The sequence below is a fragment of the Muntiacus reevesi genome, chromosome X (genome assembly GCF_963930625.1).
Source record: "Muntiacus reevesi chromosome X, mMunRee1.1, whole genome shotgun sequence".
NCBI lineage: Eukaryota > Metazoa > Chordata > Mammalia > Artiodactyla > Cervidae > Muntiacus > Muntiacus reevesi.
The window spans coordinates 5,954,006-6,242,363 of NC_089271.1; the positions used below are offsets into that span (position 1 = coordinate 5,954,006).

Sequence of the window (288,358 nt, forward strand, 5' to 3'; positions counted from 1 at the left end):
CTGTACGCATACACACACACACACAGACACTCTTTTCCAGATTCTCTCCCATCATAATCTATCACAGAATATTGAATGGAGTTCCCTGTAATCTACAGTAGGTCTTTATTGTTTACCTGTCCTGTATATAATTATTTGCCAACCCCAAACGGTCAGTCCGTCCTTTCCCCACCCTCTCGGTAACCACGTATCTATGAAGAAGTCACTTTGTATGAATGACAGAGCGTATTAGGCTGGAAAACTTTGAATTACGTTCCCCTGAGGTTCTCAGAAAGTCAGCCTAGAAGCTGCACAGTAATGATGGCAGAGTTGAGGCTTGTAAAATCCATTTAGAAGATTCTGATTTTTCTTTCAGTCATGTTACAAAGATAGGAACCTCATTCTCTTTTATCGTTTATATTTGTAAACCACAAATATATGCATGACCTTGCTATACATGATTAAATTTCACTTTAATTGGGAAATTGTTCATATTTTAACTCAGTAGGTTAAATGGTATTAATACTAATGTTGTCTTTCTAAGGGAGAGCTTTTCAAATTCAGTTGGAATCTTCTTAACTTTTATTTCTGCAGTGTTGGAAAAGACTCCTCTAGCAGGGTGGATTTTCCTAGAGCTAAGAAAATGAAAAACCAATGTACGTGAAACTTGAATGCATTTTGGGATTTGTTTGGATCGGCATCCCATTCCTTTTTATCAGTGACTGCTTGGGACACGGTCTCCCAAAGGGAGTGCAGTCAATAAGCTGTGACTCTTCAGGCGTCAGCTGCAAGCTAGAGCACCTCAATGTCATCCGCTTCCCGCGGGCCTGACCAGGTCTCCTCTCCAAGCCCAGAACCAAGAGGGCGGACCCTGGAGCTCCCACTCTGTGGGTCAGGGGTGTAACTCTAGGACCAGGAGAGCCGGAACAATGGAAAGCAGTGACTCAGTCTTCCTCTCGAGTTTGAGCAAACTCAGGAAGATACTGAAGGATGGGGAAGCCTGGCGTGCTGTGGTCCACGGGGTTGCAAAGAGTCAGACATGACTGAGAGACTCGACAACAGCAATCTGATTCTTTAGCATCGTTCTCCATAAATCTCCGGAAGTCCTGGGATGCGTTTACCCTTTGCTTCACCTTCCCCGGCTTTAGTAAGAGTGCATTATGTTGTTCTTGCTGTCGCCGCTCTTTGTCAGTAGCTCAGTTGTGTCCAACTCTTTGCGACCCCATGGATTGCAGCACTCCAGGCCTCCCTGCCCATCACCAACTCCCAGAGCTTGCTCAAACTCATGTCCATTGAATGGGTGATGCCATCGAACCATCTCATCCTCTGTCGCCCCCTTCTCCTCCCGCCTTCAATCTGTTCCAGCATTAGGGTCTTTTCTAATGAGTCGGCTGTTCCCATCAGGTGGCCAAAGTATTGGAACTTGAACCTCAGCAACAATCCTTCCAATGAATAATCAGTATTGGTTTCTTTTAGGATTGACCGGCTTGATCTTACGGTTTAAGGACTCTCAAGAGTCTTCTCCAACACCACAGTTCAAAAGCATCATTTCTTTGGTGCTCAGCCTTCTTTATGGTCCAACTCTCACATCTGTACATGACCACTGGAAAAACCATAGCTTTTATTATAAGCTCCTTTGTTAGCAAAGTGATGTCTCTGCTTTTTAATATGCTGTCTAAGTTGGTCATAGCTTTTCTTCCAAGGAGTGTCTTTTAGTTTCATGGCTGCTGTCACCATCTGCAGTGATTTTGAAGCCTCCAAAAATAAACTCTGTCACTGTTTCCATTTTTTCCCCATCTGTTTGCCATGAAATGATGGGACCAGATGCCATGATCTTAGTGTTTTGAATGTTGAGTGTTAAGCCAGCTTTTTCACTCTCCTCTTTCACCTTTAAGAAGCTCTTTAGTTCTTCTTCGCTTTCTGCCATAAGGGTGGTGTCATCTGCATATCTGAGGTTATTGATATTTCTCCCAGCAATCTTGATTCCAGATTGTGATCCACCCAGTCCAGCATTTCTCACAATGTATTCTGCATATAAGTTAGCTAAGCGGGGTGACAACATATAGCCTTAATGTACTCCTTTCCCGATTTTGAAGCAGTCTGTTGTTCCATGTCCAGTTCTAACTGTTGCTTCCTGACCCACATGTAGGTTTCTCTGGAGATAGGCCAGGTGGTCTGGTATTCCCCTCTCTTTACGAATTTTCCAGTTTGTTGTGATCCACACAATCAAAGGCTCTAGCATAGTCAATGAAGCAGAAGTAGATGTGTTTCTGGAATTCCCTTGCTTTTTCCATGATCCAGTGAATGTTGGCAATTTGATCTCTGGTTCCTCTGCCTCTTAGAAACCCAGCTTATATATCTGAAATTTCTCACTTCACATTCTGCTGAAGGATTTTGAGCATTACTTTGCTAGTGTGTGAAATGAGCACAATTTGACGTTAATTTGGTCTTCCCTGGTGGCTGGTAAAGAATCTGCCTGCAATACGGGAGACCTGAGTTTGATCCCTGGGTTGGGAAGATCCCATGGAGAAGGGAATTGCTACCCACTCTAGTATTCTGGCCTGGAGAATTCCTTGGATGGTATAGTCCATGGGGTTACAAATAGTCGGACACGACTGAGCGACTTGTAAGGTAAGGTACAGTAATTTGAACATCCTTCTTCATTGCCCTTCTTTGGGATTGGAATGAAAACTGACCTTTTCCAGACCTGTGGCCACTGCTGAATTTTGCAAATTTGCTGGCTGATTGGGTTCAGCACTTTCACAGCATCATCTTTCAGGATTTAAAACAGCTCTGCTGGAATTCCATCACCTCCACTAGCTTTGTTCATAGTGATGCTTCCTAAGGCCCACTTGACTTCATATTCCAGGATGTATGGCTCTAGGTGAGTGATCATCTATCATGATTATCCAGTCATTAAGACCTTTTTTGTATAGTTCTGTGTATTCTTGCCAGCTCTTCTTAATATCTTCTGCTTCTGTTATGTCCATACCATTTATGTTCTTTATTGATTGAGCCATCTTTGCATGAAATCTTCCCTTGGTATCTCTAATTTTCCTGAAAAGCTCTCTAGTCTTTCCCATTCTATTGTTTTCCTCTATGTCTTTGCACTGATCACTGAGGACGGCTTTCTTATCTCTCCTTGCTATTCTTTGGAACTCTGCATTCAAATGGGTGTATCTTTCCTTTTCTCCTTTGCCTTTAGCTTCTCTTCTTTCCTCAGCAAGTTGTAAGGCTTCCTCAGACAACCACTTTGCCTTCTTGCATTTCTTTTTCTTGGGGATGGTCTTCATCACTGCCTCCTGTAGAGTGTTACAAAGGTGTGTCCATAGTTGATCAGGCTCTCTGTCTACCAGGTCTAATCCCTTGAAGCTGTTCATCATCACCACTGTATGATCGCAAGGGATTTGATTTAGGTCATAGTCGAATGGTCTAGTGGTGTTCCCTACTTTCTTCAATTTAAGTCTGAACTTAGCAATGAGCTCATGATCTGAGTCACAGCGCCAGGTCTTGTTTTTGCTGACTGTGAATAATGTCTCTGTCTTTGACCTCCAAGAATATAATCAATCTGATTTCAGTATGGACCATCTGGTGACATCCATGTGGAGGGTCATCCCTTGCTCACTGGAAAAGGGTTTTTGCTATGAACAATGCATTCTCTTGGCAAAACTCTGTTGGCCTTTGCCCTGCTTCATTTTGTACTGCAGGGCCAAACTTGCCGCCTATCTCTTGACTTCCTACTTTTGCATTGCAGTCCCCTATGACGAAAAGGACATCTTTTCTTGGTGTCAGTTCTAGAAGGTCTTGTACGTCTTCGTACACATGGCCGGTTTTAGCTTTTTCGGCATCGGTGGTTGGGGCATAGACTTGGACTATTGTGATGTTGAATGGTTTGCCTTGGAAATGAACAGAGATCACCTATCATTTTTGAAGTTGCACCCAGTACTTCATTTTGGACCCGTTTGTTGACTATGATGGCTACTCCATTTCTTCTAAGGGATTCTTGCCCAGAGTAGTAGATATAATGGTCATCTGCGTTAAATCCACCCATTCCAGTCCATTTAAGTTCGCTGATTCCTAAAATGTGGACGTTCACTCTTGCCATCTCCTGCTTGACGACTTTCAATTTATCTTGATTCATGGACCTAACATTCCAGCTTCCTGTGTGATATTGTTCTTGACGGCATTGGACTTGACTTTCACCACCAGACGCATCCACAGCTGAGCATCATTTCTGCTTTGGCCCAGCCAATTCATCTTTTCTGGAATCGCTAGTAATTGCTGTCTGCTCTTCCCCAGTTGTGTATTTGGACAGCTTCCAACCTGGGGGGCTCATCATCTGGGAGTATCTTTTTGCCTTTTCATACTGTTCACGAGGTTCTCAAGGCGAGCATCCTGGCATGGATTGCTATTTCCTCCTCCAAGGGACCACATTTTGTCAGAACTCTTCACTATGACCCGTCCCTCTTGGGTGGCCCTGTGCAGAATGGTTACAGCTTCATTGAGTTACACAAGCCCCTTCCCCATGACAAGGCTGTGATCCATGAGACGCATATTTTTTTTAAAAAAATTCAGACAACAACTTGGAGTTAAACTAGATTACATTAGAGAAAAATTGAAGCATTCTCTGGCTTTATTGAGAAAGAAATTTTGAATAACACAATGGTAACTATAATAATTGCTTATACCCATATATACCTGATGTGTGTGTGCTGAGAAATTTTGGGTGGCATAGAATATAACATTATCTGGACTGTCTAAACAACAAGTGTTTACTTTGCCTAACTACACATCGAATAAGGAATTGTTCTGTTTAATAAGCAAAATGCTTTCAGTATTTAAACATCATATCCATACAACCCCCAAAAGTAAGGCTGATTAATAATTTCCACTGTTTTTTCATGGAATGAAGCAAATCTGATAAATAACTTGTACACTTTGACATACAAGTGAACTCCTGGCTTCCACGATTATCGTGACCAAGAACTTCTGGAAAGCCTTATGTACATTGGAAAGCTGGAGAAGCCTGAAAGAGTCTTTGATGATTTACAATAGAAAGGCTCTTGTTGCTCTTTTAAATACCCCTTGAGAAACGCCAGATAGCAGAGGGCAGGTTTCATCTCAATTTGCATCCACATCGTCTCTAAGCATTTAATCTCTGGTAGCATTTCGTGAAATTATAGGACATACGATCTGCGTGAAGATATCATGCAGAGGATGTCGGGGAAATTTATCTCTCCTCTGGTAAACTGCCTCTGTCATATTACCGCGTGAGCCCCAAACCATTAATTAAGAGCTTGACAAGGGTTACATTCCAGGATTCATCCAATTTATACCGGTTTGGGTGCCATAGAGATAGGAAACGCTGATGAACGTTTTCTGACTTCAGCTGTATCTAGTTTGACATGATTGCTGAAATGTAATTCAGCAACATGTATTATATTTACTTGGTTTTTTTTTTTTTGGTTTGTTAGTTGGGTTTTTTCTTAATCAGGCCAGTATGCATAGATGTAGGCTATAGTACCACATATCATGGAGTATGCCAAAATGTTAATGCTGGTTTGTTTATTTTTCTCAAAGTCTCAAGTATTGGATTGTCCCAGCTTCCAAGTCTGTTATTGTTGTTCAAGAAGGAGGTACTGAAATGAGTCAACACCAGTGTCTGCATGTTCAGCTGCTCAGTTGTACCCGGTTGTTTGCGACCCCATTGACTGTAGCCCGCCAGGCTCCTCTATCCATGGTATTCTCCAGGCAAGAATGCTGGAGTCTCTTGCCATTTCCTCCTCCAGGGGATCTTCAAGACCCAGGGATCGAACCTGTGTGTACTACATCTTTGCATTGCAGGCAAATTCCTTCCCATTGAGCCATTGGGTGGCTCATGGAAGGAATGATGCTGATCCTTCAATCCTTTGGCCACCCAGTGAAAAGACCCCGATGCTGGGAAAGACTGAAGGCAGGAGGAGAAGGGGGCGACAGAGGATGAGATGGTTGGACGGCATCACCGACTCCATGGACACGAGTTTGAACAAACTCCTGGGGATGGTGAAGGAGCCATTGGCTGGCTCAGTGGTTGAAATAATCCCCCACTGGAAGCTGGGGTTAACTGACCCTGTCATCTGATGCTTTGAGAAGCCTTATCAGAGGGAGAGTGGCCCCCTATTCAGATACTGACCTAACATTCTGGGGAACGTCTTTCTGCTCACAGGATGCCCACTGTGATGTCATGTGACTTCTTTCAAGATAACACGTTGTAATCTGAATGAGAATGGAGATTTTTAACTTCTGTAGTATACGTATTACTCACCATAAAGTGTTACCAGATCATTCCATGTCTTTCTATTCTGGTCAAATTAAGTCTGTAAAGACATGTCCTTATTAGTATTGTTCAGTCGCTCAGTCGTGTCCGACTCTTTGCAACCCCATGGACTGCAGCATGCTGGGGTTCCCTGTCCTTCACCAACTCCCGGAGTTCACCCAAACTCACATCCATTGAGTTGGTGATGCCATCCAACCATCTCATCCTCTGTCACCCCCTTCTCCTCCTGCCCTCAGTCTTTCCCAGCATCAGGGTTTTTTCATCAGGTGGCCAGAGGATTGAAGCATCAGCATAATGCTTTCCAACGAATATTCTCCTTTAGGATAGACTGGTTGGATCTCCTTGCAGTCCAAGGGACTCTCAAGAGTCTTCTCCAACACCACAGTTCAAAAACAGCAATTCTTTATCGTTCAACCTTCTTTTTGATCCAACACTCACATCTATACCTGACTGCTGGAAAAACCGTAGCTTTGACTAGATGGACCTTTGTCGGCAAAGTAATGTCTCTGCTTTTCAATACGCTATCTATGTTGGTCATAACTTTCCTTCCAAGGAGTAAGCATCTTTTAATTTCATGGCTGCAGTCACGATCTGCAGTGATGTTGAAGCCCAGAAAAGTAGTCAGCCACTGTTTCCCCATCTATTTGCCATGAAGTGATGGGACCAGATGCCATGATCTCAGTTTTCTGAATGTTGAGCTTTAAGTCAACTTTTTCATTCTCCTCTTTCACTTTCATCAAGCGGCTCTTTAGTTCTTGTTCACTTTCTGCCATAAGGGTGGTGTCATCTGCATATCTGAGGTTATTGATATTTCTCCTGGCAATCTTGATTCCAGCTTGTGCTTCCTCCAGCCAGTTTTTCTCATGATGTACTCTGCATATAAGTTAAATAAGCAGGGTGACAATATACAGCCTTGACACACTCCTTTTCCTATTTGGAACCAGTCTGCTGTTCCGTGTCCAGTTCTAACTGTTGCTTCCTGACTTGTATACAGGTTTCTAAAGAGGCAGGTCAGGTGGTCTGGTATTCCCATCTCTTTCAGAATATTCCACACTTTATTGTGATCCACACAGTGAAAGGCTTTGGCATAGTCAATAAAGCAGAAGTAGATGTTTTTCTGGAATTCTCTTGCTTTTTCAATGATCCAGTGGATGTTGGCAATTTGATCTCTGTAACTGTACCTACATCTGTAATTATATTTACTGTAATTATATTTACTGTAATTATATTCACTGTCTCTATATCGAAGTCTGTAACTATATATATCTGTAACTGTACCTATATCTATATCTGTAAGTATATCTGTACATTTATATATTTAAACACAGATATGTCTGCATATATGAATCCACATACCGATTATGACTTGGTTTAAAAAAAAATCCTAAGAAAACAGAAAATGTCCAGGTTTTACAAAACACTTTCATACACAAACTGCATAACAGCAGTACAGATTGACCCCCCCAATCATTTATAAGTTGACTCATGTGTCCATTGATGAAAAAAAGAGGATTGTGTACAGTGAGACCCAGATCAAAGGGAAAATTGTCACAGAACTAACTGTCACTTGTCCACCACGTAATGAAAAGGTGAATTCCATATGGCAAAGCCTGTGACAGACCTATTTATATCCACCTAAACTTTCTTTATTACCATGGAAAAGACAGAATGTAAATGAACTACATCTTCAGTATACGAAACTAGAAGACATAATTGGAAAAGCCTAGGAAGACATCTGGTTTCTGGTTCCACAAGAAAGGAGAAAAATCAACAGCTCTTCTCAAATCCATGACAGAGAGGAAGACACCACTGTCCCCAGCATTGATGAATTGCCGGAGGCTCACGTGGACAAGTCTGAGAGTTGAAAATTCCAGGGGTGTGGGGGGTGTGGGGGGTGCAATTTTCTGTGCACTTACTGCAAGGTACTCAATTAGGTTTTTACGGTAAATACTGGAGAAGGAGGCCCTCATGATTCCAGCATGAGGAAGGGGAATGCAGATAGCAGCAATCAGTAGTGAGTAGGTCACATCTGTTGGCTGCTTCGTCCAGCAGCAGAGGACATGTGCTTCTCAGGTTCACATGCAATCACTCCCCAGGACAGACCCTATTCCGAGCCATAAATAGAAGCTTACAGGGATGGAAATCGTATAATATCTGCTCTCAGGACACAGCAGAATTAAACTAGACATCGGTAACAGAAAGATAGCTGGAAAACCCCAAGTGCATGGAAAAGTCCACACCGCTAAATCACACAGAGGTAAAAGAAATCTCAAGAGAAAGTTTAAAGTATTTTGAAATACTGGCTAAAAGTGAAAACACTCCTTATCAAAATTAGTCAAATGCAATGCAGGCAGTGCTTAAAGGAGAAATTAGAGCTCTGAATGTATACATTAGGAAGGAGGAAAGATCTAAACTCAGTAATCTGACTTTTTAGCTGAAGAAAAGAAATAGTGAGAATCATCAGAAATCAATGAAACCGAAAATAAGAAAGCAATTATTAAAATTAAAAAGATAATAAGGGAATTCTGTGAATTATCCTACATCCACACGTGTGATGACCTAGATGAAATGAACCAACTCCTTGAAAGATACAGTCTTCTAAAATTCACATAAGAAGAAAGAGATGGTGGGAATAGGCCTAGCTGTCCTAAACAGAATCAATAATTGATAACAATAACCTTCCAGAGCAGAAGGCACCAGGCCCAAGTGCGTTCACTGGTGAACTTTACCAAACATGCAAGGAAGGAATTATACCGGTTCTGTCAGAGGATAGAAGCAGAAGGAATACTTCCTTATTCATTCTGTGAGGACCAGAGACATCAGAAGAAAACCAGAGATAAATCTCTCTCCTGTGAACATAGATGCAAAATCGTTAAGACAATGTTAGCAAGCCAAGTATAAAAAAGTATAAGAAGAATTATACTCCATGACCAAGTGGGAATTTTCCTGCAGTGAATCCAATGCTGGTTCAGTATTCAAAAATTAACGTAGTCCATGACATCAACAGTCTGGGAAAAAAAACCCAAAACGCATGGTTTTATCAGTGGATGCACAGAAAACATTTAACAAAATCCAACACATATTCTTGATAAAAGCTCTCAGTAAACTAGCAGTAGAGAGAAACTTCCTCAACTTGATAAAAAATATTCATAATAAAGCAAAATAAATGATTAAAGAAAAGACTGAAAATTGCTAAAATAGCGTAAATAATAGCAATAATAAATGTCATAAATGTATCCAGTTGCTATTCCTTTGAGGTTAAATTTTTTTTTTCAGAAAGTTAGACTGGAAAATTAGATGAAGCAAAAATGAATGAGATTATAAATAAAAATAGCAATGTAATCTCATATTAAAGAGATGGAGAGAATTATAGGAACATATTTTGTACACTGCTATTGCAATCCACTTGAGAATTCTGAAGAGAATGGTTCATTTCTTGAAAAAATATCCCAAAGAGGCAGAAAACTGAATCCATAGGTAATCAAGGGAGGTGTTGAAATAGCAACTTAAAAGAGACGCATGTTTTAAAAAATAACATTCATCAGACCCAGATGGTATTTCAGCCGGAGTCTATTTGAGCTTTAAGGTACAAATCATTTCTATGTAATGAAAACTTTTCTAGGCTGTAGAAAAAATCTGGGAAGCAGTCCAGTTTCATGGTATGGGTGTAATTTTAATGCTGAAACTTGCTAAAGTACAAAATCATTGGACAAATTCTAGAATATATATGATTATTGTGTATGATTTGATGCTAAACTTATGCATTATTAGTCAATAGAGCCTAAGATATTTAAGAAGATGCCTGATATTTCTAGTCCAGCATACAATGATGATTGAGGATCTTCCTTTCTAACAAATTAAAAGAGAAACCATGCGTTCATATCCGTGGTAGCTCATGACCCAAGGTGTTTTGATATATTCAGTAGCTGATCCTAAGTAAAGTCTGAGATAGGACTAGAGGAAAATAGCCTAATCACAAAGAAGACTACGTGTCACCACTTATCATAAGAAAGAAGGAATAAACTAGTTCTATTAAAAATAGGAAAACAAAAACAAGGATATGTGCCATCCAGGGATATGTGATCAAAGGAAATCAGTCCTGAATATTCATTGGAAGGACTGATGCTGAAGCTGAGACTCCAATCCTTTGGCCACCTGATGGGAAGAACTGACTCCTTGGAAAAGCCCCCGCTGCTGTGAAAGATTGAAGGCGGGAGGAGAAGGAGGCGACAGAGAATGAGATGGTTGGATGGCATCACCGATGGGATGGACATGAGTTTGAGCAAACTCCGGGATCTAGTGATGGACAGGGAAGTCTTAATCAGGGAACTAAGGTCTCACGGGCTTTACGGCCAAAACATGAAAAAAGAGAAGCAATATTGTAACAGATTCAATAAAGACTTTTAGAAAATGGTCCACCTAAAAAAAGAATTAAAAAAAAAAAAAAGACTGTTTGAATATTTGAAGTTCCGATCGGGTATTTTAATAACTTTAGCTTGAACTAATATGAAAGGAATAGTAAAATCTATTTTTTTTAATGTTTTTTAAACATTTAAAAATTTAAACATTTAAAAATGTTTTTAAACCGCTATGTTTAAAAATAACCAAGCAGTCCTTCCTTCTGCCAGAGGTATCCCCTGGACGTGATGTCACTCTGAAAAGTCCAGTTGGGTCCACTTGTCATTTCTGTGGCAGCAGAGAACGTCCCAGTACTCGATGGTTTTAGGTGAGGAAGACTAGATTGTTAATGATGAAAATTGTCATGGTTCTACGGCAGACACTTAAACTGCCACACGCAGCGCTTGCTGAAAATTGATTCTTTAATGCAGTGTTTTAAAGGTGCATCGATGAAGCCCTAAAGACTGCAGATACGACAGAAAGACTTGAGAACGAATAGCAGGTCTCTGACAGACTTCAAGTGACACCTACTGAAATATGAATCAAAGCTCCGCGGATGTTCAGCTGTCTTAGTAACAGAGATTGTTGCCGAGTGAGAGAGCTGACCAATGCTATCTTCAGCCTCCCCGTCACTGTTTCTCAAACAGCTCACTGAAATCTGGTAGGAATTTTATTTGGTAACTCGGTATATTTGTTTCCTCTGAACCTTACCTCAAAGATTCCCTAGGCATGCTGTGGTTTTCATCATTATGCTTTGAAGAAGTAAATAATAAGCATAGCTTCAAAAGAAGTGGAATACCAATGTAAATTCTGACTCCTCGGTAATGCACAGTGTTAAAGGTGGCTTTGTTCTGTTTGAAAACCAAGATGTGCAAATGATTTCTGATATCTGTATTTTTCCCACATAGAATGACATTTATAATTCCGTTTCTTAAAAAAAAAAAATAAGCTACAAATGACCACCACTGCAATATACAGTTAAACTCAACACAGACATGTAACAGGTCTTCATTTGCTAGATGACGGTTCCATGTTGCTCTCTGGGATCAAAACCACATAATCTGTGTAACAGACATGTTCTTAGGGTCTTAAGAATGCTGGGGGCATAGCGGACTGTCTTCGCTGACATCTAGCATGGGTCCACGTCAACTGTCTAAACAGCATCAGGAAACTCTATGAGGCTGTGTTGCCTCAGAGCTCATGAGGACTGACTAGTCTTATGTTCTAAGTAGGAAAAAGAAATGTGTTTACGACCTGGCAGAGGGGATAGTTAAAACACCTGCTAAAATTAGGATGTGAAAGACGCCCCCCAGGGAAGACATCTCACTCTGCCACGTGTGGCCAGAGTTCTCCTTTGATCATTAATTAATCAATTCTTTTTAACAGCTGCACTGGGTCTTTGTTGCTGCCGGTGGCATTTCTCTAGTCGCCAAGATGGGGGGCTACTCTTCGTTGGGGTGATGTGGGCTTTTCACCCTAAGGGCGTGTGGCTTTCAGTTGTTTGGGGGCTCAGGCTCAGAAGTTGCGGTTCCAGAGCTCTAGATCATGACTTCTCTAGTTGTGGTAGGCAGGCTTAAGTTGCTCCAACGCACATTGGGATCGAACCCATGTCCCCTGCGCCGCAAGGCAAGAATCGCCGGGCCACTAGGGACGTCCGTTTGATTGTTCCCATTGCGTTGACCTGATGGTTGTGAATTACCGGTCCCCCGAAGATTTTGCAGCAAGATGAAAGGTAACATCCTCATCACCGGAGGATGATGTATCCACAAAGCCCTGGGGTGGTCATCAGGACTTCTAGTTACTGCTAGAAGGACTTCTAGTTACAGTTGAATCGAGGCGCATTGCTAAAACGGAAGAACCGCTGCGACAGCAGACTTCTTTCCAAGGCAAGGGCTTCCAGTGCACTTCAGACAGCAGCCTCATGGGTTCATCTCCCAGCAGGCTGGGATGTTTCCACGCCCCGGCAGCCACTGTCTCGTCTGACGCCGCCAACTCCCTGCAAAGCGCTGTAGATGTTGTCCCTGTGCAGAAGTTAGGAGCTGAGAGGTGAGATGGATGTGGGTTGTGTCAGCTTGCATTGGCAGGGATGCTGCTGTGAGAAATCCAACTGAACTTTGCAGGAGCCTAGAGTCAGTCGTCAGCGTTCTCCTTTCGTAAAAGCTGGAGGAAGAGCGTTGTTGTTTGGGAGATTTATTTTTGGCTATAAGTTGACTTGGCACATAATTCCAAGCTTTGCGTTTTGTTGGATGGTTCACAAGCATCTCTGTCGTTGCTTCAAAAATATCTATAGTTAGGCCGTAAAGCACTTTCAGGGGAAAAGTAGCTAGAATTTATTCCCACTTAAGACAAGTGACAACCATGTCTGAAGACATTTCGAAACTGTCCTTGGGTTTCCAGTGCTAAATGGAAAACATAGAGTCCTTCATTCAAAACAGGTATTGACTTTTTTTTTTTTTTTTTTTTTTTTTTTTTGCTCAACAGTGGGTGCAAAAACTTACTGGGATAAACAGATAACACTTGAATAAACATGCCCCCGATGGAGAAGGGCACATTTTCCCCAAGAACCAACATTTCCCCTCCCTCCGTTTTTATCTGGCATCGGTCAAAACCTTCCCCTGCCAAATGTAATTGTGTTTAAAAAAAAAATGCAGTCTTTCTCTGCTTCTTTATGAACAACGGGGAGAAGGAAGTCAGCCTCTGTGGTTCAGAGTCGGGTCCCTTCAGCTTTCCCCGTGGTGTGTCTCTCTTGATCTTTGGCTGGACCTCACAAACACGTTTCACGCCCCTCCAAGGTGGCGTGACTTTTGTTCAGGGCTTCCTGCGGCGTTCTGGAGTTCTGGTGAGAATTGGAGTCCTTCAGCTGTTGCTTAGTACACTTGGTACCAGTTCCACACTGGCCAGGTCAGTGTTGGCTCCCATCCTTCATTCTATTTTTTTTTTCTTAATGTATTTTTTACGTTTTGGCTGCACTCCACAGATTATGGGATCGTAGTCCCACAACCAGGGATCAAAGCCATGCCCCCTGCATTGGAAGGTCAAGTCTCAACCACTGGACTGCCAGGGAAGTCCCCCTCTAATTCTTCATTCTCTATTTCTTGTTCTTCAGTCACTCAATCCTGTCTGTTTGCAACCCCATGGACTGCAGCACGCCAGGCCTCCCTGTCCATCGCCAACTCCCGGAGCTTGCTCAGACTCAACGTCCATCGAGTCGGTGACTCCATCCAACCATCTCATCCTCTGTCGTCCCCTTCTTCTCCTGCCCTCAATCTTTCCCAGCATCAGGGTCTTTATCAATGAGTCAGCTCTTCACATCAGGTGGCCAAAGTATTGGAGTTTCAGCTCCAATATCAGTCCTTGCAATGAACACCCAGGACTGATCTCCCTTAGGCTGATCAGGAAGATACATAAATTTGCCCATGAGCACCAGACAAGGGCAAATGTGGGTGGCCACCATCTTGAGAGCTGGAATGCCCCGTTTCAGATTCTGGAAGAATTCAGGTGACACTTTTTAATGTTTTGGGAGTCATTGATTCATTCATTCCATTCAGTCATTCATTACGCAGATGTAACTAGCTTTCTTTTTAAATTAAGGGCTGTGCTGCGTCTTGGCTGCTGTGTGTGGGCTTTCTCCAGTTGCAGTGGGCGGGGGATACTCTCCTCTGGGCTGCAGGGCATGGACTTCTCATTGCGGTGGGTTCTCTTGTTGCAGAGCAGGGGCCCTAGAGGCATGCAGTTCAGTACTTGCAGCGCGTGAGCTCTGTGGTTGTGACATGGTGGCTTAGTTGCTCTGCAGCATGTGGGGTCTCCCTGGACCAGGGGTCAGATCCATGTCCCTGGCTTTGGCAGGCAGATTCCTGACCACTGCACCCACCTGGGAATTCCCCACAAATGTTTCTTAAAATGCTAAATTTCCTTGGAGGAAGGGCTAGAGGATTGGGTCAGTAGAACGTGGGCAGCCCTGGACAGCGTTGGCGTCCTCAGGCCAGAGTCGGTGTAGTGTGTGGAAACGGTGATGCCACCCTCGGGCATTTCCTTTCTCCATATTCCAAGAAGTGCTCTTCCTCCTCTTAAGGCCAGAACTGATGTACGAAATGAATTGAAAGATGCTAAAGAGCTTTCTGAAAAGCTCCCCCTGGGGTAATTCCACCAGCAGTCCCAGTCTGGCTGAACTCCAGCGGTGCTCTCTAACATAGGGTGAAGTTCATAAGATCATTAACTTGGATGCAGAAAGTACTAGAACTTCCTTTTATTAGCTTATTTCTTTCTACTTGAGTAGTTAAGAGGGTGGCTAAGATGTACTGATTGTTTTTCTTTTTTGGATTCCACGTGTGAGCACCATCGTGTGATATTTGTCTTTGATGTACTTCACTCAGTATCATAATCTCTGAGTCCATCCACGTTGCTGTGAGTGGCAATTATGTCATTCTTTTTGAGGGTTGAGTAGTATTCCGCTGTGTATATGTGTGTGTGTGTGTGTGTGTGTGTGTGTGTGTGTGTGTGTGTGAGAGACATCTTGTTTATCCACTCATCTGTCAACGGACAAAGGTTTCTTCCATGTTCTGACTATTGTAAATGCTGCTTCAGGGTCCTGTGGGGTGCATGTACCTTTTAAAGTTACGGTTTTCTCCAGACACATGCCCAGGAGTGAGACTGCAGAATCAAGATACAAATGAGCTTATTAACAAAATAGAGTGAGGCTCACACAGACATAGAAAACAAACTTATGGTATAACCAGAGGGAAAAGGTTGGGGGTGGGGAGGCGGATTAAATAGGAGGTGGGGAATAACATATACACATTTCCCTGGTGGCTCAGACCGTACAGAGTCTGCCTGCAATGCAGGAGACCTGGGTTCGCTCCCTGGGTTGGGAAGATCCCCTGGAGGAGGGCATGGCAACCCACTCCAGTATTCCCGCCTGCAGAATCCCATGGACAGAGGAGCCTGGTGGGCTACAGTCCATGGGGTCGCAGAGAGTCGGACACGACTGAGCGGTCTGTAGCCCGCCAGGCTCCCTCTGTCCATGGGTATTCTCCAGGCAGGAATACTGGAGTGGATTGCCATTTAAGTAAAATAAACAACAAGGACCTACCACATAGCACAATGAACTATGCTCAGTAATTTTTAACAACCTGCAAGGGAAAAGTATCTGAAACAGAACATAAAGACAACTGCGTAACTCTACACCAGAGACTAACGCAGCATTCTATGCACACACACGTATAAAAGGTGTATTGATACATAACAGTCAGCCTCATATGGATTCCTCACTTAGTGCCAGGGAGACGGGATGTGTCCTGTCGCAGGAAAGCAAGACGTCCTGAGGGCTAGGTGGGACTCTGTGCCAGCCGCTGTGAAGTCTGTGCAGATTTCAGCTGACCTCATGTCACAGAGGGGCTGCAGTTGCCCAGCTCACACTGCCTAGTCCATGGGCAGGACGGAGATCCTGCCCCATGTGTGACTCCCACTCCACCCCCCATCCACCCCACCTCCTCCCCTCCCCAGCCCATAGGGTTTTCTTTTGCTTTTTACAGGTGCTGGCTTGTCAGCAACTGGGTGAACACCCATGTTTTGCTCCAGAGAACAGTCCAGCACTCGTGAGCACACAAGGACGAAGGTCCCCGGTGGCTCTGCGGGGACCGGCCTGTGCCTTCCCCACCGTGGGAACAGAACCGGGCCCGGGCTTGGGTCTGGAACAGTTCTAGGAATCCCTGGGAGAGGCTGAGGTACTGGCTGATAGATGGGGCTGTGGCGGGCTTGGGGGGACCGTGTGTGATCACCTCCTGACACAGGTATGGTGCGTGTCACTGGTCGGCTGGTCCTGGGGCATCTAGCTAACTCTGAGCATCCATGCCTCCCGGCGAGGAGGAGGCTGCCTTGATGTTGGAGGCGTGGCTTCATTTTCAGACTCCCTCATTCCCCTGCCACCTGATCTCAGCCACTGACTTGCTTTCTCACCTGTACTTGTGAGCTGTAAGATGCTCCTTGCTCCCCCGGGCTCCCCCACCGCCCCCAGGGATGGTGGCAGAAGTGAATGAGTTCACGCAAACAGCATCTTTAGCCAAACACAGTACCGTTAGTGCCGTCTTAGCTCTGGGACTGATTCCATGAGTTGCGTCTCTAAAATGCAAGGGCTTCCCAGGTGGCGCTAGTGGTCAAGAACCTATATGCCAGTGCAGGAGACTTAATGAGATCCCTGGGATCGGGACGATCTCCCGGAGGAGGGAGTGGTAACCCACTCCAGTATTCTTGCCTGGACAATCCCCATGGACAAGAGGAGCCTGGCGGGCTGCAGTCCCTGGGCTTGCAAAAGAGTCAGACATGACTGAAGTGACTTAGCACGCAAGCTCAAATACAAAGCGGGGGGAGGAGGGGGATCTTTGGATCACGCCAGGGCAATTCCAGGCGGGTCGAATCAACACAGGAATGAAGCATGGTTTCCATTATTCGTAATTAACCTAATTGCCTGTGATGGGATGTTGTTTGAGATGGGGAGGCCGATACCGGGCTTGAAAAGGTCAGCCAGCGTCGACTCAGGGTGGCACACGAGCTGATGCTGTAGGCAGGCCCCCTGCTCCATCCTAATTGACTCCTGAGATTGCGTTTAAATCACTTCAAGCTGCCGGTCTGAAAGCTCTTTCCCAGCAGCTGGGGAAAAGATGCAGTTTCTACTCACTCACACCCTGCTGCCATTTAGCTGTTGTGTCGGACTCTTGCGACCCCGTGAGCTGCATGCAGCCCACCAGGCTCCTCTGTCCATGGGGATTCTCCAGGCCAGAATACTGGAGTGGGTTGCCATGCCCTCCCTCCAGGGAATCTTCCCAACCCAGGGATGGAACCCAGGCCTCATTGCAGGTGGGTTCTTTACCACTGAGCCACTTGGGAAGCCCAGGACCCCCTAGAACATCCCAAACTGTATCTGACTTCCCTGTGTTTTACCACTGTTTCCCACAGAAAATTCGCAACGATGCCCCAAACACAGAACAGGAGACGTCTATGTGTAGCAATGCCCACATCCATCTATGCAGCTATACCGCTGCGCCCACCCTGAGGTGGGCACCTCTGTCTTTGTGCATAATTTACTCTGGCACAAGAGTGGGGCAAGAAATCACCTCTGGTGCAGTCCTCGCGTAGTGTCTTTTCCTGAGCCTTTTAACTTCTTCAGCTCCACGAGCAGGATGCTTGTTAACAGGTAACAACGTCTGCAGGACTGGTTCTCACTGTGGGTTCATCTTAGAATTATCCGGGGACCCTTAATTTACTTATTCATTTATTTACATTTGGCCTTGCTGTGTGGAACTTGGGGATCTTACTCCCTGACCAGGGATCAAACCTGTGGACCCCGCAGTGGAAGCCTGGAGTCTTAACCACTGGACCCCCAGGCAAGACCCCCGGGGACCCTTGAACATGGCTCTGATGTCCACGGTTCACTCTAGACCTGAAGGTGTCATAGGACCCTAGTGAGGTCTCCCCCGGGATCTAACCGGCAGTGAGTTTTGAAAGCATCTGGGCTGAACTGAGGTTGATATCAAGTGGAGGCAGTTGTTCAAAACTCATCTCTCAGCATTATGTTAACTGGAAACAACAGTGTGTTTACTACTTTGGGCAAGGTCTGGCTTTCTAAACAGGAACGAATCTCACTGTTTTCCTTTTTTTAAAAAAAACCCTCCCTAAAACCCACATCTCGACCATAAATATGCACCTACATTCCTCTCAGTCCATGAAATGAGTTTTCAGATCTGTGGATTTTATTGACACATAGGTTTAGTTTCATTGGACAAGACAGAGCTTTATAGGCAGAACTGGTGGTGGGCATGCAGCTTTAGGAAAACAAGTCATAGCCTGAAATTCAAGACACTGTCAAATGCATAATGGGCTGATCGTTTGGATAGCGTTAAAGTTAACTTCGCCCTGAAACAAATGGCATCCAGCTTGACGGAAACTGCAAAAATACACAACACTTCCTTAGAGTGAGTTTAACTGATTGTGGTTTAGATGTTCTTTTGCTTAGAAAACAGGGCTGTTCAGTCACCAAGTCATGGCCAACTCTTTTAAGACCCCATGACGTGCAGGACGCCAGGCCTCCCTGTCCATCAGAGCTTGCTTAAACCCATGTCCATCGAGTCAGTGATGCCATCCAACCATCTCATCCTTTGTCGACCCCTTCTCCTCCTGCCTTCAGTCTTTCCCAGCATCAGGATCTTTTGCAGTGACTCAGTCCTTCGCATCAGGTGGCCAAAGTATCAAAGCTTCAGCCTCAGCATCAGTCCTTCCAGCGAATATTCAGGGTCGATTTCCTCTAGGATGGACTGGTTGGATCTTCTTGCAGTCCAAGGGACTCTCCAGAGTCTTCTCCAACACCACAGTTCAAAAGCATCAATTCTTCAGCACTCAGCCTTCTTTATGGTCCAACTCTCACACCCGTACCCGGCTACCGGAAAAAAACCATAGTTTTGACTATACGGACCTTTGTCGGCAAAGTGATATCTGTGCTTTTTAATGCGCTGTCTAGGTCGGTCATAGTTTTTCCTCCAAGGAGCAACCCCATGCACAGTATGAAAAGGCAAAAAAATAAAACAAAAACAAAACAATGGCATGTATATACACATAGTAAAATCACGTAGAACTAAATACAGACACACGTACGTGCATGTAAATCCAGGGACATCTGAATCATCTGACTAAGTTCTCTGGGTGGAGTCGATGGCAGGTTTCGTCCTGTCGTTTGAATGACGTTACCACTGGGGGGAAAACCCGGATGAGGTGCTCGGGCAGTGACCTGTCTTGACTCTTTGTTCTTACTGTTGAACTGGAGTTGATTTGCAATATTGTGTTAGTCTCAGGTGGACTTCAAAGTAATTTCAGAATATATATATTCTGATTAATTAGCATTACAGGTGATTCCAAGAAACTATCATTCCCTGTTGTTGCTGCTCGGTCAGTCGTGTCCGACTCTTTGCGACCTCACGGACCGCAGCATGTCGGGCCTCCCTGTCCTTCACTGTCTCCCGGAGTTCACCCAAGTGTGCTATACAGTAATTCCTTGCCGCTTATCTTCTTAAATCTGCCGACGGGCACTTGGCTTGTTTCCGTGTCTTGACTGTTGTGAACAGCGCTGCTGTGAACATTGAGGTCCATGTATCTTTTTCAATTAGAGGCTTCATTTCTTTCCAGAGACATGCCCAGCAGTGTGATTGCTGGATCCTATGGTAGCTCTATTTTTAGTTTTTTAAGGAACTTTCCAAACTGTTCTCCATAATGGCTAGACCAACTTACATTCCCACCAGCAGTGTAGGAGGGTTCCCTTTTGTCCACACCCTCTCCGGTATTTGTTATGTGTAGACTTTTTAATCATGACCATTCTGACCAGTGTGAGGTGGTACCTCATCGTAGGTTTTATTTGAAATTTTCTAATAAATAGTGATGTTGAGCATCTTTTTATGTGCCTGTGGTATGGTCATCTGGATGGTCAACAGACATTTTGGAGAAACGTCTATTTAGGTGTTCTACCCATTTTTTAATTGGGTATTTTTGTTTCTTGTTGAATCATCTGAGCTGTTTGTGTATTTTGGCGATTATTCCCTGTCAGCCTCATTGTTTACAAATATTTCCTTCCGTTGTGTAGGTTGTCTTTTCATTTTGTTTGTGGTTTCCTTAGCTGTGCAAAATTTGGTTTGATTAGGTCCCATTTGTGTATCTTTTGCTTTTATTTCTTTTACCTTGGAAGACTGACCTGAGAACATACTACGATGACTTATGTATGAGAGTGTTTTGCCTGTGGTCTTTTCTAGGAGTTGAAGGGTATCATGTCTTATATTTAGGTCTTTAAAGCGTTTTGAGTTTATCTTTGTGTATGATGTGAGGATGGCTTCCCAGGTGGTGCTAGAGGTAAAGAAATCACCTGCAATGTAGGAGCCTCAGGTTCGATCCCTGAGTCGGGAAGATCCACCGGAGGAGGAAATGGCAACCCACTCCAGTGTTCTTGCCTGGAGAAATCCCATGGACAGAGCAGCTGGTGGGCTACAGTCCAAGGAGTCACAAAGAGTTGGACACGACTGAAGTGACTTAGCACACAGCCCATGATGTGAGTGAGTGTTCTAACTTCTTTGATTTACATGCATCTGTCTGGCTTTCCCAGCACCACTGGCTCAAGAAGACTGTCTTTCCTCCAGCATATAGCCTATGCAGAGGCTTATTTAGGTGATCGCCAAGGCCTTTCTCGTGTGTTTGCTTTCCCTACTGTTGATTGCTCTCTTTCCTATGGATTCTTGCTTCCGTTTTTTACGTAGAGAAGAACTTTCAATTTTTTTTTTTAATTTTAGGATAGGTTGAGTATTGCTGTCTTCTTTGAGGTTTGTTTTTCTTTTTTGCTCCACTGAGAAATTCTTTTTTTTTTTTTTTTTAATATTATTTTATTAGTTGGAGGCCAATCACTTTACAACATTTCAGTGGGTTTTGTCATACATTGACATGAATCAGCCATATAGTTACACGTATTCCCCATCCCGATCCCCCCTCCCACCTCCCTCCCCACCCGACTCCTCAGGGTCCTCCCAGTGCACCAGGCCCGAGCACCTGACTCATGTATCCCACCTGGGCTGGTGGTCCGTTTCACCATAGATAATATACATGCTGTTCTTTCAAAACATCCCACCCTCACGTTCTCCCCCAGAGTTCAAAAGTCTGTTCTGTACTTCTGCGTCTCTTCTTCTGCCCTGCATATAGGGCCATCATTACCATCTTTCTAAATTCCATATATATGTGTTAGTATGCTGTAATGTTCTTTATCTTTCTGGCTTACTTCACTCTGTATAATGGGCTCCAGTTTCATCCATCTCATTAGAACTGATTCAAATGAATTCTTTTTAACGGCTGAGTAATATTCCATGGTGTATATGTACCACAGCTTCCTTATCCATTCATCTGCTGATGGGCATCTAGGTTGCTTCCATGTCCTGGCTATTATAAACAGTGCTGCGATGAACATTGGGGTGCACGTGTCTCTTTCAGATCTGGATTCCTCCACTGAGAAATTCTTTTCTGTTTCTCCCATACTGGATGATAATCTTGCTGGGTAAAGCATCCTCAATTGCAGATGTTTTCCCTTTCTCAGGACTGTGAATAGATCTTGCCGCCCACCCCTATGCCCACCTTGAGGCCTGTGGAGTTTCTGAGAGACATCAGCTGAATGTCTTGGGCCTGAGCTCTGAGCCCACAGTCACCTCTGATCTTGGCAGGAGTGGCTGGAAAAACGGAGGGTGGAGGCCAGACAGAGGGGCAGTGGGCCTTCCCCTGCCGGCAGGTGGAGCTCAGGCCCAGTGTGGACGATGGGTCCAGGGAATGGTGGCGTCATGGACCGGAGGACCCGATGGGGTTGAAGTGGGGCTCCTCGGGGGTGAAGCCTCAATGTTGAGGGTGAGTCAGGCAGCTGGTGCGGGGGCTCAGCGGCAGGGCCGCCGTCAGGAGGGACACTGCCCGGGACTGGATTCGGGGCACCAGGAGTGGGACTGAGACCCAGCACACCCTCCTGGTTAAGATCATGGCCAGGGGCATTATTTCTTCAGTGGCATTTCTTCTTGCTTTTCCTTTGAAACTCAGATAATTCGTTCTGCAAATAAATTGCATTTGTACCCAAACCGGGTTATGATATGGAACCTGTGTTTTTATTTGGAAACCACGTGGTGTTGCTTATTTTTTTCTCTAGGCTTGCATTGCATAATCTGGACCGTTTTAAAGAGTGTCATTCAGTGGCATTTAGTTCTTCTTCAAAACGCACAACCATCCCCTCTATAAAGTTTCAAAACCTTGTCATCACCTCCAGACGTGAACGCTGTCCCCATGAAGCACTTCCCACCCGGTCCCTCTCCAGTCCCTGACACCTAACCCAGGTGTTTTCTGCTTCCATGCACTTTGCTTTTCTAGAAAGCTCACAAAAGCACAGTCAGGCAACAGCAGACCTTGTGTGTTCAAGATTCTTAGATGTGGCTCATACAAACTTTTAAAAAAAATAGTCCATCACCACTGTTTGAGAATTTAACTGGGCCACTGACCAGCACAGCGTCTCTAGATGCAGCTGCTTCTGATTATAAAGAAACGCAACACAACCGTTTGGTTTTTGTCAGGAAAATCCCATCATTTTTTTCAAGGAGAGATTAGAAAACAACAGAAAGAAACGTAACTGGCTCCAGAGGTCACTCAGGAAGCCCAGGCTCACACCTCAGAGGTCCCGTCTCCCTGTGGGTGCCCCACATTCATCCCTTGGGTAGCCGCCAGCTTCTTTACCTTGGGGGTCTCAGTCCACACTGATCCTGCCTAAGAACAACGAAAGTCAGGACCCCACGGCCTCTCCCTCACCCAGCGCTCTGCTTTCTTTTCCTCCTCGGGCTCCTCACACTCTTCAGTTCTTTCTTCCTCATCGCTAGTCACCTTCTCCTAGAAGGAACAGCCCTTGAAGACCTGGGACCTGCCGTCATAGTCAATATCCCGTCCATAAAGCAGCACCAGGCAGCGGCAGAAACTTAAGGACGTTCCTGCCGGGTGAACGCATAGAGATTATAAAGGAGGTTATTTGATGGAGACAGAACTCATCTTGGCTTCCCGATGGAGTAGCATCCTCCTACATCACAGGTGGAGATGCCCATGGGGTCGGGGGTGGTGGTGGGGGACAGTTGTTTAAGCCTGTGGACCAATGGATGGAAAAATGCCACCCAAACCATTGAGAGTCATGCTTGGAGATAGAGTGAAAACCATGACGCGGTGATCTCTGTCAATAGTCCAGAACGCTCTGTTCAGGACGACGAGCTGCCTCGTTGCATTTTTCTTTGTTTTGTTCAGTTGCTCAGTCGTGTCCGACTCTTTGTGACCCCATGGACTTCAGCACGCCAGGCCTCCCTGTCCATCACCAGCTCCCGGAGTTTACCCAAACTCATGTCCGTTGAGTTGGTGATGCCGTCCAACCATCCCATCTTCTGTCGCCCCCTTCTCCTCCCGACTTCAATCTTTCACCAGACCTTGAGTTCCATTCATACTGATAGCAGAATGGGGCTCTTTCAATCTCCCCAGCTTCATAGGAAACTGCTCATTTTTCTTTCTAAATGAACATAAAATGTATGTGTGTGTTTTCGGGAAAGTAATGAGTCTAATCAACCGGGCAGGTTTAAAGATCCTTTATTACGGAATCAGTCAGTATGTACAAACTCTAACATGAAAATAATGAGTGACAGAGATCAGACTATTTACAATGCTTTCGTGTGTTTTTTTACAACATTTCTTTACAAGATTATTTCTCTCTAACATGACACACAAAATCATTTTTTATTACATACATAAATAAATATTGACTTTTAAATGACCTGTCTAAGGGACATGGTTTCTATAGGCTGTTTGGATGAGAGGGCAGCCATTCTGTTATCTGCGCACTATGGTTACGTCAAGGAAAAGCCCTAATAGCTCTGCAGAGACCTGTATGAGTCACTCTGTGAGCGGTGGCACTTGCCAGCTGACCAGGAGAGGTGAGAAGCTGAGTTTGGCCATGCAAAACCACAGACACGAGTCGCCGGCTTTGTGCATTTGTATCGTTAAGTGAACGTGCATGCATCGGGTATTTAGCCTCTGTGTTCTGGTGACCATGAGCAAGTGTGCATGAGTTTAGATTGAGATATTCGCAGCCACAGGACCGAACCTGACAAACCCCATGACATGTGGAGTAAGAAAGGGCGTTAAGTAAGACTCCCATCATCGTGAATGATGCTGTCCCGTCTGTAGGACAAAATGAACATTTGTGCTCGCATGATACCCAAATTCAGCCTTTTAATCAGATTCATCAGTGGAGATAAAAGATACCGCTAAGGGCTTTTTTTGTCCAGTGTAACCACTTCCCAGGTGTGTCTACTCCAATTGACCCAGTTCCTCCTTGCAGAGGGCAGTTATTCAGTGAACATTCTTACGATGCAGTGATTCTTGTCGGGGGTGACACTGTACCCCAAGAGGGTGTGGGCCGTGACCACAGAGTGTGTGGTCATCACACCCAGGGTGGGGTGCTCCTCGCCTCTGGGGGGTGGAGACCAGGGGTGCCTCTCCACGCTCCACAGGGCCGAGGGCAGGTCCTGCCCGCCGACAGAGAACCTTGCAGCCCCACATCTCAGCAGTGCTGAGCTGGAGGAGGGGTTCTTCTGCTCTCGAGATGGATTCTGGGTTCTTCCGGGTCTTTCTAGGACAGAGATCTGTCTGTAAACTTTGGATTTTGGAAAATGTAGCGTCATAAACGTTACTGTCTCTTGAAGAAAATTTTATTGGAGTGTAATTGCTTTATAATGTTGTGTTAGTTTCTGCTCAGCTCTAAGTGTACATTTATCCCCTTGTTTCTTGATTTCCTTCCCATTTATGTATATTTAAAAAAAATCTGACTGATGTGAAGGACACACATTGGTTTATAAAGATTGCTCCCAGAGCCCACGTAGAACAAGAGGATAGCCCAGATAAATAAACCCATCGCTGAGAAGTGAATATTCTCAGTAAAAAGATGCACATAGCCTTGATGTATATTGGGTTAGACACCTGATTTGATGACTTTATATGTTTGATGAGCTTGACTTTTTTAAAGAGTAAATACTGTCACTGAATATACTTTGTCACATATGAGAGAAATGCATCTAATTTCAATAAAACAGAGAATCAGCTACTAAATTGGTTTTAAAATTAAACAACATAAACTTTTAGACCTTTATTACGGCAAATGTTTAAAAATTCAAAAAACTGTAATTATATTTTTGCTCTTTTTAATATTATTTAAATTTATAAAGGAAACTCAGCTTTCTTTTATTGCCTAATTAACAGTTTTCTCTTCCAATAATACTAATAAAATTTATCAAACATTATAGCAGAATGAAATTCTCATAAGACCTGCTTCAAGTATTTTAAGGAAGACAGAAGCTTCAGAACCTTGATCCGAACTAAAAATGTATTTGCTCAACGTCTATAACCCAGGTAAAAGAAATGTCATTAAATTTTACAAAATTAAGTGTGTTTAATAATTTAATAATATTTGCATCTATGTATATACTCCGGCTTTTTAAACTATACAACAGTACAAAGATGGGCTGGCACAAATACTTACGGATATATTTAGGACAAATGAAGGCAGACGATAAACACACAGCCAATAATAATTTGAAGCCTTCCCTTCTGAGATTCTGAGGGTTTGAAAATTCAGATGCTGGGCTCGGCGTCTTCGGAAGACTCGTGGTTTCAGCGACGATCTCTGGGTTTGCGCATGAGTCCTCCGTGAAGGTGGGCCCTCCTGTCTCCGTGCAGAAGGGGAACCTGCTGACTCTGCAGGGACACTCTTGCAGAGTCCACCCCAGACCACGTCAGGAGCTGCAGAGAAACAGCCCGAAGTGCCACGAACCGGCTGCACCCTTGAGATCCCTCTGTAGCCCCTCGCGCAGGGCTGCAAAGCACCGCCCGCCTGATCAAGCTTCCAAGCTCGTTGAAGACGCAGGAAGTAGTTTTTTCGATCTGTTCCGACGGAGATCCATGCCTACCAGCCCCGGGGTTCTCCGGGGAGAGAGGAGGCGTGCGTGTGATAACAGGGGTCGTCTCTCTGCCTGGTGTCCGCACTGAAAAGCCTGGACCTCCCCGGGCCAGTTGAGACCCTCACGTTCACGCCCCTCATCGCTAACTCAACCCCAGGCAACCAGGGCGCTCACCGCAGGCTTTTGGGAAGGAAGACAACCGCAGGCTTCCAGGCCCACAAGAGCATTGACTGAAAACATCCTCGTTTTCCCTGTGTAGATAATGAGATGAGGACGCCTTTCCGTGAAAATGTTTAGTTTGGAGAAATCGCTGTTTTCTCATAGAATCGATACCGATGCGGAAATCATATTATTCCACTGATCTTTAGAGTTGCATCCGCCACTGGTGACTTGGGAAAGCAATTTCTGCAGCGACTCCTACTCAAGCTACCCACGTGTATATGTGTGCGTCTGTGCATGTGTGTGTGTGTATTTACATGTATGTATATATTGTATGTTGCTGCCGCTGCTAAGTCACTTCAGTCGTGTCCGACTCTGTGCAACCCCACAGACGGCAGCCCACCAGGCTCCTCTGTCCTTGGGATTCTCCAGGCAATACTGGAGTGGATTGCCATTTCCTTCTCCATATATACTGTATACCTACCCGGAAGTATACAGACACATACATACATGTGTATACACATGGGTGTTCCCTCAAGCAAAAAATATATTAAAACATCTCTGGTTTAAGGGTGCCCCAGTATTCCCCTCAGCACTATATACTAACACCTTGTCTTCACTTGAGTTCATGCCATGAGGCATTAGTATGGAGCCTCATAATTCTTCAATTAAATTTTTCATAATTTTTCATAAAGCTTTCAAATAATATGTAATAGATTTGAAGGAGTAAAGAAAGGTTTCCTGTTTAGTTGCTGAGTTGTGTCTGACTCTTTGCGAACCCACGGACTATAGCCCACCAGGCTCCTCTGCCCATGGGATTTTCTCCAGGCAAGAATACTGGAGTGGGTTGCCATTTCCTCCTCCAGGGGCATCTTTGCAACCCAGGGATCGAACCCGAATCTCCTGCATTGGCAGGCAGATTCTTTATCACTGAGCCACCTGGAAAGCAAAGTCCCCCTCTACCTTTTCTACATTATGGAGACTATTCTACCAAACAAAGAGCTTGCTTTGATTAAGAAAAGGGGGAAAATCTCAGTAAAGATTTGAAAATACTCAATAGTTGGGATTCTTTCATTTCAAGCAAGAGGTTTTGTAGCGTGTTAGACACATGTAAGTGTCAAAACAAAGTGTACCAGCAACTGTTTTCCCCATTAAGGAAAAAAGGAACATATAAATAAAAGTATCAGGGAAACTTCTTGTAGGATGAAGTATTAAAAAGCAGCCCCAGAAAGCAGTTTTAATTTCTCCAGGGCAGACTCTAGGTAGCAGTGTTGAGTCCTCCTAGCTGGGAATGTCTTAACAGAAATTGTCACTTAGAGGCCAAACTCATCTATGTCTTTGTATAAAATGGAGCTGAAGTGCTTGAAGCTGGAGCATTTTAGGTTTAATTTAGGCTTAAATTAATTGGCAATATTTCGGGTTTACAGATTTTTCAGTTGGTTAAAACAGGTGATTAAAAACAGAACATTCGTCTTCAGAAATCTTTGAATAAATATTAGGGCGTAAAAATCTGGATACTCTTCTGTGGATCTGGCAAAGCAAATCAATAATTTAATTTCCAAGTGTTCGGTGAGTAACGGCTTATGTGCAGGCCTATTACATGTGTAAATTGTGTAAACTGCTTCTTTGGAGAATCTGTTGATGCAAATTCGGGGACATCTCAGACCTGCATTGGGAGGAGCTCCACCACACAGGCAGGCAAGAATTAGAGGCGGAACAGGGCTGGGCTGCGCGTCGTCTGTTTTCACGGGAACCGGTCCCTCCGCCTTCGCAAAGCCCACTGCACTTCCCTGGTTTTCGGGGCGCGTTTTCCGGGGCAGACAGAGCGTTGAGCGCCCCGCGGTTCTTAGGCAGGGGCGGGCGGTCCTCCGGGAAGGGCCTGGTGCCTCCCAGCGGGCACGGCCAGTCCTTGGGGGGTTGTGCCAGCTTCCACACTCGCTCAGGGTTCAGACGGGCTCTCGGAGCATCTCAGTACCTTTCTTCAGGAGGCTTGTAGTGGTGGGGATGGCGGTGTTTCAGATGGGGGCCTAGAGACAGAACGGACGTGTCAGTCCGGCCGCCGTCCCCGGCTGGACCGACCGGAGGAACAGCTGCGTGTCTGGACCCTGCCCGCGGTCCCTGCCACCCAGGTCCTCCCGGCCCTGACTCTGAACCTGCAGACACATCTCCACCCTGCCTCTCTTTTCTCTCTGCCTTCCCCGGCTCTCTGGTTCCCTCCGAGAAACCATAAGATCACAAGAGAAAGAAGACAAGCCTCTTTCTTTATAGTTATATAAGCCGGCCAGAACCCTTTGTATTTCCTCGGAAAAGTTTAGAAATTAACACATACTTTCATGACACACACACTTTCCGGTGGAGAGACACTGTAAGTGGTGGCTGGATGTGGTCCCAAACGGGACGGGCCGTCACACGGGGCGCTCCCACTGGGGTGGTTTTTATTTGTCTTTAAACCCCTCAGTGCAAAAAGCTACTGGGGCAAATTTGATCCATCGTTTAAAGAAATAAAACCAGGATCATTAATTCTTATCAACACATAAAGCTTTCACGTGGCTCTTTAAAGTTTAAGCTGAGAAAGCAATGTACATAATCTAAAACCCAACAGGAGGCCCTCTTTGTTTTAAATACACAATTGTTACCCTTTAGTTTTGCTAAGGACTAATTTTTGTAAATACACAATTGTTACCACTTAGTTTTGCTAATAACTAATTGTTGTAAATACACAATTGTTGCCGTTTAGTCTTGTTAATAACTAATCTTTGTAAATACACAATTGTTTCCACTTAGTTTTGCTAATAACCAATTATTGTAAATACACAATTGTTGCCGTTTAGTCTTGTTAATAACTAATCGTTGTAAATACACAATGGTTACCACTTAGTTTTGCTAATAACCAATTGTTGTAAATACACAATTGTTGCCGTTTAGTTTTGCTAATAACTAAAATTAGCTTCCCTGTGTTTTTACTAATAGAGCAGAGACTTAAGTGTGAAACAGTGGAGGGGGTGGATGCCTGCTATTTCTAGCACACCATCTACAAGAAGAAGAACTTAAAGTGAAGGAAGAATTGAAGCAAAAAGGAAGAATCTGAATTTTTAAATGATCTGTTTGAAAACAGGAAAAGAAATGAAAGCATTGCTCCTAAGAGACAACTGTTGAAATGACTGTTAAAAAAAAAAATTTGGTATTTAGCCACAATAATTTGGGAAGACTATCCTCCACGTAGATTCTTCTCTTTGCCCGACACCTTGAGCCGCAGCGTTCCTAGTTTCTACAGCACTTCCCCTGGTCTTGTCCAAGCCTAACTCTCCTCACCTTCCTGACCTCCAGTACACACCCCCACGTTGAGTTACTACGCACATGCCGATGACCTTCAAAGCTTTCAGCGCGGGACCCTGCGGTCCCGAAAGCCTTCAGGAAGTCTCCGTCTCACTGTCCCACAGGTGACTCAGATGCAGTCCTCTCTATGTTAATCTCACCATCCTCCGCCTCACACCCCGACCTACGGCCTCAAGCACCTTGGACCACGATTCCAGCAAGCCACATCCTCTTGCACTAAACGACTCTTGGCTTCCTTCTGCACTTATTCCACTGTGCACTTATTCCACTGTGTGTACTTTTTGTTCCCCAACACATACGTTTTTAAGTTTTATTAGCGTATAGTTGATTTACAATGTTGCGTTTAATTTCTGCTGTAGACCAAAGTGATTCAATTTTACATATACAGTATGTATATATATATATATAGAGAGAGTACAGTATTATATATACTGTTTTTATATGTACACACACACTATATATATTCTTTTCCATCATGGTTCCTTGGCGGCTCAGATGGTAAAGCGTCTGCCTGCAATGCGAGAGACCTGGGCTCGATCCCTGGGTCGGGAAGATCCCCTGGAGAAGGAAATGGCAACCCCACTCCGGTGCTCTTGCCTAGAAAATCCCATGGATGGAGGAGCCGAGAGAGCTACGGTCCATGGGGTCCCAAAGAGTCTGACACGACTAAGTGACTTCCTTTCTTTCTTATCACAGAATATAGGATACAGTTCCCTTGCTCACACACGATGTATATTCTTTTCCATCGTGGTTTATCACAGAATATAGGATACAGTTCCCTTGCTCACACACGATGTATATTCTTTTCCATCGTGGTTTATCACAGAATATAGGATGCAGCTCCCTTGCTCCACGGTAGGACCTCGGTGTTTATCCATCCTATGTGTACTGGTTTCTATCTGCTGATCCCAAACTCCCACAGGTCTGTTCTGTCTGTCTGTGAGTCCGTTTCTGATTCACAGTTAAGTTCCTTTGTGCCGTACTTTAGATTCCATGTGCGTGACATCTATGAAACAAGAACAGACTAACAGACATAGAGAACACACTTGTGGCTGCGGAGGGTGGAAGGGAGGGTGGGGCTGGGGGCGGACTATGACTTTAGGGTTAACAGACCCAGCACATATTCAATCATTTCCAAAGCTAACAGTTCCAGCCCCTGAAGAGCTCACTAGATTTTCTTTCCCGTTTTTTTAACATCAGTAAACACACTTGGATGAAGACTCCTTTATGGCAAATAACTGCAACCACTCCCCAACACGTCTCCTTAGCGCTGCCCGGGAGGCTGTTTGTTTCGAAACAATAGGTGACGATTATTTTTAATCTGCTTGATTTAGCAGGAAGTCAAGTGGATTGATTTGGGTTATATTGGGAAGAAAATTTATGTAATATAGGTTGTGAAAGTGAAAGTTGGGTCAGTGGTGTCTGACTCTTTGCAACCTTAAGGACTATACAGTCCATGGAATTCTCCAGGCCAGAATACTGGAGTGGGTAGCCTTTCCCTTCTCCAGGGTGTCTTCCCAACCCAGGAATTGAACCCAGGTCTCCCACACTGCGGATGAATCTTTACCAGCTGAGCCACAAGGGAAGCCCAAGGATACTAGAGTGGGTAGCCTATCCCTTCTCCAGGGGGTCTTCCTGACCCAGGAATCAAAGCGGGGTCTCCTGCATTGCAGGCGGATTCTTTACCAGCTGAGCCACCAGGGAAGCCGATAGATTATATATAGTAGAAATATATGTAATAAGCTCTATAGCAAAGTAGTATTTCCTATATAGTTATATTTGAATATCTTAATTCTTTAAAAACTTTCAGAATGATATGAGATGATAGATTTCTTCCCCCTTGTGTGGGTGCATGCTAAGTCACTTCAGTGGTGTCCGATTCTGTGCGACCCCATGGACTATAACCCGTCCAGGCTCCTCTGTCCATGGGACTCTCCCGGCAAGAAAACTGGACTGGGTTGCCATGCCCTCCTCCGGGGGATTTTCCCGACCCAGGGGTCAAGCCTTATGTCTCTATCGTCTGCCTGCACTGGAAGCCCTACCTCTTGTGTATTTACGGTTAGAAGATTAGGAAAAAGCATGCCTTCTGCAGGGCAAAAAGGTAACCGAAGGGGAGGAGGAGGCTGCAGGGGAGGGAAGAAGGGAGCGGGTCAGGTCGGCTGGGAGGAAGCACGTACAAGGGGGAGGGAGGGCTTCAGGTTCAGAGAACTCCCCGTGGGTAGAGGCCTGCAATGCTGGATCCGTGGATTTTTGTTTTTTCACCAAGACTTTCTGTGTGTCTGCAAGGCGGGCGGTACCCCCCGACCCCGGCCGGGACTCACGGTGCACGTCGGGCGTCCGGAAGGTCCTGATGGTGGCGGGCCCCTCCCCGCCCGCGGTCAACACCTGCACCTCCAGGCGGTAGAGGGTGGCGGGCCGCAGGCCCGGGACCGAGAGCTCGGGGTGATCCTGGGGAAGGGGCGGGAAGGGGATGGGGAACACGGGCCGTCAGGCGCCGCCTCTGACCGCGACCCGCGTGGGGACTCTCCTCCAGAGACCACGCCCCCTCGTGACCTCACCGTGTTACACGCGGTTCGCTTGCTTGGACTCCACCGTGTTCGGGGGTCCCGTGGTCTGCCCACGTTCGCTGGAGACCACCCCCCACCCCCCGGGTGCTCTGGGCAGCAAGGAGACCCCGGCTCTTGGCAGCCAAGAGCTCAGATGAGCCAGGCCAGTTCTTGGCGCTCACCCCCACCCTCTCCCGGGGACTGTATTTTCCATGAACCTAAGACTTTCCCAGGCTTTGAAAGTTTTCATCTGCACATCTTGTGATGTGAATTCTTGATAATCCACATCTCGGGGAAACGCGCCAACTTGCGCTCCTTAAAAGACAGTTATCTGTCACTGCCGGCAGCCAAAAAAATGTTTCTTTTTATGCCAACGCTTTTTTTTTGGTGGGGGGTGGTGGTCTCAGAACTCAATAGAACCTAAGCACATACACAGAATAATTACTGTCCAATTCCATGGAATTTTTTTTTTCCTTCCGGGATTTAAGTTATTTTTTTCTCTTTTTGGAGCAGGAGTTGCATATTCTAAGGGTGTTTTGAGAGTTGGTAAAAGCCCACACATGCTTTTTTTTTTTCCCCCCAAGCCAAGGAATTAAGTTGGCCTGGAAGGCGCTCCAGCTCATTACGTGCTCTGGCCAGATTTGAAGGGGAAAATGAAGAGAGAGAACAAGGTTCTTTTAGCTCTTTCCCCCCCAAATTTAACACTTCAAACGGGGCACGTCCGCTTGGCCCAAAAGGACAGGGATTCAAAAGAACAGAAAATGGTGAAGCCTTTGCGTTCCGTGTGGACAGGAGGGGTCTCCTTAAGAGCCGGCCCTGGTCATCACGTTTAGCTAGATGACAGTTTCTCCTAAGTTTGTGGGAATGATAGTTAGTCTACAGGAACCCTGGCGCTGTGTTCCGACCCTCACAAAAGAGTTCACTGGGGTCCCACAGGAACCCTGGCGCTGTGTTCTGACTGTTGCGAAAGAATTGATGCAGGAGAAGAAAGCCTACACCTGAGTCTAAGCAAGTCGGCCCCGCAGTGGGGGTTCGGGGTGCCCGAGTGCCTCCCCCAGGGATGCTCCGGCCGCGTGGTAGGGGGACCCGCCCCGAGATGGGGCAGGCGGACGGGTGCTCACCGCGGGCAGGATCTGGGACTGTGAGATGATGCTGTTCGGGAGGCTGTTTGGCCGGCTCTCGGTGGTGACCTCGGCCCAGGTCACCTGGAAGCCGGTGGCCGGCCGCGGCAGGCCCGCCTTGCTCACCGTCCAGGAGAAGTGCCCCGTGATGTTGGCGCCGTGCACCGCGAAGGAGGCGGACAGGTTCTCGGGCTTGGCCTGCACTTTGGGGCGCACGTGACTGCGACCTGTGGGTGCAGGAGGGGGAACCGCGGGGTGGGGGGTTGGGGGGGTGGAGAGAGGACAGCTTTGCACCCTGGGGAGGAGGCAGTGCTCGGACTGCAGTTCTCTGGGCCCCAGGGTCAGCGATGCAGCCTCCCTTGGTGGGGGGGAGGGTCCCACGGCCACCTGGGCAGATGGCATCTGAGCTAGACCCTCATCTCAGGAACTCTGAGCCTAGTGGCTGCTCGTGCTTCAGGGCCATTTTTGACTCCAGCTTGCACATGGGGGTGGACAATGCAGAAAAGAGTGCTGTGATCTCAGAGGACCCGGCCACGAGAGGGCAGGAGTGGGTGCTGGGGGAGGGGGCGGGTGGGGAAGGCTGGGGTCGCCATGAGAGCCGGCGGCAGTGACCAGGATTAGCTCCCAGGCGGGGCCTCTGAGGATCAGTGTCCCTCGATGTGGGCTGGGGCTGCAGAAGGTGGAAACAGGGAATGGAAAGGGTGTGAAGGGTGATGCCCCTGGGGCCAGGCTGGGCACGAGTCAAGTGAATTACACGAGGTGCCCCGCAGCACCCGCGGAGAGATGCCGGCCCCACTTCTAAGGGTTTGGGCTTCCAAGCTTGGGCTTCCCTGGTGGCTCAGCTGGTAAAGAATCTGCCTGCAATGCAGGAGACCCTGATTCAGTTCCTGGGGAGGGAAGATCCCCTGGAGAAGGTAAAGGCTAGCCACTCCAATATTCTTGGACTTCCCTGGTGGCCCAGCTGGTAAAGAATCCGCCTGCAACGAGGGAGATGTGGGTTCCGTCCCTGGGTCAGGAAGATCCCCTGGAGAAGGGAAAGGCTACCCACTCCAGTATCCCAGCCTGGAGAATTCCACGCCATGGGGAATTCCAAGTCCGTGGGGTCGCAAAGAGTCAGACAAGAATGAGCGACTTTCAAGTTCTAAGGGCTGATCCTTCAGCAAAGCCTATGTCGCTAAGTGCAGTTGGACTTCTGAACTGATACGAGGGTTCATACACAGGTTACCTTCAGACAGGGCTGTCCTAGGGCCGTCTAGAAAGGGGTGATCCTTGTGGGTCTCAGGGCCTTGTGAATCGCGCTTTGGAGCTGTGCCCACCGCCGCGCCCCCGGGGATTCCAGGTGACACGTACCCTCCTCCACGCCGGGGCAGCTGAAGTGCTTGTGGGTCTTCCCCTTGAGCGCGGAGCATGGCGGGGTCGTGAAGGACGCGCTCTCCGCCTTCCAGCGGCCCAGGGGCCGTGCGGCTTGCACAATCACCTTGTATTTGCAGGAGAACGACAGGTCTGGAAGAATCAGGTAGTTTTCCTAGAGCGAGATGGAGACAGAACAGGCCAGCTGTAAACATCTCACGAGGGAACGGACTTGGCAGGAGATGCAATGATATCCCAGGTGGTTGTCTGCTTGTAATGCGGCAGGGTGGTGTGTGTGTATGTGATACGGCCTTTACACAAAACACATAGAGTCCCCGCTGAGATGAATCACAACCATGACCCACTCCCTGGGCGAGGGGGGTCACCCAGGCTCTAGAACAACCCGGGGGAAGCGTTCGGTCCACGGCAGCCCCGTTCGGACCATCACGTGGGGAGCTGGCTGGACAGGGAGGGTGAAAAGCTATGACTATCAACCTGATTTGTTATTAAAAAAAAAAAAGTTATCTCGGGCTTCCTCCCAGACGCAGGCTCACTTTAGACCTGAGCCTTTCCTGAAGGCAGAGAAGACATTCTGGGGCCATGCCTCTCCTCCCCTTTCTGGAGGCATCTCTCTGGTTGGTTCCAGCCAGACTGTGATGATTAAACAGAATTACGAGGCCCGACTCAACAGGGGAGGGCTGGGGGCTGGGAGTGTGGCCTTGCAGGAGGAGGAAGCTGACGGTGATGGTGGTAACAAGCTACTGGGCTGTTTCTCTCTGTGTGTGAGCATGTGCGTGCCCACATCCACGTGGGATGTCGTTGTTGCGGCCTCCTGCACACATACAGAACCTTACCGGAACAGGAAAGCTGACCGTGACGGTTGTAACAAGCTAGTGTGAGGCTTCTTACCCTTGGTGTGTTAGTGTGTGTGTGTCCATTCTAGGCGAGCAGCTGTGTTAGGGTGTGTGTATCAACTGTAGGTGAGCAGTTGTGTTAGGGTGTCTGTGTCCATTCTAGGCCAGCAGTTGTCTTAGAGTGTGTGTGTCAATTCTAGGCCAGCAGTTGTGTTAGGGGGTGTGTGTCAATTCTAGGTGAGCAGTTGTGTTAGGGTGTATGTGTCAATTCTAGGCCAGCAGTTGTGTTAGTGTGTGTGTGTCAATTCTAGGCCAGCAGTTGTGTTAGGGGGTGTGTGTCCATTCTAGGTGAGCTGTGTCAGGGTGTGTGTGGGTCAATTCTAGGCGAGCAGTTGTCACGGCCTCCTGCCCCTGTTCAAGAGCTGCCGCTGGGATGGTGTCTGGGACCCTTAAGGTCAGAACGGCACGTGCCGGGGCCCAGGGCGGGCGGGTCGTCCACTCCCTGCAGGAGCTGGCGCAAGATAGGGACGTAGCTAAAGGCAATGTTGAGGGATAGGGGGGCAGAGAAACGCCCTGGGAAAATGAGGCCTTCAGGTCACGGGGGTATCCGACTCAGAATGGATAAGAGAATTCAGGGCTTCTGTGTGATTAAGATGAAGCACTCCCAGGCTCTCCACGTTTGCCCTGGGAGTGCCTTGTGAGCGGTGTCTGGAAAGTCCGCTTCTCAGGGTCTCCCCCCACCCATGCTGACAACATGCAGGGATAAGGGGAGAGTGAACACGTGACCCCGTGTCTCCTCCCCACCTGTCCCGAAGGTAACGGGTCGGTGAATGAGTCACCCCACGGCACGTTCAGCCTGCACCTCTGCCCGCCCAGCTGTACCCACAGGCCGGGTGTGTCTAAGAGCCACCGAGCACACCCCCCACCCACCCGCCCCCGCCGTTTCAAGCCTCCTCCTCCTCACCCGGGTCACGGCCGAAGACGCCTCCAGCCTGGCGGATTCGTTGTGGGCACAGACTTCCGGAAACCACTCCACGTGATACTGTCCGACACCGGAATCTGTAAGGTGGACGCAGTTAAGCCAAGGAAAAAAAAAAAAAAGAACAGCCCGCAAGCAAGAGGGCTCGTGGTCAGATGTTCCCGAAGCCGGAGACAACAGGCAGGAGGCATAGGACCCTGCAGGCAATGCAGACAGGTACCCGCCAGGCCGAGGAGGGAGGGCTCCCCACATTCTGCCTACACTGTTTCCTTAGTAAAAAATCAGCTCAGGACTTCCCCGATGGTCCAGTGGTTGGGACTCTACCTTCCAATGCTGGGGGTGTCGGTTCCAGCTCTGTTTGGACAGCTAAGATCCCACACGCCTCGTGGCCAAAGAACCAAAACATAAAACGGAAGCGATACCGCTTCACACATTCCATGAAGGCTTTAAAAACGGTCGGTATCAAAGAAATCTTCAAGAATGGAGTCAGGGGGAAAGAATGAAGTCGGGGGGGGGGGGGGGAAACGTAACAGAGCATAAAAGGAAATTGAGATACGAGAACCAGATAGAAAAAGAAATCATGAGAAAAGTGACAGTGTGATGCGTCCGCAGAGGTCTTGAGCCTAACCGAGCCGTGGCGCCCATGGTAAGGAAACCCGATGAGAAGCGGGGACGCTCAGCGTCTGTCCTCTTGTTTCCTAGGTGATGAGAGAGACTCCGCATCAGTCTCTGAATCCTGCATGTTTCTGAGGCAGCTGGTGGAAGAAATCCTGAAGCCGGGCAGGAATAAATGCCTGGCCCTTCCTCACCCTGAGGGCCTGGCCGCCCCGGTGTGCTCCGTGTGTGCTCCCCGTGAGCACCGTGTGGGCTTCGTGTGCGCTCCATGTGACCTCTGTGAGTGCTCCGTGTGGACTCCGTGAGTGCTCTGTGTGGACTCCGTCTGTGCTCCATATGGGCTCCATGTGTGCTCCGAGTGACTCCGTGTGCGCTCCATGTGACCTCTGTGAGTGCTCCGTGTGGACTCCGTGAGTGCTCTGTGTGGACTCCGTCTGTGCTCCATATGGGCTCCGTGTGTGCTCCGAGTGACTCCGTGTGCTCATATGAACTCCGTGTGTGCTCCGCGTGTTCTCCGTGTGGACGGGGTCTCCTCCTTGGCAGACGAGGGTGAGAACAGTCTGCAGTGAGCGTGTGCCAGCCCCGCCGGCTCTGTGACTCCTGCAGAGATCAGACCTGCTCCCCCAGCACCCAGAGAACAGGGCCCCTGATGTAATGACTCCACCTCCAGCCCAAGCGGCGCGTTTTCTGTCCGCGTCTTTTCTTTGGGCGATCGACCGAGTGGAAAAAAATGACAAAAGTGCTGCGGAGCCAGGCCCGAGTGTGGGAACACAGGCTGGGCCGGGTTTATCCATCACCCAGTGAGTCCCCGGGCGGCCGTGAAAGGCATCGCCCCCCACCCACACCCCCAACCCCGGGGTGATCAGCCTCGCATCCCGGCCGCACTCAAACCAAGCGTTTGATGGGAGGTTTTCAGAGCGCAGACCTGTTTGATGGAGTGCTCGGTCCGCTGGGAACTTGCTCTAGGGCACTTTGGGAAACGAGAAAAGGAGGACTTTTCCACCAGAAAGTAAACCGATACCAGGCAGGCATCAATGCTGTTTAGCTAAAAACAGCAAGCCCTGAATGGAGGTTAAGTTCTTACGCAGCAGACATCAAGAGCTGTGGTTCACTGGAGAAGAACTGTACATTATACGCCAAGGTATGAAACCAACAAATGAGTGAATTCATACTCTTTCTTTCAACAGGTGGTGCTGCTCGACGCATCGTGCCGAAATGACCTCCATGGACCCGAAATACGGAGGCGTCTGGGTAAGTAACAGAGTGCCTGGGTGACATCCAAGTGAGGTTGGATGGAGGTGGGATACAGGTGAATACAGAACGATCACGACAGAAGCACGGTGTACCGACAAGTTGGTTACGGCGATGACTACGGCGTGGGCACGGCTCACAGAAGAGGCGGGCAGCGGCTTGGGCAGGGCGGGTGACGGTGGGCAGGGCGCCACCCGATGCCCCTGTGTGCCCCGACGGCAAACTCACTTGTGTATGTGGTGAACCCCCGCATCCCTCGAGCCCAGAAAGCAAATCGAAGCGTTTGCTGCTGCCGCTGAAGGGATCAGACTCTTCCTTTCGGCTCACAGGAGCAGGTACCGAGCCACACATCTGATGGCCATTCCCCCCCTTAGCTCTGCAAGCCTCTGGCCTGAGTGCACGCCCTGGGTCTCTGGACACAGACCCCCACCTTGGTGAGGACCTCTGTGCAAACCAAAGGCTTTCCAATCACTTCCCGTGGCTGGCTCAGTGGACTCCACACCCTAGATTCCTGCCCCACTGCGTTCCCTCTGCCTTTACCTAACGATGCCTTTGGTTTCCTGTATCTGTGAGTTTCTGACCTCCTGCGGCCTGGCGAGACGGCCCTCCCCAGGATGGCCTTATGTCCAGAGAGCAGACGGCTCACCTGCAGGCATCCATGTTCTGTGCAGACCGGCCGACCCAGAGCCCACACCCCAGCATGTCCTCAGAGGGGGGACCCTCACCGTCGGGGCCCCAGGCCCACCCTCATCCCCACCCCAGGGCCAGGGGGCTGGGGCAGCCAGTGCCCCGAGCCTGGGCTTCCTTGGTGACTCAGCTGGGAAACAATCCGCCTGCATGCAGGAGACCCGGGTTTGAACCCTGGGTTGGGAAGATCCCCTGGAGGAGGGCATGGCAACCCACTCCAGTATCCTGGCCTGGAGAATCCCATGGGCTGTATGGTCCACGGGGTCGCAGAGAGTCGGACACGACCTTCACTGTTTCTTTCTTCCCCTTTCTCAGAGCAGCCTCACGGGCTCTCGGTGCGACCCCGGCCTCTGACAGGCAGCCTCAAGCCTGAATCAGCGGCTCTCCTCTCGCTGTTTCTGGAGGCGGCTCCGCGTTACTGCCTCCCTCACACTGAGCCACATCTGCAGGGAGACGGGCCGGCCCCCCATCTGCACTGCCAGATGGGGCGTCGCCTTCCTACTGGGGAGCCTTGGGGGGCAGCGCTGCGCCCCGGGCCTCTATTACACAGAACAGATCTCAGTGAGACAGACACAGCGTCCACGGCGGGAAAGCAGACCACGCCCAGGGTGTGTTCCTGGTTCGAGAGGGCAGCATCGGGTGGGAACGTAGATTCAGGGCCCCTCCAGCCCACCACCACACCCTGCATGAGCCTCTTCACCGAGGACAAGCACCCCAGGACTGGCGCATAAACCTCAGTGACTCCACGAATCTGCAAGGACACAGTCCCGTGGGCACGGACGATCCACGGCCTGTCTTTCCTTTTCAAGTCAGTAACGTAAGGTAGCGGAGAAGGAAATGGCAGCCCACTCCAGTGTTCTTGCCTGGAGAATCCCAGGGACGGGGGAGCCTGGTGGGCTGCCGTCTATGGGGTTGCACAGAGTCGGACACGACTGAAGCGACTTAGCAGCAGCAGCAGCGTAAGACAGAGCCTTAAAGAGACAAATTCCACAGTATGTTCACGTGTTACTTTTAAGCCCTGCATGCATGCTCAGTCATTCACTCGTGTCCAACTCTTTGCAACACCATGGATTGCAGCCCACCAGGCTCCTCTGTCCATGGGATTCTCCAGGCAAGGATACTGGAGTGGGTTGCCATGCCCTCCTCCAGGGGATCTTCCCACCCAGGGATGGAACCCGCATCTCTTACGTCTCCTGCATTGGCAGGCGGGTTCTTTACCACTGGCACCATGGGGAAGCCCTCCTTTGAACCCGTCCTCACCTTTTGCTGCAAAGATACTGACTCAGCTGATTCCAGAGCCATCACTCGGTGTGACTAGTGACCACGTGCCGGATCATGACTCCAGCACCTCACACGCCTTCTCAGGGTGGTTCTGACCTCACTCACCCCTTCCCTCCTTTGGAAACCACCCCGGCTCCTGTCCGTCTCTGTCTCAGAGGTCCCCAGGGTTCTCCAGTTCCTCTGGGCACTCACTGTCGGGGTCCCCGGCCGCCTCACGGTGCTTTGTGTGGGCCATTGAGATGGGTCTTAATTCCTCTTCCCTCCAGAGCACTGGTCCCCGACCTTTGTTGTAGTAGAAGGGACCGGTTTCGTGGAAGACCATTTTTCCACGGATGGGGTAGGGGGTGGGGATGAATGGTTTTTGAGATGATTCAAGTGCATTCCTGGAGAAGGAAATGGCAACCCACTCCAGTCCTCTCGCCTGGAAAAACCCCATGGACGGAGGAGCCTGGTGGGCTACAGTCTGTGGGGTCGCTGAGAGTCAGACAAGACTGAGCGACTTCACTTTCAGAAGTGGCTTTCTCTTTATTGTGTGCTTTCTCTTATTATTTATTCCATCAGCTCCACCTCTGAGCATCAAGCATTAGATCTGAGGTTGGGGACTGCTGCTCTAGGGGATCTTAAGTTCTACCCTTACTTAAGAAAGTATTCTTAAAACTCCATGTTACTCTGGTCTGAGTACTACAAGTGAACAGTGTTTTACATACGATGGTTGCTTAGAGATACTTAATTGCAGTGTTTTCTCTTACTTATAAATAATATTGCTACCTGTTTCCATATTACTAGTGAAACGGTTAGACCTGTTTTCTAATTACTGGTAAATTGATCAAGAAACCCAGAAGAAAGCAAAGAAAAAAGTGCTTCTGACTGATCCTGATTTTGAATAAACAGAAATGAAAGAGGCAGAAAGGAATTTCAAGCAAACATGACGTCTGTAGCCATGACTTTCAGTCAACGTTGTACGCAAAGCCTCAGCCAGCGTTAAGACAGGGCAAAGAAGCAGAAATATGCAACGCCTGGAAAGGAAAATGTAACTTTCTTATGCTTTACTGACAACATGATGATTTTCATAGAAAATGCTGGAAATCAACTATGCTTCAATAAACAAATTCTTTCTTCTGGGAGGGAAAAAAAGAGGGAAAGAAAAATAAGGGAATGTTGATGCCTTACATTGGATCCTTATGACAGAAATGAAATCTGAATGAAAGTCAGCTGAGAAGCAAAGATGGAACAACGCCCCTCCTGGGATGTAAGGAGGGCACCTGAGTGTGTGAGGAGAGCGCTCAACACAGGACACGGAGCACAGTGAACCCGAAGGAAACGAAATGATGAACTGGTCATCTCTTAAAGGAAGAACTATTAAGAAACTGAAAAAAAAAAAAGTATAGAAAGACTTAGATAAAACCAGGAAGGACCTAGATTAAAACCAGCATAGCCATTTCCCTTCTCCAGGGGATCGTCCCAACCCAGGGATCAAACCCGGGTCTCCCACATGGCAGACACATCGTTTACCATCTGATCCACTAGTGAAGCCCCGAGTGAAAGTGAAAGTCGCTCAGTCGTGTCCCGCTCTTTGCGACCCCATGGACTACACAGTCCATGCAATTCTCCAGGCCGGAATCCTGGAGTGGGCAGCGTTTCCCTTCTCCAGAGGATCTTCCTGACCCAGGAATCGAACCGGGGTCTCCTGCATTGCAGGCAGATTCTTTACCAGCTGAGCTATCAGGGAAGCCCAGTGTAGCGCCAAGGTAAGAACTCTTAAGAAAGCGAAAGAAATAAAAGTAGAAAGAAACTGAGATGAAACCAGCAGATGACTCATATACTCCATACATAAAGGACTCTTGCAGGACAGACTGGCTAAACCCCCTGGAGCGTGCTTCAGAAAAGAGGAGCCCCCTCGCCAATAAACTCACGATGAGGTATTCAACCCCTGGATGACCTGAAATGTGCAAATACAGAGCAGCGAGCCATCACGACACGCATACCAGAAGCGCTGAGGTGAGAAAAGGATGGATTCTCCGCTTGGGGAGGCTGTGTGGAGAACGTCTAAGCCTCCTGGTGGGTGGGCGCATGGTCCAAGCCCTGTGCAAAACTCTTCTAGGGGTCGACATCCTCTGAACAAAGTGTCTCACCTCTGTGTGGGGGGAATATGTACGCACGTGTGTGACTCAGAAGGTGTGTTCACAGGATGTTCACATCGGCGCTGCTCTTTTCCATCTTTGAGATTCTTTGATGCGGATCCTTTGAAAAGTATTGAATTGGCTACAACATCCCTTCTGCTTAATGTTTCGTTTTGCTTTTGGCCCCAAGGCACGTGTGATCCTGGCTTCCCGACCAGAGATGGAACCTGCAACCCCTGCGTTTGGAAGGTGAAGTCTTGACCACTGGACCGCCAGGGAAGTCCTTCTTACCAGCCCATCGCTGGGGCAAACCAAATCTCCAGCCACTGCTGGCAAGAAACGTCACAGCCGGAGGTGTCCAGGGACAAACGGCACAGCGGCATGCGTGGCTGAATCACTGCTTCCTGCAGGAGACTGGGAGAGGGTCCCCCGTGTACTGTTCACTGCGAGAAGCCAGGTACAGAGAGCTAAGATCCCGTCTGTATAGAGTCAAGTACACGTACAACACATGTGCACGTTCAGAAGTCAGGATATGGTGGTTTACTCCTGTGTGCCTAGGATGTTTGCATCTCCTGTGTGTTTGCCTTTTCGTTAGATGAGATGCTTACATGTTCAATGATAAAATGTGTTCTTTTATTGATACTAATGCCATATGGATGTACAATGCGAATCTTAAATTGGTAAGGACAGTCATCCTCTGGTACCACTGGGGGTTGGGGATCGGACCCCCGCCTTGGATACCAAATGGATGCAGGCTGGAGTCCCACGGTGAGCACTTTGTACCTCTGGGTTCTGCATCCTTGGGTTCAACCAGCTGCTAACCGCAGACAAGAGTATGGGACCCACAGGCGGGTGAATATGCAGATACAGAACCTGCTGATGTGGAGAGCTGACTGTACATGAGATTAAATAAATTCTACAATTTAATGTTAGTTTAATATTAATAGTAAAATTAATCAATTAATATTAAGTTAAATGTTGCAATATGCATACATTGTAATAGTAATATTGAATAAATTTAAATTAACATACGATAGCAATAAAACACTAAACCTTACTGGTAATGTTATTTTGGCTACAGAGTGAATTTGAGCAGCTTGGAAGAAAATTCCAGAACAAGAGCTCCAGCACCAAGATCCCAAATGGCACATGAGCTGATAACACTGAGCAAAATAGCACCTCAGAAAAGTAAGAATTTTGAAAACTAATTCATGAAACAATTTTGCCTAAAATAGATTTTTGTGCCTTAAAATGCATAGAAGTGATAAGATGTATGTCAATTATCTCTAAAAGCGGCTTTTCAGTAACGCAAAACAAATACTCCTAGGAAACAAAACAAAGGCATGAAAGGAATTTATCTCAGGGATAAAAAGAAAACAGAATCTATTCTAAGGATGAATGTTCACTGCAGTATTAATGATAAGACAGAAATTCTGAAGGCAGCTAAATGTTTGAGTACAGTGCGATTATGATGACACGTAATATCAAGGTAGCCATTTAAAAATGTTATTAAAAACACTAACAGTATATAAAATGCAAATATAGTATTTGCAAATGTGTTCATTTTACACACACACACACATAAAAATGGCTTCCCTGCTGGCTCAGTCTGCAATCCAAGAGACCTGGGTTCGACCCCTGGGTTGGGAAGATCCCCTGGAGGAGGGAATGGCAACCCACTCCAGTATTCCTGCCTGGAGAACCCCATGGACAGTCCACGGGGTCGCAAAGAGTCGGACCCCACTGAGAAACTAATGCGTACGCATACATATATAACTGGATGAGAAACGAGAGGTATAATAAACTCGTGTAAGCAAATCCGCTAAAACTCTACTTCCGTGAAAAACTATGAAGAGAATTGGCCTTTTTCCTGTTTTTCAAATTATTTGCGTTATGCACCTTTTTAATAAATAATTACTTTAGAACAGAGCTTTACAGTGCAAAATAGTGAGTGTTTTGAGTGTCTGAGACACAAGACCAGCTTTCTAGGAAAGAGGTGAAGACAGTCAATAATCCCTAAAATAATGCAATGTCGGTAGCAGATTTCAGAACGTGATACACACTCCTGGGAACCAGGGGCAACCCATTCAAGCTCCAGAACAGCAAGGCATTAGATAAAAAAGAAAGTGTGCACGCGTTTTGTTCAGCTGTTTCCTTAATAGCAATAGTGTGGCTTGATGGTGACGTTTGCACAAGCATCCGGACAGCCCAGAACTCCTCAATGCAAAGAACCAACATAAAACTCTTAGACAAAAGCACAGGCAGAACACGCTCTGAAATAAATCACAGCAAGATCCTTTTGGATCCACCTCTTAAGAGTAATGAAAATAAAATCAGAAAATAAACAAACGGAACCTAATTAAACTTGAGAGCTTCTGCACAGCAATCGAAATAATAAAACAAAAAGACAACCTAGAAATGAGAGGAAATATTTGCATATGACTGATGAAGGCTTAATGTACAAAATACACAAGACAGCTCATACGCCTCAATATCAACAAACAACCCAATCAAACATCAGACCTAAAAAGACATTTCTCCAAAGACATGTAGATGGCTAAGAGGAACATGAAAAGATGGTCAGCGTTGCTAATTACTAGAGAAACACAAATCAAAACTACAATGGGTTACCATCTCACACCAGTCAAAACGACTCTCATCAACAAATCTACAAACCATAAATGCTGGAGAGAATGTGGAGAAAAGGGAACTCTCTTGCACTGTTGGTGGGAATGCAAATCGGTACAGCCTCTACAGAGAACAGTCTGGAGGTTCCTAAGAAAACTAGAAACAGAGCTCCCATGTGACCCAGCAATCCCACTCCTGGACATATACCTGGAGAAAACCATCATTTGAAAACAAACATGCACCCCACTGCAATACTATTTACAATAGTCAAGACATGGTAGCGACCTCAGGGTGTGTCGACAGAGGAATACATATGGTACATGTACACACAGAATACTACTCAGCTTCATAAAGAATGAAGTAAAGGCCATTTGCAGTAACATGGGCAGGGAGGTAGAGATGATCACAGTAAGGGGAATCAGGGAAAGAAACAGGATATCACTTCTCTGTGGAATCTAAAAAAAAAATGATACCGATGAACTTATTAACAAAACAGAAATAGATTCACAGACTTTGAAAGCAAATTGACAGTTACCAAAGGGGCCTGGGTGAGGGTGGGGGGGAATAGACTGGGAGACTGGCTGGACAGGTACACGCTACTGTCTTTAAAATAATGAACAGGGTCCTACTGTATATAGCACAGGGAGATCTGCTCAGTGTAATAACGCAACTGGAAAAAGAATCGATCTGTATATATGTGTAACTGAATCTCTCTGGTGTACGCCTGAAACTCACACAACACTGTACATTAACTGTACTCCAGTATTAAAATAAAACTCAAGGACAACAACGAATAAGCAAGCATCTGCTCACCTTCGGTCTTCTTCCAGTAGACCTTGACTTGTAGCTGGCTGTCTTGGAAGAATGGAGCCCCGACTTCCAGGAGGCGAGCAGGCCGGCGTCTCTGAAGGGGAGGCTGCGTGTGCGTCACACTCTTTCTACTTTTCCCGAGCTGTTCTTCTACAAGAGTGCACAACATTCTGATTTACTGGTTAAAAAGCCACATGGAACCTGAGGCTAATCCCAGTGCATCTGATTTCCCTCTGTGATCCTTTCGTATTTAGTGCCTGTTTTTTAAAGTAAAACGTAATTCATCCACAGATTCCTTCCTGCCCAGGTTGACCACACTTCCCTCTTTCATCACAGGCAGCAATGCAGACCTAAAAGTATGCCGTGTAGATTACACAGAATCCCCAAATTTAACTTGGTAAGAAACACACATTCACCAACCTTGATAGATGCTCTGATTTCAGTAATAAGTGGAAATGGTATTTCTCACAATACATGAATTTTTTTTTTTTTTGGCACTTGTGAAGGAAGTCAATGAAATAATATTAAAATACCATTTCATGAAAACAATATACTCAGTGGGTTTTCACTGAAGGACCAGCATGTTAGATTCCTCCATCTTGAGAGAGACAGAAGAGAGTTCACATGGCTTAGTAGGAAAGATACCAAAAATTCCTGGCCTCCGATCTTGCCTTTTGCAGCTCACTGACTTTTAGAAGTTGCACTTGTAGAAATAATATCCTTTTTTGCTTTCAGAATTCCAAGTACTCCTATGAGATATAACATCTCAACCTGTATTGATGATAAACCAATAAGCAATGTGAAAAACTTCACTTAAAACTTAGCATTTAGAAAACTAAGATCATGGCATCTGGTCCCATCACTTGATGGCAAATAGGTGGGGAAACAATAGAAACAGTGACAGACTTCATTTTGGGGGGCTCCAAAATCACTGCAGATGGGGACTGCAGCCATGAAATTAAAAGTCACTTGCTCCTTGGAAGAAAAGCTATGACCAACCTAGACAGTATATTGAAAAGCAGAGACATTACTTTGCCAACAAAAGTTCGTCTAGTCAAAGCTATGGTTTTTCTAGTAGTCATGTATGCATGTGAGAACTGGACTATAAAGAAAGCTGAGCACTGAAGAATTGATGCTTTTGAACTGTGGAGTTGCAGAAGACTCTGGAGAGTCCTTTGGACTGCAAGGAGATCCAACCAGTCCATCCCAAAGGAAATCAGTCCTGAACATTCATTCGAAGGACTGATGCTGAAGCTGAAACTCCAATACTTTGGTCACCTGATGTGAAGAACTGACTCATTGGAAAAGACCCCGATGCTGGGAAAGATGGAAGGTGGGAGGAGAAGGGGACAACAGAAGATGAGATGGTTGGATGGCATCACCGACTGAATGGACATGAGTTTGAGTAATCTCCGGGAATTGGTGATGGACAGAGAAGCCTGGTGTGTTGCAGTCCACGGGGTCGCAAAGAGTCAGACACGACTGAGCGACTGAATTGACTGATCTTCAAAGGTAGTAATGCCTAAGCGTGAAATCTGATTTAGATATATGAAAAAAGAGAAGAAAAAAGGATATAAGTCAGGAACAGCCAGATGGCAGAGAGCCTTGGGGTAAGGGTGGGGAGAAGTGGGTGGGGCTTCCTGCTCCAGGGAGTCCCCCTTCCCAGCACGGGTTCACCAAGCCCAGAGCCATCTGAATTCTGGCTTTACAGAGGCTTCATTACACAGACATGACAGATTATTCGCCACCGATGACTGAACTCCACCTCCAGCCGCTCTCCCTTCCGCAGAGGTGGTGGTAGGAAGTAGAAACAGAAAGTTCCAATCTCCCAGTCACTAGTATGTGCCTTTCTTGCTCACCCTGTCCTTGGGTGCTGTCCAAAAAAAATCACCTCATTCACGTAAGAAAACACACCTTCACGGCTCTCATTGCTTAGGGAATTCCAAGAGTTTCTGGAGCCGTGTGCCTGGAACGTGCCAACGCCAGGGTCATCTTTAAGTCACAACATCACAAGCTCTGAGGAGCCCTACATCCCAGTCTGTAGACCCCAGCACAGCAAGCCTGGGGCCCAGGGTGGGGGCAGGATCACAGGGAACCCGCAAGACAGGCACCCAAACGCGCCCCTTTCCGGACGCCACTGTGGGCTTACAGAATCCCGCTGCTTACACCTAAGGCATTCTTAAAAAGAATTGAAGGTGTAATGGAATATTGCTCAGCCATAAAGAGGAATTAAACTCTGCCTTCTGCACAAACATGGAGGGGCCTAGAGACTGTCATACAGTGTGAAGGAAGTCAGAAAGACAAATACATTAACGCACGTACACAGAATATAGAAAAATAGTGTAGATGAACCTATTTGCAAAGCAGAAAGAGAGACACAGACGTAGAGAACACACTCAAGGATACCAAGGGGGTTAAGAGTAGGGTGGGATGAACTGGGAGATAGGAATTTACATACATACACTAAACTACTGAGAACCTGACTCATTGGAAAAGACCCCGATGCTGGGAAAGATGAAAGGCGGGAAGAGAAGGGGACGAAAGAGGATGAGATGGTTGGATGGCATCACTGACTCGATGGACATGAGTTTGAGCAAGCTCCGGGAGCTGGTGATGGATAGGGTGGCCCGGCATGCTCCAGTCCATGGGGTCCCAAAGAATTGGACACGACTGAGCGACTAAACTGAACTGAAGGAGAACCTGCTCTATAACACGAAGAACTCTACTCAATGCTCTGTAATGGTCTATATGAGAAGGCATCTAAAAAGAGGGGATATGCATGGATACATATAACTGCCTGTTCTGTATAGCAGAAACAAACGCCAACGCTGTAAAATCAACTGTACTCCAATAAAAACCTTTTGTAGAAGGTTTAAGATTTTTCACAAATCTTAAATTTTTCACAAGCTCACTTATGCCTCTAATTCCTTTAATAACCTGTCGTGTTAAGAATTCACTGGCAGATAACCAAGACAGTCTAGACGATTGTTTAACCTCTCTGTGAATACTGTCCTCCTTCGGCCTGTGATATCCCATGGAAATGCTTAGTTTTCACTATGGACGTAAAAAAGCGTATACATCTCAGGATTGAGCGTCTACTGCTTTACTGAATGAGTCCAGTGTGAGCATGCGTGGACACGCCCCACAGCACACGTCCCAGAGGACACGCCCCCACACTGGGGACACGCCCACACCAGGGACATGCCCACACTGGAGACACGCCCCCAACACAGAGGACACACCCCCACAGAGGACACGCCCACACTAGGGATACGCCCCCACACAGAGGACACGCCCACACAGAGAGCACATGTCCCAGAGGACACGCCCCCACACCAGGGACACGCCCACACCCAGAGGACACACAGTCTAACCTCAGCCCTGGGGGAACGTCCCTCCCTCTGGGCGTGTCCTCCACTTCCAGCCGGAAACAAAAATGGAATATAAAAGTCATTTTTCCACATCCTGAAAATGTACGAGGCCTGATTTATACTCTTTAATAGTCCTGAAAGTTAAAGAGAACTGAGTGACTAGGCCGTTTCTCCGGATGTCAAAGTTAAGATGAATTTTACTGAGACTGGGAGCCTTTTCTCTCTGCTCCATTTTTATTTTGCAGAGCTGGAATATTCTTCCAGCTCCATGAGGCAACTACATCAAGCACTTGGAATCTGTCACCCCTGGAAATGTTCCTCCTGCCTCCCAAGAGAGCAAGTTACATTTCCATTAAAGACAGTATTATGTCTTTCTTTCCTTCAAGGGACCCTTTTATAAAACTGTGTGAACACGCAGGCTTTGCTTTCATAGAAACATTTATCATTAAAACACCTAGTAGCCTGCAGGCCTGGAAAAACAGCATTCAAAAAGTAATTTATATGCTGACATTTACAGCACTGTTTCCTATAAAATATAATTTCCCTTGCTTAAACTGGAAAGCTGTAATGAGTTTTTACTTCTGGTTGGTTCATGATGAAAACACATTGTGTTCCTGTCACAGGCGCACGTTAGTGTTTATGGGATTATACATCAACATTGGGTTACAAAGCATGTCCTGACACATACTCAGCTGTGTCCTGCCTAATCCTGCGTAAAGACAGTGTCTGCTGGAGGCCACCCTGAAACCCAAGTAACATGTATTATGACAGGCACTTTGCAGTATCACTTGTTTTTTTATTTTTATTGTTCTGATCCTTCTGACAGGAATCAGCTAATCCTAGAATAAAGTGGCCTTTGGTAGGTTAAGTATCAGATCTCTGTCTTGGTTAGGTAAAATAGTACACGCGTGCTCAGTCGTGTCCAACTCTTTGCGACCCCGTGGTCTGCAGCCAAAAGTTATGACCAACCCTAGGCAGCATATTAAAAAGCAGAGACATTACTTTGCCAACAAAGGTCCGTCTAGTCAAAGCTATGGTTTTTCCAGTGGTCATGTGTGGATGTGAGAGTTGGACTATAAAGAAAGCTGAGCACCAAAGAATTGATGCTTTTGAACTGTGGTGTTGGAGAAGACTCTTGAGAGTCCCTTGGATTGCAAGGAGATCCAACCAGTCCATCCTAAAGGATATCAATCCAGAGTGTTCATTGGAAGAACTGCTGTTGAAGCTGAAACTTCAATACTTTGACCACCTGATGTGAAGAGCTGGCTCATTTGAAAAGACCCTGACGCTGGGAAAGATTGAGGGCAGGAGGAGAAGGGGACAACGGAGGATGAGATGGTTGGATGCCATCACCGACTCAATAGACATGGGTTTGGATGGACTCTGGGAGCTGGTGATGGACAGGGAGGCCTGGGCGTGCTGTGGTCCATGGGGTCGCAAAGAGTCAGACACGACTGAGCGACTGAACTGAAGTGGACTGTAGCCCACCAGGATCCTCTGTCCATGGTATTCTTGGTTGTGGGCAGAAACGCATATTAAATTACGGGACTCATACGGCCCCTTCATGGATCACAGCCGTACCAGCCTCTAAGGGGGAAGGAACGCTGTTTATTGGGAAAACCAGAAAGACACCAAAAGGCCAGCTTACTTTGCAGAAGACAGAAATGCCCACCACTGGTAGAAGAAAAACTACAGCCTCAGGAGAATCAGACGTTTACAGGATTTTGGTTTGAGGAGAAATCGGGGAGTGATAAGTTGGGGAAACAGGAAAGCATGAGATCTGGGCAGAAGTGAAGACAGGAATACGTGACAGTCTTGAGAGGAGAAGAAATCTGTGATGCTGGATACTGTATTCTAGATACTCTTCTGACAGTCATCTATAATAGAGAGATGGAAGAAAGGCTGGAAACCAATAAGAATTAGGAGATGAATATTAAGGAAAGTGGCAATGGCCCGGATACGGGCAAGAACTGTACAGGGCCCCATGTCGCAGGTGACATTAGCAGACCAGGGGACTTTGATTGCTAATGAACTGGATTTCTGGAGAGAGGTAAACTGAGGCATGAAAAACGCCCTCTGCTGACCTCAGGCTCGAACAGAAGGGCTGAGACAGGTGCTCTGGGTGGATGGGTGGGGTCAGGAGGGCCATGCAGACAAACAGGGGTAAGAAGACGGGAAAAGCGTGGTTTGGAGGACGTTCCAGTTCAAGAACCTGTCAGCCATCCCAGCAGCCATGCCAGGTGGGCAGCCCAACATATAGCTCTGGTTTCGGAGCTGGGCGGGGTGGGGGGTTGGCGTCAGGTGGGGGGGCCCAGGGTGGCCTCGGCACACGGACGGCAGGACACCCGCAGGACTGACCGCAGTCTCCAAGGGCGGGGAGTGCTTCCCCCTGCTTCGTTCCCCGCCCCCCCCATCCCCACGCTGGTTCTCTGCACACACAGCGCTCTGTTCCAGCGCTGCATGCGTGCGGTGTGATGACCGGTGCTCCATGGAGCACCCGCACTGCAGGGCCCGGGAGGAGGCTGGCAGGCTCAGTGCCTACCGCCACGTCAGTCTGTCTGCCTCCACGATTCCCCTGCAGCTCTCTGCGCCATGGGCTAGTCTCTCTGTTATCCTAGCCACGCGCTTACAGACTCCACACTGGGCTCTCGGAAGGCCGACATCAAGTGTGTCTAATGCGGTAACATGTGCATGAGTTCGTGTGAATACATGAAGACACAGTATTACATAGAATACATAGAAATACATAGTACATACAGACTGCATAATGTACACATACAAATACTCTATATAGTATATATACTCATTTAAATATACACTTTTTGCTATGTATATGACATATTTGTTTATACTCTAGTGCAATCTGTGATAGTATAATATAGTAACTGTTCCCACAGTTAGACACAGTTTGATGAATTAATTAAAGTGTGCAAGCCGCTCAGTCGTGTCCAACTCTTTTCGACCCCATGGGCTACACAGTGCATGGAATTCTCCAGGCCAGAACACTGGAGTGAGTAGCCTTCCCCTCCTCCAGGGGATCTTCCCAATCCAGGGTTTGAACCCAGGTCTCCTGCATTGCAGGTGGGTTCTTTACCAGCGGGGCCACCAGGGAAGCCCAAGAATACTGGAGTGGATAGCCTTTCCCTTCTCGAGGGGAATCTTCCCAACCCAGGGATCGAACCCAGGTCTCCCGCGTTGTAGGCAGATTCTTTACCAGCTGGGCCACCAGGGAAGCCCAGGAATACTGGATGAATGAATGCAGGACTGCATACAAAGAAATTAGTCAATGGTGGGTACAGCCACTATGGTACAGTATGGAAGTTCCTAAAAAAAACTGAAAGTAGAACTATCATATGATCCAGCTACCCCATTCCTGGGCATGTATCCAGATAAAAGTATAATCCAAAGAGGTACATGCACCTCTACATTCATTGCAGCACCATTCACAACAGCCAACACATGTGAAACAGCCCGAAGGCCCATCAACACGGGAATGGATAAAGAAGATGTAGTACATATAGACAGTGGAATATTACTCAGCCAGGAAAAAGAATGAACCAATGCTGTCTGCGGTGACATGGATGGACCTAGTGGTGATCATACTAAGTGAATTAAGTCTGACAGAGAAAGACGAATACCGTATGATATCCCTTGCTTGTGGAATCTAAAATATGACAGTAATGAACTTACCTATGAAACAGAAACAGACTCACAGCCATTGAGAACAGACTGGTGATTACCAAACGGGCAGGTGATGGGGAGGGATGGAGTGGGAGGTTGGGGTTAGCAGATGTGAGCTTTGATATGGAGAATGGATAAGCAACAAGGTCCTACTGGTATCGCAGGAAACTATATTCCATATCCTGTGATTAACCATCATGGCAAAGAATATACTTTCTAAAATGTACATATGTATATAACTGAAATGACTTTGCCGTACAGCAGAAAATTGCCACAACGTTGTAAATCAACTACACTTCAATTAAAAAAAACTTCTTTAAAAAAATCAATGAAGTTATTAGATGTTCAGAAATGTTTCCATGAGAATTTTTACATAAAAGTTGTAGTGTACCCAGACTTACACTCAGAAATAGTGGACTTTTCGAATCCATTTAATCTCCCAAAGGACCATTTCTGAAATAGGTGGGAAGCTCTTGTCTCGAGAACTCTTTTGGAAAACACCGTTTCAAGTGGACCTGCTCCTTTGGACCCCATTATCTTCCAGGTGGTACAAGAGAATTAGGGCTACCCAAGTGGCTCGGTCAGTAGTTAAAGCATCCGCCTGCCAATGCGGGAGACACAGGTTCCATCCCTGGGTCGGGAAGATCCCCTAGAGAAGGAAATTGCAACCCACTCCAGCATCCTTGCCTGGAGAATCCCATGGACAGAGGGGCCCATGGGAGTCACAGAGTTGGACATGACTGAGCATGCACGCAAGCTCAAGGAAGATGGTTATGGACAATTCCTGCATCTAACTTAGAGGAGCCAGCCTCAGTTCAGTTCAGTTCAGTCATTCAGTCGTGTCCGACTCTTTGCGACCCCATGAACCGAAGCATGCCAGGGTTCCCTGTTCATCACCAACTCCTGGAGTTTACCCAAACTCATGTCCACTGAGTCGGTGACGCCATCCAACCATCTCATCCTCTGTCGTCCCCTTCTCCTCCCGCCCTCAATCTTTCCCAGCATCAGGGTCTTTTCAAATGAGTCAGCTCTTCGCATTAGGTGGCCAAAGTATTGGAACTTCAGATTCAACCTACTCTTTACTAAATTCTAGACACTTTGTCACACCATCCTGGTTGGACCCAGGCCCGGAGCCGTGACAAAAGGCAGACCCTGTGAGCCTGGGGCAGCAACACTCGCAGAGATGCCTGTGGCCTCTCCCGGGCTGGCCTTCCATCAGCCCGGCGCCAGGAGCCTCCCCATGGCCCTGCCCGCCACTCCCCAGCTGCCGGCAAAAGCCAGAGACACCACACCACCCAACATCTGGCTCCGAGACGAGGGTCTCAGACGCTCTTCCTCTCTCTGTACTAAGTTCATGGTCATAGACGAGCTTGGTAACACTGGCGCCTAGGTCGTGGGTGTGGGGTAGCCTTCTGCAGGAATTGTGACCGCAGTTTGAAACCCACACACAAAAAAAGGGGTTAAAAGCCTCAAACGCATGTTGCATTTGAGGAGGGAATGAACAGTTTCTGAGAGTTTAGCTACAAGGATCCTCCTCGAAGACCAGTACACATGTGTGTGAAGACCCGATTGTGTGAACACAAGCATTTGCTGGAATGAGACACCTTCGTAAGTTTCCACTGTGACACCACAGCTATCTATGAAACAGATAAAAGTCATACAGAAAGCTCCGGGCCAGGGCTTCCCTGGCGGCTCAGTGGTCAGAGAATCCGCCTGCCAAAGCAAGAGACACGGGTTTGCTCCCCAGTCTGGGAAGATCCCACACGTCGTGATTCCATGCTAAGCCCATGTATCACAACTAGTGAGCCTGTGTGCCCTAGAACCCATGGTCTGCAACGAGAAGCCAGCACAAAGAGAAGCCCCTGCACCTTAACTAGACAATACTCCCTGCTTGCCACTACTAGAAAAAAGCCCTCACACCTACAAAGACCCCGCACAGACACATTAAAAAAAAAAACAATAAAAAATAAGGATACATTTGCATACAGAGCCTGATTCATGTCAATATTGGCATCTGCTAGGATGAGACACCTTTCCTTCCGAAGTTTCCATTAGAATAAGGACCCCGAATCATGTCAATATGAGCATCTGCTAGGATGAGGCACCTTTCCTTCCGAAGTTTCCATTAGAATAAGGACCCCGAATCATGTCAATATGAGCATCTGCTATGATGAGGCACCTTTCCTTCCGAAGTTTCCATTAGAATAAGGACCCCGAATCATGTCAATATGAGCATCTGCTATGATGAGGCACCTTTCCTTCCGAAGTTTCCATTAGAATAAGGACCCCGAATCATGTCAATATGAGCATCTGCTAGGATGAGACACGTTTCCTTCTGAAGTTTCCATTAGAACAAGGACCCCGAATCAAGTCAATATGAGCATCTGCTATGATGAGACACCTTTTCTTCCGAAGTTTCCATTAGAATAAGGACCCCGAATCATGTCAATATCAGCATCTGCTACAATAAGACACCCTTCTCTTTGAAGTTTCCATTAGAACAAGGACCCCGAATCATGTCAATATCAGCATCTGCTAGGATGAGACACCTTTCCTTCTGAAGTTTCCATTAGAATAAGGACCCCGAATCATGTCAACATTAGCATCTGCTAGAATGAGACACCTTTTCTTCTGAAGTTTCCATTACGACACCTGAGCACTGCACGCGAAATAGACAGAGATGGCGAGGAAGACGCCAAGGTCACACGTGCAGACGTGCTGGTTCCCGGGACACAGCCGCACGCGTGCCGGTGGGAAGACCCGCCCGGTGAAGGCGGGAAGTGAGGGACGGAGCCGTGCACACTCACTGTTGTGGGCGGCGTGTGCAGACGTGAACCGCAGGGACACCTTGGCGCTCTTGAGGCGCGTCTGGCCCCAGTACGCGATGGCTTGCAGCTCCACGGTGTAGTCGCAGCCCAGCTGCAGCGGCTCCAGGGTCACCGAGTTCTGAGACTGCAGGCAGAGGGGAGACGAGACTGCGTCAGAAGCCGCCCGCACCCTGGGCCTCCCGCCAGAGGCCCCGGCTCCTCGGGGAGCCCGCCTGACCTCCGCCCGGACTCACATCACAGAGCCTTCTACATCTTTAGCGGAGCCAGTCGTCACGCAAAAGCATTTTTTTCTTTCTTTTGGACAACTGTGTCACTAATCCCATTATCGGACGCTCTGCAGTCACGTGAGGATGAATAACTCACTCCTAGAGAGTTCTAGGACTGTATGTGTGTGTGAATCATGGGTCACTGGCAGGATGTGTGTGTGTGTGTGTGTGTGTGTGTGTGTGTGTGTGTGTGTGTGTGTGCACGTGTGTGTCCCTCACTCCTTCCTGGACAGCAGCTGACAGACACAACGGGAGCCCTTTATAACAGACTAGCAGAGGCTCTCGTCAGCGCACGCGTGGAAAGACCCAGCGAACTGACATTCCCCGATATGGGAACTGTATCTCCCCGATATGGATCCTCTGTCTTCGATGAGAAAATTTCCACCGAAAGTCGTTAAGAAAAATCAACCTGCCAGAAAGCTTTTTAAAGCACGTTTTCATGGCTTGCGGGTATGATAATAAGGTCCCTTACAAGAACTGGGAATTAAAGAGAAATAAGCTAGTGGTCTTAGAATGCAAACATTTGCGGAAAGGCGGTACACGGGCCGTTCTGTGGTGGTACACTGGCTAGGATTCGACGGTCTCAGGGTTGGGGCCAGGGTTTGAGTCCCTGTGGAGGAACACACACGGAAGATGCAACAGGACAAACACAGCAAACAGCACAAAATACACACAGACGCACATCTTGCAAATGGCACTCACACACACACACGCACAAACATCCTGCAAAAGGCACACACACACACACACAGATATCCTGCAAGTGATATGGAAAACACACACACACCTTCCAGGATCACAGGACACACACACACACACGCATCTTGCAAATGGCAGAGCATACACACACACACACACACACACACACACAGCAAACAGCACAAAATACACACAGACGCACATCTTGCAAATGGCACTCACACACACACGCACAAACATCCTGCAAAAGGCACACACACACACACACAGATATCCTGCAAGTGATATGGAAAACACACACACACCTTCCAGGATCACAGGACACACACACACACACGCATCTTGCAAATGGCAGAGCATACACACACACACACACACACACACACACACACACACACACAGCAAACAGCACAAAATACACACAGACGCACATCTTGCAAATGGCACTCACACACACACGCACAAACATCCTGCAAAAGGCACAGGATTCACACACACACACACACACACACACATCCTGCAAGTGATACAGGAAACACACACACACCTTCCAGGATCACAGGACACACACACACACACACACACACACACATCCTGCAAATGGTTGAGAATACACAGGCATACCCTGCAATGGTGAGGAAACACATATACTCTGCAAACGGCATAGGATACACACACACACACACACACATCCCACAGATGCACAAAATATACACACACATCCTGCAGATGCACAAAATACACACACACACACACACATCCCACAGATGCACAAAATACACACACACCCCCACACACAATCTCCTTTTAGTCTAGGGGCCACCTGATACCCCATGTACTATATATACACTGCTGCTGCTGCTAAGTCGCGTAAGTCGTGTCTGACTCTTAGCAACCCCGTGGACCGCAGCCTACCAGGCTCCTCCCTCCATGGGATTCTCCAGGCAAGAGTACTGGAGTGGGTTGCCATTGCCTTCTCCATATATACACTATACATGGACTATACGTACACTATACATGCATATATTTTATCATGTCACATTCTGATTGCCCTTTCTGTGATTTCCCACCTTTATCTCTTTCAGCACTTTCTATGAGATGAGCACCCATTATCAGTTATCATTTGTTGCAGAGTGCCATGAAATAAAACCTGGAACTGTCAGAAAGTTTCTGACAAATAAACCCAAACAGCATCGCAGCTGGATATCAGTGAGGTGGATGGGGAGAGACATGTCTGACGATCCTCCCTGGCACAGATACTAGAATGTTCATTTTTTAAAAAACTTGCCATCTTTTTAAAGCACTTTTCAACATTAATTTATGGAATTCAACCTTATAAATTAGAGGGGAAGTTGTTCATTTATGTTTTATAACAACAAGATAAAGGAGTGTGTAGTAAAAGGACATGTTTTTATACAATTAAGCATGTCACACAATGCAAAATGTTCAGTGTTATGGAGATCTCATTGCATGAAATGTTTTGATTTCTTGGTATGTGGACAGTGAGCCATCCCACGTCCTTTTAATCAGTGAGAAACATATATTGTCAAATGTACATCTTGGAAACTGTCTGCAGTTCCAGCAATGACATTACAGATGGGAGCACCTTGCAATATGCAACACAAAAGGTACTAACTTTAACTCTCCAATTCAGAAGGATCGCTTAAAAAAAACAAAAAGCAAACCTCAATGTCAAGGACATTTTGAATTGTACCATTTTCAGTGACTAGACAGGTAAGATGGACATCATTCCAGTCCCTTTGATTTCTAGAGTTTGTGCCGGCCCTTTGGATATGAGTAAGTTAACAGACGACATTCACGCGTTCTCAACCTAAAGTGTCCGAGGCTGATTGGCCGGTATGGTCCTCTGATTGCTAATCCTCCTCGGTCAGAGGGAAGCGATGGAAATTCGTCCCTCATCCACCGCTTTCTGAGCTCACCGGAGGCTGTTCTTAAACCGGGAGCCTTGAGTTCAACCCCTCCACGAGACGCCGGGCCCCCTCCCCGGAATGAGCACTCACCCCATCCGTGGTCTTCCTCCTCTTCTTCTTGGTCGGCACAAGGGACTTGCCGCTGACCGTCCAGCTCCAGAACACTTTGTAGTGGTGCACCGGGATGTCTGGTTCCTCGGGGACATCCCACGCGACGGTCACGGCCACGCTTCCGTCACTGTGGACGGTGGAGTTGGCCAGCCGGAGGTTGGCTGGGGCCGGGGGTGCGGACGGATCTGAAATCGCAGGAGACAGGGTTCAGTGTCGAGGACGACCACGAAAGCACCCCTGACTGCATGGCCAGGAGTCTGACCAAACTCCGGGAGACGGCGAAGGACAGGGGAGCCTGGCGTGCTGCCCGTCCACGGGGTCACAGAGAGTCGGACACGACTGAGTGACTGAACAACCGCCACGGAAGCACCGTTTCTGCAGATGTAACGACCACAGGGTCAACGCGGGAATGCTGCCCTCCATATGTAGGATAGCTGAAAACGAGCACTCTCGGTTCAGTTCAGCCGCTCAGGCGTGTCCGACTCTCTGTGACCCCGTGGACCACAGCACGCCAGGCCTCCCTGTCCATCACCAGCTCCCGGAGTCCACCCAAACCCATGTCCATGGAGTCGGTGATGCCATCCAGCCATCTCATCCTCTGTCGCCCCCTTCTCCCCCTGACTTCAATCCTTCCCAGCATTAAGAACCACTTTTTAAGTCTCAAATTGAAATACACTCCACAGAACAGTAGTGAAAGTCGCTCAGTTGTGTCCGACTCTTCGCAACCCCATATTCTCCAGGCCAGAGTGGGTAGCCTTTCCCTTCTCCAGGGGAATCTTCCAAACACAGGGATTGGACCGGGGTCTCCTGCGTTGCAGGTGGATTTTTTTTTTTTAACCAAATGAGCTATCAGGGAAGCCCACTGAATGATGAGACATATGCCTTTAGACCATGTTTGTAATCCAGGTAGTTTCACACCACTACAACCCTGCCAAATTTTCACTGTACTGAAATTGACAAAATTCTACAAAACACAGTCAGATTCTTTTCAGGTTGGGCGACATTAAACACATCAGCAATGGTGAAATACCTTTGAAAATTCTGAAAAGAAAAAGACAGCAATCCAGGGCCAGCTCACACAAATAAGTTTTCATCCAACTGGACCTGGAGCTTAACATCCTTTAGTCCAAAGTTAAGAGCCACATGAACACATCAGCAAAAACAAACCTTTTTTTTTTTTTAATCCACGTTACAAATGGGATGACAGATGGCTAACATGTTTGTCATTTCACCGTTTCTCATTTGTTGCATAAACCCGGACCTTCTCCGCTGTCAAGGGAGACCAGGTCCTAGAACAACTCCCCCGCCACCCCGACAAATCTCCTTCTGAGATATGTGTACGAGGATGGCTAAGTGTGTGTGAAGTTGGGGGTCCTTCCCTCATTTTTTGCCACGTGCGTGTACATGCTCAGTCGCTTCAGTCCTGTCCGACTCTTTGTGACCCTACAGACTGTAGCAGGCCAGGCTCCTCTGTCCATGAGATTCTCCAGGCAAGGATACTGGAGTGGGTAGCCTTTTCCTTCTCCAGGGGATCTTCCAGGTCCAGGGATCAAACCCGAGTCGCTTATGTCTCCTGCATTGACAGGTGGGTTCTTTACCACTAGCGCCACCTGGGAAGCCCAGAAACTGAGCAAATATAGATGCCGCTCACCACAAAGGACTTATAGATGGTTTCGCTTCAAGACGCCTGCCCAATAGTTCTAACACCATCTGTAGCAGAGGTGCAAAGAAGCTAACTCGATATAAATGAACAAGACAGGGGGGAAATGCTCATGTTTTTATTCTCAGGATGCTCTGCATTTTTGGAATGATGGAGACATGAATTATTAGTTTCTTAAATCTACTGCTTTCCTGTAAGATAGCTAAGTTCTGGAGGTTTGGTGGATTATTATTATTATTTTTTTAAGTTTTATAATTGCTTTTCTAGGCTAATCACTAATCCAAAGCATATTACATGGTATTTTTGACCAAGTGGTTCTCAATCAATCAACATTAGGAACCCTCCGGGAGGGCCCAAGACATATACTGAGATAATGCTGTTTCAGTGAGTCCTGGGAGGGCCCAGAAATATATTCATGTGAAATATAGTTTTATATAAAATAACTGTTGCTGTTGTTTAGTCATTGAGCCATATCTGACTCTCTGCAACACCATGGACTGTAGCCCGCAAGGCTCCTCTGTCCATGGGATTCTCGAGGCAAGAATGCTGGAGTGGGTTGCCGTGTCCTTCTCCAGGGGAATCTTCCTGACCCAGGGATCGAACATACGTCTCCTGCCCGGGCAGACGGATTCTTTACCACTGAGCCACTTGGGAAACTGCCAACACCAGTCTCAGTCCTGCCAGTCCCTACTCCCCACCACAGACACCCCATCTCAGGAAATGCACATTCCTCCTTCCCACGGCTCCCGCCCCAAACCTCGAGGCTGTATCCTTCCTGAGCTCTCACTGAACAGCTCCCGTGGGCACATCGATACTGTAGAGTCTGTCTGGACTCCCACTGTCTCTACCAGCATAACACCCCGGGCCCAAGACAACTTCCTCTCTCCCTGATTATTTTAAAGGCCTGTCTGAGCCTTTCTCGGTATAGCAGCTGGTGAATCATTTTTTATTTATTTATTTGGCTTCCCTGGTAGCTCAGCTGGTAAAGAATCCTGCAATGCAGGAGACCCTGGTTCGATTCCTGGGTCGGGAAGATCCGCTGGAGAAGGGATAGGCTGCCCGCTCCAGTATTCTTGGGCTTCCCTGGTGGTTCAGACACTAAAGAATCCGCCTGCAATGCGGGAGACCTGGGTTCGATCCCCGGGTCGGGAAGATCCCGTGGAGAAGGGAATGGCTACCCACTCCAGTATTCTTTTATTTCTGTTTATGTCTCATTTATTTTGTTTTTAAATGTATTTGTATTTCTTTGGCCATGCTGGGTCTTCGTTCTGGCATGCGGTATCTTTAGTTGGGACATGGGAACTCAGCTGTGGCAGGTGGGACCCAGTTCCCCGAGTGGGGATTGAACACGGGCCCCGTGCATTGGGAACACAGACTCTTTGCTACTGGATCACCAGGGAAGTCCCAGCTGGTGATTCTTCATGACACAATTCAAGAGCTCTCATTGCCCAAAACCCCCGCCAAAGAGATGGCAGCCTCCCCAAAGCCCTGTGCGTTCCTGCCACACATAACGTCCTGATTCTGCTTTCCTGTCCCTGCTCCTCCTGCTGCTCCGGCCGCGCTGGTTCCCAGGTTACTTACTGGAGATGAAACCAGGAGCTACTGAGGCTCTTCCAATGGTTGTTGAGCCTCAACGCCTCCCCGCAGGGAGCCCTGACCTGACTGTTCACCTACTGCGGGTCGACCAGATGTCTCACTATCCAAGTCCATTATATCTGTTCCCTGCTTCTCATTAGCAGAACATCGCCACAGTTTCCTCCTGCCTTCTTGTTCTCTGAGGCCCTTAGAACCAAATCTGTGGCATGATTCAATCCTGAACCTACACCAGGTCACTGCAGACTCTTCTCAGAGGAAGCTGGTCTTCAAGCTCATCACCGCTTCGAAGCAAAAGAAAAATTAAAATGTGTAAAGATAATCACAGCCATTCACATTTTCAACGATGCACCTGGATGCCTATGTGCTGAAAATACACAGTTAATGCTTCCAGAAATTCGAAGTTCACAGCAAAAGCGCAGAATCATCTACATTTCTAAAGAGAGTTCCCAGTTTAGGAAAGTCAACTGGTGGTATTTCATCATTTCCTTAATCTACTTCATTCATTCTGTCATTACTCACTGCCCTAGAAAAATAGCTCATGCCTTACATGTGATTGCAATAGTCCAGGATAGCATCACCTAGTTTGTGAAACTTGAAACAACATAATGGATGAAATGGCATTAGGAAATTATGCCTTTAAGTAAAGAAATGAAGAGTATTTGGCTCAAAGCTTCTTTCCTGCTAGCTCAAACAAGTAAGAATCTGCCTACAATGCAGGAGACCCAGGTCCAGTCCCTGGGGAAGGAATATCTGCCTGGAGAAGGGAATGGCAACCCACCGCAGTGTTCTTGCCTGGAGAATCCCATGGACAGAGGAGCCTGGCGGGCTACAGTCCATAGGGATCACAAAGAGTCAGACACGACTGAGTGACTAACTCGTTCACTTTCACATTCTCTTAAACATAAGGCCCAATTCAGTGTTCAGAATACCAAGGTGGCATATTCCCATAACGAAGATAAGACACTCCAATCTCTTCCTTCCCCACCCCGCCCCCAAATAATCACTTTAAAATTACAGAGCCAAGAGGGAATAGCAGAGATGATCTGTTTATCAGCCCCAATCAGTCTCTGTAAACCAGCTCTTCATTTATCTGTTTAGTCACGGAAGACTTTAGATGAGAGTTTGTCTGACCCTTCTAAGCTGAAGGATTTCAATCAGTCCCAACAAATTTCCACATTGCAGCCATCCATGTCCTTGTGAAGTGGTTCCCTACATTGTGAAATGAAGTATATTCACGTTGTTGAGATGTACAAGATGTTTTCTTTCAATTTACATAATGTTTGGATTATACGAAAACTTTGAACTGCATTTGGAAGTTTGTGGAAAACAATTATGTGCATATAGCTGATGCCACATTATGATAAAGACTTAAAAGGATTCTATAAGCTACTTCTCTGGTCTTTTTTTTTTTTTTCTAAACTGGTAAGGATCATTCAACCTTTAGACCCGTAGGGTTGAATTGGTGAAGTGACCTGCCTGAGGTCATTCACGTAGCTGGTGGCAGTCAGAAGTGAGAAAGACGGGGAGGGGAGACAGAGGGGCTAAGACTCTCATGCCCCTGCATGTCTGCATTTATTACTGTGTAATAACCTTATGGTTCCCAGGGGGAAGGATGGGAGAAGGGACAGTCAGGGAGTCTGGGATGGACGTGGACACACTGCTGTATTTCACATGGAGAACCACCAAGGACCTGTTGGACAGCCCAGGGAAGTCTGCTCAATACTCTGTAATAACCTGATGGTTCCCAGGGGGAAAGATGGGGGAAGGGATAGTCAGGGAGTCTGGGATGGACATGGACACACGGCTGTATTTACCATGGAGAACCAGCAAGGACCCACTGGACAGCACAGGGAACTCTGCTCAATACTCTGTAGTAACCTTATAGTCACCAGGGGGAAGGACGAGGGAAGGATAGTCAGGGAGTCTGGGATGGATATGGACACACGGCTGTATTTAACATGGAGAACCAGCAAGGACCTGCTGGACAGCACGGGGAACTCTGCTCAATGTCATGTTGTAGCCTGGATGGGAGGGGAGTTTGGGGCAGAATGGATACATGTACATGTATGGTTGAGTCTCTTTATTGTCCACCTGAAACCATCACAATATTGTTAATAAGCTATACCCCAATACAAACTAAAAAGTGCTTTTTTAGAAAAAGCAGCCATAGACTCATTAAAAAAGGCCCTGATGCTGGGAAAGATTGAAGGCAGGAGGAGAAGAGAGTGACAGAGAATGAGATGGTTGGATGGCATCATGACTCAACGGACATGAGTTTGAGCACAGTCCAAGAAATAGCGAAGGACAGGGAAGCCTGGCGTGCTGCAGTCCATGGGGTCGCAAACAGTTGGACATGACTGAATGACTGAATCACCACCACAAAGATTGACAATATGGCAACAAATGAGCGTGGCTCTGTGCTAATGAAAAGCTATTTGCAGAAACAGGTAGCAGGCCAAACGTGGACCACGGGCCACACAGTGCCAACCCTGAGTCAGTCTTTCTAAAGCAATGACACCATGAAGTCTCTTGGAGCTGGTCATAAAAGTGTTAGTCGTTCAGTTGTGTCCAACTCTTTGCAACCCCATGGACTGCAGCCCTCCAGGCTCCTCTGTCCATGGGTTTCTCCAGGCAAGGACACTGGAGTGGGCTGCCATTTCCTTCTCCGGGGGATCTTCCCAACCCAGGGATCAAAGCCAGGTCTTGTAAGCGGTGCTTATTTCTAATGAGCACATGACTGTAGTTTGTTTTTGAAATGTTGGCATCGTGTTCCCATTTCACAGATGAGGAAACTGAGGATCAGAGTTTCATTCACTTGTTTGGGAATGTAGTGTGAGAGGGCCAGAGTCATATCACAAGATGAGAGCTTCCTTGAGGCTTAAATGAGAGCATTTCCCCCCATCCCACTTCTCTTTCTGCCTCATCCACTCCCTCTTTATAAGCTTCCCAGTCATCTACAGAAATATGTCTCATGAGGCAGGAAGCAAACACACCCTCAGAGACAAATGGAAGAGGAAGGCCATGTTAGCTCCTTTTACAATTTGCGTGATTTCCAGGGCAAGATGCATTCAGTATTTAGCAGGCCTATCCAAATTCAGCCTTGAAAACAGTTCCTTTTATTAACAACTCTATGTAGTGCTTTTGGCAAAGGAAGATGGAACACTTGGATTTCAGAAGAAAGATTTACGGTTTCCTCTCTGAGCCTTTCGTAGTTAATTCCACGAGCAAAAACTAACAGGCACAATGTTGGAATAACCTAGTGCCTACGATGCGGAAAATGCCAAATGAAATCACTTGTCACCGCTGGAGAAATGCAGGTCTATCATCGCACTGATATGAAATCCCATGAGAAAGGAGCCCTTGCTCTGTCCTGCCCAGGGAGAAAGGCCATCACCTACTGTGAGCCAGGCACCTCAAGGTGTCCCAGCAATGCCTGTGTTTACATAAAGAAACCCACCTCCACATTTGCACAGAAAACCAGTGTGCAAATGGCAACAAGGAGAGAGACCTTTAGATGATCATACTTCTGAAGACAAGCTTCATATAATATCACTTACATGTGGAACCTAAAGAATGATGCTTTCAAATTGTGGTGCTGGAGAAGACTCTTGAGAGTCCCTTGGACTGCAAGGAGATCCAACCAGTCCATCCTAAAGGAAATCAACCCTGATTATTCATTGGAAGGACTGATGCGGAAGCTGAAGCTTCAATACTTTGGCCCTTTGATGTGAGGAGCCGACTCATTAGAAAAGACCCCGATGCTGGGAAAGATTGAAGGCAGGAGGAGAAGGGGACAACAGAGGATGCGATGGTTGGATGGCATCACCGACGTCATGGACATGAGTTTGAGCAAACACTAGGAGATGGTGATGGACAGGGAGGCCTGGCGTGCTGCAGTCCATGGAGTTGCAAAGAGTTGGACATGAGCTAGTGACTGAGCAACAACCACAACCCTTAGCCGCATACTGGAAGAATCAGCGTCAGCTGCTTAGTGGGTCTGTGAGGGTCCCGTCATTCTGTGATGCGTCTTCAGTGACGACTCTAGAATCTACCACGAATTCCAAGCGTGTGTTTTTTGCTTCAGACGTGCACTCTGCAATGCTGAATGCTGGGCACGTTTGTAAAACCAAGAAATAGAACGATTTAATGGTGAGTGCAGGGACTGCCCAAACGGCACACCTTCATTCAACGAAAGCCCATTTCAACTGACGGACAGAGGGCTAATCCGAGACCCGAGCGGTGCTCAGATACGCAGGAAGGGCTGGGGCGACATGACCCTGCTGTCTCCCCCAGGAGGTTGGCAGCCTCGGTCATGGCACCTCTGCTCAGGTCTCACCCAGCCCCGAATGGGATCTGTCCTGTGCATGCAGAGACTGCACACCACTGTGCCTCGTGCGTGCACGAGCCTCTGAGATCGCCAGACCACAAGCAGGCAACGGGGCCAGTGGGAACACGGTGTGACCGCAGCACGCCTGGACCACGTGTGAACTGGGAAAGTCAAGGCCAAGACTTCCCGAGCCCCGTGCGGATCCTCGCCTCTGAACCCACCGCTGACTATTTATTCGCACGGCCTCTCTCGATCATCGGACCACAGGGAGACAGTCCTCATTCGAGAAAGGTCTTACGTCTCTGTTAGTTCTCTTTCCGGCTTGCTCAGTGTTTCCACCTTGGAGCGGGGTGTGCGGGATATACCATTCTTAAAGGGGCTTTTTAAAAGGAAGAGTTAAAAAGAAAAACCTACAACACAGGGGACTTCCCTGGTGGTCCAATGGCTAAGCTCTGCACGCTCAGGGGACCCAGGTTCAATCCCTGGTCAGGGAACTGGACCCCACGTGCAATGAAGACTGAAGGGTCCGCCTGCCACGACTCAGACCTAGTGCAGTCAATTTAAAAAAAAAAAAAAAATCTACAATAAATACTGGAAGGGCATCCAAGTATTTAAATTATTTTGGCTGCAAATCTTCCACTTGAGACCTGTAATTATCTCGATAAAGGTGTGGCAGTATTATTCTAGTGAGATATAGACAGACTAGCTGAAACATAAGAGCATGTATGGGCTCAGTCGCGTCTGACTCTTTTGCTACCTCATGGACTGCAGCCCACCAGGCTCCTCTGTCCATGGGATTCTCCAGGCAAGAATACTGCAGTGGGTTGCCATTTCCTCCCCCAGGGGATCTTTCTGACCCAGGGATCGAACCTGCGTCTTCTGCATTGGCTGGCAGGTCCTTTACCGCTGAGCCACCTAGACATTCAAAATGGAAAGTAATTGCAATTTATAGCAGCCAGTGCAAACCTTCCCATCTTGAAAGACTTATGTTACACGCCTCACATTATTCATTAACATCACAATGCCTGCCTAAAATGAGCTTGAATGACTTCCTGTCGAGGAGGATAACTGCTGATTAGCAAGTGAATAACCTCACTAACCTCCTTCCATGAAAATGGACCTGGCTGATTAGCCAGGCCAGCTGTATCATTAATTCAGAACGCCCAACACAACTGGAGAAATAAAGCAGAGCTATCCTTAATATCCAGTCCAATCATGTCCTTGCACTATCCCAGAGTAAACCAACCACAAATGGAAAACAGTGAGTATTCATCACACTTACAGAGGTTTTAGAGCATCAGCGAAATGAGAAGGGAAGAAAGTGATAGCCACGATAAACTGCCTCTGGGGGAGAACGTGAGGGTGGGATGTTTTGAAAGAACAGCATGTATATTGTCTATGGTGAAACAGACCACCAGCCCAGGTGGGATGCATGAGTCAAGTGCTCGGGCCTGGTGCACTGGGAGGACCCTGAGGAGTCGGGTGGAGAGGGAGGTGGGAGGGGGGATCGGGATGGGGAATACGTGTAACTATATGGCTGATTCATGTCAATGTATGACAAAACCCACTGAAATGTTGTGAAGTGATTGGCCTCCAACTAATAAAATAATATTAAAAAAAAAAAAAAAAAATAAAGTGCCTCAGGACGCATTTAAACTCTGCCTGGTGTGAAACAGGAGGTGAATGCACGCTCAGCGGAGCCACTGTTTTCAAGAGACATGCACCGTCTGATGTGGCAGACACGAAAGCTGAGAAAACATCATGGTGATGACACTTTCCGGAGCCTCGCAGAAGTCAAGACCCAGGGATCCTCGCAGCCATGGATTCCTGCGGCTCCTTCAGGGGCATCTGGTCCCATTCACTCAGCACAGCAAAGCCACGTGCTGGCCAGACGCACCCGCACCAGCCTGGAGACTCCACGGATTTCCCCTCCATCGCGAGGTGGGTGGGTGGGCAGCCAGCACAACTGACCTTTGGAGGAGCGGAAGTGCTTGCTGGGGGCGGTGAAGCCTCGGGTCCCATGCACGTTGACGGCCGCCACGCGGAACTGGTACCATCTGCTGGGCCGGATGTCCGTCAGCTGCACCCGCTCGTCCGTGGTCTGAGAGGGGAGAGGCACACAGAAGCCTGTTACCCCGATGTGCCCGCTGCGTCTGCTTTGTAAACACACGCTCAGCTCATCTGCGGACTCGACAGTCCTACTCTCCCCCTGCCCTGCTGGGTGAGGATGGGCGACCCTGCTGAGTTCCAGGGAGGGCTGTCGGGATCAAGGAATTTCCAGGGGAGGTTCCAGCGGCTCCATGCCACTCACAGGTATTTATTCCCAAGGACTCTGATGGCTCTGTGGAAGTCAAAGTCTCATGATGAATGCACGGGCTGGTTTTTACCTCTGGTGACTATATACCGCATTGGAGGGTTTTCATTAACGAAGTATACATATGAATGAATAATGGGCTTCCCCTGTGGGTCAGAAGGTCAAGAATCTGTCCGCAATGCGGGAGACCCAGGTTCTATCTCTGGGTCAGGAAGATTCCCTGGAGAAGGGAAATGGCAACCCACTCCAGTAATCTTGCCTGGAGAATCCCATGGACAGAGGAACCTGGTGGGCTACAGTCTGTGGGGTTGCAGAGAGCTGGCCACGACTGAGTGACTGTCGCTTCACTTCATGAATGAATAAATATATGAAGCGATCATTACATTACTGAGAACATGCAGTCATCTGTAGATGACAGAAGGAAAATGCCTCATACTTCCACACCAAAGATAACTCTGGAAGTAGGTATGTGAACCCACACACTTAAATTCTGGAAGTACATGGCAGCTCAAGGCTTTTTCTTTCTTTTCTTTTCTTTTTTTTAGCTTGAGTAAATCATGTAAGATGCACATAGATTCATGTTCCTGAAGGGTGAGGTGTGTTACTATGTGGAGGTAGTGTAATCACTAAGTCTTGTCTGACTCTTTGCAACCACACAGACTGTAGCCCACCAGGCTCCTCTGTCCATGGGATTCTCCAGGCAAGATCACTGGAGTGGGTTGCCATGTCCTTCTCCAAGGGATCTTCCCGACGCAGGGATCGAACCTGAGTCTGCTGCATTGGCAGGTGGGTCCTTTACTGTTGAGTCATCAGGAGTGGTTGTATGAATATATATTTATATATAGAAAACTGCACATAGGGCCACATCGATAGGGCTTGCTCTCCCTCTGCGTAAGTCCCAAGATCTCAGACAGGGCGACAGGCCCACTTCCAACCATGTCCTCGGGAAGACCTGAGCACTTGGCCATGACGCTGAGAGTCACTTCCTAGGCAGGTGGATAAGAAGCCCACGGGTCCCCGAGGAGAGAGGGGTCTGGGGTTCTCGAGGAGGAGATAGGGATCTGGAATTCTCAAGGAGGAGGACAGGGCAAACATCTATTTTTCCCCTCTACATTGCTTAGTCTTAGCCACATAAAACTTTCTTTTTCCCTTTAAGCCTGGAACTGATGATTACACAGCAAACAACTCAGTTTAAACTCTATACTAAGGACTATATATACTAAAGATTATATTCCAGTGGTCATGTATGGATGTGAGCGTTGGACCATAAAGAAAGCTGAGCACCAAAGAATTGATGCTTTTGAACTGTGGTGTTGGAGAAGACTCTTGAGAGTCCCTTGGACTGCAAGGAGATCCAACCAGTCCATCCTCAAGGAAATCAGTCCTGAATATTCATTGGAAGGACTGATGCTGAAGCTGAAACTCCAGTACTGTGGCCACCTGATGCAAAGAGCTGACTCACTTGAAAAGACCCTGATGCTGGGAAAGATTGAAGGCAGGAGGAGAAGGGGATGACAGAGGATGAGATGGTTGGATGGCATCACCGACTCCATGGACATGAGTCTGGGTAAACACGGGGAGTTGGTGATGGGCAGGGAGGCCTGGTGTGCTGCAGTCCATGGGGTCGAAAGAGTCGGACATGACTGAACAACTGAACTGAACTGAACTGAGAATGTATATTATGGGAATGGGTCTGGTAGGATCTTTCTGTTGTTAAGGTCTAATCCTCTTATCCTAAAATGTAAATTGTGGGAGTGGGTAAGGTAAAATTTTTACAACCTTGAGACGTTCTTTTGATTTACTGTCATAACTCACTTAAAGAGCATATGACTCCCTTGCTAACACTAGTGAGGCGGGCACTCTCTGTCCTACTTCTGATGTCTGTGTCAGAAGCTTCCCCTATCCCTCTGGTCACTTTAATAAAGCTCTGCTACACAAAAGCTCTTGAGCGGTGAAGCCTGGTCCCTGGTTCCGAAGCTAAGTCTTCTTCTTCAGAGATCGTGAATCCAACATCGTTCACCATAAGCTATCAACTCCAAGGGATAAATGTCTGAGTTCTGTGGGTCATCTAGGCCTAGTGCCAACTGAGCTCAACGTGACGCTCCGTGCATGAAACTGGGCAACAGAACGGAATTGAAACCCTCTTAAACCTCAGCTTGTGATAAGTTACTGAAAAGGACTGCCACATGTACTTCAACATCAAAAGAAGCCAAGCATTTCCGTGATTAAAATAAATAAACAGGGTCGTCATTACCATCTTTCTAAATTCCACATATATACGTTAATATACTGTGTGGGTGTTTTTCTTTCTGACTAATTTCACTCTGTATAATGGGCTCCAGTTTCATCCACCTCATTAGAACTGACTCAAACACATTCTTTTTTATAAGCTGAGTAATACTCCATGGTGTATATGTACCACAGCTTTGTTATCCATTCGTTTGACGATGGACATCTGGGTTGCTTCCATATCCTAGCTACTGCAAACAGTGCTGCGATGAACACTGGGGTACACGTGTCTCCTTCAATTCTGGTTTCCTCGGTGTGTATGCCCAGAAGGCCAGGGTGGGATGGTTTGAAAGAACAGAACTGAGACATGTATATTACTGTATGTGAAACAGATGATCAGTGCAAGTTCAGTGCATGAGGCAGGGCACTCAAAGCCGGTGCTCTGGGATGACCCAGAGGGATGGGGTGGGGAGGAGGGTGGGTGGGGGGTTCAGGATGGGGGACACATGTACACGCGTGGCTGATTCATGTCAGTGTGTGGCAAAAATCACCACAACAGTCTACAGTAGTTAGCCTCCAATTAAAATAAATTAATTTAAAATAAAAAATAATTTTTTTTAAAAAAAGGAAGAGCGTGACTTCTAAGCATACCTTTCTACCTTATCTGGCTGAATTTGAGACATTTCCATTGACTTCTTTGTCTAGTTTCAGCCTCCAGTTTAAGGAACTAAAGTCAGCATGCTCAGCAGACACAGAAAGGAAGCATTTCGTGTGGCATTAACCACAGAAAACAGCAATAATAATACAAATGATAGAGTAAGATCTTTCCTCTCTCCAAGAAAGAGCATATGAAAGAGAAAGTCTTATCATCAGTTACTTTCATAAATCTTCAAATCGGTAATTTGTAAATTCTACAAGTGATAACTTAGCACCATTTAGGGGAGAATGCCATGTAAACCAAACATAATTTTAGGCTGTATTCTGAACATCTTTATGTTTTGTTAAAGCAGAAGGTTTTTTAACAAGATAGATATGGAATAAAATTACCAAATATTTCTGACCAGTTCTTTTTTTCCTCCTAACTGAAGATGTTTCTTTTAGATGTGGTACATATACACAGTGGAATATTACTCAGCCATAAAAAAAGGAATGAATCTGAGTCAGGTGTAATGAGGTGGGTGCGCCGAGAGCCTGTGCTACACAGTCGAATATGGCAGAAAGAGAAAAAAATAAATGTCGAATATCAGTGTATATATATGGAACCTCAAAAATGGGCAGTGATGGACCTATTTGCAGGGAAGAAAGAGACCTATAGAATGGATGTGTGGACACAGAATGGGAAGGAGTGAGTGGGACAAACTCGGCAAGTAGCGCTGACTATACACACGAATCGCACTGACCATATGCACTACTTTATATGCGGAATAGAAAGTTAGCAGGAACCTGCCGTGTAACACAGGGAGCTTAGCCCGGTTCTCTGCGATGACCTAGAGGGGTGGAAGAGGCAGGTGGAAGGGTCAAGAAGGAAGGGATATCGTACACATGTGATTTATTCACTTTGTCGTATGGCAGAAGCTAACACAACATTGCATATCCTCCAATTTTTAAAAAAAATAATCGTTTTAACATCACATTTCTCACTGCTTTTGAGGTCTTTACTCTTGTGTTTATCCTCTCTGAGACACGACTGATGAAAAAGGGATTACATTTTTCTTTCAAACACCTGAGTATCGAACTGTAGTTTACATGTACTGAAAAAAAAAATCAAGGGAATCTCGTCCTTGGAGACAGACGGTCTTACACACATCAGCAGAGAAGATTTCCCTATAGACCTACATGTGGAGAAGGCATGTCTACTTGTTGAAAAGCATGAAGTGGTTTCATACTGATCATTGCTTCTTTCCTCAGGAGGGGTATTGTTCGGTGGCCCATTGGTTGGGGAGCTGACCAAGAGGAACGAGAAGGAATCACTCAGGGAAGATTCAAGACTGCCCGCTGCTTCCCACCAAGGAGTTTGGTGATAGGACTCTACTTCAGCCACTCAAGTCCTGTGCAGAATGAAAGCTTAAATGTGGGAGTGAGAGAGTCAATTCCTAGGCAGGTTGATAAGAAGTCCGGGGGTCCCCAAGGAAGAGAGGGGTCTAGAATTCTCAAGGAGGAGGAAAGGACAAACTTTTTTTCCTCTGCATTCCTTAGGATTATGTAACAATAATGTATTTGGCTTGAGGACAGTTTCCGGAAAAAAAAAAACCTTCTGGCTAATCCTGTTATCTTAAAATGTAAATGATGGGAGTGGGTCTAGTAAGGTCTTGACAACCTGCAGGCATTCTTTTGATTCACTGTAATAAGTAATTAAAAAGTACATAACTCCATTGCTAACACTAGCAAGGGGGCACTCTTTCTGCCCCTCTTCTGATGTCTATGTCAGACACTTTCTCTATCTCTTTTATACTTTAATAAAACTTTATTACACAAAAGCTCTGAGCGATCAAGCCTCGTCTCTGGCCCCAGATTTGAATTCTTCTCGTCCGGAGGCCAGGAATCCCAGTGTCTTTTCATGGTTCAGCAACAACCTTTCAGGAGCAACACGGGAGAAGATGTCGAGATGATCTCATGGCGGGTTAACGAGTCCTACGGGTGCTTGCATTTCCCTCAGTCTAGTGGGTTCTGCATGTGTCTCAAGGCTTAAAAGCGTGCAGTTCTTGGAGGAAATAAATGTGAACACTCATTGGATAATGGCTTCCCTGATGGTCCAGTGCTTTAAGAACCAGCCTTGCAATGCATGGGACACCAGTTGGATCCCTGTTCTGGGAAGATCCCACAGTCCTCAGAGCAGGGAAGTCCATGGGCCATAACTTCTGAGCCTGAGTTCTAGAGCCCACATTCTAGAAGCCACAGCAATGAGAAGCCCTCACACCACAATGAAGAGGAACCCCCGTTTGCTGCAATGAGAGGAAGCCCGAATGTACTAACAGGGACTCAGCACAGCCACGAATAAGTAAATGGATCCTCTGAAACGGAGAATTATGTCCCTCCACCATGTATTGGGACTTCTCTGGCGGCTCAGACAGTAAAGCGTCTGCATACAATGCGGGAGACCCGGGCGCAATCCCTGGGTCGGGAAGATCTTCTGCAGAAGGAAATGGCAACCCACTGCAGTGCTCTTGCCTGGAAAACCCCACGGACAGAGGAGCCTGGTAGAATACAGTCCATAGGGGTCGCAAAGAGTCGGACACAACTGAGTGACTTCACTCACTCACTCATCATGCATTGTGAGCACATGGAGCCAACTTTCTTTCACTCCTATCTTTCACTCCACTGGATGGGGGGTGGAGGCGAGGTGTATGCACACCAGTTTAAGTGACTTGCATGCTCAGGCTATTTTGAGCAAGCCACAGGACGTTAACCTCCTCTGTGTAGGTGTGCGGGAGATGTCACCTCAAGGGTGACATCAGGAGACCCAGGTTCAATCCCTGGGTTGGGAAGATCCCCTGTAGGAGGAAAGGACAACCCACTCCGGAATTCTTGCCTGGAGAACTGCACAGACAGAGGAGCCTGGCGGGCTGCAGTCCACGGGGTCGCACAGAGTCGGACAAACAGATCTGCCCACGGAACACTCACCTGTGCCACGGTCTGCCACGGCGTGGCGTCGTCCTCACTGGGATGAATCCCATAATTCCACCTTCTCTGCACCACGTAGATCACGGGCTCAATGGACACGTTGAACTTCGAGGACCACTTGACCTCCAGCTGCCCAGAGTGCAGTTCCGTGAACCTCAACTCCTTCCTGGGCTTCAGAGGGACACCTGAAATAGAACCACGCCAGTCACCACCACCTGCATGCGACGCGGACCGCGGTGAACGCTGAGGAAGGAGAGCTAAAGTGGGGACGAAACTCATCTCACAACAAAGGCTCGTCTGTTTCCTTTCGTAACAGCAGCGTCTCCCTATCAGGGGTTCAATCTGAAATCACATGATGCCAAGTTGAGTTTTGCATTCCCGCTGTTTCCGAGGGTCTAAATTGATTCTTGATCCTCAACAAGGTTTTGTCTCCCCAGTAACCTCAAGTGTGAGTCACTTAGCTGTGTCTGACTCTTTGTGACCCCCAAGAATGGTAGCCTGCCAGGCTTCTCCGTCCATGGGATTCTCCAGGCAAGAATACTGGAGTGGGTTGTCATTCCCTTCTCCAGGGGATCTTCTTGAACCAGGGATCGAACCCAGGTTTCCTGCACTGCAGGCAGATTCTTCACCATCTGAGCCACCAGGGAAGAAGCACATAGCCTCGAGAGCAGTTCTTTTATGTGCATTCTTTAAATTAAAAAAAAAAGTGCAAGAACATTATAGATGGCAGTGTTAGAAAACATTCTTGCTAGGGTTAAAACTTGATAAATGGGCAGATGAAACCTTTTGTAAGGGGAAGAGAAATACCTAACATTTTCTATGCGCCAGGAGTCCTTCTGTTTAATCCAATTTGGTTTGTAATGAAAAGCTGATAGAATTCCCATTTTCTAACGCATAAGTGAACAGGTGGAATTAGGTCTTGACTTGTTACATAAACGAGTTTCCCTGATGGCTCAAGCAGTAAAGAAGCTGCCTGCAATGCAGGAGACACGGGAGACCCTGGTTTGATCTCTAGGTCGGGCGCATCCCCTGGAGGAGGGCATGGCAAACCACTCCAGCATTCTTGCCTGGAGAATCCCATGGACAGAGGGGCCTGGTGGGCTACAGTCCATGGGATCAGTCCATGGGATCGCAGAGAGTCGGACACGGCTGAGCGCGCATGTACACAGCTGGCTGCACAAGGGAGCCTAACATGGAATCCAGCAGAGATGAGAGTCATTAGGAGTCTCGAGTCTTTCTTTTCACATAACACGCTCTGCCTCTGCTGCTATATCTCAGGGTGCTCATGACACGATTCCCGAGTTTCCCCTCCTCTCTGTCTGAGTGAGTTTTCCTTTTAAGAAAAACATTACAAAGTCCAATCCTCTCACATATGTGCTCACAGCATACAGGAATGATTTCTGAAGCACGGGCCTCGTGGATTTCCCCAAGTGATGGCCAGAGCTCTCCCCTGCTGACTTGCTGTTTAAAATTGGGAAAAAAAAAAAAAAGATGAATTTATAATGTTTGGGTTTTGGCCTGCGTGAGTGCCTGGCTTCAAAAAAAAGTCCCTCACAGGTGGCTCGTTGGAACATACTTCATCATTTTGATTTCTCTTTCCCCCCGAAGGAACGAGCAAGTTGCCTGGTAACCCAAAGATGTAAGAACCATGGTTCAAAATAGCAGCCATGATGGAAACGGGGACTTAGAACAAATTCATAATACCAAAGGGATAGATGAAACCGACCAAATTTAGGTAGAGTGCACGGCAGTGTGATGTTCACTGCCATTGCGAAACAAAAACACCAGCTGCTCATAAAGCCGTTCTGCACAGAGAATGAGCATTTGCCTAGAGCGCTGACAACTCCTTTGAAACAGTTAGATCGGAAGGCTGCATTTCAGTTTCCATTTCCTAAGTTTCAGCGGCGGTAAAGCTACAAAACAGAGGAGATCTGATGCAGCTTAGCGGCATGGCTGAAATTTCAACCCATCTCATTTTGATCTGAATTCACACTGAGGTCTTATGGTGGGCAATTCTAAAGTCATTCACCATTGATCTGGATGGAGCTGGGTGATTTAAACACAGCACGTGTGTATCTGCTCAAAAGCTCACTGATGAATTTTTTTTAATTAATTGATTTTAATTGGGGGCTAATTACTTTACAGTATTGTGGTGGTTTCTGCCACACATCGGCATGAAATCAGCCACGGGTGTACATGAAAAAAAAACTATTTACTTATGTGTTTATTCATTTCTGGCGGTGTTGGGTCTTAGCTGCAGCTTGCAGGAGTCCCCGAGTGTGGGCTGCCAATCCACTCCAGCGTTCTTGCCTGGAGTAGCCCATGGACGGAGGACACTGGTGGGCTGCAGTCCATGGGGTTGCAGAGAGGTGGACACGACTGAATGACTAAATAGAAACAACACACGACCTGCCTTTGACACCCGGCTTCCCCAGACCACACTGCCAGGCGCCCCCTACTGCCATGGTCCCATCACGGCGTCTCCTTCACTCTGAAATCTCTTGCCTCCAGTTTTCTGACATAGACTCTGGAATATGTCCTGGCTCAGCCCAGATGCCACCCCCTTCTCAGCCACCTTCCCGCAACCTCCAGCTAGAAGTACAAGGCTCCATTCCTCGGCTGAACCTGTGACCGTCGACATATGCATTCAAGTGCCTCTGACCACAGCCAGCTCGCCAAATGTCTTCACTTCCCCATGAAGCTAAAGCCCCCGGGAGAGGGGTGTGTGTGTCAAGAACTGAGTTCTCCTCCACCCTCCCCAGCCCCCCCAATCAATGTCCCCATAGGGATCATTCTGCAGAAGCAAACGGTGTGGAACTGTTCAGCGAAGAAATGGCCTGGCCCACTGCATTATCCTTCTCTCAGGAATACACCTGGAAAAGTGGGAGTAGCCCACTTCTTTATTCTTTTCTCAGGAAGAAGTAGGAGGAAGACATGGCAACAGGGGTAAAAATCTCCGCTGGAGAGTCTCAGAGAGGAACGAGAAGGCTCATCGCAGGCATTCGCTGCCACCTCCTCTGGGATCGTAGCTATTCAAGGAGCTCACATCTCCCTCCGCCATCAAGGTCCTGGGACTCAAACATTCCTTTGCTTCCTCTTTAAACAGAGCAAGCCGAAGCAGCAAGAAAATCTACAAACAATAAATGCTGGAGAGGGTGTGTAGAAAAAGGGAACCCTATTGCACTGTTGGTGAAAATGGAGTTTACTCAAACTCATGTCCATCGAGTTGGTGATGCCATCCACCCTTCTCTTCCTCTGTTGTCCCCTTCTCCTGCCCTCAATCTTTCCCAGCATCAGGGTCGTTTCCAGTGACTCAGTTCTTCGCATCAGGTGGCCAAAGGATTGGAGCTTCAGCTTCAACATCAAGTCCTTCCATACGAACCAGTAATCCCACTACCGGGCATACACCCTCAGAAAACTACAACTGAAAAAAACACAGGTACCCCAATTGTTCACAACAATAATAGCTAAACCATGGAAGCAACCGTGATATCCATCGACAGATGGATAGATCAAGAGGTTGTGTTACATATACACAGCCAGCCATAAAATATTACTCAGCAATAAAAAATGAATGACTCTAGTTCTAGTGAGATGGATGAAACTAGAGCCTGTTATACAAGTAAATCAGAAAGAGAATAATAAATATTGTATATGAACACATGTATATGGAATCTAGGAAAATGGTGAAAGTTTAAGTGTTGAAGTTGCTCAGTCATGTCCGACTCTCTGCGACCCCACAGACTGCAGCACGCCAGGCCTCCCTGTCCATCACCAACTTCTGGGGCTTACTCAAACTCATGTCCATCGAGTCGGTGATGCCATCCACCCATCTCATCCTCTGTCATCCCCTTCTCCTGCCTTCAATCTTGCCCAGCATCAGGGTCTTTCCCAAAGAGTCAGTTCTTCGCATCAGGAGGCCAAAGTGTTGGAACTTCAGCTTCAGCATGAGTCCTTCCAATGAATATTCAGGACTGATTGCCTTTAGGATCGACTGTGCTTTATACCTATACATATAAAGCATATATATATATATATGCTGTATTGTATATATATATGTTATATATACATGTGTGTATTGGAACACACACATACACTTATGGCTGATTCATGTTGTATGACAGAACCCAACACAACACTGCAAAGTAATGATTCCCCCAATTAAAACTAGATTTTTTTTTAAAGGGACAGAAGATGGCTAGTTACTTCCCTATCCTCACAGAGCACTGTCCCTGAGACTGCAAGCCCACCCTTCTCCTTGGCTCTCCACGGAGAATCCTCTGGCATAAACGCAGCTCCAGTAACTGGTCCAGCGCTGAAGTACCCTGAACTCACCGAGGGCACCCCCACCCCCACACCCCCAGACCCTGAGGCCTCGGTCATGAATGTCATCTGACGGCCACGGGCCTCCACACCTCACGACTGAGCATCAGGGCGCTGTCACCTCAAATTCCTTCCTTTAAGCATCTCCTTAATTCTGATGGGCGACGATCTCGCCCCGTGTGTGTGAAGAAACTGCCCATCTGGTCTGCATTAAGGTCGGCTGGCTGCCCTGATTGGGAGGAACTGCAACCTCTGGGTTGTTAATTGTGTGCAGATGGGGCCCGGCCCCCACCGTCGCCCCTCCTTCCAGGGGTCCCGTTCTTGCAAGCTCCCCCAGCCTCCTGACGGCATCCCCGGAGCGGAGGGCGGAGATCTGGCCTTGGTGTGGTTTTCATTATGTAAATGACTACCATCTTTCTTTATTGGTCTCAAACAACCTCATCATCTGAAATGTAAAGGGCTCCGTTAAAAATGTCAAAACGCCACGGTACAGCATCCCGCAGTATATGGGGGTGTTTTTGTAAAGCGTAGCAAGTCTTTTGCTGAAATCAAAGGGCACGGAAACCCCAACACTTCAAAAAAATGTTCAAAACCGATTGATAGAAAAATCGACGAAGGCTGGCAATCGGCAGTTGCGAATCACCAGAGGTGACTGTTCAGAAAAGGACTTGTCACAAGTCCAGGTGTAAAAACGCACCAAGGTAGAGTGTTTCAGCGAGTCATTCATTAGTCATTGCTCAGCGTCTCTCATAAAGACAGCTATACTCAGGGCATCTGTGTTTCTATCACGTGAGGGCATGTGGTCACCGTATTCAAAGTGCGAGGGGTTCATTTGTGAAAAGCGGTCCACCTCGAAAACCCTGAGGTTGACAGATTTCCAGTACTGACAGGTTCACGGAAATATTAAAGCAGTGGCGTCATCAGCACTTTTCGAAAAGAAACAAACGGATACCGTGATTGATTCCAGGTTAGCACCAGCTAAAGATGAGCCCTGGGTCACGGCCGCCTGTAAACCCGAAGGGCATGGCTACCCGGCATTTTTCTCTCTGGAAAACAAGTTCAGTGTTTCTCTTTCCCTGCCCAAACTAACTGCTGCAGCTAGGCGCTAGGGAAGGGAAAAGTGAAAGTAAAGTTCGCTCAGTCGTGTCTGACTCTTTGCGACCCTGTGGTCTATATGGTCCATGGGATTCTCCAGGCCAGAATACTGCAGTGGGTAGCCTATCCCTTCTCCAGGGCATCTTCCCAACCCAGGGATGGAACCCAGGTCTCCCACACTGCAGGCGAATTCTTGACCAGCTGAGCCACCAGGGAAGCCCAAGAATACTGCAGTGAGTAGCCTGTCCCTTCTCCGAGGGGAATCTTTCCAGCCCAGGAATCGAACCAGGGTCTTCTGTGCTGCAGGTGGATTCTTTACCAACTGAGCTATCAGGGAAGCCGTGGGCATCAAGAGAGGCAGTAAAATAAGGAAGCAACACTTCTAGACAGAAGACAGTTCGAGGGAGCTGTAAAGTAAACCAGAACTCAACTAGGGGAGAATCAAAGGAGAACCAACCCCCCAACAAACCAGAGCTTGCATGTCACCCGCAGAAGGTCAGCTTGTGAACATCCCACAGCCTCACAAAGGCACATGTTTCAGAGACAGCACTCAAGAGCCTGGTTCACCCAGAGTAACACTGTCCCATCTTTTGAGGCTTGTAATAGCCTTCACTGGAAGGGTGGAGGAAAACCTCACTGCTGTTTTCATGTCAAACCCCAATACCAGCCTGCAGAGGTAACCTGAGGCATCAGCCAAGGATAGTTCTCACAGCACAACCCCACGTTACACGCTCCAGTGTCACTCCGTGGACCATCTTTTCAAAACATACCATGTTTATAAAAAGTCAACTTTCCGGCATATACAGCCTCTGAAGTTATGAAGTCAGCCCGCATCTCCTACACACAGGGACCACACAGAAAGGATATAGGTGTTTCCATGAATTTTTATAATTTTTCCTTACCCCATAAGAGAGAAAGAGGAAAGAAATTAGGGCAGTGGTTGGCCCGTATCAGTTAATGGCAAAAGTTAGGAAAGTTGAGTGGTCCACTTCAACACCAGCGTGCGTGTGTGACCACCTCGATGAGTTCACTGCTGGGCCGGGCAGCGGCTGTGACCTTGGGTTCTGAATGTCAATGCCGAATAAGGGTCATCATCATCAATGTCACGCAATCTTCAAAACGCCTAACCTATGGTCAACATTCACCCAGCAAACAGGGATCCGTACTTGCAGACTGAGCTGACCCTTCAGAACTCAAACTGGGGAAGATATTAAGAAAATGCTTTGTGGGCTTTGACTGGTGGCTCAGTGGTGAAGAGTCGGCTTGGCAGTCTAGGAGGCATGGATTTGATCCCTGATCCAGGAAGATCCCACATGCCAGGGAGCAACTGAGGCCATGCACCACAGCAAGAGAAACCACCGCAATTAAGAGAGTAGCCCTCACTGCAGCAACTGGAGAAAGCCTGGCAAAGCGACAAAGACCCAGGTCAGTCAAAAAATAAAGTTATAAACAAAGAAAATTGCTCTTTTGGATTTCCCATGAGATTGACACTTCAGTAAGTTAACAATGAACAAACGAAAACTGAGGAACTTACAGGTCTGTCCAGGAAAGTCTGGTTCTTCAAGGGGTGTGTGTGTCCAGGAAAGTCTGGTTCTTCAAGGGGTGTGTGTGTGTGTGTGTGTGTGTGTGTGTGTGTGTGTGTGTGTGTGTGTGTGTGTGTGTGTGTGTTAGTTGCTGAGCTGTGTCCGACTCTTTGTGACCCCATGGACTGGAGCCCACCAGGCTCCTCTGTCCATGGGACTGTCCCAGCAAAAATACTGGAGTGGGTAGCCATTCCTACAATTCCAGAAATTAGCTAAAAATTACCTTCAGAGGAAAAAAGCTCCATGTTCTTTATTAGCCTAAAATGACTGCTTAATTAGTGACGGTATTAGATTTAACCTAACTGATCTGGATATATCTTTTAACTGATAGGGGTGCCCAAAGACAGCTTGAGGTTGAGGGCCCTCTTAAAGTAGCTGGAAAGAGTCACAATAAAGATGAGAGAACTGGGCAGGTGGGATTAGGCCCTGGAGGCGTGTCTGATGCCAACCCCCAGATCGCCCCAGAGACGCCCGCAACCTCAGCCTCAGCACGGCTGAACTGACAGTGGGACTGGTCCAGCTCAACCTGTGATGGAGCATGTTCTACTTGAGGAAAAAGTCTGCACTTCAGGACCACTGCTCTGTATCCCACATTTATGTGCTAATATACAATACTTGGGTTTCCCTGATAGCTCAGCTGGTAAAGAATCCGCCTGCAATGCAGGAGACCCTGGTTCAATTCCTGGGTTGGGAAGATCCCCTGGAGAACGGATAGGCTACCCACTCCAGTATTTTTGGGTTTCCCTGGTGGCTCAGCTGGTAAAGAATATGCCCGCAATGCGTGAGACCTGGGTTCGATCCCTGGGTTGGGAAGATGCCCTGGAGAAGGGAATGGCTACCCACCGCAGTATTCTGGCCTGGAGAATTCCATGGACTGTATAGTCCAGGGGGTCGCAAAGAGTCAGACACGACTGAGTGACTTTCACATTCATACAATACTTGTCTTTTTCTGACTTACTTCACTTTGTATAACAAGAGTTATACATCACTACACATCACTACAAATGACCCAAGTTTGCTCCTCTTTATGCCTGAGCAATATTTCATTGTATATACGTGCCACGGGCTTCCCAGGTGGCCCACTGGTAAAGAATCTGCCCACCAATGCAGAAGACATGGATTCTATCCCTGGGTTGGCAAGATCCTCTGGAGAAGGGGATGGCAACGCACTCCAGTATTCTTGCCTGGAGCATCCCATGGACGGAGGAGCCTGGCAGGCAGCCAGTCTATGAGGTTGTAAAAGATCTGGACACGATTTAGTGACTAAAACAACAGCAACATATATGCGCCAGATCCTCCTTATCCCTTCATCTACTGATGGACATTCAGGTCGCTTCTGTGTTCTGATTATTGTAAACAGTACTGCAATGCGTACTGGGGTGCATGCGTCATTTCAAATTATGGTTTTCTCAAGGTATACGTCCAGTAGTGGGACTGCTGGATCATATCAACACACGCATGTATGCAGAATCTAGACAAAAATGGTACTGAGGAACGTATTTGCAGGGCAGGGAGTGAGACTCGGACATAGAAAAAGAACTTGTGGACATTGTGTGGGAAGGGGAGCGTGGCGTGACCAGAGAGTACCACTGACATATACACACGGCATATACACACGACATATACACTGACACGTACACACGGCATGTAGACTGACACGTACACACGGCATATAGACTGACACGTACACACGGCATGTAGATTGACACGCACACACGGCGTATACACTGACACGCACACACGGCGTATACACTGACACGCACACACGGCGTATACACTGACACACACACACGGCGTGTAGACCGACACTCACACACGGCGTGTACACCGACACGTACACACGGCGTGTACACCGACACGTACACACGGCATACAGACTGACACGCACACACGGCATGTAGACTGACACGCACACACGGCATATATACTGACACGCACACACGGCGTATACACTGACACGCACACACGGCGTGTAGACCGACACGCACACACGGCGTATACACTGACACGCACACACGGCGTGTAGACCGACACGCACACACAGCGTGTACACCGACACGTACACACGGCGTGTACACTGACACGTACACACGGCATACAGACTGACACGTACACACGGCATACAGACTGACACGCACACACGGCATGTAGACTGACACGCACACACGGCATGTATACTGACACGTACACACGGCATATATACTGACATATACACACGACCGTGTGTAACACAGATAGCTAATAGGAAGTTGTGGTATAGCACAGGGAACTCAGCTTGGTGCTCTGTGATGACCTGGAGGTGTGGGAGGTTTAAGAAGGAGGAGATATGTGTGCAAACTATATGCCTCAGAGAACAAGGGAAAGTACCTCTATGTTTATCTAGATTTTTCTTTTTCCCAAAAATAATCCTCTATTATCCTTATGCTCGTTATGCTAAAGTCATTGTCAAGTCAACAGAGCCTGTTTATCGTCTTGGTGGCTAGTCCTCTGTGAATGCCCTCTCTCCACAAACATCCAAGTCCAGAGTTGCTGGTAGCAGAGAGGAGACTTCAGCCCCGGAAAAAATGCATCGTGTGAAGGTTAAAGTGCAAGCGTCCTGGGACTTCCCTGGCGGTTCCAGTGGTGGAGAATACGCCTTGCGGTGCAGAGGGTTGCAGGTTCAATCCCAGGCCAGGGAACTAAGATCCCCCATCGAGTGGATGAACTAATAAGCTCGTGTGTTCTACCAAGTACTGAGCCCAGGAGCCTTAAGGAGAGAGGCCCGGGTCCCACAAACTATACAGAGCCCCCCAAGCTCTGGAGACCACACACCACAGCTAGGGAGAACCCACACACTGCAATAAAGAGCCCATGAACTGCAACTAAAGATCTCCCATGTTGTAACTAAGACGGGACACACCCATAAGTAAATAAATATTAAAAAAAAATAAATCGCTGGTATCTTTTAATCATTAATCATTTATGCTGGCCCCCTCTGCACTATTCCCCTTATTCTCCGTGAAGCAGGCAGGCATACTTGAAATTCAGTGACTCCTCACTGCTTTCAGACGAAAAGCATAATTTATTGCGCCTCTTTAAACCGCCTTACTTTTAAAACAAAAAGGTTTTGCAAATGGGTTTTCAACAATTGTTCTAATAGCATCCTATTTTTATGGTAAACGCAAATAGTTAAATAGCAAATGATCTATAATAACAGAAAAGGTTTCCTAAGAGTAGACTGTTAAAAACTTAAGTGGTGTGAGATTTTGGTAAAAGTCATTCTATGTAGTTTATAATAAAAAGCGTGGAAATAGTAAAGCTTAGATCCATTAAAGAAATGTCAGTCTGTTAAGAAAAGGAAAACAGCAATTATTTTGAATTTGAGACAATCTTTGTGCCAGATTTTCAAGGATCTTAGGGTGGGAAAAAAAAAAAGGAAAATGGGATGGATTACACAGACTTCAGATAAGAATGTTTCCAACAGGAAGCTGGAGGAATGTGGTGCAGATATGTGGCTTCTGGGTCACCTGAGTTGTTCTAAGTGTAACAATGGACTTCTGAAAATGTAAGTAATAACTTGGGAAAATGCTCAGCAAGCACTGATTTCAAAATCAGCAGTGCAACAGTGTCTACTCGATGTATGAGAGTGAAAGTGAGGAAGCAAGAGAGATTTCTCTTTCTGCTTGTAATGCATAACGCCAAGTGATTGTTTTTCTCTTCAAATCACACTCCAAAAAGTAACCAAATCCTATGTTTCTCGTAGTTTACTTTGATGGCATCCAAAGCTTGTACATAACACAATAGCATCGGTTTGTCATGAAAGAAGTTGGTGACATTTGCTCAGAGAGTCAAATAATACTTAGCACACAGGAGTCAAGTGCCCTAGAAACTGCCTATGAAGGTAAAAGTCAGCTGAACTGTTTCAGGAGCCTCATCCGGGTCTTTTGGAAGAAGGCAATTTTAGCATCTAGGATCTCACGTGAAAGTGCAAGTTGGTCAGTTGTGTCCAACTCTTTGCGATGGACTATGCAGTCCTTGGGATTCTCTAGGCTAGAATACCAGAGTGGCTTGCCTTTCTCTTCTCCAGGGGATCTTCCTGACCCAGGGATCGAACCCGGGTCTCCTGCATTGCAGGCGGATTCTTGACCAGCTGAGACACCAGGGAAGCCCTGGATTTCAAGATATTATTCAAAATACTGAAAGTCCCTGCAAACGCCCTTGTTTTTTTTTTTTCCTAACTTTAAACTTTGTATTTTGTATTGGGGTACAGTGCAATTAACACTGCTGTCATAGTTTCAGGGGGACAGCAGAGGGACTCAGCCATACATGTGCATGCATCCCTTCTCCCCCAAACCCGCCTCCCATCCAGGCTGCCACATGAAATTGAGCAGAGTTCTCTGTGCTGTCCAGCAGGTCCTTGCTGGTTCTCCATGTTAAATACAGCTGTGTGTCCATGTCCATCCCAGACTCCCTGACTATCCCTTCCCCATCCTTCCCCCTGGTGATCATCAGGTTATTACAGAGTATTGAGCAGAGTTCCCTGTGCTGTCCAGCGGGTCCTTGCTGGTTCTCCATGGTAAATACAGCCGTGTGTCCATGTCCATCCCAGACTCCCTGACTGTCCCTTCCCCCATCCTTCCCCCCTGGGAACCATCAGGTTATTACAGAGTATTGAGCAGAGTTCCCTGGTCTGTCCAGCAGGTCCTTGCTGGTTCTCCCTGGTAAATACAGCCGTGTGTCCATGTCCATCCCAGACTCCCTGACTATCCCTTCCCCCATCCTTCCCCCTGGTGACCATCAGGTTATTACAGAGTATTGAGCAGAGTTCCCTGTGCTGGCCAGCAGGTCCTTGCTGGTTCTCCATGTTAAACACAGCAGAGTGTCCATGTCCATCCCAGACTCCCTGACTATCCCTTCCCCAGCCTTCTTCCCTAGCAACCATAAGTTCGTTCTCTAAGTCTGTGAGTCTGTTTCTGTTGAGTAAGTTCAGCTGTATCATGTTTAGATTCCACACATAAGGAAAGTCATAGGACATTTCTCCTTCTATTTCTGACTTACTTCCGTCAGTATGACACTCTCTAGCAAGCACACCTCTGTTCTTGGGTTACGCAAACAGACAACTCACAATACTCATGCATGCATTACGGCTTTTTCAAAGGCGCCACCCCTAGCCTATTTTCCAAGGATTTAAACATTTCCTCCTAGGAAGCCAGTACAGCCTCAATGGTTTACTCACGTTGGAGAAAAATACACCATAAAGTCACTGAATTAATGATGGCCTTCCTACATGTTCAATTTCAGCAGGATTCATATAACACAGCTATTATTTTTTAAAGGCTTTTTTTTTGATGTGGACCATTTTGAAAGTAATCGCTGAATTTGTTACACCATTGCTTCTGTTTTCTGTTTTGACTTGTTTTGCCAGGAGTGAAATTTAGCTCCTAGACCAGGGATCGAACCTTCACCCCCTCCATTGGCAGGCGAAGTCTTGACCAGTGGACTGCCAGGGAAGTCCTGATAATAAGTTTAAATGGAGTATAATTGATTTTTATTATATTATATATATTATATTTATATATTTTATAATATATATTTATTTATATGTTTTATTATATATTTCACTGTTTTTATTATATTTATAAATATATAAATGTTATGTTTTATATTTTATAATGTTTATTATATTTTAATATATTATGATTTTATTAAATTATGTATTAAACTTATATATTATATATTTTTAATATATTTATTTATATAAAATATGTCTTTATATTTATTTTTATTATATATTTCATTACTTTATCATATTTATAAATTTATTATATTGAATGTTTATTATATTTTATTATTATATTTATTATAACAAATATTTGTTATATTTATTATATTTAATATGTTTATTATATTTTAATATACATTTATTGTATTAAATATATATTTTTATATTTATTATAACAAATATTTGTTATATTTATTATATTTAATAATATGTTTATATCTTAATATACATTTGTTGAATTAAATATATTTTTATATTTACTGTAACAAATATTTGTTATATTTATTATATTTAATATGTTTATTATATTTCAATATACATTTATTGTATTAAATATATTTATTATATTTTTATATTTATTATAACAAATAAAGATTTGTTGTATTTATTATATTTAATATGTTTATTATATTTTAAAATACATTTATTGTATTAAATATATTAAATTTTATATTATATTTATTATAACAAATAAATATTTGTTATATTTAGTATATTTAACAATATAATGTGTATTATTATATTTTAATATATATTTACTGTATTAAAATATATTTATTATAAACATTGTATTTATAATGCTTATTATATTTTAATATATGCATTATATTAAAATATATTTAATATATATGTATTATATTAAAGAATATTCTATTATAGTTATACCTTTTATTATATGTATTATGTTTTATTATGATTATAATCAATATTTTTATATTGCGTCACAAGGTCGTCCACCGGAAGCTAATCGTGCAAATGGACCGCACTGCAGTGGAAACACGGATAAGCGTCCCCGTGAACCACTCACCGTCCCAGTGTCAGCCCGCGTGTTTTCCGATGTCTGCGTGATGCAGGTACTTTCTCCCACAATTCCGCGCTTCCCGGCGCTCGTCGCGTCTCTGACCAACGCCGCAGCCCGGGCGCGCGCAGGCGCCGCTGCGAGGCTGGAGGCCCCGCCCCGCACTCCGCCCCGCGCCCCGCCCCGCCCCTCCCTGAGCCCCGCCCCGCCCCTCCCTGAGCCCCGCCCCCTCCCCACCCTGCGCCCCGCCCCACGCCCTGCCCCGCCCTCCCCGGGCCCCGCCCCGCCCCGCGCCCCGCCCTCCCCGCGCCCCGCACTCCGCCCCGCCCCTCCCTGAGCCCCGCCCCCTCCCCACCCCACGCCCCGCCCCACGCCCTGCCCCGCCCTCCCCGGGCCCCGCCCCGTCCCGCGCCCCGCCCCTCACCTTTGTACAGAGTCCTGGGCGGCTGGCACGTGTGCCCGCAGCCATTGGGGCAGCACTTCTTCACCCCGGAGCACTCGGCGTCCGCGTCGCAGCTCTCCACGCAGGCGGCGGCGAACCCGCTGGCCTTCTCCGGGGACGGGCAGTCCCCCTGCTTCACCGACACGATGTACTGGAGGAACTCACAGCTGGTCACGCACTCGTAATTCTTCTTGGGGAACAGAGACTGCGAGGGAACGGGAGAAAGCCTTCAGTGAGACCCACGGGGTCTGATGTCCACGACACCGGAGGTGCAGGTCAAAATTCTGGAGCAACTTCAGTGTCCTTCAACAGAGGGGTAGATAAACGGATGTGGTACATACATAGGATGGAATATTACACTGCCGTTAGAAAGAATGAAGTCATCTCATCTGCACCAACACGGAGGGACCTGCAGATTGTCACATTGGGTGAAGAGAGTCAGGCAGAGAAGCAGAAGCATTGTATGACACCCCTTAGGTGAAGGAGCTAAAGAGAAATGATACAAACGGACTTATGTACAAAACAGAAATAGATGCAGAGACTTAGACATGAACTTAAGGTCGCCAGGGGGAAGGATGGGGGAAGGGATAGTCAGGGAGTCTGGGATGGACATGGACACACTGCTGTGTTTAACATGGAGAACCAGCAAGGACCTGCTGGCCAGCACGGGGAACTCTGCTCAATACTCTGTAATAACCTGATGGTCACCAGGGGGAAGGATGGGGGAAGGGACAGTCAGGGAGTCTGGGATGGACATGGACCCACGGCTGTGTTTAACATGGAGAACCAGCAAGGACCTGCTGGACAGCACAGGGAACTCTGCTCAATACTCTGTAATAACCTGATGGTTCCCAGCGGGGAAGGATGGGGAAGGGATAGTCAGGGAGTCTGGGACGGACATGGACACACTGCTGTGTTTATCATGGAGAACCAGCAAGGACCTGCTGGGCAGCACGGGGAACTCTGCTCAATACTCTGTAATAACCTGATGGTTACCAGTGGGGAAGAAATTGTATCTTTTGCATAAACTCCTGTTGTCATATACATAGTACATTTTAGAATTTAAAAAGTTATCTCAAGTCCTTTCTGGAAAGAGTGGAGTGTAAATTTCATCATCAACACGGTCAAAATGGAAAAAGAGGAGGGATGTGTGTGTATTTGTGTCTGCATGTGGCTGGGGAAGGAAAAAAAAAATCTTGCTCCATCAGATGTTTCTCTTGAATTGTTTACAAAGTAAATGTACTTGCTTTCTTTCTCTCTCAGTCACATCTGACTCTTTGCAACCCCATGGACTGCAGTCCACCAGGCTCCTCTGTCAGTGGAATTCTCCAGGCAAGAATACTGGAATGGGTTGCCATTCCCTTCTCCAGGGTATCTTCCCAACCCAGGGATCGAACCCAGTTCTGCTGCACTGCAGACAGATTCTTTACTGTATCAGCCACCAGGGAAATCTCAAAGATGTGCTAATTTCCTAAAAAAGTATGACCCATGAACTGCAATTTTATATTACACACAACAGCTACACATCAATGACACACACATCCACAGATTATTGTTAATACATTGATTTCTGATACTGTAAATTGAAAGTACAAATTTAATGTACAAATCATCAGTACTCTGACAAATACCAGGGGAAAATTTCACACTCTTTAATACAAAAAGTGGAAAACTGGAAGTACTAGCTAGAAAAAAACATACAGTTCCAAGGTTTGAATTCGAATTTTAGACGTCAATAAAATTGGTTGTTAATAATTACATATAAAGAGTCAGACACGACTTAGTGACTGAACACCGACAACAATCATGTATAAAATTTGAAAATAATATGAACTGACTGGATTAGAGTTGTGTCTCAACTTAAGAACTATCCAGGTAAGATAGATAAAAGGCCACACTTTCAATATTGAAGTAACACGAATCTACAGCTAATTTAAAAAAAAAACAACTTTATAAAACATTTAAAGCATTATCATTCTTAAGACTGTTCTCTCTCATTCAATTTCACAGTTCACTGTTCTTACTTGCGAGATCTGTTTTACTTCATTGGATTTTGAAAAAGTTCTAAATTCCAGTCCAAATGTAAGGAATCAAGGAAGCATGCAAAAGGATTGGAAACAATTGCGGAGTGTCGGCCAACTTTTCCTCGTTCAACAAAATGTATACGTTGCATGCACTGAAAGCAGGCACTAAAGTTACCCAAATCTGTTGCTGGCCCCTGCAACACAGGCTGGGCTTTGCAAGTAGAAATGGTTTTATTCAAGCTGGCAAGTGTTTACTGCTGGCTAAGTTAGCAATCACAGGGACTTAAGTGTGCATCATGGTGTAATCAAATCAACTCAGTGCAAACTTCTTCACATATGAAAACGAGGTGTAACTTGGAACCAGAGAACAAAGAAAGAGCTCTCTGTCCACATGACTCTAAGCACCCATGTGCCAACCACCATGCCCTGGAACTGGAAGAGAAAAATAGAGATGCTGTCTCTTCCTGTTGCTAGTTTCCTCGCCAAGCTAACAGGTCAAAGCTAAAACCAAACAGTGGCGGAGACAGATCTGGAACATTTGCTCCCACTGAGGGCGAAAGCAGAATGATCGTAAACTGAAAGTGTTAGTTGCTCAGTCCCAACCGACTCTTTGCGACCTCATGGACTGTAGCCCGCCAGGCTCCTCTGTCCATGGGATTCTCCAGGCAAGAATCCTGGAGCAGGCTGTCATGTCCTTCCCCATGGACTGTAAGCCCATCAGGCTCCTCTGTCCCTGGGGATTCTCCAGGCAAGAATCCTGGAGTGGGTTGCCATTCCCGTCTCCAAGGGGATCTTCCCGACCCAGGGATCGAACCTGTATCTCTCACATCTTCTGCATCGCCAGGCGGGTTCTTTACCATCTGAGCCACTACGGAAACCCTGATATAGGGGGACGGCAGGGCTATTTGCTGATTAAGTGAGTTAAGTCGCCATAGTTACGATGTGAACTATTGTTCCATCAATTGCTTCCATGTGTAGTCACCATGAGAAACCCTTAACAACATTACTTTTTAAAAAAAAAAAAAATATGAAAGCAATGTTTTTAGTGTGTAATCTAAATTCAACTTTATGGTCTTCTCAATCATTTTATTTAATTCTCTTTGATTCGTCTGTGTGTGTTAGTCACTCAGTCGTGTCTGACTCTTTAAAACCCCATGGACTGTAGCCGGCGAAGGCTCCTCTGTCCATGGGATTTCTCCAGGCAGGAATACAGGAGTGGGTTGCCATTCCCTTCTCGAAATGATCATAATTTGTACAATAATTTGGATCTTCCAGTTGATGTAAGGGTTGTTCCGTACAATTACATACATCTCCTTTTCGTGAGGGTTTCAAAAACGCGATTTTGCGGGAGGGTGATTATTTTGAGGTCCACGGAAAGAAGTTGTGAAAGTTCCTGTCTGTGCTGGAGCTTTCTAGACTGGTCCCTGAGCTTGTCACGTTGCAGACGAGATGCTGAGGATCACGTGAGATTGTGCATACAGACAACCAGGTAATGCCACGCAGAGTAGGTCACACCAGCTACTCAACAGGACTGGACCCGTGGACGTCTCTTTTCTTTCTCCACCGCTACACATTTCCTGTTTAACATTTCCAGATTCTTCTGTTATTCTGACCAAAATGCTATACAGGTCAGAGCAAGAGTTGGCTCTGCTTCTCCAATGATATGACCACCCACCAGTCTCTAACATGCCCCCCTGTGAGGCCCGGGCCTGAGACCTCTAAGGAGGGAACTGGGCCCCCTTGGAACTTATAAGGAACCATCTGCACTCTGAACTTACATGAAGACTGTCTCACAAATCCGTGGATTTAGTAATCTTTCAGAGGCATTCTTCCTAACAGTTCCACTGTTTACAGGCACGGAAGGCAAATTTTGACATTCTCTGTCAGTTATCTTGGATAATCCTCTGGGATTAGGTTGAAAAATGTTATTGGTCTGAATGCAAATGAGAGAACATTTGGCATCTATACAAGAGGTCTCTCCCCACGTCTTTCATTATCACTTAGAATCGGCAAGTTCAGTGGCATAAGGACAAAAACGCTTACAGGTGAGAAAAAATTAAGGCAGAGTAAGAAAACACGTCCGTGTTAGTCACTCAGTAGTATCCAATTCTTTGCAAACCTGCGGATGGTAGTCACTCAGTCATGTCCAACTCTTTGCGACCCAGTAGACCATAGCCAGGCTCCTCTGTCCATGGAATCCTCCAGGCAAGAATACTGCAGTGGGTTGCCATTCCCTTCTCCCGGGGATCTTCCCCACCCAGGGAGCGAACCCAGGTCTCCTGCACGGCAGGCGGATTCTTTACCATCTGACCCACTAGGGGAGCCCAATACATTCAAGGAAGGGCTCGGAAAAGCAGTGCACTCAGGGAAAAATGCCGTTGGATGCACTGGATGAAGGGGGAAATCCTTCATGTTTTAATTAATACTCTACAGAATATGAATTAATTCTTATAAATCTCTCCTACCTCCCCATCTCTTAGCTCAAAACTAAACTTGCGTTTTCATTACCCCACCTGCGCAACATGCTAAGATCAACTTTCTGGTGGCCGATGGTTAAACAAAAATGAAATACTAATCACAGCAGCTGATCGTTCTTGGATGCTTTTTAAAAAGACACCGTTATCTTCATTTTGGTGTATAATGAAGGTGGTGGTAGTGGCGGTTTAGTCACTAGGTCGTGTCTGACTCTTTGCGACCCTATGGGCTGTAGCCCGCCAGGCTTCTCTGCCCATGGGATCACTCCAGGCAAGAATACCAGGCCATTACCGTACATTAAATTAATTAGTGTGGAAATCATGGGACGATGAACACAAACACATCGAATTCAGCAAAATAAACAAATGCATAAGAAATGACCTAAATAGGAGGCCTCAGTTTCTCCCTGACTCCCTTGCAGCTGCAACGGTAAAGACTATCTGTGATGCAGGAGACTGGGGTTCGATCCCTGGGTCTGGAAGTTCCTCTGGAGAAGGAAACGGCAACCCACTCCAGTATGCTTGCCTGGAGAATCCCGTGGACAGAGGAGCCTGGCAAGCTATGGTCCATGGGGTCGCCAAAGAGTTGGATACCATTGAACACAGGCACACAGACATAAATGATGTATATGTAAATCAAAACAGCAGTTATAGTCCAGGAATACTGACAAGAATGAGCAACACTGAGATACAGCTTGCACTGCTGAACTTCAACAATAAAGAGATAATTTCTCAGGCATGCAGGTAGAAAAGGCAAGCTGATTACGATGGGGAAAATAAGCTTTCTCCTGGGTTAACTTCTCTCTATCAAATTTAATGTGTGAAGCCAGTAGAAAAATATATAATACTAAATATATATGTGTAATATATATCACTATATAATATTAAAGAATATATAATAGTATATAATAATATATATATTACTGTATAATACTATATAATAGTATATAATACTAAAGAATATAAAATAATACTATATATACTGTATAATACTAAATATATATATAATACTAAAGAATATAAAAAAATAAAATCAGCTCAACTGTTATTTAAATATACATATGACAGAAATATTCTCAAAGACATAAAGACTCGGAGAATATAGTACTCACGAGCCTTTCTTGCAAAACTATGCAATGGTAAAATTCAGCTGTTTCACAAGTTAACAGAAATAGAGTAGACTGGCTAGCACAGCACCCCCCAAAATAAAGCTTATACATACATATGTATATGTAGGGCTTCCCAGGAGGTGTTAGTGGCAAATGTAAGAGACACGGGTTCAATCCTTGGGCCGGGAAGATCCCCTGGAGGAGGGCATGGCAACCCACTCCAGCATTCTTGCCTGGAGAATCCCATGGACAGAGGAGCCTGGTGGGCTACAGTCCGTGGGGTCTCAAAGAATCGGACATGACTGAAGTGACTTAGTATGCACATATATATTATGTGAGCAAAAGAGTTTGTGCAGATCAATTTGGACTTCAGGCATAGCAGAAGGCAGAATCTGTCATGAATAATCCCAAAGAAAATGGTGTCTTTTAAAAGATACTGAGGCGGGATCAAATTTAGAAAGCCAGAAATAACAGAAATTAGCATAAAAGAATTACTAATCATTTTCTCACCCACATATATGGACAACTAAAATGGAAACATTGAAGGCAGGAGGAAAAGGGGACAACAGAGGATGAGATGGTTGGACGGCATCACCGACTCGACGGCCACGAGTTTGAGCAAGCTCTGGGAGTTGGTGATGGACAGGGAGGCCTGGTGTGCTGTGGTCCACGAGGCCGCAAAGAGTCGGACACAATTGAGCAGTTGAACTGAACTGAAAATGGAAAAAATTATGAATAGCAATTTTTTAAAAAAGAGAACATGATATAATAAAACTAAAAATAAAAGAATATGTGTTTAAAACTATGGTGGCTTAGAAGGAATGGGGCAGGAAAACTTGAACTTAATTTTAGGACCCCCATACTCAGGGCTGTGATGGACTGCAGTAGAAAGATCCAGAGCAAAACAGGCACAAGGGAATGGCCCGTGGTGAGAAGTCCAGAAGAAACCAGGTGAAGGGTCTCCCATTAGAGCCACACAATCCGTCCAGTCATGAGTTCCAGCAGCACGTGTGGAATGCCGTCATCTAGAGAAGTTCTGGGGGCGGACCTGAGGCCCAGAGTTCGTCTGGGAGGCTGGTCACTGAGGTTCCTTCTGCCCAGCATGGACCAGAGTCCAGACTCCCAGAAGGGAACAGGGGCCAACAGTTTAGGAAGGGCGAGCCCCTCTTATCAGTTAGGGGTGGGGGGTGGGAAGCCCCCCTCCAATTCTTAAGTTTCCAGAAGCCTGCCAAGGGTCAACCTTTTAAGCAGGAATTTCTAAAGACAGTTTTGCTGTGGTTAACTCCTCTGTGCAGTTAATCACGGCTATTTCCAGATGGGAGTTGTTGTTGTTTAGTCTCCCAGTCGGGATTAAATGTGATGACCGTCAACTTGCTTCCCAGGCAAACTGTAGACCGTGGCCGTGAATGCTATCAAGTTAGGAGAAAAATCAGAAACACGTATTTTCAGAACGCCACCTTCCTACTATTGCTCTGATAAAAGTGTACGACTCTCACACTTTACCGGAGCCGTTCAGATAACAGACCCCAGGTTGCACGGGGCTGTGTTTCCTGAGAGCATACACACATGAGGTGACCCCAGAAAGGACTGAAAACGCACGCCAGGAGGCGGGTTCGAGTCCACGGGGCCGGGCCAGATGTTGAAAGGTGCTTCTGAGTTGAGCAGAAAAGAGATCAGAGTTTGAGAAGGCTGGGACTTCCCTGGTGGCACAATGGATAAGAGTCACCTCCTGCCGATGGCGGGGACACGGGTTCGATTCCTGGTCTGGGAAGAAGCCCTCATGCTGCAGAGCAACTAAGCCCAAGCGCCAGAACTAACTGAGCCCACGCTCCAGAGCGCCTGAGCTGCAGCCCTCAAGCCTGCGTGTTGCAGTTGCTGAGGAAACGTGTGCCTCGAGCCCGTGCTCCGCAACAAGAGGAGCCACTGCAGCCAGAAACGTGTGCAGCCCCTACCTGCTACACAAAGAGCAAAGCCCGTGCAAATCGACCAAGCCTCAGCCTGGCCGAAACGCGAGTTTGAGGAGGCTGAAATGCGTAGGTCCTTGTGAGCAAAAAAAAAAAAAAAAAAATCAAGAACGATGGAAAGAAACCCAGAGAGGTATGAGGGACCCCACGGGGTTGGGCTGAATACTGCTTTTTGAAGGTGCACGTGGTGAAAGTTCACAAGAACGGCAGAAAGCGCCAGAAGAAAAAGCACCAGGGCAAAGCAGGCCTAGACTTCCAAGGAGCCTAGCACCTCCCATTCCAGCCGTCAGAGCAGAGAGGATACATAACACACAGGGCATCAGGCAGAGTCCTAAGAGAAGCATCACCTTAGTGTTCAGCGGCTCATTCATGTCTGACTGTCTGCAACCTCATGGCCTGTAGCCCGCCAGGCTCCTCGGCCCATGGGATTCTCCAGGCATGCACCCTGGAGTTCAGTGCCATTTCCTTCTCTAATCACCTTAGTAATGGGGATACATGAGCCCCTGGACTAAAGGCTGCTCTGACTCTGCCCTAAGAAAGTTTAAAAGCAAGTCTCTGCAGAAGAAACGGATGTCTAGTAACTATCTACACGCCAGAAGAGTCCAGTGCTTTTTACAGAAATACAGCAGAATTGAGAACTTGAAAAAGTCACATCTAGTCAAAAATCAGCTGCCATGCAAAGAAGCAGGAATCTATGACATGCAACCACAAGGGACACGGAGAATCTAAAGGTGATGTAGTTAGCAGAAAAAGACATGTGAGAGGATATTTATAAATATGGTCTGCATACCTTAGGAATATACAGGAAGACATGAACACAGAGAAAAGAGAAACAGAAGATGCAAGAAAGGCCTGCATGATACTTGCAGAAGCAAAGACGAAAACACAAAAAAAACATACCAGATAGGATTTTAAAAGTGTCAGACGCTGTCAAAGAAAAGATCACTTGATAGGAAGTTGAAGTCACAACAATGAAAATTATCAAACTGAAGCAGAGCATGGGGGTGGGTGGGGAAATGAACACCACCACTACCACCAACAAAAAAAAACAAGATCAGAAAGTCCCTAATGAGAAGACCATATAAAGTCTATCATATAGAGTCAGGTCCCCAGAAGACAGGACATGGAGGATGTTAAAGAAAAAACTTGATTAGAATTATAAGCCTACAATTAGAAGAGTCTTACCCCAAACAGAAGACATATAAAGGCTACCCCATCAAGGTACCATAACCATATTACAATCAGACACTGGAAAAAAAAAAAAAAGAACTGAAAAGTAGACAGCGAGAGGGCTTCCTTGGTGGTCCAGCGGTTAAGAATCTGTCTTGCAATGCCGGGGATGCAGGTTTGATCCCTGTTTGGGAACTGAGATCTCATGTGCCTTGAGACAACTAAGGCTGTGTACAGCTAGACAGCTCGCATGCTCAGAAATGAAGACCCAGCACAGACAAAAGAAAGAAAAAAAAAAGAGAGAGAGACAAAGAAAGAAACAAGTATAACAGGAAGAACAAATACATCACTTCAAGAAGTTTTTAAAAAAGAGCAACTCTGCATTTTAAATGATAAAAAGAGGGAGGGATCCCCCTGCCACCTTAAAACACCTCTATGAGTCACTGCATACTTTCTTTCTATGGAATACCAGAGAGGATAATGACAAGACTTCACCAAGCCAAGCCCTTACACGGAATCCCGGGCTCAGTGAGCGGCACCCACACGCACCCTTGTTGGTCCTTGACCAGCATCACCGGGACACACGGACCCTCATGCTCACGGCCCAAGCCTGCTGGGTCAGAATCTGCACTTTAGCCAAAAAAAAACTCCGGGTGACGTGTGTGCAGCAGGACCAAGTCTGGTCCCTGGAAGCTGTATGGAGAAGCCGTCTCTCTCCCATCTCTGCAACTGAAACGTGATTCAAAAACCTCGTCTCTGACTCTAGAAATCTGGGCTTTTTCCCCAGCGCATCTCCCACTGCATGCTCCTGTTCATGTCCCCGTGGTGTATAGTCAGGCCTTTCCAAGGTGAGAACATGCAAGAGTCATTTCCCCAAAATGAACGCCCCGACCACAGCCCCTTCTTTTTCATCTTTCCCACCCTGACCGTCTTAGGAAGGAAGGTAAAACTTAGGAGCAGACCTGTGAGCATTTGCGCTGTTTCCTCCATGACTGAGCTTTGCTGGCGGGTCAGATGGTAAAGAATCTGTTTGCAATCTGGGAGACAGAGGGTTCAATCCTTGGGTTGGGAAGATCCCCTGGAGGAGAGAATGGCAACCCACTCCAGTATTTCTGCCTGGAGAATCCCATGGAGGGAGGAGCCTGGCGGGCTACAGTCCATGGGATCGCAAAGAGTCGGACCCCACTGAACACTGGACACTTTCACTTTTCGACTGTTCAGTGGGACGTTATCGTGGAATCTTCAAGGCGATGACCTTGCACCTCGCCTTCATCATAAAAACACCTACTATTTACCCAATCTCTGTTATGTTCTGCCACTGTTTAAGTGTTGTAATGTATCTTTTACTTAAATTAGCTTTAGCAATTTCCAAGACATTCCCCTAACTTGTTGTGTGGCTACCTGCCTAATCCCTCTTTTCAGACAGGATAAGTCTTTAAATCATTCCAAATAGCCTCCAGTCTCAGTATCTTAAACAAATTTTCAAACCTCATCAGTTCTCCTCCACAGAGTCTCCTATAATTCTATACTCCCCAGCGCCACATAAAAATTCACTGAAAATTGAGCCTCACTGCTCGGTCGGGGGGTGGGGGGGAAGGCTACATTCCATGGAGAACATGTTCCACCCAGAGAATAACTTGCCCAATGACAATAAAACGTCATTCAATATTCTTGATATCGTCATTTTCCAGGACAGTCAAACTTGTTCTAATGAGGGTAGTTTCTTTCATAAAACGATGGCAAGTGAACTCTCATAGTGATTATAAAATTCTTCACCATTCCACAAACCGTTTCAGTTCCATGACTTCCACTCCAAGTTGAAAACTTGAACCAAATCTGCACCCTACCCAAGGACCACGACCCAGAATCTATCACCAACACATTTCTTTACTATAAAAATATAAAAGGTAAACGCCCAGCATTTGTAAAAAGAAAACCTTATTCGTTGTAGTCACAGGAGCTAACACTTTCGGGAAATCTGCAGGTCCTGCTAGCCACCACTCTTCTCAGCAAACCACTCCATTACACCGACAGAGGAACACTTCCACGCATCCCCCTTCACAGCGTCCCATGCCCGGAAGCTGGGTCCACATGCCCACAGTTCGGTTCAGTTCAGTAGCTCAGTCGTGTCCGACTCTCTGCAACCCCATGGACTGCAGCACGCCACGCCTCCCTGTCCATCACCAACTCCCAGAGTTTACCCAAACTCCTGTCCGTGAAATGTTCTCACAGCTCCCCTCCACTCCAAGAAGCTGCCTCCACTCCTCTGGAGCACATCCACCAAGCTTTCTCTGCAGCCACCTTCTCATTCTGCCCTTATGAAGGTTGCCCATGACCCTGATCAATTTTCAGACCTCACCAGTCTTGCAGACACAGTCCATTACTGCTTCCTTCTTGGGATTCCCTGGGAGCTCGGACAGAAAAACAATCTGCAATGCAGGAGACCCCGTTTTATCGCTGGGTCGCAAAGATCCCCTGAAGAAGGGAAAGGCTACCCGCTCCAGTATTCTTGCCTAGAGAATTCCATGCACAGACCATGGGGTTGCAAAGAGTCGGACATGCTGCTGTCACTGCTAAGTCACGTCAGTCGTGTCTGACTCTGTGTGACCCTGTAGATGGCAGCCCACCAGGCTCCTCTGTCCCTGGGATTCTGGACATGACTGAATGACTAATACTTTTCTTGAAAAGCTGTTGCCGTGTGTCCTTTAGACCTCCACCCTGGGCTTTCTCCTCTGGGAGCACAGAGTCTCAGCCACTGGACCACTAGGGATGCTCAACTTTCTCCCATCTTGACAGATTCCCTTAGTCCACTGTGGTGTTAGAGAAGTCTCTTGAGAGGCAACTGGACTGCAAGGAGATCCAACCAACTGATTTCTAAAGGAAATCAGTCCTGAATATTCATTGGAAGGACTGATGCTGAAGCTGAAGCTCCAATACTTTGGTCACGTGATGTAAAGAACCAACTCGTGGGAAAAGACCCTGATGCTGGGAAAGATTGAGGGCGGGAGGAGAAGGGGACGACAGAGGATGAGATGGTTGGATGGCATCACCCACATGATGGATGTGAGTTTGAGTAAACTCCGGGAGTTGGTGATGGACAGGGAGGCCTGGCGTGCTGCAGTCCATGGGGTCGCAAAGAGTTGGACAGGACTGAGCAACTGAACTGAACTTCCTCCACTTGCTTGGTCTTCCTAGGCTCCCATCCTTATACTACTGCGATTCAGGGCATAACTCAGTAAGCTCCTGTCTTTCTACCACTTCATCCAGCTTCATGACTTGAAATGCCACCTATCAGCCATGATGTCTGCATTTCCAGCCTGATCTCTCCCTTCAACTGCAGACTCATGGATCGGAGGTGTGCCCATAATGCATCTCAAGTGGAAGTATGGTTTGCGTCTCAGCACCAAGCCTCTGATCATCCGTTTCTCCTGCCCCCCCACAAAAATCTGTGCCTGCCATGTACTCCACATCTTGGTATCAGCTCAGGGTCATCTCAATTCCCTTCCCTGCACTGTTGAAGACAAACACTCCAGGCTCATCATCAATTCTTCACTCCCCATCCCCATTTTTCCTATGCAACCTGTCATCCGATTGGGTCAGCTCTCCATTTCAGAATATGTGATGAGCACTCTGCCCACCTTCTGGACCACCACCCTGGTCTAGGCCACCTACATCATCCACCTGCTGCAGCGCTCACGCTATACAAGAAAACAGAACCTCTGCTTCTGACCAGCAGGCTTCCACCTCAAGAGCCATCCAATTTGCCCCCCAAATACAAACAACACCCCTAACGGGAGTGCCTAGGAGCCATACTATAACTTTTATTAAGAAAACATTCCCAAATAGCAAACCATTTCAATACAAATAGAGTCCATCTTTTCATACTGGACACTAACTTAATGGACTCAGAATGGTTCACTAATTGACTTTTCAAGAACAGAAGTGACTGGATCATGTCTCCCAAAGTCAGCTTTGTTTTAGTACAGCTCTGGTGTATCCCCAACCCCAAGAAAGAGAAGATATGACTGTGTTCCAGGTTCAGTTCAGTTCAGTCACTCAGTCGTGTCCGACTCTTTGCGACCCCGTGGACTGCAGCACGCCAGGTCTCCCCATTACCAACTCCCGCAGTTTACTCAAACTCATGTCCATCGAGTCGGTGATGCCATCCACCCATCTCATCCTCTGTCGTCCCCTTCTCCTCCTGCCCTCAATCTTTCCCAGCATCAGGGTCTTTTGAAATGAGTCAGCTCTTTGCATCAGGTGGCCAAAGTATTGGCGTTTCAGCTTCAACATCAGTCCTTCCAATGAACATTCAGGATTGATTTCGTTTAGTATGGACTGGTTGGATCTCCTTGCAGTCCAAGGGACTCTCAAGAGTCCTCTCCTCCAACACCACAGTTCAGAAGCATCAGAACCAAAATCCATCTGCACATGTCCCTTCACAGGGATGTTCTAATCAGGTCGGCTATTGTTCTGACACTCTGAAGCCAAAGACTGCTAACGTGTAGCAAATTCTATGGGCTGATCCGCTGTCTCATGCACACACCTGGGCCACATTATATAATTTTATCTGTTTAGCCCTCATCAGTTTCTTTCAGTACCTTTAACTCTTATAGAAACGCACCCAGACAGGGGAGGGCTCTGCCTGAATCCCTCGAGCGATGCATTTACTTAACACCCCAGATCTGAAGACAACAAAACTGGGTTACGAAGGAGCAGAAGGAAGACAAGTTTTGATGGCAAGAAGTGGGGTGTGATGAACACCACAGTTTTGGCGGTCTCTTTCCAGTCATGCTGGAATATCCCAAGGCCAAGGAGACCCTGAAATTACTGGGGAACCTTGCTCTTCCTTTAATTCCTTGGAGAACATTGATTTTGCACAATCAAAGCTTTCTTCTCATTTGAGAGCAAGTCTGTGAACACACTAGTGGAGGGGACAATGACTTCACCCAACAGATAGGCTCATTCTGTCCTTTCTGCTGAGGGACGCAGAACTCCTGTCTTCCACTCTGGGCGTTGTGACATGGAGCAGGTTAGACGGAGGTGCCTGGGACAGAGGATGGTGGAAAGAGACATAACTAGAAATCACATGCCCTCGATTTTAGGTCTCATCTCTCTGCCTCTCAACAATGTCATCTCATTTTCTCCTCGTGTGTCAGCTTCATGGCCCGCAACGTTCACCTAGCAAAATTCAGACATAACTTCTCCTGAGAATTGCCATGAAAATCAAATGGAGTAAGGTGGAAAAAAAATATTTTGAGAATCAGAAGGCACAAAGAAATAAATCAACGTTGCTGTCTGTGGCAGAGAGCCAGCCTCCTGGCTACTTTCACCCTGACCAGGACCGGATCAGCAGGCAGATGGAATGTCAAGTTCAATACCAGGCAGGGACGGCTTCCGTCAATGACTGACCCCTGATACAGGTGAGCTCTCAGTTTTCCAAGACCCCAAGTACACAGCTCAGATGGCCTGTGTTGCCTGTCAGCTGACATCCTGCTAGAGTGGACATGTTAGGAAGTCAGAAACATCACAGTTAAAGGTGGGAGGTGTGACATCACCAAGAGGGCCATGTGTAAACTACGATGCATCATGCGCCATCAAAAGTAAGGCAGGTTGGATGCATGAGACAAGTGCTCGGGGCTGGTGCACTGGGAACACCCAGAGGGATGGGATGGGGAGGGAGGTGGGAGGGGGGATCGGGATGGGGAATACATGTAAATCCATGGCTGATTCATGTCACTGTATGGCAAAAACCACTGCAATACTGTAAAGTAATTAGCCTCCAACTAATAAAAATAAATGAAAATTTTAAAAAAGTAAGGCAACAGCAGCTGTAACAGAGATGATTATCTACTGCTAGCAAGGAAAAAAGGTGCTTTCTTGTATAATTTAAGATTCCATCGATTATAAGAAAGAACATTTAAACGTATGAAGACATGCATTTTATGACTAGTAAGATGAACTGTCATAGTTTATCATGGTTCTTCAGTTCAGTTCAGTTCAGTTCAGTCGCTCAGTCGTGTCCGACTCTTTGCGACCCCATGAATCGCAGCACGCCAGGCCTCCCTGTCCATCACCAACTCCCAGAGTTTACTCAAACTCATGCCCATCGAGTCGGTGATGCCATCCAGCCATCTCATCTAGGATTTTATGAAAGTAAGAGGAAGGGAATAATAGTTAATAACTCAGGCAACAAAGCACCGTCTATCCATGTACCTATTGTGGGAAAAAAAAAAACCATATTTCATAAACATGAGAAATCATACGTTATGACACCACAGAAAGAGTCCTGAAAGATTCTTGTCCTAATACATTTAACTTTTTTCGGTTAAAAAATAAGATTGTTGGCTTTGCCTGGAGCCTGAAATGGCTACAGCAAAAGCAGAACTGTATCCATAATCAAAAGAGTTAATACATGAGAAGGTGATGAATCGGTTCCAGGTATGTTATTATCTATCTATGCCCCTGGGGGCTTCCCTCGTGGTCCAGTGGTTTAGAGTTCACCTGCCAAGGCAGGGGTCATGGGTTCCATTCCCTGGGCCGGGAAGACCCCACATGCCACAGAGCAACTAAGCTTGTGCACGACCGCTAGTAAACCTGTACTTCAGAGCCTGCGTGCTGCAACGACTCAAGTCCGCACGTCTAGAGCCCACGCTCCGCAACATGAGAAGACACTGCAATGAAAATCCTGCACCGCACCACAAACAAACAGTATTTTCTCCTCGCTGCAGCTGGTGAACCCTGGCGCCCAGCACTGAAGACCTAGCGAAGCCAAGAAAAAAACAAACAAACAAGATGCCCCGGGAAATCTTTCCCATGCAGGATAATTCTAAGACCAAAATGACCAAGAACGATGCTTTATGTTTAGACTTGGGTGCTGGTGATACAGATGAAGACGGGATGGCAGTCTGACTGGGTAGGGGGGGTGCATGGGTATCATGATGCCTTGTGGTTCTTCTTCCCTGCTGGCTCAGAAGATGGTAAAAGCATCTGCCTATGATGCAGGAGACCTGGGTTCGATCCCTGAGTCGGGAAGATCCCCTGGAGAAGGAAATGGCAACCCCATTCCAGTTCCCTTGCCTGGAGAATCCCATAGACGGAGGAGGACCCTGGCAGGTTACAGTCCACGGGGCTGCAAAGAGTCGGACATGACTGAGTGACTTTGCTCAGAAAGTGGAACATACTTTCTGGGAAGGGCCAGATTTTCGTCAAAGTTTCAGCTTTATGGGCCACACGACACGTTGCAACTACCCAACTCTGCTGTTATAAGACAAGAGCTGTTGTAGATAATACATTAAAAAAAAAAAAAAAAAAAACCGTTCTGACGACGTTCCAATAAAACCTGATTTACAAAAGCAAGGGACAGACTGGTTTTGCTCTTTGGGGTGTGGTTTGCAAGCTCACAGCTTTGAAGATAAAGGTTGGACCATTTTACAAGTGAATACACTGGACCAAATATCTCTAATTGTCTAGTTGTTTCTGTCGTAGAAGACTAAAATCTGGAGTCGTCCCGGGTTCAGACTCTTACAAAGGGAAAGCTTAGGTTCTTGATGATATGGAACCTGGATACCTTCTTAACACAAAATGTAATAACTAGGAGGATGGACAGGTCTTCTCAATGAATGCCTAGCCTTGAAAACACTGAAATAGGAATGGGTTCTTCCAGGATTCAATCTCAGTAAACAAAATAGTCAAGACATTTACAGCACAATAAAACAGGAGCAAAAAAAAAAAAAAAAAATCCAGAAATAAGAACAATCAAAGCAACTAAAGTTGAATATTAAGGCTTGAGCTTTTGGACCACTGGGCTGGGAGCTCTCTATAAAGTTGCTTACATTACGTAGCCTCTCTTTTCCCCACCTTTCAAGCTTCAATGAACCTTTCTGCCACAGCATATCACAATTTGTACACACATCCCATTTAAAAAAAATATTTATTTTTGGCTGTGCTGGGTCTTTGCTGCCTCACAGGCTTGCTTAGCTGTGCCTAGCGGGGTCCAACGCTAGTTGTGATGTGCAGGCTTCCAATCTCATTTTATTAAACCAGACGTGGTTCAGAAGTCCCACACGGTTATTTCAGACAGAACGAGATTCACAGAAGCCCACTATCACGTCTGAAATGTCACGGAGGAAGGTTTCAAATGACCTGCAGTTGTATTTCCCGTTTCAGGGATCTGACCTAAACCTACTTACCCAGACTCAGGGGTGTTAATGGATAATGCGTTTCTCAAGTGAATAATAGCACATCTTGTTCCTCTAGACTTGCCAGCCCCACGTTTTAGTTCCTATAGATGTGCAGTTTGTGTACGAAATAGAATACAAAATAAAACAGGAGCGCGCTTTACAGAACGTAGGGCACGCAGAGGTGGCCTCACACCCCTAGTCTCTGCACGAACTCATTACTTTGCTTTGCTGAGTTCCACTTCTGATCACTGTGGTCTCAAGAGACCTGAATCCCCTGTTTTTATCTGCTTCTGTATTAGACACGGGCTTCCCTGGTGGCTCAGTACGTAAAGAATTCGCCTGCGATGCAGGAGACCCAGGTTCGATCCCTGCGTCAGGAAGATGCCCTGGAGGAGGACCTGGCAACCCACTCCGGTATTCGTGGACTGCAGCCTGCCAGGCCCATGGGATCACAAGAGTTGGACATGGCTTAGTGACCAAACCACTGATTAGACTCTCGAATACACAGGGCGCAGGGTGAGCCTCACTGGGTCATAACCTGCCTGATGTCATCACCTCCCCATGTGTGTGTGTGTGTGTGTGTGTGTGTGTACACTTCTAATCAACAGAACACGGCCGAGGTGAAGCACCGTCACTGCTGAGATTATGTTGCATGACACAAAATTCTGTCTCAGCAGGCTGGAGATCAGGATTCTGCTAAAAGCCATTTTGTGATTTGCCGCTGAAGGGGGCCACACAGGGAGGTATCTCAGGCACCTTCCAGGAGCTCGGAGTGGACCCCAGCCACGCGTCATCAAGGCGACAGGCCCACAGTCCCACCCCCGCAAGGAAACGGATCCTGCCAACAACTGCAATGAGTTGACGGCAGACTTTTCCCACAGCCAAGCCCCTGGCTGAGAAGGCAACCCAGCCAATGCCTTGACTTCAAGTATGACAGATGCTGGGCAGACAGTGCAATGAAGCTCTACCCAAGCTCCTGATCCAAAGAAACAGTGGGATGACAGACGGGTGCGCATGAACAGGATGTTAGATTTCTAATTAAAAAAAAAAAAAAAGAACGCAACAGGCAACAAAAGTGTATAGCACAGGGAACTATAGTCAATACCTTGTAGTAACCTATGATGGAAAATAATATGAAAAATATAATGTATGTGCATATGCATAACTGAATCAGTTGGGAACCTGAAACACTTTAAGTCAACTATACTTCAATGAAATACATGTATTAAACAACAACAAAAAAAGCAAACAAAACAAGATTCGGGTGTTGCATTCAGCCAGCCACTAAGTTTGAGGGTAATCTGTCAGGCGACAAGGGGCATGTAATATAAACATACATTAAACTGAGGGCTTCCCAGATGGCTGAGGTGGTAAAGAATCCGCCTGCCAACGCAGGAGACCTGGGTTGGATCCCTGGGTCGGGAAGATGCCCTGGAGAAGGGAAAGGCTACCCACTCCAGTATTCTGGCCTGGAGAATTCCATGGACGGTGTAGTCCATGGGGTCGCAAAGATTCAGACACGACTGAGCGACTTTCACTTTCACTTTCTGGGTGTCTGCAGCGGGTGAGCCCAACGGCTCGAAAATTTCCAGCCTCCGCTCCTGCACGCTTCACGCACAGCTCTGATGACCTTCATGTCCATCAGAAGGTCAGATGGCCTTGGGAACGTGGATGTATCTCAGGGACCATAAAACTGCAGGGGCTGTGACGATGCCAGGTCCATAGGCATGTCTTCAGGACACAGTCTGCGTGCCCTCTGAGCTGAAACTCAGGCAACAGGACCACACTCGCATGGTAGGGGGCAGGGCTTGGGGGGAGGACCAGCCCCCCTGTGTTCGTCTGGAACAGCTCGGAAGTTCCGATCGGCCCTGGTTCCATCTGGAGCAGAGCTGAAGCAAGGTTTCCCTCTGAGACCACTCGGGCACGTCTCTGCTTCCCTGCCCACCCCATCCACGGTGCTGCTCTGCCTCCCATGGTGGACGGGCCCAACCCACATCCTCGAGGTCCTCGTGGACTTTCTCACTCCCCTTACACTGAGTGGCCCCCGTGTGGTCAGCCCTTCTGCTTCACAGCAGGGCCCCTGGTCTGCCCTGGAGAATTGCTCTTGTTCAGTTGCTGAGTCGCGTCTGACTCTTTGTGACCCCATGGACCGCAGCACGCCAGGCCTCCCTGTCATTCAGCATCTCCCGGAGTTGTCTCAAAGTCATGTTCGTCGAGTCGGAGATGCCATCCAACCATCTCACCCTCTGTCGTCCCCTTCTCCTCCCACCTTCGATCTTTCCCAGCATCGGGGTGTTTTCCCGTGAGTCAGCTCTTTGCATCAGGTGGCCAGAGTACTAGAGCTTCAGCCTCAGTCCTTCCAATGAATCTTCAGGGCTGATTTCCTTTGGGATGGACTGGCTGGATCTCCTTGCAGTCCAAGGGACTCTCAAGTCTTCTCCCTGCCCTGGAGGAAACGGTGCCGCAAAGCAGCACCCTCTTTCTTTGGCACAAGCGGTGAGTTTAGACAGCAGTTGCCCGGGACAAGAGTGCTCTGTTATCTAACTGAGAGCGTGGGGAAAGGAAGGTTCCTTCTGCACGGGAAAATCTGGGCCAGTCTCAGCCCGGGGGTGTGGGCAGCCCAGAGGAAGATCAAATGGTCTGAGAACCCCGCCACCCAGAAACCGTGAGTGAAGGGAACTGAAGGGCAAGTTGCTCAGCCGTGTCTGACTCTTTGCGACCCCATGGACTGTCCATGGAGTTCTTTAGGCCACAATACTGGAGAGGGTAGCCTTTCCCTTCTGCAGGGGATCTTCCCAACCCAGGGATCGAACCCAGGTCTCCCGCATTGCAGGCAGATTCTTTACCAGCTGAGCCATCAGTGAAGTCCATAAAACTCGAGGCTTCTTCCAAAAGGCACGAGAATTTCAACCTCATGCTGAAAGCCGCTCAGAGAAGGGTCATCATGTGAGGTGGAGAGGCTGCCAACGGCTTGTAATTTTTTTTTAATTCATAGTAAAAAAAAAATAATAATTTTCCTGCCTAATTAATAACAGAAGCAGTGAGTGGCTAGGCTTTAAGTGCACGCAAAGTCACTTCAGTCGTGTCTGACTCTCCGTGACCCCATGGGTTGTAGCCTGCCAGGCTCCTCTGTCCATGGGATTCTCTCCAGGTTAAGAACACTGGAGTGGGCTGCCATTCCCTTCTCCAGGGGATCTTCCCGACCGAAGGATGGAACCCACGTATCTTAGGTCTCTTGCGTTGGCAGGCGGGGTTCTTGACCAGTGCCGCCACCTGGGTTTTTAGCAGTCTGAACAACTTTGTTGGCTGTGAATTGACATGCACACAGACAAGCAGACACACCGCAGAAGTAGAGTGAGCCTCCCAGCCCCAGAAGGACGCGATGCACTCTCTGAATGCCCAGGACCTCCCCGGCCCACAGCTCGGCCTGTGGCCGCATGCACGCCCCCTACCTCGCAGAAGTTCTGGCACTGCTGCTTCCGCAGGTCCCAGGACAGCTTGCAGGGCTCCAGGCACTGGGAGAGAGAAGGGTGAAGACTGATCAGTGGACACAGGTGACGAACAAGGCCCCGGAGGAAAGGCACCCCACCCGTGCACGCCCCGGACTCGTCAGCGCCAGCGTTTCCAAGCGACTCTGGGAGATCCAGCGGAAGCTCACCCCATCTTAAATGCGCACCCTGGGAAGCTGATGAGACTCCCCTGGTGGGTCAGATGGTAAAGAATCTGCCTGCAATGCGGGAGACTGAGTTTGATCCCTGGGTCGGGAAGACCCCTTGGAGAAGGAAATTGCAACCCACTCCAGTATTCTTGTCTGGAGAATCCCAGGGACGGAGGAGCCTGGTGGGCTACAGTCCATGGGGTTGCAAAGAGTTGGACACGGCTGAGCGACTTCCCTTCACTAGGAACCTGAGCGTCGTATAGAGCTGGGAAGAAAGAGGGTTGTGTCCACACGGTCGGCAGGTAAGACAAATAGTGACAGCCACTGGCAGGCACAGCAGCGTGGATATTTACTTTTAGTGAATTAAATTGATTTTCCAAAGGGGGTTGGTAACAGATGAACTTTTTTGCCTCGTGAACTTTACCAGTAGCTGGCTTTCAAGTGGACAACCCCGAGCTATTTTCTGAAGGCGCTTCTGTAAATGACTGAAGCATTGCATTAAGTCTGTGCCTGCGTACATCTGGGCTTCCCTCGTGGCTCAGCTGGTAAAGAATCCGCCTGCAATGCGGGAGACCCGGGCTCGATATGTGTGTGTGGGTGTGGGTGTGCATGCTTAATCGCTCAGCCGTGTCTGACTCTTTGCAACGCCATGGACTGCAGCCCGCCAGGCTCCTCTGTCCATGGGATTCTCCAGGCAAGGATGCTGGGGTGGGTAGCTGTTCCCTTTTCCAGGGGATCTTCCAGACCCAGGGATTGAACCCAGGTCACTCACATTGCAGGTGGATTCTTTACCATCTGGGCCAGCAGGGAAACCCATGAACACTGGAATGGGTAGCCTATCCCTTCTCCCGGGGATCTTCCTGACCCAGGAATCGAACTGGGGTTTCCTGCATTGTATGTGGATTCTTTACCAGCTGAGCTACCAGGGAAGCCCGTACATATGTGTGTGTGTGTGTGTGTGTGTGTAAATATCACACACACTATTCTTAATTTATGTCTTTATCTCAGTGAACCCAGCAGCACTGAGGACTACCCAGGTTAATTACTCTATTAAAATATATTGAGTCAATCTGAATATGAGATTCTGCCATAAGAGTTTCAGAATCAAGTGTGGATATATATATATATATAATATACATAATTTACTATTCCCATAATTTACTGGGAAAGATTGAAGGCAGGAGGAGAAAGGGCCAACCGAGGATGAAACGGTTGGATGGCATCATCGACTCGATGGACATGAGTTTGAGTAAACTCTGAGATTTGGTGAAGGGCAGGGAGGCCTGGCGTGCTGCAGTCCATGGGATCACAAAGAGTTGGACATGACGGAGCCACTGAACAACAATAATAGCACCAAAGTGTCCAATAAATGATGGAAGAAGAACATCCCATGAGAGGCCAGAGAAGTGGTGTGTTGTTCCATATGCGATAAATGGAGAAGGTTTCACAGAATGAAGGGCACGTGAGTCAGCTTAGAAGGATGAGGACGATCTGATCCCTGGGAAACAGGTTTGGGGCCTGAACAGGACTGTAAATACATGGAATATGAAAGCTAAAAAAGAGGAGATGCCATAAAACACACGGCTAGGAAGATGGCCCTTGGAATTCAACAAGGGCCACTGACATTCTTATTGGGTGGGCCAAAAATTTTGCTCAGGGTTTTCTGTGATATGTTATGGAAAAATCTACAGGAACTTTTTGGCCAACCCAGTAGAACAGACTTCCTTGCCCCAGTTTGTACTTAAAATGACTCGAGCATTAGAATGGGAGGTGGATGAGGGAGGTGAGACACATAGGAAATGACACCAGAGCAAAAGTTATTATAGTGTCTCCCAAACATCCTCCATACCACTTGTAGTGTTGACAGGCCCTGTGGATAGCAGACGACAGTGAGGGAAAGGCAGAGAAAAAAATCAACCCGTGAACGGCAAAGTAGGAGAAGTGGGAATGGGACGGGCAACCACGTTGCTAATCCCCACCGGAAAGGAGCTGAGGGTGTCAATAAGACGGCGGGTGCAGAAGGCGGATACACCGGGAAAGGGCTGGAAGTCCACATTTAACACGGTGAGTCTGAGGTGATGACTGCATATACAGGGTTGCCCACAGAACCGCACAATAGTGGATCTGCAGTTCTGCAGAAAGGTTACAGCGAGTGAGCCACATTCTCGACGTATCTTCTCTCTTTCTTTCTACATCACTCATTCATTTTCTTTTTTCATAAAGATACGCTGCATTCCATTACCACCGTGTCATGCAAAGTGATGGTTCTGCTTAATTTATAAACTATACACACACACCCTCCCCCCATCTTCAAGTTCTTCACAGTCTAGAAAGTTATACATATATCCCCTCTGTTTTGGATTTCCTTCCCATTGAAGTCACCACAGGCCACTGCATAGAACTCCCTGACCTATGCAGTAGGTTCTCATTAGTTATCTGTTTTTTACACAGTAATATGTATGTCTCAGGCTCAGTGTCCCAATCCACCCCACTCCCTTTTCCCCGCTTTGGTATCCATAAAATCTACGTCTCTATTTCTGCTTTGCAAGTAAGTCCATCTGTATCCTTTTTTCCCAGATACCACATATAAGCAACAGTATTCAATATTTATTTTTCTCTGACTTCCTTCACTCTGTATGAGAGTCTCTAGGTCCAGCCACATCTCTGCAAATGGCACGATTTCGTTCCTTTTCGTGGCTGAGGAGTATTCCGCTGTGTATATGTACCGCTTCTTCTTTATCCATTACTCTGTCCGTGGACATTTAGGTTGCTGCATCCATGTCTTGGTTATTGTCAACAGTGCTGCTATGAACATTGGGGTCCATGTATCTTTTTGAATTATGGTCTTCTCCAGATATACGCCCAAGAGTCAGGTCATATGTAGTTCTATGCTTAGTTATTTAAGGAATCTCCATATGGTTTTCTATAGTGGTGGCACCAATTTTCATTCCCACCAACAGTTTAAGGGGGTTTCCTTTTCTCCACACCCTCCCCAGCATTTACTGTTTACAGATTTTTTGATGATGGCTATTCTGACTGGTGTGAGGTCAGAATATAGTTATATATTCATTGTAGCTTTGACTTGCATTTCTGTAATAATGAGTTACCTGAGCATCTTTTCATCTGTTTGTCCCCTCTTTTTGTATTAGGGCTTGGGGGAGACTGACACGGGAGCAGACATGAAAGAGAAGAGACTAGAACATATTCAGTTCAGTTCAGTCCAGTCGCTCAGTCCTGTCCGACTCTTTGCGACCCCATGGACCGCAGCACGCCAGGCCTCCCTGTCCATCACCAACTCCCGGAGTTTACTCAAAGTCATGTCCATCGAGTCGGTGATGCCATCCAGCCATCTCATCCTCTGTCGTCCCCTTCTCCTCCTGCTCCCAATCCCTCCCAGCATAAGGGTCTTTTCTAATGAGTCAGCTCTTTGCATGAGGTGGCCAAAGTACTGGAGTTTCAGCTTCAGCATCAGTCCTTCCAATGAATAATTAGGACTGATTTCCTTTAGGATGAACTGGTTGGATCTCCTTGCAGTCCAAGGGACTCTCAACAGTCTTCTCCAACACCACAGTTCAAAAGCATTCATTCCTTGGTGCTCAGGTTTCTTCACAATCCAACTCTCACATCCATACATGACCACTGGAAAAACCACAGACTTGACCGGACGGACCTCTGTTGACAAAGTAATGTCTCTGTTTTTTAATATGCTGTCTAGGTTGGTCATAACTTTCCTTCCAACATATTAGGAGGCAAAAAGAAAGGACCCAATGGAGGCGGTCTGACTGCAGGGCTAGGAGAAGCAGGAAATATGTATCAGAGAATGCTCCAGGAGTTACCACATGGAAACACAGAATTTTGGAAAGGCAGGTATCTCCGGCGGCATCGAAACCAACCCTGCAACTTGCAGATGTGGGAATCAAAACCTGTTTATAGGAGCAATGGCTGGGTAGCGGGATTCATGTCCATGGCTCCATCTGTGACTGCACACAAACCATTCAATTCACGGCTGAGCTTAGAGGATGTGAGAATCCAGATGCAGAGACACACGATGATGATCATGAGAAGCACCCTGTGTCCACAGCTTTCCGATATGATGGGAAGGCGCTGACGGCCAGATGTGTGTGCCCTCTAGGTGCAACTCCTGTGAATAAGCTCGAGAGGTCATGAGTCGAAAGGTGACACAAAGTGAAGGACCCAGAAATGGATGATTCCAGCCAGGTCTGAGGTTTCTAATACGCACTGCGGCCCGCCAGGTTCATCTTGTCCATAGAATTCTCCATGCAAGCAGCCTGGAGTGGGTTGCCATTTCCTCCTCCAGGGGATCTTCCCGACCCAGGGATCGAACCCGTGTCTCCTGCATTGCAGGTGGATTCTTTACCATCTGAGGCACCACGGAACCCTCCTCCCACCCTAACCAAAGAGTGATACTTGCCTCAGAAGATTCTTTCTAAAAAAAAATTTGTACAGACAACATTTTTAAATGCCCACACGGTGGTAGGTATTCAGCAAATCTGATTCTCTGCCATCTCTAAAAGACCAGAAAAGAGAATTTATTTTCGTTCTCTCAGATTTCCCTGATAACTGTTTTTTTTTTTTTTTTTTTAATTAAAGAAAAGAAAATTTGTTTTAATTTCAGTCTCTCAGGCGTGTTTCAATAATTGTTTCAAAACTGCCAGTTGTTTCAAAAGTTTCCAACTGCCAACTGCTGAATTCTCAGCCTGAATTCCAACAGCTGTGGTTGGGTGGGACAGTAGGTTCCTGGGTGTGGCTGGAAGCTAGAATCAGAAGGAAAATCCTGAGACCAGAGGACCGTACCATTTATAGGATATATGGAATGCTCTCATACACAAACATGTCTGTTGAATATGAAAAAGTTGAAGAGTGATATATATTTCATTTCGCCTGCGTGTAAAAAATAAATTTGGAGTTTCACACACACACACACACACACAAATCCATTTTTCATTTCACACAGGTATATATACTCAAAAATCAGATAATAATGCTCTCAACAAAAGTTTCCAAAGACCTTTTCTGTTTTCTGAATTAAGGGCAACAAGTTTCCTTGGAAAACTGTGGCTCTGTTTTTTTTTTTTTTTTTCTCCCAATGGAAATCATCTCCCCCCACCCAATACATTTCCTAAAATATGTGTACTGTGCTGACTTTAGAACTATTCATGGACTCTCTCCAGGTCTAAATTGGTAGAGAAATTGTTGCAATCCTGTGTGTCGAAAAGCATACCGTGTCTTGCCAAAATAATGAAATCTTTTGGCGGTCGGCCCACGGACGCACAGCTGCATGACCAGCAGAGCCTAAACCCGAAAAGATCAGCAAACTAGCCCGACTCTGCCGTGTCACGCCGCCTCCTGCGTCTCACATCAGAGAAAGTCAGCTTTCTCTGAAACGCTCAGAGGAGAGCCACTCTCCCACCGTGATGAGTGTCGAGAAAACTGGGTCTCACGTTATCACAGCTACTGATCCCAATAAAGGGGATTCTAACCATCAAGAGCTCTCTTAGTTGCAGTGAAAATCGAAACCAATAAAAAATTAAAATGGAAAAAAAAATTAATTGAGGTAGCTGTTATCAGAAAACCACCCTCTGTCTTTTTTTTTCCTCAGGTCAACTGTGCCATTAGGCATATCATCAAGTCTCTTCAAATATATCCATCAGGGGAATTCTGTTTATTGAAGACCAAGCGTATTTCCTTAGCATCCAGATTCTCCACTGCTCCTCTGCTATGGCATTTTTGGGCACAGTACCGAAATTCCCAATAACAGCCCATGGTTAATTCTCAAGTTAAAAAGATATTATCTATACTTTAAATTGGGGTTTCCTGGTAGCTCAGTTGGTAAAGAATCCGCCCGCAATGCAGGAAACCACAGTTCAATTCCTGGGTCAGGAAGATCCCCTGGAGAAGGGATAGGCTACCCACTCCAGTCTTCGTGGGCTTCCCTTGTGGCTCAGCTGGGAAAGAATCTGCCCGCAATGCGGGAGACCTGGGTTCGATCCCCGGGTTGGGAAGATCCCCTGGAGAAGGGAAAGGCCACCCACTCCAGTATTCTGGCCTGGAGAATTCCATGGACTTTACAGTCCATAAGGGTCGCAAAGAGGAGGACGCGACTGAGGGGCTTTCAGTTTTTATACTTGTAACTTACATAAGATTGTACATCAACCATACTCTAATTAAAAATATTGAATATGCTTAAAAAAAAGTATTAATAATGAAGAGAAAGTGATACCTTTACAGCGGAGAAATCTGGAGATAACACTTTAACTAAGTGATAAAGGAAACGTCTCCAGGGGAAATCCACGTGGCATGCCCCCAACGTGACGCACTGGTAAAAACACAGCTTCACCACCGCCCAGGCGGCATCCTGAATCTTAATAGAATGACCAGGAAAAATCTGACAAAGCCAGAATGAGGTGCCTTCTACAAAGACAAAAGCCTCTAGTCGTAAAACATACCAATGTTGTGAGATGCAAAGGAAGGCTGAGGACTGCTTCCTGGTGAAAGGAAACTGGAGGCACGGGACAGCTGAATACAAGGAGCGCTGGATGGGCCAGACCCTGAACCAGAGAAAACAGCGCTGGACAGGGCATTATCGGCACAAGCAGTGAGATCTAACAGCAGGCCAGATAGGAGACTATAGGGCTACACCCACGTGAAAGCCTCTGAATGTGATCATTCCACGGCCGTTATGTAAGAGACATATGCTAAAACACTGAAGGGTAAAAAGTCGTGATGTCTGCAACTTATGTAAGAGATGCATGCTAAAACATTGAAGGATAAAAAGTCATGGCATCTGCAACTTACATAAGAGATACATGCTAAAACACTGAAGGGTGAAAAGTCATGGCATCTGCAACTTACGTAAGAGATACATGCTAAAACACTGAAGGCTAAAAAGTCTTGACATCTGCAACTTAGTTTTAAATGGATGGAAAAATGAACAACTCTAAGTATATACATACACCTATATCTATATCTACCTATCTAGAGAGAATGTGATAAAGCAAATAAAAGCTAATATCTGGTACAACTTATATAAGAGATACATGCTAAAACATTGAAGGGTAAAAAGTCATGGCATCTGCAACTTACATAAGAGATACATGCTGAAACATTGAAGGGTAAAAAGTCATAATGTCTGCAACTTACGTAAGAGATACATGCTCAAACATTGAAGGCTAAAAAGTCATGGCATCTGCAACTCACGTAAAAGATACATCCTAAAACACTGAAGGCTAAAAAGTTGTGATGTCTGCAACTTAGTTTTAAATGGATGGAAAAATGAACAACTCTAACTATACACATACACCTAAATCTATATTTATCTATCTATCTAGAGAGAATGTGATAAAGCAAATAAAAGCTAATATCTGGTACATCTAGATTAGGGTCAGAAGCTAGAAACCAGGGACCAAATCTGAATTACAAACCATTTTCATTAAGTAAAATTTGTTAGAACACAGCCACGCCCACTCACTAATGTATTGTCTGTGGTTGCATCTGTGCTACACAATAGCTGGGCTGAATAGCTGCAAAAGTTTGTATGGATAAAGAAAATGAAAGTGGCTCAGTCGTGTCCTATTCTTTGCGACCCCATGGACTATACAGTCCATGGAATTCTCCAGACCAAAATACTGCAGTGGGTACCTTTCTCTTCTCCAGGGGATCTTCCCAACCCAGGGATCAAACCCAGGTCTCTCGCTTTGCAGGCGGATTCTTTACCAGCTGAGCCACAAAGTAAGCTCTTTTATGGCCAAGAAAGGCAAAACTATTTACTAGTCTTTGTCAACACTGTCACTGTACCCCGATTCAGAAGAAAGGTATATGGAAGTACTATTCTCAGAAGTTTTCTGAAGTGTTCTAAATTGAGTTAACAATGAACACATGAAAACAAGGTCTTACGATAGCCACAGGGAAGTATATTGAATACCCTGTGATAAGCCATCATGGAAAAGAAATTTTAAAGAATGTGTATATGTGGATAACTGAGTCATTTTTCTGTACAGTGGAAACTAAGGTAACATTGTTAACTAACTGTACTCTAATTTTTTTAAAAAGTGAATACATCAAGGACTCTTAAAACGACTCAGGATCACAAACCTTGCCTGGTATGCCGCAGTCCACGGGCTCACAAAAAGTCAGACAGGACTGAGCGACTAAACAATAACCACAGATTTCCTTTAGCAGGCATCACTGAAATTGAGTACGGACGTGGATTTGTTGGCAGAAGGTGATTTAAAAAATAGTAAAGGGGTGATGGGAATTGGCCGCATGCCTCAGGAAACTCAAACTGGGGCTCTGTAGCTACCAAGAGGGGTGGGATGGGGAGGGAGGTGGGGGGGGGGTTTCAAGACGGAGGGGACACGGGTATAAGTATGGCTTATTCCTGCTGAGGTTTGCCAGAAACCAAAAAAAAAACCACAACGGTGGAAAGCAATTATCCTTCAGTTATAAATAAATAAATGGAATTTTAAAAAATCAAGATAGCAAAGTGGCTACGCAGAAGTTGTGGGAAGCCACGGAGAGTCACAGACGGAGGCTTGGGACCCGAAACCTCATACTGACTGTAGGGCGGGTCTTCCCACACGGTGGTTCACAAGAACCTTCCAGGCTCTGCAAAGGTGTATAGAAAGGTTCTGCAAACAACTCTTTTTTAAAAAATCTTTTTATTTGTATTGGGGTATAGCCAATTATACAGCCAATTGTAGCAATGCCAAAGAATGTGCACGCTACTGCACAATTTCACTCAGCTCACACGCTAGTAAAGTAATGCTCAAAATTCTCCAAGCCAGGCTTCAGCAATACGTGAACTGTGAACTTCCAGATGCTCAAGCTGGATTTAGAAAAGGCAGAGGAACCAGAGATCCAACTGCCAACATCCGTTGGATCATCGAAAAAGCAAGAGAGTTCCAGAAAAACATATACTTCTGCTTTATGGACTATGCCAAAGCCTTTGAGCATGTTGATCACAACAAACTGTGGAAAATTCTGAGAGATGGAAATACCAGACCACCTGACCTGTCTCTTGAGAAACCTGTATTCAGGTCAAGAAGCAACAGTTAAAACTCAACATGGAACAACAGATTTGTTCCAAATAGGAAAAGGAGTACGTCAAGGCTGTATATTGTCACCCTGCTTATTTAACTTCTATGCAGAGTACATCATGAGCAAAGCTGGGTTGGATGAAGCACAAGCTGGAATCAAGATTGCTGGGAGAAATATCAATAACTTCAGATACGCAGATGACACCACACTTAAGATAAAAAGTGAAGAAGAACTAAAGAGCTTCTTGATGAAAGTGAAAAAGTTGGCTTAAAACTCAACATTCAGAAAACTAAGATCATGGTATCTGGTCCCATCACTTCATGTCAAATAGATGGGGAAACAATGGAAACAGTGACAGAGTTTATTTTCTTGGGTCCCAAAATCACTGCAGATGGTGACTGCAGCCATGAAATTAAAAGATGCTTACTCCTTGGAAAAAAAAGTTACGAGTAACCTAGACAGCATATTAAAAAGCAGAGACATTACTTTGCCAACAAAGTTCTGTCTAGTCAAAGTTATGGTTTTTTCAGTAGTCATGTATGTATGTGAGAATTGGACTACAAAGAAAGCTGAGCACCGAAGAATGGATGCTTTTGAACTGTGGTGTTGGAGAAGACTCTTGAGAGTCCCTTGGGCTGCAAGGAGATCCAACCAGTCCATCCTAAAGGAAATCAGTCCTGAATATTCTTTGTAAGGATTGAAGCTGAAGCTGAAACTCCAATCCTTTGGCCACCTGATGTGAAGAACTGACTCATTTGAAAAGACCCTGATGCCGGGAAAGATTGAATGCAGAAGGAGAAGGGGACGACAGAGGATGAAATGGCTGGATGGCATCACCGACTCAATCGACATGAGTTTGGGTGAACTCCGGGTGTTGGTGATGGACAGGGAGGCTTGGCGTGCTGTCGCTCATGGGGTCAGACAAGACTGGGCAACTGAACTGAACTGAACTTATGGTCAGTTAACAATGTCGTGATGGTTTCAGTGGGACAGCAAAGGGACTCAGCGATACATACACACGTATCCATTCTCCCCCAAACTCACCTGCATCCAGGCTGCCACATGACATTGAGCAGAGTTCCCTGTGCCGTCCAGCAGGTCCTTGCTGGTTCTCCATGATAAATACAGCAGTGTGTCCATGTCCATCCCAGACTCCCTGACTGTCCCTTCCCCCATCCTTCCCCCTGGGGACCATAAAGTTATTACAGAGTATTGAGCAGAGTTCCCCGTGCTGTCCAGCGGGTCCTTGCCGGTTCTCCATGTTAAACACAGCCGTGTGTCCATGTCCATCCCAGACTCCCTGACTATCCCTTCCCCATCCTTCCCCCTGGGAACCATCAGGTTATCACAGAGTATTGAGCAGAGTTCCCTGTGCTGTCCAGCAGGTCCTTGCTGGTTCTCCATGGTAAACACAGCCGTGTGTCCATGTCCATCCCAGACTCCCTGACTATCCCTTCCCCCATCCTTCCCCCTGGTGACCATCAGGTTATTACAGAGTATTGAGCAGAGTTCCCTGTGCTGTCCAGCAGGTCCTTGCTGGTTCTCCATGTTAAACACAGCCGTGTGTCCATGTCCATCCCAGACTCCCTGACTATCCCTTCCCCCATCCTTCCCCCTGGTGACCATCAGGTTATTACAGAGTATTGAGCAGAGTTCCCTGGGCTGTCCAGCAGGTCCTTGCTGGTTCTCCATGTTAAACACAGCAGTGTGTCCATGTCCATCCCAGACTCCCTGACTATCCCTTCCCCATCCTTCCCCCTGGTGACCATCAGCTTATTACAGAGTATTGAGCAGAGTTCCCTGGGCTGTCCAGCAGGTCCTTGCTGGTTCTCCATGGTAAACACAGCAGTGTGTCCATGTCCATCCCAGACTCCCTGACTATCCCTTCCCCCATCCTTCCCCCCTGGGAACCATCAGGTTATTACAGAGTATTGAGCAGAGTTCCCTGTGCTGTCCAGCAGGTCCTTGCTGGCTCTCCATGTTACATACAGCAGTGTGTCCATGTCCATCCCAGACTCCCTGACTATCCCTTCCCCCATCCTTCCTGCTGGGAACCATCAGGTTATTACAGAGTATTGAGCAGAGTTCCCTGGGCTGGCCAGCAGGCCCTTGCTGGTTCTCCATGTTAAACACAGCAGTGTGTCCATGTCCATCCCAGACTCCCTGACTATCCCTTCCCCATCCTTCCCCCTGGTGACCATCAGCTTATTACAGAGTATTGAGCAGAGTTCCCTGGGCTGTCCAGCAGGTCCTTGCTGGTTCTCCATGATAAACACAGCAGGGTGTCCATGTCCATCCCAGACTCCCTGACTGTCCCTTCCCCCATCCTTCCCCCTGGGGACCATCAGGTTATTACAGAGTATTGAGCAGAGTTCCCTGGGCTGTCCAGCAGGTCCTTGCTGGTTCTCCATGTTAAACACAGCAGTGTGTCCATGTCCATCCCAGACTCCCTGACTATCCCTTCCCCCATCCTTCCCCCTGGGGACCATCAGGTTATTACAGAGTATTGAGCAGAGTTCCCTGGGCTGCACAGCAGGTCCTTGCTGGTTCTCCATGTTAAACACAGCAGTGTGTCCACGTCCATCCCAGACTCCCTGACTATCCCTTCCCCCATCCTTCCCCCTGGGAACCATCAGGTTATTACAGAGTATTGAGCAGAGTTCCCCGTGCTGTCCAGCGGGTCCTTGCTGGTTCTCCATGGTAAACACAGCAGTGTGTCCATGTCCATCCCAGACTCCCTGACTATCCCTTCCCCCATCCTTCCCCCTGGTGACCATCAGGTTATTACAGAGTATTGAGCAGAGTTCCCTGTGCTGTCCAGCAGGTCCTTGCTGGCTCTCCATGGTAAACACAGCAGTGTGTCCACATTCATCCCAGACTCCCTGACTGTCCCTTCCCCCATCCTTCCCCCTGGGAACCATCAGGTTATTACAGAGTATTGAGCAGAGTTCCCCGTGCTGTCCAGCAGGTCCTTGCTGGTTCTCCATGTTAAACACAGCAGTGTGTCCATGTCCATCCCAGACTCCCTGACTATCCCTTCCCCCATCCTTCCCCCTGGTGACCATAAGGTTATTACAGAGTATTGAGCAGAGTTCCCCGTGCTGTCCAGCAGGTCCTTGCTGGTTCTCCATGGTAAACACAGCCGTGTGTCCATGTCCATCCCAGACTCCCTGACTGTCCCTTCCCCCATCCTTCCCCCTGGGAACCATAAGGTTATTACAGAGTATTGAGCAGAGTTCCCTGGGCTGTCCAGCAGGTCCTTGCTGGTTCTCCATGTTAAATACAGCAGTGTGTCCATGTCTATCCTAAACTCCCTGTCTCTTTCCCCCATCCTTAGCTGTCAGACAAACAGGTGTTTTAACAAGTCTCAGGAACCCTGATGGTGCCAGAGTAGCCCTGTCAACCTTGAGTCCCGGCGTAAATCCACGGTGGGTATGTGATGACCCCAATCACCCCTTCCCTTGTTTCGGCTTCTAATTATAAACACAGGAAGCACGTTCACTCGGCCCTCTGGTCCAGTTTGCCTCTGAAAAAGGGCCTCCCTCCTTTGTACTAAAGACACCCTCTGATGACATGAGAGCAAAATGTGTCCCGTGGTGAAAACAGGAAAGAAGGATAAGCCAGTTGTTTGGCTATTGCAAACCTCTCGGTGATACATCCTGTGAAATTATCAGCTTTCAGTAGTATTTGCCCAAGCTGCCTTAAATTCATATCTAAATTCTAAAAGTGGCAGAAATCAGCCCTTCCCTATTACAAGTCCAATGAGGAAAAACTGATACTGCTGTCTGGCCAAGACAGGGGCATAAGAGAAGGGTGATTTCATTGATTTTTGAATCCGCCTCATTCTTCATCCTGATGCCATCAATTCCCTGAGGGCAATGGACTGTAGACGCGGGTGGCCCCAGCAGACGATGTGCATGAGGAGACAGCCCTTCCTCCGGGAAAATAAAACATGTCTATTTCATCGGTGTGGGCAGAAAAACCAGCAACGGTTAGGAAATATGACCTCTATGTCATTTCAAAGCCAGAAAGACACACACACACTCTGACAAGCAAAAAAAAAAATAGTTTTTAACAGTTTGGTTATTGGCATCTCTGTCTCTTGCAGGCTACCAAATCAACCAGTCCTCATTCTCCACGAAGGACCCCCAGGTAATCAAAGTAACTCGGGAAAACCCGTCAGCGCCATCCGTCAAGATTTCCCAGGCTGGGAGCCGCCTTGTGTTTTCATCACTCAGTCAGACTCTCTGCACAACTCGACGGGGATGCCCAGTCACAGCATCCCGAGAGCTTAACCAGCCGGTCCCCCCGCTCCGTGGTGAAAAGCCAGAGTGTGTAATCCGCCCAGCACGCTCCTGACAGCTCAGAGGCCAGGTCTGAAAACCCTCCTGACACACCACACACCAAGTGGAGATTAGGGGCCCCCACATTCGAGCGGTGCTGAGATGCTGAAGCTGGTCCAGCGCTGATCCTTACCTCCAAACATATATATTTCCCTCCCCACCGCCCCACCACACATTTTCTTAACAATGCACAGTTCCTAGGTAATCACGTCATCAGTGGTGTCGGAGAACCGTGTCAATCGTATTCCCTCACTGGGTGGCCTGCTGTCTGTCGGTCTGCCCTTAGGAAATCGTGCCTAAGTCAACAGCAGTGAGTGACTCTGCCATGGGTCCCTATGTTCCACCTCACAAAGCAACTTTGGAACTTATATATATGTATATATAATATGTGGTCTGGGTTAAGAAGATTTATATGAGCAACGCCTAGGTGGATGGACACAGCAGCTACTTAATTCCAAGCAATTGGATCTATCTGTCTGGGAGGTGAGTGACTGTCGCAGCAGATCTCCAGCAAGGACGGGGGAGCAGAGCGAGTCCTTCCAGTTGCACAAATCATCGGGAGTGTCAGCGTTAATCCTTTGCAGAGAGAAGCAGCCTGTTACCACTGACGGCTTAATCTGTATCTTTGCGGTCGGGCTGTCTGACCACGTCCAGCTCCAGGAAGGCATGGCGTGCTCCTGAAAAGACCAGGGAGGCGGGCAAGGTTCGTGAGGACTTCCGTGTTTCCTGTCTCCCGCGCCAGCAGGTCAAGTCAGCCCGGCTTTGCGGACCGAGACGGGCCTCGAGCACATGACGCCATCCCTGAGCAAATCCATTCAAGATGGCCTGATGCAGTAGGTCTGCTCCAACTTGAGTGAGTCGTAATATCTGTAACTTTCCAGAAGCTGAAAGACTCGGAGAGGGGGATATACTTTAGTGATGTGTGGGAGACCCTGTTTCTATAGAACCCATTCTGCCTTTAACCCAAACTCAGAACATGCCGAGTTTCACTTGGGTGTTTCATTTCGCTGTCCTTTCACCCGGAAAAGAGTGATACTGAGCATCTTGTGTCCAGTAGAATTCCACTCTGATAAAATAACAATGAAAGCTACTTCTATCCATCCATGATGACTGCAAAAAACCATGGCTTTGACTATGCACACCTTTGTCAGCAAAGTGATGTCTCTGCTTTTTGAAACACTCTCTAGGCTTGTCATAGCTTTTCTTCCAAGGAGCCAGTGTTTTTTAACTTCGTGGCTGCAGTCACCATCCACAGTGATTTAGGTGCCCAAGAAAATGAAATCTGTTTCCACCTTTTCCTCAGCTTTTAACTTTTTCCCACCTTTTAAAAACCTTGGAGCGTGTGAAAGGTACAAGAGTGCACGTTCAACACCCATTACACACTTCTCCTGGTGGGAAAGGAAATGAAAACTACATTCCCCAGATGACCTTCTCACGAAGACTCAGAACGTCACTTGGCCGTGCTAGTGAACCCACCGAGGCGACCTCTGAAGGAGGGAGATGCTGTTTCCTTGCATGCCTGCTTCCCGCCCCCCATCACCATTTCTGCTGTGCAGAATGTGTGGACCTGTCCAGGTTTTCTGCTGTCGCCCTCAAGTCTTCGCTGCTCAGCTTCTGGGTATCTGGAGAGTCTCCGTAGGCAAAGACCTGTGGACTTGAGATCGTTGTTCCAGAGAGATCCCTAGAGTGACCAAGAGGGTCAGCTCTGCACTGCTCTTGACTCACCTCTGGAGGTTTAGTGGAGAGCCCAATTCCTTCCGCACTTACATTTTAGAAGCACTTGATTCCCCAGATTAAATTCCTTCCAATGTGTGTACCTGGTGAGGTTTCTTTTCTTGACTGACACCCAAGCTACCAAGATGATAGATGTGCGTTCAAATCTAACCTCGACGCCATCAACAATGCAAACAGAGTCATGGCTTTATAGATCATACCTGTAAGTGGATAACCACTCTGGTACCTCCCTACCCCCCCTGCATACTATTTCTTGGGCCACATCTGTGTGTCCAACACCTAGAGACATGAAGAGTTAGTGGACACACAAGACAGACAGCCTGCTTCGATCGTGTGTACGATGGCAGAAAAACTAATCAAGTGCAACACGAGGGATCAATACCATGGAAGAAGAGAAGTACAAACAGGGACTACGTAATCCTAGCATAAAGCTGGACAGAACTCTCTGGAGGAACAGATATTCACGCAGCAAACAGAATGCCAAGTGGGAGAAAAATGAGTAGCAGAAGCAAGTGGGATGTTCTTGTCGGATCCGACCTTCAGAAGCATGAAAATAAGGTTGTAAATCTCAGCAGTATGGATCCACCCCCAACAGTCTCTGCTGGTTTGCGACAGGAGAGACATACACGATTTACAACACACGGGCTTCTCAGAGTAAACTTCAGCTGTTGGGAAATGAGAGCTGGGATCTTAGCCGTCCTTGGAGTAATTGCTGAATGTGTTTCCAGAAGCACAGCAGACATGATGTCAAAGTGTAAAATGGAGGAAAGAAAATGACTCTGCTATTAAAGAAATTTATGCTCCCTTTATCAGAGACAAATGATCTAGCTTCCGTTTCTCCAAGTACCCAGTGCCTTTTATAGAACCAATTCTTTAATCATCTAATAAATACAGTATGCAGAGTGCTGCTCTATGAAACAGGAACGTTATTAAGTAAGAGTCCGCACACTTGAAAATAACGTGTTAGGACACTCCTATGTTAGAAGAGACATGTATAGTGTTTGTGACATAGCTAGTATATTAAGACTGCTTCTTCCATTTTAGGGGCACTTAAAAATGGTCTCATTCACACAGGAGAGTATTTCCAAATTTTAGATGAGGTGCTGTTGCTCAGTAAGTCATGTCCGATTCTGAGGTCCTATGTCCCAAAGCACGCCAGGCCTCCCTGTCCATTACCATCTCCCCGAGTTTGCTCAAACTCATGTCCATCGAGTCAGTGATAGCCATCCAACCACCTGATCCTCTGTCGCCCCATTCTCCTCCTGCCCTCAATCTTTTAAAGCATCAGGGTCTTTTTCATTTTCCGGCCAATTCCTTCAGTTTACTGTCTACCTGTTATCTCCCGAGAGTGACCTAGAACGCTGTGCAAATGCAGAGCGACGTTGCAGTGACCTCAGCCAGGACACTGCTGACTGATGGTCAACGGACCCACATCATGAACGGCCAACCACTGCTTTATTCCTGAGGGCACCGAAGGAAGGCATTTCCACACCCTGAGGAACGTTCTTCTTCTGTGTCTTTTCATATGCTCTCACCATCTCCACGTTGTTGATATGAAACATTAGCACCTTGCACCCGAGTCGTTAACTTTACCTGAGAAACGTGAGCGACCCAAACATGCATTTGATTGCAAAGAGAACTCCGGCAGCTGCAGGAAGTACAGCATGCTAAGTACTTTTAGACTCAAGACTTGTCTTTTCCATGAAAGGATGAGCTCCTCTCCCTTCTCTTATTATTATTATTATTTGGAAATGAAGCTGCCGCTGCTGTTTGTCAATGAGACGAAGCCAGGGACCATCCAGAGCGGAGACGTCAGTTTCCCGCTGCAGACCACCCCCGCCCGAAGCAGCCCAGGGACAAGAGAGTGCTCTTGTGCCCCCCGTGATGGGTCCTCAGGAGCTCTGCAGACCACCTAGCAATCCAGGAAGGGGGGTGGGGGGCCCCCCGCCGCCTTTGTGTGCTGGCCGGTATTCTCTGCGTCCATTCTCCCTTCCTCCCTCCGGGGGCAGCAGCATCGTTATCGCTGCCCCGCATGGTTAGGCAGCCGGAGGCAAAGGGCTTTTCTCTCCGAATTTCACGGCCTGATAAGATGCTGGGGGCTGTTTCCCCCCGGGGACCTGAAAGCCCTCTTTTGTGCGCTGCCGGAGGGTCAGGTTAAGTCCTGCGATTTGGCTGCAGGCATCTGTTTGTCTTCAGCTAGGTCTCCTAAGGGGAGGGAGAGGGGGGAGGCGGGGTAGGGGAGAGGAAGGGAACCCCTCTCTGAAAGCCATCTTCGGGGTAAGGGATGCAAATTCCCTCCTGCCACTCGGCAGGAATCAGGCACCCGTAAAAGGGCTGCCCCCCACAAGGAGAGCCCCCCACAAATCAGCCCGATTAGGTGTGAGATGCCCAGTCTTCGTCCTGCAATCTCAGCCCTCTCTTCTAGCTCAAAAGTGATAAGCGAAGCAGAACCTTTGCTCAGACTCCTTAATCAGCAAGAACTGCAGAAAATAATATTTGAAACATTGAAGACGCATTTCTTGTTTTTTGGGGTTGTTTGTTTTTTTTTTGCATCATTTGCAATAAAATCATACATAGAACTTGGAAATGAATTCTTCTCAACTCAGGAACCCTGTTGGCCTGAAAGAAGAGATATTTGCTATGCAAGGCTAACAAAGAGGCCATTCTATCTAAAGACAGTCTCTATGAGAAGAGCTTTACAGGACGTGGTTAATACTGAACTATTTCTGTAAGTTATAGCTGGGGCTTCCCCACTGGCTCAGCGGTAAAGAATCCACCTGCCAGTGAAGGAGACATAAGAGACGCAGGTTCAATCCCTGGGTGGGGAAGATCCCCTAGAGGAGGGCATGGCAACCCACTCCAAGTATTCTTGCCTGGAGAATCCCATGGACAGAGGAGCCTGGCGGGCTACAGTCCATGGGGTCAGAAAGCGTCAGACACGACTAAAGCATCTGAGCAGGCATGCACGCATAAGTTGTAGCTACAATTCTTACTGCGGAAAGAAACTAATGGGTAGAGATGGCCCCCGAAGAAGCTAGATCACTGAATATGACCCAAACCAGTGGTTCAAAAACAAGAGTTTTCTAAAGCCATTATAACCAACAGGTCAGTGTTTTCCCATTTTAACAGGACTGTACTACTTTCTTTGATGTTAAGGCTATACTTCAATAGCTCAGCTGAAGTGAAGAAAAAATATACACTTTAATATTATGAGAAAATTACCAGAAATAAGTAGGTTAGTCAGACATACAGAATGACCAAAAAGTAAAGAATTTTATAGGGAAGAAAGCAATAAACAATACATTTTATGAATCTGAAGCATCATTATGTGTATATATATATTTATATATAATATAGTTCATATATAACATATTATATTATACAATTTATATAATATATAAACTATCATGTATAATATAACAATAGTATATTATATTATATATGTATAATATAATAGATAATATAATAGACAATTTATATATATATCATATATATAATAATATATAATACAGTATAGTATAATATATAATAATAATCATATACAATATATTATAATGCAATATATTATAATCATATATAATATGAAAATATGTATAAATCATATATAATATACTATATAAATATAATATTATAATAATATAACATAATTTATATATCATATATAACATAATACAATAAATATATCATACATAATACAATATAATATAGTATAATATGTATAATTATATACATATATATATATTATAATAATATAATAATATATTATGTATAATATATTATAACAATGTATCATGTAATAATATGATGATGTAATATATAATATATAATTTTATATATATATCTATATATAGAGAGATATATATGAAACCATACACACACACACAACAGAAAAATAAAAGCAATACACTGCCAACGATCTAATTTCCCCTTGGTGAACAAGGGAGTGATCAATAATCTGATGTGTGAGAAGAAGAGAAAAAAGAGTTTTCAAGGAAGTGGTGAGTGAAATAAAAGAATGATCCCTAACACTCACTTTTTCGGTACACTATTATTCCCTAGGATCGTTTCCCCCCATTCACTGAGGTGGATGCAATTATTCTACCAGTCTTTTTAAAAGAAAGACAGTATCAGTGGAAAATCAATCTCATTTACAACTGTGCTCCTTCCTTGATTCATTAGAATACTACAAAGTACAAGACCCGAAAATCCAAAGACGGAAAAGCAAATAAAACACACCTGCATACACACAGAAATACATACACTAGTTTATAAGAAATCACTGTAGATATACTAAAGCCCACGAGATATCAGCTCAGATACTAAATGCAGACCCCAGTTACGCCCGTGTGTTCAAGGGAATGTCACTCTGAAGGAACATGGGTATGTGCAAGAAGCCTACTCATCTTTTCTCAAAAGAATTAAGCAAATTTCCTCAAAAGCTGATTTAAGGTTAGCGCTTAGTGCTCCAGAAACACATCCACTCTGGGTTTGTTTCGTTTTATTATTTTAATTCAGTTTTAGTTTTAATTAATTTATTTTTTCTTGAAGGAATTCTTTACAGAACTTTGCTGTCTTCTGTGACACTTCAACACGAATCAGCCATAGGTATACATATATCCCCTCCCTTTTGAAACCCCCTCCCATCTCCCTCCCCATCCCACTGCTTAAAGCTTTATTTTTAATTGGAGGATAATTACGCTACAATATTGTGATGGCTTCCACCATACATCAACATGAGCCAGCCATAGGTAGACATACATCCCCCTCCCTCCCAAACCTTGTTATTCTTGTTTTGATAATGGGCATGAGTTTAATTTATTTAAATTTATTTACACCAGGAATTTATTCACCAGGTGAATAAATTTATTATACCAGGAATTTACAATGGGGGTAAAGGATGAAAAAGGCCATCTTAATATTACAACAGGCAACTCAAAGAATAAATTTAATGCAAAATTTTCAGGATAAAATATCTGTCTAGTAGGTTTGTAATTCCATCTATACCACCCAAAATCTGTACACAAATATTCATGAGAGCACTACTCATTAACAGCCAAAAAGTGGATACAATCCTAACATGTATTAACTGAGGAAGGAATAAATACAATGAAAATGTATGATGGAATGTTACCTGGCAAGGAAAAGGAGCAAAACCCTGATGTGATACACGGGACAGCAAAGATGAAGCTTAACAATTCTGTACTCGGCGAGAGAAGCCAGGCACGCCAAACCATGGACTCTGTGATGCCATCTTTATGAAAAGTCCAGAAGGAGCCAGTCTACGCAGGGACAGAAATTGGACGAGAGGTTCTCTAGGACCGGGGACGTGAGAGAGAGGGAAAAGGCAGTGACTGCTAACATCGATGGTGCTTTTCTAGGGATGGTGTTGAAAATACCCTCTTATTGTGCAATTGGTAAGTTTATGAGTACACGAAAAACCAATGAATTATGCAAACAGGTAAACTGCATGGCATGTGAATTATATCTCAATAATGCTACTACTTCTTAAAAATTGCACTCATAAATTCATCAGTATATAATTTCTATTGACTAATAATTGAAAGTGAAGGTCATATAGGTTGAGGTTTGCCAGAAAAGAGCAAAATTCTGTAAAGCAATTATCCTTCAATTAAAAAAAACAAATTAAAAAAAAAAAAACAAGCAACGTAGTGCTGTTTGTCCCATTTCGAACAGATTCATGTTGTCAGCCACCTCTGTTCCCCTCAGTGGACCGAAGACGTACATCAGTCTTTCTCACTGTGTGGGCGTGGTCCTCCCATTCCCACCCCTCACCAGGACTGGGGTTTAGTCTGAAGGAGCACCCCGGAAGAGATCTCAACAGGGACTCCGGGTGAGGCTGCAATTGGGGACCACGGCCCAAGTGATAACGGTGACTTCAAGTCACACGCAGTCCAGAAGAAAACCCTGGCCACACGAAATGGGGCTCTTTTGGGGGCTTCTCTGGTGGTCCCGCAGTAAAGAATCTGCCTGCCAATATAGGGGAGGTGGGCTCAATCCGTGGTCTGGGAACAGCCCACATGTTGCAGACCAACTTAGCTTGTGGGCCAGAATCACTCCGGATCCTGTGCTCTGAAACAAGAGGAGCCACTGAAATGAGAAGCTCACACACCAAAACTAGAAGGTATCTCCCTCCTGCTTCTCAAAACTAGAGAAAGTCCGCACAGCAAAGGGGACCCAGCACAGCCTAAAATAAATAAATAAAAATTTTTAAGTAAGATTAAAATTTTTAAATGGGATTAACATCTTTAAATGTTTCCACTTCCATGTTAACTTTGGAATAACTTTTTTTCCCCCATGCAACGTATTTAACCACCTTCCAGCAATAAATCTAGGAAATGCTAGAAAATAACAGCATTATTTTAAGTTTTACAGGGCAGTCGAAATATTTTTTTCTATTTGTTTTTCACCTAGAAAAAAATGACCTCTTGAAAACGAAATGGCCTGTTGAAAAAAGAAATTCTAGACATACCAATGCCAAGACTCAGCACTCATTCATGGATTCCTGACATTGCAATATGGTATCTGGGAAAAGGTCACTACAATGAAACAAAATAGAAGGTGCCTTTGCAACTTGAAATCCTTGGACTCTTTTCTCATCAATGTAGCAAAGTGATGTACCATCCTGAGATGCTCAGATCAGTTCAGTTCAGTCGCTCAGTCGTGTCCAACTCTTTGCGACCCCGTTAACCTCAGCACACCAGGTCTCTCTGTCCGTCACCAACAGCTGGAGTCCACCCAAACTCATGTCCTTTGATGCCATCCAGCCATCTCATCCTCTGTCGTCCCCTTCTCCTCCTGCCCCCAATCCCTCCCAGCATCAGGGTCTTTTCCAATGAGTCAGCTCTTCGCATAAGGTGGTCAAAGTATTAGAGTTTCAGCTTCAGCATCAGTCCTTCCAATGAACACCCAGGACTGACCTCCTTTAGGATGGACTAGTTGGATCTCCAAGAACTAAAGAGCCTTTTGATGAAAGCAAAAGAGAGTGAAAAAGTAGGCTTAAAGCTCAACATTCAGAAAACTAAGATCATGGCATCCGGTTCCATTACTTCATGGCAAATAGATGGGGAACCAGTGACTGACTTTATATTTTTGGGCTCCAAAATCACTGCAGATCGTGATTGCAGCCATGAAATTACTCCAGTATTCTTGCCTGGAGAATTCCATGGACACAGGAGCCTGGTGGGCTACAGTCTGTGGGATCGCAAAGATTTGGACATGACTAAGCGACTAACACGCTAATGCTACTGCTTGGAAAGAAAGCTATGACCAACCTAGACAGCATATTAAAAAGCAGAGACATTACTTTGCCAACAAAGGTCTGTCTAGTCAAAGCTATGGTTTTTCCAGTGGTCATGTATGGATGTGAGAGTTGGACTATAAAGAAGGCTGAGCGCCAAAGAATTGATGCTTTTGAACTGTGGTGTTGGAGAAGACCCTTAGAGTTCTTTGGACTGCAAGGAGGTCCAACCAGTCCATCCTAAAGAAAATCAGTCCTGAATATTCATTCATTGGAAGGACTGATGCTGAAGCTGAAACTCCAGTACTTTGGCCACCTGATGCAAAGAACTGATTCACTGGAAAAGACCCTGGTGCTGGGAAAGATTGAAGGCAGAAGAAGGACATGACAGAGGATGAGATGGTTGGATGGCATACCGACTATGGACATGAATCTGAGCAAGCTCCGGGAGCTGGTGATGGACAGGGAGGCCTGGCGTGCTGCAGTCCATGGGGCTGCAAAGAGTCAGACAAGACTGAGGGACTGAACAGAAACAAATCAAGATTGTCTCGACTGATGTTTCTGGGGCACTTTTGAAACTTTTATGTAAAGAAGACACATCTGTTAGTCTCCAAGAGAAGGAATACATTCCCTCTTATCTGTAAGCAGTAAGCAAGCAGAGTTACTATGTTCCACATTGTTGAGAAAAGGCCTAAGAACTCCAGGAAGATGAAGGACATGGGGAAAAGTGAATCGTTACATTACTGAAATTCCCTCACTCTGCTCAGATGAGCCAAAGGAACACTTTAAAGGCACACATTTTGATTGCATCTCATCTGGGCACTGTGTTCTGTTCCACTCAGCCGTCTAATTGAGGGCAACAAACACCATCAAAACTTTCCATTTCTATAGTACTAAGCACCGGAAACCGGTGAGGTTCATTAAATTGTAATGATGTCATAAACTGTTAGATGAGCCTATTAAAATAATGCTTCTTGGGTTAACCTTCAGAGTGGGAAATACTTTAAATGTTTCTTTGAAAGTGGACCGATACAATATATTAAGATAATTATATAAAAAGAATTCTAAAACGAAACAAATTTAATCAGGTCAAGTAATTGCTAAAAGAAAGTATTCAGCAAACATTCAAACTAAGCTACTATTGACTGTAAGTCTAGAATCTAAAATAAGCAAAATAATTCAAAAGTAGGAAAGTTGCTTTTTTCTTTTTATCATTTTGCTATACCTAAGGCAAGCTGAAGAATAAAACTTCTTAAATATGTATTAACTTTATATTCTTTGGGCTTCCTTGGTGGCTCAGACAGTAAAGAGTCTGCCTGCAATGCAGGAGACCCAGATTCGATCCTTGGGTTGGGAAGATCCCCTGGAGGAGGGCATGGCAACCCACTCCAGTATTCTTGCCTGGAGAATCCCATGGACAGAGGAGCCTGGCGGGCTACACTCCACGAGGTCACAATGTACTGTCACTTTACAAAATTAAAGAACCACAGAAACTTGCTACTCTACTTTTATTAACAATCTGATGTTTTTAAGTTACTTTTCATTGGAGTACAATGACTTTACAATATCGTATTACTTTCTTCTGTATGACAGAGTGAACCAGCTATATGTACACATATATTCCCTCTGTCTTGAGTCCCCTCCCGCCACCCCCATTCCACTCCTCCAGATCAACCAGAGTACTCTTAGTAGTGAAATCCCTCAGTCCTGACCCCATGGGCTTTATTTCTGGCAAAGGGTCGGTCGGTATCAAGTTTGATCTGCCGCCCACGACAGCTGTCAGGGCATTCTGCCACGGTCCCCGTGTGGAGACATGCTACCGCGTCTTCCAGAGGACGGAGGTCTCCAGGGTCTGTCCTGGGTGTGAAACTGTTCCCTCTGTCCGCTTCGGCCCTGTCCATGTGACCTTTTATAAAAACACCCTCCAGGTCTCCTGAACGATCAGGAAGGGACACGTGAGAACCAGAGGGTGTCAGATCACGTTCTACTTGTAAAGACAGAACGACACTGTCAGAACGGAGAGGCAACCAGAAGATGGGGTAAATAGGACAACTGTGTGTGTGTGCGTGTGCGTGTGTGTGTGCGTGTGTGTGTGTGTGTGTGAGAGACGCTCAGTCTTGTACAACTCTTTCCGACCCCATAGACTGTAGCCCGCCAGGCTCATCTGTCCATGGGATTCTCCAGGCAAAAATACTGGAGTGGGTTGCCATTCCCTTCTCCAGGGGATCTCCCTGACCCAGGGATCAAACTGCGGTCTCTCCGGCATTTCGAGCAGATTCTTTACCATCTGAGCCACCAGGGAAGCCGAACGCACAATTATACACACACACACAAGAAAACAGACAGCCAACAAGAGTGGATGGAAGACACCCTCTTATCGGACACAGTCTGATGATGCCAACTGGTACCTTCAGGAAGGAGCCTGTCCTTTTAACCACAGGGCCAAGTCCAAGGAGAGGTACAGACAGGCGGGAGGGGTGGGGGGCGGGATGCAATTTGTAATCACAGAGGGAGGACTGGGTGAAAACTCTGTGAAAAGGGAGTCAAGGCTTAACGGCACTAGTTTATCAATGGAAGACATTTCAAAGCCCTAAAAGGAAAATCGCTAATGACCATGGCTAATGAATCATTCCACAGATTCTCATGCAAATGCCCCCGGGGTGGCTTTGATCGGCATTGACACCTGAAAGAAAGCGCACAGCCTCAGCACACAGGACAGATGACTGGGAAGAAATGGCCCGTCCAGGACACAGAGCCCCGCGCCGCCTACCCTGGGAACGCCGGGGCGGCTGGCGCGGGGTGGCTGGGCACGGGGGTCCTTCCCAGCCCACCCGAGGGCCTCGGAGATGCTCGGAGGTGGCCCGACCACCTCTCAAACCGCAAAACACGTAGCCTGCTCAAAAGCGGACGGCCTTCTCACGCCCTCTGTCTTCGAACCAATGCAAATCACTTCCCAGGGCCCTCCAACAGTACCCTGGCCATGAAAAGGACCCCAGAATACATTAAGGCCTGGAACTGGGGGGAGAACACACGAAATAAAACTCGCCAGAGAGTGGCAAAGTGATAGAACTCTAGGGTGAAGAGAAGATTACTCGGCAGGAATTAGAGAGAAATCCTCTTCCAGGACCGCATTCTCATCTACTAGGTGGCCAAGTGGCCTGACATTCATTTTTTATCAGGTTTTTTTTAAAACAAGAGTGTGTCTGAAGGATGGGCTGCTGATTTGTGGACTACGCAAGTGGGTGTTCTAAAAACCATTTAAAATGCTATTAAATCAAGAAACAGTTTCCCCAGCTGAGATTTCTGCACCGGCTTCCCACAAGGTCATTCAATAAAAACACTTCAGAGTGGAGAACTGCACAGAGAGAAAGTACTGAGATGGCTCTGCTCTTATCTACGTGAAATAAACGCCTGTCAAACCAGTAGTTCAGCTGAAATTGCATTTCCTGTCCTAAAGGTTCCATCGTAATTAGTGAGGCAAGGGATTGGGGGTCGGGGCCAGGCTGAAACACGCAGACAGACACGGTGGACAGGAGCCACAGACCATGGGGATGGGCTACCATCGGCGGCCTGGGGTACATCAGAGCCTCTGGCTTTCTTTTTAGGGATGATTTTCAATTATACACTTATTCATAAAAGATAGAAAAATGACCTACATTGGAAGCCAATGAGAAGAGATAAGAGGAAATGAACCACAAGGAAGGCTGAGCGCCGAAGACCTGATGCTTTTGAACTGTGGTGTTGGAGAAGACTCTTGAGAGTCCCGTGGGCTGCAAGGAGATCCAACCAGTCCATCCTAAAGGAAATCAGTCTTGAATACTCTTTGGAAGGACTGATGCTGAAGCTGAAACTCCAGTACTTTGGCCACCTGATGTGAAGAGCCGACTCACTGGGAAAGACCCTGATGCTGGGAAAGACAGAAGGGGATTTCAGAAGGTGAGATGGTTGGATGACATCACCGACTCAATGGACATGAGTTTGCGTAAACTCCGGGAGTTGGTGATGGACAGGGAGGCCTGGCGTGCTGCGGTCCATGGGGTTTCGGAGTCAGACACGACTGAGCGACTGAATAACAAGGGGAAATAAGGACAGGATGAGGAATCAATAATCTGATACCAGATTACACCCTGTGGAGGTCTTAACACAAATACTGGTCTCAGCTTGTGACCAGCCAACAGGAAACGGAGACCCTGGTCAGTCCACATGACTCAAGTTTGCAGAGGTCACAAGTAAGTAGGCTGCAGGAACAATTGCTCTCAACACAGATACCAAAGAGAACATTCTGATACCATCCATGAGGAGCCCCTTCTGGTGATAGAACTTACACCATAGGTAAGGCTTCCCCGGCGGCTCAGTGGTGAAGAATCCGCCTGCCAATACAGGAGGCGTAGGACCGATGCCCATGGTCAGAAAGACCCCCTGGAGAAGGGAACAGCAACCCACTCCAGTATTCTTGCTTGGGGAATCCCATGGACAGAGGAGCCTGGTGGGCAACAGTTCATGGGGTCTCAAGAGTCAGACATGACTGACTGGGCATGCATGCATATCTCTTCATCAGACGTCTTCTGGGTTTGGGGATTTTGAGGAAGAGAGAAGAGACCAAGATCATGGTACGGCCCTGTGTGGACATGTCCACCTGAACCCACCATCACTTGGCTGAGTTGTTCTCCCGGGTGGAAAGGAAGTGCCCAGGTGATGATCTCCTGGTGTCCACCCAGCAGGTGAAGTCGCCTCTCCATCCTTGGAGTCATCCTGGACGCCCTGCTCTCTCAGCTCCCAACTGTGAGCCCATCCATCACAGTTCTTGGCGACTCCACCTTCAAAATCCATCCCAAACATGCACCCTCTCCCCTGACTTCCTCCAGAGACACAGCCCATAGCTCAGGTGGTAAGGAATCTGCCTGCCAATACAGGAGATCTGGGTTCCATCCCTGGGTCGGAAAGATCCCCTGGAGAAGGGAAAGGCTACCCACTCCAGTATTCTTGCCTGGAGAATCCCATGGACAGAGGAGCCTGGCGGGCTACAGTCTATAGCGTCACAAAGAGTCAGATACAACTGAGAGAAATGTGCTTAGCAGGAGCCTTTTGCTAAAGGCTTCCCTTCCCCAAACTCCATCTCTCCCCCAAATCTGCCTTCAGCATTCTCGTTTGCTCTCCTTGCCAACTACCGTGATTTAGATTTGCTTCTTGCATGTCTTGTTTCTCCTCTACCCTAGATGGTCCTCCGTGAGGACGTGGAGTGGGTGCAACACTTTCATTCTAGAATCACCAGAGTCCTGTACAGTCTCAGGCAAAGAGTAGGCACTCTATGCACGTTCAAAGCAGGAGTGAGGAATGAACAGACATGGGGCCGTGTCTTTGTTCTCCAGCTGAACTTGTGAGTGCCAAGCAGGGTGCCAGGTGCTGGGTGATCAGTGGGCACCAAAATAGACACAGTTCAGCTTCCAAGGAGACTTCTCAGCTGGCTCCCTGGGCACTGGCCTTAGTGGGATGAAATTCAAGGCTTCGCGTTTCAGCTTTGGTCTCAGACCATCTCTGGTCTCACTTTCAAGGCCAAACCGTCCAGGCCCAGGGCCAGAGCTGACACCTCTTTTGCCAGCCGTGTGCCCTTGAAACTGACCTTGTGTGTTTCCCATCATTGGTCTGCATCAAGGGAGGCAGAGGTTCCTGGTACAGGAAGCCAGTATCGGCATTTAGATATTTACAAACGACATCCAGCAAAACTGAATACAACTCCCCCTACAAAGAAATCTGTCCTCTGCTAGCAGGAAATATCAATGTAATCCCCATAAAAGAAAGAACAGCTGTGGTCCTGGTGAAGGTCGGTCTCTATGCCGTTTGCCCAACAGCAACAACATATATTTCTGACCTTTGGCTGCAAATTCACCATGATGAGGACCAAAAAAAAATGTCCATGTTTGATGCTTTCGAACTGTGGTGCTGGAGAAGACTCTTGAGAGTCCCTTGGACTGCAAGGAGGTCCAACCGGTCCATCCTAAAGGAAAATCAACCCTGAATATTCACTGGAAGAACTGATGTTGAAGCTGACACTCCAATATTTTGGCCACCTGATGTGAAGTACTGACTGATTGGAAAAGACCCTGATGCTGGGAAAGATTGAGGGCAGGAGGAGAAAGGGGAGCCAGAGGATGAGATGGTCGGATGGCAGCACCAACTCAATGGACTTGAGTTTGAGCGAGCTCCGAGAGATGGTGAAACTCAGGGAGATAGTTGTGCTGCAGTCCATGGAGTCGCAAAGAGTCAAACATGATGGAGTGACTGAACAACAGCAACAAAATATGTCTGATCTTTTGCTACAGATCTACTATGACGACAAAAAGCCCATGTTGAGCAAAAGACAAGAGTTGCTATTGCTTTTTATCTGCATTTAATCCACCAAGTGGCTCAGATGGTAAAGAGCCTGCCTGCAGGGCAGGAGACCCGGGTTTGATCCCTGGGTCGGGAAGATCCCCTGGAGAAGGCAATGGCAACCCACTCCAGTACTCTTGCCTGGAGAATCCCATGGAGGGAGGAGCCTGGTGGGCTACAGTCCATGGGGTCGCAAAGAGTTAGGCACGACTGAGCGACTTCACGAATCCACCACGTACAGGAACTGTAAGCAGATTTTTAAAGAACTGAACACAGAAAGCCTTTAACTTCTGCCCAGTAGCGGAACTTAGCCCAGGGCCTGAGCCAGCAGGCCATCTGGCCTGAGCCCATCTGTGTCCCGTGACCACAGAGCTCGCTACAGGGCGCTGGCCTGACTCATCTCCTTGATGATGACACCCCTAGCATCCTCAATGAGCTCCTTAAACCAGGGGCTGGTGTGGTCATTCAGGGCTTGGCAACTTCGGGCCAAACTAGCCTGACACCTCTTTCTCTGCAGTCCACGATCTAACTGCAATTTTTTTTAAAATAATTTTTAAAATTTATTTTTATTTTTGGCTCCGCTGGGTCTTCGCAGCTGTATGAGCCTTTGCCCTAGCTGTGGTGGGTGGGCGTCTCATTGTGGTGGCTTTCTCTTGCGGTGGAGCGTGGGTTTCAGGGCAGAGGGGCTCAGCAGTTGTGATGGAAGGGCTGGTAGCTGCTCCCCGGCATGTGGGATCCTCCCGGATCAGGGATCCAACCTTTGCCTCCCGCACTGGCAGGCAGATTCTTTAAGACTAAGGCCACTTGGGAAGCCCTCACCACGATTTTTAAAATTTATATATATATATAATTATATTTATGTAATATGAATGAAATTCATATTATGAATTTATATGAAATTATACAAAATAGTATATTTCATATAATCAATATGAAATTATATGAAATGATGTATTTCATATAATATGAAATTATATCAAATGATGTATTTCATATAACCAATATGAAATTATATGAAATGATGTATTTCATATAGTTAATATGAAATTATATGAATGATATATTTCATATAATTAATATGAAATTATATGGAATAATATATTTCATATAATTAAATTTACTTCATTTTTAAAATTAATTTTAAAAAGAAAGTCAATTTACAAAACTAATTTTAAAAACAAACTAAAACAAATTACTTAAATGTAAGGAATTTCGCTAATAATTAGATTTAATGCATAAATTAATTTAAAACACAAATTAATTCAAGAAGCAAGTTAATTTTTAAAATAAATAGAATGGTTGAAAGGGATCACAAGAAGAACAAGAGTTTCACAGCATCAGACAGTTATGTGGAAATCCCACGTCAACGTCCACAACCCAGGTGGGACAGCCACACGAGCCTCGCAACACCCGCTGCCCTCAGCTGCTCCCAGGAGGGCAGGACTGAGTTGGTGCTATGGGGCATTTGGCCCGGCAGAGCCCCAAATCCCTGTCCTCTGACCCCTTTAGAGAAAAACGTGTCAAGTTCATCACTCCACCCCACGCGACGGCAGGAACCTGGGACATGGCCAGTCCTCCTCAAATCTGTGTCAAATTCACATGGGCAGAACTCTCACCTCTGGAAAGAATCCGAGACCTCAGAATCGTTTACTTTTATCTCACAGCGTTAGTCGCTCGTTCGTGTCTGACTCTTTGAGACCCACCAGGCTCCTCCGCCCATGGGATTCTCCAGGCAAGAACACTGGAGTGGGTTGCCAGTCCCTCCTCCAGGGGATCTTCCCTTTGGCCAGGGATGGAACCCAGGTCTCCTGCCTTGCAGGCGGATTCTTCACCGTCTGAGCCACCAGGGAAGCCCTCCTTTCAGTAGCATCAACACAGCAGCGCCTTGACGGGTACAAAGCAAGTTGATCACCTCTACGAACTTCCCCGGCCAGGAGGAAGGAGAGAGCGTGGTTTTAATCTCCGGGCATCATTCAGCCCAGTCCAGCAACATCAGTGGGGTCGGCATAACTGGGAGGTAGGTCCCCTCGGTTTTGCAGAATCTGAGAATTGATACCGAAGCCAGCGATCATGGACATCAACACGTCCCTCCCCCAACATGGTCCTTCCCCTCAAGAGCAGCACACGTGATGAAGGGAACAGAGGAAGGAACCCACGTGCTGAAAGAGGCCGGTAGGGTGTAGGTCGGCAACACCTAACCCACGCCCTCCGTATTCCCAGCGCCTTCATAAGACCTGTTGTTGCATTTCTGCAATTGCCTCCAAGGGGAAGAACCACCCCTCACTCCTTACACTCTAGCAGGGTTTCCCTGGTGACTCAGCGGTAGAGAACTCGCCCGCCCATGCAGGAGACATGGGTTTGATCCCCCAACCCACTCCAGTACTCTTGCCTGGAAAATCCCACGGATGGAGGAGCCTGGCACGCTACAGTCCATGGGGTCACAGAGAGTCGGACACGACTGAGCGACTTCATTTTCACTTTCCAGGAAAATCTGGAGGAGGAAACGGCAACCCATCCTAGAATTCCTGCCTGCAGAATCCCAACGACAGAGGAGCCTGGCGGGCTACAGTCCACGCAGTCGCCAAAGAGTCAGACACGACCGAGAGATTGAACAACAATAATACTATAGCAAGCAGGCTCCTGACACCAGAACAGTCTAGACCCAGCAGTGCTGGTGAAGACCACAGGCTTTGAGGGGGTAAGAAAGCCCTGCTCTGAGACGCCGTGTGAACCTGGCCACTTACATAGCGGTTCCCTGCCTCGATTTTCTGATCAACACCACGGGGACAAAAAGACACCTCCTGGTCCTGCCCACTGCCACACAAGGCAGCCACCTTTCTCTTTCACCCCAGCGAACGACCTGCCTGCACCCTGTTCACGTAGCTCAGCCCTGGGAGTTCTGTATTCCCTGGACCAGTCCCTGGTCCACAGTTCAAAAGCATCAATTCTGCCGCGCTCAGCTTTCTTTAGGGTCCGGCTCCCACATCCGTTAGACAGGAGGAGTGTAAGAATTTAGGAATTCAGGAGTGCGCACACCGGTTGTCTGCGACATGGTGAGCGACCTTGAAAGCGAATGTTGTACATTCTGCGGTGGCCAGGAGGGAACCGCAGACAAGCTGGTTTTGTAGTGAATGAAACCGTGGCGTCTCTCCAAGATGCGGAGATTGGCATCGCCTATGAGAAGTGCTCTTCACGGCGGTATTTCCTCCCAGCCTCCAGACATCTTGATAACTGGAAAATTCGACCCTCGGGGGCTCCGTTCAACCTTCGGAGTCCTGGGATCATAGCCAAGAGCTGACACCATCACCGCATGCCGGCAATCCACTTTCCGCTACCCACCCTGGACAAGCATGCCCAAGTGTTCACAGGAGGAGCAGTCTGGGAGAAAAGACACCCTGCTCCAGGGCAATCAGACACGTGAAGAGAACTGAAACTCCAGCCATCACCCATGGGTGCAGAACTCTGAACATAAACTCCGTCCATGTTCTTCCACCAAGCGCTCCCCCATCAGACGCTCTCATCGGTTGCTGACCCTTTCCCTCCAAATCCCAGGACGCATCTAAGAAAATTCAAGTCTAAAATGAAGAGGAAAGTGAGTTTATACTTTGCTAGTAAGAGATTCAAGCCTTCCTGGGGGGCTTCCCTCATAGCTCAGTCGGTAAAGAATCTGCCTGCAAGGCAGGAGACTCCCCAGATTCGATCCCTGGGTCGGGAAGATCCCCTGGAGAAGGCAATGGCAACCCACTCCAGTATCCACGCCTGGAGAATCCCACGGACAGAGGAGCCTGGCGGGTTACAGTCTATGGGGTGGCAAGAGTTGGACACGACTGAATGACTAAACGTACACAGTGGAGGGTGTTTGAGCCCTCCACACACCAGCAGGGATGAGGGGAGCCTCTTGGGGGTCAGAGTGGGCAGAATTTAAAGAACTTTCGTTGCCAAACACCAGAAAGGACCGATCTCTTTCTAGAAGGTCGTCCCTTAGGTCCGCCTGGCTCGGGAGGGCAAGAGGTGCAAGAGCGGATGGAAGCTCGGAGCATGGACCTGTTTGGCCAGCTGTCCCGGGTTCAGATCCCATCTCCCCTACATTCTACAGTCAGGGGAAAAAGAGTAACTTCTACTTCGTAAGACTGCAGTGGGATCTGGCCTAGAGTTTCGACCTGCCAGGTGCTGGCAACTGGCAGGAGCAGGGAGAGAATGGTGATGAGTGTGCAGAGGGGGAATCACACCCCAGGCAGACTCAGCCTCTGGCCCTGCCCTTTGGGGACACTTCCCTAACCTTCCATGATGCTAAGTCCCTGCCTGCCTTCATCAACAGAGCAGTACTTATGAAGTCACCACGTCGAGGAAGCCGTGATGGACACTCTCTCCACGCACACAGAGGGCAACCACCCAGGGGTCCTCCTAGGGAGCTGCAAACCACCCTGCAGTCACGGAAAAGACAATGTCATGTCTCTCGTCCTACCTTCTGTGCTGGAGACCTCAGATATCTCTGCCTACGAGCTCAGTCTGTCATGTCCAAGAGGGAGTTTCCAAGTGGTCCAGCCCTCCTCGCCCAGCAAGGAAGAGCATGTACGGATGTGAGGCTTGGACCATACAGAAGGCTGAGAGCCCAAGGATTGATGCTTTCCAACTGTGGTGCTGGAGAAGACTCGTGAGAGTCCCTTGGACTGCAAGGAGAGCCAATCAGCCCATCCTAAAGGCCATCAGTCCTGAATATTCATTGGAAGGACTGATGCTGAAGCTGAAGCTCTGATACTATGGACACCTGATGCGAAGAACTGACTCACTGGAAAAGATCCTGATGCTGGGAAAGATGGAAGGTGGGAGGAGAAGGGGACGACAGAGTATGAGATGGTTGGATGGCATCACCGACTCGATGGACACGAGTTTGAGCAAACGCCGGGTGACAGTGAAGGAGAGGGAAGCCTGGCGTGTTGCAGCCCATGGGGTCGAAAAGAGTCAGACATGACTGAGCTACTGAACAATAACAACAGTCAAGCTACCTGTTATGCGGGAGACATTCTCAATTCCAGAACACAGAGGTTAAACACCAGACTCTCACTAATATTTCCAATTTGAGGCATGTATACAAGGTCAAATAATCTACTTCAAGGAAAGATGTCTTCATCTCCATAAGGGGAAATGGCTTAATTTAAATATTTAACATTCAAATATATATATATATATATTTTTTTTCCCCCCCCAGAAAAGTGGGTCAAGGCATGCAGAGATCAGATAAGAGGCTATTTGTAGAAAGGTGCAAATTACATTTCCTCTCTGGTTGTTACTGAGGGACACAGGGCTAAATTAATCTTCTGAACAGTAATTTCCTGCTAATTTGTAAAGAGAGAAAAAAGAGAACGTGGTTGTGAACCTGAGTGCAGGGCCGGGATGTTACGTGTGTTCCTCTGATTTAGGAAGGACTTCTGCATGCTCATGAAAACCAACCTTGCCTCAAGTAAAGCAACATATACCCCTATTTGATATTATGACAGTACACATTATGTCTTTATATACTATGTGTGGTAATTGGCCAGCAATGCAGGAGACCCAGGTTCCATCCCTGGGTCGAGAAGATCCCCTGGAGGAGGACATGGCAACCCACTCCAGTATCCTTGGCCTGGAGAATCCCCATGGACGGAGGAGCCCGGCGGGCTACAATCCACGGGGTCGCCAAGAGTTGGACACGACTGAGCGACTTCCCCATCACCAACTATGTTTGTATGAAAGGCCATTCAAAAAAAATTCAATGACAAATTAATTTCCTTGAATGGATTAAAACAATCACTTCTGCAGAGAAACCGCACACACACACACAGTCCTATTTGCATCATATGGTTCCCCGAACCTTAGAGAAAATTTAAACTTGGACCCACCCCATTGACAATGCCAAGGAGAGTTTGAAAGGTGCTTTACAAGAGGAAAATGCCAGGCTCTCCCTGGTGGCTGCAGGTAAACTTTAGGATGTACGCGGGATCCACCTGCTGCCCTAAACTGTGTGTAAAAAAATTTCAAATCCATCAGCCCAGCTCCAATGAACGGTGTGTTTAGGCTTGGCCAGAAGCAGTGGGAAGTGTCCCATGACGCCACAGCACTCCCCGACGAGTGACTGGGGGTCAGCTGCTCATCGATGTCGGGCTCCAGGGTGTCCTTGCTCCCAGTGTGGGAGTCGGGCATTGCTAACAAGCCTGGATACAGCTCGGCTCCGGGGCTTATCTCCTGGCACCCGGACGAGAACCGAGAGAGCTAGACGGCTTCGCCCTCAACCGGCCCACGACAGGGCTGAGCAGCTTGTGAATTCATCATCTGGGCCCTTCAACGTGGACACCAGTCATATCCTGATCATAACAGGGAAAAAGTCCTCACCCAGAGGGTGGCTGGTTGCTCAGAGCAGGAGAGAACCATGGACCTTCCCCGTCTTCTTCCCGGAGGCAAAAAAGAAAAAGAAAAACAAGAGTGTGAACAGGGGGGTTTCTGAATTGCTCCAGGTGACATAAAAATCAGGAAGACCTACTAAAATAATAGAACCAGAGAAGTTAGAGGTTCATCGAGGTAAAGAGAACAGCGAAAGTGTTAGTCGCTCATTCGTGTCCGATTCTCTTGTGACCCCGTTGACTCGAGGCTCCTCTGTCCGTGGGAGTCTTCAGGCAAGAATACTGGAGTGGGTAGCCTTGTCCTTCTTCAGGGGAATCTTTCTGACCCCGGGATCAAACCGGGGTCTCCTGTATTGCCGGAAGATTCTCTACCATTTGAGACATCAGTGAGGCCCACTTAGGTAAGCACAGAACTAAATAAATATTACTTACTGTGAAGAATTGCTGTATTCAACGTTATTACATACATTACAGGATGAAACAGAACCGTGTGGCCATTTTTTCGACACTGAAATCATTTGTCACCTTAGATGTCCTTCAACATAAAAATAATGGGGCTTCCCTTGTGGTTCAATATGAAGGTGATGGAACACCATTTTAAGACAAAACTCATATTTAATTTTTTTTTTACTGTACCACCATCATCCATTCAGCTTGGGGCATTAATTAGGTAAATGCTTGCTTAATGCTTCCCAGACAACCAGCCAGGTGGCTCAGTGGTAAAGAATCTACCTGTTTACGTTGGAGACGCGGGTTCGATCCCTGGGTCAGAAAGAGCCCCTGGAGGAGGGAATGGTAATCTACTCCAGTATTCTTGCCCGGAGAATCCCATGGACAGAGGAGCCTGGTGGGCTGCAGTCTATGGGGTCACAGGAAGTGACAACCCACTCCAGTGTTCTTGCCCAGAGAATCCCATGGACAGAGGAGCCTGGTGGGCTACAGCCCATGGGGTCGCAGAGAGTCAGACACGCCTGAGCGACTAAACACAGCAAACCACCTACCACCGATCTCTTGTACTTTAAAAAACTGGCGTGAACACTGAACTTGGCCCTTCTCTGCGTTCACTGACATCATAAAGAATGATGCTGCGCTGTTCTTTTTCAGAAACTGACAAGAGATGTCACACGACTTGACGGCGCTTCAAAAACGACGCTGGGGACGATGGAACTTGGCAGTTGCACGCATTTCTGTTCACCATGACGACAGTCTTCACGGAAAAGCAACGTCTCTGGCGGACAGCGCTGGGGAGGTTCTCCAAACGCTGTCCAAAACAGAAACCCCGGTTCGTACAAAGAGTCAGAGCAGCCTGGAGACACGCCAGACGCTCCAGACCGAGGATGCCACTGGCAGTGATGTCTCCTTACAGGTAGGTGGGTCTCGGGGGCTCTGCTGTGGTACCCTTGACAAGTCCTGTCTCCAGAGCATCCTCCTCTATGTCTGCATTCCAGGAGGGATAAGAAATGGACAGTGGGACTTCGCTAGTGGCGCAGTGGTTAAGATTCCACCTGCCAATGCAGGGAACACGGGTTCGATCCCTGGTCCAGGATGATTCCACATGTCCAGGGGACCACTGGCCCCGTGTGACACAACTATTGAGCCCGTGTTTCACAACAAGAGAGGCTGGAGAACTGTGGTCCACCCCGACCAGGGACCACAACCGCAACGAGAAGCCTACACACCGCAACTAGAGAAAGCGCGCATGCAGCAATGGAGATTCAGACCAGCCAAAAAAAAAATAAATACAAATGTAAAAAAGAAAAAAAAATAGGGAAATGGACAGTGAGTTCTGTTCCGCCTTGAAACGTCAGATAAAGTTAGCTCACGTTTTGAAATGATGGTTGTGGGATCCTTACCCGGGATCGCCACAGAGATGATGACACTTAATCCATCTTCCAGGCTGAGAGTCGTCAAGTGTTTGAGTGAGACGGATGGGCCAGAAGTGCAGGTGCCCGGGGAACGTGACCAGCAGGGCAGGTGGAGTGTGGAGGATGCTGGGTTGAGCCTGACACTCCCAGGCAGGCAGGCTGGCCTCACAAGGAGCCACCCCAACCCTCCCCACCCAACCTAAGTTCTGCCCTGCAAGGCTGCCTGTGGTCTCTGTCTGCTCAAGGTGTCAACCAGCCCACTGCCAGACTCCAAATGTCAGCAGTAAAAAGAAACTTCACAGGCTCCCGAGAAGGGACCCATAAACAAAACGCGAGCACCTTTTGGCTTATTTCTTTACACCGAGAAACTCACGGTCTGGATTTCTTTCCTTTTTTCTTTTTCTTAACGTGGGAAGACTCTGCAAAGCCCCTTCACTTTTTTTGTGATTGAAAAGGGAGACACAGAATCTCCAAACTGTTTGTAAAATCAAGAATGGATTTCCTCAGGGTCTCAACCCATGTAAGTTTCAAAAATACTACTCTTATTAATTTCTTTAGAAATGTTAAGAATGCCTACTTTGTTTTGTGATTTACGTTAACATTTCTGTGATCCCATTAAGTCAGACTTATAAAATCAACTAGTCTCACAAATAAAACCACAAATGTTACTGAGGGATGGGATTGCTGTATCTGAATATTCATTGGAAGGTGTTGGACTATAAAGAAAGCCTGGCGCCAAAGAATTGATGCTTTTGAACTGTGGTGTTGGAGAAGACTCTTGAGAGTCCCTTGGACTGCAAGGAGATCCAACCAGGCCATCCTAATGGAAATCCACCCTGAATATTCACTGAAAGGACTGATGCTGAAGCTGAAACTCCAGTACTTTGGCCACCTGATGTGAAGAGCTGACTCATTTGAAAAGACCCTGATGCTGGGAAAGATTGAGGGCAGGAGGAGAAGTGGATGACAGAGGATGAGATGGTTGGATGGCATCACCGACTCAATGGACATGAGTTTGAGCAGGCTCGGGGAGCTGGTGATGGACAGGGAGGCCTGGTGTGCTGCGGTTCATGGCGTTGCAAAGAGTCGAACGCGACTGAGCGACTGAACTGAACTGAACTGATGCTGAAGCTCCAATACTTTGGCCACCTGATGGGAAGAGCTGACGCATTTCAAAAGACCCTGATGCTGGGAAAGACTGAAGGCAGGAGAAGAGTGGGGTGCTTAGATGATCTAGAGGATTAGATGATTAGATACCATCACCGACCCAGTGGACATGACTTTGAGAAAACTCCAGGGGGTAGCGAAGGGCAGAGGAGGCCTGGCATGCTGTAGTCCACAGGGTCGCAAAGAATTGGACACGACTTAGCGACTGAACAACAACAATTGCGTTATCTCCTTTCTGAGGTCTTAAAGACATAGATGCCTCAAATGACGAGCATAAACCTCTAGGCAGGAAGAGTTCCTAATAAAATGCATATGCCTCACTGAATGGTGAAGTTCACCATTCACGCACAGAAATCCCTGAGCTGTCTCTAAAACGTGGGGCATCCCAGGAGCAATAGAGGAATTCCAACAGGAAACCGTGGCATCCGTACATGAGACCTCTTGACGTGGCCATCTCTGCCCTGTTTCCGCATAGTCAGCTCCACGCATTCTCAAAGCAGGTTCTCACTTCCCTGGCCCTGTTTCAACTGCAGGGTCATCCCCTTCCAAAGACGATCTGAAAGGCATATGTGGGTCACATAAGGCAGTCAAGAAATTTGAGTCTTGCGTGCGTGAACTGCCATATACCCCATCCCAGAAAGGAACTTCTTGAATCCCACAAGCTATGAATTTGGCACCGCTTGACAAGAACAGAAATTTCCTTTCGAAAGCTGGCACCGCTCAACGGGCACAAAAGTTAGCAGAGAGGATCACCCCGAGTATTTTGTAAACATAATGTACTCCACGTTTTTTTCCCAGGCATTGTTTTGAGGCCAAAACATGTGCTAATATATAAATACATGAACTGATCAAATGCTGCCCGCAGCTTTCAAAGCATAGGAGCAAGATCTCCTCAAAGGAAAGGCATGGGGACCGTTTCCCCAGAAATCTCCTCCTTGCTGTCACGTTGAGAGAGCGTCTGTCCAGATGCCCGGTGACGTCATAAGAAATCCAAACCAGTGGCAGTCTGTATATCTGCATGTGCTCCTAAACCAGCTCTGGGTCTCAACCTCCGGGAGAACGCAATCATCAACATATGTAACTATAAGAAGAAGCCCTGGTCTTTGGTCTCTAAAATCACACATTTCGACCTCAACAGTTCTGTTTGCTTAGAAATGGTTATGAGGAGTTTCTCCTTGGGTGTCCTAGCTTCTCTTTCTTGCTGTTCTGTCTGATGTTCACTTATCTCAAGTGGTAAACTAGCCAAGGTTGACTGTGGGGTTCCTTTATAACTGGTTCACTATCACATACTTTGATTTCCTCTCCAGAGTCGCTCTCACTGGGTTGAAATAGCATAAGTGTAACTGTGTGAAGACATTCACAACTTTCCCTTTGAGGGAAACTAAGAAATCGTAAGAAAATTCAGTTCAGTTCAGTTCAGTCGCCCAGTTGTGTCCGACTCTCTGCGACCCCATGAACCGCAGCACACCAGGCCTTCCTGTCCATCACCAACTCCCAGAATTTACTCAAAGTCATGTCCATAGAGTCGGTGATGCCATCCAACCATCTCATCCTCTGTCGTCCCCTTCTCCTCCTGCCCTCAATCTTTCCCAGCATCAGGGTCTTTTCAAATGAGTCAGCTCTTTGCATCAGGTGACCAAAGTATTGGAGTTTCAGCTTCAGCATCAGTCCTTCCAGTGAATATTCAGGATGAATTTCCACTAGGATGGACTGGTTGGATCTCCCTGCCGTCCAAGTGACTGTCAAGAGTCTTCTCCAACATCACAGTTCAAAAGCATCAATTCTTCTGTGCTCAGCTTTCTTTATGGTCCAACTCTCACATCCATACATGACTAAGAAAATTAAGCACATGCATATGCTATCTTTATTTGCAGAAGCTAATCTGGGGGAAAATGATCTTTCCAAAGATGAAAAATAAAAAGATACTTTTGGGAGCATGGTTCATCATTCATCAGTAAGTTCCACTGAAGCTGGTCTGGATGGGGTGGGGGGGATGTCGTCTCTTCTTAAATTGAGATCTTACAGTGAAAATATATTTATGAAAACTTGACTTGTCAATTTAAGAAGATCCACAGCTGTCTCATGAATGTTTGATGAGGGGAAAAAAGAACCACATTTTCTTGATATCTTTCTTTCCCTTCCCAGACTGACCATGGAAATGTGCGATGCAAAAACGACTTGGGATTTGAAGAGTTGGCCTATTTCTGAACATCATACACTGGCTACTTCAGACTGCTTTCTCAGACACTGCAGTGGTGGTAACAATGTAGAGAGGGCGTCAGTTCGGAAACCGGGAGACCCGGGCTCCACCCCTGTGGTATGGGGGTGACCCAACAGGTCTTCTGTTGAAAATACATGAGTTCATTCACATATGAAGACGGTCAGAGGCTTCGCCTCACACCCTCATTCTTATACATCTGTAAAATGCAAAGCTGATCTGCGTTAGGCATCTGCAAAACTTCAATGAGACAGTTGATGGTGAAGTGACTGTCCGTCGTGGATTATACATAACCAGGTTGAGACTGACATTACTAACAGTGTGACTTCGAGGAGGGTCGTAATCTCCCGAAACTTAAGAAGAGATCGTCTATGGAAGTGGAATCCAGGGACTTCCCTGATGGCCCAAAGCAGGGAACACAGGTTTGATTCCTGGTCCAGGAAGATCCCACATACCGAGAGGCAACTAAGTCTGAGCTCCACAACAGTGAGAAGCCCATGGACCTCGGCAGGAGAGTTGCCCTATGCTTGCTGCAACTAGAGAAAAGTCTGCTCAGCGATAAAGACCCAGCACAGCCAAAGCTAAAGGCTTTCTTTTTTGTTTTAGAGAAGAAAAGGAATATAGACTCTGCAGTACCTCGTTCAGAGAAATCGCCTTTAGAAGAATACTGCTTCCCTGATCTCGCCTGGAGAGGGTCACTACGAGTCACGTCTTCTCTCTCACCTTAGAGAGGGTGGTCTGGCAGAACTGGGGGAAGTGGGGTGGGTTTGGGGGGGATGTTCTCCATCTCTATTGTTCCCCCAAACACACACGGCAGCCTCCAGCTGTGAGTGGTCACTGGCCCCTGCAACGCGGCGAGTGGGGACTCTTTCTACTTGAGTGCTACTGACATTTTGGGTCAAAGGCTTCTTTGTTGGGGAGGCTGCCCTGGGCACTGCAGAGAGTTGAGTGCTGCGCCCCTTCCCTCCACAACTGGACCCCAGCACCACCTCCTCCCAGTGGTGACAACCAAAGCTATCCCTAGACACCGCCAAACGTCCCCTGGGGGAGCAAAACTATCTCCCGTTGAGAACCATGGGGTTACTGGAGCTGAATTTCTAACTGCATTCAACTTAAATTAAATAGCAAACCTTGAATATTCATTGGAAGGACTGATGCGGTAGCTGAAACTCCAATACCCTGGGCACCTGATGAGAAGAGCCGACTCACTGGAAAAGACCCTGATGCCGCAAAAAATTGAAGGCGGGAGGAGAAGGGGGCAACAGGGGATGAGGTGGTTGGGTGGCATCACCGACTCGATGGACATGAATTTGAGCAAACTCAGGGAGACGGTGAAGGACAGGGAAGCCTGGCGTGCTGCCGTCCATGGGGTCGCAGAGAGTCGGACACGATTGAGCGACTGAACAACCGCAGCAAATATGTTGAGCAGCCACTATTTGGGACAGCATTATCTTAAAACCCATGAGATTATTATAAAAAGTAGACTGTCAGTCAACAAATATGATGGGAAGTTTAGAATCTGTTTTTTTCCCCGCTGAAGGGGCTGAAGATTAAAAACAATAAAAAAACTTCCACTTTATTTGCACACCAAAATTATTTTTTCTGCTGTCTTCAGCTCAGGGCACCAAGAGCAATGGTAGCCCAGCAATGTGTGAAAAAGGTACAAGATTCATCATAAAAGAGGATCTTTAAAAAACCACCACAGGGTTTGTTTTTTTTTTATCCCTACCTGCCACCCAGGGAGGGGATAATGAGATGAACAGAGATCCCACAGTAGCAGCGGCCTGAACCAAAGAGGGAGTTAAGAGCCGTGACCACCCCAAGCTGTTCCTGCTGGCTCTTACTCCCTTCTTCGTGAATAATTCCTCCACCCTCCACCACACACACACACACACACACACACACACACACACACACACACACACACACACACACACACACACACACACACACACACACACACACGGGGGGGACCAGGTGCAACCGCTTTGGGCAGCCGGACTGACCTGATCCAGCACGCTGCACCCCCCCCCCAGCCCGCCGCGGTCACCCCACTTCCACTGCTGGACACTGAGCTAATGCCAGGGCCTTTCAAGTGGGGTTACAAGTGTTCATCCAATCCACGGGAGAGACATTTAGAGACACACACGCTTTCATTTGAGCAGAGGGGACAGTCCCCGGGAACAGGAGATGACTGTGTCAGGTCGGAGAACCCCGGGAACAAGAGTGAGACCCCCCTGCCAGAGTGAATCCAAGTTCAAAGACAGAAGATCAGAGAGCAATCCGCCTTGCTGGAATGTCGAAGGCAACAGCCCCCGAGGCTGAAATGTCTCACCTCCCAAGGCTACATCCCGGGAAACACACGGGCACTGCTGGAAAGGAACAATATTCAGTGTGGTAAAACACACTAACATTGTATTATTTCCTCCCAAATGCTCGGAGGGGGCATCTACCCAACATTTCTGATGCCAGCAACACCGGCTTAAAGTCCAAAGAAGGAACACTGGCTATAGAGACCAACCAACAGTCCCGACATTTAGCCCCCCATTGGCCAGTTTCAGGGACCTCAGACAAGTCATGATTCCAGCCGAGGTCCAGCTTTCTGAACTGCAAAAGGAGAAAAATAATAATAGGCACTTCCTGGGGTTCCTGCAAAAACTGAAAAGAGCGTCTTGCAGAATGTGCCAACCATTACATTTTGCCAATTTCACGTGCCCTAACTTCCAGTCTCCTTTGACCCAGAGTATTTTTTGGTGTTCTCAGCGCTGGAAGACACAGAAAAGAATAGAGTGTGGCCCTCCCAGCAAGGCGCTCTCGGAGCCCCAGACGCCGTGAGCACACAGCCTCCTGCCTCCAGGAGACAGGCACATAAACACCGCCGTAGATGAAAGGGAGACACGGTGGGAACACACCACTTAACCGTCGGGAGCAAGCCGGACGCCACGGCTCATCTACTTTGGAGAGGAAATGCCCCTTAAGTGAACAGCTACCAAAAGAGGGCAAAATAAACAACTCTCTTTAATTGTGAAACAAAAAAATAAAAGGCACGGTTGTTGGGGGGGCAGTCTTGGGCAGCTGTGAATTTCAAGAGCTCTTCCGACGGGAGAAGTAGTTCGAAACCCATTCATTCACACGAGTCCGTATTCAACTCAAGAGTCCTAGAGATTAAATGATGACACTGCTCCCAACAACTTTTGTTTAGACAATTCAGATTAGGAAGAAAAAAAAAATCAATGAGGATCAGCTCAGCAACAACTTGATTTTAAAAAGTGTATATTCGGAGACACAGAACAGACTCCTCAGGACTGCTGAAGGGGCAGAGGCTGGGAGAGGGATGGAGGGGGATGTTGGGGTTAGCATAGGTGAGCTTTGATAAATATACAGGATGCATAAAGAAGTTCCCACTGACAGCACAGAGAACGGTTTTCAATATCCTAAATAAACCATCATGGAAAAGAATACTTTAAAAAAAAAGCACGCATATATATATATGTATAACTGATCACCTTGCTATGCAGCAGTAATTAACACAACATTGTAAATCACCTATACTTGGATAAAAAAAATTTTTTATTGAAAAAGTTTAAAATATGAGCATTATGGTCAGGGAAAGGAGTTGGACACGAAAAGACCGCATGATCTCATTTATATGAGGCTCGGAGAGGAGTCTTGTTCACAGGGGCAGAGGGTGGAAGGGTGGGTGTCAGGGGCTGGGGGTGGGAGAGAAATGGGGAGTCAGAAGCTTGGTGAGTGCAGAGTCTGGGATGATGGAAAGGTTCTGGAGGTGAATGGTGGTGACGGCTGCACAACTGTGCGTGTGAACTTAATGCACCTCAAGGTGATCGACAACGGGAACTTTTTAACCTGATGTGCCTTTTATCACAATCCAAAGAAAAGATGGGGACTTCCCTGTGGTCCAGCGGTTAAGAACCAGCCTTCCAATGTAGGGGACGTGTGTTCCTGCTCGGGGAACTAGCATCCCTCGTGCTGCAGGGCACCTAAGCCGGGGCGTTGCAAAGAAAGAGCCCACCTCCTATAAGATCCCATATGCTGCCACTGAGACCTCAGGAAGCCAAGGGGAGAAATACGAAAGCATTTTTTTTCAAAAAGGAAAAGAGAAGATGAACAGCCCGGTTATACAGCACTCTTAGCTGTGAGGCAGGTGTGCGTACACACACAGACACAGGCTCACACTGACACACACACACAGGCTCACACTCACACACACACAGACACAGGCTCACTTACACACACACATTTACAGACACAGGCTCACACTCACACACAAAGACACAGGCTCACAATTACACACACACAGAGACACAGGCTCACACTTACACACACACACAGAGACACAGGCTCACACTTAGACATACACACACAGAGACACAGGCTCACTTACACACATACACATTTACAGACACAGGCTCACACTTACACACACACACACACAGGCTCACACTCACACACAGACACAGAGGCACAGGCTCACTTACACACACACATTTACAGACACAGGCTCACACTCACACACACAGACACAGGCTCACAATTACACACACACAGAGACACAGGCTCACACTTACACACACACACAGAGAGACACAGGCTCACACTTAGACATACACACACAGAGACACAGGCTCACTTACACACATACACATTTACAGACACAGGCTCACACTTACACACACACACAGGCTCACACTCACACACAGACACAGAGGCACAGGCTCACTTACACACACACATTTACAGACACAGGCTCACACTCACACACAGATACAGGCTCACACTTACACACACACAGAGACAGGCTCACTTACACACACACAGAGACACAGGCTCACACTTACACACACACACAGAGAGACACAGGCTCACACTTAGACATACACACACAGAGACACAGGCTCACTTACACACATACACATTTACAGACACAGGCTCACACTTACACACACACACAGCCTCACACTCACACACAGACACAGAGGCACAGGCTCACTTACACACACACATTTACAGACACAGGCTCACACTCACACACAGATACAGGCTCACACTTACACACACACAGAGACAGGCTCACTTACACACACACAGAGGCACAGGCTCACTTACACACACACATTTACAGACACAGGCTCACACTCACACACAGATACAGGCTCACACTTACACACACACAGAGACAGGCTCACACTCACACACACACACAGAGGCACAGGCTCACTTACACACACACATTTACAGACACAGGCTCACACTCACACACAGATACAGGCTCACACTTACACACACACAGAGACAGGCTCACTTACACACACACAGAGACACAGGCTCACTTACACACACACATTTACAGACACAGGCTCACACTCACACACAGATACAGGCTCACACTTACACACACACAGAGACAGGCTCACTTACACACACACACAGAGACACAGGCTCACTTACACACACACATTTACAGACACAGGCTCACACTCACACACACAGACACAGGCTCACAATTACACACACAGGCTCACACACACACACACAGACATGGGCTAACACCTACACACAGACACAGGCTCACACTTACTTACACACACACACAGGCTCACACACACAGATGCAGGCTCACATTTACACACACACAGACACAGATTCACACATACACACACAGACACAGGCTCACATTTACACACACACAGACATGGGCTAACACCTATACACAGATACAGGCTCACACACACAGACACAGGCTCACATTTACACACACACAGACACAGGTTCACATATACACACACACACAGACACAGGCTCACATACACACACACAGACATGGGCTAACACCTACACACAGACAGACACAGGCTCACACTTACACACACACACAGGCTCACACACACAGACATGGGCTAACACCTACACACAGACAGACACAGGCTCACATACACACACACACAGACACAGGCTCACACTTACTTACACACACACACACAGGCTCACACACACAGACGCAGGCTCACATTTACACCTACACGGACACAGGCTCACACACACACACAGACACAGGTTCACATATACACACACACACAGACACAGGCTCACATACAGACACAGGCTCACACACAGACACAGGCTCACACTTACACACACACACACAGACACAGGCTCACTTACACATACACATTTACAGACACAGGCTCACATGTACACACACACACAGGCTCACACACTCACACAGACACAGGCTCACACTTACACACAGACAGACACAGGCTCACACTTACACACACATACACGCTCACACACAGAGGTTCACACTTACTTACACACACACACACACACACACACACATGCTTGGCATATATGGTGCCCTTGGCATCGAGATGGGAGATGACAGCAGAGAAACCTCGCAGCTGCCTCTCACGGCACACTCCACTCATAGGAAGCAAACAGCCCCGACAGCACGTCCTGGGACACCCATCTCTCCAGGGGGTGAACCGCAGAAGTGGTGCTGAGGGGAGAATGCTAGATGACACTCCCTGCTGCAGCTTTGCTGCTGAAAGTGCCTGCCTGTCTCCGGCCGGCAGGGCCTTCCTGGTGGCTCAGTGGTAAAGAACACACCTGCAGTGCAGGAGACATAGGGTTTGATCCCTGGGTTGCAAAGATCCCCTGGAGAAGGCAATGGCAACCCACTCCAGGATTCCTGCCTGGAGAATCCCATGGACAGAGGAGCCTGGTGGGCTGCAGTCCGTGGGGTCGCAGAGAGTTGGACAAGACTGCATATGAGCACTTCTGCCCAGCGCCCGTGTCTTGAGGGTGAAACGTGACCCATTTGTCTTGTGACCACATCAAGCAAGTTTTCTTGATTGATGAGCGAGCAGCTGACTGTAAGAAAAACATTTTTAAAATTCCTATTTTAGGCAAGTATCTCCTTCTAATGACAGGAGAAGTTCTTGGAACTCAGCGTGTCTGGGTTACTTTTAGTTTGTGGAAAAATACAGTCCATTCATGGCATAGGAAACAGAATCATTTCCATTAGGAGCAAAAAAATAAAATAAAATAAAGAAGATGAACCAGGTATACATAGTAAAAAGGAAAGTTCACTCAACTATGTGTCATAACCTTTGCCACTAATGGCCACTGGTATTCTAGACACGATGCTAACCCCACCAAGGGCCATGATGTTTACAGTTAATTGGTTAGAGCCTTGCTACTTGAGTTGTGGTCCACAGACCAACGGCCTCGGCATCACCTGAAAACCTGCTGGAAATACAGACACTTGAGTCTCAGCCGGACCTGCTGAACCGGAATCTACATTGGCACACGACCTCCAGGTGATGCAAACTGAAGCTTGAGGAATCCCAGCTAGGTAAGCAGGCCCCCAGAAAAGGTCTTCACACATGGGCAAACTGCACTACCTGGGAGATGTAACTCAGGTCACGTGTGGTCTATAATAGTGACAATTGTCAAGGTCAAATAAACACATGTGGCTTGCTTGGCTTCCCAGTGGCACAGTCGTGTCCGACTCTTTGCAACCCCGTGGACTGTAGCCCGCCAGGCTCCTCTGTCCATGGGATTCTCCAGGCCAGAATCCTGCAGTGGGTTGCCTTTGCCTTCTCCAGGGGATCTCCCCGACCCAGGGGTGGAACCCAGGCCTCCTGCATTGCAGGTGGATTCTTTACCATTGGAGCCATGAGGGAAGCAGGAATACACGTGGGCAAATCCGTGTCATGCTTCATCTAAAATGAAAATCTCACACGCTTGCATTTCTCTATAAGGTTCCCTGGCTGGGAAACAAAGTGAAGGGAAAGGAGAAGATACAGTCAAAGCCAGAAATTTTCCCTGGCTGCACCCCTGGGAGAATAAAGTGTTACTAAGACATGAAGCAGAGAAGGCAATGGCAACCCACTCCAGTACTCTTGCTTGGAAAATTCTATGGATGGAGAAGCCTGGTAGGCTGCAGTCCATGGGGTCACGAAGAGTCGGACACGACTGAGCGACTTCACTATCCCTTTTCACTTTCATGCATTGGAGAAGGAAATGGCAACCCACTCCGGTGTTCTTGCCTGGAGAATCCCAGGGACGGGGGAGCCTGGTGGGCTGCCATCTATGGGGTCGCACAGAGTCGGACACGACTGAAGCGACTTAGCAGCAGCAGCAAGACATCAAGATGTTATGTAGAGTAAGGTGAAATAATTAAAAATTTTAGCTGATAGAAAATTTATTTCCAGCAGAGTATATTATACATATGCGTGCATGTTCAGTTGCTCAGTCGTGTCCAACTCTCTGCGACCCCATGGACTGTAGCCCGCCAGGCTCCTCCGTCCATGGGATTTCCCAGGCAAGAATACTGGAGTGGGTTGCCAATGCTTCCTCCAGGGGGGTCTTTCCTACCCAAGGACCAAATCTGCATCTCCTGAACTGGCAGGCACATTCTCAACTGCTGAGGCATCTGGGAAGCCCCATGATCAGTGCACGTTAAACACTGCATGGGAGTCTTAAGAACTGTCCCAAGATTCTGCCATTTTTCTTTACCCTGCACCTCAAAACTAGCATACATGCCAAGTTTAGCCAACACATCAAGCTGGGGAAACTAAGAGGGTAGCGGAAATGTTTTCCTTCTATGCTGTTCTAGGCCCCTAGCAGCTATATAGCAGGCCAAGATCAATATCCAAACAAACTAAATAGAATGCGAGGAGGAATATTTACTCATATACATTCAACAGAATATAGCTAAATCTATCATTTTTAAGAGATTGTCCTGTATCTCAAAACCCCGATTCCCACCTTTATGGTTTTCCTTACGGCCAAACTACAAAACGAGGGGGCCCCATAAAGAGAATCAAATCTCCTCATTTGCACATTTTCAATGCATTTGCAGTCAGGTTCTTGTCACCCAGGCTCACATGTCCTCTCTCCCTCAAGTTACCAAGGACACAGATGTGAGTCCCCTTACACATCTTAATGTGTAAGATGTGGATCTTACACATTAGCCTGAACACACTGAGGAGGCTATTCGCCATACTGTACCTTACACAACAGTCAAAGAAAGTCAGTCCTTTCCCTGTTCAGAAAGATGCTTTGAAAAGCAAACGGCATTAATTTCTGTGAAGACGTCCGCAGGCTGTAAATCTTAACCAAACAAAAGATCTGAACGTCAGGACTGAACATCTAGCCAAAGTCGCCATCACCACACTTCGGGAGCAATCTAGAAGTAATAAAAATGTCAACTTACCAGCAACGTACGTCAAGGACGTGAAAGAATTCTAGTGATCAGAAGGCATGGAACTGAAGAATTCTGATCGGATGACGGCGTTTATACCCAACCCTTCTCCTCGTCCTGCTTGACCCTGCACAAGCCCTGGGTCAGGCACACAGATAAAACACAATTCAAGTTGGAACAATGGACAATGGAAAGGGAGTGGAGAGGGGTAAACAAACTATAATAAAGGGGGTGAGGGTAATGAGGTCCCATGCCTGGAGAATCTTGGGTTCCATATGGAAACACACAAAAGAAAAAAAAAAAACACTCCAAGGAAATGAACAGAAAAATATACCATGTTTTTAGTACATAGGACAGGCTGAGTCCTCAGTCCTGGGACTGCAGAAATGTAGAGGTCAGGAAAGGCTGCCCAGAAGAAAGGAAGCAATGTGGCGGTTGGAAGAAAAGGAGAAGTGCGCAGCAAAAATGTACAGGGGGACGTCCAGTTTCCAGGTTCACAGGCTAGGGACCTGGAAGTTGCCACTCGATTTTAGCAGCAAACGAAAAGCTGAACAGACGGAAAAAATAACCACTGGCCTCGGACCCATAAGACAAGGGAGGACACAGAACAGACCAGGGCTCCCAAGACTGGAGAGATGCAGATACAGGCAGTCACGGCTTCCCAGAACACAGATCTGCGGGTGCAAACCACCGTGGCAGTCAGGATTGGGATCGGGAATCTGAAATTTAACTGACCAACTGCCAGAGGCTCTGGGGGACACGTCTGAGGCTTACAATCCAGAAGGACTCCAAAAGGAACCCTTCTGAAATATGCTTAGGTGTTCCCTTCTTTCTGGGAGGACCAGTGTCAGGGGAACTAGCTCAGAAGACCCTAACTGGCCAGGGTTCTATCACAGCTTACCTGAGCATAAGAAGGTGAGACAGCATCACTGACTCATCTGCATCAATGCATCAATACACGCATCTAACCAAACTCCGGGAGCTAGCGGACGACTGAGGAGTCTGGTATGTTGCATACAGGTGGCCAAAAACCACATAAAAAGATGCCCAATGTGGCGAATCGTTAGGGGGACGCAAATCGAAACTACCATGACGTATCACCTCACACCAGTCAGAACGGCCACCATCAAAAGGACTACAGAGACATGGTAGAGAAGACGTTGGAGGAAAGAGAATTCTCCCCAACTGTTGGTGGAAATGTAAATGCTGCAGTAACTATGGAGAACAGTATGGAGGCTCCTTAAAGAGCTAAAGACAGAGTAGACACATGATCAAATGATCCCACTCCTGGGCACACAGCTGGAGAAAACCATAATTCAGAAAGATACGTGCACTCCAACGTTCACTGCACCAGTATTTACAACATGAATCGACCTAGAGATTGTCGTACCAAGTGCAGACAGGGTAGACAAATATCAAGATACCACTTGTATGTGGGAATTAAAAAATAATTCAAATGAACTTATTTGCTAAAGAGAAATAAACTCACAAACATAGAAAACAAACACGGTTACGAAAGGGGAAAGAGATGGGAGGGATAAGCTTGGAGACTGGGATTAACTACACGCTAGTACATGTAATGGAGGAGGAAATGGCAACCCACTCCAGCGTTCTTGCCTGGAGAATCCCAGGGACGGGGGAGCCAGGTGGGCTGCCGTCTATGGGGTCGCAAAGACTGAAGTGACTTAGCAGTATGTGTAAAATAGGGAAACAAGGACCGACTATAGAGCACACAGAACTGTATTCAATATCTCATAATGTACAACAGAAAAATATGAAAAAGAAAATCTATGTATCTATATATGTAAACTGAATGACTTTGCTATACACGTGAATCATTATAAATCGACGAGATTTCAATTTAAAAACGAAAACAAAAACAGGAACAAAGAACAGCAGCAATAAACAAAACCATATCAAATATGACAGATATTAGCCCAGCTCAATCAATAATCACTATAATGTCTAAATGCACCAGCTAAAACACATTGATTGTCAGAGTGAATCAAAAAAGAAAAAAAGACCCAGCTATATGTTATCTATAAGAAGTCTGCCTTAAACGTAAAGACACATATACATTAAAAGGATGCTAACACTAATTATAACAAACCATGAGTAGCTACATTAATTTCAGAGCAGATTTCAAAGTAAAGGAAATTATCAAAGATTTAAAAAAAAAAAAGAGCATTACCTAATGATAAAGTGGTCAATTCTCCAAGAAGGTGTAACGGTTCTTAACAAACTCCATGAGACAAAACCGAGTAGAACCACAAGGAGAAATACTAATAGATGCCTTCACTATCATAGCTGGAGACTTCAACACGCCCCTCTCAGTAACAGACAGATCCAGTGGGCAGAAAATCAGTGAAGACAAATCTGAACTCAATTACATATATGCCAAGTTGCTCAGTCGTGTCCGACTCTTTGCAACCCCGTGGACTGCAGTCCACCAGGCTCCTCTGTCCTTGGGATTCTCCAGGCAAGAATACTGGAGTGGGTTGCCATGCCCTCCTCCAGGGGATCTTCCCAACCCAGGGATCGAACCCAGGCCTCCCACATAGCAGGCAGATTCTTTTACTGTCTGAGCCACCAGACAAGTCCCAACTGTATATAATTGATGTCAGATGTACATAACTGATATTATATATAGACGATGTCATTCAACAATAGCAGAATACACATTTTTCTCAAGCTCACATGGAATCTTCATCAAGAGAGGCCACATTCTGAACCACAAAACATACTGTAACAAATTTAAAAGAAGAGATAGCCTATAATGTCTGCTCCCAGATTATAATGGAATGAAAACTAGAAATCAGCAACAGAAGATCACTGGAAAACCCGTAAACCTATGGAGAGTGAGAAGCACACTTCTAAATAACACACGGGTCAAAGAAGTCTCAAAAGGAATTCAAAATTATTTCAAACTAAACAAAAATAAAAACACAACTTTTCACAATCTGCGGCATATAGTGGAAAGAGTGCTTAAAGAAAAAACATACAGTATTGATTCTTCTATTAGAAAAGAAGAATCTAAAATCAATAATCTAAGTTTCCAGTACAGAAAACCAGAAAGAATAAATTAAATCCAAAGTGAGGAGAGGAAAAGGAGGAATAAGAATTAGAATAGAAGTAAAAGAAATTAAAGTAGGAAGTCAATAAGAAAATCAACAAAAGCTATTTCTTCAAAAAAAAGAGCTATGTAGAATATTATTAGGACTGTAGTCAGGCTAACAAAGAAAGAGAGGACACAAATTACTACTATTAGCAATGAAAGTGGGGACATCACTATGGATGACATGGAAGTTTAGAGTATAATAAAGGAATATTATGAACAATTCTATGTCCCCAAATTCAATGACCTAGATGAAATCCACCAACTCCTTAAAAGGGTGCATCTGCCAAAACTCACACAAGAAGAGGTGATCTGAATACGACTGCATCTATGTGAACACATTGAGTCAATAATTAATATAAAGCAGCCAGCCCAAATGGGTTCGCTGGTAAATTCTACCAAACATTTAAGGAGGGAATTATACTAATTCTCTTGGAGAAGGAAATGGCAACCCATGCCAGTATTCTTGCCTGGAGAATTCCACGGACCGAGGAGCCTGGCGGTTTACAGTCCATGGGGTTGCAAACAGTAGGACATGACTGAGCAGCTAAACATATTAATTCTCTACAGTGTCTTTCAGAGAATAACAGCAGGGGGAATACTTCTATACTCATTCTATGAGGCCAGCATCACCCTAATACCGAAAGCAGATAAAAACAACACAAGAAAGCTGTAGAAAATATCTCTCATGAACAGACAGACAAAAATCCTCAAGAAAATATTAGCAAACCAAATCCAAAAAAAAAATGTATGAAAAGAATTCACAATTGACCAACTGGGATTTGTCCCAGCATTGAATGTCATGATGGTTCAACACTCAAAATAATCGGTTCATATAACTCATCAGACTCCGCTGATAGCTCAGTTGGTAAAGAATCCACCCACAATGCAGAAGACCTCGGTTCAATTCCTGGGTCAGGAAGATCCCCTGGAGAAGGGATAGGCCACCCACTCCAGTATTCTTGGGATTCCCTGGTGGCTCAGCTGGTAAAGGAATCTGCCTGCAATGTGGGAGACCTGGATTTGATCCCTGGGTTGGGAAGATCCCCTGGAGAAGAGAAAGGCTACCCATTCCAGCATTGTGGCCTGGAGAAATCCATGCACTGTGTAGTCCATGGGGTCACAAAGTCTTGGAAATATATAAATTCATAATATCAACAGCCTAACAATGAAAAACACAATTATATTAATAAAAGCAGAAAAATCATTTAACAAAATCCCATTCATCATAAAGACTTTCGGTGAACTAGGAATAGAGGTGAACTCTCTCAGCTTGATAAAGACTAAAGACTATCAAGAAAAATGGTTTCTCAGGTAGTTCAGTGGTAAAGAACCTGCCTGCCAATGCAGGAGACATGGATTTGATCCCAGGGTCAGGAAGATCTGCTGGAATAGGAAAGAGAAACCCACTCCAGTATTCTTGCCTGGAAAATTCCATGGACAGAGGAGCCTTGTGAGTTACAGTCCACGGGGTTGCAAAGAGTCAGATGTGACTGAGTGTGCACACACACACCCATACACACACACAGAGGCATCTACGAAAATACCTACAGGTATCATCAAACTTAATGGTGAAAAACTTGAAGCTACCCCGGACTGGCAACACCCAAATCCACTGAAGTCTCTTAGAAATACAGCATCTCAAACCCCACCCGGACCTACTAAATCAGAATTTTTGGAGGTGGGACCCAGGAAACTGTATCTGAGCAAGCTCCCCAGGAGACACTTAAGCAGGTTGATGTGTGAGAAGCAATGTTCTAAGAAGTTGGGATCCACAAAAAAGTAGAAATAGGCAGAAAATGGAAGTCATGAGACAAGTATATTTCAGAGACAACTCATATGTAAATAATAGAGAGGATGGTAAATTTGCTCAAGACATGAATCTCAAGAGCTTTGCAGAAAGATGGGTATCAAGGTAAAGGAGAGGATGGCACTAGAGGATTTTGAGTTTTTAGGCTAACTGACTGAATGAATACTCATGTTTTTCATTAACATGGAGATTCCAGGGAGAGCGACTGGTTTGGGGAAGGCAAATAAGCAACTCGGGCCAGGTCACAGAGTTTACAAATCACACCCCTCAGGCCCGGAGCCCAAAATGACCGATATGGAGTTGAGTCCACACCTGAGGATAGAAATACTCTTTCAGGGAAGAACCTGTTTACGTTAACCTTTGCTTCCCAGTGCTTTTACTAAAAGGGTACATCTGTACATGACGGCCTGCCTCAGGGAACCCTGCTCTCTGCCTGAATGTTATCACATTCCCCTTCTCAACTCTCCCCAAGGCTGGCCATTCCAGGAGGCATTTGCAAAATCAATGGCTTTTTTTACTTTACTTCCTAATCTCCTGCCTCTGTGTGTTCTATAAAAGAACCTGGCATCCAGACTCCAATAAGACAGTTATCTTGAGACATTAGTCTGCCATCTTCTCAGTCTGCTGGCTCTCCCAATAAAGTCATTATTTCTTGCTGCATCACTTCGTCTCCCAACTTACTGGCCTGTCATGCACTGAGCAGAGTGAATTTGGACTCGGTAACAATATGGCGGTGGTTTGTGCACATATGGACAGAGTGATATCAGAGAGAATGAGGCAGGGAAAGAAAAGACATTTCATTGATCAAAAATGAAGTTCTCATTCTGCCTTTCAAATATCAGAGGGCAAGTACCACTGTCCCATTTCCATGAGATGCTAGTGATTCAGGAAAAGCCTTCAACGCCAGACATTAAGTGTCTTAAAGCTTGATTTATACTACTACGAAGGCATTGTTGATGCTCTCTTACATGTGCAAGGAGAATGCAGGCTGACTAGCCCTGACTTCCTCCTGAGCAAGACACAACCTCTCAGCAGGATGGCAGCTAACGTGATAATGTGCAAGATTTCTGCACAGTGGCTCACAGAGGCCTGGAGATGGGACTTACCCAACCTAGGTTATTTTTTTTTTCCCTCCCAACTCTGTCCCAGGGGTGAGCAGAAAATGATTTAGAAGTCATGGAGAAGGACCTCCGGGTGTGCATAATTCAACATTCCACCAGAGTTTACGTCTCCTAATAATATTCTCCATTACCAGTTGGAAAACAAAAGTTGTAAGGAGTTTCATTGTCTTTTTGTCTCCAAGTGACAGAGAGATGAAATAAACATACGTGGGATCCCAAGAACAAAAGTGGAGGACGGGTGCATGAGAGAGCTGCATCTCAGACCTTTAAAATACAGCAAATCGATATATGTTGGCAGCAAACCTGCCCCGGGGTCTTGAAATTAGTCTCCGTCTTTAAAGCAACAGGCTTTCCTGGGGATCAGGACACTTTTCGATGCAGCTTCATGCAGTAGTTTGGGGATAGCCAAGATTTACAGTTGATTAGCCTGCATAGCTGAGTTGCTTTCTCAAAGGCTTCTAGGAAGGGATTACTTCTGTGCCCAAAGAGCCCAAGAGAATAGGGAGGGCGGCTCTCGGCCATAATGTGCATTCCCCGGGCTCCGTACACTGTGCTCATTGAAGCAGATAAAGCAAAGTTAAAGAAGCATTTAGTTCTTCAGAATGGCAGCCTTAATAAGTATCTTTTTTTTGTGGAAGGATTTAGGAGGAGGGGAGGGTGAGCCTTAGTGCAGGCATTATTTCCTCATACAAAAAGGGAAAATGTGCATACAGTGAAATGCATAGAAAGCCAAAATGCGCACGACACCGCCTCCCTCCTTCCCTCCCTCAAGGAAAAGATGCCGAACACACACTCCCCAAACTCCAGAGCATGAATCTTCACAGCTTAATAGTCCTGGGGCCATTGTGCACTTTCTCCTGGGAAAGGCGGCTCATTCATCTGCAACTGCCCAAGTTCAACCTTTCAGCTGTGAGAACTGGGGTGAGGTGGGGGTGGGGGGCGCATGGCCCTCCAGAGTCCCACCGCCTTTAGCAGGAGGAGGCCAGAAGAGGTGCCGTGTCCGTCCGGCGGCGTCCTGAGGAAGAACGGCTCAGCTTCCCCGACCCCTCGCCACAAGGCTGCCATTGAGGCACGTGAGAAGAGCCTGCGAAAGCCTGGGCCGGCCCCACCTGCAGGCAGCCGAACCCTCAAAGTGACCTCTGCCTGCACAGTGCAAGGTCGGGGAGCCTCCATGGCTCTCATCGCAAACAGCATTCCTGCCGTGGAATCTTAAAAGTCAGTCCCTTATAGTGACTTCAAATGCACAAATGTGCTTTAATGAGGCAGTGGCTTATGATCACACTCCTCTTTCTCAGCTCAGCCTTTCCCAAAACCTGTCTTCCAACATGAAGAGACATTAACAGGAACAGGAATGGTGTAAAGAAAAGCGCATCAGGGTTGTGGCACTTGTCCCTTGAGCGAGGTTTTCCATTTAGCGAAAGAAGGTGATTAACCCACTTCATCCACACCTATGTCTCTATGCCAAAAATTTTCAAGAGGGATTTCCCATAACCTAAGGCAGATTGGGAAGGTCTCTCTTTGAAGTCCACAGACATTTGGGGCTATAATAGAAAGAAGGAAGGAAGGAAGGAAAGGAAAAAGAAAGGAAGAGAAAGAGAGAGGCAGAGAGAAAACAAAAGAAAGGAAGGAGGAGGCAAGAAAGGAGGGGAGAGAGAAGGCAGGCCGGCCTTACAAAGTGCACATTTGAAGCCACTGGGTCCCTCGCACCAATGGAAAATGAACTCACCCACACTGGTTGCTCCTCTCTGAAAGGACGCAGCTGAGAGAAGTCCTTTCTTTATTGTGTGGTTTTAAAGACTATTCTTTGACCTCTGCTATTTATGACTTGAAAGCTGTGAAGACAGGGCCAGACCCCTTTGACTCCAAAAGGCGCTTGCAAACAAAAGCTTTTCACCTTTGTTCCACTTACCTCATCCCACCCCCCCACCCCCCACTCAGAACACGTCCACACTGGAGCCCCCTGGTTTCACAAACTGAATTCTCCCCTTTCTCTGGCCCAGTTACAGCCATTGCTGAGCTGACAAGTGGCCACCTTCACTCCTTTGCAGGGAAGGAAGCCCTAGTCATCACCACCCAGCTGAGAGGGGGTCTGGTAGGAATATAGATGTCTTGTCATCTCACGTCTGTTAACCATGAAATTGTAGACAGAATGGTTCAGGAAACTAAGCAATGCGTGGGGCAAGTTTCAGCCACCGTGTGGGATTTCTCGAGTTATTATTTTACAATTTACAGATTTATCTGTTGCCTTTCTCACTCTTAATAGCATTCAAGACAGTTTTCAAAGTTCATTCGGACATAGCCAGAAAAACAGATAAAAACTGGACAATAAAAACTGGAGTCAGTGATAAAGCTAGTTCCCAAAATACATGGGATAAATTTCAGTAACCTTGTTAAAGTATGGCGATTTTATTTATCATTTGGCCTTCCAACAGCCAACTCTAAGGCGAAAATACAGTGTCCAAGGACTAAAATATATACCAGTTTCTAGGGGAAGAATAATCACTGTTGATTAGATGAACATGCCTGGGGGAGGCATGGCAACCCACTCCAGTATTCCTGCCTGGAGAACCCCATGGACAGAGGAGCCTGGTAGGCTCTAGCCCACGGGGTCGCAAGGATTCGGACATGACTGAGTGTCTAAGCACAGAACAAGGTGAATATGATGAATGCCCTCCCAAGTTTTCTCCTAAAAATGGCATGGAATAACAGACTGACGTCCTCGGCAAGTTCCTCAGAGTGTTCCCCGACGGCTGAGTTTCTGAGACAGTCTCTGAGAATACTGCATGCCTTGCATTGCAGCAACATGGGGTTCAGTAACTGCCATTCATTAAAGGACAACTTTGAGACCGTGAAGGGACATAGTGTAGTCTTGTAATCAAGGCATGGATGGAAATCAAGGCATCTGGAAGCTCTATATGCATGCAAGTGAAAGTCATTCAGTTGTGTTCAACTCTTTGTGACCCCACGGACTATACAGTCCATGGCATTCTCCAGGCCAGAAGACTGGAGTGGGTATAGCCTTTCCCTTCTCCAGGGGATCTTCCCAAACCAGGGATCGAACCAGGATCTCCTGCACTGCAGGCAGATTCTTTACCAACTGAGCTCTCCATGAGGCACATACAAATGTTGGTGTTCTGGTTGACTTTCTCTACTGCAAGAATACAAAAGGTTTGAACTTCTAGCCCTTGGCAAGCACCAGCAAAGCAGTGGTGTGTGGATTATCACTGTCATTTCACAGGCAGCAGAGGTGCTGTTAGCTCCCGATAACCACAGCAAAAATTGCATATCCTAACGAGGATGACTGTTTGAATAAGAATGTCACCCTAACTGCCTAGAGACACATCAAAGAAGGTGAAGGAAGTCCTTGGTCAAGATTCTCCTTAGGAAATAGTATTTTCTCTTCCAACGTGGAAGAAACCAAAAAGGTACAAGCTAACTGGGACATTCTATTCCTTGGCTGCAGTAATTTGAGGCTGAAAAAAGAGTTTAGAACAAGTGCCCAGCTTAGCCATCAAACACACATACACACTTCATATTGGAATCAAGCAGAGCCCTATGGGACTCTCCCAAGACAGACCTCCCCCATGTCCTCTGCCTTCCTCCTGATTCTTCGCAAACTTTAGCCTCTTGGGCTTTCCCTGAGACCCAAAAAGCAAATTTAATCTGAAAAGTGAGAAAATGCAGACAGACAGGAAAACAGTCAAGAAAGACAAAATAACAACAGTTTGTCCATTAAACACAATCAAGGATGGCTGTTTCTTCCTCGGGGGCTACAGATAATATTCTGAGCTGTGTCCTTGAGCCGTTTTGCAGAAACCAAAACCCCACCATGTGGAGGAAGTTTACCTCATGGTGGCCACAAGCATTCCAGACCAGACAGAACCAGAAGACTGATGAGGTTGACTCCCAAAATGCCACTTGGTTTCCTCACCACCAACCAAGCAGAATAATGTCCATAAGCTGATCACACACCTACAACCCCTCTGCCGCACCCAGTCATTAAAAACCTTTCCCTGTGTGCTATGTCATCCCTGATATGTAGAATCTATGAAGAAATTATACAAATGAACCTACTTACAAAACAGAACGGGACTCAACAGACTTAGAGAATGAACTTATGGTTGTCAGGGGGAAGAGAGTTAGGGAGTTTGGGATGGACATGTATGAATGTGTGAGATGGACACGCTATATTTAAAACTGATAACACTAAGCAACTACTGTCCAGCATAGGGGACTCTGCTCAGTGTGGCATCCTGGATGGGAGGGAAATTTGGGGAAGAATGGATACATGTATATGTATTGCTGAATCTCTGCGCTCTTCACCCGAAACTATCACAAGATTATTAACCGGCTATACACCAAAACAAAATAAAAAGGTAAAAAAAAATTTCACTGGACTTCCCTCGTGGTCCCAGGTTAAGACTTTGCGCTTTCACTACAAGGGGAACATGTTCAATCTCTGGTACCCTGGTTGGTTAACTTCCACTTTCTGGCTAACCCAAACGTTGTTCAGTCCCTAAGTCCTGTCCAACCCCATGGAATGCAGCATACCAGGCTCCTCCGTCCCCCACTAACTCCCAGAGTTGGCTCAAATTCCTGTCCATTGAGTCGGTGATGCCATCTAACCAACTCATCCTCTGCACACCCCCTTTCTCCTTTAGCCTCCAATCTTTCCCACCATCGGGGTCTTTTCCAATGAGCTGGCTGTTCGCATCAAGTGGCCAAAGTGCTGGAGCTTCAGCTTCAGCATCACTCCTTCCATGGAATATTCGCGGATGATTTCCTTCAGGATGAACTGGTTTGTTCACTTTGCTGTCCAAGAGACTCTCAAGAGTCTTCTCCAGCACCACAGTTCGAAAGCAACAATTCTTTAGTGCTCAGGCTTCTTTATGGTCCAAGTCACACCCGTACATGACTACTGGAAAAACCATAGCTTTGACTAGACGGACCTTTGTCGACAAAGGGATGTCTTTGCTGTCTAGGTTCATCATAGCTTTTCTTCCAAGGAGCAAGCATCTTTTAATTTCATGGCTACAGGCACTGTCACCAGTGATTCTGGAGCCCAAGAAAATAAAATTTGTCCCTGTTTCCACTTTTTCCCCTTCTATTTGCAGTCAAGTGATGGGATCAGATGCTACGATCTTAGTTTTCCTAATGTTGAGTTTCAAGCTAGATTTTACTCTTCTCTTTCACCCTCATCAAGAGGCTCCTTAGTTCCTCTTTGCTTTCTGCCACTAGAGTGGTATAATACGTACCTGAGGTTGTTCACACTTTTCCTAGCAAGTTTGATTCCAGCTTGTGATTCATCCAGCCTGGCATTTACCATGATGTACTCTGTGTATAAGTTAAATAAGCAGGGTGACAATATACAGCCTTGATGTACTCATTTCCCAATTTTGAACTAGTCGGTTGTTCCATGTCTGGTTCTAATTGTTGTTTCTTGACCTGCATTTAGGTTTCTCAGGAGACAGGTAAGTTGGTCTGGTATTCCCATCTCTAAGAATGTTCCACAGTTTGTTGTGATTCACACAGTCTAAGGCTCTTGTGTAGTCAATGAACCAGAACAGACATTTCTCTGAAATTCTCTTCCTTTCTCCATGATCCAGCGAATGTTGACTATTTCATCTCTGGTTTCTCTGCTTTTTCTAAACCCAGTTTGTATATCTGGGAGTTTTCAGTCCATGTACTGTTGAAGCCTAGCTTGAAGGATTTTTAGCAAGTATTACCTTGCTAGACTCTGAAATGAGCACAAATACACTGTAAAGTAGTTTGAACATTCTCTCTGGCATTGTTCTATGAAGGTCATTGTCAAAGGAGTCTACACTGAGGTGAAAACTCTCTCTTGAACTTTGGGGGAGTTAGCATTTGGTTTTCTATGTTCATGACTGTGACCCCCATCCTAGAGGTAATCCTTGACAAGGAGGGTCAAGATGTTCTATCTAAGCATACACAGGAATTCCTTTAGAAACCTAACTAACTTGTGTTGGTAAATGGTCAGAGATATCACTATGCCAACAAAGGTCCATAGAGTCAAAGCTGTGGTTTTCCCAGTAGTCATGTATGGATATGAGACTTGGACCATAGAGAAGGCTCAGCGTGGAAGAATTGATGCTTTTGAACTGTGGTGTTGGAGAAGACTCTTGAGAGTCCCTTGGACTGCAAGGAGATCCAACCAGTCCATCCTAAAGGAAATCATCCGTGAATATTCACTGGAAGGACCGATGCTGAAGCTGAAGCTCCACTTCTTTGGCAACCCGATACAAAGAGCTGAATCACTGGAAAAGACCCTGATGCTTTTGGAAAGATGCTTTTGGAAAGGTTGAAGGCAGGAGGAGAAGGAGGTGGCAGAGGATGAGATGGTTATACGGCATCACCAACTCGATGGACGTGAGTTTGAGCAAACTCAGGAAGACAGTGGAAGACAGCGGTCCGTGGGGTGGCAGAGAGTCAGACACAATTTAGCAAATGAGCCACAACAACCACCCCTGGGAGAAAGCAGGGTAATGTGGCACAATGATATACTCAATGCCCACAAATCCTGCCCTACCAAGCTATTGAAACCCAATGCCGTCTCCTTTGTAAAACATAACTGCTCCCCTCCTTCAATTGGCAGTGACGCTCTTCGCCAGTCGCCAGCTCAAACCCAACATCTTCAGGCCATCGGAGCTCTTCCGGCTCCTCCGTGTGCCTCTGATGAATACACTACAACCTCAGAACATCTGGCAGACCATCATCACCATGTAACGCATGTTGACGGAGATGTTTTTCATACGTTCCACGTGCAATCCCTTTCTCAAGTCAGCTTTCAGGAACTCTTCCTCAGTCATGGGCCAAATAAGAGAATGCATTTGTGTCTCCTTCCATGAGACGGGAGGAGAAACTGAGGAAGAGACGCAGACGGGGTGGGGATCACGAGTTACACGGAGGTGCTTTTCCCCTTCCCCGTGTCTTTGCTTTGAAGTTTACGGCAGGTGGAAATTCTTTCATCGCCGTAAAAACTGGTACGGAGTTTTGTTAAGGATTTTTGCATCAAAGTTATCAGTGATATTGGCCTGTAGTTTTCTTTGTTTTGGTGGAAAAGTCAGAAACACAGTGGGCTATTCGCATGCCACATGCTGGACTTGAATCCAAATAAGAACCTGTTCTTTTCCTTAAATATTGATTGTGCTACAAGCCTGGGCCAAGTGTTGCAAGTTACTGCCGCATACAGGCTAGTGTCTAGGCTAAAAAAACCTCAGAATGTTCCAGCTACTGCTGGCTAATGATGCCCCAAAGCACACTAACAGGTTTGATAAAAGTTCCCAGCGTGAGGTCAGAAAACACTTATCATAAGAATGACGGTGTGAAGGAAAGCAAATCAGTGATACTGCTGTGGCCTTCCATACAAGCTAGAGGTTCCAATTAGAGCTGCGAACCTGTGTTCCAGGAGGCTGCCTCAGATGGAAGGGTGCCTCAGATCTCTCTTTGTTAAAACCATTAACTCACCAATCCACCTGCCAGGCCGGGCGGCGACCCTGCTAAGAGCCTTCAGCACTTAACCACTTCAGACACGAAGTTCTGAAACTAGGTATTTATTTAGCTGCACCATCTGCCTCAACCTGATGCAGAGAGACCACTCATGGAAAAAGACCCTTGATGCTGGGGAAGGTTGAGGGCAGGAGGAGAAGGGCGCGACAGAGGATGAGGCAGTCGGATGGCATCACTGTCTCAACGGACATGAGTTTGAGCAAATTCCAGGAGACAGTGAAGGACAGGGAAGCCTGGTGTGCGGCAGTCCATGGGGTCGCAAAGAGTTGGACACGACTTTGCAACTGAACAACAACAACCACCTGTAAGTTGTTTTTGTTTTCATCTGCTCCACACTCTCTCACTTCATTCTTTCTTCTTTTCTCCACTTCTGCCTTTACCTCGGAGGTCACACCGACTTGCATGTTTCCCCGACAGCGTTACTGGATGGAGTACTCGAGAATAAAGTGGCACGTGGAGCCCTAACTCAGACCTGCGGACTGTGTGATCTGCAACTGCATGGAGACCAGGAACTCTAAGAGCTCAGGTCTCCCAGAGGAGACATTTCATCGCTTGGTGAGCACACAACGGTTTTGGGGGCACTTGAGATTATGCCATTTACTGGCACGATGTTATAGGACAGTCTGACAAACGTGCGTTCAGCAGTTTTTATTCATCACGCTGGCACAGTGTTGCATTACAGACCAATTTTTCAAAAGAACGGTAGCCAAACTTTGACACACCTCATGATTTCTTTTCCTGTGCATTCCATGCACGTTTTAATTCCACCACTGGTTTAAAGAAATAGAATATTTCTCTTCCTAAATTATCACATCCCATTTACTTAAAAATCGTGTCATCATCAAGGGGCTGGCAGAGGACAAGATGGTTGGATGGCATCATCAACTCAGTGAACATGAATTTAAGCAAACTCAGGAAGGCAGAGAAGGATAGGGAAGCCTAGCGTGTCCATGGGGTTGCAAAGGGTCAGACACGACTTACCAACTAAAGAACAACGTCATGATCATTACTTATGGAAATAATAACACTAATGTCAAAAATAAAGGGAGTTAATTACAACATTGGAGAAGTTTTCTACTCAAGCAGCGTAAACCTACAACTTTTTTTGACAAGTCAATGGGGACTGTACCTATGAAATACTTGGTAAATTCCCAAAAGATATCAATACATTGGACAAGAGATGCTCAATATACTTTGTCCTTGAAGTGGATATGTATACAAAGTCAGGGAAAACTGCATGAATATCAGTAAGTGTTACCATAGGTTTTAAGTGTTTTAAAGTATAAGGAACAACTGAAATTTCAAACTGTTGCATATTACAACACTGCAAAAGATAAACTATTCAACTTGGTTCCTTGAGTATTTGGACACAGTGCGTTTCCATGGGTGCCTGAGTATTCATTTTCCTCCTTAAGATGTATTTTCCTGGGGCTTTATGGACTTACAGTCATTACCACATAAATCATGGAAAGCATCTAACACAAAACACAAACCTCCAACAGTCACATTCAGTTATGTTTCTGGGGTTTGACCTTTATCCAATAAATTTCACAGATGCCAAATGAAGTCGTCCAGATGTTCGTACAAGCAAAACCAATCTTCCTCACCTCTAAATTTGGCTCAGAATGAGCCTGGAAAATCACAAAGAATCTGAAGTGATGGCCCTTATAAGAACTGAACTCCCACTGAGATCAAAGCAACAGGCCACCACACCAAGACTGAGCCCTCAATTACTGCTTTTCAACTCAAATCCTCATAACCAAATGGGAAATAGAAGTCAACTGAGAGAGTTACAACATCCAGAAGGAGAAGGATGAGCACGCATGCGCCCCAGATGGGTGGTTGTCACCAAGAGTGCCTTTCTGAGGTCCAAGGTTTAGAAAAGTAACAGAGCATAAGGTCAAAGCATACTTACTTTATAAATGCATGAGTCTCATGCAAATACAAAATGAACAGTTGTCAGATATTTAACTCATGAAATGCCGCAAGGACCAGGAATATCTTCCACTTGGTTCAAAGGAGAAATCCAAGAAATACACGCAAACTGACACACAAAAAGGATCGCTTGAGTGGATTTACAAATACAGGCAAAATGGTCTGTTGATGGGGAAGCTTCCATTGCAATCCACTGCACACAGCCATTTGCATTTCCACGGACAAGAGCCATCTGCATTATTATCAGCCTCCTACCATTTGCAGAGGAAGAAAACAGCTCAAAGATATGAACAATGTAGATAACCCGCAAGATGCGAGAGGGAGAGCATCCAACCACCTTTTATTTTGCCCATTTTGAAGTCCTCCACAAGTCTTATATTTGTGGCAGAGGATGAGGTGGTTGGATGGCATCACTGACTCAATGGACATGAATTTGAGCAAGCTCCAGGAGTTGGTGGTGGACAGGGAAGTCTGGCGTGCTGCAGTCCATAAGGTCGCAAAGAGTCATACAAGACTGAATGACTGAACTAAACTAAGTAAATGATCATGCTACATTACTCAGGTACAAAATGGATTATATAACCTTTTTTTTTCCTGAAGGTAGTAGAGTAAGGATGTACTTTGGAGGAGGAAGAAAATGTATGCATTTCATTCATGGATCATTCACAAATACTTAATGAGCACCAGCCAGGATGGCTATCATAGAAAATATCCACAAACAATAAATGAAGGAGAAGGTGTGGGGAGAAGCGAACCCTCCTGCACTGTTGATGGGGATGTAAATTGGTATAGCCACTATGGAGAACAGTATGGAGCTTCCTTAAAAGACTAAAAATAGAACTATGGCCCTGCCCCCCTGGAGAAATGAAATGGCAACCCACTCCAGTATTCTTGTCTGGAAAATCCCATGAACAGAGTAGGCTGGTGGGCTACAGTCCCTGGGGTCACAAAGAGTCAGACACGACTGAGGCAACTTAGCATACGCACATGACCCTGAAACCCCACTCCTGGGCATAGATCCAGAGAAAAACATGACCCAAGAGGGTACATGCAAACCCAGTCCTCACTGCAGCACTGTTCACAACAGCAAAGACATGGAAACAACGCAAACATACACCTACGGGAGAAAGGCTATAGAAGCTGTGGCACATACATAACATGCAATATCACTCGCCATTACAAAGAATGAAATTACGCCATCTGCAGCAACAGCTATGGGCCTCGAGATTGTCATGCTAAGTGAAGCTACGTCAGATGGAGAGGGAGAAATACAGTATGACACACCATATATGTGGAATCTACAAAGAAACGATACAAATGAACTACTTACAAAACAGAAAGAGACCAACAGACCTGGAAAACAAACTTTTATTTGCCAGGGAGAAGATAAGTCAGTGAGTTTGGGATAGACATGTACTCTGTTATGTTTAACATGGAGAACCAACAAGGACCTGCTGGCCAGCACAGGGAACTCTGCTCAATACTCTGTAATAACCTTATGGTTCCCACGGGGAAGGATGGGGAAGGGATAGTCAGGGAGTCTGGGATGGACATGGACACACTGCTGTATTTAACATGGAGAACCAGCAAGGACCTGCTGGACAGCACAGGGAACTCTGCTCAATACTCTGTAATAACCTTATGGTCACCAGGGGGAAGGATGGGGGAAGGGATAGTCAGGGAGTCTGGGATGGACATGGACACACTGCTGTATTTAACATGGAGAACCAACAAGGACCTGCTGGACAGCACAGGGAACTCTGCTCAATACTCTGTAATAACCTTATGGTCACCAGGGGGAAGGATGAGGGAAGGGATAGTCAGGGAGTCTGGGATGGACATGGACACACTGCTGTGTTTAACATGGAGAACCAGCAAGGACCCGCTGGACAGCCCAGGGAACTCTGCTCAATACTCTGTGATAACCTTATGGTTCCCAGGGGGGAAGGATGGGGAAGGGATAGTCAGGGAGTCTGGGATGGACATGGATACACTGCTGTGTTTAACATGGAGAACCAGCAAGGACCTGCTGGACAGCCCAGGGAAGTCTGCTCAATGTCATGTGGCAGCCTGGATGGGAGGGGATTTGGGGGGAGAATGGATACGTGTGTATGCATGCATATACACTTCACTATTCACCTGAAACTATCACAACATTGCTTGTTAATCAGTTATACCCTAATACAAAATAAAAAGTTAAAAAAAAAAGAAAAGACAAATACTCGGTAAGCAACGCCTCTGTACCCAAACACGGTTCTAGGCTTCAAGATACCACAATGAACAAAGCGGATACAATCAATGGCTGCCTGAAGCTTCTTTTCTGGTGAAGGAGACAGACATGCAGAGACAAAGAAATAGGTATATAGAGTGACGAGGGTGTAATATGGCCGAGGACACTGTAAAGGGGTGGGAGGTGATATGGGAGGGCAAGGCTGAGGAGGTGGCATTTGTGCTGAGACGTGAATGGTGTGGGGTGGGGTCAGGTTGTAGGGGTGAGTGGTGAACTGGGTGCCTTTGGGAGAAGCTTTCTAGGAGGAGGGAAAAGACAGATTGATGAGGGTTGAACACAGGAGAGAGACCACAGGCAGATGAGATAGTGTTTTACACTGAAGGAGATGCTTAGATATTAAAGGGCATGAGGCAAATGGCAGTATGATTCAGATTGCATGTGTGAAGGGTCTTTCCAACACCCACGTTCACACAGTAGAATCTGGGAGACCAGAGAGCATTCTCGTGGACTGGTCCAGGCAAGAGATGCTGGCAGACGGGACAAGGCGGGCAACCAGATGGGAAGGAGAACCCACGATCTGGAGCCACCCTGAAGGTGACAAGCTTTGCAGACACAATCAGAACTAATTAGAAACTGTGTACTTTCTATACAAAGCAGAGACATCCCTTTGCCAACATCAGTCTGTAGAGTCAAAGGTCTTAAGGTCTTTCCAGTGGTCATGTTTGGATGTGAGAGGTGGACCATAAAGAAGTCTGAGCACCGAAGAGTTGATGCTTTTGAACTGTGGTGTTGGAGAAGACTCTTGAGGGTCCCTTGGACTGCAAGGAGATCCAACCAGTCCATCCTAAAGGAGATCAGTCCTGAGTATTATTCATTGGAGAGACTGATGTTGAAGCTGAAGCTCTAATACTTTGGCCACCTGATGTGAAGAATTGACTCATTTGAAATGACCCTGATGCTGGGAAAGATTGAAAGCAGGATGAGAATGGGGTGACAGAGGATGAGATGGTTGGATGGCATCACTGACTCAATGGACATGAGTTTGAGCAAACTTGGGGAGATAGAGAAGGACAGGGAAGCCTGGCGTGCTGCAGTCCATGGGACTGCAAAGAGTTGGACACAACTTAGCCACTGAACAACTTTCCATAAAATATTATGTAAACTTTATTTTTAACATACAGTCAGTTATCTCATCAGCATAACTTTTTGACTTGGTGGGTTTTTTTTTTTTTTAACTCTTCCGTCCCAATATTTGTTCAAAACGGTTTAAAAAAGTTGTAGATCTTTATTCAAGGCCACGCATGAGACGGCATTTCCAACTCAAGTTGCCTCTATCGATTTGCTCGCCTGGGAAGTCCAATGGACAGAGGATCCTGGCGGGCCACTGTTCATCGGATGACAGAGTCAGGCACGACTTAGTAACTGAACAAACCACCACAACTGATTTGCTGAGTTATTTCAGGACCGTTATCCAATATGTATGTGCTTGAATTTCCCCACGTGTAAAATGGAGTTATCATCGCTTACCCTTCACTTCATTAACCAGAAGATCAAGAGGAAAAGCTTACACAGTGCTTCAAAGTCTCAAAAGATATGCAAACTAATTATCCGCGAACGTACCCGGTGATGATAATATCCAAAGGAGATAAACTTTGATTAACATGTAAGGTTCATCCCCACGGATTCAGACTAAAGACAACCCTGAAATTTATGTCAGCTTTGTAATATATTCCAAAGGTTCTGTTGGAGTTAGCCGTGACTTACTGATTCATCTTTGCTTTCAGGCAAAAGGAATTGATTTCTGCTCTTGGGAAATTCAGTCTCTCGTGTCAGCCTTGATCATTCAATTACGAAATATGGTTCAATGATCTGTATTCCCCAGAGTTGCAATGTTCTTTAATTAGGGTATTTTAAAAGCAGTTCAAATGAATCTCTTCCATTCAAATTTCAAATGTACAAAAAAGGATTAATTTCTTGATGGGGTAAGGATAAAAGGGGTGCTAAGTAAAAATAATACAGATACAAAAAATTACCATCATGTAATACCCAACCAACAAAACTGGGAAAAAAAAAAAACTACTTATGAAATTTAGTCACATAGCCATATATTCTTACACACACACACAAAATCTTTTTCTGCTGTGATGACATAAACAAATTACCCAAAACACTAATTGAAGAACAACTAATATAAAAGATACCAGAAAACGTCTTATCAGGGCCAATGTTTACGATACTATATAAAAAAGAAAAGGATCATAAACCAGACATTCCATTTCTGGCCAGGATCTAGAGAGTCAGAGGTAAGCACAGCTTGCTTTCACCAACTTACTTCACATTCACATGATTATACAAATTTGACTGTAAAATAAAAGAATGCTTCAATTTCCAGTCTAATAGTAGCACCCACGAAAGGAATCTCATCAAACTCTACCAAGATCACAAAGCGCTCCGGTATGTATAGCAGGTTTCACCTGTATTCACTTATACTATCTGAATATAAAGCCAACTTGCAGGCTAGAGCTGAAGCATATAGCTACATGTACATTACATATATACACACATACAGATTCTTCTAGCTTATGATGTTTGGGGACTGAGAAATTTATGCTATCAAACATACGATTGAGAACAATGTGAACTTTACGATTGAGAATAATGTGAATAGAAATTTATGCTATCAAACATACGATTGAGAATAATGTGAGAATAATGTGAGTGATTGAGAATAATAATGTGTGCAACGCGAAGGACTCAGAAATAGAAAAGAGCCTGCTTACTGAAAGAATCGAATTACTTAGCAGTTCCTGAACACAAAGGAAACACATACAAAATAACTTAGCTGTAAGTCGAACGCATTAAGTCTTCCGGTGGAATCAGAAGATGTTTTCTCCTTAAAAACATTTTTTGACTAACATAACTAGAGAATGGAGAGAGAAACCAGGTAATATATAGAAATACTGATACATGTATCTTGATTGCAGCAGTGACTACATTAATGGAATCTATACATGTGATAAAAACCTTACTGAACTACATTAATACCTCCCTTGTACCAATGATGATTTTCTGCTTGTGATACTGTGCTATGAATATATAAGGTATAAACGTTGGCGGAAAGAGGGTGAACAGTACATGTGATTTCTCTCTACTAACTTTGCGGCTTCCTGTGACTTTACACTTATTCTAAAATTAGTTTTTTTAGAAAAATACTGATACAGTTGTAGGGAACATACCTTTGAACATTGCTTGTGATTCTGGCACCAAACCAGGGAACCATTGTTCTGCAAAACAAAAAAAGAAACATTGACTCATTAAATACTTTTATACTGGAAAACTGCATACACCTGTGTGCATTAATATAATTTTAAAATATTAGCCCTAACGAAAGGCCAACTTTCCACCCTGATGTGTCTCTCTTCCTAAAACAGAAAAGTGGGTTTATAATGGAAATCGTGTTTTGCCCTTGACTTCATGATACAAATACATATAAAATAATGAAGAATTTCAAGCTGTTCGGGAAGGAGAAGTGTGTGAGCCATCTCTCAGGGGTGTGCTGAGTGATGAAATACAGACCAGCAGGAAAATGACCCACAGAGGTGTCTTCTGGAGGCTTTTCAATTTCAACCAGTCAGTAAAAAGAGTTTGAGCCTGGAAGTCAGATCCCATGGGAAACACGTTCTCTCTCTCTCTCTCTCTCTCTCTCTCTCCCCCCCTTCCCTGGATGTGTGACTCTGGACAAGGGACTTACTACATCTGTCCCTCAGTTTATCCATCTGTAAAGCATAAGGACATTACCTCCTGCATGTGGTCAGTGGTATAACTAAGTGAGGGGATATGCACAAACCACTCAACATGTATGCCAAAGACCAGGATTAGGATTTATTCAAAGCCATTCATTCCATTTATTTTATTGAAGTATAGCTGATCTATAATATTGTGTTAATTTCTCCTGTACAGAGTGACTCTGTTATACATACATATATATATATACACATACACACACACACATATATATACACACATTTTTTCATATTCTTTTCCATTATGCTTTATCAGAGGATATTGAGTGAGTGAGAATTGATGCTGAAGCTGAAACTCCAATCCCTTGGCCACCTGATGCAAAGAACTGACTCATTGGAATAGACCCTGATGCTGGGAAGGATTGGGGGCAGGAGAAGAGGATGACAGAGGATGAGATGGTTGGATGGCATCACCGACTCGATGGACATGAGTTTGAGTAAGCTCCAGGAGTTGGTGATGGACAGGGAGGCCTGGCGTGCTGCAGTCCATGGGGTCACAAAGAGTCAGACACAAGTGAGCGACTGAACTGAACTGAACTGATTTGAGTATAGTTTCCTGTGCTCTCCGGTAGAACCTTGGTTATCCATCGTATATATGTGTGTGTTTCCATCTGCTAACCCCAAACTCCCAGTTCATCTGTCTCAACCGCCCCGCCCCCGTGACAACCAGCAGTCTGTCCTCTGTGTCTGTGAGTCCCTTTCTGTTTCATAGATAAGTTCATTCATGTCGTATTTTAGATTCTACATGTAAGCGACAGCATACGGTATTGATCTTTCTCTGACTTACTTCACTTAGCATGATCATCTTTGCATCCATCCATGTTGCTGACAATGGCATTATCTCATTTTTCCCCCCTGTGGCTGACTAATATTTTATTTGTATATATAATTTTCTTTACCCACTCATCTGTTGATGGATATTTACACTGCTTCCATATCTTGGCTATTGTAGACAGTGGCACTATGAACATAGGGGTGTATGTGTCCTTTTGGATTACAGTTCTGTAGGACTATGATTTACTATCCCTAGATTCTGAATTTCTCTTTGAAACTTGTCATCATACATGACTAAAATTTTGGTTGGATTATGATACCGTATATCAGACTGTGCGAGGCAGGGATAGGTTGGGAGGGCTAACGGACATGGTCACCTGGTAATTAAGACGCTGTGACCTCCTGTTCTCTGAAGTTCAAGGTTGACAACGAGATTAAAGTAGTCCATTACATAGGTCTGAATGCCTAAACTTTTAATTTTAAGAAAATCATAGTGAATAGAATAGTATCACCTTTGTTTGCATGCAAAAGAACACTGAACCAATAATAAACCTTTTCAAAAATATTCTTATTACAAATTTACTGATATAAAATTCACATACACAAAAATGACTCATTTAAACTGTATAATTCACTGGTTTTAGTAGTAAGGCAGTGCCACCATCATTACTAATTGTTGGACTTTTTCATCACCACTGACACGAAGCTGTTCAGTTTGCAGTCCCTTTCCTCAGACTCTGACAACCACTAACATACATTCTTTCTCTAGAAATTTCCCTACTCTGGACACTTCATGTAAATGGAATCAGAAAATATGTCGTCTTCTGTGTCTGGATTATTTCGCTTCATCATGTTTTACATTATGCTCTTGAGGGTCCCTTGGACAGTAAGGAGATCCAACCAGTCAATCCTAAAGGAAATCTGTCCTGAATATTCAATAGATGCTGAAGCTGAAGCTCCAGTACCTTGACCAGCTGATGCAAAGAGCTGACTCGTTAGAAAAGACCCTGATGCTGGGAAAGACTGAAGGCAGGAGGAGAAGGGGACGACAGAGGATGAGATGGTTGGATGGCATCACCGACTCGATGGACATGAGTTTGAGCAAGCTCCAGGAGTTGGTGATGGACAGGGAAGCCTGGTGTCCATGGGGTTGAAAAGAGGCAGACGCAACTTGGCAACCGAACAACAGTATTTTTGCTTCATCCATACTGTCACATACATCAATACTTCATTCATTCTTTTTTTACTGTCAGATTCTATTGTATGGATATTTGCTCTTCTGTTCACAATAACATGTCTTCCTAATGCAGGGTTCTCAAAATCACTGGGTAGATCTCACCTGTTTAGGATTAGAAATTTCCCTCTTCGATCTAAAAATCATTTGGCTAAAAGATCTCAGTCCCACAGGAAAGCTTTCCCCATTAAGTGTCTCCATCATACTAACTCGAGTCTCCTTTACAAGCTTAACTCCCCCAAATCGCTGAATGCCCCTAACAATTTTAGATAATCTGGTATTAACCTCCTAACCCCCTCGCTGAGCTGCACCCATCCTCACTGGGCACTGATATCTCCCTACATTATCAATGTCCACCAGTCCAACAATAAGGGCTGGAGCTGTGTATGAACAGCCTGGACTGAGGTCAGGCATGGTCTTTTGTAGGCTTGACATCACAGAAATAAGAATTTAATAGACTGGGTGGGGGCCAAAGCTGGACAGCGGACATGGTTTAATTACTGGCAATAATGTGTTCAAGAAAGAGGCCATTATGGGAAAGCCTGGTGTTTCATAAAAGCTGGTGACAAAGTTCACAAGGGCATTAGGCAGACCAAGGTGCTGGCCATAAGCAGGGTGTGCTGTGTTCAGATGCTCAATCATATCTGAGTCTTTGCGAGCCCAGGGACTGTAGCCCAGCAGGCTCCACTGTCCATGAGACTTCCCAGGTACAAATACTGGAGTGGGGTAACCATTCCCTTCTCCAGGACACCTTGCTGGAGATAGAGGGATCGAACCTGCATCTCCAGCATTGGCAGACGGATTCCTTACCACTGAGCTGCCTGGGAGGCCCATAAAGAGCGTTAACAACAGCAACAAGAACCGGGGGCCAGATGCTGAGAAGTATGTTGTTATGGCAACGCTGGGGGCAGGGTCTGGGGCATCGGGACAACTTCTCCCCTTGTCGTCCTGTCTGGGAAGAGTGTTCCTCGCCTGTCCCATGTGGGGTTGGGTCTTGCTGGGACTTCCAAGGACCAGGTCTGGCAGACCACAGCCTGACCCCAACTTGAGTGCCCCGCGCTCACGCCCCAGAGATGGGAACCAGTGAGGTTCCTTCCAAAGAGGCACGGGGCTAAAGCGAATGGACTCCCAACCTTGGAGACTAGGTCAAGGCCAGATCTTGACCACCTCCTTCAGCAGGGTCATGGTCTGAGGGGGGCTTCTCTCGTGGCTCAGATGGACAAGAATCTTCCTGCCAGTGCAGGAGACCCGGGTTTGATCCCTGGGTTGGGAAGATCTCCTGGAGAAGGGAAAGGCTACCCACTCCAGTATTCTTGGGCTTCCCTTGTGGCTCAGCTGGTAGAGAATCCACCTACAATGCAGGAGACCTGGGTTCGATCCCTAGGTCAGGAAGATTCCCTGGAGAAGGGAATGGCAACCTGATTCAGTATTCTTGCGGGGGAAATCCCATGAATGGAAGAGCCTGGCGGGGCTACAATCCATGGGGTTGCAAACAGTCAGACGTGACTCAGTGACTCAATGAAAACAACATTGTGGTCTAAGGATCTTCTGCCTCGCTGAGACAGGTCAGCACATTCTGCCCCTTGCGCTGGGATCCTTGACCTGGGACTGGCTTCCACCAGCTTCCCTTCCAGCTCTTCCTTCTCCTGGACACACGGGCAGGCCCTCTGCAGCTCGGCCTCTGCTCTTGAGAGATGCATCACACACCTTCCTGCTCTGGGATCTCTCTTCCCTGATCTGAGCTCCTCAACGGGAGTGTGGTCCTGGAGACAGGACTTCCTGTCTCCTCTCCGATTGAAACCTTCACACTCGCAACTGGGCCAGCTTCTTAGGCCAATTGCAAGGGGGCCCAGGACTGCAGAAGCAGGCATGGCAACTGCTCCCTGCCCCCAACGACGGGCTGACAAGAACATTACCAGCAGGGTCATATGCCACTGACCTGCGTACTACCGATAAATATCATGATCGAGAGAGTATACGCATTTGCTCTGGTTATCTGTCGTAGTCACCTACATGATCGTTCCGTGGACCACACAAGCTTCCTCTGCCTGTTTTACAGTGAAGGTACTGGGAGTCCAAGAGGGCAAATTTTATATATATGTATATATATACACACATCCTGCAGCCAGTGGTGAAACTCAGCTACGAGTGCCATGGTGAAGAAAGGTGAGGGAGACAGACAGAGAGGTTGAGAGTGGGCTGTGAATGAAATCTCCAGATGTATAAACTGCAAGGAGAGTAGGAATTGGACCAGAGAGTTCCCAACATGGTAAGCTTCAGAGAAGATCAGGTGGAGGGGCTGGAGCAGGGAATAGGAGAGGTGAACACGCAGAAAGCGGAGCAGGTTACAAATTACTGGAACAAACACTTTTCACTTAAAAAAAAAACAACAGAAGATCAGAGCTGTGAGCAGCTCTGTTCATGGCACGTCTTGGTTAGAATCCTTCTGTTCGCTTGGGAGGTAAAATGGTCAAACCTCAACACCAGGCGAATCCAGGGAAGGGTGCCTTCAGCCGCCTGGCAAACGCAAATACAACTGCCAGCCCCGGGCTGAAACACACATTGCTCCGGCCCCACTGGCCTGCACACCCTCTTCCCGACAGTCACGCAGCCCATCTGTCATTGACATTTTCCTGGGATTTAATACCGACGCGTTTCCTCCACCGAAGCGCTTTCATTTGAGGCCAAATTTCCCATTAATCATAAAGAAATGAAAAGCTGTCCTCAGAAAGAAATATTGGGTGCAACAGCAAGCAGGCATGAAAGGTTTATTACGATTACAGTCGTTAACTTTTTTATTACAGAAGATAGGATGTCATCGGTTGCTGGGGAAGATTAAAAAGATAATCCACGTAAAGTGTTTAGCAAAATGGTTGGCACAGTTAGATGCAAAAAAAAAAAAAAAAAAAAGACGATCGTGATTATAAATTTTACTATGTTTGCCATTATTTTTGTTCTGAGAAGTGGAAGAGTAATCCTGGACTTTCAAGCTCCCAGCTCCCGTGTATAACATGCATCCAATGCTACCTGGTTTCATCTTATTAGTGAGGCTCAGAGGGTGAGGGGGTTTGGGGGAGGGAGATGGGTCGGGTTGGGGTGGGAAGTATCATGTTTTCTTCCCTTCAGTTCAGTTCAGTTCAGTCGCTCAGTCGTGTCCGACTCTTTGAGACCCCATGGACCGCAGCACGCCAGGCCTCCCTGTCCATCACCAACTCCCGGAGTTTACTCAAACTTATGTCCATTGAGTCGGTGATGCCATCCAACCATCTCATCCTCTGTCATCCCCTTCTCCTCCTGGCTTCAATTTCCCCAGCATCAGGGTCTTTTCCAATGAGTCAGTTCTTCCCTCAGCGGTAGCAATTTTTCCAACACTGGCCAATGTGATGAGAGGGCAATTGCTTTAATTGCCTTTGATTGGCCATTTGTATTTCCTCTGCGGTGAACTGTCTCTGCATTTTACCATTTCAGTTTTGGAGAGTCCACCCTCTTCTTAGATACTGCAGCAGCTGTTAGTATCAATTAGACTTAGTGATAATTTGCCTGTTATGTACTACTTTAAGTAAAAGGTTTCCAGTACATCGTTTGTCTTTTGAGTTTACTCATGGAGTTTTTCTCCATGTAGAAATTTTCTACACACACACACACACACACACACACACACACACACACACACACACACACTTCCCCACCCAAAGTGTCTCTATTTCCACTTGGGGTTTTGAGTTTCCTGTTTTCTTTAAAACAATCGCCTCCCCTCCACCCCGCCCATGACAAGGTTTTGCAGCTGCCCTACACTTTTGGTTTTATCAATCTGCATCTTCCACACAGTTTATCTCTACAAAGAACTTCTAAGAACCCTGCCTAATGGCAGGGCGGATGTCTATAAACCCCCCGATTAGCTCCGGCCACTGTGTTTGGGCCAGGTGTGCACGAAGACCACACCATCCACCTATGCAGCTTACCTGGAATGCTCTCTGAGCAGAGGAGCAATGGAAAGATATAAAAACCCAGAGCATTTCAACATCCCGCCCCGGGGGGACGTTTTCAGTCGGATTACAATAGCCTTCACCAGTTAAGCCACTTGACGACAAAAAAATAAAACACAGCATCTGCAATAAAGTCTCACTCTGGCTGAAAGCCAGCAAAAGTAAAGAGCCAAAGTACATTAGGCATGAAAGATATTTGCCTCTAGAATCATCACTTTAACCTCCAGGTAGCACCAGACAGTGGGACTTCGGTAATTATAGAAAGATTACATCCTGTACTTTATTGGTTTAACGAGATCAAACATGAATGCCAGTCAGTCCAACTTTCAAAGAGTTTATGTAAGTTCAGTCAGCTGCATCCAGACACTATTTCAATGATATTTTCAAAGTCTCTTCATTTCTAGCCTTTTGATTTTTCCCTTCAAGAAAAAAAAAAATAATTCTTCAAAAGCTTCAAGTAAAGAAAACACTTCACTCAAAGACGACCCACAAGAGAAGGATAAAGGCAGATGAAAACTAGCTATCTCAATGCAGTCATTTGCCAAAGAAAAAAGAGAATTAGAACAGATCCCTCTTGTTTTGGAGGTGATGTTCTGGAGGCATATCCCATAAGGACTAACCAGGGTGCAGTTTCAGGAACGTGACACGGAATGAGCGCCCAACAGCAAGACGGAACATCCGACCTGAAACCATTCCAGAGAGCCCATGACAGACTGAAACTTAACAAATCAGCCCTTTGAAACCACAATATCATTAGCTGTGACTCAGTAGATTTTCTTTTCCTGTTAAGTGGAGGGTTTTTAAAAAGAAGGCACGGGTTGAAATTTAGGAATTTCCTTTTAATCCGGAATATTCTTCTATTATCTTGGAATTAAGAAATAAAATACTCGATTTCATTCATCGTTGCAAGGATATTCCATTGGATTGTCGATGCACTCACAAGTTTCTCGTATATTCAACAGCAGCTTTGAATATACGTTCACGAGACTCCTATTGAGACTAGACATTTTCATGGCTCAAACTATTTAAAAAACTGTTTTTAACATTTGTTTTTATGTATTTGGCTGCACTCATTCTTAGTTACAGCAAGCAGATCTTTAACGGCAGCATGCAAACTCTTAACTGTGGCCCATGTGCAAACTGCTTCCCCGACCAGGGATCAATCTCAGGACACTTGCATTGGGAGCACAGAGTTTTGGCCACTGGATCACTGGGAAAGTCCCTCAAAGTACTTTTTTTTAAAAATGAGTCTTTGCTAGTGACCATCACAACTGTACATGCATTCTAAATATGTCTCAGGAAACTTAAATGCATATTGCTACGTGAAAGAAGCCAATCTGAAAAGGCTACACGCTGTATGATTCCAGCTTTGCGACGTTCTAGGAGAGGCAAATCTATGGAGACAGTAAACGGATCAGTGGGGGCCAGGGGTTGCAGACAAGGAGGGATGAACTGGTGGAATACGGAGGGTTTTTAGGGCAATGAACCAACTGTGTGTGATACTCTCATAGTGGACACATGTCATTATACACCTGTCCAAAACTCACAGAATGCACAAAAAGATGAACCCTGATGGAAACCGTGGACCTGGCATGGTGACGGTGTATCAGTGAAGGTTCCTTAGCATAGCAGATGCATCACTAGGGTGGGATGTTGGTAACGAGGGAGGCTGTGTATATAATGGGGTCATGGGGTGTATGGGAACTCTTGGTATTTTCTGCTCAATTTTTTTTTGTGAAGCTGCTGCTGCTAAGTCGCTTCAGTCGTGTCCGACTCTGTGCGACCCCATAGATGGCAGCCCACCAGGCTCCCCCGTCCCTGGGATTCTCCAGGCAAGAATACTGAAGTGGGTTGCCATTTCCTTCTCCATGTGTGAAGGTAAGAAGTTCTAAAACAAAATCTACTTAAAGAGGAAAAAAAAAAAAGCTCAGTGTTTATATTTGTTGTTTATAGTACAAGTTCTTTTGTTATGGATTATCCTCAGTAAATAAGCAACCTTTTCATTAACCCCTCCCCATAAATTTCCCTCTACATTCGACAAATATCTCACAGTGAACTGAATTCTACAGGAAAACACTACCTGACCACACAAACCTACTCCGTCGGATGCCCAGCCCTCCCCTGTGGCCCCCACCACTGGAACCCAGGGTCTGGCCACATTCTCTGCTTCACTTCCTGACACCCGGCAGCTTGTCCAGGAATGAGAACCTCTGTAAGGGCTGCTTTCCCATCCGGGACTTGTCGGCTCGCCAAGGCGACTTCCACACCACTTCTTCCAGGAAGCCCTCCCTGATGCCCAACTCCCTGATGAGGACAGCTCCCCACACCACTTCTTCCAGGAAGCCCTCCCTGATGAGAACAGCTCACCAGCAGTACATGCCCTGGGCCTCCCCGCATGTCCATTCCAAAGCACTCTAGGTGGTGGTCAAGTATAAGTGTATTTGTATTGTTTTTCCTTAATGATCATCACCACCACCACCCCGCCCCCGTCTGTGACTTCCTCAAATACAGAACGTGTATGTATTTCCCCCTTACCACTGGGTCCCTCATGATCTTAAAGATTGCTGGCTGAATAGATAAATGAATGGAATAGGGAGTCATAAATGAAGTTACACTTTAATCATTAAGGCATGAGGAACTGAAAAGTAGGAAATAAAGAGATAGAGCTGAACAAATTGTTCATCTTCATTAGGTAGAGATTTCGGGAAATGGCTTTACTAGTTTGCTTCCTATAGAGAAGAGATTCGGTGTCCAAGAGATTCAGCATGAGAATATGAAAAACTGAACGAAGGCTTGTATACAAAATCAAGTGTAAATTATTTAAGAAATAATCGTGCTAACAATCTTTTTATAGATGTAAATAAAGTCATCTAAAGAAAATTAATAGAACAGCAAGCGTTAGACAATGCCATATGGGGAAGCATTCCTTTTATTAGCACTTTACTGTGAATTTTAACAAGGAATATGCTTACAAGTTCCATCTTGGGGAAAGGACTGCATGCAACTTTTATTACTCACTCTCCCCGACGGAATGAGGGGAGCCACCATGGAATTACGGAATTGGAGGTACCGGCTTCTGTTAGCACATCCCAAGGAACAGTCTTCCGACTTTATTCTCCTCCAAGAAGATGTGTTAATTCTGAATTCATCCTTGCCACAGCTGTGACTGCAGATATGTAAACTACATTTGGTATTCAAATGTACATTCTCAGAAGAAAATTCTGATAAATCGCGCACTCTCCACGAAAATCACATTAAGCCCTGGAAGATTGCAAGATGGAATAAGTGACTTGTGTGGAAAGAAATCCAACCTTAGGTAGGTTGAGAGGGAGCATTAAAGGTAATAACAAGAATTGAGTTAATGACTCGTATTACAAAGTAAGGGAAGCGTGAGCAACAGAGCATCTACATAAATTAAACAACGACAGCATTGTTCCTGGGAAACCTAAAAAAAAATAAAGAAACGTCTGTATAAACCTCATCCTCTTCCCACCTCCTCCTTCACAGCGGAGACAAGGAACAGTGGTGAACACAGACTATGAAGGCAGGCGTGCTCAGACATCACTCTCAAGCTCTTGCTTCGCTTGTAAACTGTGTGGATCCTCCCAGTTCCAGGAATTTCTCCCCCACCGCCAGACCTGCTTGTCGAGAAAGTAAACAGACATCTGTGGAATAGAGTGTCCAGGCTGGAAGGGCAGAGATGCGGCATTCATCGGGTAGGAACAACCATCGACCTCAAGGTGCTGGAAGGCTTCTTTCCAAGGTGGGAAACACACTTGTGTTTCTAACCCTTACTTCAGAGTGGCCCTAACTTCAGCCTGAATCACCTGTGTGGGTCTCAGTGTTGGTGGGAGAGATGAGACTGGTAAGAGGAGACGAAAAGAGGCCACAGGGGAGAAAGCAAAAGAAACAGGGAAGAAAGACAGGAGAGACCCCAAAAGTCTGCGGTAAATGGCATATTAGGTCCCAGGGCACAAATGTGAGAAGCTAAAAACCCCTTTGAAATTTAATATTAAAGACAGACTTTATTTTCTTGGGCTCCAAAATCACTGCAGATGGTGAGGGCAGCCATGAAATTAAAAGACGCTTTGCTCCTTGGAAGAAAAGCTATGATGAACCTAGACAGCATATTAAAAAGCAGAGACATTACTTTGCCATCAAAGGTCCGTCTAATCAAAGCTATGGTTTTTCTAGTGGTCATGTACAGATATGAGAGGTGGACTATAAAGCTGAGCGCTGAGTAAGTGATGCTTTTGAACTGTGGTGTTGGAGAAGACTCTTGTGATTCCCTTGGACACAAGGAGATCAAACAAGTCAATCCTAAAGGAAGTTAGTCTTGAATATTCATTGGAAGGACTGATGCTGAAACTGAAGCTCGAATCCTTTGGCCACCTGATGCAAAGAACTGACCTATTGGAAAAGACCCTGATGCTGGGAAAGACTGAAGGCAAGAGGAGAAGGGGACGACAGTTTAGTTCAGTTGAGTCACTCAATCGTGTCTGACTCTTTGCGACCCCGTGGACCGCAGCACGCCAGGCCTCCCTGTCTATCACCAACTCCTGGACTCATGTCCATTGAGTCAGTGATGCCATCCAACCATCTCATCCTCTGTCGTTCCCTTCTCCTCCTGCCTTCAATCTTGCCCAGCATCAGGGTCTTTTCCAATGAGTCAGTTCTTAGCATCAGGTGGCCAAAGTACTGGAGTTTCAGCTTCAGCATCTGTCCTCCCAGTGAATATTCAAGACTGATTTCCTTTAGGATGGACTGGTTGGATCTCCCTGCAGTCCAAGGGACTCTCAAGAGTTTTCTCCAATGCCACGGTTTCAACAAAAGTTAGTAGATCTGAGGTGTATTTCTTGGAGGAGGTGACGTTGCTGAAGGAATTAACCTGTGTTGGGAAGACCTAGGAGCAGTATGTAGGGGTAGCCCCTTCAGTGTGGAAGAGGAACGTGAGCTCACACAAAATAGGAGGTGAGTAGGTCACCACTTCCGCCCAAAGACAAATCTCCCCATTTTAAGCTCCAGCAAAGCTCTTCCTCAATGAACCAAGCTAGTTTAGGGGACACTGCAATTTCACTGGAGGTTAGCATATTCTTCCTGAAACTAAGAGGATCGTGGTGTCTTGAGCGTATTCACCCAAGAACGTATTGTTCCAATGTGTTTAGACTCGTTATTGGCAGCTGTGTTCATCTGTACTTTTGCATCAGCCTGCGTACCCAGGAACTGAAAGGAACAGTGGAAATATTGTTTAAGAAAACACGCCAAAGTGTCTGTGAAAAATTCAAACCATGATCAAAGGAGAAAAAAAAATGCAAGAGCAACGTGGAACCGCAATTTAGAAACATAACTTTACGCAACTGTTAATTATATCTTTTACTACCATTCTCTGGAAAAACAGTGATGTACATATTTGAAACTCGCTAAAAATTGGGGTCAGGAGGTGAAGGGGGCGACAGAGGATGAGATAGTTGGATGGCATCGTCGACTCAATGGACATGAGTTTGCACAAGCTCCGGGAGATGGTGAAGGATAGGGAAGCCTGGCGTGCTGCAGTCCATGGGGTCACAAAGAGTCAGACACGACTGAGTGACTGAACAACAATAATAAAAATACACTCTAGGCAGCATTAGAGGAGTAGTAACATCTAGAAGTCCTCTTGGGTCTTTTCTTTCCTTAATTATTGTTGCTCTTATGTTTTTATTGCAGGCTGTTTCATAGGGGAACAAAACAGAAAATTAGGAGACCTCCTAGCAAAAACTAAAGTGACGTAGTCAGCTACTAAAGCAGTGACTTCACTAGATTTCTGAGCTACAGCGGGATTTAATCTTGTCCTGCCTGGGAAGGGTAGTGTACAAAAGCTGCTGTTATCTGTAAGCAATTGAAAACCAATTTTTTGTTTTTAAACTATTTCAAAGCTAACTGAGGGCTCTTAGAATGCTGACTCTGCATAGTTTGTAAGGTAAGTCAAGTGGGATTCCAGGGTCTCTGAGAACTCCTTCAAAATTACTCCCAGGCAGGCTTCCCTGGTAGCTCAGATGGTAAAGTGTCTGCCTGCAATGCAGGAGACCCGGGTTCAATCCCTGGGTCAGGAAGATCCCCTGGAGAAGGGCATGGCTATGCACACCAGTATTCTTGCCTGCAGAATTCCATGGACAGAGGAGCCTGGCAGGCTACGGTTCATGGGGTCGCAAAGAGTCAGACACGACTGAGTGACTAACACTTTTTTCACGTTTGACTTTTTTCCAGGCTGTTTTTTTTTTTTTTTTTTTTTTAATCTTTCATTTCCTGTCTCTTGAAAGTCCTATGCAGAGGTGTAGGTTTGGGGCATTTCTGCCGCTTGTGCAATGAGCTTGTGGGTCTGAAGTTTTTGTGTCTGATGGCTTCCCTGGTGGTTAAGAACCTGCTTGTCAGTACAGGAGACCCGGGTTCATCCCCTGGGTCGGGAAGACCCCACATGCCCCTGAACAGCTAAGTCCGTGGGCCACAAGTATTGAGGGTGTGCTCTAGAGACTCCGGGGGCGGAAACTACCAGGGTTTCTGCTGCAACTGCTCAAGTCTGGATGCTAGAGAGCCCCGTGCACCTATGCGATGAGAAGCCACCGCAAAGAGAAGCTCACACACCGTGACTACAGAGGAACCCCAGCTCTCCGCAACCAGAGAAAAGCCCATGCGGCAATGCAGACCCGGCATGGCCAATAAATTAATAAATAGAATTATTTTTGAAAATCACTAACGGTCACCTTCTGTGCAGAGCAGTTGTGTCAGTGGGCATCTCTCTCTGCAAAGTGTTAAGATCTATCCGATACTAGCACCAAGCCTGCGCTCTAACTACAAACAGGACAAGGAAAGGGACCCCCACCATGACTCCAAACACCCACTAGAAATGTTCAGAAACTGCAGGATTCTGAGTCAGACACTACCAGCGGAATTACAAGTCAGAGAAGACCCTTGGAGGGAGGGTCATGCAATCCCTCTTCTTGCTGAAACGCAAGACGCATGTAAACTGTGAACGACACGTCCTTGCCTTATAATATAGGGAACTTTCCAAGGGAAAGAGGTTACAGGCCCCAGTTAACATGTAAGCCAGTCTCAGCGGCTTTTCCAACCCCGGAATCCAACTAAAAACTCTCAAATCCACTCGAGAGCAGAGGGGTGAGAGGTTATTAACTTTCAGAGCTTCTGCCTGCTAACATTTTATCCTCCAATAAACTAACACGTCTAACTGTTGCTGTTTCGTCGCTAACTCATGTCCAACTCTTTGCGACCCCTTGGACTGTAACCCACCAGGCTCCTCTGTCCATGGGATTCTCCAGGCAAGGATACTGGAGTGGGTTTGCCATTTCCTTTTCCAGTGAGTGTGAACCTCACTGCAGAGTGTGGAATTTTGCGGGCAAGAATACTGCAGCAGGTTGCCATTTCCTACTTCAGGGGAAATGTGCAAATGGTCGTGTCTAGGTGCCAACATGCAAATCTCTCAGGCTTCCCTGGTGGCTCGGTGGTAAAGAATCCACTCCCACTGCAGGAGACATGGGTTCCTTCCCTGATCTGAGAAGATTCCACATGTCACGGGGCACCCAAGCCCGTGTGCCACAACTATTGAATCTGTACTCTATCGAGTCTGGAACCGCAACTACTGGAAGCCCACGTGTGCCCTGGAGCCTGTGGTCAGTAACACGAGAAGCCGCTGCAATGAGAAGCTCTGCTGGCCGCAACTAGAGAAAGCCCACGTGCATCAGGGAACAAACATTGTTCCAGTAAATCTTTGTTACCAGTACGGCCAAAAAAATAAAGCAAAAATAAAAACTGATGCAAATCCACTTACAGGAGAGCTCTCAGCAGAAGAAATGACTCTTAATAATGTAGAAGACATTCACGGAAAGTTCTGGAGTCCTGCCTGGCTCACGTGATTGATGGACTGTGGAGAAGTCAGAATTCTGAGAGCCCTCAATAAGTTCTGATGTAATGATAAAAGAAAACGATTTTACACTGCTTGGGAATAAGGTCAATGCTATGAACTGCTACATCATGTGGCTCTTTGGAGCCCTTCTAAAGGCACGTGGTCTGCGAAAAGCCTAGAATCAGAACACTGCTTCAGGGCAGAGCGGCGCTAAAATGAAATCCATAACTCGTAGCCCCATTTGGGGGAACATAAAAGTCTCGTATCAGCAGACACTGTTTCTTTGGGGTTCCTGGACCCAAGTCCAACATGCGTGCTGCCAGGGGATGGGAGGGATGGTGGTTTTCCCACACCACCAAGCAATTCTCTTGCCCCAACAGGGTGACTTGACTCTGACACCACCCCGAGACAGCTCAGAACCCATGGGCTAAGGGCTCAATCCCATTGGACTGCCCCCACCCCACCTTCAGATGCTAATTGCAAGCCCAGGCTACCATTGGAGCTTCTGACCAGCCAACTACAGATCAGAGGTTCCAACAATCCCTGTGGTGTGCCAAGTCACTTCGGTCATGTTCCCACTCTTTCCTACCTTATAGACCACAGCCCGACAGGTTCCTCTGTCCATGGGATTCTCAGGCAACTATACTGGAGTGGGTTTCCATGTCTTCCTCCAGGTGACCTTCCCGACCCAGGGATCAAACCTTTTTCTCTTAGGTCTCCTGCATTGGCAGGCAAGTTCTTTATCACTAGCACTACCTGGGAAGCCCCCAACAATCCCTCCTTGGCTTTAAACAGCAGCTGCAAGTCCAAGTTGGTACCTGTACTTCTGGCTAACTGTCTACAATAGATATCCCCATGACCTCTACTGGGTTTGATTGGATTGGATTGGATTAACTTTTGATTTACTTGCTGGAGCAGCCCCCAGAATTCAGACAAACATGTCACTTCCTGGATTACTGGGCTAGAACTCAGGACCAGAGCTTCCCAAGTGATTCAGCGGTGAAGAACCCACCTCTCAATGCAGGAGACACAGGTTCAATCCCTGGGTCAGGAAGATCCCCTGGAGAAGGAAATGGCAACCCACTCTAGCATTCTTGCTTGGGAAATCCCATGGACAGAGGAGCCCGGCGGGCTACAGTCTGTGGTTGGAAAGAGCTGGACACAAACTAGTGATTAAACAACAACAACCTAGAATGAAGGTCGGTCAGAACAAGAACACAGGGGCAGGGAGGCAGAGAATGGAATGTGTCAATCCTTTGAAGTTGGCACAAGTCACTAGGCAGAGAAAGACACCAGAGAGAAGCCCTAGGGCATACATAACTCCACAGCAGTGATTCTCAAAGTGGGATCTCGGGACCAGCAGCATCGGCCACACTGGGAAGCCTGTTAGACACGTCAGTCTTGAGTCTCACCCCAGATCCACAGAATCAGGTGTTCAGAAGGTGGGTGCCACGAAACGTGTTTTAAGAAGGCTCCCGATGACTGCCATCCTCACTGAAGCTCGATGACCTTGTTGTAAAAGTAGAAGGACAGTCCATCCTACGGGGCTACCCGGGACCTCAAGGAACCACGTGGAACCAGCGCTCCAAATGTTGGCTCCATCCCCCTCTCCACGTTACCATAGAGTCTTCCGAGCACTTCATGTAGCTCTTCAGGTATCTCCCAGGGATCCAGGTACTGAGAAAGACAACCCCCTTTATCAACTAATAAATTAATCACTGGATGCACATGTGTGCATGCATCATTTTCCACCAGTTCAAGTCCAGTTCTGCTTCTCAGCTTTTGAGCTGATCTCCCTCGGGGAAGCATGGATTGCCCAGGGTAATGACCCCCAGCGCAGTCCAGGCCCCTCGGCCCTCCCCTCTGTCTCAGTCTTACCTCGGTCTCCATAGAGTCAACAACTCCAGGAAGATGCTACGTGTTGATGGGGATGACAGTGAGGGGGAAAAGCACAGCTGACTCTAAAGGCACTCTCAAGTTCCCTGCTATTCTTCAAAATAGATGCTTGGCAGCTGTGAAGCTCGATAGGGCGATCTGTGGTTCATAATAAAAAGTTCTTTCGAGGCACATGATGGCCTGGATTCTAGCACACTGAGCAGCAGAGGTTAAGGATTAATTTAAAATTGTCAAGCTAGTTACTTATAAGCGTTAACAGCAGCCAGAGACAATATATCATCAGACAATACGAACTGGATTCTCTTCTATTGCTGTTACCACCCGACTGTGGTTGTTCAGTTGCTCAGGCATGTCTGATTCTTTCGGACCCCATGGACTGTAGCGCTCCAGGCTCCTCCTGGAGTTTGCTCAAACTCAAGTCCATTGAGTTGATGATGCTCTCTATTATCACCACAACCATTTAAAAAATGTTACTTGAAAAAATATATAATACCCCGTAAATGAAAACTGTTTGCATTCCTACAAAATAGTTTTAGTGTCCCGTTTGGGGATACAACAAATCCTAGAAGTACTTATTTTACTACTAAAGTAAAATCCACCACCTTGATAAACACACACATGGGAGGGAAGATTCAGGACTGGTTTAGCTGAGTTTCACTTGTAGTGGGGAAAATCTAACCAGGAAAAAACAATGACCAGCCGTAATACATGGTTTTCCCATTCTACTTGACTTTACTAAGTCAGATTCCTGTCGAGTGGTTTTCTTGTGATATATGCTTCTTCACTGTGCTAATTTATGTGTTATTCATTAGAGAGTGTAGGGTAATTAATCAAAATAAAACAGAGCATCTCATAGTCCATAATACCTTGGCTCATATGGTATTCTAGCCCATTCATCATGATACTGAGTTATTTTAATATGAAGTTCAAAAGATAGCCTGTTTTAATGAGAGATCACTTGAGAAAACATGATGAATTAAATCGGCTGTAAGAGAAGGAGCAATAACCCCAAGACAAGACCTCGATTTGCAGAAAAAAAAAATTAATTGCAAGAAAAAAATGTCATATCTGCAGATTTATAAGCACCCAGCATCTGGGAAGGCAGGTTATGTTTTCCTAACAGAATAGATGACCTAGAATTCAGTAGTCTTTCCTCCTTATACAATAGCTAGGCAGGACTTCAAACTACAATTTAAAAATCTACTTAAGCTATTTCCATGCATCACACAGGAAAATATTTAAGTGGTGAAAGCGGATAAGGGATCTGAATTTCATTCTCTACAGAGAACTAGGCGTTTTCTGAGAAATTTCAAAGGGTAAGGTTTTCAAATTAAATAATAAATTAAAAATTATTGAGTTTTCACTTTTAGAGCATTTTTAGGTTCACAGAAAAATTAAAAGAAAGGCACAGAGATTCTCATATAGCCCCCTGCTCCCCAACACGCACAGCCTTCTCCACCATCAACACCCCCACCAGTGGCTCATTTGTTACATGTGATGAACCTACAGTGAAACATCGTTGTCTCCCAGAGTCTATAGTTCACTCCACGGTTCACTCCTAATTATGCATTCTAAGGGTTTGGACAAGTGTGTGACCACATAAATTCATAGTAATAGTATACAGAGTATTCTCACTGCCTGAAAAAAAAAAATCCTCCATGCTCCACCTGTTCATGGCGACCCACCCGAGGCCCTGCAACCACTGATCTTTTCACTCTCTGAATAGTTTTGCTTTTTCCAGAAGGACATACAGTTGGAACCCTGCAGTGAGTAGCCTTTTCAGGTGGGCCTCTTTTGCCCAGTAAAACGCATTTTAGCTTCCTCCATGTCTCTTCATGGCTTGACAGCTCATTTCTGTGCAGTGCTGAGTAACAGTCCATCATCTGGATGGACCTCAGTTTATTTATTCTATTCATCCTTTCAACTACTGGAGGACATCTTGGCTGCTTCCAAATCTGGACAGCAGTCGATAAAGCTGGGTCTGTACACTCATGGGCACGGATGTCTGTTTCATCGCGTGCAGACGCTTTCATTCGAACAAATGCCGAGGAGTAAGGGTGTGTTTCGTTTGGTAAAAAAACTGCCTGCCCCATTTTGCACGCCCGGCAGCAAGGAGGGAGAGTTCCCGGTGCTCCACCTCTTCAGCATCATGTGATGTCATCAGTCTCCCGGATTACGGCCACTGTAATGGGCGTGTGCTGGGGTCTCGCTGCTGGAATCTGTCCTTTTCCTGATGACATGCGACGTGGGGCATCTTTTTCATATGCTTCTTTGCCATCTGCCTGTTTTCTTTGGTGAAGTGTCTGTTGCTGTCTGCGATTCCTTGGTTCGATCGAGTTGTTTAAATTCCCTTGCACTGCCCTCACGTGAGGGGTGCCCAGTATTCATTTTTGCATCCCAAGCTCTTCAGCACCAGGGCCTCGCTCATCTTAACAACAGCAGCCAAGACTTCTGCAGAGGTGAGGACAGATACATCTGAGGTTCTGACCCAAGTGAATCGTGTGGCATCGCAGCAGGGTCCAAGGGGGCAGTGTTACCACGGCCGCCACTTTACAGGTGACATACTAGATGTAAAGAGCACGTGGAGGGCTTACCTGGTGGCTCAGTGGATAAGAATCCACCCACCAGTGCAGGAGACACAGGTTTGATCCCTGGTCCGGGAAGATCCCACATGTTGCAGAGTAAGTAAGCCCATGCACGGGGGTCCGTGCTCTAGAGCCTGGAAGCCACAACTACTGAGTCCACACGTCCTAGAGCCTGTGCTCTGCAACAAGAGAAGCCACAGAAATGAGAAGCCTGCACACCGCCAACTAGAGAGGAGCCCCTGATCACTTCGATTGGAGAAAAGACCATGTAGCAATAAAGAACCAGAACAGCCAAAAGTAAATAAATTTAAAAAAAAAAAGCACATAAGCAGGCTCAGAGACAAAAGTGTTTTTGAAAAAGGCAAAGAGTTTACTTACAAAGAAGTCACAAGGGAATCAGATTTTAGGACCTGCTCACCACATTTTAAAAACATAGCGGGTATTTAAAGGAAAAGATGCTCTATGATCAACTTTATATTAGCCTGCTCATGGCTGGGGAAAAAAAAAACAATTTTCTTACAGGCTATCACATCCACATATGCCATGACCCATCTCCAGAATCATCACTGCTGAGGAGAGAGACGCAGCTGTTTGCATTCAGGAGAATGGACTGCTATAGAATGGGAGCCAAGCAATTTTTTCTAATTGCACTTTGTAGAAACAAGTACCTCAAGCTTTCCTAGAATCTCAAATGGAGACAGAAATGAGCACCTATCCAAACTCTCATGTTATAAGGGAAAAGTGAAAAAGTCGCTCAGTCGTGTCCAACTCTTTGTGACCCCATGAACTATACAGGCTGTGGAATTCTCCAGGCCAGGATACTGGAGTGGGTAGCCTTTCCCTTCTCCAGGGGATCTTCCCAACCCAGGGATCGAATCCAGGTCTCCTGCATTGCAGGCAGATTCTTTACCAGCTGAACCACCAGGGAAGCGCAAGAATACTGGAGTGGGTAGCCTATCCCTTCTCCAGTGGATCTTCCCGACCCAGGAATCAAGCCAGGGTCTCTTGCATTGCAGGTGGATTCTTTAATAACTGAGCTGTCAGGGAAGCCTAAGTGAAAAAGAACATTGTTACTGCAACTGATCTACTGGCTCACGTATCTAAGTTTACCCCTTCAAAGAGGATGACTGTATATGTCATAGGAGATTCATACGTATACATTTAGATATGGATATGCATGTCTGAATACAGATACTGAACTAGACACGCATTGATCGAGAGAGATGATAAGTAACAAGAGAGGAAAGTAGATCAGTGGTTTCCAACAGGGGTGACTTTACTCTCTGCCACAGATTGTAATGTCCGGAGATATTCATGTGTGTGTGTGTGTGTGTGTGTGTGTATGTGTATGTGAGTGTCATGATTGGGGCTGGGAAGGATGCTACTGGTATCTACTGGGTAAAGACCAGCAGGTTGCTCAGTGCTAAAGAATCCACCTTCCAATACAGGAGACTCGAAAGACACACGTTTGACTCCTGGGTCAGAAAAATCCCCCGAAGGAGGAAATGGCAACCCACCCCGGTATGTTTGCCTGGGAAATCCCATGGACAGAGGTGGGTTACACAGTCCATGGGGTCCCAAACAGTCAGGCATGACTAAGGACACCCGCTGGGTACTGCTAATCAGCCAACAATGTACAGAACAGACCCCACAACACAGAATAATCTGACCCCAAAGATCAACAGTGTCAAGGCTGAGAAACCATGAACTAGACACTCTTGGGTAATACACATACAGACATAGATATGAAAAAAAAAATGGGGGCCCTAATTTCATACAGGTGTTCAAAAAGGAAGAAAAAAAGCTTCCTCCTTTTTTTGCAAACTTGCGGAGTAACAAATGACATTGGAGTATACAAATCCTGCCCAAGAAAAACAGGTTTAAAGTATTATACAAGTCCATGGCCTCCGAATAACAGAAAGATCAAAATACAAATGGAGATCTGTTCTCATGGAACCTCACCTCTACATGTTTTTTTCTGGTGATAGTTAACAAGTAAATATATTCTGCACAGAAGTTTTTTTTTTTTTTATTTCTTTGCAGCTGTGCGGACATTATCTCATAGCTCCGGATACAAAAACGTGGAAACAACAACAATGGAAAATGTTCCCTACTTTCTTTTAGATTCTGGCCCAATGGGAAAAATCACTTCCCAGATGTTGGTCATTTCTGGAACGATCAGCGATTGGGTTTGGCTGTGCGGCTTTGAAAACGGGACAGCCAAGTGTCAAAATAAAGGAAGGAGAGGAAGAGAGGAGGGGGGTGACAGAGAGGGAGAGGAGATGCATTTCTAGTCAAAGATGACTCGGGGATATCCGCCAAACCCCTACTGCAGGCCTATCTATGTCTAAAAGAGGAAGAAAGGACCTGGGGTACCTACTTTAGGTTTTAAAGGCAGAGTTTCAATTCTAAACGGCTATGATAGCCCAAAACATGGAAGACAAAATCATTAGAGGCCAAGTAAGTGCCTGTCTTCAACCAATGACTGACTATCTTTAATTGTGGAGTGCATCTCGGGTGATGCTCTGAAGTTTCTTGACACAGAAGAAATATAAAACAACTGCAATTATCAATCGGAGAAGGCAACAGCAACCCACTCCAGTACTCTTGCCTGGAAAATCCGATGAACAGAGGAGCCTGGTACGCTGCAGTCCATGGGGTCGCTAAGAGTCAGACATGACTGACTGACTTCACTTTCACTTTTCACTTTCATGCACTGGAGAAGGAAATGGCAACCCACTCCAGTGTTCTTGCCTGGAGAATCCCAGGGACGGGGGAGCCTGGTGGGCTGCCGTCTATGGGGTCGCACAGAGTCAGACATGACTGAAGCGACTTAGCAGCAGCAGCAGTTACCAATACATATCAATGGCAACCGGCAGCTCACTGTTTCTGAAAGTCATCAGTAACTTCTACACATACTTGGCATTCTTATCATTAATAAACTTCCATTCCAGAAAGTGAGCTCTAAGTTGGGATATGCTGTAGCCTGTAAATTTACCCCTATTTGACTCACCCATACGGGAGGACTGCTGAGCAAGAATGGACCACCCCAGAGGCCTGGGCTGGGGGTGGGGGGTCCTTCTGACCTTTGTTTCACACCAGGTTTCTCCTCTGCGGTGAGCAAAACCCTATTCATCAGGGGAATGGCCATCAAGGGAAGGACTGACTTCAGTAAGCAGGGGCAAAGTAAGTAGCCCCATCATGATGTGTAAAGTGTAGAAATCTGAGTGTCTCAACAGAATTGTTTGTACAGAGATTTCTCAGGGAACAGTGTCACACTTCCAAAGGTGGGGATGTTGATGATGAAGATGGGAAGATGGGGATAATGATATGATGCTGGTTATGACGCTGGTGATGGTGGTTATGATGATAATGATAGTGATGATGGTGGTGGTGTTACGGTAATGATGGTAATGCTGGTGATGGCAGTGAGGGTGATTATGATAATGATCGTAGTGATGATGGTCATAATGATGAAGGTGTGATGTGGTGATTATGATTATGATGGTGATGATGATAGTGGTTGTGGTGGTGATGGTGATGATGGGGGTGATGGTGATGATGGTCATGACGGTGATGGTTCTTAAGATGATGGTGATGATGACAGTGGTTGTGGTGGTGATTATAATGATGGTGGTGGTAATAATGATGGTGATAATGATGATGGTGATAATGATGATGGTAGTGGTGATGGTGATGATGATGGTGGTAGTTATGATGATGTGGTGGTGGAGGTGGTAGTGATGATGGTCATGATGGTCATGGTGGTGGTTATGATGATAACGATGGTGATGATGATAGTGGTTGTGGTGGTGATGACAATGGTGATGATTATGATGATGATGGTGATGGTGATGATGGTCATGTTGGCAGTGATGATGGTTATGATGATGGTGGTGGTGGTAGTGATGGTGATAATTATCATGATGATAGTGATGATTATCAAGATGATGGTGATGATTGTGATGGTGGTGATGGTGGTGATGGTGGTGGTGATGATGACGATGGTGATGATTATTGTGATGGTGACCATGATGATGGCTGTGGTGGTAGCGATGATGGTGATGATGACGATGGTGATGATTATTGTGATGGTGACCGTGATGATGGCTGTGGTGGTAGTGATGATGGTGATGGTGATGATTCTGGTGGTTATGGTGATAATGATGGAGATGATGATAGTGGTTGTGGTGGTGATGGTGATGATGGTGGTCATGATGGTGATGGTTCTTATGATGATGGTGATGATGACAGTGGTTGTGGTGGTGATTATAATGATGGTGGTGGTAATAATGATGGTGATAATGATGATGGTAGTGATGATGATGATGATGGTGATGATGGTGGTGGTGGTGGTGATGATGGTCATGATGGTGATGGTGGTGGTTATGATGATAACGATGGTGATAATGATAGTGGTTGTGGTGGTGATGACAATGGTGATGATTATCATGATGATGGTGATGGTGATGATGGTCATGTTGGCAGTGATGATGGTTATGATCATGGTGGTGATGGTAGTGATAATGGTCATGATGATGATGGTGGTAGTGGTAGTGGTGGTGATAATTATCATGATGATAGTGATGATTATCAAGATGATGGTGATGATTGTGATGGTGGTGGTGACGATGACGATGGTGATGATGATTGTGATGGTGACCATGATGTTGGTTGTGGTGGTAGTGATGATGGTGGTGGTTATGATGATAATAATGGAGATGATGATAGTGGTTGTGGTGGTGATACTGATGATGGTGGTGGTACTGATGATGGGCATGATGATGAAGATGGTGGTGGTGGTGGTTATGATGATAATGATGGTGATGATGACAGTGGTTGTGGTGGTGATGGTGATGATGGTGGTGGTAGTGATGATGGTCATGATGGTAATGGTTGTTATGATGATGGTGATGGTAGTCATGTTGCCAGTGATAATGGTTATGATCATGGTGGTGATGGTAGTGATAATGGTCATGATGATGATGGTGGTAGTGGTAGTGATGGAGATAATTATCATGATGATAGTGATGATTATCAAGATGATGGTGATGATTGTGATGGTTGTGGTGATGATGATGATGGTGATGATTATTGTGATGGTGACTGTGATGATGGTTGTGGTGGTAGTGATGATGGTGATGGTGATGATGGTGGTGGTTATGGTGATAATGATGGAGATGATAGTGGTTGTGATGGTGATGATGTGGTGGTACTGATGATGGGCATGATGATGAAGGTGGTGGTGGTGGTGGTGGTGGTTATGATGATAATGATGGTGATGATGATAGTGGTTGTGGTGGTAATGGTGATGATGGTAGTGGTAGTGATGATGGTCATGATGGTGATGGTCGTTATGATGATGGTGATGATGGCCATGTTGGCAGTGATGATGGTTATGATTATGGTGGTGATGGTAGTGATAATGGTCATGATGACGATGGTGGTAGTGGTAGAGATGGTGATAATTATAATGCTAGTGATGATTATCAAGATGATGGTGGTGATGATTATTGTGATGGTGACCGTGATGATGGTTGTGGTGGTAGTGATCATGGTGATGGTGATGATTCTGGTGGTTATGGTGATAATGATGGAGATGATAACAGTGGTTGTGGTGGTGATAATGATGATGATGGTGGTGGTACTGCTGATGGGCATGATGATGAAGATGGTGGTGGTTGGTGGTTATGCTGATAATGATGGTGATGATGATAGTGGTTGTGGTGGTGATGGTGATGATGGTAGTGGTAGTGATGATGGTCGTGATGGTGATGGTCGTTATGATGATGGTGATGGTGGCTGTGATGGTGATGATAGCGATGGTGGTGGTAACGATGATGGTCATGATGATGGTGGTGGTGGTATTGATGGTGATGATTATCCTGATGGTGATGATGGTTGTGGTGGTAGGTGTGATGGTTACAATGATACTGGTGATGGTGATGATGATGATGGTGGTGGTGGGAGTGACGATGGTCATGATGGTCATGGTGGTGGTTATGATGATGATGGAGATGATTATGATGATGGTGGTGGTGATTCCCTCACCATTGGAAATCGTCTTGGTATTCGCATCCTGCAGGGGTCTGTTCAACAGTTGGAACGCAAGCTAATGATCCAGAGATGCCAGTTTCCTTAGCATCAACAGTTGGAAAGCAAGCTAATTATCCAGAGATGCCAGTTTCCTTGGCATCAACAATTGGAAAGTAAGCTAATGATCCAGAGATGCCAGTTTCCTCGGCATGTTTGCTTTTTTACAACGGCACTGAGAAACCTGTGCAGGGGCTAGGGTAACACATCACTTGGGAGATGTGAGTCCTCTTCAAAATCTCTCTCTCACTCTTCTAGATTTGCAAGTCTTTTGTCAATTTTGCTCCCAGTCCACAGAGTACAACAAACAGTACACATTCATTCCTCTAGTGCAGACATTTAAAGACAAGGGCTGAGACATCTATAAGACTACAGACTGCCATCTCTCTCAATTATGTCTTATCAGAGAATGAAACAAGAGCTGGTAGACTGACATCAGAGGGACCGTTTGTATGAATCCAATAAGGACCCCGTTAAGTAATTGGTAAAAATCACGTTTAACCTGAAACCTTTATTTTTTGTTTGCATTTAGAATTTCCTGACTGTTGTGGTCTTTCTTTGAGGGAAGCTCTCAGTCACCTCCCAAGAATGTGCCCCATCTGGCTTGTTCTTAGATAAGAAGAACATGGCTTGCATTGGAGGGAGAGAGGAAGAACAGAACGCTGCTCTGCATTTCGAACATATGAATTATTAACGCATTGGAACAGTACAGTGGGATGAAAAAAGATGCAGACTGAGAACACAGGATGGAGAAAAGGGCTGTAAATTGCTTACGTACATGAATTCCCAACACTTCTGTTGTCCTCAGCAGTGGCATGATTAATGACATTTTTGGAAGGTGATGGATTACTTTGCAAAATTAATGTTTCTTGCTTCATTAAAAGGACTCTGTTTTACATTTGCATTTATGGACTTATAAAAATTGTCACTTCTTTGGCTATCATCAGAAATCAGCTATGAAATTTTAAAAGTCATCAGTGATGATTAAATTCAGAACTGGGGGGCGGGGAACATGCATTTTTGTTCTCTGAAGGTTCTTTGAGATCCTGCAAGGGCCAAAAGGAACATGCATTTCCCTAAAGTGAAGATGCTAATCACCAGCCATGATACGACTCTTTCCAGCGGAGACAGCATATCTCCTTTATCTTTCAAAGAAAGAAGGTACCAGGGAATACGAAATTACGTATTTTGAGGTCACTCTAACAGAGCATCATTTTCTACAGTTGGCAGGGTATTAATCACTGGGAGACCAAAAAGCTTACTAAATGATGGAAGCTACAATTTAAAATGAAAGGATAAATAGCATGTGAATGAAGAGTTTTATATTAGTGTTTTTTCCCCCTTCTTGATGAGCCGTTGTTCCTCTGGTTCTCCTGAAGATAGATTGTTGGGATTTGGGGGGGGTACAGAATCCCAGGTCATCACCATTTTCTTTTCACATGCAGCCTTGAGAATTTTCTACATTCTTTCTCAGAATTCCTTATTGTCTAACGGTTATGTATTACAGGGAAGCTGGAAAGAATGATCAAGTGTAAACACACACACACACACACCATTCAAACGAAAGACAAAAAGCAAGTGAGTGAGCATATGACAGTTCTTGGAAGTAGCTATTCACACACCTACAAGCTACCATCACCACTGGCAAATACTCCGAATATGTCCCATTACAGGACAGCAGCCAAGAATGAAGGTCAAGGCTGAAGTCATGAGACCCCTGGGATTCCCTGACAACAAACTCATCCTCTATGACATCAAGAACTCCAGCTATTCGTGAAACATTTCTGTGAGGATCATAATCCTTCTCTGCTATTTGGCTAGACAAAGGGGAATTCTAGGTGGACCTACACAAACTCAGGACTTCCCAGGTGACGCCAGTGGTCAAGAACTCACCTGCCAATGTAGGAGACAGAAAAGCCACGGGTTTGATCCCTGGGTCGGGAAGATCCCCTGGAGAAGGAAATGGCAACCCACTCCAGTATCCTTGCCTGGAGAATCCCACGGACAGAGGAACCTGGAAAGCTACAGTCCACGGGGTCGCAAAGAGTCGGACACGACCAAAGCGATTTAACATGCACGCACACCAGCTCAATTTTTAAGGGGAAAGTCTTCATCTAAGAAATTACGACTGTGCGTCAAATGGCTGTATAAAGATTTAAAAGATGATTAATGATTATAATGCTTTCTTCGCTTCCACAACTATTTGCATAAATGTCTATCAGTCTGTCTCTCTAGTAGAAAATAATTCTTCTGTGGGCGGGAATCACGAGACACTTACGCGGGGTCCCCAGAATCTGAGGTACTTGAATGATAAAAACTGCGTGTGACAGACTTGTGCTGGTTGGAAGAAGAACTGGGGTAGACTAGGGCAGAGGGGATCTTGTTGACGGAATGATATTTTTAACGTATCTTTTCCTTCTATCACACCAACAACCTTTCACTTTGATATGTCGTGACGCGATGGTGGCTCCAGGAGGCAATGAGCCCATGTCCCCCCAAACTCAGTGATTCCTGACGGTATTACAGCTTACATGGTAACTCCATCTTCTGTCACTGTTAACATGTTGAGAAGCGGGTCATTCAGTATAAACGTCTGGCAATGTGACAATTAGGGCTTGCGTTTCTGCCATGAAGCCTTGGTTATCTCCCCTTCCGAAAGCTTCGGTTGTCCTATCTATCAAAATAATGCTCCCGACCTCAAAAGAGTTGCTGTGAAGGTCAAAGAGAGATTTTAGGTGAAACTACTCTGTCAACTGCAGATGGTGACTGCAGCCCCGAAATAAAAAGACGCTTACTCCTGGGAAGAAAAGTTATGACCAACCTAGAGAGCATATTAAAAAGCAGAGACATTACTTTGCTGACAAAGGTTCATCTAGTCAAGGCTATGGTTTTTCCAGTAGTCATGTATGGATGTGAGTTGGACTATAAAGAAAGCTGAGTGCCGAAGAATGGACGCTTTCGAACTGTGGTGTTGAAGACTCTTGAGAGTCCCTTGGACTGAAAGAGGGCCCAACCAGTCCATCCTAAAGGAAATCAACCCTGAATATTCATTGGAAGGACTGATGCTGAAGCTGAAACTCCAATACTTTGGCCACCTGATGCAAAGAGCTGACTCACTGGAAAAGACCCTGATGCTGGGAGGGATTGGGGGCTGGAGGAGAAGGGGACGACAGAGGATGAGATGGCTGGATGGCATCACCGACTCAAAGGACATGAATTTGAGGAAAGGGACTTGGTGATGGACAGGGAGGCCTGGTGTACTGCAGTCCATGGGGTCGCAAAGAGCCGGACACGACTGAGCAACTAAACTGAACTGAACTCTGTCAACACCAAGACTGCATAAAAAACAATGAACGCCAAATAACCTTCTAACCTGTGGCTCAGTGGTTCAGCAGAGATTCTGCTTAGGGTCCAGCCTCACCAGTTCAGAACTGGGATCCTATTGTAAGCCAAAGCGTAACCACAGGGAGAGGGGAAAGGCAGCCCTTTCTCTCCTTTTGATGCTCAGCTGGGGCTCTTTCTCAGGGGGTGCTGGCAAGGATCTCCAGAGAGATAACTCAATAGCCTGAAGGCAACTGGTGGTGGAGCCTGAGGTTCAACCAGATAGGCAAGAACCAGGAAGACTTCTCTCAGTGTGATGAATTGCTCTCAACCTGTCCTGCAGAAGAAAGGACTTGCGCTTTGTAAGAGCTCTCACCAAAAGTCCCCAACGCCTGGCTGCTGGCTGGGCGGGCTGACGCTGTATCCTGTCCATCATGAATCACCAAGAGGCCCCCAGCAGACAGACCACACTCCCGCAGGACTCCGCATTGAGTCACGTTGGCTGTTTTACATTGGAAGAGCATGCCGTGGTCGTGCTCAGCTCGTATCATCTCCCTTGGGAAACGTCCACTCAAGCAACAGGACCCCTCCTCTGAGATCTCACACAAATAACTCTCCCCAGCCACTCCCTGGTGGACCGCCGTGGCCTGTTTACAAGACTTAGTTCTCATAACCAGACTCTAAACCCCTCAGGATTTTACGGCCTCATCTCTGAAATTGCAGCGATCCATCGATATCAGCTGAAATAAATGGAAATGATTAAAGTGACATGCTTTTTTTTTTTTGTAAAATGGAGAAAGAGATCCAGCATCTACAGTCTGAAATTTACATGAAAATGAGCCACAGACAAGGTCTGCATCAATCACTCTTTACTTGTTGGCTGTCAGAGAAGACCACCTTTATCCAACCGTCTGTCCCAGCATTGGGGAAATGCCTCAGCTCACCACTTTGAAACCATGTGCATGTAAAGTGTTTTAAAGATATGAAGGGGACTCTGGGTCCCTGGTGGCTCAGTGGTAAAGAATCCGCCTGTCAATGCAGGAGACGCAGGTTCGATCCCTGGGTCGGGAAGATCCCCTGAAGGAGGAAATGGCAACCCACTGCAATATTCTTGCCTGGAGAATCCCACGGACAGAGGAGTCTGACGGGCTACAGCCCATGGGGTCGAAAAGATTCGGACACGACAGAGTGACTAAACAATAGCAACGAGGTCCTGGCGGGACGTGGCAACCTTGGTCGCTTGCTGAGTAAATTCAGAGCTGCCTAGTATCTGAAATAGCTGGCCTTCCGTTGCCATCTTCTTAGAGCTGCCGGTGGTACCGAGGTTAATGATGTCCCTTGACGCTATCTATCTTGTCCATCTCGCATACACTGTTTCAAGCTGGCTTCATAGTACAGTTGCCCCTTGAGAACTGTGGGCTTCCAGGACCCCCGTGGGTATCAAAGTCTGCGGACACTCAAGTCTCATACACAGCGGCAGAGTACAGCTGGCTGGCTGTCTCTGCAGGGTCCTCATCCCCAGATTCACCCAACTGCAGCTGGCAGAAACAGGGCACACACCCAGTGCCGACTACATTTATGTACATAGATGTGTGTGTGTGTTTGTGTGTATTTCACACGGGCAATGAAGCCACATGATATATATGTTTATGTGCATTTCACACGGGCAGTGAAGAAGCATGATATATACGTTTATGTGTATTTCACACGGGCAGTGAAGAAGCATGATATACATGTCTATGTGTATTTCACACGGGCAGTGAAGAAGCATGATATATGTGTGTGTGTGTCTGTGTATGTGTATTTCACACAGGCAGTGAAGAAGCATGATATATATGTTTATGTGTATTTCACACGGGCAGTGAAGAAGCATGATATATATGTTTATGTGTATTTCACACAGGCAGTGAAGAAGCATGATATATGTGTGTGTGTGTCTGTGTGTGTCTATTTCACACAGGCAGTGAAGAAGCATGATGTCTGAGTTTTTTCCGCCTGCATGTGTGTGTGTGTATTTCCCAGAGGCAGTGAAGAAGCAAGATATATATATATTTATGTGTGTGTGTGTGTGCGCACACATGTGTATATTCACAGGGTCCTCATTCCCAGATTCAACCAACTGCAGATGGCAGAAACAGCACACACATAGTGACAACTATACATATGTGTGTGTGTGTTTGTGTGTATATTTCACACAGGCAGTGAAGAAGTATGATACACACGCGTGTTCATGTGTGTATTCCACACAGTGAGGAAGCATTATGTGTGTGTGTGCACATGTGTGTGTGTGTTTCACACAACCAGTGAAAAAGCATGGTATATGTGTGTGTGTGTGCATGTGTGTGCATTTCACACAGGCAGTGAAGAAGTATGATGTGCGTGTATTTCACACAGGCAGTGAAGAAGTATGATGTGCGTGTATTTCACACAGGCAGTGAAGAAGTATGATACACATGCGTGTTCATGTATGTATTTCACACAGTGAGGAAGCATTATGTGTGTGTGTGCACATGTGTGTGTGTTTCACATAGGCAGTGAAGAAGCATGGTGTATACGTGTGTGTGTGCATGTGTGTGTATTTCACACAGGCAGTGAAGAAGTATGATGTGCGTGTATTTCACACAGGCAGTGAAGAAGCATGATATATGTTTATGTGTATTTCACACGGGCAGTGAAGAAGCATGGTATATGTGTGTGTGTGTGTATTTCACACAGGCAGTGAAGAAGCATGATGTATACGTTTATGTGTATTTCACACAGGCAGTGAAGAAGCATGATATATATGTTTATGTGTATTTCACACAGGCAGTGAAGAAGCATGATATATATGTTTATGTGTATTTCACACGGGCAGTGAAGAAGCATGATATATATGTTAATGTGTATTTCACACGGGCAGTGAAGAAGCATGATATATACGTTTATGTGTATTTCACACGGGCAGTGAAGAAGCATGATATATACATTTATGTGTATTTCACACGGGCAGTGAAGAAGCATGATATATATGTTTATGTGTATTTCACACAGGCAGTGAAGAAGCATGATATATGTGTGTGTGTGTCTGTGTGTGTGTATTTCACACAGGCAGTGAAGAAGCATGATGTCTGAGTTTTTTCCGCCTGCATGTGTGTGTGTGTATTTCCCAAAGGCAGTGAAGAAGCAAGATATATATATATTTATGTGTGTGTGTGTGTGTGCGCACGCACACATGTGTATATTCACAGGGTCCTCATTCCCAGATTCAACCAACTGCAGATGGCAGAAACAGCACACACATAGTGACAACTATACATATGTGTGTGTGTGTTTGTGTGTATATTTCACACAGGCAGTGAAGAAGTATGATACACATGCATGTTCATGTATGTATTTCACACAGTGAGGAAGCACTATGTGTGTGTGTGCACATGTGTGTGTGTTTCACATAGGCAGTGAAGAAGCATGGTGTATATGTGTGTTTGTGCATGTGTGTGTATTTCACACAGGCAGTGAAGAAGTATGATGTGCGTGTATTTCACACAGGCAGTGAAGAAGTATGATACACATGCGTGTTCATGTATGTATTTCACACAGTGAGGAAGCATTATGTGTGTGTGTGCACATGTGTGTGTGTTTCACATAGGCAGTGAAGAAGCATGGTGTATATGTGTGTTTGTGCATGTGTGTGTATTTCACACAGGCAGTGAAGAAGTATGATGTGCGTATATTTCACACAGGCAGTGAAGAAGTATGATACACATGCATGTTCATGTGTGTATTTCACACAGTGAGGAAGCATTATGTGTGTGTGTGCACATGTGTGTGTGTTTCACATAGGCAGTGAGGAAGCACGGTGTATATGTGTGTGTGTGCATGTGTGTGTATTTCACACAGGCAGTGAAGAAGTATGATGTGTGTGTATTTCACACAGGCAGTGAAGAAGTATGATGTGCGTGTATTTCACACAGGCAGTGAAGAAGTATGATACACATGCATGTTCATGTATGTATTTCACACAGTGAGGAAGCACTATGTGTGTGTGTGCACATGTGTGTGTGTGTTTCACATAGGCAGTGAAGAAGTATGATGTGCGTGTATTTCACACAGGCAGTGAAGAAGTATGATGTGTGTGTATTTCACACAGGCAGTGAAGAAGTATGATGTGCGTGTATTTCACACAGGCAGTGAAGAAGTATGATGTGCGTGTATTTCACACGGGCAGTGAAGAAGTACGATGTGTGTGTATTTCACACAGGCAGTGAAGAAGTATGATGTGCGTGTATTTCACACAGGCAGTGAAGAAGTATGATACACATGCATGTTCATGTATGTATTTCACACAGTGAGGAAGCACTATGTGTGTGTGTGTGTGTGCACCCGTGTGTGTTTCACACAGGCAGTGAAGAAGCATGGCATATATGTGTGTTTGTGCATGTGTGTGTATTTCACACAGGCAGTGAAGAAGTAGGATGTGTGTGTATTTCACACAGGCAGTGAAGAAGTATGATATGCTTATGTATTAGGATCAAGATTTTAATCTTTTCACTGAAATCATCAGGAGAGAAAAACTAAAACAAATAACAGAAAATGTCCTGACTCTCTGAGTGCTTCCTGATCTAGAATGATTATTATTTTTAACTTGTGTTAACTGTTTTTTTTTTTTTTTGAAAGGGGAGAGTGGGTTACAAAAGAGAAACAGACTCACAGACTTAGACACCAAACTGATGGTTACCAAAGAGGAAAAGGGCGGGGGGATTATCTCCCCACTTAGGATTTTGGGACTAACATGTATACACTACTCTATATAAAACAGGTAACTAACAAGGATGTACTGCACAGCACAGGGAATTCTACTCAGCACTCCGTAATGACCCACACGGGGAAAGAATCGGAAAAAGAGTGGATACATGTACATGCATGATCCATTCACTATGCTATGCAGCAGAAACTAATGCACCAACGTAAGTCAACTATGTGAAAGTCGCTCAGTTGTGTCTGACTCTTTGCGACCCCATGGACTCTACAGTCCATGGAATTCTCCAGGTCAGAATCCTGGAGTGGGTAGCCTTGCCCTTCTCCAGGGGAATCTTCCCAACCCAGGGATCGAACCCAGGTTTCCCACATTGCAGGAAGATTCTTTACCAGCTGAGCCAAGCAGACTTCAAGTCAAGCAATATACTGAGCTGAGTCACGTATACTTCAATCTAAAATAAACATTAAATAAATAAAGGGGATAGTGGGGAAAAGTCTGAACTGAGAGTTGTGAAAGCTGGGTCGTATTTTTATTTCTACGGTCTATTATCTGTACATGATTGAATGAACGATTCCTATAGGAATCAAGCCTTCAAGAGGAAGGGGCTGAATCAGAAGAGGTACCTGAAGGGAGGTGTCTGAGGCCGGGGTTTCCTGGAGGCGGAGGCTGAAAGGGGTGTCTCTGTGAACGTGATGGATGGGGGAAGCTCTCAGCGGAAGCGGAGGGGACAGAGGTGATGGCAGGCATGCCATCTCGGGGAGAGCCCTGAGAGGCTTGGCCCCATGCAAGTGCGGAGCATAAACTGAACCAGAGCTGATCCCAGCGAAAGGGCTGGCCTCCCAGATCCCCCCGAGGTGAGCCAATGACCATGATTTGCCCTCATCAGGGAAGGAGGATGCGCTACCCTGCTGGCAAGACGGTGCCCAGGGGCCAAAGGTCAGTCTCCTAGGGGAGCAGCTGTAAGCTATTAGCAGCTGATCCAGGGGTCCGGGTAGAGGGGCGGCGGACTGGGGGCCAGAAGGCCACCAACAGCATCTCCTGAGATGGGATAGGCGGCTACGCCCCACATCCATTGCTTCACGGAAGCCAAAGGAAATTACACATTCTCCTTAGATGGATGGTGCAAAAATAACTACAAGGTCGACAATATCCGTTCTATCAGTCTACTTCAGTAATGCTGGACACCTCACGCTGATGTGAAGTTTGAAGGACTTATGGATATCTTTGATTAATGGGAAGAGCAAAAACTAGGTCACACTTAATAAATGCCATATGTTGACAGACAACCAGACTTTCAGAACATGGAATCCAGGGTGAGTGCAAAAGAAATGTGGAAAGGCGGTTGACTTCAGTACTCTCAATCGGGGCTTGGCGCTCAAACAGTGTACCAACAGGGCTCGGAGTTACGGAATAATTTGACAAAGCATCCCAACAGTTCAGTTCAGTTCAGGCGCTCAGTCGTGTCTGACTCTTTGTGACCCTCCATGGACTGCAGCACACCAGACCTCCCTGTCCATCACCAACTCCCAAAGTTTACGCAAACTCATGTCCATTGAGTCAGTGACGCCATCGAACCATCTCATCCTCTGTCAACCCCTTCTCCTCCTGCCCTCAATATTTCCCAGCATCAGGGTCTTTTCAAGTGAGTCAGCTCTTCACATCAGGTGGCCAAAGGATTGGAGTTTCAGCTACAACATCAGTCCTTCCAATGAACACCCAGGACTGACTTCCTTTAAGATGAACTGGTTGGATCTCCTTGCCGTCTAAGGGACTCTCAAGAATCTTCTCCAACACCACAGTTCAAAAGCATCAATTCTTCGGCACTCAGCTTTCTTTATAGTCCAACTCTCACATCCATACATGACTACTGGAATAACCATAGCCTTGACTAGACGGACTGGCATATGCTATTTCCCTCAGTACTACTGTTCAGATACAAAACATCTGTCAATAATACGGAAATGCTTCACTGATCATCTTCCCAAGCCCAACCCTCAAAATTGTTTAAGAGTCAGATTTCCGGAAAGCAATAACAAGTCACACATAGGGACTTCTCCATTTCTGAGTTAAATCAAGCAGTGCCCACTGATAGTGTTTCTTTACCCAGCCTGAAAGTTGTATGCCCATTCACTGGAACACACCAAGAGAGGTTATACAATGAAATCTGATGAATCTATTTTAAAAATATATATACATATATATAATAACCTAATTTTTTTAGAGCGGGAACGACTGGACCAACAACATTAGGTTTAACTTTTAATCTCTAAATGTATATACATGTATGTTTTCTATTAACATGAATGAGTGAGTGAAAGTCACTCAGTCGTGTCCAACTCTTTGCGACCCCATGGACTGTACAGTCCATGGAATTCCCCAGGACAGAATACTAGAGTGGGTGGCTGTTCCCTTCTCCAGGGGATCCTCCCAACCCAGGAATCAAACCCAGGTCTCCCACACTGCAGGTGAATTTTTTACCAGCTAAACCACCAGGGATAATATACTGAAATGTATATAGATACATACTACATGCAATATATAAAGTATATAAATATATTTCTCCTCTAATGGTATACTGCACAAAGAAATCAATAAGTGCACAGGTATTTTCCAATATAGTTTTATAATGTTCTGTAATAGACACAACAAGATAGACTTTTAAATCATGTTCGCTGAGGGATGGGATGGGGAGATAGGTGGGAGGGGGGTTCAGGGTGAGGAACACACGTAAACCTATGGCTGATTCATGTCAATGTATGGCAAAAACCACTACAATATGGTAAAAAGTAATTAGCCTCCAATTAAAATAAATTTTAAAAAAATCATGTTCAATGAGAAACACTTTATTAGAAGCAAGAGAATTTGCCATGCATAACCTAATGTTTGGGCTTCCCCAGTGGTAAACAGTCGGCCTGCTAATGCAGGAGACCCAAGAGACACAGGTTCGGTCCCTGGGTCGGGGAGGAGGAAACTGCAACCCACTCCAGTATTCTTGCCTGGGAAATCCCATGGACAGAAAAGCCCAATGGGCTACAGTCCATGGAGCTGCAAAACTGAGCGACTGAGCATCCACGCAACCTAATGTTTCGTTTGGGTCAAAGTCAGAAATTCTTGGAGACACAGTCAGAGATCCAGCGACCCAGACCAGGAAATATGAAGGTGAAACTTGAGGATGGCCTTTCTTCCCAGAGACTTTCTAGCATGTCACTTCGATCTCACTGCAGGCCCAGCAGACACACTAAGACTTGAGGATATTCAACAACAAGATCGGTGCTTCAAAACTCTGCCAGCCTGGGGCTGATCTGTGGCTGTCGAAGGCTTCTGATATGCTAATTATTTGCTTACTTCTTCTGAGAGCAAAGGCTAGTCCTCTATGCAGAATGAGTTAATCACCAGTTCCATTCTCTCTTCTGCCAAAACAAACAGCTTCCAATTACTGTGAGAAGAAAGCCTCTGATCTCTAATCAGTTACCTAAACCAGGCTCTCAGTGGTACTTGGAAGAGTGAATAATGTCCCATTAAGCAAGAATCTCTTTGCACTAATAAAATCCTAGAGCCCTAGGACCAGGGCCGCCAGCAACCTGCTACTTATCTTCCAAGACTCCATCCACTTCCCCCATCAGGTCCCGAGATCTGGCCAAGAAATAGACTCGCTCAGACTCTTTTATTCCACTCAGTCTACTTTTTCCTCAAGCCCTAGTCTACTGCACCTCCGTTGAGGATACCCAGGCATAGGAAGAGCAGGTTGCAGGTCTATTAATATTCAGTGACAGAACTCTTCTCTGCGAGGCTCTGAGGCTCAGCTCCATCACAGCCATGATGCGCAGAACCTGGGGAGACAGGCAGGGGGGCCACCAGGAATGTCCCAAGACAAGCAAGGAAGTCACTGTGCAGGCAAATGAGATTCACCCAAAAAGACACAGAGCTTCTTTCAGGCTTAGTGTCCCTTTTCTTTAATCTTCTAGTGAAGGACGCTCCAATGCTTAGGCCACCTGATGGGAAGAGCTGACTCACTGGAAAAGACCCTGATGCTGGGAAAGATTAAGGGCAGGAGGAGAAGGGGACGACAGAGGATGAGATGGTTGGATGGCATCACCGACTCGACGGACATGAGTTTGAGTAAACTCCGGGAGTTGGTGATGGACAGGGAGGCCTGGCGTGCTGCAGTCCATGGGATCTCAAAGAATCGGACATGACTGAGCAACTGAACAGAAGAGAGAAAATAAGTGCAGGGCCAGATTACTCCCAAATGAACATGTCAGTTATCAGATCTCTGAACACTAAGGACAGCCTATGAATAATCCCCAGGACAAGCGGGTGTAACCGCTGCCAGGGGTTGAACAATCCAAACCAGGACCGGCCCCAGGGACACAGATCCGTGCACGTGGTTGAAGCTCAGAAAGAACCTTGCAGCTTGGGGGTGACCACGCCAAGACCACAATGATGGAATTCTCATTCCATCTCGTTTCTGATCTCGTTTCTGAGTTTGCATTCTGCAATGTGGAAAAGCACTTTCTGGAGATCTCTGCAGGCGTGATGCCTCTCACCTCCCTCTCCTCTCCAGCGAAGGTTCTGAGCTGCCTAACTTCCCTGGGGCCCCCTGGAGCCCCCGTCCTCCTCAACCTCTTCCTGCCTGACCCCCACCCTCAAAGTACTGTCGCACTCTGCCCCCTGCAGCAACCTGAGAGTGGGCACAAGGAACGCTGGGGGGCACGTGCATGTTTAGTGGCAGCCGTGCCCATCCCACGCTGGGAGCTGCAAGCTGTGTTTGTGGACAACCAGCCAGAGGCCACAACGCCACAGGAATGAGCCTGTCGTCCATTCCTGGTGCAGGCACCTAACTGCCTCTGGTAAGGGGGTCTGAGCAGCCTTGGGAGGTTGGGCTGTCCATTCATTATAGGTTGAGCAGGAGGAAGCAGTGACCCCTGGCTCAACTTCCTGACGTCGCTCAGTCATGTGCGACCCTTTGCAATCCCATGGACTGTAGCTTACCAGGTTCCTCTGTCCATGGGATTCTCCAGGCAAGAGTACTGGAGTGGGTTGCCATTTCCTTCTCCAGGGCAACCTCCCGGCCCGGGGATCGAACCTGGGTCTCCCACATGGCAGGCAAGACAGTTCACCTGCTGAGTCAGCAGGAAAGCCCAACTTACTGAAAGTGAAAGTCGCTCAGTCGTGTCTGACTCTTTGCGACCCCATGGTCTATACAGTCTATGGAATTCTCTAGGCCAGAATCCTGGAGTGGGTAGCCTTTCCCTTCTCCAGGGGATCTTCCCAACCCAGGGATCTAATTGGAGTCTCCCGCGTTGCAGGTGGATTCTTTACCAGCTGAGCCACAAGGGAAGCCCAAGGATACTGGAGGGGGTAGCCCATCCCTTCTCCAGGGGATTTTCCCGACCCAGGAATGGAACCGGGGTCTCCCACATTGCAGGCAGATTCTTTACCAACTGAGCTATCATCTAGCTAACCCAAGGCCCAACGCGTTGGCCCAGCAGCTGGCAGGAAAGGACACCAGGTGTACGCCATGCCTGAGCAAGTGTGCGTGCTCATCAGATCCTGGGTATCCAAGATGGTCAACACACATCCCGCGAGATTCCCTTGTGGGGCACCCATTGAGTACACCCCCACACAGGGCTCTTTGGGAGGTGGGCTTCCCTGGTGACTGAGATGGTAAAGAATCTGCCTGCAATGTGAGAGACCCGGATTTGATCCCTGGGTCCGGAAGACCTCCTGGAGAAGGGAAGGGCAACCCACTCCAGTATTCTTCCCTGGAGAACCCCAAGGACAGAGGAGCCTGGCGGGGCTACAGTCCATGAGGTCGCAAAGAGTCAGACACGACTGAGCGACTAACACTACCTCTGCCTCCTTTCCACTTTTATGAGTCTGGCCCCAGCTTGGTCCTCGAGGGATGAGCCAGGAAATCCAAGTTGTGTACTGCTGGAAATTCCAAGTGAAACCTCTGGTGTCTGGGTGTAACACAGGCACTGCACAAGAGAAAGATGAACAGTGAAATTCACACGAATGACTTCATCTTTAAATTATTCTTTACCGAGAACAGCGCTGGAGAGCAAATTTAAAACACGGAGAAGCCAAGAGAGAAGGGTCACAGGAGAAAGAACAGGTTTGATAGTTTAGTTCCTTCCACAACACTTCTTACTCTTTAATAACGGACAGCACGCTTCTATGTGGCCCTGGGGCCAGAAAAAGAGGCAGCCGGTTTTGAAGTAAATTAACCCACCGACCTTGGAAGAAAAGCTATGACCAACTTAGATAGCATATTAAAGAGCAGAGACATTACTTTGCCAACAAAGGTCCATCTAGTCAAGGCTATAGGTTTTCCAGTAGTCACATATGGATGTGAGAATTGGACGACAGAGAAAGCTGAGCACTGAAGAATCGATGCTTTGGAGCTGTGGTGTTGAACAAGACTCTTGAGAGTTCCTTGGACTGAAAGGAGACCCAACCAGTCCATCCTAAAGGAAATCAGCTCTGAATATTCACTGGAAGGACTGATGCTGAAGCTGAAGCTCCAATCCATTGGCCACCTGATGCAAAGAACTGACTCATTTGTAAAGACCCTGATGCTGGGAAAGATTGAAGGCAGGAGGAGAAGGGGACGACAGAAGATGAGATGGTTGGATGACATCACCGACTCGATGGACATGAGTTTGAGCAAGCTCTGGGAGTTGGTGATGGACAGGGAAGCCTGGTGTGCTGCAGTCCATGGGGTCACAAAGAGTCGGACACGACTGAGCAACTGAACCAAACTGAACTGAAGGCTCAAGACTGCTCCGGCCTCAAGGGTGCGGGTGAACCTTCCTCAAGCCTTACAAGCCGGCCAGGAACCACGCAAGAGAAACTGGGAACCACTATCTGCACCAGAGACAGCCTTCCGCTCCGGTTTATTTGCACAAGTGTGTGGGTGGCTGGGGTATCCCTGATAGAAGGCACTATTCCAAGCCCTTTCTTCAGCCCAGCCTTTCCCACCAGTTGACAAATCCCACCTGCAGTTGCCCCCTGCCTGATATCTCAGCATCCTTCCAATTATTTAAAGAGGGGAGGGACGGGGAAGCTTGAGGTTTTATAAGGAGCGTGCGCCTCTGTCTTTTCAAACCTTAAGAAAGCTTAATCCCTGCAATTTAGATAAATCAGATAGGCATTACCAGGTTAGGGTTAAACCTACTTTGCAATTGATTGCAGAAACAGCAGTTATTAAGCCCTAACTGAGTAATTTGCAGCTTAGTTCACCCCCCACCCTCCAGCTAATTAAAATGTAATCAGGATTGTCTGGCAATGTGTATTCTGTCAGCAGTTTTTTCTTCCGAAGAGAAATCATGCCAAGAGATCACAAGAAAAGCTTTTCACGGGAATTGGCTTGATCTGCACTGTTTCTTTCGGGGCTGAAACTGTAAAACAAATAAATTACAGCGACTGACAGTTCAATTTAAAGAAGGAAGGAAGGGAAGAAGAAAAAGAAAAGATAGTCTTTCTCCCTGGGAACAGGATGCTGCTTTATGTTGTTGTTTGAACAATAGGGTGGCATTGCCTCAGAAGAGCGACCGCAGGGCAGGGCGTGGGGGCAAGGAACCAGGTGGCTGGGAGGGACCCTCTCCAGGGTGTCCGCGGAATTTCAGCGCATGAGACCACACCCCCCGGTCCCTTCCCTGAAGACCGAGGGGGATCGCAGACTTCTCTGAAACCTACGGATGCCCCTTCCCTGCGAACACGCAGGACCGCGCGTACTCGGGCGCGTGGAGACTTGGCCAGCGGGTTCACTCTCTGCACATCCCAACTTTTAGCTCTCCGTGGGCCATTCCGGGCAAGATTTCATTAGCTCTCTCACGCCAGAATGAACGGGGCTTAAAGGCTTCGGAGACTCGTCCCAAACTCCACGGTCACTACGATGGCCCCCATCGCAGTTTAGTGCCCGGGAACCCTTGGAAGGCCCCTCTGACCCCGCGCAAGCGCGAGAGGCGCCTCGTTTATTTCAGAGGGGCTCGGCTGAGAAACCCACCGAGGAGCCGCGCGGCCCCTTTCTGGGAGCCGCAGTTTTCCCTGCGGCCAGAAGTTGGGATCTTCTAACAGGTGAACGACTACAAGGCTAGAGAGGAGACGGCGAGGCCGAGAAGCGAGCACACGAGAGGAATTGGGTTATACGCGTGAATGATTGCAGAGTGCGCGCGCTCCGATCAGCTGGGGACCGCGGCTGCCAGGCGCGCCTGGGGCCCGGCTCGGGAGCGGTTCCCGCGTGCCCCGAGCGGTTCTCGGCACCCAGGGTCCCTGAGTCACTCCCCGCTGTGACTCCCCTCCAGCCACCCACCCAAGTATCCCAGCCATCTACTGGCATCAAGCGGCCTGTCCCCTGACCCTTCTACACACGCAAACGCGCCCCTCTACCCCCAAGCCGCCAGAAGCTACAAGGGTTGGAAGAGATGCCGGCCCCGGGAGTCCTCTCGGAACATCCGAACTCGGCGCCTCCAAGTCCCTTATCCGTTGCCATCTCTTCCCTTAGTCTCCACGCCATTCGCTGGCGACACCTAGAAGCTCTGGGGCTCCGAATTGGGGTGGCACAGTCACCTGCGGTAACCACCACCACCCCCCAACACAAACTCGGTGGAAGACCAAGTGACCCCTGGCTGAGGCGCCAAGGGTGGACCGCGAGCTCCCGGCCCGCCGAGTGCGAAAGCAAAGCTCAACACAGACAAAAAAAGTGTCGGCCGGCAGGACACCTGCGGCGCCGGGACTGGTCGCGCGGGGTCCCCGGGCGCAGCGGAGCGCGGGCCTCGCTCGCTCTGCCCGCGCGGCGCCGAGGGCCCGGAGCGCCCGGGGACTTTGAGGGGAGACTGGCCACCGGCCCGCAGTCCCGCGGCGGAGGTCCCGGGGCAACTCACAAGCCCACAGCCCACCCCACTCCATCCTTGGAAGCCACAAAACCACTCTGCCTTCCCAAAGGAAACCGCCTTTTGGTTTTCCCCAGGGAACAAGGGAGTTGGGTCGGGAGCCGGCGGGGGGCTGCAAAGCCGGGATCGCCCACCCACCCCCTCCCGCTCCCCAACGAAGGTACGACCCACCCCGCGCGTAAAGCCAGACCCCGGCCGGCTGCCGCTGAGCGTGAAGTTTGAGCGGCGAGGCTGGAGGGCGCGCGCCCCGCAGCGCCAGGGGAGGACCCGGGCGCGCGGCGGTGCGTACCTGGAATTGCTGGAAGAAGGCGGAGATGCGCGTGATCTGCAGGCTGAGGCACCTGGAGGCGCAGCGGGCGCGCTGGACGCTCCCGGCCGCCAGCGACTCGTCCAAGCGCCGGGCAGCGGCCGCGCCGGAGCCGGCCGCCAGGCAGCCTCCGGAGGCCGCCAGCCAGAGGCAGAGGGTCAGGGCCGCGCCGGGCGCCCCGGCCGCCATGGCTGCGGGTCGCAGGGCGCGCGGGCGCCGGGCGCTGGCCGAGGCTCCCAGCTCCGCACCGCCGCCGGGGATCGCGCGGCCGCAGCAACTCCGCTGGCAAAGTTCAACCAGGCCACTCCCGCCCCGCGCCCTCCCCCGGCCCCGCCTCCGCGGGGGCGGGGCGAGGCTGACAGGCGGCCGCGCCATTGGCTGCGAGGAAAGTGAGTGGCGGAGGTGGGCGGGGCGGGCGGAGGGCCGGGGGCAGGTCCCAGGGAGCCAGACGCGCGACCGCCTGCGGAGCGCCCGCCGTGCGCCCCTCTCCTGGGGGCCCGCTCCCCCGCACTCCGCCCTCGCTCCCTCCTGCCCCCCAGCACCCCCTCGCCAATCGGGCATCAACAGCAGGCCCCGGGTCTGGGTGTCAAGTGCTGGCCTGGGCATCAGGGCCTGGGACCCCACCTGGACGTGAGAGCAGGTTAAGGATGGACGGAAGCGCCCCCCGAACTTGTGGGTTTCCAGCCCCGCTTCCGACTCCGGTGGTCCCAGGCCCTACTCATATGCTTTGGCGTATTTGGATTTTCCCTCTTCCAAGGAGCGGAAGGGAGCGAATGGACAGAACTGCGCTGGGTGCAAGGGAGACAGAGGCCATGCAGACGTTTGACCCGCCTCCCCCCTGATGCCCCCATCCTCCACACCCCCCTGCCCCGTTCCTTCTTTCCTCATCCTTTGCCCTCTTCCTTCCTGCCTGCTTCCTTTCCTTTCTTCTCCCCTCTCTTCTTCAGCTCCGTCCATTGAGACCTTCCACTAGTCCTTTCCTTCCCTCTTAATGAGCATCCATCACCTGGAAATTGATCTGGGCAGGTCGCAAGGAACGTTTTTGGAGGAGAAGGGGAGGACTGAGCAGGAGATGGCTGGATGGCATCACCAACTCCATGGACGTGAGTTTCAGCCAGCTCTGGGAGATGGTGATGGGCAGGGAGGCCTGGCGGTCTGCCGTCAAGAGTGGGACACGACCGAGCGGCTGAAATGATGACATGGTCACACACACCTCGTCCCCGCAGGTGTCTCTTCCAGTAAGGCCTTACCTGGCCAGCACGACGGACCTATTCAAGACAGCAATCTTTCCTGCACCCTGCTCCTCTTTGCCCCCAAGTCTTTTTATTTGGCCCTGTGAGCAGCAAGACGGCCACCCTGTCACCTCCTGTAATCTGGTCTGGAGAATCCCCAGGGACAGAGGAGCCTGGTGGGGTACAGTCCGTGGGGTCGCAAAGAGTCGGACGCGACTGAGAGATCAGGCACAGCACACCACACCTCTTGTGATCTTTCCCCACGTTCTTTCACCACCCACGCTCTCTGTCCAGAGGTGGACACACTGCATCGTCTGAACTATACCCCCTCCCTCTGACAAAGCTCTGTACTTCCCGGAGCTCCACGGGGAAGGGACAGTGCTCCAGCCCTCTGCAGGTAGGAGACCCCACAGACAGCTGAGGTCTGGGGAAGGCTGAGTTCCACACCTGGGACATCTATGTAGCATGATTGAGTCCAGAGGATGCAAGGGCACTAGCTGGGAGGCGGGATAATGGGACTCACACTCCTGTGCACTGACGTGAGCTGGTCCTTAAGCAGGACTTCACGCACCCATTCTAAAGGGGGACCTTAGTTAGCACGCCACCAAACACAGGCTGTCCCGTCTAGATGCATGCAACCTGCTCAAAGACACAGCAAGAAGCCAGAGCCCACAGCTTGCTCAAATTTCCAGTTCTCTCCTCCTAAAATTCCCCACGGTTTCCACCCTGACACTCTGAGATCTTCCTGCGAAATGATAGTGACCATGACAACCATCTGCCGTGATTCTTTCATACCCATTTTTTCTTTCACATCATCTTGTGTATATATTTCTTCATATCATTCAAATCAGCAAGGCCAAGAAAATTAAATGTTTAGCGTGTTTCCCCCAGTGGGTTTCAGAAATCGAAGTTTCTTTGTGCAAAAGGCTCTGTAGGCAGAACTGGTTTCATGGCTTGTGTGACATTAGAAGGATCCACACTTCATTGAATGTTCATCTGTTGCAATCTTGATTTTAATTTTCAACGTGGCTCTCTGAATTTTCATTTTGCCCAAAGCCCCACAAATGACACAGCCAACCTCATCGGTAGCTTTTAACATGACAGTTCTAAATGTGAGCTGGAACCATAAAAACTTTAGACGTGAGCTCACGTGAACGCATAAGTTTGTTGAAAAGATGTTAAGAACTGTGGATGGAAATCTTTTTAAAGTATGTTAAACATGCTTCCTAAAGGTCATCAACCCTGAATATTCATTGGAAGGACTGATGCTGAAGCTGAAGCTCCAATACTTTGGCCACCTGATGCAAAGAGCTGACTTGTAAGAGACCCCAATGTTGGGAAAGATTGAAGGCAGGAGGAGAAGGGGACAACAGAGGATGAGATGATTTGGTGGCATTGCTGACTCAGTGGGCATGAATTTGAGCAAACACCTGGAGATAGTGAAGGACAGGGAAGCCTGGTGTGCTGCAGTCCATGGGTTGCAAAGCCTGGGACGTGACTTACCGACTAAACAACAGCAAACACACTTAAATATTGAGTAAGAGCAAAGAAGAGCATCTTCTTGGAGACCCCAAGCAAGAAGGTGTGTTGAGCCTTAAGTAGATGAATGGAGGACAAACATGATGAACACAGGACCTGTCTTCTGAATGCTATCACTTTCATCTGGGAATTACTAAAAACATTTCCAAAAGCTGTAGCAGATCCTTCTATGGAGTTTGCATTTTAAAGTTAAGTGAAGACCTGGTCTCAATGAAGCCAAGGATATCGTGCATGCCTATATTTTCTTACGGTATGTTTGATTTATAACTTTGCATGTTATATCATTAAATTTATATTCCAGAAAGTGAAGTGACAAGGACAAGCATACTGAGTTTTTAAGTGTTCAAAGGGATCACTGTATTTTTTTTAACAAAGCAATATGTTTGCTGCTTATACATATGACATAGCATATTCATTTCCATGAATAAATGCATTTTATGATAAACTACAAAAGAACATCTAGTGAGTGGCACAGGAAGCTTAGATTTAAACATACATGATCTGCTTTCTTATGCATATGTTACAATAGTATTGTGGTTATATAGCTTTCTTCTTTTAGAAGTATCACAGACATGCTCTATGATTATGCTAGTCTTTTTCATGTTCTTCATTTTAATTGCAGTTGAAAGTCACTTTGAAAAGAAAGCATTTTGGTAAGGTCAGTGTAATGCTCAAAATCTAGTATTTTGCTCTGTTCACATATGTCCAATCTATTATGCAGCTAACCTTTTGAGTTGGCATCTGCGTGCATGTGAAGTCACTTCAATCATTGTCTGACTCTTTGCGACTCCAGGCTCCTCTGTCCATGGGATTCTCCAGGCAAGAATGCTGGAGTGGGTTGCCATGCCCTCCTCCAGGGGATCTTCCCAATCCAGGGCTTGAACCGTCATCTCTTACGTCTCCTGCATTGGCAGGCAGGTTCTTTACCACTAGCGCCACCTATGAAGCCAGAAATTCTCTAACTGTTGACATGACTGGTTAAGCCACACCCTACGTTAGTCAAGACCAAGTACCCGGGAGAGGAACCTGAAGTATGTCCGGAAGGAATGATGACTGATAAATGACTGAGTGGGAATTGTCCAGGGGCATTAGTAAAAAAGCGCTTAGTATGTCTTTCCTCAAAGCCAAGGTGGACCTGATCATCAGAATTTGTCTGCAGAAGAAATGAACCTTGTAATGACTTCAGTGGGACTTGGACAAAACACCCAATCTATGAAAGAGAATCTAGGAAAAAACCCGTGGTTAACTCCTTGATGAACTCCATGAAAAAAGAGCAGAATACACGGCCTGTCTCAGGTTACTGATGAAACAGAAAACAAGGCCCCATTCCCGGTTTCCAAAAAGTTAGCGATGCTTTTCCTTGCAACTGATTTAGGTTATCCATTTCTTCTCCTCTCTTTTACCTGTTTGTTTTTTTTTTTTTAATCCTTAATCAGAGAGGTTTACTAAAGGTGTACTCCAGGACTCCCATCCAGAGATTCTGGGTCAGCCTGTGTGAGATAAAGCCGCCGTGGACTCTCAGCTTTGAAATACCACCTCCTGAAGCTGCAACAAGTGAGTCAAGGACATGTTTGGGAGAAAATTGAGGTGGAAAACATGCACCCCATTTAAAATGGAGCAGAAGCTTTGATTGCAAGAGTATGCGTTTGTTTCTTCATTTTAAGGACTTTTTTTCGGTATGTGTGCTGACGTGCCTGTCGACTTCTTAATAATCACACTGATATATTTTCCCCAGAAATGTTTAGCCAAGACCCTCTTAGACTCATTTTGGTGGGGGGTGGGAGGGGGGCAGCAGCTTGTCTTTTTAAAGGCTTTTCAGTGGCATTCGAGAAGGATAAACTGTGTAGGAGACAGTCACACTTTTTCTGACGTTCCCCTACTGGAAAAGCAAATCGAGAATCCGCTCTAAAACTGGAGAAGACCAGTGCTTTAATTTGATGGCATTTGTGAGCTGTCGTGAGTGTGGTCCATGGTCATCGGTTATGGGTCATAGGGGACGGTGAAATGCGGGCAAGGAACTCACATATGGTGCCCAGTTTCCGTCTTAATTGGGGCTTTTCCTGGTGGCACAGATGGTAAGGAATCTGCCTGCAGTGCAGGAGACATGGGTTCGATCCCTGGGTCAGGATGATTCCCTGGAGGAGGAAATAGCCACCCCCCCACTCCAGTCTTCTTGCCTGGAGCATCCCCCGGACAGAGGAGCCTGGCGGGGCTGCCGTCCACGGGGGTCTCAGAGACTGAGGCCACTTTCCTTTTTCCTTCCAATGGTTTTCACTTGATGATGCAGTAACAAGCCTCTTCTCTCAGAAACGGCAGTCAACACCCAGAGAAATGAAGGCTGTGTTTTAAAAATTAGAAATTAGCATACAAGAAGAACCGGGAACCAGGAAGTGAGCTAGGCTAGAGCCTTGGCCCACTCTCACCTCGACGACTTCGTGCCGAGTTTTCAGGATTCGGCGGCCAGATGTCTTCTGAAGATCACTCTTCTTCAAGTATGCCTTCCTCCTCCCGGGCAGATTTCACTCTCTTGTGTTCAGCTTAACACTTCAAAACAAGAAGAACTGAGTGGATAAATCATCAAATCTGCATCCTTCGTAACATGATTTCAGGCAAGGATGGCGTGACCCCCCCATCTCTGGGGCTGTACCCATCCGCCCCTCCTGGCAGTTTTAACCACCGACAAATGAAACTTATAGCTTTCTGCCCTGGGGTCACTGAACATACACTCTGCTTTTTGGAGCAGGACAACCGTGTCCATCTGCTGCAATCTGCTTTCTTTTATCATCTTGCAGTGGAAACAGCCTACTTGGAAATAACTTTAGCTTCCTTTTTTTCCCTCTTCAGCAGGATTATAAAAATTCAGCTGCACTAGACACAGGTTTAAAGGCATTATTTTTAATCACTTTGATGTTTACTGAGATGTTACTGAAAAGCATCAGAAAGGTGTTTGCTATTACTCTTTGTGGGTGAAGGCATATTTTAAGGAAGATTTTTGCAAAACGTACAAAGAATTGTCAAATGTCAAGAATTCGTCTGCTTGCTTCGCTCCCTTCCCCCAAAGTCACCATCAATCCATCGATTAGTGTTAAATATGATACCTGTTTGGTAGTCACACTAAGACCCTGTTCTACGTTAAGTGATTGCTACTCTTTTATTCTGTCCCTGCCATAGTTACTAAAATTTAATTACTAAAAAGTAAAGTGTGTTGGAGTGTGTGTGCATTTTTACATTTCAAGGATCAGTTGTATAGTGATGAAGATGTTCGACTGTGAATATTTTTTCCCTCCCAGCCCCTCTGCCCCAGGAGATTTTAACTTTAGCTTATTTGAGGACTTCTGTTGATTTTAAGTGTCTCATTGAGCATAACAGCTTCTGGACCTTACAAGGAACACAGAGGTTTTTTTTTTAAAAAACCCAGTGGTTTCAAAGAATGTTCAGTGTCGGTCAAGTTGAACACTTGTCTCAGTGACCAGGGAAATTAACGGATTTTTCCCAAATTTTAATGCTGGCAACACTACAGTGAACAACCAGAAAGAGCCAGGGTCCTCATATCTGATTTTACATGTGAACCATAGATATTGAAAAACATACACATAGCCATAAAACACATGCTACGTAACAGCCGAATGAAAAAGACTGAAATATCAAAGGTAATTTTTGTACTTCAGGTTCTTGACCAAAATATTACTGGTTTGCTCCCAAACGTGCATTTTGAGAAGCATAAGCAAGTTAGTAGACATGGAAATTGTGCAGTTTTAACCAAAGTTACAGAATTTGGACTTTCCTTGTGGCTCAGCTGGTAAAGAATCCGCCTGCAATGCAGGAGGACATGGGTTCGATCCCTGGGTTGGGAAGAGATCCGCTGAAGAAGGGAAAGGCTACTCACTCCAGTATTCTGGCCTGGAGAATTCCATGGACTATATAGTCCACTGGGCCGCAAAGAGTTAGACATGACTGAGTAACTTGTTTTTTTTTTTTTTTTTTTTATGATATAACTTTTTCATTTCTCACTTCTGAAGGGCCTACTTTTCATGGGAAAGGAATAATGAATTTCTCAGTAAAATTCCTATTTAACACTTGGTAAAATGACACTCCTTTAGCTTTTTGAAATGAAGCTCAAATAAATAATCATACTTTTTATTCTGATTCTCACCCCGAGACATGAAAGAAATCAACACAGGTGCTCTTTAGAAATACTGAAGCTCTGTTCTGTTGACAGACTGAAGTGGGGCTGTTCTTTGATGCTGTTAAGCCCATGGAAATTTACATTGAGCCATGTAAATACCAGAGATTTGGATAGACCTTAATCTGAAAAAGAAAGGAACAAGGCAACTTTTAACAGGAAACAGCGCCACATGGCGGCCATCCGGATAAAACGCGGCAGCTTAGTTCAGTAGCTCAGTCATGTCTGACTCTTGCAGACCCCTCCATGGACTGCCCACCAGGCTTCCCCGCCCTGGCGACGGCAGTCAACTATCCCGTCTGATAACCTGGTTTGAAGACTGCATTGTCAACTACAAAGCATAAATCCAACTGGTCTAATCATGTACCCTCCTCGCCTAATACCAGCTAGACTCACTCCACTGCGGACTTAAGCAAGGGAACGGTTTCCCGCGTAACCACAGTCACGCTGAACTGAGTCAGGGAAATGTGCAAAGCTGTTTTCAGATTAATTTTAAGCATGTCTCTGCTCACTGTAAAACTAAACGACAAAGGCAGGACTGTGTGTGTGAATTGTATCCGAAGTACGTCCTGGTTCGGAATACCTCTGCAGCTCACGCATCACATGCTTGTTCAGATTGTGGATAAAATTCAAGGCCAGGGAAAACGAAAAGAGACAGGCTTTATCTTCGGTGTCAGCAAACGGAAAGAAGACCCAGACACTGCCTTTCGTCACTCCATGGCCACTGCACGCTTGATGAAGCAACAGTCAGAAGGTTAGAATAAACACATTTGAGGAACTCAGGGAAGCACCGTGATACCCTGGAGCCAAGGGAAAAGACCCATGAATGGAACTAAGGACTGAATTAATATTTTTCTCTTCTGAATCCACAAGTGTCAGTAACTCCGTTGTGTCTGACTTTTTGCACCCCCGTGGACTGCAACGAGATCCAGCCAGTCCACCCTAAAGGAAATCAGTCCTGAATGTTCATTGGAAGGACTGATGTTGAAGCTGAAACTCCAATCCTTTGGCCACCTGATGCAAAGAACTGACTCACTTGAAAAGACCCTGATTCTGGGAAAGATTGAAGGCAGGAGGAGAACGGGATGACAGAGGATGAGATGGCTAGATGGCATCACCGACTCGATGAACACGAGTCTGAGTAAACTCTGGGAGATGGTGATGGACAGGGAGGCCTGGTGTGCTGCGGTCCATGGGGTCACAAAGAGTTAGACACGACTGAGCGACTGAATTGAACTGAACTAATGGACTGTAGCCCACCAGGCCCCTGTGTCCACGGGATTCTCCAGGCAAGAATACTAAAGGAGCGGGTTATTTCCTCCTCCAGGGGAACGTGTCAACCCAGGCATCGAACCCAGGTCAGCTGCATTGCAGGCATATTCTGAGCTACCGGGGAAGCACTCTGAATCCACAAGGGCTTAAAAAAAAAAAAAAAAAAAAAAAGCACACCCTGGGACCAAAACAAAACAAAAATGTTTTGGTGTACGTCCAGAATTCTCTATCGTGGCTAACTGGAGCCAGCTGGAGAATGCTCTGATCCACTCCGGGTGCTTCCAGGAGTCAGAAATCAAAGGTCATTCCCTCTCCGCCTCTGTCCATCTGGTAGCCTCTGGACCACGTGTACCGCCTTCTCACACAAAAGGCTGACTTTGAATTCCAGGCGAGGAATGCTAAGCCCTCTTCGCTTGTTATCTGAGTAAGCTGTGCTTCTCCGGGACACGGGCTGTCGAGAGCGGGCTCTCAAAGCTGGTAAACGGGGTTCCCCTCGTGTGTAAGTGGGATTCCTAGCGGGGCCGTGTTCCCTGCGGTCCTTCTGGCTGTTGAATCTGACGTAGAGCGAGTCCTTGTTGACAATGCAACAACTTCTCAGCTCAAGAGGAACTTAAGGGAAGGCTCAGACAGGAACTCCATACATCCCTTTCTCTTCTCCTGCAAATACTTAGTAGCTACCATTCTGGATGATTCTACAGACACCAGTCATCCTAGAGATGTTTATTTTCAGCATCTTGGTATTCGTCCCGCTCTTTCCATGTGAGACTAGGAAATGTTCAATTCAGAGCAGTGTTGCGGGTGGACCTGTTCCTGGGTCACTGATCCAGAATAAGCCAGTTAAGACGAGATTGGGATGTTAACAGCCAGCTGACTCTGTCATATTAGCGGGATCTTACTAAGTGAATTGCAGTTTCCTGGCTTTACTACGGACAATGAAAGTGATCTAAGCCCCTTTCTGTTTTTTAGAGAATTAGGTGCACATGCTCAATGTCAATTTAATGCCAAATCTACACAGAGGCTTTTCCCTGCCAAAGTAATTAACTAAAATCACACCTGCATCGACAAAAATTTTAACGTCATGACTTCACAATCGCCTTTTCCGATACCAAGGGATTATGAGAAATGACGTAGCGTGAAGACTCAAAGGGGTGAAAAGTATCAGTTCGAAATATACCTGGGGTTGAAATCGCAGCAGGAGCAAAATGTGCTCTCCACACAAATTCCTTCACTTCTCTTCACGTCTGTGTCTCTGCCTTGTTAAACAGAGCTCATAAAAGAAACTGCCTCCCAGGGCTATTCTCAGGTAATGGTCAAGAATCCGCCTGCAGTGAAGGAGACCTGGGTTCGATCCCTGGGTTGGGAATATCCCCTGGAGAAGGAAGTGGCGACCCACTCCAGTATTCTTGCCTGCAGAATCCCCTTGGACACAGGAGGGCTATAGTCCATGGGGTCACAAAGAGTCAACTAACACTTTCACACTTCTACTTAAATACTTGTAAAAGATTAGGTACAGACCTTCAGTTAATAATAAGTGCCCAAACTAGTCAAGGTAAATATAGCATTCACAGCATTAACCAATGGATTTATAACATACATTTTGGTTTTAACCATTCTTTCAGTGCCTAGAGAATCCCACAGATAGAGGAGCCTGGCAGGCTACAGTTCGTGGAGCGGCAAAGAGTCGTACACGGACCATCGTCTTTCACTTCTTCTTTGCTTTTTTTGTATAAGTTTCGTACCTAGGTTTCCCCCATGCTGCAGGCCATGGGGTCGCAAAGAGTCAGACGCGACTCAGTGTCAGTTCAGCTCAGTCGCTCAGTCGTGTCCAACTCTTTGCGACCCCGTGGACTGCAGCACGCCAGGCCTCCCTGTCCATCACCAACTCCTGGAGTTTACTCAAACTCACTGAGTAAACTCCATTGAGTCGACTCCATTGAGTCCATTGAGTCGGTGATGCTATCCAACCATCTCATCCTCTGTCGTCCCCTTCTCCTCCCGCCCTCAATCTTTCCCAACATCAGGGTCTTTTCCAATGAGTCAGTTCTTCACATCAGGTGGCCAAAGTATTGGGGTTTCAGCTTCAGCGTCAGTCCTTCCAATGAATATCCAAGACTGATGATCCTGAATAATCAGCTTTCCAACCTCGGCACTATTGACACTCAGGGGTAATTTCCCATAGGGAGCTAGTCTGGCTTCTACCCGCTAGATGTCAGTAGCATCCACCCCAGCCCCCAACAGGGACAGCTAACAAAACTGTTTCCAGAGAATACCTCGTGTCCCCTGGGGGCAAAATGACTTCCAGCTGAGAACCTCTGAGTTACAATGCCTCTTTAGTTTGGAAGAGTCAGTTCCCAGTAATGGAAAGGTAAAGATGATTTTTAAATGAGCGCTGAAATGAACATTAGCTTCTGAACACAAAAATGAAGTTCACTTTCCAAAGTGATTTCTCAGAACAACTCATTTGAGATTCATGTTGATGTATGGCAGAAATCAACACAATATTGTCAAGCAAATATCTTGCAATCAAAAAATTTAAAAACCTGAATGGCTCATTTGACAATCTATTTTGGTTCAGTCGCCAAGTCGTGTCTGACTGTTTGCGACCCCATGGACTGCAGCACGCCAGGCTTCCTAAATGATGGCAGACGAAAGAGAAAAAGCAAATACCCAGGTACAACTGCCAGGTGCCCGTCCAGAGCATTCAAGATAAGCAGTCCAGCCACAGATATTATCCAAAAAGAACCTGCACGGCAGACGTGAACACCAGAGTCGCTTTGCGACACCTGGTCAAACACTCTACTTAACTTTAAACACCCCCTCTTTAAGTGCATGCAGTATAAAATTTCATCTTTGTGGAATTAGATCATACATTTTTCCCGCTTTATTTAACTCTTTACTTCTCAGTCAGTTTTATTGAGGTATATTTACTAAAATAGAATTGATTTACAGAAAATAACAATTTGTACATTGTAAATGGGCAATTTGAGTGGGAAGACATAATTTGCCTTAAAGTACGCAGCCGTGTGACTACCAATTCGACTGTCATCTAGAATATTTCCAGCACCACACATACTTTTATGCCCTCCTGTATCAATTTCCTGCCCTTACTCCCTGCCTTTGGCAACCAAGGATCTGATTCCTGTCCTTCCATTTCTGTGTTTGCCAGAAGGTCATGTAAATGACAGTAGGCAGTGTTATGTCTGGCTTTTTTTTTTCCCCTCCCCACTGAGCACAATGCTTCTGAATTCAACATATTCAGAGCGGGAGCAGTTTATTCTTTTGTTCATGCAAAGTTTATTTTTTAAATTTTTATTTCTTTCCTTATGGCGGTGCTGGGTCTTCTTTGCTGTGCAGGCTTTTCTGTAAGTGTCGGGGTGTGGGCTACTCATTGGGGTGGCTTCTCTTGTTGCAGGGCTGGGGCTCTGGAGTGGGTGGGTTCAGTAGCTGTGGCTGGCAGAGGGGCTCTAGAGCACAAGCTCAGTAGTTGGTGGGGGCGGGGTGCACAGTACGTGGGGTCTTCCCGGACCAAGGATCGAACCCGTGTCTCCTGCATTGGCAGGAAGATTCTACACCACTGAGCAACGAGGGAAGTCCCTACGCAAAGTTTTGGAAAATATGATGGGGGCGGGAGGGGGGGACGTTGGGGCAGGGCTCTGTTTACTAACAGCAGAATTAGGTGACATTCTTGAGACTTGAAACAAATGGAAATGCACCAGACCACGTGGTTCTCTCTGCTTCCCAGCGTACAATTGGGCTGATTTAAAAGCAGCAGCCCCTGGTCACAGCTGCCTGAAGGGGGCAGCAAAGGGCTGGGTGGCAACACCAACCTTTGCACCCAGAGTCGGAGAAATGGAACTCCTGGCGGGAAGCTCTTTCCCTGGGGAAACTGCTTTCAGCTCAAAGCTTCAGAAGGCAGCCCGGATTCACCCTCCAGCAAAACCTGAATTAGAGAAGTGAGGAAGTACTCAAACCAGTATCTGACAGGAGAGAACAAACCCGGGCTGAGATCAGAGATAAATCCTGAACTAGAGACCAGACAAAAGACTCCTTCAATAAAACACACAATGCATTCACTTAAATGAAAGATATGTGCAGTTGCATTAAAAATTTACGACATAGTGTTCATCAAAAATATCCTAGAGAAAGAGATTCAGTACAAAGTAGAAGAAAATATTTTCACAGTACAACTGACAAAATACTAGAATGAAAACTAGGGAATGGATTCCGACAAATCAATAAAAGTAGAATAAACAGGCCAAAAGGAAAATAAGCAAAAGTTATGGACAAGCACGCACAGATGAAGAAACACGTATTTTTAAAAGATAGATGAAGAGATGCATCATTGATGACCAGGAAAAAAAATATCTAAAATAAGACCAAAGTGAAGGCACTTTCTTGGTGGTCTGGTGATTAACACCCTAATCCCCGCCAAAGCAGGAGAACTGAGTTTGATTCCTAGTTGGGGAACTCGATCCCACAGGCCACAACTAAGACTTGGTACTGTCAAATAAATAAATAAAAATACATATTTTTAAAAAAAAGCACAGAGGGGATGTGATCTCATACCCTTTCTCTCGCTTACAACTGAAAGCCTGCCCAGGCTACCTCTTAAAGAGCAGGTGCCTCCAGAGAAGCTTTTATCCACGACTGGTGGGGCTGTAAACTGATGTAAATGATCAGGGAGACGTGTCAAGCATTCTCTTAGACAACCAGCCACTCACATAGCCGATGATCTTGTTACCGAGTCCAAGTTCGCTCTGCTTGCCGCGCGAGAGGCCAGTGAATCCGAGAGAGAGGTGCTGAGGCAAGGAAGAGATTTTAATCGGGGAGCCAGCTGACCCCGAGAAGATGGCAAGCTAGTGCCTCAAAACAATCATCTTACGGAGCCTGGGTGCCAGGTTCTTTTACAGATCAGAGATGGGGGAAGGTGAGGAAGCAAAGTGAAAAGGCCATTCATCTTGCAAACATCTCCTGGAATGGCAAGCCTCAGGCAGGGGATGTGTTCATTTCTTCCTTCCTGCTATCTGCAGGTGGACAGGGTTCTGAACAAAGGCACTTTAGTCTAACAGTCAGGCAGAGGGGCAGGGTCCTTCTAAGCAGGCCATTACACATGATTACAATCACAAAAGCAACGGAAAAGCAAGCCAAAGAAACAGTTCCAACATGGAGTCAGAATTGGCTTCTTCTCTGCAACCATCAGTCACAGCCCTGGGCAACCCAAAAGAAGCTAGAGCATGTGTATTGTAAAAACTACAGACAAGTCAGTTTTTAACAGCACAGCTTGAAAGGAGCAGGACCTTGAAACCCAATAAAATGTCCATCCGTGGAACAAACTCTCCATGTATTCACGTGATGAAGTAGCATATAGCTGTCACAATAAATCAATTACTGAGATGTATATGCGAAAGGTCAACCATAAAAATATAGCAGCAGAGTGAAAACAACCTCTAGGAGATTAATATAGCAGGCTATCATTTCGATAAAGATAAAGATAACTAGAATACACATTACTTAATTAGTAAGCATGAATATATCATAAACCTATATTAAAAAGAAAGAAAAAGGACTAGTTGACATAGATTGCAGAGTTACAGTGAAGAAAGCCAAGAGGGCTGGTTATCTGAAAAAGACCTAGCTTTTTTTGTTCATGATAAGCTTTTCTTGTGTCTGATACACTCTTTAAGAATAACTAATTAAATAGCTAGCTGAAGACATAAAAGGGGCTATCTCTGGAATATGGTGAAAACGTCATGGACCAGAAAGTATAATTCATCCAACTCCATGTTCCTGAAATTTAATTTTAAAAATATAAAGAAGTAAAACTATCAGCGCCAGATACTCGATGTTTATTTAAGCGGCAATTCAGAGCCCCAGGCCTTCTAGAGCAATATTAAATGTATTCTTTGTTGAAAGAAAGAGTCAAAAAGCAATTCTTTTCTCCCGCGTGCCAAGCCAGAGACGAATAAGGCTTAGCCGTCAAATGTTATTCTTGGGAAAAGTGAGGAACAAAAATGTAGCGTTCAAATGACTGAAGAATGTTGATCCTGAGAATGCAATAGCTCCCTCCAGACTTTGGAGAACTGTTCCCAGTCCCGAGGAAGGCGATATGTCACTGTGAGAAAAACCTAAAGGTAAATAGTACAAGACTGTGAACTGGCTGACTGGAAAAGACTCAACAACTGAGGTTTCAACAACGAGCAAGCACAGGCCACCGCCCATGACACGGTCTCCTTTGCACCTCCCGCCTGCCTACCGATAGGGGACACCTTGCTTCTCAGCTCTTCGTTCCCGTAATAGAGGAAATTTTAAGGCTACCCATGAAACAGAGGATATTTAAAGGCATGGGCTGAATGAGGTCACACAGAGAGCAAGGATGGATATATGTAAAAGGGAAGGGCTGCAGGAATTAATTATGAACCTCCAGGGTGGCTCAGAGATAAAGAATCTGCCTGCCAATGCAGGAGACTCAAGAGACTCCTGGGTCGGGAAGATCCCCTGGAGGAGGAAATGGCAACCCGCTCCAGTATTCTTGCCTGGGAAATCCCGTGGACAGAGGAGCCTGGCGGGCTATGGTCTGTGGGGGTCACAAAGAGTCGGACATGCATGAGCAACTCAGTCCATGCAAGTAAGCACATGTATTAAAGATGACCGTGTTCCAGAGAAACAGCTCCTACAATAACAAAGCCTTCCCAAGACTCCTTGGTTGGTGATGTCTGGAAACCCCAGACCAGTAATCCAGAGCAAGGCTCCAGTTGCGTAATATTAGGGAAAGATATGTTCCTGATTATATCTGAGTCAGATATAACCCATGCTTAGGCGCTCAGTTGTGTCAGACTCTTGGCAACCCCATGGACTGTAGCCCGCCAGGCTCCTCTGTCCACGGGGATTCTCCAGGCAAGAATACTGGAGTAGGTTGCCATGCCCTCCTCCGGGGAATCTTCCTGAGCCAGGGATCGAACCCAGGTCTCCCACATTGCAAGCAGATTCTTTATTGTCTGAGGCACCAGGGAAGCCCCAGATGTAAACTAACCTAATCTAAATCCTATCAGACTTGTGAGGGTTTCCCATTACTGTGATATTACTAAGCTGTTTTCTCCTTGTGTGTTAGGCTTACCTTTCTTTCTGATAACTTCAGTGAGTTTCAGGAAATGACTGTCTTCAAACATGACCTATCTCATCCCACCGGGAGACCGTTTATTATTAATACAATACAGGAACTGTGATGGCTAATTCCAGGTGTTGACTGGGCTAAAGGAGGCTCAGATGGGTGATAGAAACGTTATTTGGGGGGATTTCCCTGGTGGCCCAGTGATTGAGACTCCAGGTTCCCAATGCAGGGGGCCCAGGTTCGATATCTAGTCAGGAAACTAGATCTGGCATGCTGCAACTTAAATACATATATATATATATATCCTGCATGCTGCAGTGAAGATCAAACATCCCACATACCACAAGTGAGATCCAATGTAGCCAAATAAAAAAATAGATAAAAGAAATATTAGAGGGGAAGAAAACCCCTTAAACTGAGGCTATGGTTTTAATATGGTGCTTGAATACACCTCAAGTCTACTTGTACTCAGGATGATTATAATCACCACCCTGGTTACAACTCAGCTGGACTTTTTTCTGTATGCTAAATGCGTGTGGGCATTATTTGCTTCCAACCTCACAAGATTTCTAGAAGATAGTTTAAAAGCCATTCTGGAACCGCCACCCCAGACTTTACAATGACAGTCACTGACTGTATTGATTTTAATTTTTCAGGCTAAATGACTAGTCTAGCAACTGTGAAATGTACGTGAAAAAGAAACTGTTACTTCAAAATAATGTAACGAAACTTGGGATGTAAAGATGTTGGTGGGTGGTTATTCGATGGGTTTCCAAGCCTAGCAACCCACTCTAGTACTCTTGCCTGGAAAATCCCATGGATGGAGAAGCCTGGTGGGGCTACAGTCCATGGGGTCGCAAAGAGTCGGACACGACTGAGCGATTTCACTTTCACTTTACTTTCACTTTCCAAGCCTAGCAGGAACATTAACATGACCAACGAGGAAGGGCCAAAACAAAAGGCGTGGCACTTTTATGATATTCTCATAATGTCGATGCTTACGGATGCAAAGTGTGAGGTCTGCAGTTACATCTATCTATGAAGCATCAGTAGATGGTTTAAAACATTTTGAGTTCTGTGACTGTGACCTACCGACTGTATGTATTAAAAATCTCCATCCTCAAAGAGCTATTCACTGAGTCTGTCTCTGTATATTGGTATGGCATTTAAACAAAGGGCTTCCCTGGTGGCTCAGATGGTGAAGAGTTTGCCCACAGTGATGGAGACTCGGATTTGATCCCTGGGTTGGGAAGACCCCCTAGAGAAGTAAACTGCAACCCACTCCGGTATTCTTGCCTGGAGAATCCCAGTGCACAGAGGAGCCTGGCGGGCTACAGTCCATGGGATCCCAAAGAGTCGGACATGACTGACAATTAACATGTCACTTAAATATTTAGAAGCTGTGGTTTCCCTGCTCTACATCTTGTATTCCCTAAGAATAACCCATTAGTTTATATGCTTCATTTGCAAATAGAACAGTCAAATTAAGGGATTACTGGAACCTTATGAAAATATTACAAAACAGTAAACTAATAATTGGAGGTTTCATAAATCTTAGCATCTTCTACTGGGTTCAGTGATTTGTTCAGTTTTCTGACTTGACTTGTTATATCTTAAGGAAGAAATCCTAAATTGCTGCAATGCAATTTGGTACTTTAGGATTATCATTTAATGTTAACTAGGATGCAAAGGAACTATCATTATCTAAGTCTTACAGATAAGGAAATGAATGTGCACAGAAATCAATCAATTGCCCAATTTGCACCATGGTTAAGTATGGAACTCTTATCCAAACCCAGGTCCAGCTACTCCAAAGTCCATGTGTTTTGCATCAGACCATCTTCCCAGGCACCAAAAATAAATAAAAGATTTCAATGGAAAGAAGAAGGTCGCTGGAGGCAGAATAAATATACCCACGGCATCACCTGTAATAACCAAAAGTTAAAGGCTAGCATTAAAAGCTTATGCAGAAGTAAAAGATTAGTTAGTAAAAAAGTAAACACTAACAACAAGGATATTATTTCAGTGAACTATGAAAAGGATCATCTTAGTCAAGAGATTAAGTGAACCTACAAGGCCAGGTTGTGCTAGTGGTGAAGAACTTGCCTGCTAATGCAGGAGATGTAAGAGACATGGGTTCAGTCCCTGGGTCAGGAACATTTCCTGGAGGATGAAAATGATAGCCCGCTCCAATATCCTTGCATGGAGAATCCCATGGACAGAGGAGCCTGTCGGGCTACAGTTCATGGGGTCACAAAGAGTTGGACACAAATAAGTGATTTAGTACACACACACACACACACACACACACACACACACACACACAAATCAGGAGTCAGGATGGGGGTGGGTACTGACCAGGTCAAAATGTCCTGTAGAATGGACCCTTGGAAACATGACCAGATTACGTGGCCACAGTCTCTTGCATGGACCAGACGTCAGGAAATGTATCAGGTGGTCCAACACTCTAAGGCAGGTGGGTAGGTTTAGTTGCTCAGTCATGTCCAACTCTTGGGACCCCACGGACTGTACCCACGAGGCTCCTCTGTCCACAGGATTCTCCAGGCAAGAATACTGGAGTGGGTTGCCATTTCCTTCTCCCCAACATTCTAAAGCAGCTAACGGAATCCTGCCTGCCCTCTCTTGGTGCAAATAAAAGTTTTATTGGAACACAGACACTTCCACTCACTAGCATAATGCCTACCGCTGCTTTCACATCACAAGGACCGACGTGAGTAGCTGTAATAGAAAAATGTATGATTGAGCCGGCTTCAAAGATGGACTACCTAAGCCTTTATGGAACAAGTCTGCCCACCCTGAGTGCAAAGCGGGGGCCGAGTGTGCGGGGCAAAGGCGTTCTCGACGTGATGGAGGCGCCTGGCTTCCCTCCCACCTGTGTGCTTTTGTCCGAGTCTTTTGCAATATCGTGTTGCACAGCTCCAGATATACCTCGGTCACATCTGACCTCCCCGCAGGCTGCTCTTTTCTGTTCGATTCTCCCAGGCAAGAATGGACACTGGAGTGGGTGACCATTTCCTCCTTCAAGGGATCTTCCCAACCCAGGGATCAAATCCATGTCTCCTGAATTGACAGGCAGATTCTTTACCACTGAGCCCCCCTCTGAGCCCTCCAGGCACACAGCAGATGATGGATCTCTCCTTCAAATCCCATGGACCCCCATGACTTGTAGATTACATTCAATCTCTCTTCCCGTGTCCTCTGGTCCATCCTGATTTGCCCGGCCTCCCTCTGGTCTTGTGTCCTCTCTGGATCAGCCCCAGCACTTATCCAGCTGGACTTCCAGCTCGTCCCTTCCTCCAGAGACAAGCAAATACTTCCAGAGCCAAAGACGTTTTTACACCCAGTCAACCCTTCATCTTCCAGTACCCACTCATGTCTCACCACCACTTTCTTGGCTGCAAGGAAGATAGTTCTGAAAAAATTCCAGCAGAAATAACTCTAGTCTTTATGAGTAGTGCATTTTGAATGTCATCAAACAAGAAATGGCAAATATCCTAAAAATTCTCGATACATAAACCGTGGCATATAAAAAGAAAAAGGAAAAAAGAGCGTGGCATATCAGTTTATTTTTGTTTCCCTATCATCACTATACAAAAAAGTTGAAAACTGGCTTGTAATAAGGCAAGAAACATATGTTTTTGTTGAGTACTCATTTATTCATCTCTAGTCAATGGCACCCAACTCCAGTACTCTTGCCTGGAAAATCCCATGGACGGAGGAGCCTGTTAGGCTGCAGTCCATGGGGTCGCTAAGAGTCGGACACGACTGAGCGACTTCACTTTCACTTTTCACTTTTATGCGTTGGAGAAGGAAATGGCAACCCACTCCAGTATTCTTGCCTGGAGAATCCCAGGGACGGGGGAACCTGGTGGGCTGCCGTCTATGGAGTCGCACAGAGTTGGACATGACTGAAGCGACTTAGCAGCAGCAGCAGTCATGTATATACTCTTAATCCCATCACTCACTAGACCCTGTTTTACTTTTCATCCTGACATTTATCTCTGCCTGAAATTCTATTTATTCGTGAAAGTGCAAGTGTTAATCTCTCGGTCATGTCCATCTCTTTGTGACCCCCATGGACTGTATGTAGCCCATTGGGCTTCTCCATCCATGGGATTTCCCAGGCAAGAATACTGGAGTGGGTTGTCATTCCCTTTTCCAGGGGATCTTCCCGATCCAGGGATTGAACCAGGCTCTCCTGCATTGCAGGTGGGTCTTTACCATCTGAGACACTAGGGAAGCCCATTTTTCTTTGTATTAGTACAACTATTTATTGATTTAATTTACTTGCTTGCTCTTTGTCTCTGATCAGAATGTAACTTTCATGGAAGCAGGGTTTGATGTGTATCAAACTTACCATCCTTGACATGTAATAAGAACTCAATGCTTATAAAATATGGGGTGGGACTTCCCTGGTAGTCCAGTGGCTACGAATCCATCCACCAATGCAAGGGGCGCTGGTTCGATCCCTGGTCTGGGAAGACCCCACATCCCTCGGGGTTTTCTAAGCTCCTGCCCCACAACTACTGAGGCCACATGCCGCAGCTACTAAAGCCTGTGCACTCCAGAGCTTTTGCTCCACAACAAGAGAAGCCAGTGAGATGAGAAGCCCTGTACCGCAACTAGAGATAGCGTCCGCTACTAGTTGCAGCAACTAGGGAGTAGCTTCCACTACTAGTTGCAGCAACTAGAGAAGGGCCAGCAACTTGTAGCAACAATGACCCAGTATACCCAAAAAATAAATATTTTTTAAAAAATAAAATATGAGGTGACCTGCCGTGATGTCAGATAAAATAGTACTTTATGACACACAGCTGGGAGACTGGAAGCCAAGGCCAAGAGCAGGCGGATTCAGATCAGGGCACTAATCCACTCATGAAGGCTGCACCCTCTTGACCGAATCACCCACAAGGGCTCCACGTCCTAAGAGCACCACACTGGGGGGGAAGCATTTCAGCAGATGACTCTGGCCGGGGGAGGGAGTACAAACAGTCCCCGTGTTGCACTGTCCTCCTTTCCTGAAACCAGGGAGTGTCCCCAGGCTCTCCAAGGAGCCGACTTCTGTCCAGCACTGGCCCACATCAGGTGACCCCCAAGAGGCTGTGTCTTTCACGAGACCCCAGCATCTCCGTGGCTCCAGTTCCCGGCAGGCGGTGCCGCCCCTGGGTCTGGAAATCACTGTCTCCTTCCTGCCTTCCTTCCCTGAGCCCCACTCAGGGGACAAGACCCCATGTGAAGCAAGTGAGAGCTCCCAGGACTTGCAGATAAAATCCCCTCATGCCATGACAAAGACTGACGGTCCCCTGTGCCACCACGAAGACCCAGAGCAGCCAAATAAGTAAATACAAACAAATATTTAGCAGAGACATCATTTTGCTAACAAGGGAGGTCCGTGTAGTCAAAGCTATGGTTTTTCCAGTAGTCATGTGAGAGCTGGACCATAAAGAAGGCTGAGCACTGAAGAACTGATGCTTTCGAACTGTGGTGCTGGAGAGGTCTCTTGAGAGTCCCTTGCACTGCAAGGAGATCCAATCAGTCCATCCTAAAGGAAATCAACCCTGAATATTCCTTGGAAGGATGATGCTGAAGCTGAAGCTCCAATACTTTGGCCACCTGATAGGAAAAGAAGACTCATTGGAAAAGACCCTGATGCTGGAGAAGACTGAAGGCAAAAGGAGAAGAGGGTGGCAGAGGATGAGATGGTTAGACAGCATCACCGACTCGATGGACATGAGTTTGAGCAAACTCTGAGGTCACAAAGAGTCGGACATGACTCAGCAACTGAAGAACAACCAAATAGTTATCATTATGTAAACTATAACAATACTGTGCAATATAGTTATGAGTAATATAAAATGCTGATGACCTAGCAGGTCTCCCTAAAAGGCAAGCTTCAAGAAGTCTTCCTGGAGGTTGCTCTCTGCCTTGCCTCCCCCCGCCTCATGTTGCCTGTTTAGTTCTTCAGCCGACTGGCATCACTTTCTTGAATTCTATTTCCACTGTTTTAAATGTCTTCCCTGCTGACTCAGACAATCCCTGGGTTGGGAAGATCCCCTGGAGGAGGAAATGGCAACCCACTCCAGTATTCTTGCCTGGAAAATCCCATGGACAGAGGAGCCTGGGAGGCTACAGTCCATGGGGTCGCAAAGAGTCGGACGTGACTGAGCGACTTCACTTTCTTTCTTTCTTTCTTTCTGTTTTAAATACTCAGAGTAGTTTTTGTTTTCCTGGAAGACTCTTTGAAATACACACTTATATTTCTTCTGGCTTTTAGCACCTTCCCAGAAGTCAGGTCAGAGAAAGCATGGTTGCCGACACGCTCATGACTCACTGCAGACTGAAACCAAGCGACTTAGCCGCTCAATGGGTTTAGCAGATAAGCTCTGGTTTAATAGGTTTCCTCCATTATCACAAGAGAGATGCTCTATAAATCACCATTGTAGACAAGAGCTATAACCCCATGTACCGTAGAATCGCAGTCATATACGGCAAACTCATTCATCATGTGGTTTTAATTATATGAAGAGACACCCTGGACTCATCTCTGCGTCCTCATCATCCACTTCAATGCCTGAAATGTTAACAGACATCTGATAAATGCTCATTTAATGGTGAAATGGATGAACTGAAAATATTCCAAATTACGCACGCTGCGCTTTTCACATTACGGTATCAGACAGCACAAGAATTCTAATAAGCCACGAGTATGTGAATGAGGAAAAAATCTTTCTAGAGTTTGAAGCAGGAAACTGCTTAGGGTGAATGCTTGCGCTGACGCTTAGGGATCATGAGAGGAAGGATCTCTGGGGGCACCTGGCTTGCAAAGGGGCTTCCCTGGCGGCTCAGCCAGGAAAGAATCTGCCTGCAATGCAGGAGATGTGGGTTCAATCTCTGGGTAGGGAAGATCCCCTGGAGAAGGAAAAAGCAACCCAGTCCAGTGTTCTTGCCTGGAGAACTCCATGGACAGAGGAGCCTGGCAGGCTCCAGTACATGAAGTCGCAAAGAGTCAGACACGACTGAGGCTGGGAAGATCTCCAATAACCCCATCGCTGGTCACTCCTTTCTCCTCAATCTCTGCACATCTTGGAATGGGCCACAGAGACTGACATTTAGGATGGAGATGGATGGACTCAGAAATCAGGCCTGTAGGGGGAAGGTCACTCGCATGGGGATTCCAGGCATGTTTCAGGGCGCCAGCATCATGGACAGACACCGAAATAGATGCAGGACACAGACCAGGAGGTGGGGAAACACAGCACAGAGGAAGCTAGTTTACCCGGTTGTCTTGGGCGTTGTCACCTTTTCTGAATGAGTAGCCAAGAGAAAGAACGCGGATTCACTGAGTTCTGGTCTTGGTTTCAGGATCACACACGCCCGTGTAATCGTCAACGCTCCCGAGCCAAGGCTGGCTGCAGAGACTCCTTGGAGAGTTACTACTGTTAAGAGTTACGACTCCTATGCATGAGACAGGGTGCTCGGGGCTGGTGCTCTGGGATGACCCTGAGGGATGGGATGGGCAGGGAGGTGGGAGGGGGGTTCAGGAGGGGGAACACATGGACACCCATGGCTGATTCATGTCAATGGAGGCAAAAGCCACTACAGTATTGTAAAGTAATTAGCCTCCAATGAAAATAAATTTTAAAAAAAGTTACGACTCCTGTTACTTCTATAAGACCTGCTGAGAGACCCGAGGGGACCCCGGCTGTGGAGTGGCGAGGTGCACAGATTCCGTCCCTCTGACTCGAGGCGATTCTCAGTAGGAAATGCTACATTTTGGTACCCAAGCATCCTGCGTGTCCCGCCCAAGGGCCACGCGTGCAGAGCTTGGCCACACTCTGGTCCACATCTTGGTGAGGTGTCTTGCAATTCCACGGGCAGCTCCAGACCTCTGCCGTCTGCGTGTCTGAGTTCTCTGCTACCAGCAGGGACCCGATTCACCGGGCGCTGATGCCAAGCTCACCGTGCGCTTGCTGCCTGTGTAAATCACACCTCTCTGCATCTCTCTGGGGGCCTGGTGTCCTCAGCGGCCAAATCCACTGAGCAGTGGCCAGCACCGACAGACCGGCAGACACTGCAGGCCAGTGCTTAGCAATGGAGAACCCCAAGGCATGGTCTCATCTCCTCTGCGCCCTCTGTTAATGAGCTCTGTGGCCCCCAATTGCTCCTGACGCTCCACAGCCCAGGCTGTCGGTGTCTGCCGCAGTTGTGTGGGATGCCCTCTCAGCGATGTGGCCTCAAGGACTTTTCACTGTTTCAATGTTTGCTTTGCTTTTGTTTAAACTTTTTGTTTTGCACTGGAGTACAATTAGCAATATTGTGACAGTTTCATGTGCATAGCAACAGTACTCAGCCACACACACACACACACACACACACACACACACACACACACACCCGTTCTCTGCCAGAGAAGTTGAACGGTTCAACGAAGACCTACAAGACCTTTTAGAACGAACACCAAAAAAAAAAAAAAAAAAAAAAGATGTTCTTTTCATCATAGCTCAGCGGGTGAAGAATCTGCCTGCAATGCAGGAGACCCCAGTTCAATTCCTGGGTTAGGAAGATCCTCTGGAGAAGGCTACCCACTCCAGTCTTCTCGGGCTTCCCTGCTGGCTCAGTTGGTAAAGAATATGCCCGAAATACGGGAGACCTGGGTTCGATCCCTGAGTTGAGAAGATCCCTTGGAGAAGGGCAAGGCTACCTACTCCAGTATTCTTGCCTGGAGAATTCCATGGACTGTAGAATCCATGGGGTAGCAAAGAGTCGGACACAATGGAATGACTTTCACATTCACTTTCATCATAGGGAACTGGAATGGAAAAGTAGGAAATAAAGAGATACCTGGAGTAACAGGCAAGTTTACTGGAGTACAAAGTGAAACAGGGCAAAGGCTAACAGAGTTTTGCCAAGAGCATGCACTGGTCATAACAAACACCCTCTTCCAATAACACAAGAGACGACTCTACACATGGACATCACCAGATGGTCAATACTGAAATCAGATTGATTATATTCTTTGCAGTCAAAGATGGAGAAGCTCTATACAGTCAGCAAAAACAAGATTGGGAGCTGACTATGGCTCAGATCATGGACCCCTTATTGCCAAATTCAGACTTAAATTCAAGAAAGTAGTGAAAACCACTAGACCATTCACCTATGACCTAACTCACATCCCTTACAGTATATGTGACAAATAGATTCAAGGGACTAGATCTGATAGACAGAGTGCCTGAAGAACCTTGGATGGAGGTTCATGACATTGTACAGGAGGCAGTTATCAAAATCATCCCCAAGAAAAAGAAATGCAAAAAAACAAAATGACTGTCTGAGGAGGACTTACAAATAATTGAGAAAAAAAGAAAGTGATCAGTGCAAAGAAATAGAGGAAAACAATAGAATGGGAAAGACTAGAGATCTCTTCAAGAAAATTAGAGATACCAAGGGAACATTTCATGCAAACATGGGCACAATAAAAGACAGAAATGGTATGGACCTAACAGAAGCAGAAGATATTAAGAAAAGGTGGCAGGAATACACAGAATGATTATATTAAATATGTCTTAATGACCTGGATGGCGTCCCTCATAGCTCAGATGGTAAAGAATCTGCCTGCAGGGCAGGAGACACGGGTTCGATCCCTGGGTCGGGAAGATCCCCTGCAGAAGGAAATGGCAACCCACTCCAGTGTCCTTGCCTGGAAAATCCCATGGACAGAGGAGCCTGGTGGGCTGCAGTCCATGGGGTTGCAAAGAGTCGGATACAACTGAGCAACTAACATTAGTGACTTGTGACTTGATTAATGACCCGGATAACCACAATGGTGTGATCACTCACCTAGAACCAGACATCTTGGAGTGCCAAGTCAAGCATGCCTTAGGAAGCATCACTACAAATAAAGCTAGTGGAGGTGATGAGCTATTTCAAATCTTAAAAGATGATGCTGTTAAAGTGCTGCACGCAATATGCCAGCAAATTTGGAAAACTCAGCAGTGGACACAGGACTGGAAAAGGTCCGTTTTTATTTCAATTCCAAAGAAAGGCAATGCCAAAGAATGTTCAAACTACCACACAGTTGCACTCATTTCACATGTTAACAAGGTAATGCTCAAATTCCTTCAAGCTAGGCTTCAACAGTATGTGAACTGAGAACTTCCAGATGTTCAAGCTGGATTTAGAAAAGGCAGAGGAAACAGAGATCAAATTGCCAACACCTGTTGGATCACAGAAAAAGCAAGAGAATTCAAGAAAACCATCTACTTCTTCTTTATTGGCTATCCCAAAGCCTTTGACTGTGTGGATCACCACAAACCGTGGAACCTTCTTCAAGAGATAGGAATATCAGATCACCTTACCTGCCTCTTGAGAAACTTGTATGCAGGTCACAAAGCAACAGTTAGAACTGGACATGGAACAATGGACTGATTCACAATTGGGAAAGGAGTGCATCAAGGCTGTATATTGTCACCCTGCTTACTTATATATAGAGTACATCATGTGAAGTGCTGAGATGAATGACTCACAAGCTGGAATCAAGATTGCCAAGAGAAGTATCAACAACCTCAGACATGTAAATGATACCACTCTAATGGTAGAAAGTGAAAAGCAACTAGAAAGTTTCTTGATAAGGGTGAAAGAGGAGACTGAAAAAGCTGGCTTAAAACTCAACATTCCAAAAATGCAGATCATAGCATCTGGTCCCATCACTTCAAGGGAAAAATTGGAAGCTGTGACAGGTTTTATTTCCTTGGGCTCTGAAATCACTGCAGACAGGGACTGAAGCTATTAAATTAAGATGCTTGCTCCTCGGAAGGAAAGCTATGACCAACCTAGACAGTGTATTAAAAAGCAGAGACATCACTTTGCAAAAAGTGCTCTGACTTTTCCAGTAGTCAGGTGTGGATGTGAGAGTTGGACCATAAAGAAGGCTGAGCACCAAAGAATTGATGCTTCCGGACTGTGGTGTTGGAGAAGACTCTGGAGAGCCCCTTGGACTGCAAGGAGATCAGACCTTTAAGAGTCAGTCTCAAAGGAAATCAGCCCTGAATATTTATTGGAAGGACTGATGCTGAAGCTGAAGCAATGATCTACATTTATGCAATAAGAATGTATACCCTTCTGGAACGCTGGGCATGAGGCTTCAGCTCTCACCAAGCAGGCGGCCTTGACAAGTTCTATAGGAGAACAAGCAACACATGGTAGCCCAGCTCAGACCTGAGACCCTAATTCACAGTTGGGGAAAAGAGGTGCATTCAAAGAGCGCTCCTTTTCTCCTGGGTGTTTCTCCATGTCCATTATTGGGGAAGTCCCCTTCTATCGTGGAAAGGAAATGCCACCATCCCTTTCTCCATCATTTTGCTGAATACCAAGAGCAACCATAGTGTGTGTAAAGTAGTGGTTGCCTTCTACTAGAATTTCAAGACTTGATGTGGGGATTTTTTTTTCCTAACTATTTAAATTTCCTAAGTCAAGTAAACACTCCATAATTTGGCTATTTCTCCTCTGTGAGATTTTTGTACCTTGTGTCTAAGGGGCTCCTTAGACATGAACAGCATTTCAAATGCCTTACAGAGGCATTTGGTCAAACAGCTAGAAGATTGAGATGTTTTTCACTGGATAATTTATTCCATATGCACCCAGTGGCAAGCAGTTGGCAAGAGACCAACAGGTATGATTTAGGAAGCCTGAATAGCTCATGCAGGAAATAAATAGCTGACAGACAAAGGAAAATAGCAACTTTATGCTTTAAAGGCAATGTGAAGTATCTAGAAGGGACATTTATCAGTTCAACAAGGATCGATTTTCTTCCACTCTCTACCCCTGGGACAAATCTTGTCCTCTGAAAAGGTGGGATCACTGGGCCTGGTAATTTATTTGTTTGTGTATATAAATAGCCCGTTTCGAGGCACTCTATAAGACACCTCTCTCTGGCACATATTTTATCTCGATCCTGGGTGGAAGATAATAATAACCGAGTGACCTGTTGAACAGGCACCCTTGGGGTTCAGGTAGGGAGATGGGATCTAACGTGCATTAACACTCATCAAGGCAAGTGTTGTCTGAACACTCAGACAGGGAGGCAGACGGCTGGGTGACCTCTGCTCCTTAAAGAGACGTGAACTATTTGAACTGTCTGATTGTGTCCCCCTTGACACTTTAAAATGATGTAAGTCAAAAGAGGAGTAACTTGTTAACTAGTGAAAATCTTGAAACAGAGCATTTCTGGTTAATTCGCAGAAAATGAGAAGTTTCAATACATTTCAAGACAGCATTTTCACTGGGGGGAGTTAATTCCAGCTTGAGCTGAACACACAGAGAATGGAGAATTAATGTTTCTTCATCATTATCCAACTTACTCCTCCGATGATCAATCATTCATTTAGCAAATGTTTATTGAGCTCCTCTCTACGCCTGGGTTCCAAGAATAAAACTATGAATGCACTAAAAGATTCTCCTGTTAAGTAAATAACAGCCACAATATGTGGTCAGAGAGCTACAGAACCACTACAGAGAGAACAAACACATTTTGTTTGACAGCCAACAGACAGTGGTGCTAGAAAAGGTGAAGGATAAGGTGATTTTTGACCCAAGCCTTGAATGAAACAGGAAGTGAAAGAAAGTCTCTATAGACAGACACTATGATGTCTGTATAGCCAGTTATGATGGTTAAACATCAATTACATCCATCTTTACCAATTACTCACTATTTATTCAGAGGCAAAATACCTAGCATTCTATTCTGTCTTTATGCCCATAAAATAGAGGTACTAATAATACCTAATTTACAGTCTATTAAAGGATCAATTGAGATAATAAGCCTTGAACAGCGTAGCCCGTGGCCACGAAAGGTTGATCTTATGGTGCATTCCAATTAGTTAGGTTACCACTCCTAAAGGTTCTCCTCTCTTCTCCCCAAGAAGGACATAAGGCAACTTTGAAGACAACACGGAGCAGGAAATTAACGTTCTGCTCTTGTTGTTTAGGCAAAGCAATTCAAAGCTCTCTTCAGCAGCTCCCTGGATTTTACTGTCCTTCATATCCCCAATTTTTCAGTCCCAGAAGTTCTTGTCATTTTAGCATTGATTTTTCCACATCATCTTTTATGCACAATAGATTTCATGTGAGGTCAAACTGTGGTCAAATCCCATCCCTCTTTAGGGACCGACATTTTTGCTGCTGTACCCTTGGACCCAGATTTCTCTTGAAGTAGTTCCAGTTCCCAAATTCTTCATATTTTCTGGTAGTTTGGTCACTGATTTATAATCTTATGGGATTAAAGTTAGTGAAGGTGAACCATATACAATCGCTGGGTTTTTGCAGTTTCTACTCCCTCTGACAAGGGGCTTCCCTGGTAGGTCAGTTGGTAAAGAATCTGCCTGCAGCTCAGGAGACCGGGGTTTGATCCCCTGGAGAAGGAAATGGTGACCCACTCAAGTATCCTTGCCTGGAAAATCTCATGGACAGAGGAGCCTGGTGGGCTGCAGTCCATGGGGTTGCAAAAAGTTGGGCATGACTGAGTGACTGACACTTCCTTCCTTCCTTACACTCTTGACACTCGTGTGTGGCTTCCCTCTGGGTTCATTGTTGGTTGAAGGGATGTTGTTGGCCCTTTGAGATGTAGAAGGAAAGTGAAAAGGGGACGTCCCGGGCCATCCAGGGGTTAGGAACCTGCCTCATTGTGCAGTGGACTGGGGTTTGATCCCTGGTTGGGGAACACAGATCCCACATGTATTTAATCATTCAGTCGTGTCCGTCTCTGTATGACCCTGTGGACTGTAGCCCACCCCCCGCCTCCGCCCCGCCCAGGCTCCTCTGTTCATGGGATTCTCCAGGCAAGGATACTGGAGTGGGTTGCCACTTCCTCCTCCAGGGGATCTTCCAGACCCAAGAATCGAACCTGGGTGTCTTGCATTGCAGGCTGATTCTTTACCAGCTGAGCCAACGGGAAAGCCCAAACTCTCACATGCCGCAGAGCGACCAAGCCTACAAGCCACAACTACTGAACCTGCATGCCACAACAAGGGAGTCCGTACCCTGCAAAAAAAGATTGGCATGACGCAATGAAGAATCCACATGGCACAACTACGACCTGAAGCCACCACGTAAATAAAACAAAAGTGAGGGCAAGCCCTTGATCGTCTGCTCCGGGGAAGTGGGACACACCGATTGGCCATCGGATGCCCCTCCTGGTTCACTGGCAGATGGAAGAGGGACTCTGTATGCTTAGTCATCCTCCTAGACCCTGACTCTGACCGATGGTACCTACGCAGTAATATTCTGTAAGTAAGTGAATATTTACTCTGAATTTCCTCCAAAAAGCAATGCCTAATTGTATAACATCTTAGTAGAAACAGAAGCCAAGAGTAAAAGGATCTTTTGACAGCTCTCATCATTTTTGGACATTTAATGCATTCCACCAGTCCTCTGGCAGGTTTGAGGGCAGGAGGAGAAGGGGACGACAGAGGATGAGATGTTTGGATGGCATCACCGACCGGATGGACATGAGTCTGAGCAAGCTCCAGGCGATGGTGAAGGACAGGGAAGCCTGGTGTGCTGCAGTCCGTGGGGTGGAAAAGAGTTGGACACGACTGTCTGACTGAACAACAACCAGTCCTCTGTTGACAAAGTGAAGGTATTCCAACTGCTGCCTGTTATCAGTAAAGTACTTACCGCAGCACAAAGACAAAATTATCATGAGCGTGAGTTCCAAGTTTAAAAAGAAAAAATAGCACAAACACTGAAAAAAAATGTGAAAGCATGATGATAGTTCTTCAAGTAGCCAAATGAGCTGAGAAACTATCTCTTGGTCTAACAACATCATTAGACTTGAAAAGCCAGAAGCGAGAAATGAAATATTAACTGTGGCATTGCTTAAAGTAATTCCTCTTCTTGTCCAAGGGTTTTTAGCCCAAACACAAGCTACCAAAGGCAGCCAGAATGAAAAATGTAGCAGCATATCAAAGGGAGTTAAAAGGAAAGACATGAGCTTTGCACGTATATCATCAGACACATTTTTTTTTTTTTTACTTTTACTGGTGACGGAATGATAGGAGAAATTGAGGTTTTCCAAATGCCCTCAATATGTCTTTGCCTCACGCTATTCATGCATGTGTGAAAAAAAATCTGCAATATCTCAAAACATTGGAACCAGAGTGAAGACTTACATGAAGAAAGCTATTTACTTAACTGGGATCCCTAACTGTACATCATTATGCATTAATAGATGTGACTGGGGACTCTGACAAATGAAATAAAACTGCTAAATTAGATGATTCTTAAAAAAAAATAAAATGGCACAGCTGGGATTTCCCTGGTGGTCCAGTGGTTAAGAGTCTGCCTTGCAATGCAGGGGACTCTGGTTCAATCCCCGCTCGGAGAACTAAGATTCCACATGCCGTGGGGTTGTAGAGCCTGTGCTCCTTAATAAGAGAAGCCCGCCAACTACAACTAGAGAGAAATCCCCACAGTGTAACTAGAGAAAACCCAGTTGAAAAAGTATATAAGTGAAGTGAAGTTGCTCAGTCGTGTCCAACTCTAGCCTACCAGGCTCCTCCGTCCATGGGATTTTCCAGGCAAGAATACTGGAGTGGGTTGCCATTCCCTTCTCCAGAGGATCTTCCCGACCCAGAGATCGAACCCGGGTCTCCCTCGTTGTAGGCAGATGCTTTACTGTCTGAGCCACCGGGGAAGTCCCCGAAAAAGTATGTAGCTCCCCTGCTGCGACTAGCTGTAACAGAAGGGGAAGTGGCAGGACACAACTTTTGAAAGAATGACATAGCCCAAGGACACAGCACAGACCGATGAGACTCCAATGGGACCAAGATGACAGACGAGACCAGCCTTGATCCTCAATCAGCAAGTGAAACGACACACCCAGAGGTGCCATGACAGTTTCAGTTCAGTTCAGTCGCTCAGTCGTGTCTGACTGTTTGTGACCCCATGGACTGCAGCACACCAGGCCTCCCTGTCCATCACCAACTCCCGGAGCTTGCTCAAACTCATGTCCATGGAGTCGGTGATGCCATTCAACCATCTCATCCTCTGTCGTCCCCTTCTCCTCCCGCCTTCAGTCTTTCCCAGCATCAGGGTCTTCTCCAGTGAGTCAGCTCTTCGCGTCAGGTGGCCAAAGGATTGGAGCTTCAGCTCAGCGTCAGCTTCAGTCCTTCCAATGAGTATTCAGGACTGATTTCCTTTAGGATGGATTGGTTGGATCTCCTTGCAATCCAGGTCTCTCAGGAGTCTTCTCCAACACCATAATTCAAAAGGTATCAATTCTTCAGCACTCAGCTTTCCTTTAGTCCACCTCTCACATCCATACATGACTACTGGAAAAACCAAAGCTTTGACTAGATGGACCTTTGTTGGCAAAGTAATGACAGTTCCAAGGCACTGTTAAAAGACCAGGGAGTGAGCAGTAGCCCAGATCCCGGAAATGTCCGCCCCTTCACAAAAATAGTTGGACTCATCCTCCCACTCATTGGCATATGAAACTACCCAGCTTATAAAAACGAACCACACCACATTCTGTGGCCGCACTCACCCTCTGCGCTGGCCCACATTCTGTATATGGAATGTGCTTCTCTCTGAATCGGAATAAATCCACTTCTTACCTATCACTGTGTCTCTCACTGAGTTCATTCTAGGATGAGACATCAAGAAACTGAGATTCATTAGGTCCTGAAACCAGGTACCACGGCTTTTGTCTGGGCTTGAGTCCCAGCCACATGGGTTCGAGTCCCAGTCATGTGGGTTCAAGTCCCAATCTATGGTAAACAGTTTCATAGCAAGGGGGCCACTCTCCATCCCCCTTCTGATGTCTATGTCAGAAGCTTTCTCTGTTAATTTTTATACTTTAATAAAAATTCTGCTAATTGCTAAATTACCATTGAAGACCCAGTGAAGCAAAAAAAAAAAAAAAAAAAAAAATCACATAGCTATCAAATTAAGTAGGATCAGTATTGGTTCTCAGGTGTTATTTCTCTTAAAAGTTTCCATTACATCCTCTGTGGTAAAATCCTTTTAAGTGCTTCACAGAGAAACTTAAAATTTAAAAAAAAAAAAATAAATAAATAAATAAAATAAATTTTTTCCCTTATCTTCAAATGGAAATTAATGAGTTTTCCCCCCCCCATTTTATTGAGATATAACTCACATACACAAAATCCACCATTCTAAAGTAGACAGGTCAGGGATTTTTTAAATTAATTAATTTATTTTAATTGGAGGCTGATTACTAAAGTGTACAGGTCAGGGATTTGACTCTAGTGAAGCCAGCACTCCCACTGAACTCTGGAATATCAGCATGACTCCAACAAGAAGCCCATGCCAATTAGCAGTCACTCTGCACTCTCCTCTCTGCGCAACCCCCAGCCACCACAAATCTACTTTCTCTCTCTATGGATTTGCCCATTCTGGAAGTGCAATCCTAATTGAGTGATACAACAAATGGTGGTTCATGCTTGCTTCTCTCCTGGGCAGCAGGTTTTTGAGGGTCGTTCATGTCATAGCTTACAATGATAGGTGAATGATATCAGATTTGTGATCTCTGAAGAAGAAGATTTAGCTGCAGGACCAGGAACCAGGCTGGATCACTCAAGAACTTTTGTGTAGCAGAGTTTTACTAAAGTATACAAAGGGGCAGAGAAAGGGGGACATGTGTCATATGTCCTATGTATCACACATGACATAAGACATATGTCCTATGTCATGCGTCTTCTGACAGAGACATCAGAAGGGGGACGCAGGGTGCCCCCCTCGCTAGTCTTAGCAAGGGAGCTAGATACTTTTTCTTTCAACTGGTTATTACAGTTAATCAAAAGAATGTCTCAAGGTTGTAAAGGTCTTACCAGACCCACTCCCACACTTTACATTTTAAGATAACAGGATTAGAACGAACAATAGAAAGGTCTTGCCAGACCCACTCCCACAATTTATATTAGAAGTAGTCAGAAGGTTCTTAGGAAGGTGAGACATGTCCTCAAGGGGAATACATTGTTGTTATATAATCACTGGTATAGAGTTTAAGGAAAAACATACCCTTGAGTAAGAAGACTCTTGAGAGTCCCCTGGACAGCAAGGAGATCCAACCAGTCCATCCTAAAGGAAATCAGTCCTGAATATTCACTGGAAGGACTGATGTTGAAGCTGAAACTCCAGTACTTTGGCCACTTGACGCGAAGAGCTGACTCGTTTGAAAAGACCCTGATGCTGGGAAAGCTTGAAGGCAGGAGGAAAAGGGGACGACAGAGGACTGAGGATGAAATGGTTGGCTGGCATCGCCGGCTCAATGGACATGAATTTGAGTCAACTATGGGAGTTGGTGATGGACAGGGAGGCCTGATGGGCTGTGGTTCATGGGTTTGCAAAGAGTCAGACACGACTGAGCAAAAGAATATTACATAGGAGACCACAGATAGCTCCCCGAGAAAACCTCACCTGCAAGGTCAGCTGTTGGTTGGCGGCAGCTGGGAATGTGGGGCTCAGAAAGGTTGCTGTCATTCTTGATAAGAAGGGTTCACTGAGCTACACATGGTTTATGATGAACATCTGCTCCCCTGAGAGTCTGGAATTTTGGTAGGAGCTGTGTCTGTAGAGGGTGTGGGCTTCCCAGGTGGGGCAATGGTAAAGAACCCTCCTGCTAATGCTGCAGACTCGGGGGACCCAGGTTAGATCCCTGGGTGGGGAAGATCCCCTGGAGGAGGGCGTGGCAACCCACTCCAGTATTCTTGCCTGCAGAATCTCATGGACAGAGGAGACTTCTGGCAGGCTACAGTCCATGGGGTCGAAAAAGAGTCGGACATGACTGAACTGAGCCTGAGGCAGAGGGTACCTATGTGACCGGCCCGAGATTCTTTAATGAACTTCCCTGGTGGGTAACATTGCACAAATGCTGTCTCAAATAAATATTTCTCTCTCACACACAAGCACACACACGAAACAAGCAAACCAAAACCCGACCCCTTTCATTTATAAAGGACAGAGGCCATTGCAAGTATAGAAGTGATAGACAGTCACCATTTGATTCTGAATTAATAAAAAATTTTAAATGTGGTTTAAATAGGTGAGGGAAAAAAAAGACACTTGGGCTCCTTAATAACGGGAAAGAACTTCGAAAGCTACAGTATGGTACAAAATCCTTGAACAATCAAAATACTTCTGTCATACAGCAGAGACTTTTTTTTAAAAGTGTGAATTTCATTCCACATATAAGGAGTATTTAAAAACAAAAACCCCTGATCATAAAGATAACAGCCACCATGTTAAAATGAATGAGTGTTTTTAACCTGGTCTGTTGACTTGGGCGTAAGCTGATGACCTCGATGCTAGAAAAACCACAGCCTGGCGTGTTGTTAGATAATGACTTGTGTGAACAGAGCCCCAGCCTTATTATTCACTGACGTTACAAAGCAACATTCCCTTGTTCGCTCCATTACTCCTCCAAACTGGGGGATCATTTTTAGGCAACCGTCCTGGATCACGAGCCCCTTTGCTTGATTTTATGATACAGGAAAATTAATGTTCTGCTGTCTTCAGGCCGAGGGGAAAAGATGACCTTCACCAAACTTGTAAATGTCAGCTTCTTGCAAGAGCAAAGTCCCCGGAAGCCTCCTAATGACTTCTGGCATTAGCCTTCAGACAAGCAGTGACAATCCCTCTTAATTTAGGAAACAAAAAAATTTTAAGTACAAAAATAAATCCATTTCCCACCCCATCTCCATTGTCCATATTACTATTGTATTGTATTTTTTCTTTTAAAATTAGTTTTAAACATTTTCCCTTCTCTGTATGAAGTGGCCCCAAAATGTTTTCCATATGAGGACAGATGCATTTTAAATTGTATTTTTTAAAAGATATATGATAAAACAGGATCTATATTCCTAGAGTTAGCCTTTCTATTCAGGCTTCATTCACAAGATGTCACAATTCTTGCCAAATATTGAAAGTCTAAGCATCACGGACTCAGTGGACATGGGTCTGAATAAACTCTGGGAGAGGGTGAAGGACAGGGAAGCCTGGCATGCTGTAGACCGCGAGGTCATCAAGAGTCAGACACATCTGAGCAACTGAACAACATCAAAGCCAATTCAACATGTGTGTATGTGCTAAACCTTCAAAAACCATTCACACATGCAAAAAGTACAAGCTTCGGAGACAGTAGGCAGTGTGAAAAGGCCACTTTGGTGTAACCCATGAAACCAAAATGTATATGAAAATTCTAAAATGCAAACGAAGCCAAGATGGTGTTTTCTCACGTCCCGGGGGATAAGTCATCAGCGCTGCAATAGTTTTAATTTTCCACCCCTGGACGAGATGTCATGAGTAGCTCCCGCCATGCTGTGGATATCTTTTACTGCTTGAGAAGTCAAGAAACATGGATCGCAACGAAAGCCCCAAATAAGCTGCTGATAGGTTTCCAGGGGTTCAGAGGCGTGACGGTGGAAACAGACTAGATGGTGCACTGGAGGGCTAGTGACACTCTCACCCCAGGTCCGAGATTGGGGAGGCCTGGAGAGGAAAGCAGAGGACCAGAGCTCGTTCAGGTTACAGCAGCGTGAGATGAACAGGGGACGTGAACTCGTGGATGCCAGCAGCTTTTATCATCTTTGCAAGACCTCCGGCGATGGATTTATCCAACACACCCAGAATGAGAAAAGAGAGAGAACGCAAACTGGGGCTTGCCGGGGTTTGGCCAGGGGACACAGTGAGCCCTCGTGGTTACAGGGCTTCTTTCTGGAGGGATGAAAATCTTCTGGAGCTTGCCAGAATATTTCTGACTGCTAAACATTTTTCATGGACTAAATAAATGCCACAGAACTGTACGCTTCAAAGTGGTTGAAGACTGGGATATGCACACACTATTGTATATAAATTAGGTAAGTAATAAAGATGAACTGCACAGCATAGGGAACTCTAGTTAATACTCTGTAATGACCTATCCCGGAAAAGAATCTAAAAAAGAGTGAATATGTGGATGTGTCTAACTGAACCACTTTCCTATAGAGTAGAAACTAACACAGCATCAATTATACTCCAAGGAAAAAATTTCTTTAAAAGAGCTTTATATTTTAATACTGAAATGTCTAAAATAACCTGATAAAGATAACATTTAAATGACTTTTAAAAAGCAGTGATAAGTCATGCCTAAAAGAATTATTAAAAGGAGAGTCTTCCACTTGAAAAAAAAAAAAAGGTTGAATGCCATTTTCGGACGGTTAAAATGGTTATTTTATGTTGTATGTGTTTCCCACTCACTAAAAATACGATTATGAAAGGAGAGACAGATGTGAGGTGATGGGAACACATTTATTATTATTGTTTTTTTCCCGAGGAAGGAGATAATTGTCCATGTGTATAGGTTTTCATTTTACAGGGCTTCCCTGGGGGCTCAGATGGTAAAGAATCTGCCTGCAATGCAGGAGACCCAAGTTCTATCCCAGGGTCAGGAAGATCCCCTGGAGGAGGGCATGGCAACCCACTCCAGGATTCTTGCCTGGAGAATCCCATGGACAGAGCGAGCCTGGTGGGTTACGGTCTGTGGGTTTGCAAAGAGCTGGACACAGCTGAGTGACTAAGCACTTTCACTTTCTTCGGTTTTCACAGCTTGACGTAGTAGAGACACTGAAGCTGGAAGAACTGAGAGTGGGTGCTGAGAACAGGGCTCTGGGCTTGGGCAGGGAGATGACCTTGACGAGCAAGAAAGAGAAGAGGCTAAATAAGCAGGTATGGTCAGGTCATTCTGACTTGATCGTTCCTCCGTCTAGAATAAAAAGGAAACAAGTTATCCGAGAATCCAGGGAAGCAAGAATTGAAAAGGATGCTGAAGTGAGCAGTAAAAATGGTGCTTAACCACCTTGGGTACCGTCGGAGGAAGCTTTGAAGAAAAAAGGAGGAGCATCTCCAAGTGGTACCCAGAGCCCAGGTGAAACTGGAATTCACAGCAGTGTCCTTTGGCACCCACTCTGCTTGGGCTGCTCTGCTTGGTTCTTTGTCTTTATTTTTCATGGCAGAGCAAGGTTGTCTGATGCTGGATCAGAAACAGCAGATGGTTGTCTCAGTCTAGGGTTGGGCTTGGCAGAATGGCCAGAACAGGAAGGCAATGGGAGATCTTGAATTTCTGGCAGGAGAATCCAGAAATGGTAGGAGAATCCAAAATGCTTTGCTGGATCTTGTATATCCTTTGGTCGGAGTTTCCAGAACTGACGTGCTATTTTTGATGATCTTTTCCAGTTTTGTCAAGGCTTTCGGGGGAGCCGGTTTGCTAAGCTCATCGTGCAAGCATTCTGGAAGTCTCCCCCTTCAGCCCAAGAGGTTTTGGCCACTTTAACACCACTGCATCTAGATATTAGTAAACATCATTCAAAATTAGGTTTCAGTGGGCCTATTACGTTCAGAAATGCTGAGTGACAAATGATTGAGAAGAGAACAATCATATGACCTAACTATCCCACTTCTGCAGGAGGGCATGGCAACCCACTCCAGTATTCTTTCTTACCTGGAGAGTCCCCATGGACAAAGAATATGGAAGAGAATATGAAAACACAAAAAAGACAAATTCATCCACATGTTCACACGACAGTATTTACAATCATTGAGATATGGAAACAAAGCGCCCATCAATGGATGAGTGGATTAACAAGATGTGATATACACACACACGCCAATACATAAAATGGAATATTGCTCAGCTATAAAAAAGATGAAATGTTGCCGTTTGCAACAATGTGAACAGATCTAGAGGATACTATGCTAAGTGAATTAAGTTAGATAGACAAAGACAGATAACCATATGATTATACTGATGTATGGAACATAAAATACTAATAAGCACATAGAATATATGAACAAACCAAATCAAACAGAAATAAGTACATAGATACAAAGAACAGAGTTCTGTGCTTAATCTCTCAGTCTTGTCCGACTCTTTGAGACCTCCTGGACTGTACCCCGGCAGGCTCTCCTGTCCGTGGGGATTCTCCAGGTAAGCATACTGGAGTGGGTTGCCATGACCTCCTCCAGGGGATCTTGCGAACCTAGGAATCAAACCTAGGTCTCCTGCATTGCAGGCAGATCCTTTACCTGAATCTGAGCCACCAGGGAAACACCCTCTCCCCGCCACCAAACATAAAACAAAAACACACCGCAGTGGTTATCAAAAGGGGAGGAGTGGGCCAAGAGCAAGAGGTTAGCTGTATGGTGACAGACAGAAATTAAATCTGCGCAGTCCGCACGCTGTAGGGTACAAAGAGGGAAGAAATATAATATTGTACACATGAAACTTATATAATGTTACGAATCAACGTTTCCTCAATAAAAAAATTCTTAAAGACAGAAACGCCTGCTGAAAAAAAATCCACAGACTTTTTTTCCTTGCTCCTTTTCAGATTAATGTGAGATTATAATGGCTCAGAGGTTAAAGCATCTGCCTGCAATTCGGGAGAACTGGGTTCGATCCCTGGGTCAGGAAGATTCCCTGGAGAAGGAAATGGCAACCCACTCCAATAGTCTTGCCTGGAGAATCCCTTGGACGGAGGAGCCTGGTGGGCTACAGTCCACGGGGTCGCAAAGAGTCGGACGCGACTAAGCAACTTCACTTCACTTCACTTCATCATACTTGGTAAAGTAAGTCAGGCAGAGAAAGACAAATATCATATGATATCACTTACACGTGGAAAGATGTAGTATGTATGTACAGTGGAATTTGAAAGTGAAAGTTGCTCAGTCGTGCCTGACTCTTTGTGACCCCATGGAATACAGTCCATGGGATTCTCCAGGCCAGAATACTGGAGTGGGTAGACTTTCCCTTCTCCAGGGGCTCTTCCCCACCCAGGGATCGAACCCAGGTCTCCCGAATTATAGGTGGATTCTTTGCCAGCTGAGCCAACCAGGGAAGCCCAAGAATACTGGAGTGGGTAGCCTATCCCTTCTTCAGGGGATCTTTCTGACCCAGGAATCGAACCGAGGTCTCCAGCATTGCAGGCGTATTCTTTACCAACTGAGCTATCAGGGAAGCCCAGAGTGGAATATTACTCGGCCGTTAAAAAGAATGAAATGATGCCATTTGTGTTAGGGAAATCACCGACTGAAACCACTTGCCCTGGCCAGGCGCAAGAGTAACCACTTGCCTGAGCTGGCTTATAGCAAGAGGTCCTGGTGTGGAACGCAGCCCTGATGAGCCACCACGGGCTAGGAGAATCATCAGAAGGAGAGAGGCCTGTGCAGACATCCTACCAGCCTCCCAGAATGAGTGGTGCGCCCCCAGGAAGGACCCTGAGACGGAATGACCGGCCAGAGACAACCCAGAAACTAACCGCAACTGAGGCTGCGAGCCACGTGGCAGAGAAATTCTCCTGGGTTCCCTCCTGCTTTCCCCTTTCGGGCGCCCCTTTCCCAGTAAAGTGTATTGCTTCGTAAGCACGTGTGTCTCCTTGGACAAGTCATTTCCGAGTGTTTTTACAAAGAGCCTGTTGCCTGGCTGGAAGGGGTTTCCCCCTGCTTCCTGCCACATTTGCAGCACCAGGGATGGACCTGGAGATGACCATCCTAAGTGAAATAAGTCAGACAGAGAAAGACAAGGCTCATCACATCACTTACATGGAGAATGGAATAAAAACAATATAGATGAACTTCTTTACAAAACAGGAACAGATTCACAGATGCAGAGAACAAAGCCACAGATACCAGCAGGGGGAGGCTGGAGGGGAGGGGTAGACTGACAGTTTTTGAATTTACACGTACACATTGCTATATTTAAAATGCATAACCAACAAGGACCTACTGTATAGCACCAGGATCTCTGCTCAATATGCTATAATAACCTAAATGGGAAAAGAATTTGAAAAAGGATAGATACAGGTATAACTGAATCATTTTGCTCTATACCTGGACACTGCTAATCAACTATACTCCAATATAAAGTAAAAATCAGAAAAAAAAGAAAAAATGTAACTGTTCTGATATTACAGTGAAATCGGTTAAATGCAGACCAACAAGACTAGTTTTTTTTTTTTTTTGTATAGTAGTTTTTAATTTTTATTATTAAAAAAAATTTTTTTTTTAATTAGTTGGAGGCTAATTACTTCACAACATTTCAGTGGATTTTGTCATACATTGACATAAATCAGCCATAGAGTTACGCGTATTCCCCATCCCGATCCCCCCTCCCAAGACTAGTTTTGAGCCTGCTGTTAACTAGTTGTGTGACTTAAGATAATAAATAATAAAGATAATAAGTTAATATAATAAGATAATAAAGTTCAAAAGCTCCTGTGAAGTGGCCTGGACTGACTAATTTAACCTTGAAAGTCCCATGAAATGATGAGGTCATGGACTGTAGCCTTCTGGTCTTTATTAGGAAATTATATATTAATTTGCAGGATTCCTTCACCAGGTTAAAGGATTTCTCTTTCCTTGACCACATACTATATCTTAAACTGTTCTCATGGCTTATCTCTATTTCTGTTTTGTATTTGAATGACACTCCACTCACCCAGATTTTTAAGAGAGCATTGCTGAAACTCTCAGGAGACTAGGCTGGCAGGCATCATTTATAAAATATTTATAGCATCTTGTAGAACGCTGTGAATAATAAATGTCTTCTGTTTAAATGATGATAGGCTATTTAACATTTTCCACTTGGCTTTCTCAGTAGATGTAAAATATTCTCAATCTCACTTGACTTGTGATCTTTTTAAAAATAGCTCTAATGAAATATGTAATTTAATAATCTTATCCATAGACAATTTTTAATGTATATTTTTGGTTTTGTTTTTTTGTTTTATGGCTATAATAGGGAAGGATCTCCCACAAAATCAGTTCTCTTAGATTAAAGTTGAAAGCCTCTGGTTTTATTTTTGAAAAGCCACAGTTAGTGTGAAATGCATTTAGTTGTTGGTAATGATATTTCAAAGCTGGAGGAGTTTAATTCCACAATAGCTGTTTTATTTTTAAAATTTGACACATCTTCAGTTTATGCAACATGTCGGAGGCTGCACAGCTGTTTTTATTTATAGTCTAGCGGGGGAATTTCACTTGTCAGAGACGTTATGAGAAATAAATGTCTTTGTGTGCATTGCATTCTGGGACACAGTCCACTTACAAGCCAACAAAATGTCAAGGAATATGATGAAAATCCTTTTGGCTGCAAAAAGACTAAATTATCATTCTTCTCAAGTTCTTCCTCTTCAAGGACTATTACCAGAGAAGTTCACCTGCAAAAAGAGGCAATTAATTTACATAACAAATCTACTATTTTTAATTAGGAAAGTCAAAGTCATCTTCAGACTTTACCAAGAGCAACATCCATCACTAGTAACAGGAGGGCGATGTATTACAAGGATGCAAGGACTCTGATAACCCAGCAGGCAGTGAGGAGGGGTTTTTAAGGAGCTCCACTGAGCAGTGATGGGTTTACATAGAGGAGAGATACCTGGTCATCCGCCTGCCTCTGTCTGATGTGGGTTACGTCCTGGGCTTCTGTCAAAAAGCTGCCCAGTACAAAGACTGTACGTATTCTAGGGACTAGCGTTGCCACTTGTCAACTGCCTGGCTCTCTTAGAAAGCACACGTTGGATTTGTTCTCCTACCTACAAGTGCACGATCAATTGATATTTCCAAGCAACGATGACTAAAAGGTGCCACGTGGAAGAACCTCTGCCATTTCTTCTTCAATAAACCTCAGCTAGTTCCCTGCTCATCCTTCACGTTGAAAGTTGGCCTTAGGAACCCAGAGTGACCTGGGCCCTCCTTCTCCATGCCTTATAGCTGACGTCCGGGTGTTAGAGGGAACTCTGATCGAAACTGCCTACCCTGCAAGGCACCATAGTTCCCATTTTCGAGAGTTCTTTTACGACAGGAGGTCCTGGTGAGGAATACAGGACTAACAAGTTACTACCACCAACTGGAAGAATTTGGGAAAGGTCAAAAGGAGATGCCATGAGTCCTACCACCTCCCAGAAGCCTTCTCGCTGGCCTCCACCTTGGCAAGGAAATACGTGAGCCACCAGGAGGGACCTTGGGTCAGAATGATTGGCCAAAGGCAACCCAGAAACTGACCCCATCACCATAAAATGCAGGACCGCGAGCGGCATGGCTAAGTAGTCCTCCCAAGTTCCAGTTACCTTGCTGTCTCCACCTGGACACCCCCCACCCCATCCACACACAAAGAAATCTCTTGCTTTGTCAGCATGTATGTCTCCTTGGAAACTCATTTCCCGCCCCCAGTGTTGGATAAGAGTCCCCTTTTGGTTCCTGGATGGGGTGGCCCCTTCTTGCAACTTGGGATGCACCCAAGTCAAGGTTTTTTGTTCAGGGTCAACACGGTCCACGTGCCATGGATTGATGGTCTTTCCACGCAAGGCTATCTGCAGAGGTAATAACAATTCGTGTGTTTTTATTTCTCTCTCCTTTGGCTTGGCTTGTTTTAAAATGCAATTCTGCTCATAAATATTTTGTCACCAAAATTTATTAGAATATACAAGGCGTGTTACCTCATTGTACATCTTTTACATTTGTATCTGTGGGAGCTCTATTTCAGTGTGTTAGGTACAAAGTAGAACCAGTCTTTGGTAGACAGTAGTAAAACCCCATACATGAATAATGGGTTTGCAACAAAACAAAATTTATGGTACAAGACAAAAATTTACTACAAAGATAAGTCAGACATGACTGTGAGCAAAAAGTTCTGTCTGGCTACTCCTCTTCATATGACTTGGAAAACACCTTATTGTGCAACTTGTTCAGATACTTTGAATTCAGTAAAGTAATCAGATGTTCTATTACTTAAAAAATATGTGTTCACACACAGAGATTACCTGAATTATTTCCTGCCTTTTTCTTTGATTTCTTATTTCACATTGTTATTTTTTTCATTTGCTTCTGAGAGTTGTGTTTTTATAATTAAGGCTCCCTTTTCTACAGGTCTGGTCTTCCTATTAAATTACTCCACACTACTTTTCTAATGCTACAAAATGTGGACAATCACCATTTTTTTAAATTTAGGGTGATTTATTCGTTTCTCCCCAACGGCATGACAGCATTCTGGCAGTTGGGAAACTGAAAGAAATGGTGGGATTGCAAACAACGGTGATACATCCGTCAGTGAGGTACAAGGTTGGCTAACAGACATCACCCAAAGGCCCTTTCTGTCAATTAATTTCAGAAAAAGCAGTGAAAGTCCCTCAGTCCTGTCTGACTCTTGGTAACCCCATGGACTGTACAGTCCTTCAAATTCTCCAGGCCAGAATACTGGAGTGGGTAGCCTTTCCCTTCTCCAGGGGATCTTCCCAACCCAGGGATCAAAAAAATAGTACACTGACCCACCCCACTCCCAGATAGAAGTCTCTTTCTGATTCTTCAGCAGCGATGTTGTTGGGTCAGAGACCAAGGCTTTCCATTAAAAATTTCTATCCTCCAAAGTTCCTCTAATGCAAGAAATATCAGCAGTCTTTTCTCTCCCTCATCTCAAATGAAACTAGCATTTTATTCCACAGTTTTAAAATAGAAATTTTTAATCTCCAGTAGCAGATGGACTTGCCTGAATTTATATGAAAATATCTATCAGTCTATTTTCAAACTTGCTTCATTGTATGAATGTGGAAATTATCTCAGTGAGACAAGCATTAATTTTAGTAATTACCAAAAGCTACCTAATACAGACTCCTCATCAAAACACATATTGATGTTTTTAAAAAGATATTTGAGTATTAAAGACTAAACCTCCACTATAATCTCTGTGAGTTATAAAAAGGTGACAAAGGATGGATTGGTGTAAGCCTGCATCAGTCAGTTCAGTTCAGTCATTCAGTCTTTGCAGCCCCATGGATTGCAGCACGCCAGGCCTCCCTGTCCATCACCAACTCTGGGAGTTTACTCAAACTCATGTCCATCGAGTCAGTATTGCCCATCCAACCATCTCATCCTCTGTCGTCCCCTTCTCCTCCTGCCTTCAATCTTTCCCAACATAAATATTTATATAAGATCACATGATGCGAAGAGCTGACTCATTAGAAAAGACCCTGATGTTGGGAAAGATTGAAGGTGGGAGGAGAAGGGGACGACAGAGGGTGAGACGGTTGGGTGGCGTCACAGACTCAATGGACATGAGTTTGGGTAAACTCTGGAGGTTGATGTTGGACAGGGAGGCCCGATATGCTGCAGTTCATGGGGTCACAAAGAGTCAGACACGACTGAGTGACTGGACTGAACTGAAAGTATTATCACTCTTTTTCAGTCTATAATTCCTGGAGTTGGCTCAAATTCATGTCCACTGAGTCAGTGATGCTACCTGACCATCTCATCCTCTGCCACCCTCTTCTCCTCTTGCTCTCAACCCTTCCCAGCATCATGGTCTTTTCCAACGAGTCAGCTCTTTGCATCAGCTGGCCAAAGTACTGGAGCTTCAGCATCACCATTATCATAAAGCTTCTCATAAGGACTTAGCAGCGCTGCTTCAACACGATCATCCAAAGACACAGAAATGGTACAGATGAAAATAAAGAAGCTAGAGAAGTCGAATCCTGCAACTAAGCTGTGAGAACCCAATCCCACCAAAGGGAAGACGACAAGAATGGAGAATACCCTCTGAGCACCTCGGAAACTCCTGGTACGGTAACCCAACATTGAAATACTTTCTGTGGGATGCCAACCAGAGTGCAATCTGTGAGTGCCCTTGGTTTCTGCAGGATGAATCCACTTTTTGCAAATCCTGGGTATTCCGATCCCGTGTCTTGCCCACACTTCTTAGACAGTAAGTGACATGGGGACTTCCTTCAGCCATAAGCAACAGCACGCAAGTCTCGTAATTATTCATTGCTCTGCTTGGAATCCAAGCCCCTCTTTCTGGTTCATTGATGGTACTTGGGACAGAACTGCTGCAGAACTGTACTTGGTCCAGCGCACACGGGGTCCCTCTTCGGGTCTGCAGGAGAAGCTGAGCTGTGCTTGTGAACCTAAGTTCACATCCTTCCGCCCCATGAGGCCGTCTTAACTGTCAGCGGGTGGCAAAGGACAGGCGAAGACAATGGGAAGACTTTAAAACCGTTGGTTTCTCAGGAGGAAAACATACCATACAACCTAATGATTTCCTTCCTTTGTGTATGTTATTGTATATAGCCCAGGTTTCAGGGCTGTCAGAGCAGACCTCGGAGATGGGGGAAGGCTGACAGGGGAAAAAGACAAACAAAAGAGCCCCGTTTTTTTCAAGGACGGGGACTTTCAGTTCAATAAGATTTCCTTGCTATCTAAATAATGGGCTGCAGCGACCCATCAAACCAGAGGAGAAAATAAGTCAACACAACAGCGTCCGAAGAGTTTACTCCTTTTCCTATCTGCTTCGCTTCAGCCCATTCTGCTTGAATTTCTATTACTGGAATTGATGATAAATACATTGAATGTTGTGGGGGTGAAAGTAAGAACCTCTATTAGAGAAAAGATCAAGTTTTCAGGGGCCACAGACAACAAATCATTTTTTTTTTTTTAAGACTCAATGCCAAGTAGTTCACTGAAGTCAGACACTTGCCATCATCTGTCCTTGGTTTAAAACCCTTAAATCTTTGAGGCCTAGTGTCCTTGGGGGTCTCTCTGGAATGACACGTGAGGGAAAAACAAGAGTCATCAGGAGCGAGGTCCAGGCAATGCGGAATTAACTCTGCTGAATATAAAACGGAGAAAGAAGATATATATATATATTTTTTCAGAACTGTTTAAATAAAAGTCACTCTGTTTATCGAAACAGAAAAATCTGGCGGGCGCTTCTTGCCATATGGGGCTTTTGAAAATATATGAGAAACATGTGATTACGCGTTTGGTTGAATATTATTAAAACTGTATGCAAACCACTGGGAGAACTTTTGGCCAAAGTTCCCTAAAATCACCCTGTGGAGCATCCTATGTATTTCTGTGCATATAAAATTATCCTGATGTAAATAAAGCAGAGCATCTATGAAAAACACGCAATCCTCCATTACTGAGCTGATTCCATGAGGAACCGCTAATTACAAACACCCAGAAGTGTTCATTTTTGACTTGAAGGATAATTTAATAAAGCCAGAACCTGTAATTTGTAGCAACAGGATAGGATAAACAGGATAGCAACAGGATCAGGTTATAAAAAAGGGTCTCAGTTAGGAAAGATAACTAGAGCCCACAAACCGGAAGAGCAGGTAGCTAGGAGACTGAGGCCTGGGAAGGAGCATGACCTGCGGTCAGTTTACGTTCCCCCTGAGACATCTGCACAGCATCAGGTCCTCAGTCACAACCCCACGTCCACTGTTTAAAAACCAAAGTTTGCTCCTAAGGAATGCAACTTCAAAACCAGGAACCATCTAAAGGCCTGGGAGGTCAAGGACACTCTTATTTCCTCTGTACTTGCAAGTTCAACCAGCTGTCTACCTAATGGATAGATTTAGATGTGAATTTCATGTCAACTGGTTAGGCAGACCCTGATGGTAAATATTTCAGAGTCGGGTATACAGAATGTAAGAGTATCTCCTTGGAAGAAAAGCTGGGATAAACCCAGACAGTTTATTAAAAAGCAGAGACATCACTTTGCCAACAAAGGCCTGTCTAGTCAAAGCTATGGTTTTCCCAATAGTCATGCATGGATGTGAGAGTTGGACCATAAAGAAGGCTGGCGTTGAAGAACTGATGCTTTTGAACTGTGTTGTTGGGGAAGACTCTTGAGAGTCCTTTGGAATGCAAGGAGACCCAACCAGTCCACCCTAAAGGAAATCAACCCTGAATATTCATTGGAAGGACTGATGCTGAAGCTGAAACTCCAATCCTTCGGCCACCTGATGCGAAGAGCTGAGTCATTGGTAAAGACGCTGATGCTGGGAAAGATTGAGGGCAGGAGAAAAAAGGGGTGACAGAGAATGAGATAGTTGGATGGTATCATCATCTTTAATGAACATTAGTTTTTGAGCAAATCCTAAGAGACAGTGAAAACAGGGCAGCCTGGCGTGCTGCAATCCATAGGGTCACAGTCAGACATGATTGAGCAACCACAAGAGTATTCTTATGAGCGGGACTTTAAAGCTGCTGCCATTAATGGGTGAGATAAAATATAGTCAAAACCATTGTTTGCAAACATCAATTTGAAACCCGCAGTCTCAGTATATCAGGTTCCGGGGACAGGTGAGTGCTCAGGTGAGGACATCCCGATGTCCTTCTCAGACCAGGATTCCTCCTTGATGTGAAGCCCATCACTCTGCCTTCATCAACATACACGGATGGCTCATTCATTCATTCATTCATTCATTCCCTTACTGTTTCTATTTTCTAAAATATTTGCCTGGTGAAATCTGAGGGGGGGTTTTCCCTTTGTAGTTTTTGGGGAGTGACCTATAGGAAGTGGTGTTGAACACTCAGATTTAGGAAGGTCAAGACAAAACTCGGGGAGAGACGGAGCAGAGTTAGGCCATCATGAGTGTGCGTGAAATCACTGGAGCTGTGACCAAGCAGTTGTTTTCACTCCGTGGCAATTCCGGCACCTTCTGAAATCTCTCATTTTTGCTGCCATCTGTACCGACCATCCAGAGACAATGCAATAAATATTTATGAAGTGCTAGACTCTATGCTAATTTCCTACCTGTGGAACATGGGTTTTTTTTTTTTTTTGCTTGTTTCTCCCAAGTGTGTAGAATGTTTCATCAGTCTAGGTTATGGCATAATTGCTTTGCAACAAGGCATCAACTACTGTCTGCATAAATCTGTTTCTTCAATGGCTGTCATCAATCAACACAACAGCATGCATTTCTAGAAGTGGAGGTTTTGGTTCCTTATTTCAAGTCTATTTGTCATTGTTGGGGTATGTTCCCCAGAGTTTTACCACTGTGGAAAATGTACATGCTATAAATTTAAATCATAAACAGAGTCGCTAGATAAAAACCCAACTTGCCCTATTAAACTTGACTTCTATTTGCTTGGAAAGTACTTCTCCTAAACATTGATCTGATGTTTATAGGAAGTTCAACTTTAACCAGGCAACTTGTATTTTTATTTGCTGAATCTGGCAAAGCTAGCCATAAATGCAAATTGGACATGTTCACAAAAGAGCCAGCATTAGAGGAGGATGAATTAATATCTGTTTTCATTCCTGCATGATATAAATAACAAAACACAAGGAGGGTATAAGTCAATAATCCTATTGGTGGTAACTCAAGGAAGACTGGCGGTGGAAAATCCCTCGATCAAAGCAAAGCTTTGATCAACTGTGAAATGGAAGACCCACTCGCATGTGCCAGACATATGTTAATGGGCATGGCAAGAATAAAGCATGGCAAATATATTCGTCAGAAACATCTGTAAGTGAAGCATCTGGAATCACCCACAAGTAATTAATACAGCTTGGCACGGAGCAAGCCAGCGTCAGGGGACCCGGGATAACATGGCCCATGTGGAAATCTATCGTCTGTCCCGGCTACCCGCCTCCATCACTGTAACTCCAATGCAGCCACAGACAGCACAGAAACGGAATGGGCGTGACTGTGTCCCAATAAAACTTTATTTACAGAAACAGGGTGCTGGGTGGGTTTGACTTCCAGGCTCTAGTCTGCCATCCCCCCGACCTAAGGCAAACAGAGTCTGGTAGGAGCTCCTTGTATCCGTGGTAAGTTTTTTACTTATCAGAGGAGGGAAAATCAATTGCAAGAATTACTGAATGCTGTCAATCTATTCTAATACAATACCCAGGAATTTTTAAAAAGGATTTTGATTTGGTGATATTATTTTTAAAAAAAAGTCTCCATGATGGCCAAGAGGAGTTAGTTTATCTTGTTAACGAAGTCAAGTCGCTTGTTCAATAAGGTCTGAGTTTGAGTTTTGGAACGATGAAGAGGTCTGCATACCCATGGTGGATTAGAGAGAAAGAAAGTGAAGTCGCTCAGTCGTGTCCGACTCTTGGTGACCCCTTGGATTACTGTAGCCCACCACGTTTCTCCGTGGGTCCATGGGATTCTCCAGGCAAGAGTACTGGAGCGGGTTGCCATTTCCTTCTCCAGGGGGATCTTCCCGACCCAGGGATCGAACCCAGGTCTCCTGCATTGTAGGCAGACGCTTTTACTGTCTGAGCCACCAGGGGAGTCTATCAGGAATTGATTAGAGAAGCAAGTAGAAGTACAGATCCAAGCTCTGCTCACACGCCCCGTTCCCATTTCAGGAGAGCGGTGGGCTCTGAAATGAGGAGTCTGGGCTCTTCCTGACATGTTCTGACCTGAGACATGTTGTAGAGGGTGTGCACTCTGATGCTGACATTGGTTTCTCTTAACCAAAACCTCAATCTCAGTGTTCTCCAAAGATAAGGCTGTCTTTCAAGAGTCATCTTCTGCTGGTAATAAAGTAAAAAGAGCATGATACTAAAATGTCGAATAAGAAAAGTTATTTTTTCCCATGTGGCTCAGTGCAAACAGAACTCGGTCTCAACAATGGTGGGTCATGAGTTTGAAAGAAAAACATCTTGCAACAGCTAAATCAATACAGGTTAGTAACCTTGATGTTATTAAATGCAACTGACAGGCGTCAGAATATACCAATCTTCACGTGACTTTGGATGTAAATTTTTAGAAGAAAAAAAATCTGAAGGCATTTCTTTGGGATTTGGTGTGTTAGCTCAGACGGAAAAGAATCTGCCTGCAATGTGGGAGACCCAGGTTCGATCCCTGGGCCAGAAAGACACCCTGGAGAAGGAACTGGCAACCCACTCCAGGATTCTTGCCTGGAGAATCCTATGGACAGAGGAGCCTGGTGGGCTATAGTCCATGCAGCTGCAAACAGCTCGACATGACTGAGCAAGTAATACTTTCATTTTTTACAATAACAATGGAAATATACTTCACCAAAACGAGCAGTAGTGTATTTACTTAAATTAGAGTCAATCCTACCTTATTTCATCATATAAAATGTTTAATATTTTATTTCTCATTCAGTTCAGTTCCGTCACTCAGTCGTGTCTGACTCTTTGCGACCCCATGGACTGCAGCAGGCCAGGCCCCCCTGCCTACCACCAACCCTCGCAGTTTACTCAAACTCATGTCCATTGAGTCCGTGATGCCATCCAACCATCTCATCCTCTGTCGTCCCCTTCTCCTCCCGCCTCAATCTTTCCCAGCATCAGGGTCTTTTCAAATGAGTCAGCTCTTTGCATCAGGTGGCCAAAGGATTGGAGTTCCAGCTTCAACATCAGTTCTTCCAATGAATATTCAGGACTGATCTCCTTTAGGTTGGACTGGTTGGATCTCCTTGCAGTCCAAGGGACTCTCAAGAGTCTTCTCCAACATCACAGTTCAAAAGCATCAATTCTTCGGCGTTCAGCTTTCTTTATAGTCCAACTCTCACATCCATACATGACTACTGGACAAACCATAGCCTTGACTAGACAGACCTTTGTTGGCAAAATAACATCTCTGCTTTTTAATATGCTCTCTAGGTTGGTCATAACTTTTCTTCCAAGGAGTAAGCGTCTTTTACTTTCAAGGCTGCAGTCACCATCTGCAGTGATTTGAGCGTCTCTGGTTGAGCGTCTCCTGTGGAGGTACGGGCCGGCAGGGGTCTGCTGCGGGTACAGGGGCTCTGGGTGCGGGTATGGCGTAAGCTGTCTTGGGGGAGGTCGCCATTAACCCCACCATAGAGCTTCCAGAACTTACATAGGACTGGGAAATAGACTCTTGGGGGGCACAAGAGAACCTCGTGTCCCAGGACCCAGGAGAAAGGAGCAGTGACCCCACGGGAGACTTGCCTGTGAGTGTCCAGGAGTCTCCGGCAAAGGCGCGCGTCGATGGTGGCCCGCTGCAGGGTTGGGGGCACGGACTGTAGAAGTACATGCCCGGCATCTTTTGAAGGTCACCATTGTCTTCATTACCTCCACCGTAGTTTAGTGAGTGAGTGAAGTCGTTCAGTCGTGTCCGACTCTTGGCGACCCCATGGACTGTAGCCTACCAGGCTTCTCCCTCCATGGGATTCTCCAGGCAAGAGTACTGGAGTGGGGTGCCATTCCCTTCTCCAGGGGATCTTCCCGGCTCAGGGAGCCAGGGCTCCCGCATTGGAGGCAGACGCTTTAACCTCTGAGCCACCAGGGAAGCAATAGGAGGAAGGGAACACAGCCCCACCCATCAACAGAAAAGTGGATTCAAGATTTACTGAGCACGGCCCACCCATCAGAACAAGACCCAGTTTCTCCCAGTCAGTCTCTCCCATCAGGAAGCTTCCAAAAGCCTTTTATCCTTCTCCATCAGAGGGCTGACAGACTGAAAACCACAGTCACAGAAAACTAACCAACCTGATGACATGGACCACAGCCTTGTCTAACTCAATGAGACTATGATCCATGCCATACAGGGCCATCCAAGACGAACGGGTCATGGTGGAGAGTTCTGACAAAACGTGGTCCACTCGAGAAGGGACTGGCAAACCACTAAAGTGTTCCTGCCTTGAGAACCCCGGGAACAGTATTTCTCATTAATAAGACATAAAACACACAGGCTCCTGGGATGATTTTTAGTTTGTTATCTTTTCTTTTTCATTAAATAAAGAGGAAGAACAAGATCATGACGTCTCACAGAATTAATATAGTTATGTCTGAATTTTCACAGATGATTCTTAATTACTGATTGCCCAAAGCCTAACACCTGCACATATATTTCCCAAAAGAATATTATGTCACTTATCACATCCCTTGCTTAGAAAAAGATCCCTTGCCATTTTAGACAACACATCACATGGCATTACTGCAAATTAAGTAATGAGCAACAGAATTGTAGATTTATTCTTGTTTGTTCAACCTACAATAAAAATGGATAAATTCATTATATTAGCTCTCTACTCCTTTTCATAATTAGTCTTTAAAATGTCTACTGTAATTTATTCCCCAGCAGGGCTTATAGTATTCTTTGAAACACAAATAAACTCATTCAACTCACTTGAGCTATTTCATCTGAATGTTTTGACGGAAAAGAAATCTGATATGGTTGATTACTTTGGGGAAAAAAGGCTCATTTGCTAATTAGTTTTACGGTACAAATTCCTCATTTACTGAGAAAGGAGTATACATAGATGCAAGGTTTTGACAAAAGGATGTGTAAGGCACATTTTTATTAAAAAAAAAATGTGTTGGGAAAGGTTTATTGTAATTCAACAATATTTCGATTGTTGTCAACCCTGTTTATAGGGGCTTCCCTGGTGGTTCAGCTGGTAAAGAATCTGTCTCCAATGAAAGAGACCTGGGTTTGATCCCTGGGTCAGGAAGATCCCCTGGAGAAGGAACAGCTACTCACTCCAGTATTCTTGCCTGGAGAATTCCATCGACAGAGGAGGCTGGCGGGCTACAGTCAATAGGGTCACAAAGAGTCGGACACAACTCAGCGACTAACACTTTCACTTTCAAAGGAAAAATTATAAAATTAATCATCATTTTACAAGTCCTGTTATAACTCTTTTTGGCTTAATGATGAGAATTTGAAGGAAGGTGAACTTAGTGATGGGTCGTAAATCCTTTTGAAGGTCATTATTTCCAAGTGTTTGTTCTCAGAAAACTGAAGGGTGACTCAGTGGGATAGCTGGCAGGGTCATTTTGGAGGGAAGGGGAAATATGTTCCCTCGAGGAGACCTGGCGGAATCTGTAGGCATTTTTGGACGACTCAGCTGACATCTAGTGGAAGAGACCAGAGACATCCTAAAAATCCCACAACGTACAGGATAGGTCCATCCCCCCAAAGCGATTATCCAGCCCTGATGTCAACAGTGCCCAAGCTGAGACACTCTTATATACAGAAATATATAAATAAATCTAAAATGAGGGGGGAAGCTTCTACATACACCAATGAAAGATTCACTTAAAGAAATTTCATTTAATCATCATAAATGCACACGCTTTACTTAAACAATGTCTGTTTATATGGCTTTAACTATGTAATGATAATAAATTCAATGACAACACAAGCTAGAAAAAAATTTCTTTCAACTCTTCAGTCTTATGGTTACAAGACACTTTTTAAAAGTAACATTTAAGGAGTTCCCTGGTGGTCTAGCTGTTTAAAACTTTACCTTCACAATGCAGGGGCTGTGAGTTTGACCCCCTGGTCGGAGAGGGAAGACCCCACATGCCTCCCAGCCAGAAAACCAAAATAGAAAAGGATAATGTGACAAATTCAATAAAGACTTTTAAAAAATAAATAAATAAAAGTAAAGTTTAAAATAATTTGTAGTTTTATTTCGGGTGTCTTAGTGTGTTCAGGTTTCTGTAACAAAATACAGGCATATCCTGGACCTACTGCAGGTTTGGCTCCAGGCCACTGCAAGAAAGCTAATATTGCAATCAAGCAAGTGGTACTAATTTTTTTGCTTTCCTGGTGCATTATGGAAGGAATGTTTACCCTATATTGTGGTCTGTCAAGTGCATGGTAACATTGCACTTGAAAAACAATGTATAGATCTTAGAGTGCTTCATTGCTAAAAAGGGCTAACCATCACCTAACAACCCAGGCTTGACACAAATCTTCAATTTGCAAAACCTGAAGTATTCTGCAGGGCAGCCAAGTGATACAAAGTGCAATGAAATGAGGTTTGTCTATACTAGTCTACCGTAACCCTACCAGCTTTTAAACAATACAGGCAACCTTGTCACTTAAATAAAGTCATTACTGCTGCTGCTGTCACTTCAGTCGTGTCCGACTCTGTGCGACCCCATCCCTGGGATTCTCCAGGCAAGGACACTGGAGTGGGTTGCCATTTCCTTCTCCAAAATAAAGTCATTAGAGATAACTAAAAAATAATTTTGATGCCATGAGATCAAGACCACAAAAAAAAAATAAATTCTGCATTGCTAGATGTCAAGAGTGATTCTTCTGTATAAAGAGAGAGGATGACTCAGCTGCTTCGCAGGATTTTGAATTTAAATATTCATTACAGGTATTTAAAATGTATATGTCATACTCAGTCCCTGATGATGAAAAAAAAAAGCTATTTATCAGAGATGAAGAGTTTTCCCTACTTAGTGAAACCCAGGAGCTAGAAATATAAAGATTTTATTACTATTTTTCTCTAAGGCAGTTGAATAACACTTAACAAATGCAACACAAGATGGCAGTCATTCCATCCTTTAATTCTGTTACATACTCAAGAGAAAAAGAGTCGGTGTTTCTATGGTGACGAAAGTGGCCCCCCCCCCACTTCTAAAATCAGCATTGCCATTAAAGACAGACATTTCAGTCCGTGAATTCTCTTTAGATGTGACGAATATTCTCATAAAGTTCACTTAAAAAGCATTTCACAATCATTGATCTTTTTCTTGTCTATTAAGGCAGCACCATACAGATAGATTACCTAAATTAACAGTGGCGAAGAGTAAGAAGGAAAAATGAAGAAAAAACAGAAAGTGAAATTGCCAAGCTAGCATACAATATCAGCAAATTATGGCTTAATTCAAACGTTCTTTGTTTTCTTTGGGTTAACAACTCAGGTAACTTTACTCAAGTCTAATATAATCACATAGATGCCTAATACTTGGGCAACTGAGCAACTGAACTGAACTGAACTATTCCTCATTCAGCGATGCAAACCCAGAGCAAACCATTGTGACTCGGGTCACAATGCAAGTCAAGGGGGAATTCCTGAGATTTCAGCAAACGTCAGTCTTTTCCCAATTCACACTGCACTAATCTAATCCGCCACACTGTTCTGGGATATTTGTTCATCTTTCTTAACGAAAACATAAAGGTCACCTGAGCAGAGATGTTTTGGAGAAGGCTGCCGGGAGTTGGGGCTGATCATTTGCAAGGAAGGCTTGCTCCTGAACTCAAGAGCAAAGTCTAGCCCAGGCGTCACCAAGGAAGTGTCCCAGCCATCATCCTCTTGGACTAGTCTCCTTTTCTGGGCTTCTCCATCTATCGTGACTCCTAGCCTACGTCTGCTGCCTCTGCTCAGAACATACTCTTACCTCTTACTAGAACTAATAAGAGTTTTCTCAGGTCAGTCAGTTCAGTTTAGTCGCTCAGTCGCGTCTGACTCTTTGCGACCCCATGGACTGCAGCACGCCAGGCCTCCATGTCCATCACCAACTCCTGGAGTTTACCCAAACTCATGTCCATCGAGTCGGTAATGCCAGCCAACCATCGCATCCTCTGTCGTCCCCTTCTCCTGTCTTCAATCTTTCCCAGCATCAGAGTCTTTTCCAATGAGTCGGTTCTTTGCATCAGGTGGTCAAAGTATTGGAGTTTCACCTTCAGCATCAGTCCTTCCAATGAATATTCAAGGCGAATTTCCTTCAGGATGGACTGGTTGGATCTCCTTGCAGTCCACGGGACCCTCAAGAGTCTTCTCCAACACCACAGTTCAAAAGCATCAATTCTTCGGCACTCAACGTTTTTTGTGGTCCAACTCTCATATCCATACATGACTACTAGGAAAACTGTAGCTTTGACTATTTGGACCTTTGCCAGCAAGGTAATGTCTCTGCTTTTTAATATGCTGTCTAGGTTGGTCATAACTTTTCTTCCAAGGAGCAAGTGTCTTTTAATTTCATGGCTGCAGTCCCCAGCTGCAGTGATTTTGGATCCCCCCAAAAGAAAGTCTGTCACTGCCTCCACTGTTTCCCCACTTATTTGCCATGAAGTGATGGGACCAGATGCCATGATCTTTGTTTTTTGAATGTTGAGTTTCAAGCCAGCTTTTTCACTCTCCTTTTCCCCTTTCCTCAAGAGGCTCCTTGCTTTCTGCCATAAGGCAAGCAATCTGTTCTGGGTCCTGGAACTTTCTTAAAGTGCAAGAATTTATTTGGGGTAACTGTTCTGCAGTTTTGTGGGTCGTCTGCTCGGCGGCTCTGTGGTGGGATTAATGGTGACCTCCTCCGAGAGGGCTGATGCCGCAGGCTATGTACACAACCCAGGTCTGCTGCACTCAGAGCCCATGGCCGTGTGGCAGGCCGCTGCTGACCCGAGGCTCCGCAGGGGACACTCACACACTCAAAGGCAGGCAGGACCCCTTAGGCTGGGAGCGGCCTATTTACCTGCCGTGCCGGCATGCAACCTGCAGACACTGACTTCTCCTCATCCCATCAATGATGACTAATCCCCATCATGACCGTGGTCACCACATGGGGCTGGCCTGGAGGCTCCGTGGTAAAGAATCTGCCTGCCAGCGCAGGAGACGTTGAGGCCTGAGCCTTGATCCCCGCGTCAGGAAGATCCCCTGGAGGAGGAGATGACAACCCATGCCGCGGAGAACCTCATGGACAGAGGATCCCGGCGGGCTACAGTCCAAGGAGTCCCAAAGGGTTTGAGACACCAAGTGAGCACGCATTCTTCCCTGCAGGCTTCCTCCTAGCTGCTGAATCGCTGTGGAAATCACGCACGTACCAGGTTGCCCTGATGATGGCGCTGAGCACATGTAAACCCCAAGACCGATCTTTCCAGAAGGCACAGGCTGCTTCCTAAGCCTTGGAAATGAATGATATTTTCTATTAAACGCGGAGTCTTGACGGCGGAACTACCAGGAGCCACAAAACCCAGCTGCTCTCACCCGGACAGCATCATAGAAAAAAGGTCATATTTCATCCCATTCATTGGACCTATCAAGGAGTCCGCAGTCAGTAAAACAAAGCAGAGCTGGCTGTTTCCAATAAAGAACCTGGAATCCCAGGTCTTCCTCCCCCAGGGTGCTCAGCAACTTCAGACGAAAAACTCTAGGCCCTTCTCTGCTAGGCCCCTGGTTCTGATGTCGGGTTTTGTGGTTTCCATCCCTGGTTATGGATGTGGTACCCTAGTTCAGCTTCCCTGATAGCTCAGTTGGTAAAGAATCTGCCTGCAATGCAGGAGACTGTGGTTTGATTCCTGGGTTGGGAAGATCCCCTGGAGAAGGGAAAGGCTACCCACTCCAGTATTCTGACCTGGAGAATTCTCATGGACTGTATAGTTCATGGGGTTGCCAAGAGTCAGACACAACTGAGCAGCTTTCACTTCACTTCGCCCTAGTTAATGTCTAGGTTTCGGGATGAACACACACACTCTCTTAAAGGAGGAGATGGCAACCCACTCCAGTACCCTTGCCTGGGAAATCCCAGGGACAGAGGAGCCTGGCGGGCTACAGTCCCCGGGGTTGCAAAAGAGCTGGACACGAGTGAGCACACAAGTATATACACATGTATTATGTGCACATGACCACACGCCGCCATCCGGCGAGGCAGAGACCCAGTTCTGAGAGCTTCGGCCTGCAGAGGCCAGCACCCGGCCAGTTGCCTCCACTCCTGCAGCTGGGCATCGCTATGCATAAGCACGCTCATGGGGCAAAGGGCTTGTCAGGGGCATAAGTCCACACGCATGTGGGTAGCACTCACATGGCCCCACGGAAGCTCTGAGGTCAGGTGGGCGCTGGGTCTCCGTCAGGCTTGTTCCACCATGTTCTGCTGTTCTTAGGCACCTTTGCTCAGTCGTGTCCAACTCTTTGCAACCCCGTGGGCTGTAGCCCACCAGGCTCCTCTGTCCATGGGCTTTCCCAGGCAAGAATACTGGAGCGGGTTGCCATTTCCTTCTCCAGGGGATCTTTCCAAACCAGGGTCTCCGGCACTGCAGGCAGATTTTTTTTTTTTTTTTTTTTACCATCTGAGGGATCAGAGAAGTCCTTGCTGCTTCTTACATTCTCTTTATTGAATTAAGCCCAGAAGGGTTTTTCGGAATAAGCTCAACGTGTATCCAAGGAGAAAGTGAAAATATTTGGGGCTGACCATAATCTCCTGACACCGTTTTACTTTACCTCTTAAACATTACTCAGGTCGCCTGGCATTTGGCTGCCTCTTGCAGAACGGATAATCTAAACACTGTCAAACATCATTCTGAAAGCTGTCAAAACGTTTGTCTAAAACTTGTCAAATATTAGATTACGTGATGGAGGGTCTCTGTTGCCTTCATGCCTTTTCCCTCGTGGCATTAAACTGCCATGTGAACTTAAAATATCCAGTTCTCAGAAATACCCGTTTCCTGTGGACCTCAGGTTCAGCACCGCAGAACTAACTTGTTGCTGATGACCACTCCCTGGAGAAAGATGCTCTGTGAGTGTGCTAGCCCTGTATTTCCAACAAGACCTCACATCACGTCTCGGGTATAAATAATGTTTCTCTGCAAGTGAATGATTTCCTGAGTTCGCCATTGTCTAACTGCTAACTAAACCACTGTATGACGTGTTCAGTGGAAACACTCACGGTCCAGCTAGAAGGAAATCTGTCTCTAGCTTCGCATCTTTGCCAAAAGTTCTCCCTGTAACACAAACTTGGACTGGCCTTCAGCAGACCCACGGGTTCCCTGAGATCCCTTATTTTGACCCCTTGATTCTCCAGAGATGACAAAATAGAGAAGACACCCTTATCATTCACAAATACTGCTAGAAGCAGAGATTGTTTTATCTTTACTCTCTTATTAATTTTTTAATTATAACAGAAATTCTTAAACCTAGCCCCAAGTAGAATAGAGTCACAAACCTTTATGTACCTGCTGCTCAATTTCACCATCAATATTTTCCAAAGTGCCATCCGTGTCAAAGCAAACCTCAGACAGAAAGACCCACTGTCCACATCTGCCCTGGACTATCCCAATCTTTTTTGCCTTTTCATCCTGTCCATGGGGTTCTCCAGACTGGAATACTGGAGTGGGTTGCCATTTCCTCTTCCAAAAGGAGAAGGGAGGTAGCAGAGACTGATATGGTTGGATGGCGTCACCGACTCAGTGGACATGAATTTGAGCCACCTCCAGGAGACGGTGAAGGATAGAGGAGGCTGGCGTGCTGCAGTCCACGGGATTGCAAAGAGTCGGACACAGCTTGGTGACCAAACAACAATAACAGCACCCCAATCTTAGCACTGAAAGTCCCATGTCTCAGGAATCCACTCAGTCCCAGGCAAAACAGGATGGTTGGCTACCCTGAGTCAAAATACCATCCTTTACCTAAAACTTTCCTCACCAGCTTTCTCTAATTTGGGCTTTAAAAACTCAACCGCAATACCACAGACAAAATTAACAAGTATTCCTAACTATCATTTCATACCAGCCATGTTCATTTATTTAATTGTTTGCTTTTTACTTCCTGCAGAAAGATAAAGCATCAGTAGCTAATCCGAGTCAGGACTCCCATGACTGATATGTCAGCTAAAACTTCTTTCAGTTCCCCAGCATTTTTCTCCTGTGCCATTTATATCTTTAAGAACTTGAGTTCATGTTCCTGTAAGATTTCCCACCGTCTAGGTATTACACGTTCTGTTCTTGTAGTGGCTTTCTTTTTTTTACATACTTCTTTATTGCATGCATTATTTTATTTTTTACTGAAGGATAATTGCTTTACAGAATTTTGCTGTTTTCTGTCAAACCTCAACATGAATCAGTCATAGGTATATACACAGATATACAAAGTGCTATTCAGCTCTAGAAACTTGATTAGATTCAGAGTTGATTTGGTGGGGGAGGGGGTGGCATTGATCATACCGGTAAGACTAACCTGTGTGTTTCTGGAGGGGTCATCCTGATGGAACCATCTGAAAGCCCCCATCCACCTTTCACATAAAGATGCTGACAATCGCCCATGATCACAGTTTTGATGTATGACATCATTGCAGGGTAGCAAGCATGATATGCTCATTCTATTATCCCTCCTTACGTTTCTTAATGTGATTCTCTACAAGGAACAGCTTTCCGTCATGAAATATCTGGTTATCTTGAAGTAGAATCCATTGGGAAAAAGACCAGGATAAATGTGTGATATTTTCTTTTCATTTATTACATTTCAGGATAAACAGCAGGAGTCCGAAAGACGATCAGTAAAACTTCGGGGCGGGGTGACGGGGGAATAGAGGAGGGAAAGCATTTTGAATTCTCTGGGGCCTGCTCTTTGATGCATCCTCATAACTCACTGAGCTGATGTACACATGCAAACAGATTTGCTGCTCTATCATAATTTCCTGAGCAGGTGTGCACAGGCAAATTTGCAAAAAATCCGTAAATATGTGACACAGTACCTTCCTTCCGTTGTCCTTACAGGGAGATCTTCACCCATTTCAGGGGCAATCATTAGGACAATCACGGCAAGCAAATCAACACATCAGGAAAACGTGTCTGTGTACTTCTGTCTGGGCACTCTTCTCATAGCTCCTCATCTGTGCACCTTGATTTCTCGGATGACTAAACTTCATGTTCACGGCATCTAGCCCAGCAATCACCCAGCCACCCTAGGCTTCAAAAGTGTCCTCCCTGGTGAAAACCATAATTCCAAAAGATAGACACATCCCTCCACCCCCCCACCGCCCCAGTGCTTCACAGAGGCGCTATTTACAATAGCTAACCCGGACATCAGCTCAGCTTAGCTCAGTCGTGTCCGACTCTTTGTGACCCCATGGACTGCAGCACGCCAGGCTTCATCCATCACCAACTCCCAGAGTTTACTCAAACTCACGTCCATTGAGTCTGTGATGCCATCCAACCATCTCATCCTCTGTCGTCCCCTTCTCCTCCCGCCTTCAATCTTTCCCAGCATCAGGGTCTTTTCAAATGGGTCAGTTCTTCACATGAGGTGGCCAAAGTATTGGAGTTTCAGCTTCAACATCAGTCCTTCCAGTGAGCATTCAGGACTGATTTCCTTTAGGATGGACGTGACTACTGAAATGGACAATAATCTAATGATTCCATTTAGCCTTCCTTTCTGGATGAACAAATATGATTTTCTTTATACATGATGCTATTCTTCCCAAGCCAGGTTGACTTTGGCTGGTAAGGCTAATAAGAGACATCTTTCCCTCACTTACGGTCTTCCAGACAATGTTTCTCTTTGGGACAACAGCTCCAGGAAACATCAAATGCCCCCAGAAATGAATTCTCTTGTCTCCCCTCAACACCTCCCCCTTTAGGGTACACTCACCTTTGTGAAAATTTCAAGGCATTTCTAAAAACCAATCCATACTCTGAAAGCATAAGGAGTACAGACTTTGCAAGATAATTGTTCTGAAGACCTGTAAAATGCATGCATAGTGTCCATAATAACTCACTTCTGTAAAGTTTCCCCTTTGGGCATTATATATGAGCAACCCTGCATTCACTATCAGAGGTCAACAAATATTCAGTATCGGTTTCTGTTGACAGAAAAAGCTATTCTTTGGCAAAGTGAGTAAAGTGAAGTCGCTCAGTCATGTCCGACTGTTTGCGACCTCAGGGACTGTAGACTACCAGGCTCCTGCGTCCATGGGATTTTCCAGGCAAGAATACTGGAGTGGGTTGGCATTTTCTTCTCCAGGGGATCTTCTTGACGTAGGAATTGAACCTTGGTCTCCCGCATTGTAGGTAGACGCTTTACCATCTGAGCCACCGGGAAAGTCCAAATTCTTTGGCAAAAGTTGAATAAACTCTTGTCTCTAGAGGCCTGAATTTCATTCACATTCAAAGGCTTTGATTAAATACCAAACTCAGCAAATTAGGTTCCCAGTTTGAGGAAACCCCTTGAGGCTCCATAGGGAAGAAGCGTGACTCTTAAAGTCATCACTGGGATTTGACGCAAGATCCCGTCACATTCTGTCTCAATAATATCCAAGTTTTAAATCAGCCAAAGGCACAAGAGGGTTAAAACAGTTTCAGAATATTAAAAGACATTTTCCCATTCACATGAACAGATAAGAAACTGTTGACAGTTTTCTACTTTGCACAAAAGAACAGTAGTGATAAGAATCTGCCGATAAGAAGAGGAAACGGACAGTGATCACCATGAGAAAAAGAAATCACAGAGTATGTCTGAGAACACAGAGAAATCAACGCTAGGTTGCTCTCTTGTTATAGTCTCCCCGCTCCCTGGGCCAAGTCGGCACAGACACATCTCAACTCTGTAAATTTCCAATAAAAGCGCGTGATCAGATACAAGAGGAATGCAGAAAATACAAAATGGCACCATTCACATGCAACACAAATTGTCTAAAGAATGCGATCTCGAAAGGAGAGGTTTGTTGCCGTGAGGCTCCATCCTTCGTCATGAGGTGGCTACCCTCAGCCTTGAATCTGACAACGAAACTGTGTCTCAGGTTAAAAAAAAAAAAGTCAATGGTCAAATGGCTCCATTTTCAAATACTGGGACTGGATTATAGACTTTGGAGACGTGAGCATTACAGAAAACAATCTTATCTTGGCGTCTTTATAAGATGCCACACCATTTGTGCAGACAGGGGATGCTCAAGATAATAGAGGATGCTCCCTCTCTTGTGGGAGATGAGGTCTTCTGGCTGCAGGACTGCAGGACACGGCTTATTTACAGCTTACGAGCCAGGACTTGGTGGGTGTCTGCCAATAATTACACTAGAATTTGGCAAAGAAATGGTTCTTCTACTAACGTGCGCGTATCTATGGAAACATCTGACAGAAGATCTCCAAATCAGAGATGATTCATTCCACCATGTAAACCTGTAGTACACACATGGGTTATTCTCTCAGTCGTGTCTGATTCTTTGCGACCCCATGGACTGCAGCTAGGCAGACTCCTCCATCCGTGGTATTTTCCAGGCAAGAATACTGGAGCGGGTTGCCATTTCCTTCTCCAGAGGATCTTCCCGACCCAGATATTGAACCCGTGTCTCTTGCCTCTCCTGCATCGGTGGGTGGGTTGCTTACCACTAGCAAGCTTCCCTAGTGGCTCAGATGGTGAAGAATCTGCCTGCAATGCAAGAGACCCAGGTTCGATCCTTGGGTCAGGAAGATTCCCTGGAGACAGAAAAGGCAACCCACTCCAGTGTTCTTGCCTGGGAAATCCCACAGAGAGGAACCTGGCGGGCTACAGCCCATGGGGTCGCAAAGAGTTGGACATGACTGAGCGACTAACACTAGCTAAAAAGCCCCATCTAGGAAGCCCTCAAACCTAACTATTCACAGCTCCATGACTTTTTACATTTGCAAGTAACCATAAACCACCACCCAAATCAAAAAGAACAGCCTGATCCCTCAGAAAGTTTCCTCCTGAGCCTCCCAGAGACAGAATCACAACAAGCAATAAAACCTTAAGATGAGGCTCGTGTATCTATAAGATTTATAAGAATATGACTTTGGACACTTCTTTCCAATCTGTAAAAGGCAAAAACTTCAATTGTTGTATGTGAATTTTTGAATAATTGCTTAGGAGAGAGTTTGAAGTGATCTGCCAAATAGTTTTTGATTCCTTATTACATTTGCCGAACAGCCCAAGACACGACGCTTTATAGCCTTCTTAGGAAAATGAACATAGACTCGGTATAATTAATCCCACGTACAATGATTGTATCTAAGTCTGTGCAAGCCATTACTGGTAACTTTACAGGTTATAACTCAATTAGTTTGAACTATTACGTATAATGGTTTTTTACCTTGCAAGTCCAGAATAGAAAATGATCTTTTGACTTAAGATTTGGTTCCATTATTCATGAAACAAGAGTGCCTGAAGGGGCGATCAATTCACTCAATTTATTTGACAGTCTTGTTTTTCTGGGGGGTAGAAATGCTGAAAGTTCTTTGACAGGAGGATATGAGAATGAGGTGACTGTTTTCAGGAGAGTCAGCATCGAGTTTTCTGATACTTCTTCCTGCTTTTGTCATCATGACAAGTTCTGGATCATTCCTTTCCGATAAGAAATTGTTCGTGCGGGGATGGTGACCTCTAAGCAGAATTTGAGCAAACTCCGGGAGAGAGTAAAGGACAGGGAAGCCTGGCGTGCTGCAGTCCACGGGGTCGCAAAGAGTCAAGACACGACTGAGCGACTCAACGGCAAGAGAGCAGTTTGCCTAGATGACTTTCTTCCTTGGGTTTTTGCCTGCCTTGGAAAGCAGGCTCTCTTCCAGCACTTCTTGCTTCATCTCCCTTGTGAAAAGGGTGCTTTATTGAGGTACAATGTCCCAAGTGTTTAAGCGGCGGGGGAGAAGACATGTCAGGGTTAGGGTTAGGGTTAGAGTTAGGCTCCTGGAGATGGATGTAAGTTTCAATACCTGGAGAGGGAGCGAGTTGGCAGGCTTGGGGAATGGCAACAAGGCTACTGGCTGGGCGTGCAAGAGTCACAGAGCATCTGGCCTCCTGTGTGTGTGTGTGCATGTATGCGTATGTGTCTGAAAGAGAAACAGAGAATGAAGGACTGCCTCCGTGGGCAGCTCTTGGTTACCTCTTCCTATAGACACCACAATGTGCCTCCCTGAGAACAAGGATGACATTTCACTGACCTCGCATCCTCTGCTGCACAACCCTTGCCAAGCGAACAGTGAGCCTAAGGGAATTCAGGAAGGAGAAGAATCCCTGCTAACAGTCACCAGACTGCAGCCACTCCCCGTGGATGTGAAAATGCAGGATGCTGGCCCCCAACAGCTGAGATGCATGTGAAGGCAACAATTTCAGGCACCCTCCAGATGCTTGCATCATCCCACACATGTGCTTAATCTCTTCAGTCATGTCCGACCCTTTGTGACCCCAGGGGCTGCACCCCACCAGGCTCCTTTGTCTGTGGGGCTTCTCCAGGCAAGCATACTGCAGAGGGTTGCCATGCCCTCCTCCAGGGGATCTTCCCGACCCAGGGATTGAACCAGGGTCTCCTGCATTGCAGGCGGATTCTTTACCAGCTTAGCTACCAGGGAAGCCTCCTTCTCATACACAGAAGAACGCTAAATTCCTTAACTTGAGATGTCTGCTTTTCCTTAAGTAACAGTAATCTTTGATGTTCAGACGACCTGTCCCCCTTTGTTACAAACTTCCATATAACTTGGCTCCCCCCAACCCACCAACAACGGTCCTCCCAGGGGCACTTGTTGCTACCTGCCAGGCTTAAAGTCCTAAGAATTTCCACCGAATAAAACAACTCTCTGCTCTCAGCTTTTGCTATCTTTTCTTAAGTCGACAACAGTGAACGCCACCCAGGAGGGAGAGTGAAGGCTCGTGGGAAGAACTGGACTTGAGTTCTGATGCAGAGTCCACGCACTGCCCTTCCACTCTCCTACCTGCTTCTCCCTCTCATCTTCCGCACCCGTTCCAGCCAAGCAGCCACAGGACCTCCCACCTCACCTTGAGCAGATGGCCTAAGGCCCAGCTTAGCAAAACCAAGGAGGCTGTCAGTGGGAACTGCTTTATCTTCTTGCCTCTTAACTGAGCTGCAACTGACACTTTGCTTTTATTCTCTGTTCATAAACGCCTATTTCCAAGGACCACAGACATGTAAAAGCAGACTTGTTCAAAATTGAGAAAGGAGTACATCAAGGCTATACACTGTCACTCTGCTTATTTAACTTCTAGGCAGAGTACATCATGCGAAATGCTTGACTGGATGAATCGCAAGCTGGAATCAAGACTGCTGGGAAAAAATAACAACCTCAGTTATGCAGATGATACCACTCTAATGGCAGAAAGCAAAGAGGAACTAAAGAGCCTCTTGATGAAGGTGAAAGAGGAGAGTGAAAAAGTAGCTTAAAGTTCAACATTCAAAAACTAAGATCACGGCATCTGGTCCCATCACTTCATGGCAAATAGATGGGGGAAAGAATGGAAACAGGGACAGACTTTATTTTCTTGGGCTCCAAAATCATTGTGGATGGTGACTGTAGCCATGAAATTCAAAGATGCTTGCTTCTTGGAAAAAAAAGTTATGACCAACTTAGCATATTAAAAAGCTGAGACATCACTTGGCCAACAAAGGTGCATATAATCAAAAGGTATGGTTTTTCCAGTGATCATGTACATAGGTGAGAGTTGAACCATAATGAAGGCTGAGGGCTAAACTGATGCTTTCAAACTGTGGGGTTGGAGAAGACTCTTGAGAGTCCCTTGGACTGCGAGGAGATCAAACCTGTCCATTCTAAAGGAAATTGGTCCTGAATATTCACTTGAAGGACAGATGCTGAAGCTGAAACTCCAATACTTTGGCTACCTGTTGTGAAGAACTGACTCATTGAAGAGACCCTGATGCTGGGAAAGATAGAAGGCAGGAGGAGAAGGGGACGACAGA

General features: G+C 46.1%; 1 protein-coding gene across 1 annotated transcript; it reads right to left on the reverse strand.

The window, feature by feature from the left end:
* Nucleotides 1-23,841: 23,841 nt before the first annotated feature.
* ANOS1 (anosmin 1) lies at nucleotides 23,842-222,322 on the reverse strand. The gene is made up of 14 exons (XM_065916567.1): nucleotides 222,045-222,322; nucleotides 179,771-179,818; nucleotides 108,974-109,036; nucleotides 88,580-88,802; nucleotides 74,595-74,779; nucleotides 68,402-68,531; nucleotides 58,827-59,032; nucleotides 55,820-55,964; nucleotides 45,964-46,110; nucleotides 36,554-36,648; nucleotides 34,736-34,910; nucleotides 33,386-33,612; nucleotides 32,040-32,166; nucleotides 23,842-28,409 (listed from the first exon to the last, which is right to left on the reverse strand). The coding sequence occupies exons 1-14, from the start codon at nucleotides 222,249-222,251 to the stop codon at nucleotides 28,351-28,353; spliced, it is 2,037 nt and encodes a 678-aa protein (XP_065772639.1). The 5' UTR covers nucleotides 222,252-222,322; the 3' UTR covers nucleotides 23,842-28,350.
* Between the last annotated feature and the right edge of the window lie 66,036 nt (nucleotides 222,323-288,358).

Excerpts from the sequence above, each read along its gene's own strand:
- ANOS1 (XM_065916567.1), bottom strand. The coding sequence starts at position 222,251 with ATGGCGGCCGGGGCGCCCGGCGCGGCCCTGACCCTCTGCCTCTGGCTG. Across the intron at positions 109,037-179,770 it reads ATCACAAGCAATGTTCAAAG|TGCCTGGAGCCCTGCAAGCT; the intron begins GTATGTTCCCTA and ends TCTCTCTCCCAG. Across the intron at positions 46,111-55,819 it reads TGCACACGCCGCCCACAACA|AAGAACAGCTCGGGAAAAGT; the intron begins GTGAGTGTGCAC and ends GCACTCTTGTAG.